At 37.8% G+C, this 224,181-nt stretch overlaps 8 protein-coding genes across 14 annotated transcripts; 5 read left to right on the forward strand and 3 right to left on the reverse strand.

The window, feature by feature from the left end:
* The first annotated feature begins 6,749 nt into the window (after positions 1–6,749).
* On the forward strand, positions 6,750–22,244 carry afg1la (AFG1 like ATPase a). Its single transcript, XM_079633665.1, has 13 exons — positions 6,750–6,885; positions 12,259–12,476; positions 12,582–12,633; positions 12,744–12,845; positions 13,233–13,363; positions 13,539–13,638; positions 14,791–14,849; positions 15,025–15,107; positions 15,517–15,587; positions 15,848–15,948; positions 16,035–16,175; positions 16,256–16,372; positions 20,759–22,244. The coding sequence occupies exons 1-13, from the start codon at positions 6,789–6,791 to the stop codon at positions 20,882–20,884; spliced, it is 1,398 nt and encodes a 465-aa protein (XP_079489791.1). The 5' UTR covers positions 6,750–6,788; the 3' UTR covers positions 20,885–22,244.
* Positions 22,245–22,553: 309 nt separating this feature from the next.
* LOC307008867 (uncharacterized protein) lies at positions 22,554–90,161 on the forward strand. The gene is made up of 48 exons (XM_079632143.1): positions 22,554–22,981; positions 35,642–35,824; positions 52,870–53,116; positions 55,368–55,440; positions 55,542–55,652; positions 55,942–56,055; positions 56,147–56,341; positions 58,982–59,063; positions 59,249–59,400; positions 59,519–59,671; positions 59,773–59,874; positions 60,309–60,479; positions 61,912–61,982; positions 62,069–62,186; positions 63,301–63,504; positions 63,593–63,785; positions 65,488–65,612; positions 66,138–66,338; positions 66,424–66,545; positions 68,055–68,283; positions 70,463–70,665; positions 72,031–72,183; positions 72,419–72,512; positions 72,595–72,803; positions 73,094–73,205; positions 74,017–74,066; positions 74,175–74,351; positions 74,883–75,000; positions 75,579–75,741; positions 76,953–77,091; positions 78,064–78,211; positions 78,335–78,430; positions 78,519–78,683; positions 78,978–79,186; positions 79,290–79,428; positions 80,360–80,480; positions 80,707–80,819; positions 82,435–82,584; positions 83,794–83,847; positions 83,918–84,085; positions 84,258–84,410; positions 85,010–85,144; positions 85,241–85,393; positions 87,990–88,199; positions 88,784–88,904; positions 88,988–89,038; positions 89,591–89,709; positions 89,917–90,161. Exons 3-48 carry the CDS (start codon positions 52,980–52,982, stop codon positions 90,025–90,027), a joined length of 6,387 nt encoding a protein of 2,128 aa, XP_079488269.1. The 5' UTR covers positions 22,554–22,981; positions 35,642–35,824; positions 52,870–52,979; the 3' UTR covers positions 90,028–90,161.
* On the forward strand, positions 22,973–33,464 carry foxo3a (forkhead box O3A). Its single transcript, XM_079633666.1, has 2 exons — positions 22,973–24,080; positions 29,689–33,464. Exons 1-2 carry the CDS (start codon positions 23,508–23,510, stop codon positions 31,048–31,050), a joined length of 1,935 nt encoding a protein of 644 aa, XP_079489792.1. The 5' UTR covers positions 22,973–23,507; the 3' UTR covers positions 31,051–33,464.
* LOC307009219 (uncharacterized protein) lies at positions 37,689–49,812 on the forward strand. Its single transcript, XM_079632821.1, has 19 exons — positions 37,689–37,709; positions 38,956–39,069; positions 39,380–39,542; positions 39,769–39,961; positions 40,283–40,361; positions 40,596–40,657; positions 41,101–41,209; positions 41,298–41,353; positions 41,571–41,682; positions 41,930–41,991; positions 42,599–42,710; positions 42,958–43,019; positions 43,838–43,940; positions 45,938–46,002; positions 46,157–48,167; positions 48,309–48,368; positions 48,593–48,658; positions 49,112–49,177; positions 49,507–49,812. Exons 2-19 carry the CDS (start codon positions 38,967–38,969, stop codon positions 49,743–49,745), a joined length of 3,723 nt encoding a protein of 1,240 aa, XP_079488947.1. The 5' UTR covers positions 37,689–37,709; positions 38,956–38,966; the 3' UTR covers positions 49,746–49,812.
* Positions 90,162–90,303: 142 nt separating the features above from the next.
* zbtb24 (zinc finger and BTB domain containing 24) lies at positions 90,304–101,454 on the reverse strand. Of its 2 annotated transcripts, none has more exons than XM_079633879.1 (6): positions 101,110–101,454; positions 98,913–99,759; positions 94,462–94,629; positions 92,584–92,751; positions 92,428–92,509; positions 90,304–91,718 (listed from the first exon to the last, which is right to left on the reverse strand). In XM_079633879.1, the coding sequence occupies exons 2-6, from the start codon at positions 99,733–99,735 to the stop codon at positions 90,902–90,904; spliced, it is 2,058 nt and encodes a 685-aa protein (XP_079490005.1). In that variant the 5' UTR covers positions 99,736–99,759; positions 101,110–101,454; the 3' UTR covers positions 90,304–90,901. The 2 variants fall into 2 exon arrangements, with proteins under 2 accessions (XP_079490005.1, XP_079490006.1); XM_079633880.1 differs by lacking the exon at positions 101,110–101,454 and adding an exon at positions 100,683–101,069.
* Positions 101,455–101,563: 109 nt separating this feature from the next.
* ddo (D-aspartate oxidase) lies at positions 101,564–105,327 on the forward strand. Of its 2 annotated transcripts, none has more exons than XM_079633882.1 (5): positions 101,564–101,815; positions 103,057–103,250; positions 103,365–103,473; positions 103,557–103,733; positions 104,588–105,327. In XM_079633882.1, exons 2-5 carry the CDS (start codon positions 103,079–103,081, stop codon positions 105,144–105,146), a joined length of 1,017 nt encoding a protein of 338 aa, XP_079490008.1. In that variant the 5' UTR covers positions 101,564–101,815; positions 103,057–103,078; the 3' UTR covers positions 105,147–105,327. The 2 variants fall into 2 exon arrangements, with proteins under 2 accessions (XP_079490008.1, XP_079490009.1); XM_079633883.1 differs by having other exon boundaries at positions 103,067–103,250.
* Positions 105,328–105,474: 147 nt separating this feature from the next.
* Positions 105,475–114,018, reverse strand: LOC307009794 (uronyl 2-sulfotransferase). The gene is made up of 8 exons (XM_079633881.1): positions 113,493–114,018; positions 112,488–112,525; positions 112,181–112,336; positions 111,884–111,963; positions 108,557–108,710; positions 107,765–107,862; positions 107,465–107,622; positions 105,475–106,151 (listed from the first exon to the last, which is right to left on the reverse strand). The coding sequence occupies exons 1-8, from the start codon at positions 113,710–113,712 to the stop codon at positions 105,880–105,882; spliced, it is 1,176 nt and encodes a 391-aa protein (XP_079490007.1). The 5' UTR covers positions 113,713–114,018; the 3' UTR covers positions 105,475–105,879.
* Positions 114,019–114,752: 734 nt separating this feature from the next.
* On the reverse strand, positions 114,753–220,695 carry sash1b (SAM and SH3 domain containing 1b). 5 transcript variants are annotated; one of them, XM_079633667.1, is made up of 21 exons: positions 220,247–220,695; positions 219,528–220,118; positions 137,773–137,901; positions 137,121–137,168; positions 136,914–136,963; positions 133,233–133,270; positions 131,842–131,928; positions 131,616–131,728; positions 131,391–131,492; positions 128,493–128,625; positions 127,608–127,996; positions 126,716–126,790; positions 126,442–126,585; positions 125,836–125,968; positions 124,166–124,335; positions 123,877–124,086; positions 120,870–121,020; positions 120,161–120,292; positions 117,176–117,882; positions 116,020–116,151; positions 114,753–115,596 (listed from the first exon to the last, which is right to left on the reverse strand). In XM_079633667.1, the coding sequence occupies exons 2-21, from the start codon at positions 220,026–220,028 to the stop codon at positions 115,555–115,557; spliced, it is 3,486 nt and encodes a 1,161-aa protein (XP_079489793.1). In that variant the 5' UTR covers positions 220,029–220,118; positions 220,247–220,695; the 3' UTR covers positions 114,753–115,554. The 5 variants fall into 5 exon arrangements, with proteins under 5 accessions (XP_079489793.1, XP_079489794.1, XP_079489796.1 ...); XM_079633668.1 differs by having other exon boundaries at positions 220,226–220,675; XM_079633670.1 differs by lacking the exons at positions 219,528–220,118; positions 220,247–220,695 and adding an exon at positions 147,014–147,227.
* Positions 220,696–224,181: the final 3,486 nt, after the last annotated feature.

The raw sequence follows: 224,181 nt of genomic DNA on the forward strand, positions 1-224,181 counted from the left end.
CACATCTAAATTTTTTAATTGCCCCAAGTGAAATTCTGTCAAATAAATTGAATTAATTGTTACAATAGTCTGTTAACATTGGCTCAATGAGAAATAATATGTCAGACTAATTGAAAAATATAGATGTTATCAGTCACTAGAAAATTTTGACTTGGGGATGTAATTTTTTTTACAGTGATCCGTCCCTTGTCGGTTATTTGTTTTGTTGTTATTTTCTGTTGGAAATTACCTTCATCTGCCAAGCCGTGACAATTTATTGTCATATTTCATGCCTGTATGACTTTCTATCTTCTGTGAAACACAAAAGAAAATATTTCAAAATGCACCTCAATGTTTTTGCCCATAGAATGGAAGTCTCATGATTATGGCCAGCAGCCATATCATCCTGTACCCCAAGACTGGTTGCCCACTGAATTAAATTAAATGGAACTAAAGAGATAGTTCACCCAAAAATGAAAATTCTGTCATCATTTAATCACCCTTAAGTTGTTCCTGTATGAGTTTCTTTCTTCTGTTGAACACAAAAGAAGATATTTACAAGAACGTTGGTGACCAGACAGTTGATGGACCCCATGACTTCTATAGTAGGAAAAAAAGATACTATGGAAGTCAATGGGGTCCATCAACTGTCTGGTCACCAACTTTCTTCTAAATATCTTCTTTTGAAAAATAAGTAACTTTAATTTGGCCAGTTAAAGTTTGTTGAATCATTGAAGTCTACTTTGCAAAACTCTGTTACATTTTACTCAAACAATACCAAGCACTTTTAAAGTATGCTTTATTTACAATATCTAAGCAAACAATACAGTAAATATTGAGTAGGTAACATACTAATATAATGACCCGAAAAAGGGAGATCTCAATACTTAGTACACAATACAGTACACAATAATTGTGTATCAAAAATAATTTTTGAGTATGAATGTGTCATTTTGAGTTGAGTAGTTCTGTCACAAAACAGCTAAACCCTAAACCAATCAACAAAAACAACGATAAAACAGCTGGAAAACAGTGAAAAATGCAACCTTATTAATTATTCATGCCTCATTGCATGATGGGAACACCAGTACCAGAAAGTTGAATAGGTTTTACTTAATTTTAAAATGTTGATTAATTTCCTCAAGCTAAAATACAGAATTTATTTAAATTCTTGCCTGAACTAACTTTTCAGGTAGAAATCACATTCGTTTTTTCAGCATTTACTTCACCACAGAATCATTTAGCTGTTGTGTTTTTTCCACGGACCCTCGTATCTCCCAATAATAAGACCATGAAGCTGCTTCCGATGGCAATGTGCTGAATGATGTCAAGTACAGGCATGGTGCATTGTGGGAAATACCCATGCTGACATCATTCTTGCCTTACCAGCTGCCAATGGGAGAATCAAGCTTTCAGTATACATACAGCCATAATGTCTAACTGAAGAAGATACTCAGCCGGGTCAACTGACTTAATCAATAAGAGACGTGATGGATGAATGCAGCAGACTTTAAAGAGCAGTGGACACATAGAAGCAGGGTGATGAATAGATAACATAAACAAAATCAATTTTGAGCTTCACATTTGAAAATGTGGTTGTCAGGGTGTTGCTATGTTGTTGTTTATGTGTTGCTATGCAATTGCTATGGTGTTTAGATTGTTCTGGTTGCTAGGTGGCCAGAAAAGAGTCTGATATTCTGGTCTAAATATGTCTTTTCTTTAGTGCACATCAATCTGAATTTTCAGGTGAACGTTTCATCATTTATAAAACCAGACATTGCAGAAGCAAACCAGTTCTCCAAAAGCTGCTTGCCATAGAAAATCATGATCACATGATGGCATACTGTACATAGTTTTTAGAAGGAATAACCTCAAATGCTTTTCTCTCCTTTTCTTCATAACCTTTATTGCCGGGAGAGACTCAATGACGTGTGATGTGGTTCTGCCACGCTTGTGGCCCGGGATCATTCCTGTCTGGCTGGGACGAATGAGCCGGTCAATGAAGCTGATTGCATTTCACTCCTGTTGTCTGGCCTTTGTGCTGAATCCACAAGAGCACACGTTAGATCTATAGACAACAAACAGAGAATATTGACATGATGGGTTACTGGCCATTAGGCTTCACTCTGTCAAAATGTGCTACTAACTCAATTTTTTTGAGTAGGGGGGAATTCAGATTTACAGTGAATACTTTTGTTTCAATGTAAATTATTTTATGAGCTCTGAAACTCTTTATAAAATGAATTTTAAAATTCAGTAAGCTGCTTTTGCAAAAGCAAATGGAAATGAATTGGTTCAAGGGAACCGTAAAAATCAAATTGTCAGTAATAACTATAAAGATGCTTGTGGGTGAATCTCATAAAATAAAAGTAATAAAAATAAATAAAATCGTTTTCTACTGTACAAACATTACTGAGAGTGTTTAATGAAAATACATTCCGGTTTTGCCTCGATCCCTTCGGCTCAATTCTTAAATAAGATTTTTATTTCTTTCTTTCTCTTTCTTTCTTTCTTTTCTCAAAACAATAAGTTCAGATCTCAAACAATTAGTTTCTTGTTCACATCAGATTTGAATTTCGCATTGATTTACAGTCGCTTTGGTACATTTCTCAGATCACAACTGAAATTCTCTAAACTTGTTCAACCTCCACATCATCTAGTCACTTGTGCACATCATAAAAGCAATTTCTCATTCTTTTGAATAAAATTGCAATACATTAAGTACAGTTGTCTGCTGTTTCCTATACATTATCAACTGCTTATGTCGTGTTGCTCAAAATGTATTATACTGGTTCTCTGTTAGTCTTACCCCTCAAAACATATAGGCATTAGTTCATTGAATAGTTATTACAGTAACTAACATTAACAAAGATGAACTAATATAGTAGCAAATGTATTGCCCATTGTTAGTTCATGTTAGTAAATACATTACAGTTTTTCTCAGTCGCTTTGGTACATTTCTTGAATCATCCTCGACATTTGCAAAACAGTAAGTGCATTTCTTAAAACAATTCGTAAAATAGCAAAACACCATGGATTACCTGCAAAATCCAGTCTCTTGCTCAACATCCTTAGTTCATCTCTCAAAAGTAAATATCTTTGTCAATGAACATGTCAGTGCCATCCGAATGACATGTACTTGTGTCATTGTGTACGGATAAGACAGTCAAATTGCTTAGTCATGTTTTCAATATAACAGTGTACTCTGGAGGGATGTCCTGATGTAAACTATGGCTAAAGTTTTGGTGACAATTATTGTAAATTGTAGGTGGGAGATTGATTGCAAGAGACTGGACAAGATTCACATTTATGCGTTTACTGTTTGTACTGTAATTTGTTGACAGACCATGTCATTGCGATACAGAAAGGAAAAGACAGCACTGGATAGCACAAAGAAAAACAAAAACAGTAGAAATGTGAACATAGGACAATCTCCTTAGGGAAACATGTACAGTACATGCACAGTACATGCAGTGCTGTAGGAATTACAGTGCAGTCTTCCTACACCTCCTGACGTTCCTGTCTGTTGGGCCACAAATTCTCATCCACATCGCAACGGATATCTTCTCTTGCGGAAAGTGTCTCATCCAGCCTCTGCTGTGATATCATCATCACACGCTGCATCCATGGCAGCCAGAAGGGTCCTCTGTGTATGTGGCTGGCGATCATATACTTTCCATCTCCATGCTGAGAAAAAAAATCCTCAATGGGGTTGAGGAATGGGGAGTAGGGTGAGAGGAACTCCATCAGCATCCTGTTGTGGGCCGCAAACCATTGCCTGATGAAGTCAGAGCGATGGAAACTGACATTGTCCCAAACTATCACGTACTCTGGCAGGTCATCTCCAATCTGACCCCTCTCTTGTTCAGGGATGAGATCCCTGTAGAGCAGGGGTCACCAATCTCGGTCCTGGAGGGCCGCTGTCCAGCAGAGTTTACTGTAAACTCTGCAGGACAGCGGCCCTCCAGGACCGAGTTTGGTGACCCCTGCTGTAGAGCTAAAAAGGTGACAAGACGCTCTGTCCAAGACGCTATGGCCCAATAATGGGAATATGCGTTAGCACACCATTCTCAGAGATAGCAGCACCCAAGGTTATGTTCCCGCCCCGTTGGCCTGGCACATCAACTATAGCTCTGTGGCCGATGATATTTCAGTTTATGGCTCATGAGATGCACCTTCGTTAGAGAAAGCCAAGATTCACCTGGGAGCAATTGACCAATTCAGGACAGATTTAGAAAAAAAGTCTAATGGAAATTTATAGAAATATGCTTGACATATTATGACAACTTTGTTAAACCATTTTGCATGTAAAGACTTATGCTATGATGAACTAATGCCTAAATGTTGTGTGGGATGAGACTATTCAACAGAGACCCATTATAATACATCTTGATCAACATGACATAAGCAATTAATAATGTAGGAAACAGCAGATAATTGTACATAATCATTGGCATGGATGTACCAAAGCATTTGCAACTTGTTGAAAGAAATGAGAAACTGTTTTTTTGATGTGTGACACAATGATGTGAAGATTGAACTGGTAGTTTTGAGAATTTCAATTCTAATCTGAGAAATGTACCAAAGCGACTGAGAAAAACTGTAACTAATGTTAGCTAATGAACCTTGTTCTGAAGTGTTACTGAATTTGCCACCAGCACAACCATTTTTGAACATGGAGAAACGTCACAACCCTAAAAAGCAGCTGCTACTGTCCTGTAATACATTTGTATTTATACAGTACATTTATTTGTGCAAAAATGGGTGTTACATGTAAACTGAAAATTCAGTTGCTTGTCATGGAAGATCAATAGGAATATACCGGTATTTGCAAGATTGTGTTGTGTTAGGAGGATACATAATAGAGAGAGTAATACAATTTTCATCATGTAGATATAGATAGATAGATAGATAGATAGATAGATAGATAGATAGATAGATAGATAGATAGATAGATAGATAGATAGATAGATGGATAGATGGATGGATGGATGGATGGATGGATGGATGGATGGATGGATGGATGGATGGATGGATGGATGGATGGATGGATAGATAGATAGATAGATTTTGGTGATCAAATGTTGCTAAACAAACAGTGAGATAAATATTGAATATGCAATATGTTCATTTTTTAAACAAGCTTTTCTTTACAGTTGCATTTTTAGACTATCGTTAACCCTCATTAACATAGCTAATTATAATTACCTAGTCGAGCTGCTGCCTGTGACGTGTGTATTATTCTTCAGTAAACCCCCATCTACATGCATAGACCTACAGAACCCGGAGTCTGTACACACACAGGCTTCAGTCGTCTCTCTAGACTAAAGCATTGAGTGAAGGGGAAGACAAGTGGTTTTGCCATGGATACAAACACACAAACATCCATCTCCCTCATGGCTTTCAGCATGCTCCTGCATTAAGTAGCTATGGACACTGGCTCTTTGAGAATGAAAGCACAGCTAAAACAACCTTCTCACCTTGTCTTCCAGGCAAGGGCAAAGTAGGTGAGAATGTGTCAATAAAAGATGAAGGTGCATGCAAACGGTGAAGGAGGAGACAGCTCCTGAATGAACTCGGCTCATCATCATCCACAGTAAGCTAAGCGAATGGCAACGCATGTCATGAAGCCAGAGCGTGTGTTACCGTGTGGATGATGCGGCACGGTCTCGGGCCTTCAGGCTCGAGGAGCTCAGTGGTTGTCATGGCAACAGGCATCCAGATCCTTTGCTGCTTCCCATCACATGTTCATAAAACATTCTTCCGTAGAGCTAATATAATGTCAGAGGTGGATGAGGTGATGGGATTATAGGCTGCTGGCTGTCATTATATGTCTACATTAACTGTTATTCAATGAGAGCATCTCATTATGAAATCCTTCCAAACATGCAAGATTTCACATCATACTAACATGGCTATTATTTTATTTAATAAAAGAAGAGAAGAAACAGCACTGCATTGGAAAAAATAAGAAATCAAGAAAAAATTAAACGTAAGGAATGTAAAAAGTACAAATTACAAACAAGGAAGCAAGCTTCAATAAGTAAAAAAGAGTGTGCTTAAGAAATGGGTACTTGTTATTATTTATGAGTTTGTGTAAAAAAATCTTTACTTTTTATTTTTTTATACAATATTGTTCAGAGAGTAATTATGTTTTTTAGTGAACAATAACATATAAACCTAGTATAGGTGTTATTTATGTTATGTAAATAACATGGGCATAACAAAATGTGAAGATCTCGTTAAAGGATAATTCTGGAATTTCTGGAACATCAACTAACATCACTAATCACTCGGTGAGTTGCACAGTTTTGAAAACTAATGTTAAAGGTTGTTTTAATGACATTTTCGGACATGGCCATTGACTCCAATGTTAAATGGGTCCATGGCCAATTCTTTTATAGTCAAAAACTCGAGAGAGGAACCATTGTCAAAAAAAATTTGTCCACCACTCTTGTTCATCCAAAACAAACTACAATATAGACTCAAGATGTTAAATACCGGAATTATCCTTTAAGTAGCCTATCTAATGTTAACCACAAACTTTATTTTACTTAACATTTAAAAACACTGAATGATAATAATGATAATTCTCTTTCAGGTTTACCGGCTGTAATGTCGTTGACAGGGGAAGGCCGTCTCAGCTTATGAATATAAATTAGATAAATCTGACGTTGTTCGCTGGTGGGGCGGAGAGTCACGTTAAATAATTAATTATTCATGAGTCGTACGGCCCCTTACACAAAGACCACGCCCATTCCCACTGTTCTGAGCGCCCTTTCAATAAAGCTTCCGCAGTTTGAATCATCATGGCAGCCTTGATGGCGCTTGGACTTCAGTTTTGTATGAAAAACAAGCTTCTGTCGAAGTCAACTTTGCCTAGTATTATCAGCTGTATTAGAAGAGGTAAGGGTTTTCGTGACAAGTGAATGACAGTATGTTTTTATGATAAATGTCGGTATGTTGACTTTTGACACTGATAACCTGACAAGACGAGAACACCCAGTTTTTTACTTTAGATAAATAAGAGGTATGTATGTATGTATGTATGTATGTATGTATGTATGTATGTATGTATGTATGTATGTATGTATGTATGTATGTATGTATGTATGTATGTATGTATGTATGTATGTATGTATGTATGTATGTATGTATGTATGTAACTGTATGTATGTATGTATGTATGTATGTATGTATGTATGTATGTATGTATGTATGTATGTATGTATGTATGTATGTATGTATGTATGTAACGTTATGTATGTATGTATGTAACGTTATGTATGTATGTATGTAACGTTATGTATGTATGTATGTATGTATGTAACGTTATGTATGTATGTATGTATGTATATATATTAGTGTGTGTGTGTGTGTGCTATAGTTGTCAAGTACTGTTTACCCTAGTTTTTAGGCTTTTTACGTTTCTCAAGGTATGTTTATTACATTTAAATCACGTGTTACAACTTGCTCCAACCAGACATTTTTATTATACTCTTATCTTGAGGATAAGGTCTTCTTGCACTACATAATGTAGTTGAACTTGACTCTTGTCTTTAATATGTATCTGTGTGTGTGGTTTTTTTGTGTGTGTTTAAGCATTTTTTTTACTGAAATTATGATAATATAATGTTAGTTTGTAGGACAGAATTCACTCAAATTACAGTTTTAAACGAAAAAAATAAAAACCTGTAACGAAAAATTGAACTCTAGGTTCAAAACCTTATAACCTTTTTGACAACTAGCCCCTGTCTCTCCTAAAACTGATGTTAAATAAGAAGAAAGTTAACTGTGTTCCTTCAATATTTACATATAACCAAGATAAATAAACATGTTGCAGTCATGCAAATCAACACATGCACTCTTGTTTAACTCAATCTCATGAAACCCTTTTCTATCCTGAAGGGTGTGGTGGCAAACAATTATTACATCACTGATTAAGAGACAACAACATGTACCAATTGTCTTTAAAAAGGTTATTTATTTTCTTGCAAGAAAAGGCCAGCAGTCATAAGAGTGTGACAGTGAAGGGAGGGCATCCTTCCTCCTTTATAGTTGACTGACTCAAGATGAACCAGATAATTTTTTACGCAGGTGCTGAGGGTTTCATTTTATTAAAGTTTTCATTTGATTAAATTGAACAAGCACAACATTCAGCATTCAATCAAATATTCTTAAAGATTTATTATTATTAATATTGTTATTTTAACATAATATGATCATTGATTGTGCCTGATGAAGACCTGAGGGTTGAAACGTTGCACTTTTAGTAAATTAATTTGGAGCAGCTATTTTCAGTGTGTGGACTTCACGCTTCTTATTTCAACATAATATCTCATTATTTCGACATAACGTGTGCGTATTTTACAAGATGTGCATTTGTAAATCTGGTTACACGTGTGCATTTATTGTTCTTAAAGGAACACTCCGACTTTTTGGGACTTTAGCCTATTCAACGTATCCCCCAGAGTTAGATAAGTCCATACTTACCTTTTTCATCTCCGTGCGTGCTAAAAGTCTGTTTGACGCACCCACCGCTAGCCTAGCTTAGCACAAAGACTGGATGTAAATGGTTGCAGCTAGCATACTAATCCAAATAAGTGACAAAATAACGCAAACATTTTCCTATTTCCATGTTGTGATTTATATAGTCACAGAGTGTGCAAAAAACAAAGTCACATGAAACACAGACATATTTTAACCGTATAAATACTGGGAACTATATTCCCTGAATATAGGGCGGAGTGATAACCGCAGCGCACCTGAGACGCGCTCTGAACGAATTCTCTGCTCCTCACCACGGCGCGTCTCAGGTGCTGCGGTTATCACTCCGCCCAAGTAGCAGTGCTTCGCCTTCAGAGAATATAGTTCCCAGTATTTATACGGTTAAAATATGTCTGTGTCTCATTTGACTTTGTTTTTTGTACACTCTGTGACTATACAAATCACAATATGTAAATAGGAAAATGTTTGCGTTATTTTGTCACTTATTTGGATTAGTATGCTAGCTGCAACCATTTACATCCAGTCTTTGTGCTAAGCTAGGCTAGCGGTGGGTGCGTCAAACAGACTCATAGCACGCACGGAGATGAAAAAGGTATGTATGGATTTATCTAACTCTGGGGGATAAGTTGAATAGGATAAAGTCCCAAAAAGTCGGAGTGTTCCTTTAATAAACTAGTGTTTTCTGTGTAAGTGTCGGCTGCAAAGATGAAGTTGACGATCGCCATCTCCGTAGTGAACGCGCCTATAGAGAGAAACGCACATAATGGATTACATAATCAGAGAGTAGCCTGTTTTAGTTTTGAATTGTTTTGTTTTGACATTTAAAGCTTTCTATAGATGTATTTATCATGTCTGTGAGGCATACACTGAGTTTCGTTTCATTTATGATGAGATGCGCTCCAGCTCAAGTGACCGTGCCGGCGCCTCTATGTCATGATTATATTGTCTGATATATTTGCTTCTTATTTATTAAATCCAGGCAATTGATTGATGAAAAATGGTTTAAAATTAAGATACAATTTATACAAAACGAAATTCACTTTAAGAAAGGCTTTCTACAAAACAAAGCTTAATGAAGTGGTCAAAATCATGTCTGAACCACTCCATGTCTCCCGATATATTGCGCATCCTATCTTACTCATGCTGTTCACTTTTCATAATCAACATAACATTATAATATTTTGATAATATGAAACTAAATGCGCTCATTTAATGGCTACAACACGTATAGTAGGCCTACAGACTCTCTATTTGTACAAATTGCAGCATATTCATTTAATTCTGAATTTTGCACACATAAGTTGAAAGGCATTTGTTTGTGAACATAATGAATATTTATGAATCATTATGATACTAAAATCATAATGAAGTAGGCTATACTATGTACAAAAAAATCAGATGATTCCAGAATATGAACGCGACGTTTTTTTAATTACACGTTAAGCATTTTCCTCCGAAAACCATTAAGGCTTAATGCAGATTAGAATGTCCCCTTATAATGTCCAATAACGAGATATTATGTAGAAATAACAGATATTATGTAAAAATAACGACTTATTGTGTCGAAATAACGAGACATTAAGTCAAAATAACGATTAGCCTATATTTTGTCGAAATAACAGATATTATGTCGAAATAACGACTTATGTCGAAACAGCGAGATATAATGTTGAAATAACTACTTAATATATCGAAATAACAAGATAAGTTTTCTTTTTTTCTTCTTCACCATGCGCTTTAGGGCTTTAAGAATACAGCCTGAATATGATTGCTTCCAGAAATTTGCTTTGGCCTGAAGCACCTGCTATCCCCTCCCTAGCGCTGCCCATGGTTGACTCCCTCTATGTCATCAGAGTGACTTAGGGTGTATTCACACCAGGAAAGTCCGATAGTTCACTTGCTTTGGTCCGGACCAAATAATTTTGTTATTATGTTTGGTACGGTTTGCTTTCACACTGCTCTTTTTGCAAGTGAACCAAAATTTGTAAACAAAACCACACGTGTGCTAAGCGTCCATTCATTGGACAAGGACAAGGAAGGAGCTCAGCTATTGTATATACTGCTAACAAGTGCTGTCAACGTTAACGCTGGTGATTAAGTTTGACCAGTTTAACGTAATTTAACGCAGCACCGACGCGCGATTAGACTAAAGAGAACGCTCTGTATGTGAATGTCCTGATGCGCACACACTCGTTCATTCATTCCATTCCAATGATGCACACACGTAGGGTTGCCACCTTCAGTGTGGCAAAATAAGGGACCCCCACAAATGCTCATTTTTATTGTTATAATTGTGATTTCATAATATGTAGATATGAATCCAACTAAAAGCTATTGAAAATATGTATTTTAGTCAAATAGCAAATGGTGTAGCTCTGCAGCCATCTACTAAAGTGATAATTTCTTTACTTTTAAAACAGCATTTTCCAAAAGATGGACAAAAATCTTACACTAAACCATGTCAAATTATCCATATCAATGAACGTTAGAAATGTGGGTCTTTTATAAAGTGAATTTAACTTCTTTTTTTTTTTACTGTTTTTGTTTAAAAAATATTTATTTATATAGCCTAAAGTAAAAAAAATATAATAAATCCTCCTAAAACTATAAATCCTAAAAAAAAAAACTTTTATGTTTCAAAATGACATTTTGTTGAAACAACACAAGTGTGACTTTTTCCCCCCACACTAACATAAAAAACAGATATTATTCAAATTTATTTAATTGTTTTTGTAGATGTAGAAAGTGTTGTCAACCGTGCAAAGTCTCACATCATTTGGACAAATATAATGTTTTATTTATTTCAGCAAACGTCATTTGGGGTCGAAAAGACCCGAACAGCGCACGAGGGGTTAAAAAACGTGCAGGTTTACAGCGCATGTTCACGAGACTCAGTCGCTATAGAAACAAAGACGCTAAAATGCAATCACGCAATGAGCTTCTCTACTAAGAAATTGATTTCTTTATATTTGCTATTAGTATTATCCATACTGCAAAATCCTTATGTTTTTATTCAACTATATGTGGGCCTAATGTAAAATACGGGACAAATCGCGTCCCTTATTGATTTGATACGGGACGCATCATCTTACTTGTAAATACGGGACGATTCCGTATTTTAAGGGACGGGTGGCAACCCTACCGACGTGCAGAAAGACGCGCAACAGTATCGTGTGGCCAGACAGCGCGCCGGAATGGAATTATCTTTCGCACTTGAACGAACAATAACACAAACCATTATGCCAAAATGCAGTAAATCAACAACAGATCACTTTCCCATAACGCAACTCCGACTACGGAAGCCTGTTAACTCAAAGGCGCAGAGCTTTCTTGCAATTGGGTCGGTTCATGTTCACATCGTAAACGAACCGTACCAGAGTTCGTTTGGAACCGTACCGAGACCACCTCTTCAGCTGGGTCTCAGTTTGATTGTTTGGTCCGCACCCGAGTTCGATTGCTGTATTCACACCTGCCCAAAAGGTCCGCACCAAGGGGGAAACGAATTAGAGTTCGATTCAATCGAACCAAACAAGGCAGGTGTGAATACACCCTAAATGAACAACATGTCCCATAATTAACACGGTTAACTCCCTCTATGTCATCAGAGTGACTAAATGAACAACATGTCCCATAATTAACACATGGTTGCATCCTACCTTTGTCTCAGTCATACATTAGTCACACATTTCTCATTGTCCAATCATGTTTTCTAAGATTCTATGCTTTGAAGGTTATGCAAACACATTGAACATATTACATTTCTTCCACAAGGGCTTGCCACAAGTGTGCTGTCTCAGACTGTTGAAGAGCCCAGCGCCACGACCTCTCCCAGCAGCAGTTTTGGCGGACCCCTGCAGCATTACAACAGTCTTATTCGAGATGGACAGTTACGAGAAGATCTGCAGCAAAAGGCTGTTATGGAAAAACTGGAACAGATGCAAAAGAATCTTCGAGGGTACAGCAATGACCGCTCATCGTTTTTTTCAAAGGTAAACTGGCCTAAATCCGCCAAAACATACCCTGTAGATACTGTGAAAGTGTTTTTAAACGAATTCTAACTTCTACTGTATATGTTTTTGATTCTTTTGCGACAGTTCTTCTCCCAGAGAAAGCCACCAAAAGGTTATTACATATATGGAGACGTTGGTAAGTTTTGCAACGTTATGTCGTGGCTGTCACATAGTGTCAGATCAACTTAATTGTACTGGAAATGAATTGCTCAGTTCTGATATCTATGTGAATTTCCTCATTTACAGGCACAGGAAAAACTATGGTTATGGACATGTTTTATAATCATGTAGAGACAGAGAAGAAAAAAAGGGTCCATTTTCATGGATTCATGTTGGATGTACATCGACGTAAGTTTGTTATGACTGTTCTTTTTAAGTTTAGTTTTTAATAAGATTCTTTAGACTTTTAATATACCTGTACTCTATTAATGTTTGTGCACTCATAATTCTGGTTATTTTATATTCATTTATTTATTATTGTTTTTACTATAGCTTTATTTAATAAATGTTATGACTACCCCATAACATGCCAGCACAAAATATTATCTTTTTTTTATTTTTTTAAACAGAAGCCAGAAATTGATACAACAAGGTCCATCATTTAATATATATAAAATGTTTGAGGGACTGAAATATTCCTGGAGCCCAAAAATAACCCATGTATGATTAAACTGATGCCAAAATAGTAAAGTTCCCATTATTTGCTCTCACTCAGATAGAGTCATGTTTATGTAGGAATCCATCGGCTCAAGCAAAGTTTACCCAAAAGAAAAGTGGGTAAAATGGCAAAGGCGTACGATCCTATTGCTCCGGTTGCAGAAGAAATCAGCGAGGAAGCCTGCCTTCTGTGTTTTGATGAGTTTCAGGTGAATGTTTCACTTTGTAATTGTATCGTTGCAATCTAATCAAGCTTTGTGATCGCTTCAGTGTGCTGAGATCTTCCTGAGTTATCTTTTAAATCCAGGCAGTGACAATCAAACCGGCACAGAGAATAATCAGTATTGATATTTAAAGGTTTCTTTTGCTTTCTCTGTTCATTAGGTCACTGACATCGCAGATGCCATGATCCTTAAGCAGCTCTTTGAGAACCTCTTCCTTAAAGGGGTTGTTGTTGTTGCCACGTCCAACCGGCCTCCTGACGGTATGAAGCAAATAATCAAGAGTCAAAAACTATTGATATGTTGTCACTGGAGTGTATGTAGGTGTTATACACTTTCATTCGGGTGTATGAGTGACATTGTTGCTTGAACTAATCAAGACTCTTTGGAAAGCCTATTATCATTTCTTCAGTGTTGCATTTCCATTTACCTATTTTTATGTGAATTTTGGAATATTGCATAAAAAAACCAGTTGGAAATGCCAAGATGCACATAAATTTGAAAGATGTGTATAAAACCGTATGCGCTCAATTGAGGCAGATATATATATATTTTTATCCGATGACAATACATGCGTATAAACTACGATTAAAACACATTTACCAAATAAATCCCTTGATGTGCAAAAAAACAAAAACACACTGATGTGTTTAGGACTACAGGACTAACCAGCGGATCAATTTCCTTACACGGCATTTCAAATGTTGGTTTGGTCACTCTGAAATGCCTGAGCCAAAGTCTGTCATCAAAATGATTTGGTATAATTATCTCTCAGAACTGTCTAACACGATTGCGTTCCCAAACATCAGGCATCTGAACGCAAGATAACATGACATTGCCTTTCGTCTGTGTGCTCTGAGGCACAAGTCATTTATGATTGTACTGTAGAAAAAAAAAAACACAGTGGCTTCCGAGATTGAAGTGAAGGGACGTGAGGGCCAAGTTTGCATTTAACCCATCACACATTAGGAGTAGTGAACACACACACACACTCACACACACACACACACACTGCAAGCCGTGGACACACACACCCAGAGCAGTGGACTGACATTTTTGCTGAAGCGCCCGGAGAGCGATTGGGGGTTAGGTGTCTTGCTCAAGAGCGCCACAGTCGTTTCCTGCCAGTATTGAGAATCAAACCCACGACCTTCAGGTTACAAGTCCGACTATCATTAGGCCACAACTTCCATTTTTAATAAAGACATTTTGCATGAATTTCCCTAGAAGTGACTATTTTCTTCAAGAGAACACATCAACTGTGCTTTATTCGCAAATATTATTAAAGTTAAATTTGCAACTTTAGATGGAAGCATAGCTAGTGACTGTCCCAGCATCACAGAAGTGCAGTTTCTTTCAAGAACTCTTACCTTCCAAATTCCAGTTTGTACTGAGAACAATATCTTGTTTTACAGATCTGTACAAAAACGGATTGCAGAGGGTGAACTTTGTGCCATTCATAGCTGTGCTAAAGGTAAGCACTTCAGCATTGTTTATTATCCAATACATTTAGCGCAGTGTTCATTGCTGTACTTGATGCCTTTTGTTGAACTTGTAATATGATCAGAAAAATTATAATGCCTGTTGATTTTGTTCTTTTGTGTTGGAAGTACTGCATGTAATTCACTGATCAAATGTCTTTTAAACAGGAGTATTGCCAAACACTACGTTTGGATTCTGGAATAGATTATCGGAGAAGAAATTGCCCTGCAGCCGGGAAACTCGTCTACCTGTGAGTAAATGCATTATGTTGTACAAAATGAGATGTTACCGCATTAGTTTAGTGCATCTTTAAATTGATTCCTGTAGTATTTAAAGCTGTGCAATTTCTGCGCCACTAGCATTACCAAACAGCGTTTCAAAAATAATAATGGTCTTCAAACAATCCAATCTTGTAACATTATGAGACAGTGTTGCTTGGGCCAGTCAGGAAGCGCCACTTTTCGAATATCCTCGTATGAATTGCATCCTCCTTATTCTTATTCCTTCTTAATATAAAGAGACTAATATAAGTATTTAACATCCAAAACATGACATGCTTCTGCCTGAACAGGGAGTATTAGCCCTTTGACCAAGTATCTGTGAATAAAAAGTTGTTTTATGAAGTGATGAATTATTTATGAAAACATTTTTTTATTTAGTTCCAGTGAACCCAATGTTCATGCAACACTCGACACGCTGTTTGATGAGATGGCTTTTAAACAGAATGACAGTAAGTTGGTTGCTGATGTGTTCTCTGAATAGCACAAAACGGTCTTGTTTAAGCAGCTGATGGTGGATCAGTAAAAACACCCTAAAAGAATTTCTAATAACACACCATTAGATGTCATAGTTCTACAGATGTGAATGCGGGTTGCCATTATATGCTACAAAGTAATAGCATCCAAAATTTTGTGAATTAAGAATTTTTTTTACCTGCCATGAAACTTTTTGTTTTGCATATTTGATTCAGGTTCATTTTGTTTATCACAGTTACCCGACCCAGATCTCTGAAGGTGCATGGCAGGATACTGACGCTTGACAAAGCATGTGGGAGCATAGCAGACTGCACCTTTGAGGAGTTGTGTGACCGGGTAAGCTTGAGTTTTTCATGCCAACTCACATTCAGTCAGTAAAATGAACTAGAATCAGTGAGCCTTGTGTTGTTTTTAACTCTTAGCCTATAGGAGCCAGTGACTACCTGCAGATGTCTGCTGTGTTTGACACCGTATTCATCCGAAACATTCCTCTGCTTACTTTGAACAAGAAGACGCAGGCCAGACGGTTCATAACTCTCATTGACACACTATATGAGCACAAGGTAAGTCGTGAAACACTTGTGGTTTTCGATGGAAGGTCTGGCACAGGAACCTCTGACAGTTTGGTGGGATATCTCCACAGGTTCGTGTGGTGCTTCTGGCAGAAGCTCCGTTAGATGAGCTGTTTGTTTGTGAACATCACGAGGATCATGATCATCACGACACTCATGTTTTATTGGATGATCTGGGCATTTCAAGGGTAATTTACAAATAATTTTCTATTTAAATTCTTTGAGAATGAAAAAAGAAATGATTAAATTTTTTGCAAGCTGAATGTTTCCATTAGAATTGTATTATTATTATATTTTTATATAATTTTATTATTATTATATATATATTAAGGGTGTCACGATTTCGATTTTAAATCGAAATCGATCGAAATTAAGTCACAATCTCGATCATCGAATTAAAAAATGGAATCGTCGATGCTGCCACGCCCCCATGTCACGTTCGGTCGGCTTGTCAAGCAGAAAAAAACGCGTGTTGAAATGCTGCGAGTCACGCACACACCGGACGAGAAGCGCCGCGTCTTTGACAACTCGAGGTATCGCACACACCGGACGAGAAGCGGCGCGTCTTTGACAACTCGAGGTATCGCACACACCGGTCGAGAAGCGCCGCGGCGCGTCTATGACAACTCGAGGTATCGTACACCAGACGCGCACTTTCATGTGGCCTGCAATATTATGTTTAAGGACATTATGGAATTAAGATCATGTCTATGTTATGAGGCTACTGTACAACGTTGCTTAGTCTGCACTTTATCTCAGAGAGCGTCCGTTAACTGAATGTATCCTGAAAATCCGATAACATCAGCCATTTTCATTCAACCAGCTGATTTCTGTAAATGAATGTAAAACATGTATATTGCAGCAAAGTCATAACGACGATTTGAGACAAATAAATGTATATAAAATGTATTCATTTATAATAAATGTAATATAAAACTATGTGAATGGCGCTCTCTGGTGCGGCAGCCGCAGGATTCATTTTGAACAAGGTCCTGAGCCGTTGCTGGCGCCGCGGACAGACGGCGAATGGCGCCGCCGGTGTGTGTGTGTTTGTGTACACTCAGAGAATAAAGTGTTAGAATTTTAAAGACGTGGCTCTGCGCGACGCATAGATTTATCTGTTAAACTGTTTGTTTGTTTGTTTGTTTTGTTGTGAACTTGAATGTCATCTTCTGTGAAGAAGACTGCAGTTACAAAAGAGAAACTAGATCGCAGGTTATTTTGCTTAAGTTTCCAATTGACTGAAGATATAAGTATTGTTACATTATGTTCTTAATGTTTTAAATTTGACAATGTAGTGTGGTACATTGCGAACAAAGGTCAGATATTATGCATAAAAGTTTGGTCTAAAAATGGCATAGCAGCCTGTGCTTTAAAAAAAAAAAGTAAAAACCGAGAATCGAATCGAACTGTGACCTTAGAATCGAAAATGTAATCGAATCGAGGATTTGGAGAATCGTGACACCCCTAATATATATACACACACACACACACAGTGCTTAGCATTAGTGAACACACCCATGCTAAAGTTGACTAAAAAGAGGAATAAAAAAACAACTTTGGGAAATTGATCTTAAAGGATAATTCCGGTATTTAACACCTTGAGTCTATATTGTAGTTTGTTTTGGATGAACAAGAGTGGTGGACAACATTTTTTTGACAATGGTTCCTCTCTCGAGTTTTTGACTATAATAGAATTGGCCATGAACCCATTTAACATTGGAGTCTTGGTCATGTCCGAAAATGTCATTAAAACAGCCAATAATGTTTGTTTACAAAACTGTTAAACTCTCCGAGTGGTTAGTGGTGTTCATTGATGATTATAAACAATATATCGTCGCAATATATGATTCCAATCCGTTTATTTTGCTATAGTGGAACTATTTTTTCAGACACTTCACAACTGTGTAACTTCTGCTCTATTTGAATCTGAAGCGTTAGCACACTCCCGACCACTTGATGGCGATAACTGATGTTTATGTCTCGCGGGACACTCACGGTCACAGTCGAGTTCAACTTCATATTACAAATAACAATTAATGAAGGTTTTGTTTGTTTATTTCGCTTACTCTCCCGGAGCAAAGTTGCTCTGCTCGCTAGCCTTATGAGAAACGGAAGCGAGCAAAAATACTACATCGACCAAATGTAAACAGCCCCTTTTCCCTTACCGGTAGCGCATTTATATTAAAGAGCAACTCAGTCCTTCAACAGAATTCAATGGGATTTTACAAAATGACGAATAAAACACGACAGAAACTGTATTTCGCAACACTTTTTGTTTCTGGAACATCAACTAACGTCACTAATCACTCGGTGAGTTGCACAGTTTTGAAAACTGTTAAAGGCTGTTTTAATTACATTTTCGGACATGACCATTGACTCGTTAAATCGGTTCATGGCCAATTCTTTTATAGTCAAAAACTCGAGAGAGGAACCATTGTCAAAAAAATGCTGTCCACCACTCTTGTTCATCCAAAACAAACTACAATATAGACTCAAGGTGTTAAATACCGGAATTATCCTTTAATGCCTTAATTAAAAAAATTAGGAAAACTCCTCCAACCTTTAAGGACACCAATTTTTTTGTGAATGAATAATGTATCTTAAATAAATAAATGTTCTTCCTTATAATACCGGGGGCATAAGTCAGGACACCCCTATGTTGAATTCCCATAGAGGCAGGCAGATTTTTATTTTTGAAGGCCAGTTATTTCATGGATCCAGGATACTATGCAATCCTGATAAAGTTCCCTTGGCCTTTGGAATTAAAATAGCCGCACATCATCACACACCCTTCACCATACCTAGAGATTGTCATGGGGTACTTTCCATAAGATAGTCTCTCAATGCAAATCAAACCAGATATTAGGCGTCAATCTTTAGGTATGGTGAACTTTATTTCATTTATTAAGGTTGGAGTTTTCCTCATTTTTTTAAAATAAAGCATTGAGATCAATTTCCAAAAGATTATTTTTTTATTCCTCTTTTTAGTCAACTTTAGCATGGGTGTGTTCACTTATGCTAAGCACTGTAAATATACACACACTTAAACAATGAAAATTATTAAATTCCCCCCCGGAGACTAATAATTTACAAATGTTGGCTTTTCTAAAGATACAGAGTTTTAAAAACAAAATTGTATGTATAAGTTTAGTGGCAAATTAAGTGATCATGTCAATATATAATGTAATGCTTTTGAGTTATAAAGTTATATAAAATGTTTAATCAGAGCAACTGAGAAAAGCCCTCAATTTACTATCAAAGACTTGCAAGATGACCTCATGAAAGGAGTAAGAAACAAGCATAAGAAGAGCACTAGACGAGCACTGCCTTCATGTTGGGACGTCTTGCAAATGCCACTCTTGACCAAGAAGAAACATAAAAGGACTTGAATATGCGAAAATTAATTTGGATAGCTTGATTATTAATGGACTTTCCTGTGGGACAGCCATCCGTTTACATCCAAATCTACTTAAGCTTGGTACAGGGATCAGTCGTAAGATGTTCTTGAGTGGCCTGTACGGTCTTCAGATTTAAATCTCATTGAAAATATTTTGTGGAATTTGAAGAAAGCATTGGTAACGTGAAAACCAAAGATTATCAGTGATCTGGAAGCTTTTTCAAGCGAGGAATCGGCCAAGATTGCAGTAGAGACGTGACAGAAGCTTCTAAGCACTTACTGGCAGCGTTTACTGGCGGTTATAAAGAATAAAAGATTCTCCACAAAGTTTGAATTTTGAAGGTTGAATAATTTTGAGCACAAATAATTTGTTTCCCTTTTCTCAACAACTTTACGTTCTCAAGAGTCACTCATGTGTATTAATAACATTTCTATAATAGTTTACTGATGCCTTTGTTGAATTGTTTTCATTAAAAAAAATTCTTGGCAGCTAAATGTCTTGCGGGTCAAGGGGATTGAATCATTTTGAATGCAACTGTATATCATTTATTTTGCTGCGCAAGAAACATTTCTTATTATTATTTATCAATGTTGAAAACAGTTGTGTGGCTAAATATTTGTATGGACACCGTAATACATTCTTTTCAGGATTCTTCGATTAACAAAGTTCAAAAGCAACAGCGTTTATTATATAGAAATCTTTTGTAATGTTAATAATGTCATTACTGTCACCTTACTGACCAAAAGTATTACGGTAGTTTATTTAAAAGAAAACTCTTACTGACCCTAGTAAAACAAGTTTTGACCAAATTCGATCCCGTGAACTGTAAATGAAAAAAATTAAAAGATATATTTTGATATATTTAACCAATATTATAAGATATACCCCCCCCCCTCCCAAAACCACCATTTGTTTCATTAATGTAATCAAAAATATCTCACCTCTAATACAACAGTATTTTAATGGTAAAATATCTAAACATCATTACTGCATGTAATTTTGTGCTAATGACACTGTTAACACTGTTGATAATGTTAACTAAATTGTCATTAAAATGTCACTGCATGAACCTACAAATGGTAGTCTAGACTTTAGAAAAAACATATTTGAACCTTGCTGTGTGGTTGATCTCTTCACTTCACATTGATTTGATTATCTCTTTTAATGTGTCAGGATTCAGGCAGCTCTCTGGCGATCTTCACGGGAGAGGAGGAGGTGTTCGCCTTCCAGAGGACGGTCTCTCGACTCACTGAGATGCAAACCGAGGAGTACTGGGTTGCAGGAGAGCGGGGCTCTTAAGTAGCTTTAATCATTACTAACTCCATATACAGCTGCCATCTCAACTATCATAAGACTCCGCCTCCCGTGAGGTCTTGGGGTCAACTCCATTTTGATTTGGTGAGGTTTGTATTTTAATCAGAACTGTATGGTATAATGCTGCACTTTATAAACGCACAAGCAAAAATGAACGTGACACTTGAAAGACGGGCAGGTTTGTTGGAGGAATCTGGATGCAAATCTGCCAAAGATATGTTTAAAATCAGCCTGCCTTTCTGGTTTGTAAAATGTTTTATTGACAACCTATATTGTCAGATTATTGATATGCAACCTATTTAAGATTAATGCTTGCATTAAAATTATTTTAACTTTTATTGATGTCTGATTGTTTAGAAGCTTTCTATAGTGCTTCAGTTTCAGGTATGTGTATGAATGTGGTTAATTCATTATTGTTTGTGTCCACAATATGAGAATATTAGTCATGTATATTTAGGTCTAAGGAAGGAGACATGGTAACTTAGACCTTTGCTCTGCAGACCTGAGAGATTCATTTATTCATTGGTGGTACTTGCTAGTCAAGTCAAGCTCATACTTATAATTTGGGGTTTGTTCAAATCCTTAATTCTAAGTACCGGTATTACGTTTTGGTGTTTATCTTTCCTGTGGCACACATTGTGCATGAATGATACCTCAGATTGTGTGGCTTGTTGATGAGAAGTGTGCTATTACTATCTTTTATGATCACTCATGTCTGCTACAGATTTCGGCAATTCGATTAGATCATTACAAATCACACAACATGGATCTAATAAACTTGGGTACGACATAGACTGTAAGAAGATGTCACCTATTGAATTGTAGGCTACGACAAGTTAGTATAGAGTAGACTAATAAAATCATCAGCATGCACTAGTGGTAAACAAATAGAGCAAGATGAATCACACTTTGGCAATTGTGGTTTTTATGTGTGCTGAAAAAGAGAATATGGCTTGGGAAAAGAGGCTGACTTGGCATGCCAATTTTGCAAATGGAGCTTGAGGTAAGTAGTAGTTTTAAGCTTTAGTTCCATGCCGTGTTGATCTATTGGCCATTTCATGTTGCATTTTAATTGGCCAGTCAGTAGATGTAGGTCGTTGCAGGAGCCATGACCACAGAAGTCTCCACGATTGGTCATCTTTCATCTGGGACGGCCCAAAATCATACGATGTGTACCATTAGAGAAGCAGCTGCATAGCAATGTCTTGGAAACAATTCTCCTTTCTGTAATGCACCAACTCATTGTTGTTCAATGTTATTCTTTTAAAGATATAGCAAACTGTAATTTTCCCCTAATTTGCAAAGAATAATAATAAAAAATACCCCTACTGAAATTAGTAGTACTTACAGTAGTCCACATTTAAATGTTTTAAATCATGTAAATTTCTGTGAGATAGACTAGAGCAAAGACAGTTCTAATATGATCTAAGATTTACCTTTCATTTCATCTGCAGCAATATGCTTATTTTAACTCAACACACACACATAAATGTGTTTGTGTGTTTAATTCAAATAAGAATATTGCTGCAGATACCAATTGTCATTACATGAATGACAAATGCTCTTAATGGTCATTAAACAGATTTCATTTTAAATGCACAATGTAATTTGTTTTTTTCTTTTCTTTTGGTTTAAAAATATGAGATTCTCTGTTTTCGTGACAGGTTTTGAGATTCACACAGTCGCATGTTCTTCAGAGGAAGAACACGTTTAGTTGCGTTCTGTTGCAATGCTCTTCGCCTGTCTAGAAGCCATTTATTGGAGAGAGTGTATGAAATAAGAGCTCTTGTGATGGCATATCTGTAATGTGCAGATGACGTGCGTGGCAGTGGATGAGAGCTTCTGCTCTCCGGCCCTTTAAGAAGCAGTTCCTCTGACTGGTTCCAGGGGGCGCATGATCTGTGTGTTCCTGTTTGCAGCGGAGCAGCAGCGCATTAGGGGCTTTGGTAGTGCTGGATCGCCCGGGTTGCGGGACGCAACGTCCTGCTCCGACATGGAACAGGGATCATGGAGGTTTATTGGGAAAAGCGGCGTGTTTGTTAGGACTTATTCGTGTTGATTTGCGGAGGGACGGATGTGGAGGTATGGCTTGATCATTTGAGGGGACTTTAGCGAACGTACAGCCTTTCTGATCGCTTTAAATCAAAGATTTTTTTTTTTGTAAGTCGGCAGCTGCGTTCTGAAACCAAGTATCTTTTACATCATGATGTAATGTTACAATGTAACACGTTCGCAGCGCGACGTCATGCAACAATGTAACGTATGCGAGCGTCCGCTCTGTTACAGTCTTTATGCTTTTTGAACCGCGGAAGCTTCATTAAACGAGCATTTTCGCTAGTTTATTTGTTGTCCTGTGGACTCTTAAAACTAACCAAATCGAGCGAGATTCTCATACGAATCCGTCTATATGTTGTAAGCGGACATAATGCACTTGAACGCATTTGTAAATATTCCTAAACATCTCATAACATCAATTCGATTCTCGAAGTGTCCCGCATTGAAATGTGGACTCTCGAAGTGATCCATTAATGGCATGCACGAGGGCACTGCTGCCGTTGTGTTCAGAAAAGCCGTCCATTTATCATTCATTTGAAGGAGTCGAGGAAATATGGCAGATGAGATAGATAAGCCCTCGGCTGTGGACGTGGACGTCGACATAGACCCTGATTTCGAGCCCCAAAAAAGGCCCAGGTCTTGCACCTGGCCTCTGCCCAGACCGGAGTCCAATGCTGGCAAAGCAGAACCGGGAGAGGTGGGAATCATTCCCGAGGAAGAGGTGGATGAAAATGGCACTGATGATGCTTGTGCATCTGGTGACATTACAGGCGCCTCAAAGCCAGTCAGTGTCACAGAAGGAAACGAGAGTTCTGCTGCTCTTGCCATAGAAACCAATGCTGCTCTCAGTGATAAAGACACCTATGGCTCTCCTGTTTCTTCCCAGCATGCTCTGCCCTCCGCCTGCAGCGACTCCAGCATCAATGGTCTGATTCCTCAGCAGCCCAGAAAATCCTCTGCCCGCAGGAACGCCTGGGGAAACTATTCCTACGCAGACCTCATCACTCAAGCCATCGAGAGCACGCCTGAGAAGAGGCTGACATTGGCCCAGATTTATGATTGGATGGTCCGGAATGTGCCATACTTCAAGGACAAAGGTGACAGCAACAGCTCTGCGGGATGGAAGGTACGTCAGGTCAAAGAGACGGCTGGATTTTAACCTTGACTTGCTTATCAGGAGTGTTTATGTTCTTCTATGTGTCCATTTGTTGCAGGCATACTTTTGTAACATAGTATTTCATGGCCTTATAAAAACAATGCTTATATTTTTATAGGGAGGTAAAATGGCACAGATGCTGGAAATGTGGACTACTAATCATGTCATGTGTGGTTTGCTGATTAAGTGATGCTGTATTCATGCCAAAGGGCGTAACAGCAGATACATTGAGAAAGGTGCCACTGATAAACAGGACCTTTTAAATGGCCCCTTGCCTCATCATTTCCAAGTATTGAAGCTTGATAACAAACATAGTAGTCATAGCCAATATCTATAATATTTCCAATTATTGTATCATCAATATGTTCGCACTTCCATGAATTGATTTGTATATTATCTCTCTTTTCTTTTTGTCTTTTTTCGTTGGCATTTACAACGCTCTCTTGTCAATGTTTGGTTTCAGGGATTAGCTTGGCCTGGAAAAACATGGAATCAAGTCTAATGAATGCTCTTGGTATAGCTGCGTTTGAATTAGAGAAAAACCTCAGGAAATCCCTGTGCAATCCTGCAGATGTTAGGCTGGTGAACTGCTGTTGTGCAGATATTACTTTTTAGAAAGATGATTCGGCACCTTCACAAACAAGCTATGCCAAGTGGATTGTAAATGCTTGATATTTTTTTGTATGATTTGAATCAGTTTTGAGTCAATGTTTCATTTGAAAATTGGTTTTCAAATGAAATGACTACAGTCATTCTGTAGTCCACACTAACATGTAAGTTAGTCAGCAAAACTGAATGTTTTTAAATCCTTTCAATTTGCTAAAGCATACATTTTGGTACTTCAAAGAAAAAAGGTTCGTTCTTCCAGCCAATCAGATTTTAGAAACGGCCAACCGTGTTCAGTGCAGATAAAGCCATCCTGCAGAGTGTTTGCATCTGCCTGCCACTGAATGAGGAAAAAAGAGAAACCATAGGCATATCATCAGTGTCAGGGTTTCTATTGGCTTTTTGGTCCCCACCTCCACTTCCTATTGGCTCTCGGGTACAGCATAAGAAGCAATCAGCTGACTGGAAACTATGTAGGTCAGTGTGTAGCAACGTGTGAAGAGCTTTGGTGTTTGACTCTGAGATACAGCATTGTGTGTAAACTGGCAGCGCTCCAGTGCTGTTCTGAGTGGTGCTTTGCTCAAAAGGGACTGCATCATGGCTTTCAGATGATTTCAGCCCTTATTTTCATCCATTATAGTTATTCTTCATGGTCCTGTGTGGATTTAATTCAATAGAAAGCGGTACCACAGAATTTTTAAGATGATTTTCATTGCTACATTTACCTACTCTGACACTCTATTTAATGCGATGGGTTACTAATATTAGCGTTTTATAAGCTGGTAAATCTGTTAAGAATGTTTTTATCTCATGCATTTCCCCTCAAATCCATGTTACTCTCATTATATATCAATATTTACCTAATTTTTTATTGTAATGTGGAAAAGGTGATGTATTTAAATTATGAAGTGCGTTTGTACAATTGTAATTGCTACAATTGCAATTACAATTGTATCATGGTGGTATTTGCTCAACTGAATTGACTTTTTTCCACACATTGTAGTAATGAGGATATAAAGTGTTAATTGTCATGTATTACGATTATATATTTCTTTGTGTGATTTACCCTCTGGCTGCATAAAGTCACTGGAAATAGGGGGTTCTGGTGGCCTACAGGTTAATGATCAAGCCTCTTAATGCTAAACTTACAGATTTAGTGCCCAATGGGGGTGAGCTGTGTCTGTTCACTTGTGCCCTTGTTCAAGTTGCTTAACCTTAAGGTGATTGAGTAGATCTAGAGCTGAATTTGCCATTTCGGGAGATGCTTTTCGCCCATCAGTTTAGTCAAAGCGGGTCAAAACAACACGACTTCATCTCGATTTCTTTTTGAAGCCTTAGATGAGAATTTTCAAGAATATCATAAACACAGAATGTGTGTGAAATGCGTTTTGATTGCAACTGCAGAAAAAGCTAACATGGATCAAATAAACATTGCAACTGGTTTGATCACTGATTCAGTTTGTCATTTGAAGATACTGTTCTCATTGTAAGCCGAGTTTGTAATGATCTGTTTTGTAATCAATGTAGCTATGATTGTCAACAAACAATCCGATGCGTGTGTCTTAGATTAGATTCTCAATCCAATCAATTCAGTTAGCCAGCTTAACAAAGCAAAAAAGGAGAACTGCTTACGTACTTTACGAATGTGTTGGGATACATGTTGTTCTTAGAATAGGAAAAAGTTCTGTCACGGATTAAATCCAGTAATCCAGTAGGCTTGAAGCAAAGGCATTAATGGAAGTGTAGTGTCATGAGGTCTGCCCATTCACTCTTTTGAGAAGTTCAAAGGTCAGTAAAGTGATGTTCACAGGACAATGTTTGAGTAGAGACCAGCTTTCTTCAAGATGTATCAGGCACAGCATTGGTAAATTCACACCATTTTGTCAGACTGCTTGACTATTCATCAAAAAGGAAACCCATTTCTCGCTTGTGAGTTTTATCACATCTCCTGATGCTGCATTATGGATTGCTGTACCTTCTGTGCTGCAGTCCACATTAATGCAGCTTCACTGCGCTGCACTCTTAAACTTTGTACATGATTGAGGAATTCTCGCTCCGCTTTCTCTGCACTGGAAAAATACATTGTTAGATGCGTAGCTTGAACTAGAATGTCACATTACTGTCTTGAGAAAAACATGGTCAGCAAATGTTAAGTTATCCACAGCTTTACATGCAGTAGCAGGCTTGTATAGTGTGGTTTGTAAATGTCTATTCAGAGCTCCAAAATGTAACTAAATTTCGTTAGTGATTGCACTGGAGTACCTACAAAATTGCCTGTTTTCTCATGCATGCATATGTGAAATGTCAAAAGCCGAACACTCAAAGTTACCCAGTTGAACTGCACAGCGCAGACCAATTATCTCGAAAGCCCGACGGACAGTGCAGAGTGCGTTGATTTACTTGAAGTCTGGTCTTGACCACACGGCCCAGACCAATTTGAACAGTGTGAGAAATTCAAATGGGCACTGCCCTTTTTCTATTTTCTGTATTTTCTCTGGACTGGTTTCTTTGTTAAAAGTGAGAATTACAATTGAGAATTATTGTTACACTGTTTTCAGCCGTACACTGGTTACATCACTTGCCCACCGTGGCAATGACTAAAATCATTTAGTTCAGTTGGAGAAGAGCATTTGCTCAATTCAGCGTGAACCGAATGAGAGTCGCAGCAGGAGTCAGATTTCATTTATCAGCATGGTGAATGCTGTGCGTATTCGTTTTGTTAAAGGAGAACTCCGGTCAATTTTAACATTGAGCTTAATTTTTAGTAAATTTGGAGTGCTGTCAATACAGAGAACAACGACAAAAATCGGTGTTGCCTACACCGTGTTATCCTCTTTTTAAAATTTACACCCTATTGACTTGAATGGGGCAAGTTTTAAACTTAACCAGTTCTTAGTCTTATCATCCTTGATGTGTCATACAAGTGCCCAGCCACGTTGAGTGATTCCTTCAGAGTGAACACGAGTGAATCTGACTGCAGTAGATGTGAAAGATATGAATAAAAATTATGTTATATCAGCCAGCGCAAATACCTGTATTTAGTTCCTGTTTTCGGTCGAAGTCCAAAGTAGTCGATTGTCGAGTTCACGCGCATAGGTTTAGTTACTATGATCACGCGCGTGAACTCGACAATCGACTACTTTGGACTTCGACCGAAAACAGGAACTAAATACAGGTATTTGCGCTGGCTGATATAACATCATTTTTATTAATATCTTTCACATCTACTGCAGTCAGATTCACTCGTGTTCACTCTGAAGGAATCACTCAACATGGCTGGGCACTTGTATGACACATCAAGGATGATAAGAGAAATAAAAGCAGGTTTAAAACTTGCCCCATTCAAGTCAACAGGGTGCACATTTTTTAAATAGGATAACACAGTGTAGGCAACACCGTTTTTTGTCGTTGTTCTCTGTATTGACAGCACTCCAAATTTACTAAAAATTGAGCTCAATGTTAAAATTGACCGGAGTTCTCCTTTAATAAAGCCGTCTTACTAGTTTTGTTAGTATAAAGGTCTGTTTAAAGGATTAGGTCACTTCAGAATTAAAATTTCCTGATAATTTACTCACCCCCATGTCATCCACGATATTCATGTCTTTCTTTAGTTGAAAAGAAATTAAGGTTTTTGAGGAAAACTTTCCAGGTTTTTTCTCAGATTTCAAGTAGACTTCAACCACGGTTTGAAGGTCCAAATTGCAATTTCAATGCAGCTTCAAAGGGCTCTACAGGATCCCAGCCGAGGAATAAGGGTCTTAACTAGCGAAACGATCGGTCATTTTCTAAAATAAAAAAAAAGTTTAACCACAAATGTTCATCTTGCACGATGCACGTCCACGACTTCATGCATTACGTAATCACGTTGGAAAGGTCAGGCGGTAACCTAATGTGTGGTAGGGCGAAGAACTCCATCTCATTTTATCCAACTTCAAAATCGTCCGACATCGTTTTTTGACCTTTTTTAATTTTTTTGGAAAAGGCGTTTGACTTAGTCTTTGCCCGTTCACTTTATAAACACAGTCGGTACTTCCGCCTACGTCACGCGTGACCTTTCAACGTGATTACGTAATGTGTGCCGCATCACAGCTAGTGCAAGTCGAGCATTTGGTTAAAAAGTATATAAATGTTTATTTTGTTTAGAAAATGGCAGATGGTTTTACTAGATAAAACGCTTATTCCTCGGCTGGGATCGTGTAGAGCCTTTTAAACTGCATTGAAACTACAATTTAGACCCGTTGATAACTGTTGAAGTCCACTATATGGAGAAAAATCCTGGAATGGTTTCCTCTAAAACTTTAATTTCTTTTCGACTGATGAAAGACATGAATATCTTGGGGGTGAGTAATTATCAGGAAATTTTAATTCTGAAGTTAACTAATCCTTTAATATAGGCGAGTTTGTCATTGTACTGTTTTGTTGTGTTTTTCATTTAGAATAATAATGAACCAACAATTCAAGCAAATGTCACTTCAAATTGCCACTAATTTGAAAGTAAAATGCGCATGACCACACTGGTATTCATAAGCGATTTAAAAGCGAGGTGGAAAAGAGGGAAAAACTCCCCCTGTACCCATACTGGTATTACCGGTGTTGTCACACATTGATTACTCTATAGAAACCACAAATGCCAAATTGTTAATTCAACAGACTCTATATACACAACAGCATTGACATGGAAATAAGGATTGCTTTAATTTTTTTTAACAAAACACATGCCTCTGACCAATAGAGTCCATGACTCTTCAATCTCTGAGTAAAGCAATCAAGTTAAAGTGGCATTGTTCCTTACTCAGCGTTATGCACTATTGATTCCAAGTTTATTTGGCCATTATATAACATTATTATTCTGCTTTTTAATGGCCAACTGGTTAATGAATGAAGCTGAGGGATTTAAAACAGGCTGCATATATGCATGTTTCAAGCAAGTCTTATGATGCACAGCTCACCATCTACTCTTCTCTTTTCACAGAACTCAATACGACATAACCTGTCACTCCACAGTCGCTTTGTCCGGGTCCAAAATGAAGGAACAGGAAAGAGTTCATGGTGGATGGTCAATCCTGATGGCGGAAAAGGGGGAAAAGCCCCTCGGAGACGTGCAGTTTCCATGGACAACAGTAATAAGCTCATCAAGAGCGCCCGTGGCCGTGCCGCAAAGAAAAAGGCAGCTCTTCAGGCTACTCAGGACGGAAGCTCAGAGAGTTCCTCCAGCCTGTCTAAATGGACCGGCAGCCCGACCTCCCGCAGTAGCGACGAGCTCGATGCTTGGACGGATTTCCGTTCTCGCACTAATTCCAATGCCAGCACCCTAAGCGGACGCCTTTCTCCGATTCTGGCCAACCTCGAGATGGACGAAGTTCCTGACGACGACTCTCCCCTGTCGCCCATGCTGTACTCCAGCCCTAGTAGTATGTCTCCATCCACCGGGCTGACCGAACTGCCCCGTCTAGCTGACCTTGCAGGAACCATGAACCTCAACGACGGCCTCTCCGATAACCTAATGGACGACCTTCTAGACAACATCAGCTTGACTGCTTCCCAGTCTCCAGGTCAAGATGAGAGTGGGGCCAACCTACAGGGAAGCCCTGTGTTTACCTTCAGCTGCTCTGGGAGCAGTCTGGCAATTCCCACTGGCAGCTATGGCACTAACTCCATGTTCAGCCCTCCGTCTGTCACCGCCCTGAGGCAGTCTCCAATGCAAACAATCCAGGAAAACAAGCAGGCTACGTTCTCCTGCGGTTCCCTCTTTAGCGAGCAGAGTCTGCAGGACTTGCTCAGCTCCGAGTCCAACAGTCGCAGCGATGTCCTTCTTACCCAGTCTGACCCGCTTATGTCACAAGCCAGTGCCTCCCTTTCCTCCCAGAATGCCCGTCGCAGTGCGCTGTTGCTGCGTAATGATCCCATGATGTCCAACCAGGCTGGGCCTGTAGGACAAGCAGGGCTCAAGAAGGCGTCGCCATCTGGATGGCGGATGAACTGCAGCGAGTCAGACTACCAAAGCTTGATGAAGCAACATCTCCAACAGTCTCCGTTCAGAAGCACATCTATGCAGCTCAACTCCTCTGATTTGTTGTTGGCAGGTCTCAATGGCAGCGTTTCCTCGGTTCAATTGGCATCTCAGGACCGATTCCCATCTGAATTGGATCTTGAGGCGTTAAGTGGGAGTTTCGATTGCGACATGGACACCATCACTCGCAACGATCTGATGGATGCCGATGGCCTGGAGTTCAGCTTCGATTCCCATCTTATCTCCTCCCAGAATGCAAACCTGACTTCAGAGAGCTTCTCCAGAACCAAACGAACCTCCTCCCAAAGCTGGGTACCAGGTTGATCCGGCCAGGCCCAGGAATGTAGGGACGGACTGAACACCGCATTTGAGCCAACTGTCCACTGTAAAGCAACTGTACATTATGCTGTAGAAAAGCTATTTGACATCCATTGGAATCAGTTTGAGTTAACGTCAATGATTTACCCAGTCGGTGTTGTAGTTTTGTGTTTTGTATTGTCATGATTGAGGCTGGTTTAATGGACGTTGTAAAGTGTTTCAACCAATTTAACCTTGAAGTGCTTGCAGGTTAATCTAATTGCCAGTGACTAGGTAATGAACTCCGCTGCTGGAATATGGTAGGTGTAGTATCGTAAACAAAAGGTTGTCTGAGACTTGAAGGTCAGTACTTCCCTTAGTCCATCTAGAATACAAAATCCCTGAATCCACCACTGTGTATAAGGGTACCTGCACACTAGAGAAAGCTCTTACAAACACATTTGAGAGTTGGGTCAGTTTGACAACCAAGTAAGAATCTTGAATTCTCTAGTACCTACGACAGAAACTGGTACCCGCGACTGGCATTGCAGTGAAAGTTAAAATATTATCAACTTTTGGTCGTCACTTTGGCAAACCCTGGCATTTTCTTTGTCCCAATTGAAAATCAAGTCTAGTCTGTACTCTAGTTTGAAGGTGCCCTTAGTTTGTTGTAATTTATTGTAACCATAATCAAGATTAATAGATTTCCAGTCCTCACATTGAAACAAACACTTGCCTTTTGCCAAACGTGTCCTCTACTGGACAATTACAACAATGGCCTGTTTACAATACGAACTATTGAGAATGTTTTTCGTTGTCCGAAAAAATGGCCATGAAAAATAAGTCTGTTTCTCAGATTATTTTTCATAAAACTGAAAAGGGGAAGTTATTGTGTTTTTGTGAAACCAGTGATCATAATGTATCCTTGACTCCTTTTATGGAAAAGTGAACTATGATATGATGATAAGCTATGTATTTAGTGTTCTGCTGTATGAAACTAGTTTGTCAGTGTTTCCCATGGATTTCCTAACAAAACCTGTGCATTTATCCTGCTCGGGAGTTCTTGAACACGAGCATCTCAATCACCCCTAAACCGCTTTCACTTCCGATGTCAACCATTTTAGAATAGATTATGAGCTATATATTTGTATTTTTTGTATGTGTTTATACACTCACACACAGGGCCTCATTCATGAAGTAATTGCTGTGTAGTTGAACAATTTAGACATTTCTAAAACAAAATTGTATTAATTAATTAATATTTTCAATTCGATTAGTGATTGTGTGTGTACTGTACAGTCTGTATACATGCATGCAACCATTTACGTAAGAATGGGTTTACAAATTTCTGCCTAAATCAGATTTCTGTTCTTGTATTTCATAAATGAGGCCCATGGTGCATATGTGTATGTGCTGTACACTGAATATGTGTGCGTGTGTTTACACATAAATATTGGATTTATTCTAAACATAAGGTATATTAACAATTATTATACATTTTGGAACGCTGATTAAGGACCACTAGATGTTTGTGTATTTGTAGCAGGAAAAAATTAAGCTAAGAGCATTTGGTGCTAAGTGAAATTGTGTTGGGTCAGTTCATATGGCTGACATGTTACTTTCTTAGCATTTATGTGTACATTTCTACACAATGGCTGGTGCTAGTAGAACGTGTCCATCAGTTGTTACGGCAGTGTGTTTGAAGCATCCTAACAGTTTTAAAATGAAAGGCAGCCACATTGTAGTATATGGATAAGCTATGTAAGAAAGCACCTACGTTGTACTGTATTTCACTGTTGATCTTGAACATGCCAGACAACCAAATTTGAGGCTGGTGAAAAATAATGCAACTATTCAGTCTGATGAAATAGTAGTGCCATTCAGGGACAACTTGCAGGCGTTTCAATAGTTGTAACCTAATGTTGTTTTAACATCACAGTCGAATGTACCTTTTGTTAAGGTCAGTTTCACACCCAGAATTTTCAAAAGCCTCTTCTAAGCAATGATTTTTTATAATCTGCTTTTTATAATCAGCTGGAGTCACAGAATTTAAGATGACTATAAAAAGTTGATTGTGCTGTGTTTACCTTTGTTTACTTACTGTAGTTTCACATTGTGTAATCCGTTTCAGCGTCATAAAATGGCATCCTCAAAATCTAAATGCTTTTAATTCTTGGTTTTCATATTCTTTGGGTAGGATCATCGTACTTCACGAAAGAACTACTACAATTTTTATTCATTTTGAATTGTAATCTTTACGAAGGAATTAACATGAATTGTGAAGTCGAAATCTGCGTGTGTAGCACCTCGCACCACAGTTGGCCGTTAGTTAGCATCCACTCAATGTTTGCTTGACTTTACCCGTGTATTTCCATTTTGGATAATGTAAACAAGGTAGTGCAAGGCAAGGTGCATGTAAATAAAGCTTGTATTACACAATATATTTTTGTCAGTCTTTATTTTAATGTCTCTAGAATGATTTAATGCTTGTGCGTCTGTCTGGTCAAACTGATCACTAGATATTTGCAAAAAAACATGCAATGTGCCCTAAAATTCTGAAGCCACGTAGTATATTGAAAATTTCTGTACCATTTAATCTGGACATTTTTGTTATTCCAAGTGAATAATTTAATCACAGCTACTGCGGTTTCAGTGGAATTCTGATCAAGGGGCTCACAGTCACATCCTCTCATTTATTTAATTTTAGTGACACAGTTTTCTGTGGATCATGACTTAAAGGGATATTTCACCCAAAAATGAAAATTGTCATCGCGAACTCAAACTCATGTTGTTCCAAACCTGTATGAATTTCTTTCTTCTGCAGAACACAAAAGATGGTATTTTGAAGAATGTTGGTAATCAAACCGTTGACGGTAGCCTAGCCATTGACATCCATAGTAGTAAAAAAAATTATGGAAGTCAATGGCTACCGTCAACTGTTTGGTTTTGACCATATATATCTAGCAGAAGGCTATACAGATCCATACATTTTTCAGGATGTGGCCAACTGCTCCTATCAAAAACCTTTTTGATGTGTGTGTATGTATATATATATATATATATATATATTAAAACATTATAAAATACATTGAAGTCAGTATTTTTGTGAAAGGTTAGAATTGGTTGTTGTTTTGAAGTATCTGTTTTTGCAATAATGCCTATAATGCAATAATTAACTACAATGCCACTAAAAAAACCTATGAGTCAGATTCTATTCACAAATGATTTATTTCAATAAACCAAATGTAAAAAATCACTAACTTAAGAATAAGAAATTATTTAAAAAATATATGTACCGGTAAATAAAACCAATAGCAATTAGCAGAAATGAACAGGAAGTGTGTGTATGTGTTGTCTCACCCCTTCGTATCTGCATTTTTTTTTCTGCATTTGTGGCTGATTTTGTTTGCCAAATTCTATACAAATGCTGTCTGTTGCAGTCACGTGTGCGTGACAGAGAGAGAGAGTGTGAGTGTGAGTGAGCTGTTTGTTCCACTGCATTTGTGCTCTAGAACCAGGCCTTCATTTCTGTGCGAAAATTTTCAGATTATTCCTGATTTATGGATTTTATTGAAAAACAAAAAATAATAAAACTCAAATTTTTCACTGTGGGGTCTGTTCGGAACAACCAAATCAAGCTGTGTGTGTGTGTTTAGATGGATGTATTAATGTAACAAAAGTCACAAAATCTTATGCCAGTGAGATGGATGGATTTTTTTTTTTTAAATGAGGAAACATCAAATAGAGTCCATAAGGTAGATGTTGGTAAACCAGACAGTTGATGGAGCCCATTGACTTCCATTAAAATAGAAAAATTATAATATGGAAATCAATGGGGTCCATCAACTGTCTGGTTTACCAACATTCTTCAAAATATCTTCCTTTGTGTTCAGCAGAAGAAAGAAATTCAACTAAAACAGGTTTGAAACAACTTAGCTTCAAGTAAATGATGACAGAATATTCATTTTGAAGTAAAATATTCCCTTTTTAAACTTGTTTATCAAAGGCCATAAAGTTATCTTTGGTTTTCATAAACTCATATTTCCTCAAATATAATGTAGGCCTACATTGACTGATTTATCACCCCATTTTCTTCCTGCTGTTACGCCTCAATTCTGTCACTTTAAAAAATAACCTCCAGAGCATGATGTATCCAACACTGTTTTTTTTTACAGTAAGCGTGACACAGCTGAGGTGTTTGCTTTACACTGAACAGTTTTTTGCTTTCCAATAACAAATAATTTCCCCCAAAAGGTTTTGGGTTTTGTAACATGGCTTCTAAACACTCTCCCAAAGTGAGAAGAGATTGTTGGTGTCTAGACAGTTTCATTTCAACCCAGACTTAACAAGAGGGTTCAAACCTTTGCCAGTCTTTTCCCCCTATGAAGGGCATCCAGATTGTCTATGGTAACCAAGGAGATGTGTCTTTTGAAAATGTATGAAATGTTCTCTTAAATGAAGCCCCTGTTGTTGTTTGATTGCTGGATTATTCTTATTTTTTCAAATTTAGTGTGTATTCATGCACGTGTAGCAATCACGCTCATTCATATTCGCTGTACAATCAGTGGGATTGATTGTGTTAAGAAAATCATTCATAATGTTTTACTGCTCTCTGCAGGGAGGAAAACAACCCCCTAGTGACAATAGCTGTAAAATGTGGCCCGAGTCCTTGTGCACTCATTGGTGGGACGGCACCTTGGTGATGATCTCTCATTGGCTACCGGCTGCTTTTACCACGAACCAATCGGAGCTCCTGTATCCAAGTCAACTTGGAATGTTGTGCTATTTAAATCCAGAGAAGGTGGATCTGATTTATTAAATTATACATTGAGAATCGACTGATTGAAATGATTCTCGCTGTATAGGTTTAAAGTTACTATATATATATATATATATATATATATATATATATATATATATATATATATATATATATATATATATATATATATATATATACATACAATGTCTGTCTGTCTATCTATCTTTGTGTGTGTGTGTGTGTGTGTGTGTGTGTGTGTGTGTGTGTGTGTGTGTGTGTGTGTGTGTGTGTGTGTGTGTGTGTGTGTGTGTGTGTGTGTGTGGCTTGGTTTATTATACATTGTGGGAACCGAATGTCCCCACAAGGATAGTAAAACCTGAGATCACCTCCATTGTGGGGACCAGCCAGCGGTCCCCATGAGGGGAATGGGTTAATAAACATACTAAATTATATATTTTTGAAAATGTAAAAATGCAGAATGTCTCCTGTGATGGGTAGGTTTAGGGATAGGGGCAGTGTAAGGGGATAGAATATACAGTTTGTACAGTATAAAAACCATTACGCCTATGGAATGTCCTCACAAGGATAGAAATGAAAAACTGTGTGTGTGTGTGTGTCTGTCTGTCTGTCTGTCTGTCTGTCTACTGTGTCTGTCTTGTCTGTCTGTCTACCTTTAAACATTTCTGTCTAAAAGGCTTGACTAACTCGGTCAAGAAGCTGTTTGGGGTCTAAGCTATTTACAAGATCAGTATAAGGAATATTTCATGTGAAATGAAGTAAATAAATAAAAAATGCTGTTCATGACTTCAGGTAGAGCGTGACAGGTCTGTCCTCTTTGCTTGTGTCAGCACAATACAAACGAGTCACTTGCCTGAGTTTTCATCGCCATCTGCAGGTTAAAAGCCACATAGGCCTAGTAGACATGTAGACTGACCGGTCACCGTGATTTTGCCAATACATGTTCCTGAATCAACATATGTTGTATGTATTTGTATTTTGTAATAACATTCCAGTCCCAAAATGTAGTCCATACCCTATCCCTACCTCTAAACCTAACCCTACCCATACATTTTCCCTAAAATCAGAGGGAAATGATAGCTGAATAACACTGATGTGGAAAGCGAACCCTGGTTCTAAGTCTAAACTTGACATAAACTGTAAACTTGTCCCTCAAATATGATTACTTGATTGGAAAGTTGTTCCAGGATCAACAAAGATGTGAAATGTAATTGTGAAATCAAATCACGTTCACTATAGACTCACCAGACCCTCATTTAATGATTGCTGTACAAATATGACAGTACTGTATTCACCACAAGATCATTTTAACACAATACTATTATTATTTTGTATTAAAATATTTACTGAACGCTAGGATGCTAATTGAAATTCGAATGAAAAAAATAAATAAAAATCAAATAATAGTACAATACTCGTCTATTCTTTTAAGGATTCTTGTGTGTGTGTGTGTGTGTGTGTGTGTGTGTTTGTTTTGGGGCATAGAAGGACAGATTTCAAGACATTTCAAAGAGCTATAAGGACCCTCCGGTATAGGAGGACAGTTGGCTGTCCTCATAAAAATAAACCTTATAAAACCTTTTCTCATCATGTTTTATTACCCAAAAAGTGGTTTTCTCAAAAGTCTTTGTGTACCAAAAACCTGACATATTTTGTATATTTGTGTGTCCGCCACTGCCCCCTATCGGTTGTCGTGGTCCCTGCATGTTGCGACACACAGGCGCGGGAAATTATACACAAACGCGGGAGATTATACACAACGCGCGAAATTAGACACGAATTCAACACTGCGCATGCTCAAGTTTGCACAACTCATTTTGATTGGCTGGATAGGAGAGAGCTACGTCTGTCATCAGCTGATTCATTTTCCCGGGAGATCTGGATATATGCACGTTGTGGAGAGCAGGTAAGAAATCAATAATAAAACGTTTTAATAGGTTCCAATGACAAGTATGGTTATGGTTATGGTTATGGTTATGGTATTTAGCAGACGCTTTTGACTAAAGCAACATACAAATAACGACAATAAAAAGTTAAACTTAACAGTTACGAGTAATGACCGTGACCCAATACCACGCAATCACGGCCTTTTCAACTTTGACAAATTAAAAAATAATACAAGTTTAATCGATTTGTTTTAAATATCCATGAAATAAAGACAGCTTAAAAGCACAATTAATTGTATTGTGCCATCGCAGGCTAGCCTATGTATTTATTTTATCTTATGACAATCGACCTTATGTTTTGATATTTTTTACATGCATTTTATATACAATAGTTTTAATTAGAACTATGTTATAGTTTTCACATATTAGCAGTATTTTAGTCCCTCTTTTCACTGAGATTGTTTCAAATTAGTTTTTTTTTTTCCCAATCTTATATGTTTCATTCAGATGACCAAGAACATACACATTTTGGAGGATGATCACGTCAATGAAGAAAATATATATATTTTTACAAGAGAGATATTAAAAGAAGGGCTTTGTCCAAAATACAATATAGATAGGGTTACAATGGAAAACTTGGAAGGCCATTACAAATATATTTTTTATTAAATGAATCATACTAACAGGATTGACATCACAGTAATAGGACTGACAGGATGACATGACACATTCTTCAGTATACACTGCACATATTTGCTTACATAATATTGTACAATTTTACCTTTTTAAATTGCATGATATTGTTTTGCACTCTTATAGTGTTATTGGTGAAACACATTACATTTCTAAGAGATCTAAAGCCCGGTTTCACAGACAGGGTTTAGATTAAGCCATGTTAGGCCTTAGTTCAATTAGGACATTTAAGTAGCTTTTATAAACGTGCCTTAGAAAAATGCATTACTGGTGTGCATCTTGAGACAAAACAATGACACTGACATATTTTAAGATCTGTCAGTGCAAGTTGCTTTCAGTTAAAACAGCTCAGACATGCATTTTAGTCTGGGACTAGGTTAAGCCTTGTCTGTGAAACTGGGGGCTAATGTTCTGTTTGTCTGTGTATGTCCCCTCACAGAACTTCAAATATATTGATATACTGACAGGAAATCTTATTTGAATGTTATGAAAGCATAGAACTCAATGGTATTAGTGAGATGAAAAGTAGTGAATTTGTGTTGTTGTTTACATTTTTGTTTTTAATTTCCTTAGCAAATTCTGTCATGCCCCGTAGAACTACCCCCCTTCAGGATGCCACTGATCACATCCTTGCAGGAAGAGACAAGAGTTCAATGTTAGAGATAAGATACATTAATCCAGTGAAAGGTGAGTGGCTTTGACACACTGTGGGCTCGACTGAGGGGTTACACGGCTATGGTTCTTGAGTTGATATTATGACCAGTGGTTTTCAGTCTATGGCTATTAATTGTACAAACATCAATATAAATTAAAGTTGTTAATAGTATTGTAATAATATTTGAGTTAATAGTGGTGGGCCTGTATGTTGCTATATTCTAAACGTGGCATTGTAGCAATTTATAGGAATAATTCAATTTGATGTGATTATTTGCAGTGCTGAGTTGTATCCAATGTATAGTCTGCTACCCCTGTGTCTCTAATAAGGTTGTGTCTGCAGGTCGTGGTATCTTCACTTTAGCGGTTTTCAACCAAGGAGACTTTGTGGTGGAGTATAGAGGGGAGCTCATTGATGCAGCTGAAGCTGACCATAGACGTACACTGTACCACAATGCATGTTCAGTCTTTATGTTTGATTTCATATGGAAGCGGAAGACATGGTGGTAAGTTCAGAATGACTAATATGTTTAGATTTCTTAAGTGAGAAGTGTAGGATTTCTGAAGTAAAGATCTCATGTTGTACTTTAACTTATCAACTGTGCATCGAACAACTAGGCCTATACTTGTATTGGATGTTGGCATTAGTGTAGTTGCTTACAAATTAAAGTACAATTCAAAAGTGTGTCACTATAAACGTCTGTTTAGTGCATGATGTCTGTAAATTTGCAGTATTGATGGAGCACTTGAAGATTCGTCATTTGGCCGTCTCGTGAACGATGAACACAAGGCACCAAATTGCAAAATGAAGCTGATCGAAGCAGATGGGAAGCCACATCTCTGCCTTTTTGCACTGAAGGAAATTACGGCAGGAACTGAAATCACGTATGACTATGGGGGGAAAGAGTGGCCCTGGCGTAAAGAGGTTGGTCATTTTGATTTTTTTTTTTCAATGAATTGGTGTCAAGGTTTAAAGCCTATATTTTGACATCTTGATAACAATGAAATCATCTCTGTCTTAAAAGCTACTGTGTGTTAAGCTGTGTCAGCTTCATGATGCCACAGAGATTACACAATACCTATCGCTTGTTAGTGCCAACAATTCTAACCAAAAAAAAGAAGTCACTGCTTGGTGGTATTCAATCCGGTTTTCAGTTAATCTTGTGAGGTTAATCTTGAACTTGCATGACTCTCCCAGGTGATGCCAGCAAGCTTATCTGTATGTTTTGTCCTGAATGTTTTGTAGATTCCCCCTACTGTTACAAGCACTGCTGCCCAAGAGTCTATTAAAGACCAAACCATGTCATCCACAGTCTTTATTAAAGGTCAGTGACTGTTTGACTTGATGTTTTATCTAATTGTCAATGGTGTGCTGTAGATGAGTGAGAAACTTTTATGCCACATGTGGCCATGTTTACTGAGATGGTTTACATTAGTGATGGTGGACATATAAACGTATTGTGTCTATGAAGGATGTGAACCAGTGATAGTGTGGTTGCTTCTAGAGGGATGCACAACCCCACCCTGGCCTTCCTCATATTCTCTCCTGTATTCTACAGAGACCAGTGAGAGACCAGAAGTCCAGTCCTGCAATATGACTTCAGGCAGTTCTGCTTGTGAGGTTAGGTTGAATACGTCTGTCTGTTAAAGCAATAAGTCCCTTTGTTTTAAAATGGCTAAGGAAAGTAGTAGTTCACAACGCAAAGCATCACCACGTACACCTGGCATAGTTTTATTGAATGAGGGCACGGCAAAATTTAGTGAATTATTCGTAAATAACAATTCTTCCGCAAAAGTAATTTCCTGTAGCTGAATTGTTGGCAAGTAATTCACAAATGCAGACAGCGTAACCTTTCTAAGGTGTACTAACATAGAACAAAATGCAGCCAGAGATGTGACGTTACGGGAATTTTACAAAAGGATCAAATGTGATCCAGCCAATCATATTCAAGGGTCAGACCATTTTAAATTGTTACTCTGCCTTAGTCAGTTCAACTGTACAATAACACAATTGTGTAGTGATGTCCAAGTTCACATGTGCATTTTTCTGTTTAACTTGTTTAGACACAGCGCAGTGGTGCAAGCTTCCCTTCTGGCCAACACTCCGTTGCAGAGCTTGGTGACCACGGCCATGACTTGGAACCCAATGTTTTCTCTGCAGACTTATTCAGAGGTGAGTCCCTGCTTGAATGAGCAATGCCTGGTAAATACTAGGGTCTTGCAAAGCACTGTGCCTTCATGTCCTGTGTTCTCTTCAACAGACACCGCATTGAGAGCAGAGTGTCAGTCATCCAGTCCCACAACAGCAGAGCATGAGGTTAGTTTGAATTCAGCTGTTTATTTCGGGATGTATGAATTTTTAGAAATGAGGTAGTTACGTAAGCAACATATTTATCAATGAATTACAATTATACTGCAGATACAGTCTGAAAATCTTTGTCGGTACATATAGTCATCTTTAAACATTTTGTTCCCCTGTCTACATCATTTTGAGTGTCATAAAACTAAAGGTTTGAGTGGGGTTCTTTTTTTAGGTGCACTGTGTCAGAGGTCAATTGGACACTTCTACGAAAGAGGGGATTAGTGAAGTTGGAGTCCAGCACCAGGAGGTGTCACCCCCTATGTTCTCAACAGACCTTGCCAGTGGTCAGTTATAGTTTTGAGTAAATATTGGTAACTTTTGGCAATGCATGTCTTGTCTGCTAAGGGTTTGTAGCATGATAAACATGTGGCAATATCAGGCCATTTTTAGATGATTTATTTTCCTGTCTTGATGTATATTTTGAGTAGAATTTTGTCTGTCAGGCATGTGAGTTGAGTATGTTATGCCTATATGTAGTTTTATGACTTGAGGAAAGCCAAGCACTGAATCTCCCTGTGTTCCCTTGTACAGAGACCGAATCGAGATCAGGCTGTCAGTCATCCAGAGCCACACCAAACGACTCTGCTTGTGAGGTGAGTTTGAATTCATCTGTGTTCTGAAATTGACCAATGGTCAGAAGTACTGTGATGTTCCATGGAACACAATTTTCAGTGTTTTAGTAAACATGTTGCACGGCGGAAACGTCCTCTATTCAGTATGGATGGTCTTTACTAACTTCGGTGTCCCCCCAACACTGGTGTTTTTCTGAGTGTGCCACACACTGGCAGTTCAATAGTGGCAGTCTTAGAGTTTGAGCATGGATGTCATTAAGAGTCCAAAGGACAGTGTCCTTGCATACCTTGAGTTTGTCTGTGTTACAAACTGTCCTCACATAACATGAATATTCCTCTGTGTCACACAGATGTAGAAACTAGCATGTGCTTGTAAAGTGGCTAGTTAAGGAAGAGCGTTTCTCTCTTTAATACACATTCTTAGTTGTGGCATCTATGTGTACCAATATGGTGCTTTGTCAGCTGTTTCCTGCGGCTTGATGCTGAAATTTGTTGTGCAGTGACATGCCTCCCTTATACAAAATGGGTGCTAAATCTTGTTAAATATTCTGTCTTTGCACATATGTAGTATTATCATCTGTACCAGTTGATGCCTATTCATCTTTGCTTATTGCTGTTCTTTTTTTAGGTGCACTGTGTCAGAGGTCAATTGGACACTTCTACGAAAGAGGGGATTAGTGAAGTTGGAGTCCAGCACCAGGAGGTGTCACCCCCTATGTTCTCAACAGACCTTGCCAGTGGTCAGTTATAGTTTTGAGTAAATATTGGTAACTTTTGGCAATGCATGTCATGTCTGCTAAGGGTTTGTGGCATGAAAAACATGTGGCAATATCAGGCCATTTTTAGATGATTTATTTTCTTGTCTTGATGTATATTTTGAGTAGAATTTTGTCTGTCAGGCATGTGAGTTGAGTATGTTATGCCTATATGTAGTTTTATGATTTGAGGAAAGCCAAGCACTGAATCTCCCTGTGTTCCCTTGTACAGAGACCGAATCGAGATCAGGCTGTCAGTCATCCAGAGCCACACCAAACGACTCTGCTTGTGAGGTGAGTTTGAATTCATCTGTGTTCTGAAATTGACCAATGGTCAGAAGTACTGTGATGTTCCATGGAACACAATTTTCAGTGTTTTAGTAAACATGTTGCACGGCGGAAACGTCCTCTATTCAGTATGGATGGTCTTTACTAACCTCGGTGTCCCCCCAACACTGTTTGGGTGTTTTTCTGAGTGTGCCACACACTGGCAGTTCAATAGTGGCAGTCTTAGAGTTTGAGCATGGATGTCATTAAGAGTCCAAAGGACAGTGTCCTTGCATACCTTGAGTTTGTCTGTGTTACAAACACGTGCACAGATTTTTACCCTTTTTTTCACAAAATTACTTTAGTTTCTTAGAATTGTTTTTACTTTTCTTGCTTTACTTAAATAGATAGTCCTGGGTTAATCAACCTTTTTCTTTTTAGAAATGTCAGGATAAATCTAAATTTGACTTTGGACACAGGTTCAGAAACTAGATGTGTTGTGTTTTAAATGCCAGATGAAGGTTTACGTCATTATCTATAGGAATTGTTTTCTTTGCCATCATCACAAGAGTTCCAAGTAGAAGCATATATTTCTCTTTTGTGTGTGTGATGAGTGACGCCCCAACAGTTAGCCAAGCTAAACATAAGTCACAGGAATGTAATAGATATGCTTCGCTATTATATCTCAAAAGTAACTTCTTTCCCCCTTTTCATCTCTCCTGGTGGATTTGTAGAAAAGGTTGTGTAAAAGTTAAACAGCTTTTTTTTCAGTTTTTTTTTTATTCATGATATAATTTGTGTGTAAAGGTTTTATATTTATTTCATGTTTTAATTTATTTTCACAGTGTAAGATCCACAAGCTGGTTTTTGAATTGGTGAGAATTGACAAATGCTGGATATGCCATTCTCCTTTGACATCTATCAGATGGCACGGTGTAAGATGCAAACGTAAGTGTGTTATTAATTTTCTCTTAATGAATGCATTTCTCAGTATACTATAAGTAGTTTAATTTCATGCCATGGGTCAGTTCCAGACTCGCACCTATAAAGCATAAAAACATGTTGATTGAATGTTTTATCAGTTCAAACCATTGCGGTAGAAAACACTGGAGTGGCAGATACTATGACATACCAGGCAAGTGAGTTTGCAAGCTGTAGCACATGACAGAGAACAGAGAGTATGCCTGCAAACTAGTCGCCTTTTGGCAAAATTTACCGTTTTGGAATCAAAATAGTAAAAATTTATGTGAAGTGAAGGAGTTTTTTTATTGAGGGGTCTGCGAGTCGGAGAAGCCGCATCACAAATCTGTCGCGCAGGGTTTCCCTATCCCTGGAGACTTTCGCCTTTGGATGTTGAACAAGTCCTTAATTTGTTTGCTATTATCATTTATATTATTAGGCTATCTATATTATCCTATTGCTCTTTGTTGATTAGACTTCGGCCTAAGTTAGGCTACAACCTTGCAAATGTTTAGCTCTTTCATCCGGTTCACTGCAGCTCGGCTAAATGCGTCTTTCATGGACTTCATTCATTTCCGTGACTCCGAAATAAAATTACAACTTATAGATGAGTTCTTTGCAATGTTAACCAAATCACACAATAAGTGAAACACCACTGTTTGAATTGTTGTATAGACTAATTTCAACAAGTCCATATTTGCGACGTTAGCAATGCAAAAACTGCAGTTCTTGGTTTGATGCTCTACGTGAACATAGGGCAATGTTTGTGCTACTTCGTCAGCATTTTTAAAGATTAGCTTGGCTGAAAAGCATAATGCACAAACGTTTCATTATGTCTAAGTGAATATCAGCACAAACAAAATGCCCTCAAGTCCGTGGTGCGCTCAGGTCATTGCTGAAGTCATTCTGTAATTACGCATATGCTCACCAACTTCGAAGATGATGTTAAACCCTTCGAGCAGTAACTTTCAAACTTGCAGATTTATTAGAATGTCTATGTACTCAAAGTGTCTGTCCAATAAGCATTTCCAAGTGTGTGTTTTTTCTAACTTTGTCTAACTTCATGCCTTCCAGTAAGTCACTGGGCCTATCTTTACGCATCTGAGTTGAGAATAGATCGAGTGGGCTTTTTGAGTGGACTTCAAATTTAGTTTGGCTAATTGAGATGATAAATTTACTGTATATAAAGGTCATGATGAACTAAAAACTTTAGACCTAATAAATCCAGACTTCATTCAATGGATCCACCAAGCAATTGGCAATTCAAATGCTTGTAGGTGTCTCCATACCTTTCCAATTACTTTCCTTTAACTCTCACAAACCTCAATTAATGTAGGTTAAACATTTCAGCATTTCTGTTCCACATTAGACCATTCTGCCAGAAGTCTTTGGGCCAAGGATGCATTCTGAAACACAACCTATATGGCCTCACACATTGCACATTAAAAAAATAATCAGTGTTTGGTCAGGTCAGGCTACTAATGTGTCTGTTTTTACAATAATAGTTTTATAATCATAATCTCAAATCTATATATAAGCCTCATTCATTAATTTTGTTTTTATCTGTCTGGAAATCCCCAAAAATTCTGCTTTTCATTCTGAACTCACTTTATGCTTCAGTTTTCAGTTCACTTTATGCATATTTAGTGGCGTTAGTGAATTTAATGTGTAATGTGTGGGATCACTACATACTTTTTAACTTTGACTTTGAATGGGTAATGTAAATGCTCTGCCACTCCAGTGAATTCTACCTTAATGGTTGAAACCTGTGTACTTTTTTTCTACCGGTAAATGGAAAGTTTTAGCCATCACTCAAACTGTGCATTTTTACTGAACAGTTAATTTTGTTATCATTTCTTGATTTTGTATGTTTCATAAGTGTGAAGATATTTGCATTTAATAAGAAAATGAGTATGTAATTGGTCAATATTGGAAACAGTCAATTGTTGTCTAACGCTGTGGTTTGCCTAATTTTGTCTGTGAAGAATGCTGTGGTGTGTGGCATAAAATCTGCCTCCAGAAATCCTCAGAAGACTGGGATATATCAGATGTAAGTGTACATTGAAGTATAAAATGCATAATATCAATATGATGGCTCTTATCAGTTTGTTTTTGACATCCATCCTTCCCAAGTGAATTTCTGTTATTTAAAGTATGCTGTATTTAATTAATTAATTAATTAATTAATTAAATGTACTTTGCAGGATGATGTCTCATCTGATGACGAGTACATCCCAGACTCTGTATCAGATTCAGAAAGCTCAGGGACAGAGTTGAGTGTTGAGTTGCCTGAACCATCAAAAAAGTCCCATACCACTAATATGCCTGATTTAGGCATTACTTTTGCTGAACAAGAACAGACCATAGATATACAGGACAACTCAGAAGATATCTGTAAGAATATCCTGATGGATCTAGAAACTACTGGTGATCTCCAAAGTGACCCCGAACCAGAACCAGAAAGCTCAGAGTCATACCTGCAGATAACAAAAGATGCGAGTAATGAAAAGGGTACTGTGGATATTCTTGGCCAAAGTAAATCCCCAACCAAATCAGGAAAAATCCTTAAAAGCCAAGTCAATTATTGTTTTGTATGTGGAAAACCTCAAACAAAACTTGCACGTCATCTCGAGAGGCATGTAAATGAAAATGCTGAAATCGCACAGGCACTCCAGTTCTCCAAAACATCAAAGGACAGAAAGGTTCTTCTAGAGAAATTCCGAAACCTTGGCAACTTCAAGCATAACTCAATTGTTAAAACCACAGGGTCAGGCTGTCTTAAAGTGAAACGGAGTTCCAAAGAGAGCAGCAGGCCGGAGACGTATGATTACTGCTTGTACTGTAAGGGTATGTTATCCAGAAAAGAACTTTCTCGACATATGAAAAGATGTGCTCTAAGACCCGAGAATAATGTTGAAGATGGACCTGAGTTGAGAGAGAGAGTCATTGGTATAGCATCTGCTCAATCTACAATGTCCCAGCCAATTTCAAGTGAACTTTGGTCAGTGCTGGGCAAAATGCACAAGGATGACGTGTCCACTGCAATAAGGAATGATCATTATCTCCTGCAGTTTGCCCAGTCCCTCTTTAATAAGCATGGGAGTGACAGATCAAAGCATGAGTATATAAGACAGAAAGTAAGGGAACTTGGGAGATTACTTGTGACTTTGCGCCACACAACTAGAATCCATAACATGGAAGAGGCAATAAAACCAGGCAACTTCTTTATTCTTACTAGTGCTGTCAAGAGAGTTTCAGGTTTTGATCATGAAAACAACACATTCAAAGCCCCAAGTTTGGCCCTGAAAATTGGCCATTCTCTCAGAAAGATAAGTGACCTCATCATGTGTCGTGCCCTCATGGAAGAGGACCAAGAGGGGATCGATTCCATCAGGAGGTTTCACACACTTCATGAAACAAAGTGGTCTGAATTAGTTTCCCATTCTGCCTTATCAAACCTGAGTGAGGCAAAATACAACAAGAGCACCAGGCTCCCACTGGCCAAAGACGTTCAGAAGCTACAGTTATATCTTGGTCAGCAAGTGGAACTGGCTAAGGAGAAACTAGCCGATAACCCAACAGCAGGCACTTATGCAGCACTAGCAAAGCTGACCCTCTGTCAAGTCATTTTGTTTAATAGGAGGAGGGAAGGTGAAGTGGCACGGATGACTGTAAAAAATTTTGAAGATCGTGACATGTCACAACTAAATGATGACATAAGCACTGGGCTTACAGAAGTTGAGAAGAGACTTTGCAAACAATTCGCCAGAGTGGAATTGAAGGGGAAAAAAGGACGAAAAGTTGCTGTGATCCTGACCCCTGATATGACTGCTAACCTGTCACTCCTCATTAGTAAGAGGAAAGAGTGCGGAGTAACTGAAAACAACAATTACCTCTTCGCTGTTCCTTGTAGTGATGGTCACTACAGAGGGCAGTTTGGTCAATTTGCAGATGCTTGTGGAGCCGAAGATCCTCAAAACCTCAGATCAACTAACCTTCGCAAACAGATCGCCACAATAAGCCAAGTCATGAACTTGAAAGATAATGAACTTGACCAGCTGGCCGATTTTCTCGGTCATGACATTAGGGTGCATAGGGAGTACTATCGACTGCCCCAATCAACAATTCAGCTGGCCAAGATCTCAAAGCTGCTTATGGCTATGGAGAAGGGAAGTGTGAAGGATATTCAAGGAAAATCTCTGGACGAAATTGGTGGTATGTATCATTTACATGTTGTTAAATCTAGGTGTATGTGTATATGGTTGGTGTAATAACATTTGATAACATTTTTAGATTAAATTATGATAATAAATTATGATAAATAATTATGAATAATTATTAACTGTCATTTAATAGATGACATGGACGATATGGATACAGGATCACAGCAACTCCCTAATGTTTCCACATTGCAAGGTACTGTTCAAATTGGGACCCAAGGCTACTGAAATTGTTGTATTCTGTTCTGTGTTACAGATTTTGTAATTGTATTGGTGAAACATTTAAAATAGGCTTTTTTTAATACATTTAGATAACCGCCTACTGTTATTTCAAACATGTATGAACTTTTTATATTTATTTTATTTTACTCTTTGCTGTGTAGTTGATACCATTGTTTTTTTGTCTTGTTTTGTTTTTAGAAAATGAAGACATGTTGGCTTCTGGCACTTTTGGATCGCCTCACCTCTCCGAGACTGCAGCTCAAGGTATAATCTCAATGATGGACCCAAAGTTTGCCCAACATAGGCTATGTTGAGCTGGGATCTGTGGGTTCATTATAGTATATAAAATTTTAGTCAGGAATATTCCAGTAGTACGATGGTTAGAAACTTTGTTAGAAGCTTAACTTTTTGTCATCTCTCTTCATTGTGACATATGCTTTGTGGCTAGTATTTTAATGTGTTCAGTAGTTTGCATGATAATTTTAAAACAACAGGGAAGACTTGGCCTGTGTAAAATCTACATAATTTCCTAGTAAATGATCACTCAAGGTATTGTTGCACAGTCACGCTCTCCTGATTTTATCCGGTTCAACAATTTTGCCATGAGTATAGTTATTATAATGTAGAATTGGCTGTCCGCAGTTGTATACCTATCCCCTCCATGCCCATGGTGTCTCTTTAAGCCCATACATTTATACTGTGCAATATGTTTTTTAGATGACCAGGGGAACTCTGCCTGTGTAACTTCCAGTTCACCTCATCTCCCTGACTCCGTTACTCAAGGTATTATATAAATGCATTGCCATGTCCATCACTAGGCACACTTGCCAATGTGCAGTCAACACTTACATTATGTTTGGTTAGACATAAAGCATATAAAGAAGCTGGATGTATTTTGTTTTAACAAGCAGTGTAATGAAATGTCATGTTAATGAAAACAATCTAACTTGCTTTTTAGCAGATCTAAATTCAATTTATTATCACACACATTTTGTCTACACAAGTTCCAGCTTGTTTGGCAATTTTGAACAGCAACATCCCTACCTGCAAGTACTTCTTGTAGGATCTTTTGTCTTTTTTTGATCTTCTAATCTAATTTTTTAATTGTTTAGGTTTCTGTGTTTCATCAAGGCGGTGTGTGAAGAGACCATGGTCTGAGGAGGAGATACAAGCTGTGATGAAACATATGAGGCCTTTTATTGAAAACGGTGTCACTGTCACCAGCGAGCAGTGCCTGAAGTGCAAGGCAAAGGAACAACCTATCTTGGAGACAAGATCCATCCAAAACATTAGAGATTTTGTACGCAACAGAGGCTTGGCCTTTAAAAGGCATTCAAATGCTAAACGCTAAAATGCACTTTTGGATAGCCTGAGCCTTTACTTTTCTAGGCATGTTTTACTAGTTGGGTTCCTGTGTTCAGAAATGGTTTAGGTCACTTCATTTATTTGGCTCACAGGCCTTTTTTTTTCTTTGCTACGTGGTTAGCCTGATTCACTTTTATTTTATTTTATTAATTTTTGCAAAGCTGTCCTTGGTTAAGGAATGGATTTTTGAGGTGACCAAATCAAATATAATTCAGTGATTCAACAAATGTTGTGTTGTGTCTTAATAATGACAAACCTAGATTATTATTTTTAACATTTTTAGCTTAAATGCAGATGAGTTGAGTTTAGTAGTCAAACATAATGAAATCAACTCAGCTAAATATAATTGGTGAGACCACAAAACAACAAAAGAGCAAGCATAATTATAATAATGTGATTAGGTTGTCTGAGAGAATTGAGGTTGTTTCATTGTATTGAGAGTAAACCTACGTTCCACAAACAGGACTGGTTGAAGGGAAGTGGGTGAGTGACTGACAAAGTTTTAAAAGAAAATGCAATCAAGCATGGAGGCCTTCAAGTTACTTATTAGGCTATTTAGGCTTCATTATCCATTATATGTTGCTGCTTTGTATGTTCTTGTTGCATTCTATAAACCCTTACTATTCAAATTGCTAGTAAAGCTGATGAACTCTCATAGAGATCGTTTTTAAATAGGTTTAACATATACCCTAACGAAATGTAATTTGTGACAATATCCCTAAGTAGATAAACATGTTTTTGAAGAGTGGTTTGGTAAGTGTAACAATTAATCCACTGGAGGCAAGATGTAGAGAACCCAAATGCAGTTTATTAACGTAACATATCCAAAAACAAGCTCAAACAAAGGCGTGGCTTGAAACAAGAACATTGACTAGACATGAGGCATACAAAGGCATCGGCATTACTCCGAAAAGGCTCTTTTCTCAGGTCATGTATGATCTGGTGCAGTGGGCAATGGCAGACCCTGGACACGCAGATTGCAGTGTGGATGTGAAACACAATGGACTTTATGCACAGCTGCACTACTTCCTGAACTTTAGCCAGCTCCTTTGTTTCCTGTCTGCCATTATTGGACAAACTGATTAATCCAGGTGTGCCTGACCAACAACAATAATCAGACACACCTGGATTAATCAGTTTGTTCAATTATGGCAGACCGGAAACAAAGGAGCTGGCTAAAGTTCAGGAAGTAGTGCAGCTGTGCATAAAGTCCATTGCAGGTTGGCAGTTGGTTCAGGACATGGAAAAACTCCATAATACTAGGGAGCAAGGATGCAATGGCATGTGCTGGTGGGGTTGAGTTCGTCCTAATGGATGCAAGCAGTTTTTGTGTTATGCTCTTAGTTGATTTATTGACATGTGCCCACCTGTAGGTAGACCCCATCAGATAAGAGCTGTGGTGTTATCTGTACACTTTTGTAGCTTGACAGAATTGGATTGTGGGTGCTGATGTTTTCTAGAGGATGAAGTGTAGAGTTGATTGTGCTGCTTATGTACATTATATGCAAATTATGTCCCGATGTGATGAGTTATTTACAACTTATGTGCCAAATTGTAATGCACAACAGAGGTCAACAAAGAAAACAAAAATGACCTTAATATATCCCATATTATTATAATGGTGTGCCTCAGTCACTTTGGTCTTATAATCCATGTGTCCTTTTAAAGCAGTTTATACTTGGTATATGTGTATGGTGAACTGGCCTTACAGACCTTGTGTCCTTTTAAAGCAGGTTAAACTTGGTATATGTGTATGGTGAACTGGCCTTAGGGACCTTGTGTCCTTTTAAAGCAGGTTAAACTTGGTATATGTGTATGGTGAACTGGCCTTACAGACCTTGTGTCCTTTTAAAGCAGGTTAAACTTGGTATATGTGTATGGTGAACTGGCCTTAGGGACCTTGTGTCCTTTTAAAGCAGGTTAAACTTGGTATATGTGTATGGTGAACTGGCCTTACAGACCTTGTGTCCTTTTAAAGCAGGTTAAACTTGGTATATGTGTATGGTGAACTGGCCTTACAGACCTTATGTCCTTTTAAAGCAGGTTAAACTTGGTGTATGTGTATGGTGAACTGGCCTTACAGACCTTATGTCCTTTTAAAGCAGGTTAAACTTGGTATATGTGTATGGTGAACTGGCCTTACAGACCTTGTGTCCTTTTAAAGCAGGTTAAACTTGGTATATGTGTATGGTGAACTGGCCTTACAGACCTTATGTCCTTTTAAAGCAGGTTAAACTTGGTGTATGTGTTTGGTGAACTGACCTTACAGACCTTATGTCCTTTTAAAGCAGGTTAAACTTGGTGTATGTGTATGGTGAACTGGCCTTACAGACCTTATGTCCTTTTAAAGCAGGTTAAACTTGGTGTATGTGTATGGTGAACTGGCCTTACAGACCTTATGTCCTTTTAAAGCAAGTTAAACTTGGTGTATGTGTATGGTGAACTGGCCTTACAGACCTTATGTCCTTTTAAAGCAGGTTAAACTTGGTATATGTGTATGGTGAACTGGCCTTACAGACCTTATGTCCTTTTAAAGCAGGTTAAACTTGGTATATGTGTATGGTGAACTGGCCTTACAGACCTTATGTCCTTTTAAAGCAGGTTAAACTTGGTGTATGTGTATGGTGACATCATTGACCTTGTACACCACACTGTCCTTATAGACCGTGTTACAGAAAAGTCTTTACAAACCACCAGAAAGTCTGAAAAAGAGCACTTTTTTATATCTCAGTTGTGCAAAGAAAATCTTTTAATTTTAAGTCGTGTATAGGTTCGCTGATTTTTTTCATGATTTTTGATATGTTTTTTGTAGCTCTAGCACCACTGGAACCTGGTGTCCCCGCAGCCCTGTGCTCAGTCTGATTTGCCCAAAAATTCAAAAATTGTCCCCCTAGTCCGACAAACGGGTATGTGTGTGTGTGTGTGTGTGTGTGTGTGTGTTTTAACAAACCTTGCTTGGGTTCAGATTTGAAGCTGTGATTTACCGCCATTCGTTTGAAGTGCGCGTCTGTTTCTATAACAACTGCGCGCAACCACCGACACAAACACTGAAGCAAAAGTTTGGAACGTATCACACTCTTATAAAGTTCTTTTCATTTGCATTTTTATAGCTTTTTTCTATCAAGCTGCTCTACATGCAACTAATACAGTCAGCTTTACAGCTGAAAGGACAGAACGACAGCATGAGTTTCTGAGCACAAACTGGGATTGTGAATTGAAGATGTCTCAGGCATATAGACTCGGCTCCTCGGCGAAGGTGGAGCAGCTGCAAGAAGAACTATCCGCTCAGATTCAGGCTCTGAGGACTGAGATCGAGGACAATGAGATGTTACATAAAAGATCATCAAAACCATACAGGTAAGACTGATATAGTGTTCGGGATATAGTTCACCACAAAATTAGTATTTTTTCACTACTAACTCACACTCATGTTTTTCCACAACCTGTGAGTTTCTTTCTTCTGCTTAACACAAACAAATATTGTGAAGAATGCAGGCTTGTGCAAAATTCAGAATTTGGAATTCATGAATTGGAATTTGAATTGAATTGACTCCGCCCCACGGGAAGTTGAATTGGAATTGGAATGACAGGAAGAGGAATTATCATGGCAATTCAAAGAAATTCCACACAGTCACGCAACAGAAAGAATGTGTTGAATCTCACATACATTCAGTGTTAGGAAGGTTACTTTGGAAATGTAATTGCTTAATGTTATACAAGTTACCCATTATAAATGTGGATTGGATTATTTTATTTTGATTACTTTATCAATGCAAAGCAATTTCCTTTTAATTTGATTAGTAATTAATTGAATTACACATTTTACCGAGCAGTAATACAACTAAATACAATTACATTAATTTTGTAATTTAATAACATAATTTAAAAATTTGTAATGCTTCCCTGTCACTGAATAAATGTATCAATGTTTTACTTATTTTAAAAAAATTAAAAAAAGTATATTGTTTAAATCAATCATGATGTGGGCTTATTTGGAACACATGCGGGCTTAAATGGTGCCAAAGTACCAATTAAGCCCATGCCAGACTTCTGACTTTATTAATAAAATATCTTAATTTTATATTCTAAAATGTACATCAACTAATAAATACATTTTCAAATGTGAGATTAATCTTGCATTTTAACAAATAATTTTTCTTATAAACCATGTCAATATCTATGAAAAAAACCTAGACTTAGATTTTGGTGGGCTTAATGGGTACGCTTACCCAGTGTATTTGTGAATATTATGAGGACTGTTTTTATGTTTAATTCAGTGCCTTCACTGTGTAGCCTATATGCATCTTTCTCTACCGTGAGCGAGATTATAATGTTATTCCCCGATGCTGATGTACAGAACAAATGTTACATTCGAGGTAGACATATATTTCTCTTGGTTGTTTAGTTGCCTTAACTTTATATCGCGCCCCCTGCTGGTGAGGTTGATTAACAGCAGATTGGGATTATGCTCGGTAATCTACTGCTTTTCCTGCAGTTCCTGGATGTCAATGTTGAATTTACTGTCGAATTTGAACCACTGAATTTGTGAAAGCGAATTTGTAAAGTGAAATAAAATGGACCGAAAATTGCCCGTTGAATATTATAGGTTGTATTTTTAAACCGTTTGAATATTTTGGAAGTGAAATATGAAAGGTGAATATGGATTGTTGAATTTCTATTAATGAAAATGTGTTTTAAATGTTTTGATTTGAAATATTCACAGCTTAAATATACAACCATGTTGAATTTCAGCCCATAAAAATGCAAGCCCTAAAAATACAATGCATTAAAAATACAATCATGGTTATTGCAATGCATATTTTTTTCAAGTAGTGTAATTCAACAGGCTTTTTATTTCAAAAACATTTGGCATTATTTTACTTCCATAATTCTGCTTTAATTCAAAGTCGAATTGTAATTCCAGATCCTGTTTTTGACATCGATTCAAATTCAAGAATTGAATTGGAATTCAGGAGTCATTCTCGATTCAATTCTGAATTGTGCACAAGCCTGGGAGAACGTGGGTAACAAGTTGATGGACTCCATTGACTTCCACAGCCTAGGCTACTTTTTGGGTATAGAAACTTTCCATAAATAAAAAAATAATTTAAAAAAAGCTAGTTGCGAGTTTTTAATCTCACAATTCTTGCTGTTTTTCTCGCAATTACGAAATTCTGACTTTTTCCTTACAATTGCGCAAAAGGTTTTTCTTACAAAAAAATACTTTTTCTTACAAAAGGTCGCAATTATCTTTTTACTTGTTTTATTCTGTGGCAGAAACCAGCTTTTTTTTTGGCAGTTACCATCAATTGTTTGGTTACCCACATTCTTCAAAATCTCTTCTTTTGTGTTAAGAAGAAGAAAGAAACTCATACAGGTTTGGAACGATTTGAGGGTGAGTAAATGATGACAGCATTTTTAATTTTGGTTGAAGGTGAACTAACCCTTTCACTTCTATAACTTAATGAGTCATTAACAAACATACATTTAATTATGTAATGCTTAGCATTACTGTTCATTCTCACCTTCAAAAATGCCATTGAACTTGATTCCCTATTCATATTTTGTATCCAATAGACCAAACTATTACTTTTGCCAACTTTTTCAGCTCTGTCCATATTCCAAAAGATGTGTCTTACTTTCGTATGGAGAGGCAGCAGGTGCTCCTTAAAGCTCTGCAAGTGAGTTTGTACAGTTATTTGAGTTCTTAGTTTTTTAAGCTCTTGCATCTGTTTATTTGACATACCTTGTTGTTGTTGTTGCAAATGACCTGTGACTTTAGGTTTCGTCCACAAAGCCTGTTGTGTCGCAAGCAGAAGTGGCTGAGAGAGAGGTGGAGAGCTGTCTGACACAAGAGCACACACCTGACGGTCTGCCCTTACTGCTGCATCAGGTCAGTTATTATGAGCTGTTTCATTGTGCTTCTTTCACAACTGATGGATTTTACACAGTTAATGACATGAACTGATTCAACACTGAACTGACTGAACTTAACTATTGTCTTTTTTTAGAGCTGGTTTGCGTTAGACTTTGAGTTTGCATCTGTTATTTTCCTGCTTATCATTGTGAAGCTGCTTTGGAAGAATCTGTATTGCATTAAGTCATATAAATAAAGGTGGTTTAACATAATTATAATCTTGTATTAAAAGCATTTCTGAAAATATTGCCTCCTTTCACAATAGTTCTACACAGATCAAACGTATAAACTGGCACGGTGCAAATACCAGCTGATGCTGAGATGGAGGAGATTCGGTCGCCATTCCACCGTCTTGGAGAAACTATATCCTCAATATAAAGTAATCTAAAATTTGACATTTTATAATAATAGTTTTCATGCATTCAGTGGCATAAGGAATCTATTAACCCTGTCCTCATTGCTTTGTGTAGAAACAGATCACACATTTAAGCAATGAATTTGAGGACTCTGTGCACCGGGCACGTCGTCTTGCCGTGTCCAGAGAGAAGGTCCTGGCAGGCGTGGAGAGCCCCGTTGCTGTGCTCACACAGGAGGATGTCATCATTTACCTCCAGTGGCTTATTTGCCATCTGCACTCCACCAAAAGCGTCTTCAACTTTCTGCATGTGAGAATACATAAGAACACTGGGTAACACTTTAGTTTGAGGACCAATTCTCACTATTTACCAGTTGCTTATTAGCCTGCATATAATTGGCTGTTTATTAGTACCTATAAAGCACATATTAATGCCTTATTCTGTATGACCTTATTCTACATCCCTTAATCCTACACAATACCTAAACATAACCACCTACTAACTATTAAAGGGAAAGTTCACCCATCATTTACTCACCCTCATGTTGTTCCAAACCTGTATGAGTGTCTTTCTTCTGCTGAACACAAAAGAAGATATTATAGAGAATGTGGGTAACCAGACAGTTGACGGGAGCCATAAGCTGGGTTTACATCCAAACGGGATCTAATCTTTTCAAAGTTTGCAAAAACAACAACAATAAAACTCAAACAAATGCGTTTTCATCAAGTTGTTCGAGCTAATGACAGTGGTATTGGTAACCTAGTAACCAACAGTAAATAAAACACCATCTGCAGAAACAGCCGAATAGTCACGTGGCTTTAATGTTCGCTACGTCAGAATTTATTCGGCAAATGCGTTTCCATCTCCCATTATCCACATTAGCTCTTTTTCGCACTAGTCAGAAACCAACTCAAGCGAATTTTTCCGAAACTTGCCGTTTCCATCACTCATTTCGGATGCAATCATTCAAAATGCACATAAAAATAGGGTGATTTTGTTTCCTACAATGGAAGTCAATTAGCCTGGGAAAACCCTGACGAACTTCCGGCTTGCCCATTCAAGCACATTTCCAATTTTTCCAAATCGAGGCACCAATCACAAACGTTGAGGTGGGCTTTACACGATGACGATCGCTCTGATTGGTTTTAGGTCTATCCAATTGCGCCCAGAGGCATTTGAGCGACGTTCTTTAAAATATATTTTGTGTTCAACAGTAGAAAGAAACTATTACAGGTTTGGAACAACTGACAAAATTACACACTTTTGGGCTGAACTTTCCTTTTAACAAGCAGTAAGTTAGGAGTTTACTGAGGCAAAAGTCATAATTAATATTGAATATGTGTTCTCCAAACTAAAGTGTGACCGAACACTGTAAAAATTGGTAACTTGCTATTTCTACCTGATTTAACCACTCAAAATGGGTTTTGATGGTATAAAAGATTCAGATTTTGGTTGGTTCAGTGAGGTTATATAATATTTTTAAAACCAGTTAATTAACCAATTTTCAATGAACGTAACCAAATAGTCAAGACTGGGTGTCAGGATTCAGAGAGGGGGGACCCAGACACATTATATTTATTCTTATACAGAAGACACAGTACACGATCTGTGAGGTGGGAAGTCCGAATAATTAAATTTAAGTTGCAAACATTATTTTAATGAGTTCTGTTGACATAATGTTGATCACTACATAAATGTAATATTATGTCATTTAAACTAAAATTTCTGTGTCAATTGATTTTTTAAATAACAGGGTCAACGTCTCTTGCGCGGATCATTGTGCTTATAATAGTTATTTTTACAATCAAACACCTCCCGCAATTTAGAATGAGCAAACACTGCATTTTACAACAAGCACTGATTGTGCTCAGTGCTGTTTGGGTTTAACGTTAGGGAGAAGTGACAGCGCGCTGTGAAGAAAAAGATGAAGCACTTAGATGAACGCGGCTAGTTTTTAATAGTTTTACCTCACATTTTCTTTTTATAATCCTTGGAAGCCAAAATCGAAAATAAAATGAGATGAACTACCCAGATCAGATGTATTTTTGATGGGCAGACTCTGTCGAAGCACTCGGCAGATATCATGAACATCGTCAGATAGATAGCTTCGTGAAATATTGCTAACATTAGTGTTCAAAACTTAACAAACCATTGGATGTGCATCAAACTAGCATATTCCAACATATTTAGACATTTTAAAATGCTTATTTGAGAAAATATACTTACAATTAAATTGTCCCTTTTCAGCGGTGTCCGCCATCTTGTTTAAAAAAAATTACCGGTTTAGTGAGTCTGCAAGTTATCCTGGGTAATTTCATCTTCCACTTTGTTTTAAGCCTGCATCGGACCGCACTATGTTTTGAGGGTTGATTTTAAGGGGAGAATAGCACTCCCCCTTGCTCTTTAGAGTATTGGGACACCCTACCCCTACACAAGAACGCGCAAAAACAAGGGTTAGGGCAAAAATCTAGGGTAAGGGGAGGTATTGGGACAGGCCCTAAATGTTGAAATGAAGTGTTTTTTACGAAAAGGGAAAGATATGTTAGTGTTTCATGCTGTTATGTTTCTGTTATGTTTCTGCTATGTGTATGTTTTTGAAGAGTAGTTCTCATGGTTAGGTTGTGTGTGGCTTCATGAAGGTATACACTACACTAAGTTTTATTTTCATGCTAAGCTACAGTTAATAAGTTACTGCATGTGCTATGCTAGCTGTTGGTTATAACTGAAATGTATAAGCATAACTGGTTCTGGTTCTTTTTTGTGTCTAATTAACTTCCTCTAACTCAGTGTAACTTGTTGAACATACAGTAATTACAGGTACATAAAACATTTTGTGTAGAGTGTAGGGAGGACATGTCCATCTCAATGTCTATGATGTTTGTCAACTAACAATCAATGATAATTTATAAGAACAATCTGGTTTTAATAAAAAATATCTGTTGGTTGTAGGTTCTTCATTATCTCCCTTCGACCGAGTGGAATGCGGATCAGTCCAACGCTGTAGATTTGACATCTCCTGCATATTTTGAGGGTAATGAATGTTTTCCACCCATCCATCCATCCATCCATCCATCCATCCATCCATCCATCCATCCATCCATCCATCCATCCATCCATCATAAAATTCAGCCAATACATATGTTCTGCTTAAATAAGTTTACATGTACTTTAGATAGAGATCTTTAACTGATAGCTACTCTGTTTTTGAGCCATCAGGGGTATTTGTATCAATGTCAGAGGTCCCCTTGCACTCAACCAATTTAGAGGATTTTAAAGCGCAACTAGACTTCCTCCTGTCACATTACAACATCCAATATGATATCAGCACCATCAGGACAGCTGGAGATGAAATGGAGCTTTTTAGTCTGGTAATCTTAATCAAATTACGTCAATGATATCTTAAAATGAATTCTACAACTTGATGAATTCTTGTGCATTATATGAATTGTAACTGTCAATAATGTGATTTGTTTCTATTTTATGTAGGTTAGTTACCTGTTTCAGACTGTTTTTAAAAATCAGGAGGAGATGAAGACCTTCTTGCAGTACGACAGCACTGATGCGGCAGACAGGAAGTTTGGGAGAAAGAGTCCGAACATGGCCCTCAGAAAAGAGTCCAACTGGATTCCTCATATACAGGTCAGACAAGCCAACAGTATTTTTTATATGTGATCATTTATGAACTATGTGATGGAATATGATATCTAAGCTCTATTGTGCCTCCTGTGGGAAACAAACAGATGAAACCAAAGCGAGATCCTTGGCAACAAAAGCAAATAGCCAAACTCAAGGAGCTCAGATCAATGGATGAACTTCTCCAAATGCACAGCAAGTTCCTGGAGGTGAATGGCTGAATTTGCCACTCATATATTAATTATTTCATATATACTAAACTTTTTTGTCAGGTTTGCTTTAGTCAATGTATTAGTTCAATCGCACTGAAGTTTGTCAGAACACAATATATCGCCAACACTTTTCCATTTGTTAACTCTACATTAGTAAACATGAACTAACAATTAAAAACTTCTAAAGCATTTATTAATTTTAGTAAATGTTAATTACATTATTTACTAATACATTATTAAAATCAAAAGTTGTATCTTTAAATATTATTTTGAATGGACCTGAGCTGAAATTAACTAACAATGAACAGTTGTATTTTTATTAACAAATGCATGGCTCATTGTTAGTTAATATTAGTTAATGAATTAACCAAAGTTACACTACTATACTCCAACATTACAATAATGGTCTTGTTTTGCACTTTCTTCTAAAGGAGTCAGATCTTCATAAAGTAACTGAAGCTTTGAAGGATTACACTGCATCTGTACATCAGCCAGAAAAACCCTCAAAACCTTCATCCATCAGCACAGAAACTCTCAAAGAATCTTCTGCTATATGGAAAAGCATTTATAACTCAACAAACATGCCTCAGGTGAACATCTGTGTGAATAGTAAATAATATTCTCCAAGTCAGCTGTTACGTAACGTGGTAGTGGAAATAGCACGAAGATGCAGGAGGAGGATGAAAATAGTCTTTAATGACAAAACTTAGGACAGATGTGAAGGCGGAGGAGAATTTATATGTGCGTTACGTTTAGGCGATAAAGCTCTTCCGCATAGGGATACACCATGTGTTTACTTGCTTATGACTCCTCAGGAAGCCTCCTCACTCCTCGCTCCTCGCGGTGCAATTAGAGAATTGAGATGTCCTTCAAGATGGCTGAGCTCGATCGGTTTCCGGGTCATAGGATGGAGGACGGAGGAGCGAGGAATGAGGAGGGATATTGAGATGCACCAAACCAGAGCAAACAAAAATAACTAAATTAGATAATTAACATGAGACAGGTAAAGGAGATGACCAATTAGACAGACTGGGGAAAACTGGGTCACAGGACTAAACCAAAAACACTATGAAACAAGGGAGACAGTTCATACATGTAACATCAACATGAATCTTACTTTTTTAAATACGTGTTCCTGGTCTTGTTATGAACAATTCTTCAGTGCACATTGTTGACAAGTTTTGAAAGTTTTTTCACCACAAAACAAAAGATAAAAAAGGTAATTGTGACTTTAAAAAAAAAAGATTTCTCCCAGTTACGAGTATATATCTTACAATTCTGAATTTATCTCTTGCAGTTCAGAATTTATAACTTGCAATGGCACGTTTGTATCTTATATCTAAATTCAGATTTGTAAAAAGAAAAAAGAAAGAAAAAGAGTCAGAATTGCTAAATATAAATTAAATTAGAAATTGCAAGACATAAGTCAGAATTGCAAGAAATAAAGTAAAAATTGAGAGAAATAAAGTCAGAATTGCGAGAAATAAGGTCAGAATTGTGAGATTAAAAACTCGGAACTGCAAGAAATAAAGTCAGAATTGGGAGAAAAATGTTTAATTGTGAGAAAAAAAGGCAGAATTGCGAGATGTAAACTCGGAATTGCGAGAAAAAGGCGAAATTGTGAAATATAAATGGATTTGCAGGGAAAAAAGGCTGAATTGTGAGAAAAAAGTTGCGAGATATAAACTTGGAATTGTGAGAAATAAAGTCAGAATAGTGAGATATAAACTGAATTGTGAGAAAAAGTCAGAATTGCGCAATATAAACTTGGAATTGTAAGAAAAAAATCATAATTGCGAGATATAAACTCGGAATTGCAAGAAATTAAGTCAGAATTGCGAGAAATAAAGGTACAATTGTGAGAAAACGGCAGAATTGCCAGATATAAATTTGGAATTGCGAGAAAATAACCAATTACCTTTTTTTATTCTCTATGGAAACAAGCTTCCATACAAATATATATTTCCTATTCTTTTTAAAGCAATTAGTAAATTTTGTATTGTGTGCACATTATTTTCCTTTTTTTCTCTCCAGATGGCCACTGGACAGGTTTCTCATTTATCTAAATATGCAGATCAGAAATGCTCTGATAAAAAGAATAAAGGGTAATTTTCCAAACGCTAAAATGTGTCTGTGTTATAATGTGTGTTAGGGTTTCTTTTAACAACTCTTTGTCTCCTAACTGTTCTAGTCAAAGCAGCAGTGCTTTTCAGCGTGAGAAGTATGAAGACACTGAAGAGCCTGTAACAGTCAGAGGAGCATATGAATCTTTAATCTACCTGAGACACCTCAGGATCAGAGAACTCAAGGTAAAACTCAGCCAAAAACTGTCATGAAAGATGTAAAAGGTTTGAGAGATTTTGGTTTATCCTACTAAAGCACCAAAATGTAAGTATTACCACACTTTTTAAGATGCATACCATGTTTTTTGTTTTTTGGACATGTACTATGGTAATACAATCATTTGTTGAAAGTCTATCATGCAAATACATTACCATAATACATAATAAGACTTGTTTTGGTCATTTACTATACTGATACTATATGGTTTCCTGATTTTTTTTGTAATTTTAATAATTGTATTATTATTACAGACAAAACATGCAAATGAGTACATAAAAACATTATTTAGTACAGTATATACTTTAGGTATATAAACTATGAATTATTATTATTATTAAGCTGTTCAATAGGTTGGTAAGATGTTTTTTTTTTTAAAGAAGTCCTCAATCTCATCAATCAGTTTAAAATGACTGGCTTGTATTGCAATATATTTTAAATGTTAATTTATTCCTGTGATGCAAAGCTGAATTTTCAGCATCATTACTCCAGTCTTCACTCTTCAGTGTCACGTGATCCTTAAGAAATCATTCCAATATGCTGATTTGCTGTTCAAGAAACATTTCTTATTATTATCAATGATGAAACCTATGGAAGCTTTTTTCCGCCATGGAATTATAAAACAATTGCGACTTTTTATCTCACACTTTTTTTTTCTTTTACCAGTTCATATTTCTAGAATAGCATTTATTTGAAATGGAAGTCTTCTGTAAAATTATAAATGTCTTTATTGTCACTTTTGTTCAATTTAATGCATCCTTGCTGAATAAAAATATGAATTTATTTTAAATATTAATGACCACAAGCTTTTGAACGTAGTAGGTTTGTGGTTTAAAATTACCATAAATCAGGAGAATTATGACCGTACCCTACTAAATTCGATTAAGTTCATAGGTTAATTTTTCAAGAGGAAAGAAAAAAATTTCTGAAGCCACATTTTAAATGCTTTTCTGAAAATGTGCCATATAAATACCAGGGTAATACCATTACAGTACTGTTTTGCATGGTTTATTTCTCCTGCTATAAGGGCTTTACTCACTAAAATACTGTGTTTTATCGAGTCCTGGCCTCTTGTTTGTGTAGCGCACTAGTTTGAGCCTGCTGAACTACCTGCGGTCAGTGGAGAGGACTCTGGCGATGGACGCCGCGGGTCTGGAGCTGGTCGGAGGAGATCTGGTGAGAAGTGTGGAGGAGACGGGCTGGATGAGTGCTGCTAAAAGACACGATGGCTCTACTGGAGCTCTTGGATCAAATCACTTCATCTACAACAGTCCGGTTGACCATAAGGTTCCTTACTTGCAGATTCACACAGTGTTTCATGGAAAAACCAATACAATGTGAAAGGCAGAGAGGGTAAATCTCTGTTCTGTTTTAGGTTCACTTTGCCGAGTTTATGGAGTTTCCCGAGGTGGAAAACCTCCATGATTACTACAGCACAGATGGGAGCTGCATCCACACGCAGGACCAGCGGGGTCTCTACATCATTTATGACGTGGCCCTGGTGGACCTGCAAGAGTTGGAGCAACATCTGCTGCTCACTGCGTCTCATTTCATACAGAGGAGCAGAGGTCAGGGCAGATGCTCCCCCTCCCCTTAATTATGCTAATTTTCCAGTATCATATACAATTCAAGTCAAGTTTATTCGTAAAGCGCTTTAACAACACCCAGGGTCCTATTTTAACGATTGGTCTAAAGCGCAGGGCGCAAGTGCACTTAGAGCGTGTCCGAATGCACTTTTGCTATTTTGACGAAGAAAATTCTCTTAATGAGTAATGGGTGTGTTTTGGGCGTAACGTGATAAACCAATCAGAGTCTCATCTCCAATTCCCTTTAAAAGCCAGTTGTGCTCGCGCCATGGCGGATTCGCTATTTGCATGGCGGAATTTGAACGCGTCTCCAGAGTACAAACGGATCCGCTCGTGCGCGAGGTTAAAGCACGCAAGCAGACCATCTACGGGTCAAGCCGGATTCCACCATACCTTTATGTACACAATAATAATCTTTTACATTGTAATCCTTTTATTTTTAATATTTGCCATGTTTGTGTGCTGCTGCGCGTCCCTGTGTGTGTATAAGCAGAGTGTACGCATGTTATGGACCCGACTACAGACTCATTTGACTAACGCGCTCTATAAATATTAATAAAAAATACTGCGCCATTGACTGTTTCAGTTGGTAAATGGCGTAGTGTTTTTCAGTTGCTTCAAAATAGCAATGCGCCATCAATGCGCCCGAACACACCTTGTTTTCAGACTAGCACACCCATGGGCGAACAAATGGACGCAAATGCATTTGCTATTTATACAACGTGGCGCAGGACATGAAAATGATAACTACGTCGGGCTGAAACTAGCCAAAACACTAGCGTCGCGCTTGCCACTGCATTGCGCAGGGTGTATGATATAGGGCCCACACTGTTTCAAACTTGCTTTACAGAAAATCACGATGTTGATGTTTATAATGTCTTAAAATCTTTGTAGTTGCATTTAGCAGATAAGAGCTGGGCGTTAATGTAGTTTACATTTTGCAACGATACAAGCAATCAAGCAGTTGAGATTTGCAACATACTATACATTGATTTATGTGAGTGAGTGTACATAGTACATAGTAGCATGTATGCGAATAAAGTTGGACACTAATATATCCAACTTTTTAATAAAGAGCCAGGCGATAATATAATTACATTTTGCAAGGAAATAAAAAATCAGGCAGTTTTTACTTGAGTGTACTGTATGTATGCGGACAAGGTTGGATATAATATATATCCAACTCTATATATAGAGCTGTGCCATATAGTTTATATTTTTTGATGATACAAACAATCACGCAAACAAGATTTGCTATATAGTATATGTTGCTTTACATGAGTGTATTGTATGTATGCAGGTAAAGTAGGATGTACTATATCTAACTTGTTTCAACTGTTTATGACTGATATGTTCACTTATATTGCAAACATTAAAATATCAATTAACTTAAACTTATGACAACTCATTTTACTTGATAACCAGAAAAAATTCCTATTGATAAAGGATGTTTAACAAGAAAACAATGTAGGTCAGGACTGTTTTTTCATCCTTTGTGAATTCATGGTGAAAATTGTTTTTATAATGTATGTCATGTGATTGAAAAGTAAGAGGGCTCGGTGCCTTAACTGAGGCGACTCATATTTTAGTTCTTCGACACAGAGCTGCCATAACGAAGAAGTTTAAAGACACCTTTAGTTTGTAATCTGTGTTTCACAATTGTCATTTCATGTTGTTCTGTCAGAATCACATGCATCTGATGGATCTGGAGGAGAACTTCACTCTCTGGCTAGAATGGATGTGGATCGGATGGCTGTGCTTTTAGACATATGGACATGTGAAACAGAATTTCTGGAGCACAAAATACAGGTATGTGATGTGTGACTGCAATTCAGTGTAATTTGAATGATACTGTACACTACCGTTCAAATGTTTGGGATTGTTTAATGTTTTTAGAAGGAGCTCAGCCAGGCTGCATTTATTTGATCAAATATAGATTAATAATGTGACATTTTTTTCTATTGTAATATATTTTCAAATGTAATTTATTCCTGTGATGCAAAGCTGAATTTTCAGTGTCACATGATCCTTCAGAAATCATTCTAATATGATGATTTGCTTTTCAGGAAACATTTCTGATTATTATCAATGTTGCAAACAGTTGTGCTGCTTCATATTTTTGTGGAAACTAAGATAAATGTTTCCAAGATTATTTGATGAACAGAAAGAACAGGATTTATTTCAAATAGAATATAAAATCCATTTACTGTCACTTTCACAATTTAATGCATCATTGCTAAAATTAGAATGATATATTTCTTTCAAATGACTTACTTCCCCAAACTTTTGAACAGAAGTGTATGTCAATGATCCAATGTCGTCTTGTATTTACAGCTCTTGAATTGCTATTTGGAGGCGTATCAGCATGTCACAGATCCAGAGGAACAGTTCAGATTGGCTCAGGTCATCACAGATGTCATGCACAGAAGGCCACAGATTGATTTTACTGCTGGGTATTTTGTTCAAGCTTACAGGGACACGATCGTCTGCCTCCACAGCCACCAACAGCTTATCAAACTAGTGCTGAACAACCATGTAACCAAGCATTCGCTGTTTAATTATGTTTAGCCCACCTAAAGATGTCAGATTATTTGAGTCTCTGATGTTTCCTGAACGTTAGATTGATGAGCAGCGGCAGTATCTGGAGAGAATATGGAGGGAGGGACAGAATGGTTGTCCTAGTGAATACGGCCTGCCACCAAACTGCATCCCTAAACATTTGGTATCAGTCGGTGGAAGCAGGTAAAGACCAAAATAATCAATCGTAAATTCAGCATAACTCAAATGTTGACACTGTTTACTTTATTAAAGAGGACCTATTATGCTTTTTTTTTTTTCTTTTTTTTTTTTCTTCATGTTTCTGTTTGAGCATGAAAACAGTCTGCAAAGTTACAAAGCACAAAGTCACTCCAAAACCCAGAGTTATTACTATATCAGTAAGCACTGTTTCTGAACTTCCTGATTGTAGTCTTGAGTTTTCATCTGGGAAAGTATGTCACAATGTTCCTCATTTAAAGGAACACTCCGACTTTTTGGGACTTTAGCCTATTCAACTTATCCCCCAGAGTTAGATAAGTCCATACATACCTTTTTCATCTCCGTGCGTGCTATAAGTCTGTTTGACGCACCCACCGCTAGCCTAGCTTAGCACAAAGACTGGATGTAAATGGTTGCAGCTAGCATACTAATCCAAATAAGTGACAAAATAACGCAAACATTTTCCTATTTACATGTTGGGATTTTTATAGTCACAGAGTAGCACCTGAGACGCGCCGTGGTGAGGAGCAGAGAGTTCGTTCAGAGCGCGTCTCAGGTGCTGCGGTTATCACTCCGCCCAAGTAGCAGTGCTTCGCCTTCAGAGAATATAGTTCCCAGTATTTATACGGTTAAAATATGTCTGTGTCTCATGTGACTTTGTTTTTTGTACACTCTGTGACTATACAAATCCCAACATGTAAATAGGAAAATGTTTGCGTTATTTTGTCACTTATTTGGATTAGTATGCTAGCTGCAACCATTTACATCCAGTCTTTGTGCTAAGCTAGGCTAGCGGTGGGTGCGTCAAACAGACTTATAGCACGCACGGAGATGAAAAAGGTATGTATGGACTTATCTAACTCTGGGGGATAAGTTGAATAGGCTAAAGTCCCAAAAAGTCGGAGTTTTCCTTTAAAGAATTCATGTCCGAGGCCTTTCCCAAAATAAATGGGGCGAGGCCTGGTAGAGTTAGTTAGTAGTGTGTTGAAACTCGCCGTTATGGTAAGGGGCGTGACATCGCCCAAACACGCTGGAAGCGATTGACCAATCACAACACACTGGTCCAGCCGACCAATCAGAGAGCATATTGCCCTTTTCAGGAGGAGGGGCTTCATAGAGACCGAAACTAAACAGAGTGTTTCTGACAGACTGGGAAGAGAGGTGCTGCAACAATGTAAAATATGTGACAGACAATGTTTTTTGAACATCTAAGCATGAAAACCGATTCTAGTAAACCCCCCCAAAAAAATCAATATTTTGAAAAAGGGCATAATATGGCCTCTTTAATACTTGCTTCTAGTCTTATTTAGCACTTGTAACTCCAGTACTTTAAATAATTGAGAAAAAAATGCAGACCTTTTATTCTTGTTAAATATGACATCACATTGAGGGATGCATCACAAAATGAATTGCAAATGTTGTTTTAAATATAAATCTAAAAGCATAAAAGGCGAAACACTTGTTTTAAGGTGTGTATTTGTGCCTTCTTTGCAGGCCTTCTTTGAAGAGCGTGTATTTTTTAGAGATACACCCCTCATTGGGTTTGGCGTCTCGGCTGTACGAGGATCTTGAGCGGGCCTGTGCTGAACTATTTGAGCTGCACAGAGCGAAAACACCATCTCAGAGAGTCAACCTTGAGCAAAGGCTCTTGAAAACGGCCCTGCGTCGTTGGCACATGCTTGCAGCTCCTGGCACCACCTGCAGTTCTCAGATCCAGAGAGACGTATGTGTGTTTTTTTGTTGTTGCTCCAAATAAGCCGAGATGTCACTGTCAAACTTGCTGTAACGTTTAGCGGGGAAATAAAAGGAAAATAAATAGAAGTACTTTATTAACCTTAATGTATTAATGAGAGACATTTCAGTACAGCAGCAGCCAGACACAGCTTGTTTCACAGCTTTGTTGTATTGCATGCTCACTATTTATTATTTAAATGTGTGCATTTAAATCAAATGCATGTTTTATTCAAAGAGGTCATGAATTGAGAAATAAAATTTAATATTTGGTCCCACTTTATATTAAGTGGCCCTAATACCTGTGAACTTACATGGTAACTACATGTGTACATAGTATGTAACTACAGTGTAAGTACACATTAGTACATAGTATCTACAACTGTATTATTAGAGTAACTACACGTATGTAACAACCCACGTAATGGTATGTGTAAGTACAAATGTGTAACAGGACATTGGTAACAACACTTTTTTTCACATTAGTAAGTACACATGTGTAACTACATTTTGTATCAACAATATGTAGCCTATTTGTTGTTCCAATTCCACATGCAGTCTTAGATACTGCAGTTACCAGTTTGGGTATAAATGTATTTAATTTCCAACAAGTGGACAGTTCCTATGGAATTATCATGTAACGACACTGATGTACACAACAATTACCTTAACAATTACACTTTATATTAAGTGGACAGTTCCTGAGGAGTTACCATGTAACACTGGTATCACAAGGTGAAACTTTAGTTGTAATTCAACATTAGTCATGCCAGTCATAAATACATGTATTCCAACTTGTAACTGCAGTATCTAAAACTGCATGTGGAAGTGGAACAACAAATAGGCTACATATTGTTGTTACAAAATGTAGTTACATAATTACTGTTACACATGTGTACTTACTGAAGTGAAAAAATGTTGTTACCAATGTCCTGTTACACATTTGTACTTACACATACCATTCTGAGGGTTGTTACATATGTGTAGTTACGCAAATGTTACAGCTGTAGATACTATGTACTAATGTGTACTTACACTGTAGTTACATACTATGTACACATGTAGTTACCATGTAAGTTCACAGGTATTAGGGCCACTTAATATAAAGTGGGACCCTTTTATTGAAACCAATCTGCTCAAACGACTTGTTTTACATTTTTAATCATTATGACGCATGTCAAAGTGCGACGAAAGACCACCTCTGCATCATTTCTACATCATTGCCTCTTTAGCCCCGCCCACCACTTTATGCATCTCATGTAGTAAATATGTGACAGACGCAAACAGGATTACTCCAGCAACAACTGTTTATTTACCATGCGTCACTATTGCCTTGTTTACAGATCGTTTATGTACTCACTTTACTTTACCTTTACTAAAAATGATGAACAATGAATATAAGAACGACAAGCGATGGTCATTAATTCATTATTTGTTTACACAAAACACTGTAAGTTATCATTTGTCAACTATAACTGTGGTAACACCAAGTACTTAAACTTTATTTGCCACTTGAATTGGTAAATGTTTCAGCTATGTAAGTATATAAACACCTTCCTGTAGCGTCTTACTATCTCGCATATACATAAGGAATACATTTAAATAAAGATAATTAATTACCAAGCTGTCGCAGCCTTGGTATTTGAGGTGTAGGTTTGTCTTCTGATTCAGGGTCAGACTCTGGCTCAAGCATGTAGAGCGAACATAAGAAGTTTTCAAAACAATTCTACTAGTGTGGCGGCGGGGACGTTGAAAATGATTTGAATATGCAAAACTGTAACTCAATCTTAGCAATGGCCGTTTACTTTCAAGTCTTGAATGTGACACCTATCAAAACAATAGTGTTTCAAAGAGAGGGTCAAAAATAGCCTAATCTAAATCAGGATGTTTTTGTTGTAAAAATTTTGCGAACATTATAGGTGGACCTCAGAGAATATTCAAATAATTTTTTTTAAAATGCAGTTCATGACCCCCTTTTAAGAGTATGCAATGATTAACATTTTGAGCAGTATAGTATTCAACATTGATGTTGCATTTTTAATCAGTTTATCAACTAACAAAGAAATAAATAAGGTTGTTTGCATTATTTATCCAATTTTGTGTTAAATGTTCATTTGTTCATTCGTCCTTTAAGAGGTGCCGGATACAGTCAGTGTTCTGTATTGTTTCAGTTGTTCTCAGATGGGTTCATGGAAGATCCTGTTCTGGTCAGAGAGCTGGGAATGTCCGTTGTGAGATCTGCCGAGGAACAGGAGAGGAAACAAGGCAAAGACAGACAGTTGTTCATGCTGAAGATGTTCTGCACACTGCTAGAGCTCGTCACACTCCGTCACCGCATCATTGAGTCAGCTTCAGAAACTGAACACCTGTCCCAGTTGAGTTGGAAACCAAAATCGCTGAGCAGTTAAAAATTTCCTTGATTTTTTTCATTCATTATTTCAGTTATTGAAACTTGGATGCAAAAATGGTTAATTACTTAATTTCCACAATGCTAGTTTGCTAGCATTGGCAGAAATGACAGCATGCAAATGGACTGATTAATTATTCCGTAGTCAGAGATGGTGGAAAATGATCATGAAAAATCTAATTATGTTAACATAAGTGGACCTCAGTGAGGAAAAAATATGAAAAATGATGATGTGGCTCGTTGCATTTTGACATTATTTTCATGACAGTTAAACCTATATATATATATATATATATATATTAATATATATATATATATATATATATATATATAAGTACTCCTAAAAATGACTAAATAATCACACATTTTTCTGTAATTAATCATACCCAACCTTAACGTTTTTAATATATTTTTATATTGTTATACTTTTACATTGAGTCTCCAAAGTTATGAAAAAACAACATAAAGATGATAGTTGTAAAATATTTTTAATGCCATTTTTTTTTCACTAAGTACTATGAATCACTGATACTGTACTGATACTGATACTGATGTCTCTTTTAAATTTAGTTTTTTCCTCAATATTATCCATTCAACATTATGGTAAAATTGAAAGCTCCATTGTAACATTTATTAGGCTATAAAAAATAACAACTTTTAATTTAAGTGAACTTAAAACAATTCACATAAACCCACTGTAATTATTGTCACATTTAGATGTACCTTTAATATATCAGCGGTCAATGCTAAGGATTTTTTCTACCGGTTCAGATTTTTACCTACCCTGCTAAAATGCACAAAAAAAGTTATTGTTTTCATTGTTTTTGACCCATGTAACCTTGTAAACAGCACTTTTTAGGTTTAACAGGTAAATATACTGAAAATTGAAAAATCAAACACTGCATAAATTATAAATTGAATATAGATTAATACTTATCAAAGCTTAATAAAGTTATTCAGTCAAGAGCAGTGCTCGTTTCGGGTGTTTGTTCACGTACAGCCCTTTTTTTGCATCTTATCGCACTTGAAAGGTTTAATTGCACTTGAAAGAATGATAGTGCTGATCATATACTGTAGTGCTGCCAAAGGATGACAGAAAATAACAGATGCTGCCTTAATTGCGTTTAATATTTTCAACTCGTTAAACTGAAAAAAATGCTAAATTAACGTGTTATTTTTGACTTCCCTCTAATATATAAAAACACACAATTATATTTATATTAGATACAATTACATATTTTTTGCTGCCTTTAATCTTTCCTTCAAATGATGACAGCTGAAATGATCTAACTCTCAGCTGAATGTCTTTTGCTTTCTGTCATGTCACTCTAGATTATATAAGTCAGTGGCCAGAGTGATGGGCTTTGATGATGTTCATTTGTACATGCGGCCGGTGCCGTTTGAGTCTGCTGTGAGGAAAGAGACTCCAAAACAACTTCCCGTGTTCATCACCGCCCTCCAGGACGACAAACAGAATGCGGACAGGTAAAAGTCTGTAGGACCAATATTGACCTGTCATGCTCATTATCAGAATCTGTTGATAGCAATGACATTGAACGCAGTGTAGTGTGTGTATAAGGTTTGTTGCAGCCTAAATGCTGCAATTAGTGGTTGCTTTTAAGGTTTGTATACTATTTCTCAATATATCATTAATAAGTCCTCTTGCACCATTGGTTCCGAAAGTGTAAAATCTAGTTCCCATTCCCTTCCTGTTTCATAGGTTTGTCCCAAACAGCCTGCCTCTGTGTGTTCAGGAACTTGATGAGAGTCATGTTGGCAAATTCAGCTTTCAATCTAACGAAGCAGTTCTACAGGTAATCACTTGATTTATAATTGTTATGCACATTATTTTCGTTCAGCATATGAATCGCTTGACTTTTTGTCTCTGTGCATCAGCTCATGAATCAGTCCAGCTTGGAGAACCTGCATGTGGTTCTGGTGTGTCAGGTGGTTCAGAAGAATGCTCTGATTGGAGCGCTTAAACAAGCGTCCCTGTGCTATAGGATAGAGAAGCTGGACCCGTCCTCAGATACAGACCTGCCACTGCAGCATGACGGATCGACTTCCTCTGAAACCAGGAGACGTGCCTTAGCTACTAGAAACAGGTCGAAATGCATGAAGACAATTCAACTTTTCAGAAAGTTTTTAGTGTCGATTAATGCAAAAGATATTCTGATTTTAAATACTTTACAGTGTTTTATCATTATGCTCAAATTTGTTTCTGCCTTTAATTTATGTTAATTTAAATAAACATAAATCACTGTTCTTACAGTTCTTAATTATATTCTTAATAGAAAATACAGTGCAATGGTTTGTGAGATTCACCCATATGTAAAGTAATTTGGATATACTTTTTTTTATAGAAGCCCTGTGTGAAATGTTTGTTGTAATTCAGGCTTGCAGGTGCTTTTGTGTCCATTCAGCTGGAGAAAGTGGGAGTTCGAGATGAAATGCTGAATGCATTTATAAAGAAGAAAGAACAGACGAGTTCGCTGAAGCTAAGCTCTGTATGTAAGCGTTAGAGCTGCACGATTAATTGTTAATAATCACAATCTCGATTCAAACACCCACACGATGTTATTCCTAAGTGACAACACTTTTGTCTTTTAAACCTTTGACAAAATCATATCAGAACATTTAGATCTGTGTTTGCGCTGCACCTGAGCCAGAGAGAGCAGTTGTCAGGTCTCAAACAGCTTCACAGACTTTTCAACCACCCATATTATTATTTTAATGGTAGAAATATTCAAATAATCAAAGAATTACTGGCATAAACATACTGGCATAAACTAAAATATATTTAGTTTATATCCAAACTAATTTTTTTTTAGTTTGGATATAAACACTGATGCATATAGTAGCGAACAGAATAAAGTAAAAACCCTTTTGAAGGTAACTTAAAATAAAATGTGTATCGATTACATAGTTACACGAGTAGGGGGCGAGTATTGGCTGATAAAAAATTTGTTTGTCATTGAATCATTCGTTCAAGAGATTCGTTCATTGAAAAACACTCATTCATCAAGTAATGAAACAAATCAAGTCTTTATGAGTACGTCATTGAATCATTCATTCAAACCATTTTTTTAAAATATTTTTTTCAATATTCTGTAGCAATTAACATTTTGTCAGAACCTCTAAAATGACATGTTATTTTGTTTAGTTGTCTATTCAGAATTTGGGAGAATTGTGTTTAAAACAAAAAAACATGATTCTCTATCCAGAATCGTGCAGCTCTTGTAACCAATAAGTGAAAAATTATTTGAATTGCTCAATTAAATGGAAATGTTCCTTATTTCTTAATTCTTCTCTCAATAGGAAGACATGGCCAGAATCAAGAGGAAACTGATTCTGGAGTTCTGTCACAAGTAGGCTTAGTCACAGAATGATGTTTCCCACATTTTATTTTCTATAAAAGACCCCACATCTTTATATTACAGTGTTCTTTGCTCTAGCACTGGTTATGTCTCTTTCAGATTCAACATGCGCATGTCACAGAGTTGTGTCCGAGGGCAGGTTGTTGCTCTTTGCCACAGCTTCACCTCACTGCTCCACGAGGTGCCACATATCCGCGACAATCACTTTGTGATGGGAACACTCAACGAAACCAGATCAGACCTGCAGTCAGAGGACAGATTGTGTCCTGATCCAAGGTGAAGCATATAGAAGAAAACACAAACAAAGAGTTTCAGTTTAATGCCATGTTGAATCTTAGACAGACGATTTAGACACTGAATTTATGTGCTTAATGAGCTTAAAAACCTTTTGAGCTTCTAAACATTTTGATCATTTGGCTTTTGCTTAAATGCTTGAACATTTAGGTTTGTAGACAAATAAATCGTTTCAACAAGTCATTCAGTTGGGCTGAATAGTGAATGATAAACAATCAAATGTCAAATATGTCAAAATGAAAAACAGTGGTAACTAAGAAACAAAAAATAAAATATAAATGTGTATTTCATAGTTTTGATGGATTTTGTATCATATAAAATTTGGAAAATAGTCAAAATAAACAAACAAAGAAAAAGAAAAAGCTCCAATAAATCAATGCATGCACGAAAAAATTTATGCAGCACAAATAAATACATGAATGCATAAACAAATTCATTCTTAAATAAATATATAGTCATTTCTTTTCACAATGTAAATGCCTTTCTAAATCAAAACTGCTTCTTGCTGTTCAGGACATTTCAGCCTCGTCCCAGAAGACTGTTATCAGCCGATGGAAAGACTCTAGTGAACCTGTGGTTCATCCCTCATTATACAGAAGTGCTGCTCATGTTCAGAACTCTGGAGGAGAAGGTGAGAAATGCATCTGCGACTTATAAACATGGCATAGCGTCCCAGTTCTCATTAAAAAAAGGGGGCCCCAAAAAGTCTTTGCATATTTAAAGTTGAAGTATGTATTTTTATGATTTAAAAAAAAAAAAAAATACATTCTCTATAAACCCAGTTTATTGTTAATGGTCATTGACTGTTATTACTTTTCCATCTTTTCTTACCTGCATATGATACGGTATGCATTTAGAAATTTGATACACATATGAACCGTATGCACTCTAATGCAACAATATCATACACAATATAAGTTATAAATGTCTCTTATGGTTCAAATAACACACAAGATGGCATTTATCTGAGTATAAATGGGCAATTAAGCTCGTTCAAACACTGTCACCCTACCAGCAGCGTCTCGGGTTGACTAATCACTGATGTGCATCCGATTTCTCTCGTCCTCATTCACTCATAACTCTCTTCAGCCACGTAATCCTTTCTTCAGAAGAGACGTTGTGCAATTGGACACTCCTCCTGCAGGCTGCTTAATGTGTTTGAATCAGCCGGTGATTTTTAATGGATGTATGGATGTTCTTGTTATACAGGAATGTCACCAGGCTCTTCAGAACACCATGCAGATTATTTCAGCTCTTCATGACATTGTCTATTACCTGGTGAGCTTTGCTCGGCTGGGGAACCCAAACACTTCCTTCAGTCCCGACAGCGCTCAGAGGCTCACAGCGGACTGGGGCGGCTTAGAGAGCATCGGTACAGGATAATTCTGTAAAACAAACAGTGTTGCTCATATTCCGCAGGGGTCCTATTATGCTTTTTAATTTTTTCAACTTTAGTTAGTATGTAATTTTGCTGTTTGAGCATAAAAAAAATCTGCAAGGTTACAGAGCTCAATGTCGACATCAAAAAGAAATATATATTTTTAACAGAATCCACTTTCCAAGAACTACAACGAACGGCTCGTTTGGACTACAATGCGGTTTTCTGGATCTTAGGAAGTCACAATGTTACTAATTTAAATAATCCGCACCTTTGCAATAAACAAAAAAGGGGACGAGGCCTGGCTGAGCTGCATTAGAGAAGACAGTGTTGTTATGTCAAAGAAACTTTTGTTTTTTCACGTTTCCAAAACTCATTTGCTTGACCTTCCTAAGGCTGACAAACTTAGAGTGGTTACATTTTATTTTAAACATTGTTCCTGAACATTTTAACCCCAATGTGTATCTGTGCTCTGCACATTTTATGGAGAACAGCTTGTTTTCTGTTGCTTTTGTAAGCTCTCGCTTTTGTAAGATGGTTCAACACTCCCTAGGAAAATTAACCATGGTCTTGTGATCGATTACTGTTTGTATTACCATAGTTTTCCAACAAATATCACGATTAAATGGCAGATAACATAATGTATAAGAAAATAACAAAAAAAAACATTCCACTCTGAAACGTCCTGTGAAATCCATGATTGTGTCTGTGCATGAAATCCGTTCTGCACGATCATCTTGTTCTTTAACATTGTCAGGGTCTGAATCAGACATGAATTCAGTTTGGTTTGAAATTGACACCATCCTTATTCATATTTAAACTAGAGCAGAACTCGCAGTTAGTGGCGGGACATTTCCCAAACATGCGCTAAGCGGTGCCAATCACAACACACTAGGCCAGCTAACCAATCACAGCACATTTCTTATTTCGGAAGGAGGCATTTAATCGAAACCGCAAACTAAACTGCGCATTCGAGACAGACTGGGGAGAGAGGTGCTGTAATAATGTAAAATGTTTTTTAACCAATCAAGCATGAAAACATGTACACCTACATTCTAATTCTAAACATTCTAGTACACCCCAAAAACAAAACCAAGACTTTGTTAAAGGGCATAATAGGACCCCTTTAAAATATACACTGTGTTTAGATGATATTGTGCGACTTCCAGCCCAGTGTTTCCTTACGCTCTGATGTTTGTCCAAAGGGGCTGAACTGTGGGACGTCCAGCGACAGATTGACTCTCTCTGTGAGCCCAGAAGTTCAGAGAATGTCGGGCGGCTCCTGCAGCTACACAGGGATGTGCTCTTCCTGCGCTTCGATACCGCAGTGCGCTTCATGATCAGGTGCTTGTAAATGACAGATTCCACAGCATTAGTCTCAATAGCAAATAATAACGTTTGAGATGATATAGAGGAGAACTTTTGTGAAAAATCTTAAAATGCATGTTACTGTCACGTTTTGAGTATTCATGTCTGTTTTCTTGTTCTGTTAGTTCAGCTCCCTATCAGTTTGTCATCATGGTGTTTGATTTGATTAGAGTTTGAGTTCAGGTGTTTCTAGTTAATTAGTCTCATTAGTTCCTCTTTTTGCAGTGTACTTAAGCCCTTTGTGTCTTTCTGTTCATTGTCAATTCTACGTCCTGTTATGTTTGTTGTTCTGTTCATGGTCCTGTTATTCTTGAGTGTTTTGTGAAGATTTTAGTTTGTTATTGAAAATTGAAAGTTAAAGCTCTGGCACTTAGATCCTGTTTCATCTCTGCTGTAACCAACGCTGACAGTTCAAAATTACAGATGTAAATTTTGTATTCATGTTGGTTTCATAAATCTTTAAAAAAAAAAAAAAAAATTTTTGTTCCTCCACTGAAAATTATATCCAGTGGTATAATCATATGGTAAAAAAATATATTATAAAATAATATATAATCACATTGTAATGTATACAGTATTATTATTACAAAAGCATTTAAAAAAGGTTTCAAGGTAAATTTATTTGTAAAAATATGATTTACATTAGTTGTCTTTAGTAGGTTTTTTCATTTGACAACCTGAATTAACCTTTTAAAATACAATTTCCCCTCAATTATCAATTAACAGTGGTAGTTACAGAAGAGAAGATGGTGTTATTTTAGTGTCATTGAGATACATAGTTTTTATTTTTATATTTCTTTTTACATTTTAATTTGAAAGTTTTAGTAATTTTGTTGTATGTTTTTGTCTTTTTTATGTTTTATTTTTAAAATGTCGGTATATAGTTTTTGTTTTTATAAAATTAAACTAAATGAAAACACAGTATTTCCGTTCTTGTCTCTTCACAAGGGAGGCGTTCCTCTCCTCTGGAAACCTCTCGGCCTATCAGAGCGTGAGTGAAAACATGAGCCACGCCCTCCCTATCATGAGTGACAGCGAGCTGAGAGGAGCCAGTTTCCTCCCTGTTCCTCGGCCGTTAGAACCGGCCTGCCTTCAGGTGAGAAACCACCAGGCCTGTCCAGTGGTTTCATCCTTCACTAGTGTTTAAAAGCATCACAGAATGTACTTCATGAAGCTGGTTGATTCCAGCAGGTTCTGCTTCTTTTATATGTGGTTTCAGGCCCAAAAATGGTATCCATGGAGATCTTTTCTTGCAATCCATGGATCGCACCCTTTTATCATATGGGACGTCCCGCAGATTGAGCATTACATGCAGGTGTGTAACTTTGCAAATGCTTTTTGTTTTTTTAGTCTTCCTCTGTTTTATTAGCATTAGGATCATGCAATCCTGTTTTTTTTTGTAGCTCTGCCTCTGTGATCTGAATGAGCGCTGTAGAATGGAGGCTAATGGGGCGATACTGGGCGTATCTTTGATCATTGATGATGTGCTCAGTAGTGAAAGAGATGCAGCGCCCCTCCGGCTACAGACCACAGGAGACCCCGACATCACCGCGACGTCTGATAGAGAAGTACTTAAGAAAAATTCAGATATTGAAAGGAAGCCAAACGCTACAAGATGTTAAATTGGAATGACAGGAAGAGAAATTCAAAGAAACAAAATAATCCTGCATTTATGTAGCATGTTTTAACCACACCAAGGTCATGGGTTTCATTCCCAGGGAATGCATTAACTAAAATAATGTATACCTTAAATGCAATCCAAATACCCTTTGGATAAAAGCAAATACAATGATCTGTGTATATTCAGTTTGCTCATACATCTCTGTTTGGTGAAGCACATTTATCTCATTCTGATCTTTCAGGTCCTTAATGAAAACATGGGAAATGAGGAGAGAAAAATGGAAGTTGCGTCTAAAACTCAAGACCCCGTACAGTCCCTGATGAACCAGCGGGGATTTTTACTGCTCTGGAAGCAGATGGAAGTTTTTAAAGAGAGCTGGACTCAACGACAGATGGGTGTTGAGACAATAAACAGCCCTGCACAGTTTAAACACTTCTCTCAGCTTTACAGGTCATGAACATTTCATAACTATTTCAAACACTCACTCTTTCATAATAGTTTGTGGTGAAACAAATATGTATGTGTTAACCTGCCCCATGATCTTGTGCTTTAGAGTGGAGATTTACTTTCCCAGCATGCAAGCTCTGGCCCAGCAGATGGATAAGGAGAAGGAATATGAGATTGTGCTATCTCAGACTCAGTCTGTCCTCCCACCACCCGGAGCAGCAGAAGTTGACGTCAAAACATGGCAGGTACTGTATGTGAACCAGGGTTATTATCATTTACTAAAACTCAAATTAAGCTGAAATAAAATAAAATAAAATCAAATATAAATATTAGATGAAAATTGGAAAGGATGCCTTGGCAATTGGAAATAAAATGAAATAAAAATAAATTGAATCTGCATAGTAATATTTAAAAAACGAATAAAAAGGACAAAAGAACATTAAAATATAAATAAACTATAATGAAATGAAAAAAAAAAAATACAAGCTAGTTCTAAATATTAATAAAAAACTAAAATAGTATATAATTATAAATTATTATAGTATATAAAGTTGACTCACTAAAATGAATAACTGGACATTAATAAAAACTTAACTGAATTAAAATGGAAATAAAATAAATTAAACCTAAATAGTAATATTTAAAAAAAGTAATAAAAATTACGAAAGCACAAAATTACTAAAAAGAGAACTGAAAATATAAAAAATATTCATAAAAACTATTAGTATAAGAATTAAAAATTGTATATAAAGTTGAAGTACTAAAATGATTGTCTATAAATAAAAATGTTTATAAATAGTAATATTAAAAATACCTAATAAAAAGACAAAAGCACATAACAAAATTACTAAATGTTAAACTAAAATGTTAATCTGAAAACAAAATATAATGTACTATTATAATAATAGTAATAAAATGCTTAGATGATGTGAACCTGCTTTTCATTTGATTTGAAACACTGGGATATATAAAGCAAAGATCTGAACAATCATCAAATTAATATTCTGTGGCTATGAAACCAAACAGCCATGATGTTTTTTTTGTTTTGTTTTTTATGCAAAAATGATACATCCTTAATTGTCAGGCCGCCTTTGACAATTCAGTGATGTGATTAATTTGATTGATATCTTTGGCATAGTCCACATGAGACCGGTATGTTTGCTGTGTTTGTTGTAGTTACTGAGACTCTTGGAGATCACGGAGTGTGACATGATCAGAGCGCTTCAGAAGAGGATTAACAGTGAAGTGACTCTGGTGATGTCGGAGCGCTCGCGGCACGACCCGGGACTCCCCACAGGTACACAGCAGCCTCTGCATGAACCCAGAGGAGATCACAGAGCACTGTGGGAGGACTGGGGCTGGGTCTGATTCTCTCTGGAGGCTAGAAAGACAATAAACTTCATCACAGCTGTCCTAGATTTAGGATATTATAATATTTTCATCTCAACAAAACAGAAGTCCTTTCTAGAATGTGTTGCTTTGTTCATCCCAAACTTCTTCTGCTGTCTTCACATGTAATGAAGAACTGTGGAAACGGCCTTCAATGAAACACAGTGTATCTCTGGAGAGACCTCAGATTGTGGAGGATTTCATCCAGCGGTTGGTGAACGGTGCTGAGGGTGAGACCGATGGACAGGTAAATGTTTCTCACTGAAAACAAAGCTTCCAAAAAGGGGCTTTTCACAGCCATGCCATTCATTTTTGGTGAACAGTTAAAGAACCATTGTTTTCTTAGTGTGAAGAACATTTTAAAGTGCCTCTATTTTAGTTATTTTAAAGGTTCCTAATTCTGTTTTGGAGGTCTCCTAGAATAGGTTTGCATGCATCCAAGGGTGCTTTCACATCTGTAGTTCGGTTCATTTGGTCCAGACCAAGGGCGAAAAATTATACTTTGTAGCATTTTTCAGGCGTTTTGGTTCCTTTTCACACCACACTGATTGCTCTGGTCCGAATCAGTTGATGAGTTGATGAAACAAACCAAAATGCAGTCACGTGACAACATCCACATCACTCGTTGGCCAGATGTGTCTTGAACTGCACTTCGATTTGTCAGAATTAACGTGTGGGAAAATTCCAACAGAACTCCCAGAAGTAAACAAAGATACGCCACTTTTTACTTTTTACTATGGAGTTACTATGGAGAGACTGATTGTATCCCTGGTCATACCGTATTTTCCGGAGTATAAGTCGCATCAGTCAAAAAATGTGTCATGAAGAGAAAAAAAAATAAAATAAGTCGCAGTGGACTATAAGTCGCATTTATTTAGAAATTTTATTAGAAATTTTAAAGAAACTGTCGACAGTCTCAGTGAGTTTAATTCATTCATTTATAGTTTCAGTGTTGTAGTTTTATGATGCAAGTTTAGCACTGCTGCAGTTCATTTTACAGTTTCCCCTTCATTATGTTGACTATTAGGGACAAGAAAATTGATTATTTGTCAAATTCGGATGACGTTTTAGTAATTTATGACAGTATGATTAAGTTTAATTTGTAGATTGATCGATCGTTAATCTAGTAAATGATTTAGTCCACTGAACACTGCTGTGTGGTAATATAAAAACACTCTCCCAACAGCATACTGTTTCTTTTGAGCCTAAATTCCTAGTCAAATTAAAATAATATAGTTGTGTCTCTTGTGATGGTGTTTATGTGGCCAGACGAGCAGTCTACCAATAACATTAGAGCAACAGCACTACCAACCATAGAGATTAGCGACATACAGCGACAAAATCGCTGGCTGTGTGAACGGGGTTTATGGGGCCATGTGGGTCACTCAATCCGCAGACATGTAACGTGCAATTAGAGTGATTGACAGAAAACCTGACAAGTTACAAAACAATATGACCTTTTCAGCTCATCATGCCCCTGAACTTGGGAGGCCCCTGAACTTGGAAGGCCCCTGGGCTTCAGCCCAGATAAGCCCGTGCATTAATGTGGCCTTGGCTGTGATAGTGACAGCGTCTTCCCGACATGTCGACAACACGCACCAAACTCCTCCAGTTTCAGCTTCAACTACAGTGTTTGAGGCCGGGTCAAAGTAAATGTTGTTACTGGGCAGCCAATGAAGGCCAAAGGCTGGCATTATGCAAATTACACACCTAGGTTCGTGCAGGAAGTAAGACTTGACTTACAGATGAGTAATTTCAGGCAGTTCAGATTCAGAACCGTGATTTTAAAGAGTGTAGCGGTGTTCAATCCCATGACCGATATGATGTAATAGACTGAAATATAAATATGAATGGTTTTCTAGGTGACGTTCTCCAGCACTCATCTGCAGGAGTGTTTGACTGAACTGGCTTGTGCTGTAATGAGTCGTGAGCGGAGCGTCTTCCAGAGCTATTCTCAGTTTTATGAGCACATCCTTCAACAGCAGGAACAACTACTCTACCAGAGAGAGCAGGTACTAGACATTTTGGGGTCGGTGCGTTTTTTTACATGTATTCTAAGTCTCTTATGATCACCAAGACTGCATCTATTTGATCAAAATACAGTAACAACAGTAATATTATGAAATATTATTACAATGTAGAGCAACTGTTTTCTTTTTGAATATATTTTATAATGTAATTTATTCCTGTGATGCCAAGCTGAATTTTCAGCATCATTTCTCCAGACTTCAGTGTCACATGATCCTTCAGAAATCATTCTAATATGATGATTTGCAGCTCAAGAAAAATTTCTTGTTATTACCAATGTTGAAACCAGTCGTTCTGCTTCACATTTTTGTGGAAACCGTGATACATTTTTTAGGATTCTTTAATGAAAAAAAATTTCAAAAGGCACAGCATTTATTTGAAATATAAATCTTTTGTAAATCTGTACGGGTGGATTTCCTGCAAGGGGTTCAAGCTGCAAGACTGCCGAATGACTAAAGAAACGTCAGCATGATGGTAGAAAACTGTACATTTCTTGTCCATTCCACCGACCGATACTTATACCAACGACGGCAATAAGCACAGTTACAATAGCTAATATGTGGGATAGCGTTGCTATAGAGAGTGACAATATTGTATTGCAATAAGTAGCACTTCAAAGTCAATACCAAATCAAAACTAGTTAGCACATTATTTGTAATTAGAAAGGTTTAATGACAAAATATGGTTATGGTTACACTTAAAATAGTTACAAAATAGATGTGAGATGATGATAACTTATACCATTAATCTTACCCAGCATGTAAAATGTTACCAGAGAGAGAGAGAGAGAGAGAGAGAGAGACCCAAGAAAGGGACCCAGAGCATAAAAAGAGACAAGAGCAACAGTTACAATCTTCTTTTATCCCTTCCGTGACCATGTGACTAAAACCCAAATGTGAGACATTCAAACTGACCAATCAGATTATTACAACTTCGCCCATTGTCCTAAAGGTGTGACAGTTCATCGACCCCGAAGCACACACATCTTGGCTTACAGGCATTGGTGCCTTTATGAACTCCAAATAGTCCTTGGGAAAAGAGGGGGTGGAAAACAGTAAAGCAGATGTCTTTGTTCATTTAAAATATCTTGGATTATTTTCAATCCTACAAATCTATTAGTGAAGTGAGAGATTCAGCAGAGCTGCAGCAAGATACACGTTTCTTTCATAACTGTGAACAATCTGTTTCCGCAGGACATTAAAGAACTAGAAGCCAAAGAAATGCAGGCCAGTGACCCCTACAGAAAGGTAAACTCGGGTCTGTGCATATAGTACCACCATCCTTCTCTGCATGATCAGTAAACATGTCTAATCTCAGGTGGCGGACGTGTGTCGGGGGATGATGATTGACATCACGGCTCTGCGTGCCAGAGTCAGTCAACTGGAGGAGGAGAAGAGCAGCTTAGGTCAACATCTCAACCTCAAACACAGAGAGCGCTATGACACGCTGGTCCGCCAGCTCTTTTCCTCATGTGTTCTTCTGAAGGTGTGTAACCTTGATCTGAAGACCCCATCAAATGCTCAGACATGCATAGGTTTCAGTGTTGACATGTGGACTAAATCCATATAAGTTAGATTTTTTAAAATTTCATAAAATCATTAAAACATGCAATGGTTTGCGTGATGCCAGCTGGCTCAACTCTCTGTGCCGCCCACAGTCACGTCTTGACAAATACCACATGAATATGGACCAAGATGTGCGACAGCTGGTGAGCAGCGTGAGGAAGGAAGGCGTGGACAGAATCATCAAACTGAAAAATAAATTGTCCTCCACTAATGATAACGAGACCCTCATTCACACACTTCAGGAGGTGAACTGCTTGTGTGTGTGTGTGTGGGGGTGTGTGTGTGTGTTTGTGTGTGTGTGTGTGTGTGTGTGTGCGTGTGTGTGTGTGTGTTTATATGATCATATTTTCTTGGCATTCAAAAAGTACAGTTGGAAATATAATGGTAGATTTTGTAAGTTGTTAATTGTAATTATTATTATTATAATTGGGCAATGTTCTGCTGGGAAACCCTGGGTTTGGCCATTCATGTGGACGTGAGATGAGTTGTTGTGTAAAACCAAAGTTAGATAATCTATTTCACAGAAGTAGATTGTTCTGAAAAAAAAAAAAAAGCTTGCTTCTTATGAGTATAATAATTATAATAATAATTGTGTCTGTGCAGGATCATTTTCATTAGTATATTAAAGATTTACATTACAGTAATGTAAATGTTGAGGGTAATTTGCTTAATTGTCATAAAAATAATGTTGAAGTGCAGAAAATCAAAATTGGTCTATATAAAATCAGTTTGTTTTCTTTGTGCAAAATATAATTTCCAAATTTTGTCAGATTTTTAGGGTGAAATGTGACTTGGAGCGTTCTTTGCGGCATTGATCCTACAGTATTATCTTTGTTTTATTCAGAAAGAGGTATTAGAAGATCTTCATGCTGAGAATAGCAAGCTGGCCGGACTTCTGTGTAAACTGAGAACCTTTAGCCACTGGAGGCTGGTGATCGGTCAAGAGAAACTGCAAAAAGAGCTGCTGCAGTGGCAACTGGTATTAATAACATGTTTAATAATCCCAGGCACTGGTTCATCGTTTCTCCTCCTCTTTTGCCTGTAGTAATGCTGAATGTTGCTCCTGTGTGTCCAGAATGAGGTGTCATGTAAAACTGAAGCACTTAAATTGAAGATGATCTCAGAGCAGCAGGAGATTGTTCAGAAACAAGAGCTTGAGGCTGTGAAGGAGGCCATGCTACAGTGTAAGAGCGACTATGAGCAGATCAGGAGACAGATCATTCAGCAGGTACGACCCTGAGCCTTCTCATCTACATGTGCATGCTTTGGTGAAGACAAGTTCTGAAATATACTGTAATTATGATTCTTCCTGAGCGATATGGATTAAAAATTAACTTGGTTATGATCTCATTCTAGGATTGTAAAAAGTACTGAGAAATTATACTTAAAGGGATACTCCACCGTTTTTTCATATTAAACTATGTTATTCCCTTAACTAAGACGAGTTGATACATACCTCTCTCGTCTCAGTGCGTGCACTTTATCGCTCTGACGCGCCGCGACACTTTGATAGCACAGTTCATTCAATAGGGGCACGCACTGAGACGAGAGAGGTATGTATCAACTCGTCTTAGTTAAGGGAATAACATAGTTTTATATGAAAAAACGGTGGAGTATCCCTTTAAGTTAAAGTATAGTTACAAATAGTTTACTCCGTTAAAAAAGTCTAAGTACATACCCCTCCCCCCCCCCAAATAAAAATAAAATCTTGAGTGAAGTAACATTTGATTGTACTCTGTAGTCAATCATTTTATCCCTTCAAACTCATCTTTGATCACCAAAATTACATAATTAAAGGTTTTTTCTTGAAATAAAATCTTCATGCCTTAAAATAGCTTGAATGTAACTCTACACCCTTGCCTCATTTAGAATACGCGGTTTTATGAATATGCAAATTAGCCCCGCCTCCACTCACTCACACCAGCGCAGAGATCCACTGGTTGGCGACAAGGTAGTTTATGACGTTAGAAACACCAGGGATTTCGAACCGCATTTCTGAGACTGTCTTTTGAGAAAATACTCAGCAATGGTGCTGACTTATGCGTTTGCATGTTTTTTCTTAAATCATATTTAAAAAAACACCACATAGACATATATAAACAACATTAAAAGCTTGATTTTTACCACAGGGGAACTGAATTTATTCAGTTAAGTGATTTTATTCAGTTGAGTGATTTTTCTTTGTCTTTAGTTGTTTGATTAACTTTAAGGACACAGACGGCAGCAGGTTTATTAGGCTGCTGTGACTTTAACGGACAACTCCGGCGCAAAATGAACCGTCACATATACAGGCAGGCGCCATCTTTGCAAAACAGTCTCGACCAGTCGAGCCACGAACGCCGTGCTAAGTGAGCTGGTCGATAGGTTTAAGTCACAGTTCATCTCACGTAGCACGGCGTTCGTGGCTCGACTGGTCGAGACTGTTTTGCAAAGATGGCGCCTGCATACGCGACGTGTACTGTCTTTATAAAGTATCTTCTTATTAAACTGTCTGTACACTTACAAAGTTCTCAATGCTTCGGTTTGCATGTAGGGACGTTCATTATGCTACTGTGTTAGTGTGAGGCTATTTTGAGCCTTGTTAGTGGTATTAACTAGCGATTTCTTTTTACTTATATTCGATGCCCCATATACTAGCATTATAAGCTAATCAGTTTTTAGAGATAAAACTCTTTACATTCGATTATCATGAAAACACATCCCAGAGAACGATCCACTCGGCAACCATGTGTTATTAACCCCTAGGTTCATTTTGTGCCAGAATTGTCCTTTAAGAGCTAATGCACAGATCCAATTTACTGATACACATGCACTTTCGTTCTCAACATGTTCACCTAAGACAACTGAAGACCTGAAAAAGAGTTCAATTCAGTATTTGCGTGCTGTCTGAGATGCTTTGGATGTTTGCATTGTTTGATGTTTGATGTGGAAAGGTTTCCCACACAGCGAGTAATGAATTGAGTTCCCTTTTGTGTCTTATTGCGCTTGATATTTCAATTGGCGAGGCTTAAAGTTACGTGACGATGCAGCGCTGGCCCGTCAACTGGCCCAAGCGTCGGTCACTTTTGTTTACGTTCATGTTCTCACAACATTGCATTGCTAGAATTTATACAAATATTACTGGCCAACAGGCGACTGACAACATTTCATATACTCGGCAACACCCATTTTTACTGGAATTTGGCGCTTGGCGAATGTTAATTTTAGGCACGGTCTAGAACACAGGAAATGTTAAAGTAAACCAATATCCTGAAACCTTATTTTCAGTTAAAAATTTCAGCAGATGATTTTACTGTGGTTTGAGTTTTGAATTTAGTGATTTTTAGACTAACAATCAAGGCTAATCATGAACTCAAATTCATCCATCTACTGCAGCAATCGTTATTATAAAAACACATGGCTACTTGAGTGTGTCGGAAAGGAATAATTCACCAAAAAATGAACATTCTGTCATCATTTACTTACTCATCTTTTTGCAGTCATATTGTTTTTTACAAAAATGCTATTTTTAAATAATTGAGAATGACTTTGCCTTTAGCAACACCAAAGTCATGGGTTTGTTTCTTAGGGAAAGTAAGAATTGATAAAAATGTAAATGTGTGCCTTGAATGCTTTGGAAAAAGGGTCTGCTAAATGTAAAATGTTATGAGAAACAATTTAAGTCTAAATTAAGTCATGTAGACTTATTGTAATGGAGTAAAACATTATTTTTATCTTGTAAATATAAAAGTTTAAGTATTCTGTCTTAACAGAACTCAAGCGAAGTAGAGATTGCCCAGCATAATACTAAGTATAGTAGTGAAGTATAGACACCTCTGTCTCAGTCACAGAAGCTGCAGGACGTGGAGCATCGCTCTACACGAGACGCACAAAGCCGACAGGAGCTGGAGAGCCTGAAGAGGCAGAGCCTGGAGCAGCTGCAGGAAGACGTGGAGGACCGAGAGAGTCAACTCAGGACTCTGAGCGCACAACTGGAGAAAAACAGCAAAGAGACGGAGCTACGGCAACAGCGCAGACACAAGCAAATCAAACAGGTGAGTCCATAAAACCAACTTCACCGTTTCATCATCAAAATGAAACCATTTAAAATACTGTTAAAGCCTTGATTGTAAAAGAGCACTCTTAGAAAAAGGTTAAATGGGGTCCTACCCAGACAGCAACACGGAGTCGGCCAAGATCCGGGACACATGCGGATTCCACACGTACCAGATGTGGGCCGGATCTGGGCCGACACTATGTTGCTGTCTGGGTATATAGGACCCAACCTAGGGTTCTTGAGATAGTTTTAAATAACCTTTTTTGCCAAGAAGGCTCTCTATAAAGAGAATGTCTTATGATTGCATGTTTAAAGTGTTCATTTATTTTTTTCTAATTGGTGTTTACAATCTACTGAATTCATACAAATAAAAAAATTATTAAAACTAAATTCATAAAATTAGGAACCCCTAAAAAGTTATATATACTGTATGAAGTGCCCAACAGAACCCTTTATAATTTTATATAGAGGCATTTCTTCTTAGAGTTTGGTCCTAACAGTGGGAATGTATGAACTGATGAAATGTAAACCTTTACTGCAATATAAGTCGTTTTGGAAAATGTAAATGATTGTATTTTGAAGGTGAGAGGTCAGCTTCATCAGGAGCGGAGCCTGAAACATGAGGCGTTCCAGCAGGTCGACAAACTACAGAGTCAGATGCACAATTTTGAGGCAGCATTGTGTAAATCTACATTTGCTTCAGGTGCTCACAATACTGTTTTTATTGGACTTTTTTAGAATTAAGGAAACATTTTTATTCACACCAATTACTTTTTCATGCTTCAGGACGCCAAAGCTCCTCCTCGAGAAGGCTACATTTAAGAAACGCATCGGCAGGTAAACACATTTTCAATTTAAAGTACTTTATTGGCATGATTGAGTTTACAGTATTGCCAAAGCATTATACACAAAAACAAGTAATGACAAGAAAAATATGCAATATAAGAACAATCTAAAAATTATATATATATATATATATATTATTGTATATTACTGCTGTCTAATCAATTAATCACGTCTAGCTTAAAAGGTTGTGCTTATTTGTGTGTATATATATATATATATATATATATATATGTATATTTGTGTGTATATATACACACATATATACGTGTATATATATACAGTATACACACACAAATATATAATATATATACATACACAAATAAGCACAAACTTTTATGTTAGATGCGATTAATCGATTAGATAGCAGTTATATACAATATATATATATATATACACACACACATATATACACAGACCCTGTATTATATGCATGTAGATGTCTGAATATATTGCTCAAGGCAGTAGTTCATTTCGAGTCATTTTCTCTGTATCTTTTTGCATCTGCACATGACTTGTTCACCTCTGTGGCTTGTTGTATTGCAGGTTTGCTCAGGAACAACTCAGTTATGTCTACAAACAGTAGCTTTATAAACACAACCGATGACCTCAACACTGAATCTGGTTGGATAGAGTCTTGGACACCTCTGGATAGACCCAAAACAGTGAGTTAATTGATTCTGTAGTAAAAGTCATTTAACATGCCAGGAATAGTTTGCCTAAAAGTGAAATGATTTCTTCTTCATTGTGTCTTTCCAGCCCCTCTTGACTGTCCCTTTAAATAAAATTCTGATCATATAAAAAAAGAACATCAGTTATGTGGCATGAATTTAATTGTGTTTTTTTTTACATTCCGTTATTCTAATTCACAGAGTTCCAGTCGTCTTCGTCTGGACATTTCAGAGGCGCTGTTACCCAGTCTTCCCGATGGAATCGCATCTTCTAACCAGTCATACCAGAATCTTAGATTGGGTCACAAGTAAATCATCTAAACCACACAAACTGACACATTGAGACTTTTATTGGTAGAGATTGTAGAGAGAAGACAGGATATTAGTGGAGAGAATGGAGGTAGTTGGAAGTTGGATCTGAACACGTCTTCCACTTTTACTTGAGTCTCCAGTCTAACCTAAATGGCCCTGACAGGTCTGATTATTTGTAATTAAAACTGTGCATTTAATCAAAACGTAATGTTTAACCATTATTGGGTGAATCTCACATTTCACCACAAAATCCATATACATTTTTTTAGAACAATGAAGATTGTTTGCATTATTTTCATGACACATTTCAATTTCATTTAATTAACTTACTTTAGTACAAAAATAATTAAAACTGACATAAAAATGTATTGAAACTATATAGACTTTTTTAAAATAATAAAAATGACAAAAACATAAAATTAAAACCTAATGATGTCAACACATTTACATGATTTTTTTCCCTGTAATTCTATAAATGTAATATGTGCAATATAATGTTTTATTGCATTACAGTAAAGAATATGAAATTATCATTTATATGACTTTTTTGCATTACAGTGAATGTTAGAAGAAGCATTGGTTGGAAAAACTCATGCCTTTGAGCCAATGTTACTGTCATGCTGGACAATTACACTTAAATAAATAGATTTTGGACAAATACATTTGAAGTTGTATCTATGTGAACCATTTATTGTCTTTAGTCTCATTAACTAATACAAAAAAATAGCTTAATAATGGTTATACTTCATGATCCATATTGCAGCCATTATCTAAAAAAAGAAGATGTTTCTGCTTATTCTCAATCAGCTTTACTATATTAAAATATAACCATTTACATCCAAAGAGAACAAGCACTGTGAACGGTGGTGTCGGTTCAGTTTTGCGGGGTCACGCTGGTGGTGTAGAGGTACGAGACCGTTCCCGCCTGGATCTGGAAGGTTTGCCCCTGAATCTGATGGCTGGGGATCTGCTCGCTGGTCTGGCTGATGGAGATGGGCTGCCCGCTCTGACCGCTGATGTGAATGCCTCCTGTTGGACTCGGCCGGCTGGGATTCTCCGAGCTTTCGGACAGCTGGTGGATGACCTGCAGCTGCTGTGGAGCTCCGTGATGAACCTGCAGCTGCTCCATGGCTTCTTTAGTCAGCGTGATGACGTGCATTTGCTCCGGCTGCCCGCTGCTCACCTGACTACCCAACACGCTGATGGTTTGGATTTGAGCGCTGCCGTCTAACCCGTCCGGCGCGACCAGCGCCAGGTTTTGGACGTGACCTGAAGGTTGTGTGAGAAGCGCGAGACCCTGTTCCACAGAAGCGTCTTCTGCAGTGATGATGCTGATAGCTTGATCCTGACCCAGGTTGATGTTTTCCACCTCGCTGGTCACCACCAGCTGGATTTCCTGCTCGCCGTGGGTGGGAAGTTGGTACGGCTGGAGTTGGAGGATGTTGTGCATTTCTTCGGCCCCTGGTGTGGCCTGCACCTCCGCGGGGCCCGTGCTCTCAGCTTCTCCTGGTTGACGCTCTTTGTTGTGAGTCTTGGTGTGAGCTTTGAGGTTGTCCAGTCGGGCAAACGACAGGTTGCAGACCGAACACGTGAAGGGCTTTTTACCCGTGTGAGACGCCACGTGACGCCTCCTGGCACTGGGGTCCGAGAAGGTCTTATCGCAGACATTACACACGTATGGCTTCTCTCCTCTGGATGACGAGAAAGAGATTTATTTTTTAAACATGGAAATCTTGAGCATTAAAAGGCAAGACACTACGGGCAAAAACATAGTTTTTTCATCCACTGGTCAGTTTTGAGATTTTAGGCTTTTTATAAGATGTTGTTCCAGACTAGATTCCACAAATCACTGTAATTGTTTATTTTATTGCACTTTATCTATTTGCATCGAAGATATGTATTGTAATTGAAATCTGCAGAAGGCCGTTCCATCAGTGTTTTTCAGAAATCTCCACTTAAGAAGCTTTATTCGCAGTTTTATTTCTATCTATATTGATATTCTGAAGGTTTTTACAGAGGAGTTTGTTCATATATCATTCACCTGATTATTTTATACAACATTTTATTCCTAAAGATATGGTGAATATGTATTTTTTTTCTGGCTGTTGACAGTATTTTCTGATTTATAGAGTGATAAAGAGATAAAAAAATATGCAGAAAAACAAACAAACTTGTCAACAAAAAATTAAAAGAATTTATCCAATGATCAGATTTCTGTTCTGGAAATGCCAAATTAGTGCAAATTTAATTACACAATGCCTCATTTTGCATATTTAAACAAGATTTCAGAAAACTAAATGTAATCAGTCAACTAAGGAGGTAACGAGATATCTATCAGTTTTATTTAGTTTCTTCTATTTACCGGCGGTGTCTTAATATGTTAATATGCTGATTTCTGACCTGTGTATCCTGATGTGTGTCTGCAGTGTGCTCTTGGCTGTGAAACACTTCCCACAGATTTCACATGTGAACGGCTTCTCACCTGAAATGATAACACAGGTGTTCGTACAGCACAGATAGTATGCAAACTGCTATGAAGTGTGATCTGTTTGTTACCAGTATGAGTTCTCAGGTGCTTCTTCAGTTGAGCTGCATCCATAAATTTATGATGACATTGCGCACACTCAGGTAAAGCTTTTCCTGTGTGAACGCGGTAATGGCTTTTCAGCTGCCGCTTCTGACTGAAGCTTTTCCCACACTGGTCACAACTGAAAGATTTATTCTCTGTGGAAAGAAAATGGAGAATTTTATAGACCATCAAGCAGTATATATTCAGTTATTTGAATATGTACTCTGGTGTTTAGGTTATGTACTGTACCATGATAAGACCAATGTTTTTTTGTTTTTTTTTGCTATTACATTTCCACATGCTTTTGGACATTATGTATTATTTATGATCATACTAAACTATGGTGTCCTTACAGACAAATATGGTCATCAAAGTGTACCATGCTGTACATTTAAATGCTGTGGTATAACATCACATGGTACAACCACTGTGGAAAAAGAGATCGGACACAGAAATGTTTTTAAAAAGAAGTATCTTATGCTGACCAAGGCTTCATTTATTTGATAAAAAAATTATTAAAAAAACAGTAAAATTGTGAAATATTGTTTTCTAGTACTTTTTTTTTATATGTAAAGTTGCCAAAGTTGCCAAAATGCCAAAGTTGAATTTTCAGCATCATTACTCCAATCTTAAAGGGATAGTTCACTTTAAAATTAAAATTCTGTCATCATTTACTCACCCTCAAGTTGTTTCAAACCTGTATTAATTTATTTCTTCTGCTGAACACAAAGAAAGATATTTTGAAGAATGTCGGTAACCAAACAGTAGTCTGTACCCATTGACTTCCATAGTATTTTTTTTTCCTACTATGGAAGTCAATGGGTACAGACTACTGTTTGGTTACTGACATTCTTCTAAATATCTTTCTCTTTCCCTTTAAAGGGTTAGTTCACCCAAATAATAACCTACCCTCGTGTCGTTCCAAATCCGTAAGACCTTCATTCATCTTCGAAACACAAATTAAAGCAACACAAATAACTTTTCCTCTTCGGTCGCCCTACAGGTTGGAAGCGGAATTGTCCATTACCGCTGTCGTAAATAATTTAGCCTACCGCAGCCTACTGTTGCACACACACTCGGTCTCCACAGACAGGGTAGAGTATGTTGCATGATTTCATAAAAGTATGATGTATTGCGACATCAGAAACGAAGAAAAACAAAATAATGACTATTGTAATGCTTGACATAAAGCAAACCAAATATGTAGTTTTCTTAGGTCTCATTTGAACTACAGAAATGCGACCCAATCTGGCAATCTTACATAGTGCGGTTATAGCAGATATAGGGCCGCAAAGCGAAGGCAGAAGTGCCTTTCACCCTTTTACGACTTAATGAACCACTGATACGATTTTGGAAACATTATTTTAAGGTAAAAAATCTTCTTTAGTGTTGCTAGGAACACAAATGAAGATCTTTTTAATGAAACCTGAGAGCTGAACCATTGAGGTTAAACCAGTCACATGGATTGCTTTAATGATGTCTTTACAATCTTTCTGGGGCTTTAAAGTGGTAGTTGCGTAGCTGTCAATGGAGGGACAAAAAGCTCTCAGGTTTCATCAAAAAGATCTTCATTTGTGTCTTACGGGATTGGAACGACACGAGGGTGAGTAATTAATGTCAGAATTAAACATTTTGGGTGAACTATCCCTTTAAGTGTCACATGACCATCAGAAATCAATTGCTGCTATAGAAACATTTCATATTATCAAGTAAATATTTTGTAACACACAAAAATGTCTTTACTGCCACAATTGATTAATTGAATGCATCTTTGCTGGATAAAAGCATTTTAATCTTAACCCAAACTATTGAATTGTCATGTATAAGCAGCATGGCGCAGTGTGTGTAGTTGTGAAGTCCCTTACCTGCGTGTAGGTTCATGTGCTCCAGTAGGGAGTGTTTGGTGGACAGCGCTTTGGAGCATATCGTGCAGATGAAGGGCTTTTCTCCCGTGTGCATGCGCTGATGAACCAAAAGAGTGTGTTTCTGGGTGAAACCCTTCCCACAAACACTGCATCTGAACGGCTTTTCACCTGCATAAAAAGTTGTCATTTTATATTGAGATTTCCAATAGACACGTGACCATCCCGCACTTTTTTTTTTTTTTTTTTTTGCTTCTCCGAAGTCTTTTCACAGACACTGTCTGATGACCCATTTCCACAGTTATTAACATCGTAAATCTACAATGTTTTATTTTTACATTTTATTTTTATTTAATAAGTTATATCCTTTAAATGGAAAACCATGTGGAAAACCAGTAAATGCTACTGAGTGAGTGTTTAGGGAGTGACGGCGAATTTCTTTCTCTCTAGAGTAGACCAATGTAGCTAATCAATCTCTCAATAATTTTTTCTTCCTTTTTTGGAAAGTCAAAACGCTATCGTGGATTTTTTTTAAATGGGAACACAAAATATATATTTGTATTTCTTCTCATGCCTTTCACATTAGCCTATGATGACTTCCTTCTAAGAACCCCAGAAATGTGAAAAGGGTCTAAAAGAGTCTTAAAGGAGTCACCGGATGCAAAATTCATATATATTCATATTTGCATATAAATGTGTCTTTGCAGTGTGTGGACAAAACCACCATACAAAGAAAATGGCTCAGAGTGAATGGATTTTTTTTCAGAGCAATATGATGTCAGATTGCTGATGCTCCGCCCACGACCATTGACGGACTGCCCCTTATTAGCATATTTCTGCCATTAGTATAGAGCATCACAGTCCTGCCCACAGCCCGAGAGGGCTTTGGTGCCGGAAGTAAATTTCCCATTCATTTCTCCCATTGACTTTTGGAAAAATCCGTATCTAAAGAGTTTTAGAGCATGTCTGAGGATAACCAGCTATGGCTGAACTCATAAGCATACAACATATAATTTCGAGTGAAAAAACGAAGAGAAAATCCAAAAAAAGGCAAAGGTACAAGACTGTGTACATATTTTCATTTTCGAGCGAAGGAACTACTCGTCCCACAACCCACCGCGCCTCGCTGAAGTCGACTGAAGCCACAGCCGCAAAAGAGCCTTTTGAGTGAATTTTATATAGTAAATGTGTAGTTAATAGCAGTTCTTTCAGTAATAATCGTGGAAAAATAAAAATAAGAATATATTGTGTGCGTGTGTGAAAGCGGTTAACGATAACGTTAGCAACATGGTGTAGCTCAGTCATCAACACACGTGTGTTCAGTCAGTGTGTAACGTTAGTTTGTGTGTTTATTTCAAAGCCCTTTATGACACAGGACACTCTGCTGACAGGACAGGTTGAGGTCCATGCTCATTTTCATGATGTTATAGTTCATCCTTAATTGTAATAACATTTAATGTATTTTCTTAATATCCACAACAAGTGAAAATTAAAAAGTGATGGTCAGCAAACCAGAAAGTGCACAGCGCCACCGGTCTGATGCATGGACCGGTGCATGGTCTGCTCTTGGACTGTCATATTCAGTTTATTAACTTGCCATGAATTATTACACAAATGTTCAGTAAATGCATGAAGAGGTATGCCTAGGCTTAATATTGTTTTGACAGTGGCATCATAAAATGCTTGATATGACTCATACCATATGAAGGCTACAGTAGCCTATCTAAAGTGAACGATAAGTAAGGGATAATGTAAAGCGAGGCGGTTGTTATAGCGAATACAACTCGCGAAAGGCTGATTATGAGCCCGACGCGAAGCGGAGCCTGAAGGGAGTTGTATTCGCTATAACAACGAACTCGCTATACATTATCCCGCTTATTACATGGCTACCTACCAAATAAATAAATAATTTGACACAAAATATTAATTTAAAAAGGAATGTATTGATTTAAAAACTATTTATATGGCTTCCGCTAAAGAAAACAGTCCGTTCAGTCTCTACTGTTAGAATCCTGCTTCCATGGCAACGCTCTGTTTTTTCATGGACCTTCGCGGGGTTTACACGACATCCACCAATCAGATGCATCACTGTGGGATTGTGGGATTGTTTAGGATTGTGGGTAATGAAGTACTTATCCAAGACATCGCGAATAAAAGGCATTTATCTCAAATCAAGGTTAGTGCCCCATGAACTTTTGGCGTTTATATGAGCATATACAATCGCTTAGTACAGCCGTAGCTGGTTTTAAGTCTACCATGTATGGTTACGTTTTTATGGCTTATACCCCAAATGTCTATGGAGAAATTGTATTGAATTTTTACTTCCGGCACCGGCTGTGGGCGGGACTGTGATGCTCTATAGTGTCCGCCAAGGCACCACTTCACCCATAGATATTATATAGAGACTAGATGCCCTATTGGCCGCTGGGCACTGAGAAATACGGCCGCCATCTTAAACCGGTCGTACTCCTAGTTTCGTTGCTTAGCAGCAGTTAGATGCCAGAGCACTGTGGAGCATTTTCCTGTTCTAATCGGCGGACCACCGCAAATAGGGCCCGGGATTACTTTTCACAAGTAAATTTTAACATTACCGTACTTTTGGTTGTATTTTGTGAATAGAATATTACCAGATAATTGATAAGGAGCAAGGATCTTTGATATTACTGTACTGAAATCGTAGCCAGCTAACGTTAGCTAGGCTATGTTTACTGCATCACTCGGCATGGAGAGGTGGGGTAAAGTAATAATTATAAGAGCTTCTCGGTTATCAGATATAAGCATTTAACGGCCCTGTATTATAAACATATATAAATATAGGTTATTTGTGTTTGCGCACGTGATATCAGGAAGCAATGTAACGTTAATAACGTTACCTGCGCAAATCGAGTGTGTGTGTGTGTCACAAATCATTATTGTTTCTTCAACTTATTAAAATGTCTTACTTTACTGCAACTATCTGTTTCTGCTTCTTTATCATATTTATAGTGTGCGATTTATAAAATACCTTATATCCTACATCACATATTTTGATTTTGGACGTCTGGTCACTTATCATATCTTATATCAGAATATTATATTACTGTTAAGCCTACTATGAATATTAAAATATGCCGAACCATGTGTCCTGTATCATAGCTACATGAATGACATTTGCAGAAAAAAAACCCCGCGTGAAAATCAGTTCGGTATTCAGTGAAATATGGTTAATTAAATGCGCTGACAGCTCATTGCACCGGCCATACAGATGACACTGAGTGGAGCGGGTGACCGGTTTAAGATGGCGGCCCCACGGCTCGACCACGCTAGTAGGCAGTAGCGGTCGATACGGCATCTATCTATATGATGTCTATGACTTCACCTGTCTTGTGTCGACACGCCCCATGGAAGAGAGGGGTGGGGTGAGCTGTTGCTCATTATCATTTAGACATGCACCGAAACAGGTCTCTGTGAACAGAGCTGTTTTTGAGGTAAAAAGGGTGTTGTTTTACACAACCACTGAGGAATTTTAACCAAAGTATGTTACACATTTTACATGAAGACCCTAAAGAATCAAACCAAGTTGTGGAAAATGGGCATCCAATGACCCCTTTAAAGTCCCCGTGAACCGGAAGTTGCGAACGACTTTTCATTTGAAACGGACAAGCAGGCGCAATGATATTACGCAGTGCCTGAAAATAGTCCCCAGCTAGTAACTTCCAACGTGACCAGCACTAAGTTTGTAATATCATTGCGCTGCTGGTATGGCAGCAGTTCCTGGATTATTACGCAGGAATGAGAGTATAGTTCCTAGCCATATTGGCCTAGAAAATTGTCACTTTTCATTTTCTTAGTACACAATGTAACTACAGAAGAGTCAAGTTTTAAATAGGAAAAATATCGAAACTCTTTGGACATTTTTTTGAGAGAGATGCTAACGGTCTAATCAGATTTAATGATCTATGCTAAGCTATGCTAAAAGTGCTACCACTTAGATCGGCTGAATGGATTCGAAAATGGTAAAACTAAACTGCTTAACTCTAGGGAAGTTGGCAAATGAGCCTATTTCCCAAAAAAGTGGAGTGTTCCTTTAAAGGCAGGGTATGGCGATTTGTTCCAGTTTTTTTTTTTTTTTAAAGTCTCTTCACATCCTGATAGCAATCACCAGGTTAAGTGGTCTAAATTAATTTATATCGTCTGTGGAAGGCGTAGGACCATAAAATGTGATGTTCTACCTGCCTGTCAGCGTATGTATTCCCATACCTCCACGCACTTGTACAATTTTCACACTGTAATTTAACACTGTCTCTCATGATGTTTTTGTTTGCTCAGGCGTACGCGTTTATGTGTTTTGAAGGAGGTGTGGCTTTGAAGACGCTCTGAAGAAGGGTGGGATTTCATGCTTTTAAAACTGTCTCACTATTTCTATTTGTTACTATTTAGTCGGTTATTTAGTATAATAAAAAGATGAGGTGCACCTGTATGAGTTCGTTGATGTATCTTCAGAAACAGATGGTTTTTATAAACCTTCCCACACTCGTCACATCTGGCCTCTGTGTCCGGGTACTTCCTCTTTCGCCCTCTCTTCCCCGGCTCCTTGCGCTCCGTCAGATTGTCTCCTAACCGGTATCCCTTCAGTTTGACAGGCCGCCGTATTTTGCGCTTGCTGTGACGGGGTCTGTCCTCCTCTCCGGGGTTGTAGTCGCTGTCACTTAAGTCTCTCGGAGGTGAAGTGGGATCTAAGAGAGGTTCTGTGGGCTCTTGAGTCTGTGTTGGTAAACCGCTCTCTGGATTCTCTGTCTGCATTGAATCCTGAGTGTACATGCTCTTTTTCGGGCGCCCTCTTTTACGCTTTGTCTGTATGCATTCATCAACACCTTCTCCCACATTTTCAACCGTCGTACTGTCCTTTTGAAGGTCCTCGTGGGCTTTGAGCAGATCTGGGATGTCCAGAAAGCGGGCCATGTCAAACAGCTGCTCAGAGCTACTCTGGTCCACCAACACATTTGCGCTGTAGATGAACTCAAGCACGGCCGAGAAGGTTTTCGCAGACATGCCGTCCAGCTTATACACCGACTGGCTTACCTGATCTTCAGAAGTGAACATGACTGAGAAATATTCACTGCTCGCTGCTAAAAGAGCCTTGTGTGCCTTGAAGTGCACGTCTTCTACGATAAGGGTTGTGTCACAGAGCAGTTCACTTCTTCTGAGTTTGTCAAATTTACGCAGGATAGTGTCCTTGTGTGTTTTTGAATGCAGGGCGAGGACAGGTGATGCTGGCGGTGGGGACGGCGCAGACATGGTGCCGTTACAGCGAGCTTGAATCTAAAAAGGAAAAGGTTTTAACACATCTATTACGTTTGCAATATAGCAGTGGTATTAAATGGGCATCAGATGGATGAACAACACAATACCGAACCCATATTTAATGTATACTTTGCATTTAATGTATACTTTGCGTGGGTCATATTTTCTTTTTCTTTGTTTGAATAGTCTTGCTCATGGTTTTTGAAGTAGAGGGCATGTCAAACAACATGTTCATGTTGGCATCTGTCTAATTTGACTATCTTCTACCAAATAAAATAAACTTGGACACACAGCCTGACCTAAAATAAAATATATGGGAAGCATTTTCTTCTTCCCTTTAAAGACCTACAGTATTTATTTACATACATACGCATTTAGAAGATGCTTTTATTATTTATAATACACTGGAAGTACACGTCAACAAAATATATAACACTGTTATAGTGGTTTTTGTGATGTATTTATAAATATATTTATAATAACTACACAATTTTAATGATGAAGCTGCAAAAATACATGTTTTTACAGAGTTTTCACAAAAATAACATTAAAGTATATTTTAGTTAAATAAAATTCTTGCATTTTGGCAGTACTCCGGAAATTCTGCTAATTATTTAATTGCAAATGCACACAATCAAGTGTCCAAAAACATGATTACATTGAGTTTGCACTTAGCAGTAGGCTATATTGTTTTAAAGTAGGAATACATTATTTGAGTAATAAGTACTAGGCTTGCTTCTTTATATATATATATTCACCCATCAGACCATTTTTAGGTTGTGTGAGAATTGTGACCAACTAGTTGAGAACCATGTACCATATAAATCCATGGTGGTGCATTCTTTGTAAAAGTTGAACCATGTAAATCCTAGTGTACATGAATATGGTAATCATTAAAAACCAAAGTCTATATTAAAAGACCATGGTATTCCCATACTTACACCCAAACTGTAGCAATGTAAGCAAATTTTGACACATTGTTACAGAGATGTCTGCCAATCATGTATACACTGCACTGCAACCGGTCTAAACTGTAAACACAACCAAGTATGGTGCAGAATCTCAGTGCGTTTTGTGCACAATCACAATGGGTCACTCACTCACAAACACGTGCGCGCGCACTGTGAATCTTCATGTATATCTATGTCAAAGGTCTTTAATCACAGTATTAAAATAATAAACTGCTTTAAACCAGCGCCATGTGTAGCAACAAAGAGCTAATTTGTTTTCCCTTCTAAAACACGCTCATATGGCTAAACGGCTGGCGCTGATCAGTAAATCACAGTTTATTCTGCGAAACGCAATTGAGATAACAATTATACTACTCTCTGAAGACTATGATCTACGATTAAGCTTTCAGGACCTTACCTTAAAGGAACCGTTTCAGGACAGCCATATCTCGCGAGAATTAGCCTACGCTCCGTGATTTCAGTATCCACCACGCGGAAGTAGGCAGATAGAACATTATTGGGTAGAAAAAAAGGCAGCATAGTTGACAGCATAGACTCATGATCTCAGCATAGACTCAGCGTTGTGACGTGGTTACCATTTTTAAAAGCGCAAGGGATTACATGTAATCGTTTTATATAGATTGTAAGAGTAGATTTGCCCATTTTTATATCTGCCACCATCAAATGCTGAATGCATTTAAAAGATCTTCCGTCCTGGGATTTGAAGGAAAGATTCGTCTTTGTGGGCCTCAATGCGCCCCCTGGAGGAACAGAAACATTTGTCACCCAGTGTTGTGTTTGCAAACAGCGCCTCTGTTCTGACAGCGAAGCATTACAACACACACTAACTAAAGCGCCCTTTTATTTATACCTCAAGGAATATAAATAACTGTACACAATGTTATTCCGTTAGCAGTCAAAACCAGTTGATAACTAACTAGTATGTTAAATATTCGCATCTCTGTGCTTCTGCATCCCCTCAAAATAAGACAACTGAAACTCCATTTCCCATGATGCGTTTTAAATAGGACAAACATAACAGTCTCGTTCCAGTGTGTGTAATAATTCACAGACTCTGGTGTGTGGCTGTTGTGTTTGTTACCGCAAGTCTCAGAAGGCTGGAGGTAAGTGTGTCATCGAAATGTGCACCTGCTTTAACATGCTGTAAGATATGTATTTTAACTACTGTAATAGTATCTGCCATTACTAGTCCTTCTTCGTTTTACAGTTATATTTAACCTTAGATTTTCATACTAAATCTGTATTAAACTTTATTATTACTGCTATGGCAGCTGTAGGTCTGATTTCTAAATATGTTTCTATATGGTTGCTGTATGAAAAGTATTATTAAATACTAAGACCGTTTAAAAAAACATATTTAGACTTGTATAATAGTCATGTAAAGTAGGACACCAGTCTGTTGTTCATTGACTTTGTTGGCACAAAATCTGATTTTATGGTTGTCTTGCATGGTTGTAAATGTCTCAGTAAGTATTGTGTGAATACTTTTTTTTGGTAACACTTTACAATAAGGTTCATTAGTTAACATTAGTTAGCATGAAGTAATAATGAACTGCACTTATGCATTTATTAATCTTCGTTAATGTTAATTTCAACATTTACTAATACTTTATTAAAATCTTGTTAGCATAGTTAAAGCACTGTGAACTAACATGAACAAACAATGAACAGCTGTATTTTTTATTATTAACAAACGTTAACAAAGATTAACAAATACAGTTACAAATGTATTGCTCATGTTAGTTCATGAATTAATGTTAACTAATGAACCTTATTGTAAACCATTTTTTGGTTAGCTTTAAAAACAGAAGGAAAAACTACATTCCGAAGGGCAATAAAATCAGCAAGCTTCTTCAGTGAAAATGTATATAAAAATGTATATTTTGATGGCCGCTTTTAAATGTTGTAAACCTCAATCAAATAAATTTTTTGTGCTTTAAATTTGTAAATATGTATTGACGTTCTGACCAGGCAGGGTCTTATAAGGTATTGTAATTGTACTAAAGTAAATAAATGCAATATTGAGTAACAATAAGGACTGTCAAACAATTAATTTTAATTAAATTAAATTATCCCATATATCTTGTTCCAGACTAAAATGCATATTTGAGCTGTTTTAAACTGAAAGCACCTTGCACTGACATATCATAAAATATTTTGTCTCAAGATGCATACCAGTAATGTTTTTTTCTAAGGCACGTTTATAAAAGATACTTAAATGTCCTTATTGAACTAAAGCCTAATCCTGGCTTAATCTAAGCCCTGTCTGTGAAACCGGGCCTAAATGATAATAATTGCAGTAATCACAGATCAATATGCAGAGATGTTTATTTGCTCACTAAAGCTTCTTGTAGTTGAGCTGAGAGATGCAGCGTGTGAAAGTGCTGGTGGTCGGAGCAGGTGTGGTGGGTTTATCCACGGCTGTGTGTATCGCTGAGACGCTTCCACACTGTTCTGTAACTGTTGTTGCTGAGAAGTTCTCGCCCGACACCACCAGTGATGGAGCGGCTGGAATCCTCCTAGCCACTGAGTTTCCTGGTGAGATGAACACATTTGCCATTGTATCGTGTGTTTGGGATTATGCCTTTTTATTTTTTTAGGCCCGTCTATGTAAAAACGGTCAAATTGATTATTATTGAACTCTTTTACTAGACATCCCTCTTGAACGGCAACGGCGTTGGTTCAAGGAGTCATTCGATCATCTGCTGGCCATCGCAGACTCCCCACAAGCCGGAGAAGCTGGCGTGTACTTGAGCTCTGGGTAAAACCCTAGTGATCACACTAAAAAGATAATGTATTGATGTGGTTTGCATTTATCATAATCTCAACATTGCACCCTCTTAGGTACCATATTTTCAAGGATGTGCCCTGCGACAAAAAGCCCTACTGGGCAGATTTGGTATTTGGATTCAGAAACATGACGGATCAGGAAATGAAGCGTTTCCCTAATCATAAGTTTGGACAAGCGTTCACCACATTAAAGTGTGAATGTCTGAGCTATTTGCCATGGCTGGAAAAAAGGTACTAAAAAGTTTAATATAATTTATATAATGGACCCTTTTCACAGACTGTAATGACAAGTTCTCTTATTAACATCGTACATCTAGCAAAGTTTTTTTATTTACATTTCTTTTTTTTAATGATGTACATTTATAACACTATACTTTGTGTAATATTACATTGGCATTAAATTACAGAAAACTGTTTAAAGTCCACATGAAATCAAAATCTATAAATATGCTTTCTATTGGTGCGAATGTTAGCGTCACGTGAACCGCCACAGCACACACACTGTCTTCTCCGGTCCTGAGACACGATAGCACATATGATACATATATCATATCCTCAGAAAATATGTATCCCACGGACCCAGTTGAATTCTGCACAGAATGCTATATTTTAAAGTGATTTGGAGGAGATTAGGAGGAGAAACGGTTAGAGAGTAGAAAGAAACTGCCGCTGTGATATAAACAAAACGCTATTGGCTATTTAAAAAAAGGGGAGGAGCTGTTCAATGTCCCACCCTGTCTTTTTCAGTGGTAATGACGTCAACACATTGAATAATGCTGCGTGTTTCAAGGCCTTTAACACTGCCGTGTGAGTGTTTCTAATAGGCATCTTTCTCTTTTATGTCAATATTTTTCTCCTGTTTTGGAAAGTCATAGAAAAGCTGTCATGTATTTTTTCTTGGGAACGCAAACATGACAAACCGTAGAAGATTAAATGGAAAATTATAGAAGTTTACCCAACTATGATGCATCTGAAAACCCCAGAAATGTGAAAAGGGTCCATTTTTAAAACAAATATTAGACTACAAGGGCAATATTAAGTGTATACTAAATAAATCAGTAGTGTTCATCTATATTTCCCAATAGATTTAGAGCAGCTGGAGGTCAGATCCTTCATGAAAAGGTGACTGATCTTCACAAACTGGCTCTGAATTACGATGCCATCATTAACTGCTCAGGCGTCGGCTCGCGTTTTTTGGTGGATGATGAGAAGGTCTATCCAGTTCGAGGGCAAATGTTGAAGGTTAACGCTCCTTGGCTGAAGAACTTCATAAGAGATGGAGATGGCAAGACCTACATCTACCCTGGAATGAGGTACGTCTCCATTGGAGGCACACGGCAGACGGGCGACTGGCGTATGGAGGTGGATAAAGAGGACAGCGAGGGGATCCTGGAGCGCTGCGGTCGACTGGAACCGTCCCTGCGAGCGGGTCAGGTGACGGGGGAGTGGGTGGGACTGCGGCCAGGCAGGGCTAACCTGCGGGTGGAGCGCGAATATCTGCCTGTGCGGGGCCGCCAGGTGCCTCTGGTGCACAACTACGGTCATGGAGGCTGTGGTGTTACTCTGAGCTGGGGGACGGCACTGGACGCGCTCGATCTGCTGAGACAGAGTCTGTACGAAAAACCACCTCTAGCCAGACTGTAAATCTCATGTGTCTTACACTTATATTGAAGTTTTAGACTTCATACTGATATCCATGTGTGATATGATTTTCATACTGATATCTTTGCATTTGTGCATGAGAATTAGCACTTACATGTTAATAATAGATAAATCTGATGTAATTTGACATCTAAAATATTTTACAAAATGATTAATAATTTCTGTATTACTCATTTCATCAGTTTGTAGGATGTTTTTATCAATAAGGAGGTCAAATGTATTTCATCTTGAAGATAAAATGTGTAAATTTTTCGATGTTAAAATCTATTTTTTATATGCCAGTTTTGTGTGTGTTTGAAAATCGTCTTTATCTGTACCATTCAAACTTCACCTTTAATAAGTTTTAACTATACATGAACAAATTGTCAGTGTGACACTTAATATTTTTATGAAGAATATTGTCTTACCATTAATGCTGTCAAGTGTCTTATTTCCCACAAAACATAAGTACTCTTCATAAGCATATCAAATTATCTCTAAATTCATTTACAGTTACAATGTGACCGATATGATTAAAAATGGTTCAAAGAATCATAAAAAGGAACAAATTATTAAAAAATGTTAAATATCAAAACATCTAAGAATACTGATGACATCATTTTGTGTAATTGTTTTTTTTACAGATAAAACATTAGATCTCCAGATAATTTTCAAGCATTATCCAGTTGTATGGTTCAATAGCGCCACCTGATTGATTATGTTAGATTATCTGATCTCAGGTCTGTTCGGTCCAGTCGAGTGAGTCTTCTGGTTCCTCTTCCTCCAGTTCCCCCTGTAGGTCCTTCCTCTGAAGCACACTAGAATAACGTCTGGAGGGTTGTGGGCCTGTTCTCAGACCGATCTTCCTCTTGGTGAGGTGGAACTCAGCTTTGACAAAGTTGTAGAACTTGTACTCGTACTCCATGCGCTGATAAAGCACCTGCAGGGCCTCGAGATTAGGAGTCTGTTTGTGGACGGTGCCCGTCATGTTCCCCAGCTTCCTGTATTCTGAACCCAGTAGAGATACATACATTAGTTTTAATAAGTCTACTGTACATTGAAAATACATGCAGTTTTTTAAACTTAAAAGAATATAGCGGACTACACGGCTGATATACACTAATGTGCAAAAGACTTAGGCAGACATTATTAGTATTTTCACCCAAAACAAAATGGTTTTCAGACAGTTATTTATAATCTTTGCTGTAGTGTGTCAGTAGGAAATATAAGCCAAACATTCCTTTTGCCATTAATTGTAATAATCCAGTGAGATTTTTGTATGCACAAGAAGTCTGACAGCAGATGGTATGATCTGATCTCACCATCATCGAGTCCGTCTGTGATTGCATGAAGAAACAGGAAAAAACCGGGACAGACTAAATTCAGAAGAACTGCGACAATGCTTGAAGAAGCCTACTGTAAAAGCAAAGTTACCTAAGAAGTGCAAGTGTACCTCTGACAAAAGCTGTTTTAAACGCAAAGGGTGGTCACACCGAATACTGATTTGATTTAGTTAGTTCATTGATAAATAAAATCTATTTAAGATATTATTTTTGAAAGCATCCTCACTTCACAGCATTTTTACACAAGTGCCTAAAACTTTTCACAGCACTGTAGCTTCCCAGATGGACTCGATGATGGTGAAATCATCTCCGATCTCACGATTGGTCATCTTTCTTCTGGGACAGCCCAAAATCATACGGTGTGTATCGGGCCCAAGGCTGTGGCTGGAAGTCACTTATAGTTCTTGTGTTTCTCTTTCCTTCAGTCACTGTGAAGCTGCTTTGATACAATCTGTATTGTAAAAAGCGCTATATAAATAAAGGTGACTTGACTTCAGTGATTCTGCTTTTTAACAGCAGGTGTTCATCACTAATGTCCAATCTTCAATGGATAAATCACTTCATTATCTCATTAACTCCAACACTGGATTTTGCTGTGATTGGTCTTGGAGGTCTGTATTTAACTACATCTCTGAGATATATCATTACCGGTATATTTTTTAATATTAAGTTTATTATTTATTATAAAAAAATACAACATTTATTTAAATACTTTTTGTATTTCTAAGTAATTTCATGTATTATTTATTTTTATACAATTATATAATTAATATCAAATTATATATAAATTATATTAATTAAAGTAATATATTGTATTAATTCATATGTATTTTTTATTTGTACTTATACATTTCTGATGCTGCCATGCATTAAATAATTACATTAATTAAATGGTGCAAAAAGGTTATTAAAATGGTGGCAATAAAAAAAAAAGGTGACCTGTCAAATCATTATGCAAACGTATATGAAAGGTCTTACCTGGACTTTTGTAGATGTTCAAGACGTCAGAGAAGAAGTGTGGAAGGAGTCTCTCCAGCAGAAGCAACACATCCTGAAGTTCCTCCAACACCCCTACCAGCAGGTAATGATCCAGGACGTTCTGCTTGGCCATTTCCAGCGCCCACGAACCCGGCTCTCTAGGTCATTACAGATTATTGATCAGTTCCAGTGATCACTCATGGGCATCTATTGATTCAGAGTTGATAAAAAAGGCTGGAACCATTAAAAACGAATCACAAAAGATGTACAGTAGCAGTAACGTCTGGATATAAATGTCACCTGCACTGAGGATGCTGCCCACAGAAATATGGGATAATGTAGAAGAGCCGGGGATTGGAGCATTCTGGGTAGCTTTCCAAGATGCATGTGCTGATGTCCTTTGGTCCAGAAGAACATTGACATTTATGCATTTAACAGACACTTTTAGTCAAAGCAACTTACAAAAGAAGAACAAAAGCAATCTGTCAAAGAGCCAACAGAAACATTTCAGTCAGTTACATCAGTGCTGTTAAACGGATTTAGTTGTCGATCTGGAACTGAAGCTCTGAGAACAGTCGTTTGTTTATATATTCATCCACAAGGGGTCTGAACTATGGGGTCATTCATCTAAGTCTCCAACCAAAGACCCACGCCTGGCTATTTCCTGCTGCTATGCAAACAGATCCAGAACATTCCAGGGAAAGTTGCAGAAAATGAACAAATGAAAATGACTATTTGAACAGAAATCATGGATACCGTATGTAATGAATATGATTGCATTGGTATCTTTAGAGAAACTGTAAAAGTCTAGTTGTGTTTCCCACGGTGATGTCATACTGCATGTACATACGCTGCCTGTAAACGATTACCACACGTCACACTAATGAGTGACAGGAAAACCAGCACCACCTCACACTAAATATAGACTGAGTAAACCATGTTCATAAACGCTGCCTGCTGAGTTGTGAAGGAGGCATTCATGTGTATCACACAGAGCTACAGACTTCATTTATGACAGTAATAGTTCATTCAATGCTCATTCACTCAGTTCTGTTTCTCCAACTACTACACGTTTGTTTTTCAAGCTCTTACTAAGTATCTTTCGTCGTCTTTCATCGCAGGGGTTCGTACGACGTGATTCTCTTCTCCTCTCCAGTCGCCGAACCGCCGGAAGAAATAATTGGATAAGAATCGGTTGATCGGATCTCTGATGATGTTGATGTGTGCGGGCTCATCCGTCCTAAACCTGATTACAGTAGAGAGAGGAATCATATTCAAATATCCATAGTTTTATCTCTGTTAATTAAGGCCCGTTCACACCAAGGAGGATAACAATAAAGATGTACTTTTACAAATCGTTCTAGATTTTAAAAAATAGCAGAGTCCACGTCGCAACTATAATGATAATGACACAGAGGAACGATATTGTTGGAATCACTTTTTAGAAAGACATCGACAGCCAATCAGAATCCATCCTGTTCTAAAGAGGTCTAAACGACAAAAACTGCAGCGCACGCTGCGTTGGTGTAGATGCCAATATAGTTATCGTTATAGTTTTCCTTCGTGGTGTGAACGGGCCTTTACACAGCTTTCTGAAATAGTCAGATATTTCCTAATATTCGCCGAGGTCTTATGCACCCACGGAAAAACACAGGATGTTCTCCATTTGAATTATCCAATCAAAAAACTGATTGAGATTCGGGAACTACTCTGATTGGTGGATCTCACATCAGTCTCCTGCGGGTCGTAAATACACAATTCTACCATAATAGCATTACAATGTTAGCCTGGCTAACGCCAGACCCAATTCTCGTTGAGACTTGGGTCTGGGAACCACATGTACATTTTCTCGTATTTGAGGCGTGGTTTACGAATGCCCGGCGCCGTTTATTGGGTGCTAAGAATGTCTATCAAATGCGCCTGGACGTAGCTCATAGCCAATCGTTTCCATTATACCAGACGACGTATGTAGAGCGACAGAAATTAGACAAGGAAGAAGACGATGGGTAAGATATTTTTATATACTTAGAACAATATCTAAGGCTGCATCAAAATGTAGCTTCGCGTCTGCTGCCATGTTGAATCCATAGATATAAACAAACTGCTTAGTTGTGTCGCATAGATGTCGTCATCGTCTTGCTGCTCCCTCCCCGTTCTGTGATTGGTTCCCTAGATGAGGCGAAAATCTGGTCCATGGTATCCAGACTGCCTTTCAGCGTTAATAAAATCGCGCTGCGCAACGGCAGTATGGGGAAACCCAGGCTATTACAATGTAACAACCTGACACAAAAGCTTGTGCTTCCTGTTTTTCTGGCACAATGATAAATTGGATTTTACGCGATTAACTCCGAAATCATGGCTCACGGCCAAAGGAGTATACTTTGAAAGGCTCACATGCTCAACTATGAAGAAACACTTTATAAAGAAACACTACGCGCTTACAGTATAGACTGAACACGTAATAGGCATAACGTCACCATTTTCATAAATTAGCATTTTTGTAGTTTACACAGAGAAGATAACAGTATCATAATAGTATTGGTGATAACTGCAATAATAATGCAATAAGTGTAGCGTTTATAATTTTGTTCAGTGTAATTAAACTTGACTTGCCTAGTGATGTCTAGTTTGCAACAAAAAAAATAAAAATATTTTGAACTAGTTCACCAAATTGAATCAAATCAGCACAGATCTACAAGGTACTCAATGAAAACTCACTTTCGGACATGCCTGACAGTCACTTTGACTCAAAATGAGCCAATATCCCAGAGTATATGATCCCATGATGCTGATTTTTGCCAACACATTCAGCGCTCCAGTTAGTCCAACGGTCCACTGAACTCAGAACAGTCTTTTAGCTATTTCCGACATGCTGAGAACTGTCTTCCGACGATTTCATAAAGGGGCAAAATGTATGTTTCTGATGTATTTTGCTGTAAAGCATAAAGTATAACAAATCAAACGTATTGGAAATATAACTGATCCGGTGGCAGTAGTTCTCACTGATAGCAATTCTCTGACGAGTCAAGAGTCGGTTAACGGTTACAACAGTTCTCGAGTAACCAGTACACTGAAGTGTAGTGATGGGGAGTCGACCTAAAAAAAAAAAATTCAGTTCACCCAAAAATTCAAATTGTCATCATTTACTCACCCTCAAGTTGTCACCCTATGAGTTTCATTCTTCTGTTGAACACAAAAGAAAATATTTTAAAGAATGTACAGTTGACGGTAGCCATTGATTTCCATAGTAGGAAAAAAAAATACTATTGAAGTCAACTTTCGGGTTATCAACATTATTCAAAATATCTTCTTTTCTGCTCAACAGAAGAAAGGTAATTAAACAATATTACTGATCTGACTGTACTGGCACTGTTGTATGGGAACTGAACTGAGTTGGACGACACATTTTTTTGCAGAACTGTTTTATAGATGAAATTAACTAATTTAATAATTGATGATCTTTACAACAAAACTGAATCAACACTGAACTGACTTCAGCTAAACACCAGCCTGTTATCACTGTAAAGCTGCATTGAAACAATCTGTATTGTATAAAGCGGTATGTAAATAAAGGTGACTTGACTTGACTTGTAATAATGATGGCAATCATGTAATGGAGCAAATAAAGTTGACTCTACAGTGCGAGTCAGGAATCGGAGTAGACTGCGGAAAATGCAGAATCGGACACCCCTACTGAACTGAGGAAAAGGTGATTCTTAAAACTATTTTTTTTCCCCAATTTAAATAAATGTATGTATTCTCTTTATACTCACAAGTGCAACTCCTTAATTTTTTGTTTCAGTGTTTCAGGTCTTATGCGTTATGCGAACGAGAATGGCCCAATCTTGAGTCTTGTTTATCAACTGTCGTGAAAATGACCTCAGATGACTTTAGTGTTAATATTACCACAATATTGTTGCAGATTCAGACTGATTGTTTAGTACGTTGTATTTTTGTCTTAGCGGAAGCTTTAGGATAATATACAGGTAAAATTCAAACCAATATTGTCTTAAAGGGGATACTTCACCCAAAAATGAAAATTCTGTCATCATTTACTCACCCTAGAGTTATTAAGTTGAATAGATATTTCGAAGAATGTTGGTAACCAGACAGTTGATGGACCCCATTGGCTTCCATAGTACTTTCTTTCCTACTATTGAAGTTTGGTGACCCATATTCTTCAAAATATCTTATTTTGTGTTCAGCAGAAGAAAGAAATTCATACAGGTTTGGAACAACATGAGGGTGAGTAAATGATGACAGAATTTTCATTTTCAACTACATTGATAAGTAGTCGTAAGTGAGCTAATGCAGGTACAGTCATTTCACCAAAGTTAATAATGACTGCACTGTACATTACCTTATATAAAAGAAGCATCAATTTACCTAAATAATAATAAATAATAATAAAAGGAATACCTGCTAAAGTTGAGAAAATGCACATGTCGGGTGTAAAGAAATGGCTGAGGAGTTGTGCTGATGTTTCTAATTAGATTTTCCTACATGGGAATGAAAGGAGAACAGTTAAAATTAACCATTGATGGTTCAATGGTGTCTGAAATACACTGGAATAATAATGATGAAATAATGAAATGGCAACTAATGTAACATGCAGAAAAAAAGAAACATTCACATTTTTAGGTATCAACTTCACTGGCCAATCAGACACAATTAGCTAGTCATCTCTTCATCATTTGCAGCATTGTATTTATTTACCTGTTCTCGTTTGGTGAGTCTGGTCTTGTTGTGAATATCAGAGGAGATGAGAGTGAACTGATGTCTGTCCGCCAACATGCGCAGCAACAAAACTATAGTGCGACTTCCACACTTACCAACCCTGTTATACACAACCTGACTTGGGAAAGGTAAAGCCTGCAACAGAGAAAAAAACTCTCGCTTCAGAACAATCTTGCATTATTGTGAAATGAAAATGGATTTGCCACAATTGTGTAAGATATTAAGATAGTAACAAATGAGATTCAAGCACTCAAATCTTGTAGTATATGACATGCAGTGCTCTTACTCTGGGTGCTAAAGGTCCATGGCCACCAGAAAATCTCCCTAAAAAGTTAAAAATAATAATCAAAAATGTATCTGTGCATATATTTGTGCATGCTGAACATTACAAATAGCTGTGTGATACATATGTGTCCAAATGTTCAGTCCACCCGATAATCATAACTGATAATCTCACATTTCTTAAGTTAAATGTGTATAATATTTGTACAGTTTAAAACTTGCATGGTGCAATGGAAGTGATATCTTTTAAATGGGTATTTTTGCTTTGGGAATCCACAGGTTATTCCACCCTTCAATCCAGCTGTCAGTTTTGGTGACTGCTGTCATTGTAGGACGAGTGAATGAGGAGTCCCGCACAATGAAAGGCCTCATATCACCCAGTTAACATGCCTGACTCCTGTGGAATTCACTGTGGGTCTCACGAGCCAAGAACAACACTGTGAGTTTATGGACTCATAGTTGAGACAGGAAACTTTGACAGTCTGCTCTTTATGAACCTTGACTGATGCCATTGATCTGAACCATTAGGAACATTCAATTAGTTACAAATGTCATGAAACTGTTTATATTCATATTTCAGTGGAAGCAACAACTGAACTGTTACTGTTAGAGCCTAATGCTTATTATATAATAAAAGTTCTTTAAAAAAGATGTCATCGGTTTTAGAAGTTTTTCTGATGAGGGTATTTATGAGGTTTTGAGTCAAAATTCAATTACACTAAGCTTGTTTACCGTTTTATTTGTTAAAACACTGACAGTAGTTCAAATCTTTAAACTAGGATATTTAAATTCTAATCTCACTTATAACTCTTGAATAAACAAGTGAACAAAACAATAAATGAATATTAGTGCATTCAATTAGCTATTAACTCAGGACAAGAGTAATTTTCTTAGAGTAAATCTCAGGTTGGGGAAAGCTGTCTCGTGTGTTACTGTCGGCTATTGCCCTAATAAGTCTTCTTCATTGAGACAACTAACCCCATGCCTTCTGATATGTTTGAGGTCTTACCTATATAATATCCCACATCCAGCAGGATTTTTGGTGCTCCTCCGTTGAACTGATATAACACAGACCCCAGACAGAATATGAGGAGAGCGGTCAGACAGAAGCTCAAATCCCGGCGCGAGACTCGGAGCAGAACCACCGCGAGCCAGTTCTCCTTCCGGCTCCTCGCGCGCATGTAACCGGTCAAGAGTTTATGAGAGGGAGGATTTCGAAAAGTCATCATATTATTATGATGGAAATCCAGAGAAAATTTTACTCATCCATCTGATGATCTGTATCAACACACCGATATCATTTCGGTCTGAATATACTCCATACATGTGCTCAGGTCAGATTTTCTCTGTAAACCTATCATGATGTTGTGGCGGTGTTTTACCTGCAGGTGTGTGTCCCACTGTGACTGGACCCTCATTCGAGACAGGGTTAGTTTAGCTGCAGGTCGGGGCGTGCCGAGTGGAGGAGTCCCAGAAGGTGAATTGCTACAACAAAAATAATTAACCCGGTGGTTGGGATCCCCTAACCCGGTGGTTCTCAAACGTTTGTGGCCACGCGCCTTTTAAACATAAAAAAAGAAAATCTGGCTATCCCCCTCCCAACCACTTCTGACTACCAAATAAGTTCGCAAAATGTATACCGGTATATAAAAAGAATTAAAAATGTGCAATGAATAACACCTGAAATAGTTTTCCTTTGTAATGCCTTCATTGGAAAAATATAACAGTAAGAGAGACTCATAGACCAGAACAACATTTTTTATTAAAAAAAAAAAAAAAAAAAAAGTGTGCTCCCCACACGAACCAATCTCCTCAAAAAATCTAACCTTCAAATCACAGAAAACTTCCTGAATTTTTACATTTTCATTAGGATTTATAAGCTGTTTTCCTCATGGGGAGAAAAACCAATGTCCCCACAAGGTAAACGAATTCTGCGCATGGTGACTCTAATGTTTGCCATGCGCTCAGTGAACACAAACACAAAGTCAGTCGTTTTGTTTCATTACTGAATAATACTATATTGTGTCCTCTAGTGCCACGGACTTGACTGTACTCGAAAAAGTATAAAAATGTCTAAGTCAGTCTACAAATTCACTCGAGTGCGACAAGTTTGAGTTTGAGTACCCCCAACTCTATTTACATAGCCTACTATATTACACAACTTACATTTCCAACAGGTCTATGCCAATTCTTAGAAGTTGATGTAAAATCAAGTGCATAAATGCTGCATATATATATGCATGTATATATATAACGAATCAAAGTTTTTAACGAATCAAAAGCTTTATTAGTTTTTAAACACATCTCTGAAAATACATTTACAAATATTCAGTTCATTCACACCAACTTGCATTAGCCCATAACAGAACAGAACCCTTCTTTACCCCGTAACAGAACGTAATTGATTAAAATATGTAGCCTATGTAAATTTTTACAAGCAAAAATCACCAAATAAGTCCTATATTACAGCAGGAAATAAATATGTTTCGAAATCAATATGAACATTACTCAAAATATAAGACAATGCAGTTTACAGGGAACATGCTTTTTTTAGTTTGGGCAGATAACAAAATAGTATAAAAACTGCTTCTATTAAAATAAAACATTAACATAATGATGATCTATCCAAAACAAATGACAGCAAAAGTAGGTTTCACTCAGATGAACTATTATATACATTTTCAAAGGCAACATCTATGGTTTCCACAAACTCCTAAAGAGTTGTTTAAAATTTGGTACTGGTGCCTTTTGATCATAACAGATTCAATTTGACTCAAAACAAATCATTCTTCAGTGATCACTAGTGGAGGTTTCAAATGACACCACAAATAAATGTCAGACTACTTCAGTTTCTACTGTGCTGTCTCAAGCCTAAAAGGACCGGTAAAGAGACATTTTAATTAGAAAAAAAAAAACTTTCAGGTAAACCAAAAGCATGTCAAATTCCACGGAGAGTCAATGATTCATGATCTTTAAACTTCAGGAGTCAGCTGGATTAATAATCGATCCGCTGGTGTTATCCTAAGCTTCTCCCATGGTTCAGGAATCAGTACGATGTTGTCCAGAAGTGCTCAAGGGATCACACATATCTCTGACAATCCTCTCAACGGGATCTGTGACATACGAAAGAAAGTCAAAGTCAGAATCTGTAACGGACCCTTTTCACAGACAGTGCTGAAGCGTTTACACAGTTATCACAAATCTAGTAAAGGTTTCCATATTTTCATTTATAACACTAAACTTTGGTGTTATATTACCAAATGAACATGACTGCAAGGGTGTTTCTAATACAATGGCTGAGGGAGTGACGGCAAATTTCAATATTTCTCTCAATATTTTTCCCTCTTGGAGAGCCATGGAAACACTATCATGGATTTTTCCTTTTGCTATTAGTGCAAAAAATGACATTTGCTGATGTCTCCCGTTCACCACTCTAAAAGTTTACTATGACGATTTCCGCTTCGGAGAACCCCAGAAATGTGAAAAGGGTCCGTTGACACCCAACATGCTGTATGGCGTCGGGACGGGACACTCACTGCTGTACGATGCTGCTTTAGAAGTCGTCGGACTCTTGCCTGATCAATCAGAATGGCAATGTCACCCAAAGGTTTGTCCAGATCTTCAGAATATCTCTGGATCAGAGAGAAAGGCACTCCGTAACGGCCATGCTGAAAGAAAGACAAGAGAGATCAATAAACTATAGTAATGTGTATGCGCAGATCGCACATGCGCACAGAATTTGTTTTGCACTAATCAGTTATTCCACAAGGTGGCAACACTAGCCAAGGCCATTGTGTCACAATAGAAACTAAATAGATGGAACAGCAACAAAATACAGAAGACTGCCACGACAACAGACGCCTACATTGACAAGCCCTTAACAAGATTATGAGATAGCTACAACTTTAGTCAAAGAAAAGTCCCTGTTTTGAACTGAGCTTGGTGACGTGAGCAACGTGTCTGACAGTTGTAAGTCTTCTAGTAGCTGTGCCGAGAGAAATCTGAATCATTCCCTTCCGAATCTCGCAGAGACAGAGAGCGTGAGTATTAACTGTCCATGAGCTAGTTTTTCAACTTTATCACTCTCTATGGGCTTCTCTCTTGACTTTATGCCTCCACGTCCCCCCGATTGCTTGCGAGCTTCTCCGCCTGTCTATACGGTAATTTCTCGAATGTGCGACAGAGAGTCGAGTGGTTATGGCGCAATCGTTAGCCTATTTTTACAAAAACTGCTTCTACAGGGCCATTACTTAAGGTACAAGGTAATGGAGCCTTATATACATTGTCGTGTTTCTTTAGAAATAAATAATGGACAAATGGAGTCTTTAAAAGCCTCAGATGTAAAGTTATTCGCTGTCAAAGTGACGCCAAAATGAATGGTAGTCAATGGAATGCTAACAGCAGGTGATGGCTTGTTAGCCAATGGCGGCGCCCGGGGAAGCTTCAGTTTCAGGCGGATGGATTACCCCCTTGAGTAATATGAGTGAACCTTCTTTCTATATCTATAGTCTTTGCTTTAGTTTAAAAGAATACAAATATCATTTTTTTATCGACAAAAAAAATCATCGGAGAATCGAAAAATTCAAAATGCATTACTTTTCAGTCTAAATTACCGAAAAACACCAGAGGGTTCTCCGCAAAGACATCATCTGTAATATATAACATTAATCAAGTCAGAAATTAAAACGATACCTTGTCAGAATATGGCTCATCTGTGAGGTTGATGCCATCAGAGCATAACTTTTCCTCCACTAAACTCTCCAGGTTGGCCATTTTCCCAGAATTAACTTTCTTGGCCGGTCTGTAAATGAGTGACTTGGAGTTCCTGGTAAGTTCCTGGCCAGAGTTCGTCTTAGATGATGTGCTTGTTGAAACCTCATTCCTCCCGACGCCAGTGTCCCTGCTCTTCAATGACGGCAGTGGAAGAGGTTTTGGGGGAATTGGTGGTTTCATGCGCTGTGTGCTCGGAGGACGATCATCTACAGGAACCTCTTCATACTCCACCACTGAAACGCTCGAGGACGGCTGAGCTCCATATACAATCTCTTCAGACTCAACATTGTCCTGTACTTGACTTGAGTTCTCCTCAGTACTTCTTCTGTGCAGATGAAGTTCCTCTACTGAGAAGTATCGCTTCAACAGCTCAGTTTGAGTAGACTGATGATCCAGGGCGCCGCAACTGCGACTCAGGTGTTTTCCTCTGAGGATGTAGTGGTTCCTTCCCAGATGAAGATCCTGCATGGAGTCGACCTGCAGTGGAAGTGGACGGTCTGGACTGGTTTTTGGGCTCAACCTGCTGGAATGGCAGAGGGGTGGGACGGGAAACTCAGGGGAGGAGAGATGGCTGGACTCAAAGCCTGATGAGGACCTGCTTAAATGAGACGTCTTTTTGCCCTTTCCTACAAGAAGATTCACGTGAAGAAGATGTGATTCAACATGACAACAACACACAGTTAAAATAAGTCATTCGAGTTCGAAACAACACAACAGGAACTTTTTTTTTTTTTTTATCATACACTACCATTCAAAAGTTTAGGGAAAGTACAGTTAAAAATAATAATATTAATTAATACCGGTACTTTTATTCAGCAAGGATGCATTAAATTGATCAAAAGTTACAGTTAAGATTTATAATGTTACAAAATATGTATTTTTCAAATATGCTGTTCTTTTTAACTTTCAATTCATTCAGAAAAAAAAAACTGTTTTCAACATTGATAACAATGAGAAATGTTTCTTGAGCAGCATATTGGAATGATTTCTGAAGAATCATGTGACACTAAAGACTGGAGTAATGATGCTGGAAATTCAGCTTGGCATCACAGGAATACATTACACTTTAAAATATATTTCAATAGAAAATGTGTATTAATATTTCACAATATTACTCTATTTTTGATCAAATAAATGCAGTCTTGGTGCGCATAAGAGACTTCTTTAAAAAACATTAAACAAATCTTTTAAAGAGCAGCATTTTTACTTGAAGATCCGACAGATCTGCTGACGGAAAAGATCATGCAGAGAGAAACTGAGTTGTTGTGCATATAGAGATGAAATATATAGTTTAAGAGTGAACAGAATGTACTGGATGGAAAAGGAAAGGAGCAGACAGGAATAAGCAGGCGATTCAGATGAAGAGATCATAGAGTATTTTATTCCATAGCTTCTGTATAATGACATTGACTGACACCTCTCATTCGGTCAGTGACACACACACACACCTCTCCTTCGGTCAGCCACACACACGCATGCACGCACACACGCACGCACACACACACAGCTCAGAGTCTCAGTCGGATCCATGTACGCTTTTTTTTTAGCCACAGTTGCAAAAGAACATGTAAGACATTTTGTGGATGAATCTTACAAAATCTTCAGAACATTTCCGGGTCATATGTAATCCCAAAATCAAAGAAATAAATAAAAAGTTACATTTTGCTTAACAAAAACGATCACTCCATTATGAACTTGCACTGTGAGATTGTCATTACTAAACACACCCTCAAACTGTACAAAAAATATCAATATTAATGTAATGCAAAAATAATGAACTAATTAATAATCTAATATTATTATATCCGATTAAACCTACTATTAATATAATCCATAATATGACAATATTATTAATAATTTTAGTCAATTTAAATTAATATTTTTATTGAATTCCTATTATTTTTTATGTTAGTATTAAATAATATTATAAAAATGAGTATTAATGCATTAAAGTATTAACACGGTTGTAGTGTACTGCTTTAAATGAGCTAATAAAAAATTAAAAAACAGTGTATTATAATAATGACAAGTACCACTAAAAATAATAGTTATCACAAAAACTGTAATGAGAATTTTCCTTTTAAATAGTCATTTAGCATTTATGTAAACATAAATCTGAGGGGAAAATGTGTTTAATATATACGAGAAACGAAAAATTGGCTTAAAACAGGCGTTTTCTTTTTTAAGTTTGTATTTCTCCAAGTTGATTTTGGGGTGAAATGTGACCGGGACATGTTTTCCTGAGCGTCACTCTTTATTTAAGACTGAAAATCTCAAGACATGTTGATGTCATCGCAGCTATGATTGTATCTCTCGTCTCTACCTGTGGAGCAAGATGTATAGACTTTGTTTTGTTTTGTAAATATATCTGCTTTAGTCTCATACGTTTGCATATCACAAATGATTTTTAGGCACATTTAAAGATATTGTGCAACATCATAGTATTTTTACTAGAAAAATATACACCCACAAACAGCAACAAGCAAAAAAAAAAAAAAAAAAAATGACAGTCAACTCTTCACAAGGGCTATTAACATGAGCATGTTATGACTAGTATTCTTTTGTCCGTCTAAACCAAAGCAAATGATACTGAACATTTATGTGATCAGAACTTCAAGCTGTAACAGTGAATAATATCGATTCAGGACCAAACTTCTTCACTCAAATTCAGCAAATCACGCAAACACGGTAGAAACTCGGTTCTCGAATGGAAATGGGAATGCAAAGTCACGTCACGAGTAACTGATGCTGTGGATGAGAGATGCTCTGGTCCGCTGAATGCTGGGAATGAAAGCAGAAGTCGTCCTCACAGCGGAGAGAGGAGTGAAAGCTGGAGCATGCAGAGATCAGAGACAGGAGGAAGAGGAGGGCTGGAGAGTCACAGGTGAGGAAGGCTGTCATTACCGTTCTCCAGGTTCTCGTTGCTCTCGTAACAGCCCGAGTCTCGAGGAGAGTCTCCCGGCGGGACGCTGCCCTCGGACAGAAGCTTCTCTTGAGAGCCTCCAGACGATCCCTCGCGCTCCGGGTCACTGTTACCTGAACAAAAACACAATTTTAGTTCTTTACTAAAAGATGTGATGCTCATGAAGTCGAAATTTGGTCGGAATCTGGTTCGATTTGATTATTTTGGAATGACTGAACATTATTTTTCACATTATAAGCTTTTGCTGTTACATATTGTATGAAATTGAATGTTGGATATGGCCTATAATAAATATTTGCAATGCATATAGTTCATATAAATGCATTTACATGCTTTATGATGCATTCATAGCGAAGTAAAAACAAAAAAATTTTTTAATGACAAACCAAATCATACGCTTAAATTGCAATTTTATGTAATACATTTTCTATGTATTTTGTGTTGTACATGCACAAAACTTTCCAGTTTCGGTTTTCAATCCGATCAGGTGTTTAGATGTCCTATCGAACGGAGTAGAAAAGGTTTATCACACTCCTTTCAGTCGGTTTGGGTATTTTTATTCCAATTAAGGTGTTTACATGGAGCATTTTCATTCGGATTGGACTTTTTAAACCAATTGTAATCGGAATGCAACGCTCCATGTAAACGCACCTAATGCGTGCGTGTGTGTGTTAGCGGGCGGTCTCTCACTGTCACACTCCTGCAGAAGCTCCACGGCGGTGAGCAGGACGGCTCTATGCTGAGGATCTCTGATGTTCAGCTCGTCCAGATCTTCCTCCTCCAACAGCTTAAACGTGTCCAGATCCTCATAGCCGTTAAACAGGAACGTGGGCATGTGCTCCTAGCAGGACGATGAACCAGGGTTATTATTGTGTATTAGAACTAAAACTATTATACCCTTTTGGTCTACTATAATGTTTTCACGCTTGAATGTTCAAAAAACACATTGTTGCAGCATTGTTGAGTGTTTCCTGAAGTCTATGCTATGAAGTCCAACTATGGTCGCGAGTTCCAGCGTTATCAACACAATAAAACAGAACTTGCGACCATAGTTGGCTAATGAGTAAGGGTTAATGCCCTCCGAGGTGTCCATTGTCAGGTTAGGTTCCATTAAAACCTGACAATGGACACCTCGGAGGGCATTAACCCGCTTATACCATGGTCACTTGCCAAATAAAACATTTTTAAAACATTAGTTTATATTTTAATTAGGCTAAATCTAGTTTTTACAAATAATAACTTGCCTGACGGTTTATTTAGCAACCGGAGATATTTATAGTCCGCTCAGCTTGTAGAACCTTTCAGGTTCAAAAACTCATTGTTTTCAACTGCCTGTTGCTATGGTTACTCACAGCTGTTGTAGGCAGTGCATTTATTTATTAATTTTGAATGGTAAACAGGCAGTTTCACCAGAACTACTTTACTAGGTGTCCTCCATCACTTTTTAACGGACACCCTGCAGCCAATCAGAATCGAGTATTCACCCAGACCATGGTATAATGCTCTTTGGAGACGCACCCGTTAAGCCCCTCCCTCTAAAAAGTGGAATGTGCTGTGATTGGTTGGCTGATCCAGTGTGCTGTGATTGGTCAACAGTTTCGAGCGTGTTTGGGAGATGTCACGCCCCTTACCATAACCACGAGTTTCAACCAGAAACAGAGAAAAACATTTGTTTTGGTCTATATAGCTCATTGTGCCCTTCATGAAAACTGTGAGGGGGGTGAATTATTTTATAACTCATTTGTTTAAATTATATTAAGCCTTAAAGTTCTGCATAATTAAGGGCGTGGCCACTTGAGTGACAGGTGGATTGCCGCTGCTGTCACTACTAGCCGCTTGTCTGCTGTCTGTTAGCCACCACGTCACCTCAGCTAAAACCAGCTTGCCATCTCTGCCGTGTTCGTGCTTTTTTTCGGGATTATTTCATATAATTGAATACACCCGTTACAGTTGAGAGGCGGCCAAAATCAGAATTTAAAATGGACTGAATAAAGCTCTCTATGAACTTGACGAGCGATGCCATAGACTGCACTGACCATAGACTGTAAAAAAAGTGACTCACATAAATCACTGTCACACACACGCTCAGAGTAATAATAGCTCTTACAATATAACATGTAGTAAGTTACTGCATAATACATTTTCAACTAGCAGAATAGTACAGTTATCAGAATAGTACAGTTAGTACAATAGTACAGTTAGTAATCACGATACATAGTCTCACTTGTAGCTATGTCTTTTTACTATTATAATATTTTGAAGGACAAGAACAGGAACTTTTAACTATTGGATTTACATCATCAACTGTCACTTTATAAAGAGGCCCTGTGCAGTCGCAGACTTGGTACTGCCAGTAGCATATAGCATTAGCTCCTAAGCCTGAGCTAACTCGATCACGTCCAGCTAGGTGGGCGTGGTTTCAGCAACCAGACTCCTCAGCTCCACCCACGCCCCGCCGGGAGTGCCAAGATGGCGACTGCCGGCTCCGCCCACTTTAGGCTTCAAAAATGCTCTTCAGAAACCTACGGGTGACGCCACGGACACTACGTCCATATTTTTTTTTACAGTCTATGGTTTCAACACACTACTAACTCAACCAGGCCCAACTCCTTTATTTTGCATATGTTTCGGGTGGGAATTATTTAAATAAGGAATATTGTGACGTGTTCATTCCTGGAAAGAGACTACAAACGAGGGATTTCAGGGAGTTCAGAAACTGTGTGTGCTGAAATAATGAATAACTATTTATTAGTTTGTGACTTTGTGCTTTGTAACTTTACAGAGCTTTCTTGCTCAAACAGCAACATTACACACTAAAGAAAGTTGAAAATGTGCAGATGAATAGCAGATGAATAACTTAATTTTAGTTTAAGTTTCGTTTAGCACTAAACTTACTAACTGGAAATAAAATAAATAAAAAACTAAAACTGAACTAAAACGACAACTGAGATAAAAATAAATAATAAATATGATGACAAAACTAATAAAAATGACAAAAGCATTTAACAAAATTACTAAAGTATGTAACAAATTGACTAATAAAAAATGTCATGAGAATATAACTTACTAAAAATGTAACAAATTAAAATGAAACCTGAATGTATAAAATAAAAGCCAATTCAATATATATACTATATCAATTATATAGTATATATTTATATACTATAATGGTGTATAAATGGTACTAAAATAACACTGCATAACTACATTAGGTAACATTAATTAATAATGAACTGCACTTCTACAGCATTTATTAATAATTTACAATTAATAATACATTATTAAAATCAAAAGTTATATTTGTCAACATTAGTGAATGCACTGTGAACTAACAAACAATGAACAACTGCATTTTTATAAACTAACGTTGACAAATATTAATAAATACTGTAACAAATGTATTGCTCATAGTTAGTTCATGTTAAATACATTAACTAATGTTAACAAATGAGACCTTATTGTAAAGTGTTACTGAAATATGAGATGGAATAAATCATTGCTTTTGTGTTCCCTCGCAAAAACTTTTGTGTTCGCAAGCAAAAACAAGTGTGTTCTCTGTGAGCGAGCGCAACAGCATTACCAAATAATATTTCCTTCCATCTCATATTTTTGTGTCTTCACACTGTCCCTTAAGGGGCTCCGTAGTAAGGCACTGAATGGAGCATTATTGTGCTTTTGTAGTTTAAAGAGACATTACTTTGAGATTGATGCGCTCCAGAAGCTCCTCTACAGAGGTCGGCTTGGGAGGATGGCTCTTCCTCCTCTTCTTCACACTGCGTTTGGGTTTCTCCTCTTCCTCGTTCAGCGTCTCCACGTAGATGAACTTAAATGTGCCCACCTTGTTATTCAGCAGCCCCATCCACGTGCCCATGGGTGGCTTACTGATGACGTCGATCACGTCTCCTCTCTGCAAGGCAAGCGCACGCTTTAGATGCAGAGCAAAGCAAGCGGACGGTGGATTTCTTTATGAGAAAGCAGTGTGTGACCTTGAGTTTGAGGGAGTCGGTGTCGTACGGGCTCGGCGTGAAGTCCGTGTGTACGAGAGCGCGGCCACAGAACGGTCCTCTGTACGGCAGCTCGTCTTCATCGCCGTCTTCTGATTTCACACTCTCTCGGTTGCTGGTGGACGAATCTGTGGTGCTGACCGTCTGACCGCCTGCGAAAACAACTAATGCTTTAAACACGTCTACTTACTGCGTAAATATCGTGGTATATTAATACGGTAATCTTTTAGTACCATTTCAGAGTATCATCTGATACCATAAGGGTATTTTTTTCCTGGTTTTGAATAAATATCCATTTCTGGTCAATTCTGTACTAGACTATAACAAGACTTTAAAGTCACTAGACTATAAAACTATTCATTTCAATTTCTTCTCAAAAAAAAAAAAAAAAAAAATCTATATTTCATGTCAGTTTATTCGATAAGCAGATGTGTAATAAGTAAAATAATATACAGTCAGCAAGTCATTTTCACAAAATAATTAAATTATAGCATCAATTATAACTTCACCCTGTCAGGTTTATTTAGCATGATGACCAGCAGGCTTGTATATTATCTATTAATCTACTCTGTTATATTCTATGGTTATATACTCTCATTATATATTCAGTATTCATTATACTGTATTCTTTTATACATTTTCTGTTGTTTTAGTATTGATTATATACTATTAGTATATAATACTGTATGTATTATTTTATAATATTTTGAAATAGATTTTGTATTTCAGTTTTGATTTTAATCTTAGATAAAAATGTGTAATTTGTATTATTCTTTATTTTTCTATTTATATTAAATTATATATTTTATATATAATATATATAAACATATATAATTATATATTAAACAGTTTTATTTCTACTCATTTTACTTTTATTTCAGTTTTTTGCCAAGGCAAAATTTATAATTTTTCGTTTTGTTATGAAAACTGTTTTCAATAGCTTTAGTTTTAGTAAACAAAAACAACACAGTATTAGACATCTATTATTCATAATATTTAGTAATTTTGTTATGTGCTTTTGTCCTTTGAATTTGTTTATTTATTTTTTATTTTTACCATCTAGCTTTAGTTTATTTTCATTTCTGTTTTAGTAATTTTAGAAAGTATTTTAATTGAAATAGATTTTATTTAAGTTAGTTTTTTTTATAGTTTTAGTTAACAATAACACCACTTTATTATACATATCTTTTATTCGTAATTTTTCCGTAACTTTGTTATGTTTTTTTTTCATGAATAATTTTTTATTATTTTTATTTCAGTTTTAGTCATTTTAGTACTTAAATTTCTTTTTTTAAATAGTTTTACTTGGCAATAACAACTCTGTATTATACTTATATATTATACAGACACCTTTTGGCTTTTTAATATTTGAATGAAAACATAATACATAAAAACATAGAATGGCCATTTATGAACTCGGGGATGATCATTGTTTCCTATTTGGCTTTTATATTATATTTTTATATTTTGTACATTTATATACTTTAATAAGGTTTAATATTATAACGTCTATTTGTTTATTTTATCTGAAACTTTCACAAATGTGCCTTGAACAAGTATAGTGAAGCATTTCCACACACACACACACACACACACACACACACGCACGCACGCACGCACGCACGCACGCACGCACGCACACACACACTTACTCATGGAGCTCTGGCCGCTGAGGGAGCTCCTCAAACTCTCCACTGATCCTCCAGCCTTGAGTTTGGGTTTCTCCAGAGAGTCTGTGTCGGTGCGAGGAGACTGAGGGCTGCTGGGAGCTCTGCTGGGGCTCGACTGAGTCAAACACAACACACTGAAATCAATACCATGGCCAACAGAGGGCGCTAGATACACAGAAATCAAGCTGTATGAACGAAAGCAAATCCTACAGGTGCTGACCACTACTGAATGACTCTAGAGTAATTTGGTTCCAAGATAAATGGTGTTTGCCAAGTCAAAGCATCACTATTACTGTTGCTCATATTGGAGTAAGATATCTGAACAACTTCCTAAGCCTAGGTTTTAGTGTTTATGCAAGCAGACTTCATGGATTTTGCTTGCTAGATAAAAAAAATGACAAACACTTTGACAATCATTTAGTAACTAGCCCAAACACCCTAGCATCATGGCAAACACAAAACTCCCTGGCCTTTTTAAGGCCAAACTGCGTTCTGCTTCAACAAAAAAGACAGATTTGCTATATTGGAATTGCTAAAATTGTTACTTCAGTAATCTGCATTATGCATGAATCCTCAGCACACAATCACCTGCTCTGATGGAGGGGGGTTATATTTCTTGGATATGCGTTTCCTCATGGTCTCTTTAACAGATTTCACCTTCTTCCCCAGAGAGATACGGGAAGGTGTTGGAGATCTGGATGCGTCTCTCATGCTGATATTGCCGTTTTCATTCTGCAAGACAGACATGACAGAATGCACAACTTCAAAATCTTCTAAAATTATAAAAACGGCATTCAAGAAGCTGAATAGATTTTTGGAATAGATTTGATGATTATTTTGCAGTTTTCCAATGTGTGCTTACTGTGGGGTCAAAGCTGCTGTTGCCCATGTACACAGATCGGCTTGTGAGATCAAATCCTCCAAAGCTACAGGTCCTCTGTCACACAAAGAATAGAGTTCGAAAAGAGAAATCTGGCTCAAGTTATATCTTTACATTTAAATCTTGACATACGAGTAACATTTTCAGTGAGTAATGGCTTAAATTACATCTATTCTTCACATAAAAATATCTATATATTTTTTGTCATTTTTGGAGCCTGACATTTTTTTCCCAGCCTGAAAGTTTTTTTTAAATATTTTTTATATTTTGGAGCTTAAAGTCACTTAAAGCTTAAATACATGGAAAATATAATAATATAAAATATAATAAATCAAATAAAACCTAATATACATATATACAAATAAATTGTTTTGTGCCATTTTGGAGCTTGACATCCCCCTTTGACAAATAAATGTACAGGTGAAACTCGAAAAATTAGAATATCGTGCAAAAGTTCATTTATTTCAGTAATTCAACGTAAAAGGTGAAATTAATATATTCATTACATGCAAAGTGAGATATTTCAAGTCTTTATTTGTTATAATTTTGATGATTATGGCTTACAGCTTTTCATAGCTGTAAGCCATAATCATCAAAATTATAACAAATAAAGGCTTGAAAGACAAAACGTTGTGGTGGATAAATAAAAAATAAAAATAAATAAATAAATACAAAATACCTGTACTCAACTCCATTAGAGAGGCTCAGGGCTCATCAAACAATAAATAATAATAATAAAATAAATAATAAATAAATAATAAATAAATAAACGAAACGAAACGATACAATACAAAACAATACAATACAATACAATACAATACAATACAATACAATACAATACAATACAAAAACACAGAACAGTGCTTATACTCACTCCATGGTAGTTGGAGGGGCTCAGGGCTCGTCTCATCTCCCCGTCGGTCACAGAGCGGGACATCCTGGGCTCGACTTCAGCGTCTGCCTCAGAGAAGGAGGAACCGCTGCCCGCGTCCAGCCCAGAAACTGCTCCTCCGGGTCCCGACGCCGGCTCCGGCCCCTGACTGCACTTACTGAAGGCCCTGAAGAGCTTGTGGCTGCTGTAGGTGTCTAAGCTGCTGGACGAGGGAGACGTGGTCAGACTGTCCGAGTCTCTGTCCAGAGACAGCTGTTCATGAAGCACGAAGCTCAGACCGTCACCCTGAGACAGGGCAAGACGTTTGTGCACCCCCGAGTAGAGAGGGAAGCCCTCTTCGCCCGACGGGAACGCTTCAGGACTCGCGGGGTCTGGAGGAGAAACACAGCAAGTCAACCTAAAAACCATTGACCCCATTTACTTTCTTAATACACTTTCCTGGTCTCAGCGCATGCTTGAGCATTCTTTCCTTTCAGGGTCACATCTTGTGACATCACTTCCTGTTTTTGGTTCGTTTAAATGTCTTTGGTCCGTGTTGCATTCATATTTAATTCGTACCACACCAGAGCTTGTTTGGAAAAGGATTGAGAATCATCTTTTCAGGGGTCTCGCTCCACTTGTTTGGTTGTGCACCAGAGTTCGGATGGCAGCGTTCACACTTATTCAAATGAAGCACACACTAACAGAGCAATCGCACCAGAGTTGTGAAACTCGAAATCACTCCACGGTGATTTTTCTATTACTGTAAAAAAAATGATTATCCTAGATGTTCTGCATACATCTGCACAGCTATGTTAATGTCAGGTGTGATTTGTGACATGAGAATGTATGATTGTGAAAAGTTAAAGAAATGCATTCACTTCTCACCTTTTGATCCGTGTTTTTTGGCCTCATCAATTCTGATTAACTTCTTTCTCACGCGTCGAGTTGAATTAACGAGTTTATGGAGTCGGCGAAAGGTGACGGACTCTTCCAGCTCGTCCTCCGACTGTTCTCTCGACTGTACAAACAACAGACAATAGAAAACAAAATAAATATCAACAAAATACGTAGAAAACAACAAAATATAAAATAAAACAAAACACAATATTAAACAAGAATAAAAAGAATGAATTCAAATAACAAAAGAAAAAGAAAAAAGAAAAGAAGCCACATTCAAGGTACTTTACATGTAATGGAAAGTATTTTGACTCATTGACCACTTTCAGTGGTCTTTAGTTTATGGTAAACCATAATCCTCCAAATACAAATGATAACACAGGCGGTGAATCAACAGAGAAGCTGTAAACAGGCTCATTTAAATGTAACTTGTCCTGCAACGTTTGCGCTCCAGACATGAATTATTCCTCAAATGATGTGTTATTACAGAGAGGCGTTTTCACCTGTTGGACCATAAACCATATCCCACACACACAGATCTGAAGACCAGATTATCACAGACTTGAGCGCTTATTTTCCAGCAGGTAGAGAAGTATTTCTCAGAAGCCTCTGTTTTAGCGGCAAACTGGTTAGGCTCAGAAACCACGCGCGAGAAGAGACAGCCACATCTCACCTAAAATTACTCATCGTTTATGGTTCATAAATGAGAGCACTGTGTAGTTCTTGCCACAGTTCAGACCCACAGAAGATCACAAGACCTGAAATAAACCCCGGTGAAATGTCAAATACAGTCAGTGTGAGACTATTAAGAGTCTGCTAACGTCTGTTATAAACGGCTCTTGTGTGCAAGTCTGAGAACTGAGCGTTTCAGACGAGCTATTTCAGCGGGTGGGATGTTATGTAATTGGCATCTGTAAAATTCCATTGTCATCGATGAAAACACAGACACTATAATAACCGGTCAGCACTGAGAACGCTGAATCCCTCGCATAAAAGCATCATGGAGGTACCATGGTACAATAATGATACCAATTCGGACCGAGTTCGCCAAACTTGAACTTTGGAATGCAGTGAAATCCGAAGCGTTCGGCGGTCTCCTGCGTTCGCATGTGTTTGAATACAAGTCAGTGGAATGAAAAGTGGTTTTAGAGGGTTATTCATATCTCTAACCTTATAATAATAGTAATAATAATAATAATACGTCGATGTCGGGCCGGAACCTCATATCATATCTCCATATATTTCTTCAATGTTTTCAATAAATTATTACTATGGTTACCCTTTATGTCTGTCTGTGTGTTTTGCAAATAATTAATCAACGAGAAGCAATAGCTTGTGACTTATACTTGTATCCTCAAACTGCCAGTCAAACATTTACTGTATATACATATAAAAAGATTAATCGTGATTAATCGCATCCAAAATAAAAGTTTGTGTTTACATAATATATGTGTGTTTACTGTGTATAATTATTTAGATATATATAAAAAAAACACACAATCATGTATATATTTTAGAAAAATTGGTTATATTTATATATAAAATATTTATATATAATATAAATTATATAAATGTATATACAGTATATAAATGCAATTATTTCTTAATGAATGTGTGTGTATTTATACATAATAATTATACACAGTACACACACATATATTATGTAAACACAAACTTTTATTTTGGATGCGACTAATCACGATTAATCTTTTGACAGCCTTAATATCTATATATATTAAGGCTAATGTTTTATGTATTTGAAGAAGAGTCTTAGTTAAGCATTTGTCATCGAGTCATAGCAATACTGTCTTAAATAGCCTGTGCGTAGCACTTCATCTTTAATAACATGAGATTTTGTCCAAATGGCAGAAAAAAACTGAGCACCCACATAGCTACAGTAAACTTTATAACCCCTAAGTTAATAAAACCGGTGCGGCCGTTCTAATGATGGCCAAAACATGTACAGTATGTCCTAAATTCTCAGGTCAAAAACCTTGTACACTGTAAAAAATGTTTGCATTATTTGTAATCACAACTTTTTATCTTTTGTCAAATCAACTTAGATAATTAATGTAGTTCAGATAACATAATATTTTGAGTTTCTATTGATTAAACCAATCTCCTCCATTGTATTAACTCAATTGTTTAATTTCAATGAACTCAATTTAAGGCAACCAGGTAACTTACTTTTTTAAGTTAAACCAACAATAATTTTTTACAGTGTAAGTCCATTTCAAGCTTGATTTTGGTAAAATGTTAATAATATAATGACTCATGCAAGCCTTATATAAAACTACAATATCAACTTTGACAACGCAGCGTTTAATTATTGAATAAAAATACAGTGTTTTTTAAGTAGAGTAAGTAGAGTTTTTGGAGATACGAGGTTTCCGCCCGACAGAGACGAACAGTGATGCTGGTCTTAGCGAACACAATAACTAAAATCAAAAAGCCCCAAACGACTTTTTACAGAATGCACCAAATGGTAAACGGCGGCTCTGTCCAGTGGAATTGGTGGAATGGCTTCCTGGATCCCAGCGCCTTAATCACACAATCCCTGCACAAAAGAGCTGCTGGGCCGCTGAAGAGAGAGCAGCCCTGCATTCAACCGGCCAAAAACACACAATGGGGGGTTACAGCATTGAGTGGATGAATAGGACCCTGCCTGGAGGCCCAGAGGGGCCGTGGTTCATCTCTAGGACATGATGGGGGGATGGAGGGGTGACAAATCCCACAGATAGCAGGTGAAAAACCCTGCTGTGAGAGTCTATAGACAGAAGATCTGCCAATAAACAAGTTCATCACAACAAACAAGGATGTGGCTCACGGGATCTGGCATGCGAGAACGTCTCATTGGCAAACGCAGAGGGTGACTGGGAAACTTACATTACAGTAGGAGGATTCGGTCATGGAGGGACTGGGTGTGTCGGTCCAGTTGGTCGTGTCCACGCTGTTGGGCTGCTTGTTCTGCATTTCGTATTCCTTCAGCTGAGGGACAGTAAAATGCATGTTAGCAAATGTTTGGGCGAGTAAAATCAAGTCCCATCCTACACTGCTTTCATATTTCATTTTGTAAATGCATCACATTATGGAGGCAAAATGGGTCCATACCCGAGCCAAGGCTTCCTCCACGGTGATCATCTTCTCCTTCACCATCATCATCAGCTGGATGCGCTCTTCATCACTCATCGTGATCTCACTGGCCACAAAGCCAGGATCCTCCCCTGTAGACCAGAGGTCAAAGGTCATACATATCATTTCAAGCAATGTTATATCTAGATTTAATCTTCTAGATATGAAAATCTAATGAAATTGTGATTAGAAATGGGAGAAGAACCTTTCGGCGGCGCTCGGACGCTCCCTTTCTGTGCCTTGCGGAAGTTTTGCCAGAACGATTTGTTTTTCTTTCTGTCCCACCTCCCTGCTGTTAGAAACAAAGTTTTACACTCAACAAATGTTTCGAGAACATTTTTTTTTTTTTTTCACTTTATCTTAAAGAGTTTTGTAGACAAATATCAGTTGTGCCTAATAAATGCTGTTCTTTTGGAATTTCTATACATGAAAGAATCCTGAAGGGAAAGGTATAACTATGATATGACTATGAAAATGTACTCAACATGAAGCACCACAACTATTTTCAACATTTATAATAATAAGAAATGTTTGAGCAGCCAATCATTATATTAGACTGATTTCTGAATTATCAAGTGACACTGAAGACTGGAGTAATGATGCTAGAATTCAGCTTTGCATCACAGGAATAAATTACATTTTGAAATGTATTCAAATGTATGCATTTCAAATTAGGGCCGTTAAACGATTAATCGCGATTAATCGCATCCAAAATAAAAGTTTGTGTTAACATAATAAATGTGTGTGTACTGTGTATAATTATTATATATATATATATATATATATATATAAATACACACACATGCTTGTATATATTTAAGAAATATTTGCATATATATACTGTATATAGATTTATATATAATTTATATTATATATAAATATAAATATTTCATATATAAATAACACATTTTTCTTAAATATATACATGCACGTGTGTGTATTTATTTATACAAAATAATTATACACACACATTTATTATGTAAACACAAACTTTTATTTTGGATGCGATTAGGATTAATCGGTTCACAGCCCTAATTCAAATAGAAATAATGATGAAATTGTAATAACATCTTATTGTTTTTACTGGTATTTTTATCAAATAAATGCATCCTTGGTGACCATAAGAGATTCTTTAAAAACATTAAACACTCTTACTGTCTAACAACCCCTTGAACAGTAATATAATTGAAAAAATATATAATTTGGATCAGCGAAGGAAAAAACAACGTGAACTCCTTCAACCGTGTTTAAAATCATCCCAGGATGCACCACATAAAGTTCATTGAGAAGTAGAATATAGTCATACTAAGGAAAGAGTATGTCTAAACATCTGACCGACATGTGTTTTTAAAAGGGTTCACACACCTTTTGGTCAATTAAACTTAAGATTTCATAAATAATTGTATAGTGCATTTACAAAAGATCACTGCTTAGCCAATTAAGCATTTTAATGCAAAACAAAAATGTAGACTCACTCTTGGCTTTTTCCAATTTTAAATCTCCCTGATAGTCCCAGGTTTTCTCTGACTGTGGGAACCCTGATTTTACAAGTTTTTAGACAACAATAAATCAACAAACACAAAATATGTTACTAACCGGATCCGTCTTCAGAGCTGGACTTGTTCATTGACTGCCTGAAAGTAAAAGTACAAACATGCATGAACTCCAGCAAAAGTGCCTCCATCAAAACATCGTCACACAGTCTCATCTCACCTGCTCTCCCACATTATTTTCTTCATTTTCAACCCCTATCCATTCATCTGTCTGTCCTAACTGGTGTCCATGTTGCCTGTGGGGCAGTGGATTAGACTCGGCCGTCTGTCAGAGCGAATAAAGACACGCTGCTGTCGGCCGGCACACCACACCACACCTCACAGCAACAATGGAGGCTTTTTCACGCACCGGAGGGGTTTTAGAGTGACAGAGCGCTCACATGGCTTGTAAATTCCTGTCCCCCTCTCTTTATTTGTCTTTCTCTCAGCTGACGGGTGCTGCTGATTTTAGCATGTACCTGAGATCTCTTTAGCCACGTGAGGACAGATTTAGGGCTGGGCGATATGACCAAAATCTTATATCATGATATGAGCCATTTTATTTCACGGTAATGATATATAGTATCACGTTATAGTTACTTTTGCTTTAAATAAAGTTTATATATCAACATTACCATTGAAATTTTCTAAATCTCAATTTCAATACCACAAACAAGTAGTACTAGCCTAACATAAGTAAAAAAAAATAAAAAAATGCTCAAGCTCACTGAAGACAAGAAAACAGTCAGTGATAAAATAGGGACAAGGGAACTAATTACAAGCAATGGGACAAAAAACTACAATAGAACAAAGACACAAATTAAATAGACCTGCCTGAAAAACTCAAGCACCAAATAAGGAATACTACATAAATTGTTGTAATCAAATGTGCAAAAAAACACTGGATAGTCTTCACTGTGTAAATTAAATATACATTTACTCTTATTAAAGTTACAAAAGCGATTCAGTCAAGAGCAGTGAGATTGTTTGATTAGCACAGACGGTTTATAAGGCTGCTGTCACTTTAAGACCGAATGCACAGATCAAATATACTGTTACACATGCGCTTTCTTTCTCAACTCTGTTTACGTTCTTACAGCATAAATGACTGTTTACAAGTATAATCGTGTCTACGGTATATCACCCACCCCTTAGTCTCGCGTAGCCAGACCTTCAGACTGACGGCTGAAGGTCTGGAATTCATAGCAGCTTTCTTTGGCCAAGGCCCGCCCATAAGGCCGTTTGACCGACATGTCAAACAACCAATTACAGTTCGTTTCGTTCAGCGTCACGTTTCGGGGCGTGGAAATGTCCCCACAACAACAGACCGGCGTGCAACAAGTCTCCACTAAGTGCCTCAAACAAAACTCCTGGACATCTCTTAAAGCGTTCTTAGTTTAATCTTAGTTTAATCTTAGACATCTTAGTTTAAGCGTTTGTTCTATACATTTGAAGGATGACTGTTTTGAGAACAAATCCCAAAATGATGCTGGCTTTGCCAGAAAACTGTTGCTCAAAGATAAGTCCATGCCGACTATTCTGGGCTCAACAACGACGACGCAAACTGTAAGTAATGTATTTAAAACTTTAAACTACTTTTTAAATACGCTGAATCCGCAAATATTCTGGCTGGGGGCGTTAATAATTGATGCATAGGCACTGACGTTAGCCAATCATAACAGTGGGCGTTAACAGTGAACTCTTAAAGGGGAAACACCCCCAAAACAGACTGTTTGAATCAGAGGATGAAAAACAGGGTGGGAAAAGGTCATAAATCACTACATTTTAAAAAAAAAATTGTAAAAAAAACTATAGTAATACTATATTTGCACCTAAGGGAACAATAATAAAATAAAAAAAAACATGTCATGACCCCTTTAAAGAGTCTATGCCATGAACCTCGCATACTTTCTACGTTTAGCTGATCTTGATAAATGCTCATTGTCACTCATGTAAACACAACAGTTTTTCGTCCGCAATCACACGTCTGCGCTTTGTTTCCCGGCGGACCGAAAATAAACGCGACACTCGCGACCCCCCGGAAATCCGATCAAATTCAACCAATCAGATGACGACTTCGACATTCCTGAAGTCTTTCCAGTTAAGTGTACCATATGCATCAGACGTTTAGCCAACGTTCCGTGGGCGTGACTTCGAGGCTGAGACTACCCACCCATAGACAGACACATGCTAAACTGCAAACAAATGTATCCTGCATGTTCATTAATTTTATTCATCATGTTAAACAATTTATAGTAATGATATTTTAAATACACATTGACATTAAAAATAATTATTTCACCAAGTAACATTGATCATTAACTCAACTATCAGCTGTTTACAGCACAATGGAATATAATTTATTTGCGTCACCTATTTATAAAACAGAGCAGTATGAGTTAACAGTGGGGTTCAAAAGTTTGGAGTCAATAACATTTTTAAATGTTTTTGAAATAATTATCTTATGCTCAACAAGGCTGCATTTATTTAATCAATAAGAGAGTAAAAAAAAGTAATATAGTGAAATATCATTACATAAAAAAAACTTTTCTATTTAAATAAATTTGATTCAAAAGCTGAATTTTCAGCATCATTACTCCAGTCTTCAGTGTCACATGATCCTTCAGAAATCATTTTAATATGATGATTTGTAGCTCAATAATAATTTCAGATATTTTTGTGGAAACTGTGATGCAGTTTGAAATAGAAATCTTTTGATACATTATAAATGTCGTTTCTGTCCCTTCTGATCAATTTAATGCATCCTTGCCAAATAAAAACTTTAATTTCTTTCACAAATAAACCCCAAACAAAAACAAAAAACTACCGACTCCAAACTTGGTATAAGTATGGCTAATGTGCAACTTTTGGCTAATATTATATATGTTATGTAGGCTAATATATAACATTTATGTATAAATTGCTTTTTGTATTGCCAATGTGTGAACAGCTAGTAACACAACGCAATAATGGTTTTAATAATACAAGCCTGTAGACTGATTTTTATGTGAAGGAATCGGGCCGGTTTTGCAGGGAAAATCCACAAGGATGTGATGGTTGTGCTCACATCTAGAAAACCTCTCTTTCATTCTTATTGAACTTTTTATTTTATTTTCACTAATTACCATGGATTATTTTTATTGAATATAGATGCTATTTATAAATACAATAAACCCTGAGACATTTTACCATCATTTTACAATTATTTAAGAGAGTTTCACCATTAAAAATCCTTTAATTAGGGTAAAATCCCTGTACCACATGGTACCTTGTGTAGTTTATCGGTTTATTTTACAATAATTCTGACAGTGGCTCATCCAATCAGAGTTTAGAGCCACAAGTTTTGTTTTACTCATGCAGTTCATATTGCGAATAATGAAACAAAAATAACTAAATTGACCCGTGCATTACGTGTATTAACATGCTGATGGTGGTGATTCAGATTATATCTCATCCGGTGGACAATGAAAGGAAGGAAAAAGAGAAATTAGGAAAAAAGGGGTCAACAGGAAATACATGCATCATCTCCAATGTCCTGATGGCCGGATGGGTTTCATTGTTGAGTAACTCTCAGGGCTGCGGGGTCTTATTTAAGAATGTCCAGGAACTCAAAATATCTCATCATTTCTCGTTATGGAATCTTAAACATTTGCTACTAGAAAGTCCCATAATCATGTTCTTGAAACGAGCGCAGTTTGCGAAGTCTGGATGAGAAACACTAAAAATGCAACAAGATGTCATGTACCTTCTCTCGACCTCAGGTGTGGACACAGCGCTAGACAGCCCCAATGACTCCTGGGAGGGAAAATAAAGACATTTTAGACTCTTAACAGTAAATAAAGACTGAAATAGTGTAAAAGTGTTTGAACAAAGAGTAAAGATGACACTTTTAGTGCCTTTCCCACAAAAGCACCGGTTCCTGGACGGGTCATTCTGTGATTAATCCACCCACCTGGATTTCCAACCGCAGCTGAAGGGATGTTGTTGATTCAGCCTTTGCCTGAGAAGCAAAGTCATGCAGCAAGTTAAACAAAACACTCAATGACAAACTGTTCATTCCTTCAGTCTCTGATAACACTATCTTGCCGAACCAAATGACACATCTTACCATCATTCTCATTGTGAAGCAATATTTGTAGGTATATATCAGTGGTGTGAGGTGGTGTTTTAAAATGAGGAGTCAAAGTCCTCACATTTTCAGCATATGAATGATTAGAATATAGAATATTAGAATATATTTTAGAGAATGAGGAATATAGAAGACTTCTGAAGGATCATGTGACATGAAGACTGGAGTAATGATGTTGAAAAGTCAGCTTTGCATCACAGGAGTAAATTACATTTTAAAATATATTCAAATAGAAAACAGTTATTTCAAATTGTAATACATTTTCACAATATTCCTATTTTTACTATATTTTTGTTCAAATAAATGCAGTCTTGGTGAGCAGAAGAGACTTCTTTCAAAAACATAAAAAAATCTTACCAACCCCAAACTTAGTAGTGTACGGTAGTGTAGGTGGAGTTTATAAAATAATAATAATAATAAAGGCTTTAGAAGTGTACAATATGCCCTTAAACAGAGGCTTGTGTGAGTGTTTTACCGTCTCTGCTTCTTGAGCCACTCTGCGTTTGCGTAACTCCTCCATTCTGTCACACACTTCGCTGTAAGATGTGCTGTAATACTCTGAATACTCTTGGGCCAGGTCCTCAATATTACCCAGAGAGCCATCCTACAACACACAAACAATGCACTTATTATTTGCAGTTTGAAAACAGCAGTGTGGAAAAAAACTGCCTTTATAATCATCGCAAAACTGTGACGGATATCCAGCTCTCAGACCAAACAACACTCAAAAGAGCAGCTTAGTGCATTTGAAAGCTGTTAGACTCCAAGGACCCTATCATACACGCTGCGCAATGCAGCGCCAGGCGCGACGCAAGTGCTTTTTGCTAGTTTCAGCCCGACGCAGTTATCATTTTCCAGCGCCACTTTGTTTAAATAGCAATCTGTTCGCGCATGGGTGTGCTAGTCTGAAAATGAGGTGTGTTCAGGAGCATTGTTGGCGCGTTGCTATTTTGAGGCAACTGAAAAACACTACGCCACTGACCAACCGAAACCTGGTCTACAGTCAATCGAGCAATATTATTTTTGATATTTAAAGAGCGCGTTAGTAATGTGTGCCTATAGGCGGGTCCACAACGCGCGTACACTTTGTCCCGTAGATGGTCTGCTTGTGCTTTAACCTCGCGCACGAGCGGATCCGTTTCCTCTCTGGAGAAGCGTTTCCGCTTGTAAATTCCGTCATGTAAATAACGAATCCGCCATGGCGCGAGCGCAACTGGCTTTTAAAGGGAATGGGAGATGATACTCTGATTGGTTTATCACGTTACGCCCAAAACACACCCATTACTCATTAAGCGAATAGGGACAACGTGCGCCGGGTGCGCCGACCATTTTTCCCGTCGTTAAATTCAGAAGAGCCCTAAGTGCACTTGCGCTGGCGCTTTAGACCATGCGCTTAGATCGGGCCTCAAGTCTTAAGGTGTGTTCACACGGCAGGTTTGACTCGATTATAATGAACCCTGGTGCGATTGCTCTGTTGGTGTGGTTCATTTGAATAAATGTGAACGCTGCCACCAAACAAGCGGACCGAGACCGCTGAAAAGATGAATCTCGGCCCGCTTCCAAACGAACTCGAATTTCGAATTAAATATGAACGCCAACACGGACCAAAGACATGTAATCGAACCAAAAACAGGACGTGATGTCACAAGATGTGACGCTAAAAGGACAGAATTCTCAAGCATACCTGGTTTTTCTCACAGGCCCTGTCAAAAATGGCACACTTCATATGCACTTTCGGTATTGTGGACCTATGTAAAAAAGGCAGTATAAGCTGCCATGTCCATGAGACCGTAAGGTGTCCTATTTAGTCATTATTGGTTTCAGAAGGGTGCTCACTGCTCACTAGCACTTTGCGGTCGATATGCACCCTCGATGCACACTATTGCCAAGCACACGGTTACACATTTTATAAGCTCTTTGTGAGTTTTCAGCTGGTAAAAATACCATTATATGTACGGACACACAACAAGCGCATTGTAGGTTTTGTACCTTAAGGTTTCGGTTTTAAAGATGAAAGTGTGAACGCCAAGCGATCCAGGATTAAATGTATTATTTTCTTTTTTTGATCCAGATCAAAAGAACCAAGAGAACCAAACTACAAGTGTGAACACACCCTTAAATCACAACTATGGAGGTGTTACAATGTATTGGCTAATGAAAAGTTCCCTATAAACTATCACTGCTGTGACCTTCAGCAAGACACTTCATGTCTGATTATGGTCAATATCCTGCTGGCCTTCATCATACTGCAGAAATACCTCTGAGATCAACAGATCCATGAAAGGAGAAGCCCAAACTCAATGTTCACAGTCAGAAGAATTCAACTTTCTCTCAGCACGTCTTCCTGGTATTGTATGACACACAGAGACGTGACCTCTCTTGTAAACTCAGAGAGCCTGAGGTCAAAGCATCATCTCAAGATCTGCAAGCTCATCTTCCTAAAAAATTCCCTCAAATATTTTTAGCACACTGAAGTTTTACTCACCCATTTAAGCAAAGCACACAATGTACTTTAGTGGTGATGGGAAAGTTTTGGGATGCTGGGAGTCTTATGATTCCAAACTAAATTATAAGAACCTCTTTAATAGCAAATAAGTTTACAAGATTAAACGATGTGAAAAAAAAAATAAACAGTATAAATGTTCTTCTAATACAAAAACTCTCAGTTGACCTCAGTGTGAAATGCTGTTGAAATGACCCAAGGCACTGACAAAACACATTTGACATTAAAACAATGACATTTAAAAGGCTACCGTGTATTTTCATTATTTAAGTGAGTTGACAAAATATCAAGAAACATCTCCCCAGGAGTAGTATAAAATAAAATAGCAAATCAAATGTGACATTCAATGTAAAGTAAATCCAAATACAGTACTTTCACTGTGCAACTATTTATAAAAAGACAACAAAAAATGCTGAAGACATTGGATGCCGACTAAAGAGGACATATTTAGACATTGACTAACAGCCACACAATTCTAATAATAATTAAATATCAATAAATATTACACATATAAATATAAATTATTATTATTAATAGGATTTTATTATTATTAATTAAAAAATAAACCATTCTGGAAGACATAAAAATTCACAAACTTACCAAGATATTCATCAGGTCTGCCCATACATATGAAAAACTGTCTGTCGTGCTCAAATCCCCACAAATTTCTTGATCAGTGTTTGTTTCATTATCCATAGTCAAAAATATAACACTGCTCCAAATATAAGACTGAGTTTTAAAAGAACATCCTTACAGAGAGCGAGAAGGCAAGAGCCTGTCTTCAGATGGGAAACACATAATGCCTCACTCATGGGTAAATTATTAAAGTGAAATGCACAAATCTGGAAAGTCTTCAGGCTTTAACGCTCCTGCTGTCCAACAATCAAACCACAGCCAACTGGAGTCAAGCATGAGATTTAGTTACAACACTTAAAGCAGCCAATGAACCAAGCGGAGAAATTTACTCAACTTCATTCTCTTAACGCTCTCCTGTACGAGTGCAAAAGCCCCTGAAGTCTGTCCGAGTCTACACGCACCTGCGCGCTCATGGCTGATGTTCACAGACACTGAGCAGCTTATTGAGGGTGATTAATATTCCAGACTGAGCCGCGCTGTGCTGGAGGAAGTGGCACTTCCAAAGACTGCGCTTGGCTCAGATTTACATGCATCAATGAGCCCTCAGAGACGTCCATTCAACACCCCGACAGCCTTCCAGGACATAAACAAGGAAACTCATTATAAAAACAAACACCTCAAGCTAAATAAGATAAACAGATAATAGTTTAACTGATGAGTATGTTAATGTCTGTCAGTATTTAACAGTCATTCATTAGCGTCACTATTATGACTGTTCATACTTATTAATGAATACTTATCTGACAAACACTTTACAGTACTTTAGATCCTGCAGTTTGTTGATGAGATGTGTTGTTAATCCTCTATGTGATCAGATTTATGATTTTCACTTGATTTTAACTACTTTGCATTACCCTGAGTACACAAAAAACTAGCAAACACCTAGAACACAAAGCAATGCAATTTAGAATAGCTTTCAGAGTAGCAAGTGGACAGCAATGACAGCAAAAACACTCAAAATAGCAACTGCTTAGCAACGACCTAGCAACCATTTGTACAACATCCTAGGAACATGGCAACTGCTGGCAAACACCACTCGCATTTTATAGATAAAAAAACACTTTAGTTGCATTTACTTTACTTTAATTATAATTGATGTGAATATTTAATAAGCCTATCAAACCCTTAGTAGTAATGTAAAGTAAATCTAACATTTAAATTATTCGTATTTTATGGAAAATAAGTCACTTTTTGTCAAATGATCCATGCAAACTGACTTATATGATGCAATGAACGTATGATGCAGTTTTACTTTAAATAAATTTGTTTAGGCTTGGAGTTTATACGTTTTTTTTAATACAGTTTTTTACAAACTATTTATGTTTCATAAATTCATTCCTGCTCTAAATACTGGTAAATTTAAAGGATTTGTTGTGGAGTGAGGGGAACTGAAATACACGTTTATAATGTGTTTATTATGTTAGCAAACCTTTCATTGTATTTACATTATTTATTGTTTACATTTATTTACATTATTTCTGAATGTAATAATGTGACTTACACACCAACGCGACTTATCTGTGTGTGTGTGTGTCTGTGAGTGTGTGTCCCAATATAATTAAATAATTATTAATAATTTAATTAATAATTAAAGTATATATATATATATATATATATATATATATATATATATATATATATATATATATATATATATACTTTAATTATTTTAATATGTTCCTTGAGGTTCACTAATAATGTAATAAAATACAATTTAGAGACATCAATTTATCAATTTCATGCAGAATGTCAGAAACTGAACGTGCATCTGTATTCTGAATCCAGTGATTATAATGGGTTGTATTTGCTTTTGACACTCACACGTCACACCCAGTGTAGGCAAATGTCAGCTGTTAAACGACTTTTAACGACCCTGCTCTGCAGGTGGTCGTATGCAAATGTATTCGCCCGTGTGACATCGCAGATCCCGCAACGTCAAAACGAGCGGTTTTCAGAGCTTGATTTAATGAATGCTTTTGTTTATAATGACGAGGACATTTTAAGCAACGAAACTTGCATGATGTTTTAATAGTACAAAGACCTATGTCAAAAGATCAATGCAAATTATATTTCTCATGTCAAACTAGCTACTAGCTGAATTTGAAAATATGTATCCCATAACTAGTGTGTTTAGGACTGTCCAGATGGTTTAACACACTCATTCTGGTCAGTTATAGTTATACTGAGGTTTACGCTCTTTCTGTATTCTCACAGACACAGTCTAAAAGTAGAGTGACCACTGTGAAACTCTGACCCACTGTTTGTGTTTCTTTCCCCACAGTCCTCCAAATAAATAATGAAAAAACATGGGAGATAAACATGGGAGATCTCTTTTCAAATAATCAAACATGTCTTGGGTTAGACAATAACTGTAATTTGCTAAAAATGTCTCAAATGCAGTGTCTTCTTCAAGAAAAATGCTGTAATTTAATATCGACGAATGCAGAGCAGATCTGAGGCACAGAATAGATTCTTATACTCGTGAGACGCTTCCTTCATAGGGCTGAAAACATGCGCATTCCTCCGCCGCGAGAGGCACAGGGGTCCCGTGGTCGCGCTCTCTGTGACTGGCTCGACTGTCCTCGAAGAGAGAACCATTCATTTGTTAAGTGACATGCCCTCCAGTCAAAGCTGCGCGAAATCTGGCCACTTTTCATCAGTTAAGAAAGGCAGCGATGCTGAAGAGAAAAGCTCTGTGACGGGACGTCTCTGATCTGAGCTGCCCAACACAGCCGGCCTGTGATAAACACTTTATTATGGCTCAATCACATGATCTGCTCGCTGTCTCCTATGTGCAGCCTTTTCATTGCACGAAAACAGCAATTTTCAAGCTATAAAAAAGAGCTATGAGCAGTGAAGCCACATGTATATGTGCATGAATGAGACATATTGATCATAACAGCATATAAATTATGCACAGAAGAGAGAACTCACAAACCTTATGAACAAAAAATAATGATATGCAGTATGTATATTACATTACATATGTTATATTATATACTGTATGTAATATTATACATATATTGCTTTAATTTTTATATATTTTATTTATTCTCAATTGCGATTGTCAATGGATTCTAATTATATATTTTTCAATTATGGTAATTAACCATTTGGAGAGAAAATATGCATAATTGTCTTTTTTTTTAATCACAAATTAAACGAATAATCCTATAAGTAGACACGAGCAATATAAATGATTTCTTTTGATTATGGTGTAAACTGTGACCTGGACATGTTCTTGCCGGGTTTTGAGAGATTCACTCTTATATAATCCAGTATTAAGGATCATGTTAATCACCTTGAATGAATGTTAAGTATTATCTTCTACATAATATAAATGCAAATCTGAATATAAATGCGCCAGCTAGTGCAAAATGAATTCAAACATTACATCAAACATCTCAAGCCACTAGTGGGACAGGAGCGTGCCATTCTACTGTAGTTAAAAGGGTTTTAAATGAGGTGCAATGTCACATCACCCAGGGAACATATCATGGGCTCAAGGGTGTCCGCATGTGTCGGGACGAGCAGCAGCTCATTTATCTTCTCCTCTCTGTGTACGGGCCGCTCTGTCGCCCTCCTCATTAACCGGGGAACCCTGGGCATGATGAATGAGATGACGGGGGTGAGGGGGGGATTACACCCGCTATAATGGCTCCAATTCCCCGGGTTATCTGTCTGGATGACTGTACGGGTAGCCGGGGGTCACGCCACGTTCACCTCAATTAGTTTTCAACAGCTCCTGGGAGACGATATCTCCGAGGGGAATGTGTCTGTCGCATCGATTCCACTTCATACAGGCCCGCTGCCAACCTCACACATCAGATCCATGAAGCTACATCAGCTGATTCATTACATTAACAATTAATACAAGTGTATAATACATTTTTTATATAATAAAGTGCCCCTATTATGCTATTTTTAAGTCTCCTAATTATGTTTTGGAGGTCTCCTACAACATGTTTACATGCATCAAAAGGTCAAAAAACTTACAATTTTCTCATAATATACATACATCACATTTTTCAATGATTCTCAAACGACTCGATGGATGAATCAGTCTCTCTAAATCCCTCCTCTCCGCAAGCAACTCTTCTCTGATTGGCCAGATGGCACAGTTTGTTATGATTGGTCTACTACACGGAAGCTACACCCTCATTACCATAAGTGAACCTCAGCTCCATCCGGAGGCTTCCTACAGCTCAGTGATTGTACACACTGTCAATCCGAGAGCAAATCCAATGATGAAACATTGGAAGAACTAGTTATTCATCCCGAACCTCCATCGCAAGGACGACTCGAGCAGGACGTTTCTCAGTTATACACTACTCAGTTTGAGGTACATTATGAGATGTTGCAACTGTAATTCCTTATCATCAGCATCAACACACTGATGTGTAAATCAATTATTTTTTTTATATATATAAATGATTCATCACTGCACATCAATATGTTTTTTTCATTCTTGAGCCCTTTAATCTTTAATCAAAATAACTCCCCTCCCTCTTGCAGTGACATCTTTTCTCTGATTGCACGTTTACTGGCATGAGGGCGGGACAACCTGTCACTCACACGAGATCCACCAATAGCAAACCACATCCATCCAATCAATTTCCCATTGACAAAAAAAAACACCATTTTCTCCACACACACTGTCTTCGCCACCCAGAAACAGTTTCTATTTTTCTGCGACGTTGCGCTTTTACAACAAACACAAAGTGTGGCAATGATAATCTCAGGCACTGTTTATGTGCTTTATTTAATGTTAAAAGCGTGTAATGTGACTTTGAATATCATTTAGTGCTCCAGCTTTGTAGCTGTAAAAGCAACAATGGATAATTCACCTCAGATCTTCAAATTAAACAAATGGAAACAAGAACGTTCAAACTGTGAAGAAACAAGTATATTATTTGACAAAGATTGTTTTAGTAACTCAGTAGCCTATGTATTTGAATAATGTTACTGGTGCTGTGCACTTGACGCGAGAGCCCGCCCACACGCTGTTCTGATTGGCTGTGGGTTTTGATTGATTTGTACGCATCTGGCAGTCGCGTCACGTCTAATGTGGACAGACAAATTATTTGTCGCTGGATCTTATCGCATCGCGTCTGGTTAGGACACGGTGTAATGATGTCTTTACTACCTTTCTGGGGCTTGAAAGTGGAAAAGATCTTCATTTGTGTTCTAAAGATGTTTGGAACGACATGAGGGTGAGTAATTAATCACAGCATTTTAAATGTTGAGTAAACTAACTCTTTGAGGTTTAATATTAGAGATTTTTTAAGTTTTCTAAACTAGATTTTCACTGAACTTACATATACATATTACATATAAACATGCAAGGGTGAACTTTCAGTGAGAGAACACACCACAACATCTTAGCAACCAAAAAAGAAAAAATATGTTTGTGTCCAAAATTCTCAGCTAAAGCTCTCTCTCTTCCCTCCTTGGATTGATTTAGAAGGAAAACAGAGATCCTGACATACACAGCAGGGTCACCAAAGCATAAACTTAAGAGCTTCAAATGCACATCACCTCCTAACACACACACACACACACACACACACACACACACACACGTTCTGGCTCTGGGAAACAGGAAATGACAACCATTAAATCCCAACGATACATTCAGCTGCATCACTGTCATTGATTATCCCACACAAAAATGTGGAGGGAAAAAGTCTTAAAAGTTTATAATTGATGAGTATGTTCTGCAGCTGGTGTGTGAGGAGTTTCTGTGTTTCTCTCGCCCTGCCTGCGGGGTCCACGAACTGAAACGTTTACGCCAAAGAGTCTCTTTAATCAAGTACATATGCTCTGATCTGATCCCTGTCTGCTTCTCAGCCTTCCTGCTTTTACTCCGACATCCTTCATTTCATCATCTTCAAGCATATCTATTATTCATTCACTCATTATTCTCAACAGCGATTCTCATTAAAGCAGAACACCAAACACTAAAATTAACGTAAGTACTGTTGGTTGAAATATCATTTTCAAACAGACATCTCAAAAAGTTTGTCTATTTATGAGAGAAATGGAAAAATAAAATGCTGACTTTAGAAAAGGTTAAGGGCCAAACTACTTATTTACAATACAAAATAACTCATTTTGTGACACATCTTGCCTTACAAGATGGATGTTCACACAGTTTGTGGTGCTTAGGATCTGAGCAACAACGACTGAATAAACGACAACATCTGCAATATAACAACGCTTCAGCTTCCTGATAAACAGAGCTAGTTGTCACATGGGAAGAACTCGAAAGTTCTATATTTTATTAAACTTTATTCTTACATTTCTTAAAACATATAACTGTCAAAACATAATCTAAAGCTGAAATGAATCTGTAAATGTCCTAACATTAAAAAGTTGAATTGCACACGATTAACAGTGTTAAAAACATAAAACAAACTAGCCAGACAGTTTGAGCAATATCAACAAAGAGCATCTAATGATCTTCAAAAGCATTGACATCATATTCACACAAGTGTGTTAATTCATTTAAAGCATCACGACAGTTATAATATTCCCTGGGAGAACAAAGTAAAACCCTTTGAAAAGTCACACTCACCATTGGTCTCCAGTCTAACATGCGGCTCCTGTGTCTTCAACAAGCTCAGTTTGACTGCTGAAACTTTCCCTGCACGCTCGGAGAACAATACACACGCTGCTGTGAATGGAGGACTGACCCACACACACACATCCATCACACGGCCAGCGGTGAGCAAACGACACGGAATACACTCCAGGGTGGAGCTGCGAAACCGCCCCCCCTCTCTCTCTCCCCCTCTCTCTCCCTCTCTCTCTCTCTCTCTCTCTATCTCTCGCTGCGGGACAGTCAAACTCCCTCCTATGTACTTTAAAATGTGTGTCTGTGAGGCTGATGGGGCAGAAGCAGATAAGATTACCCTGACAAAAGCTGAACAGATCTCTTATTATCAGCACGGGTAAAGAGATACGACCCTTATGCTGCTGACGGGAGGAAATCGAGTTCAGGAGGGGACAGAAAAACAGTGTGTTTGATACGAAGAACTTGTGTGTGCCTAAACAGATGAATGACAGATATTAGTCTCACAAATAAATGTCAGGTTTATACTTTACTCAATATATATATTTAAAAAAAAAAATTTGCAATTATTTTTTTATATAACCAATTTATATTTTGAATGAAGAAATTTAAACCTATAACAATTAAGAACATTATTCCACATTCTAAAATTACTCTACAAGATTGTACTGCATATAAAAAGATGCAATATAGTATGACTTGCATAATATAATATAATATAATATAATATAATATAATATAATATAATATAATATAATATAATATAATACAAAAATATTGAGTATGACTTGTCAAAATAGGCTTTATCTTCTTCATGGTTTTTTTTTTCTTTTTGGTTTGAAAGTAAAATATGACTAATATAATAAATATTATAATACTAAAATATTGAGATTGACTTGATTGACTTAAAAAAATAGGCAATTCATGTTTCTTCTTTTTTACTTGAGAGTAAAATATGGGTTTTATATAATAATATAATATATTGAGTAAAAATAGCTTTTCTCAATGCAAAATATAATTTCCTTTTTTTTGGAGAGAGAGAGAGAAAATTTGACTTCAAATGCATTATAATAATATAAAATATGAAAAATAGGGTATAATTTTTATGCAAAATAAGATTTGCAGTTTTTTTCTTTTTGTTTAGAGAAGTAAAATAAATAAATAAACAAACTAACACTTGCATATTTCTTGACAGTATTTGTGAGACTGACTCATTAGGGAACCAAATATTCTTACTACTAATTGGTTGGTGAACAATCTCAAAGAATCATCAACAAAACCGGTTTGAAGATGCAGAGCACGAAACGCCAGTAGATGGCATCAGACAGCAAGAGTTTGACATCACTGTGAACTACAAGAGGTTTGTCTGGACAGCAGTATTATCTCAAACAACCTCAGGCATAACTGGATGAAAACACTTAAATACCATGGTATATGAATACAGTAATTATTGCCTCATTGATGAAACATTCCGTTACCTGCTCATTTTTCACCTGCTGAACAACTACAAATTATAGGACTGTGTAAACACCTTCACTGATTATAATGAGAGTGATCTATCTGTTGTGTCATGTTGTTCTCTCTCCAATATCACAAACTTACAGCACTATTGATCTGTGAGACTGTACGAGGAAGTGACTGCGAGTCTGTCTGTGGGTTCTGCCGTCATTAGATCAGTAGCAGTGCACATTACAGTCAGGAGCAGATGGCCGGTCGGGGGTCTGCTGCTGCGCTGCACCATGTCTGTGTGTATTTGTGGACGGCGGGCACATGCCCGAGGGCGCAGAGATAAGCCCAGAAAGGGCACTTTAGCGCACCAGTGCACCGGCAGAGAAACTGAGCCTGTCTGTCCGCGTCTCTCCTCACTGGCTGAACTCACTCACAGTCACAGTACTGCACCAGTTCAGAAAACTGCACTCTGTTTGTCACATAAAAAGGCAAAATAAGTTGCAAAAAGTATTTTGATATTTTGATACTTACTTCACAACTGATAAAAAACGACATTCTATGTAGTATGAATGTAATCCGGACGTACTGTACAACATCCGCCATGTCATTATCATGTGACCTGCATCGTCAGTTGCGTCCCAAATCCTCTCCCATGGCCTCATGGGATAGTAAAGTGTCCATCGAATTTTCACTTCAGAACCTCGCCGGAAGTAGTAGGTAATCCGGGTACTTTTCGCCTATGATACTACTCGGCCATATCTGAACGACCTAAGCGCATAGTCTAAAGTGGACGGGAAAAATGGTCGGCACACCCGGTGCATGGTCTAATGCTTCGTTCACACCAAACGCGAACAGAGTAGAACAGAATAGTATTTTTTTTTATTTTGCTGCCTTTCTTGCAAACAGACCACCGCCTAGCACTTGCCCCTCCCACAAGAAGCGGATTTCGCCTCGGACGTGCGTCAATTTCGCTTCAAACGCTTGCTTTGAACGCGCGAATGCATTCAAAATGTTAAAGCGTTAAACTAGACGCGATAAACGCGAATTTGACACTCAATTCGCGTTTGGTGTGAACGCAGCATAAAAGGGTTGTCCCTATTCTCTTAATGAGTAATGGGTGTGTTTTGGGCGTAACGTGCAATAAACCAATGAGTCTCATCTCCCATTCCCTTTAAAAGCCAGTTGCGCTCACGGTATGGCGGATTCGCTATTTACATGATGGAATTTGCAAAGGGAAGAACTGAACGCTTCTCTAGCAAGAAACTGGATATGCTCGTGAGCGAGGTAAAAGTGCGCGAGCAGACCATTTACGGGACAAAGTGTACGCGTGTTGTGGACACGCCTATAGGCGAATATTAATAATGTGTTCTTTAAAAAAAATATATATATATATATATATATTGCGCCATTGACCAACTGGCACAATTTTTTTTTTGTTATTTAAAGAGAGCGTTAGTAATGTGCACCTATAGGCAGTATTTTTTTTGTTATTTTGTCTATTTCAGTTGTCTCAAAATAGCAACGCGCCAACAATGCGCCTGAACAACACCTCGTTGGCGCAGGACTGGAAAATGATAACTGCGTCGGGTTGAAACTAGCAAAAAACACTTGCAGCCCTAACATACACCCGGCTCAATGCAGCGCCAGGTGTATGATAGGGCCCATAGTGTTATATAGAATGGAAGTAGGCATATTCGTAGGCATTGCCTTTGTCTTTATGAGTCAAAACAGGCCTGTTTAATTTTCCAAGTTTCAGATAGTGATTACGACTCTATTGGCACAAATCTAACCTTGGACGTGGACTTCAGGGAGAATGCGGCCCCTCAGTGAGAGTCACAGAATCCCACAGCTCTGGCATGGTGAACACAGAGTGATTCACAAGGCCTTGACTTTCTGTTTGTTTCATCCAGTCAAGCGAGAACACACATGTGACTCATGCCCATAACAGCTATCACTCAAAATCTAGAGTGATGCTTCCGGATATCTGGTTCTCTTGGGGTCGTAAGCGCCATGTTGGTCATGTTGTGTGATTGTGTGAACTCAGCATGACCTTCTGTGTCTGAATAGCCGAAAGCACGTCCAACGGGGGCGCAGCTGTGCAAAGTAAATTCATTCAGCATATTTATTTAGTCTTCGCATTATGTAGCTTTAAATTTGCCCTCTTGAAAAATCAGGGCTGATTCAGAGGTTTGCCAGATGTTTCGACGTTCCAGCATCTCACACAATTACACCAATCAACTTTTCTGTGCCAATCAATCGACTAATTACAATTTACGAAGCTTTTTATGAATGCAAACTCTCATATCTGCATGTAATTTTGTCACTGGTTTAAAACAAACACACACCATATAAATACCAGCAATACAAGTGACACAGCATTTACACCCCATTTTACTTCTGTAATGTGACGTATTTAAAATAGTGATATTCAACAGTGAAAAGTATAAAGTCTTGATTTTTAAAGGGGATCTATTATGCCCTTTTATAAAGTTTTGATTTTGTTTTTGGGGTCTACTGGGTTTTCATGCTTGGATGTGCACAAATACCCCATTATTTTCCCCATATTTAACATTGTTGCAGCACCTCTCGTCCCAGTCCGTCAAAAAAGCTCTGTTCAGTTCCGGTCTCTATGAAGCCCCTCCTTCCGAAAAGCGCAATGTGCTCTGATTGGTTGGCTGGACCTGTGTGTTGTGATTGGTTAACTGCTTTGAGCGTGTTTGGGAGATGTCCCGCCCCTTACCATAACCGTGAGTTTCAACACACTACTAACTCAATTCAACCAGGCCCTGCCCCTTTATATTGCATATGAAATATTTAAATAAGGAACATTGTGATGTGTTTGTTCCCAGAAGAAAACTCAAGACTACAATAGAGGCGCTTCAGGGAGTTCAGAGTACACTGATATAGAGAATAACTCCCTTTGGCATGACTTTGTGCTTTGCAGATTTTTTTTTATATGCTCAAACAGCAACATTACACACTAAAGTCAGTTGAAAATATAAAAAAAGCATAATAGTTAACCACCACTACTGTGGAAACTATTGGCAATATTTCATAAAGTATTACCTAAAACTATGACCCTATCTGATATGATAAAACTATGATGATATTTGGCTATATGACCTTGGTGACATCAGCTGAGCCGGAAATTCATTTCAGAGGAGGAGCATTTTGACAAAAGACTATAAAGACAAACCTTTTTTTCCCCAATGGAATAACGTGCAAAGATCAATTGTGCACAATAGCATCAGGAACCTGTATTTAGAAAGTAAATAACACAGTTAATTTCACGATGATGTTAATAGTGACAAATGACAGATTCATGACACTCCCAGCGGACACATATTCTGTGGGATATAAAGTGAACAGACTGTAAATAAGATGAGCGATGTGTTCAAGACACTGCCTCAGCTTGAACCGTGACGACCTCCTGGGCAGCAGGCCGGCGTCTGCGTGGCCCGTCTAACAAGGACAGACAGCTAAGTGAATTTTGACAGGTCTCTAGAGGCACATGGGGTTAAACAGACGCGTCTCTTTGTAGCCAGCTGTCACTCACCAATGCGCTCCCTGTCACATGATAAACCAACACGCTGACACACGCTGCCAGCTCCAGAACACTGGAGCCAAAACACTTAAAGGCCCCCTGAACTCAAAATGTACGTTTTTTTGCTTTTAGTATGAATATGTTTGCCTCAAGGCTATGAATAAGATGTTGTGTTCCAAAACAATTACAAAAATTCGCATTTAGGAGATATAAGCATTCAAAATGTACAGTCAACTCACTCAGAACAACTCACTTCCGCTAAAATGGATCACGGATTTTTATGACTTCACCGGGGACTTCAGTTTCTCATCACATCTTCTGTCCAATCAAATGCTCAGAATCTAAAGCGTCCCGCGACTCCCAGGCCCCCTATGCTATAAACACCACCTGGCCAAAGCGACCATTGACACGTCACGGATCAATATGGGTTGGAGACTAGAGTTCGGTTGCTCAAACGCTCGAGTTTATTCCGTTTTCTAACTGTACGTTGGTTAAGAATGAAAAGGCTAGAATTTATTCACACCTCTGCTATTGAATCCAACATCTATCAGCGCTAGGATTTGCTTCCATGGCGCTGTCAAGTACGACTTGAGGTCTGTGAGGTAAACTAAACGCTATTGGCTACTTGAAAAGGGGGAGGAGCCATTCAATATGTCCTGTTTCAGTGGAAATTACGTCAACGCATCATACAAAGCTGCGCGTTCCAAGGCACTTCAGTGGGCCTTTAAATAATCTCCAATAGAATGAGATAAAACTAAGCCTGTGTTTACATAAATAAATAAAAACATAAAATGCAATATTGGTCTTCAAACCTGAAAACAATATCATCATCTTAGAACAATATCAAGACCGACTTCCATGTACTGTAGATAAACAACAAGAAACTAGTCTTGAAACTAAATGATTCTAGTTGTTGCAATACTGCGTGTGTTTTTAGCATGTTTACATATTTTATGTCAAGGTATCACATGATGCACAATTGTGCATGATGCGCTTTGTGTTAAAGGGATAGGTTCACTTTAAAATGGAAATTCTGTCATTATTTACTCACCCTCAAGTTGTTTCAAACCTGTGTGAATTTCTTTCTTCTTCTGAACACAAAGGATGTCGGTAACCAAACAGTTAATTGGTCCCATTGACTTCCATAGTAGGAATTTTTTTTTAAATACTATGGAAGTCAATGGGACCAGTTAACTGTTTGGTTACTGACATCCTTTGTGTTCAGCAGAAGAAAGAAATTCATACTGGTTTGAAACAACTTGAGGGTGAGTATATGATGACAGAATTTTCATTTTAAAGTGAACTATCCCTTTAAAGTGTATTACTTACACTTAAGAGTATGTTCAAATCACTAACCCTTCAATTGGAAAATAGCAGCACCACAAGAGATAATTATTATTAGAGATAATTTTTCCTATATTTTATCTGATGGTCACATGATTCTGCTCTGCCAAAGACTGAGTGGAATAGAAGCCAAGTGAACCACAGAAGAACAGCCTATAGCATCATGGTCATAAATATATAATGGCTCATAATTTCTTTAAGAAACACGTCTCAAAGACTCAACCTTGTGACTCGCATTTTTCCACACCATTGCCCGGCTCATTGGATTCAGTTACTATGACACTACAATCCCACAAATCCTTCAGCAGGCAGACAAAACCAGACTATCACATTTCATCTACCTCCTCATGCAAAAAATACCCCTTTCCCTTTCTAAACTCTAGAGTATGTTTAATTTAGAGGAGTGGCGTTGTGCCGTTTAATTACCTACGGGCGAGTGATCTAAAATTCCTATGGACATTATCCGCCACACATCGGTCTGCAGGGTTTTAAGCATGCTATCATCTCAAAGAAAACATCTCAGAGCTCTCACTTGCTGATAAAGGTGACTGGTGACTGACCCACATATAGCTGGCCCACCTCAGAGTAACAAGTGCATCTATTGTGAAAGTCCTAATTAAGATTTAATCAGTTCCTACAAACTGCCTGCAGACGTTCCCTCGGAGACCTGGAGCTACACCACCGAAGCATGACATGAAGTCATCTATACGATAACAAATCCTGCAGGTGACCTTACCTTGAACCAAAGCAGCTGTCATGAAAGAGTGAGTATAATCCATTAAATTTAGTATTAATCTCATCTAACAAACCTAAGCAGATCAAAGTGAATTTAAAGAAGGAATTTGCTTTAGAATAACATGAACATGAGTCTGTTTTGATTTGGGGATCAGATATTACACAATGGCAAAGGAAGGAACTGTAATACTTGAAATAATAAAGAAAATTAAAGGGATAGTTCACCCAAAAATTAAAATAGAAAAAATGTTGGTAGACAGTTGTTGGGCCCCATTGACTTCCATAGTATTTTTTCCTACTATTGAAAGTCTGGTGGTTACCAACATTCTTCAAAATACCTTCTTTTGTGTTCAACAGAAGAAAGTAACTCATACAGATTGGAACAACTTGAGGGTGAGTAAATGATGACAGAATTTTCCTCTTTGGTGAACTCTCCCTTTAAGAATAGAAGGAAAAAGACGGCTAACCATGAACATTTCAGTTCCACAAAGCTGCAATCCCATTTCAGCTTCACTTCCAACTACAACCGCAAAACATCAATCATTTCTTCCTAAAAAAAGAACCCTTGTCTTTCTCATCTAGTACTGAACGCAGGACTATTGTTTGCCACGGCAGGCGCTGTGACGTTTGAGCGACGTCTCTTCCTGGTGGTGCGTCCTCTTGGGTTAAACGCTGACTTCTCTCTGCCATCTCACTGTTGACGCTCCTGATGGTTTGACTTCGCTCCTCTGAGCTTGTCCTTTCCAGCACACTGCCTCTGACACCTTGATGTTTCACTTAGAAACATTCTAGGGACCATCTTTACTGCTTACACAACATCCTTTTGGCAGCACATCATACGCATCCCAGCAGATTCATCACCGCCACCTGAATTCCTGACAACCTGTCTATTTTTCCATAACAGTCTTATACTGCCTACACTCTCAAAATAAATGTGCAAAAAAAACCTTGGAAGGGACATCTTTGTACTTATTTACCTCTAAAAGATTCATAATAGTACATTAATGCCTTGTTTCCACCCAGCAGTACAGTACACAATTTTTGCAGTTTCCATTTTCAGAAGTTGTGAATGGTACCCTAATTCCAAACCGTATCGTACCACTTTTTTGGGACCGTTCCATTGGGGTACCTAGCAAAGTAGTACGGTACTAAAGGGTGGAGCTAGACTCACTGCAGAACGTTGATTGGTTGACAGAGAATCGTCACTTGCGAGTGCTAGAAGGGGAATAACAACACAAGAGGTGCAAGTACAGAGACATGAAATAACCCCCATAGCAAATCCATACAGGTGGAGCTTGGGGAAGGTGGAGGGTTTCTGAAAGCGCTGCAGACTTCTAACAGCAACTCTACCAGTATTTGAATGTTGAGCAGCAGCTCATTGGCCACTGAGGCAACGGCAACCAACGTTAAATGTAGATAACGATGTGATCGCTAACAAATAAAGTACCTAATTAGCCTGCGCCACTTCGTTGCTTCAAAAATCACTTCGTTATTCTCAGTAAAACAATACATTCTTCAAGAAAATAATGATTAGATTTAATTTATTGGGAATTACGGAGCCCCGCACATGACATGAGGGAAAATGAACAAACCATTCTCCCGACTTACTAATATGTCAGCTCATTTTATTAATTCATTCTCGTTTCAAATAAATCTTACACACAATTTAATAATTCGGTACCTCGTTTTAGTTCAGTCTAAACAATAGAACGAATTAGTACAACATGGCCACAATTTACTAAATTAATGGAACAAATGATTATATTGTGTGCACGATTTAGTAAAAAGAGGGAACAAATTATTATATTGTGCACATTTACTTAAAACGAGAGAAGGAATTCTTAATTCATGGCCACAATATTCATATTTTTGTCCACATGTCATGTGCAGGGCTCTTTAGGGAATTGACTGAATGATCAAAAGTGACAAGATTTCCAAGGCAAACATTTTTTCTTTATAGTTAATCTGCAGTGATGAATTGTGCACAACAAAAGAAGGAACATTCATTAAGAAAATAAATGGAGTCCATTTTGAATTCATGTTGATTATAAGTCTCATAGTTATAACTCATCTGGATGACTTGCTTTACATGATGTTAATTAAAAAACAACAACAAAACAATTAAGCATCTTTTGTCTTCACACATCATGTACATCAGACACTAGACAGATGCGACATCACATCCAATAATGAAGGAGTCAAAGCGTTGCTGCTGGCATTCAATACGCATCATGAATCATGAAATAGATTGATTTTTCAGTCGATGTGGGCCAGCCCTTCCCCTCCCTCCCCATGTGGCCAATTTAAGGCTGGTTGCCCAAGTGTCAGGTTTGCACTGCTTTCTGCCCCGTCAATAAGATTCAGTCTCCACCAACACAAGAGCCCGTTTCACCCGCCGGCCGCACCACAAGTGCTTAAAACCATCCTGAAAACATGCTGACACAGAAAACCGCCTTGCTTCACTCAGAACATTCAATAAGACAGTCACCCTGAGAACGTATAAAAGGAAATCCAATCTAACATCATCGCTATAAAAACATTATCATTAGAGGAGCAACATTTAAAGGTGTAGTTTGGATTTTAACATAAAATAGATTTAATTGTTTAAACTGTGTAATATCCAATCGCACAATTAAAACCGAGCCACTCTGAATCCCACTGCAGTCAGATCAGCGTTTGGTAAGAGCTCTGCTGGGTCTCGCCTTATTTAATGAGTGTCTCCGTATCCCAATCCAATCTTCAATAAGAGCAGCACCACCGGGCAGATTGATATCTCAATTACCCAGCTGCGCTCCATTTATCTTCCTCTTGTCCGTTCACTTCCTCTCCTCTCACACCATCCCTTTCTAAACTACCTCTGCTCCCACTTCATAGCTGTTCCTCCCATTTCCAAAAGCTTTTTATTTTCCTGTTCCAGTGTAATTTCTCGTTCAGAGGATGAATCATAAAACTGTCCTCAGAGTCACAGACGTGTCCAAGAACAGAGCATTAGAACAGAGAAGAACATTTCAGAAATGTTGCAGCAAGTTCTTAAAGAAAGCAATACAAACTGTATATGCATCATTGGAGTATGATAAAAGACATCAATACCCCATTAATAGTTACAATCATACATGTATATATATACAACTAATTATATTAATTATGAAGAAGAAAAATCTTCTGCCAAGAAATAGTTCAGTATTTCATCGTTCAACTCTACTATTTACAGTTGATAAATGTCTCAACTTGTTGCCTTAATATAAAAAAAAAATGTATTTGGTGTCCATTTATCACCATTTTAATATTGTAGTCCAATCAGATTTTAGAAGTATCCGAGTGGTAATTCTATTCTTGAGGTGGAGACTTGGCTAAGCAAACAGAGAAGCTGATGAAAAGCAAATGGGAGAGGAGAGTTAACTTTGATAAGATTTATGCTTCCCCTCATACTGAGAGAATATTCCTCTTCAGTTCAGGGATATTAGCTTTCAGCTTTAGCGAATCATCACAAACACACAAAATCACCCCATTGAAACCACACGCAAGGCCTCAGACTTACTGTCTGCTGGGTTTAGAAGCCAGTCGAGGATATTTTTGATGGCTGCTTCCTGGAGAGCAGCTTAATAACATCCTTGTCAGCCAGTTTCCTCTCATTTCTCATTTTCTAATAAAAATGCTCAATGTGCATTTGGGTACAGAAAGCCAGATTCACAGCAAAACGCTCACATAAAGAGCAAAAAAAAAGAAAGAAAAGAAAATCGGGTTTGGTTTGATCTTGGTTAAACAGTTAAACTTTAATGGCAAGTTAGTGGTGTTGTAATGTGGATGGACTAAATCGAGTGACCTCAAATATAAAGGACGATACAAAACAAACATCAAGCAAAAACGCAAAGATTTCTGCCTTTAACCACAAACAGAGAAGGAAGGAAAGCAACAACAACAAAAAACATCCCCAAAAAAGCCTCCAATTCAAGAACTACCCTTTATAAATGAAATGTTAAAAGTCCAAAAAAAGCTTCAAAAGTGCTCTTCAGAAACCTACGGGTGACGCCACGGACACTACGTCCATATTTTTGTACGGTCTAGGGTTAGACCCTATTCTGAAGTAGGAGCTAATTTACTCATCTCAAAAGGTGTTCCTAGAACTAAAATCATTCCCAGTTCCTGCGGTGCGAACACGGCAAAAAGCAGGTACTTCCGCCATTTGTTATGAAAACATTCCTCCGTTGAGAAAGTCCCTATTAATATACATCTGTGTGATCAAGGATGCAAAACTGATGATTTTATCAGTATAACATTCCTTTAAAACAAGCATCCCTCACAGTCTGATGAAAATGCCTCAAGTTATCTGTGCTGAACATGACAAAACTGTGTTCAGGCCAAACTAGGATACCAGAGACGGAGAAAGTGACAGGAAAAACAAGACAGCGACAGAAACAGATGCTCCCTTTCACACCACAGAATGAGTGAGAAAGTACAAAACACCAGAATCGTCTTTCAGGACGTCTGCAAACACAGAGCACAGACAGTGAAGGTGTTCGTTCCCAAAGCATGCTACGTTAAATGCATTTATACTATAGTTCCTCGAAGTGTAAAATCAAAATAAAACAGCATTTGCGACCCATTTAACTTACATAATGTGACTTATTTCTGAGTAAAACAGACATCAAAGTAAGTATTATATCTAATAATGATAAAAATGGAAAACATTGTGGACGCCATATAGGAGAAAATAGAGCGTGCTGTGTGTGTCCCGAGGGAGTGTCACCTTGTGATCGCCACACAGGAAGTATGCTGAGGCCACAGCTGTGTAATTATCACTCTTTCCACTAGGATGCTCTCAGTGGTTTGCGATCCACGGAAAAACTAAATCTGGATTCTTTTTTTGAAAAACAAAAGGTAAGAGGAGAAACAAATCAGATGTGATGGCTTTTCGGTGACCATTCATCATTGTGACAGGACGTCACAGTCAGCGTACGGAAGAAGATTCTTGGGGCGAACCTCAAACCACCCGAGCGCACACCGCAGGAGCAGGACAGAGAAACACAGCAAAACAAGCGGAAACACAGATCGGGACCTACTTAAAGAGAAGAGACAGAAGTCAAAGACTGTTTCGGTCCACTTCTGTTATTGTTACTGCTATTCTGTTATTACCTTTTGGTACTATTTTAGAGTGCCTTTATTTGATCAAAACTACAGTAAAATAGCAATATTGAGCAATTACCGGTATTACATTTTTTTTATATATTTTAAGATGTAATTCATTCCTGTGATGCAAAGCTGAATTTCCAGCATCATTACTCCAGTCTTCAGTGTCACATGATCCTTCAGAAATCAGTCTAATATGATGATTTGATACTCAAGAAACATTTCTTATTATTATCATCACCGATGTTCAAAACAATAATTACAATATGCAATCTCTTTTAAATAATGTTTAACAATTTGTTATTTTGTTCAGTCAAGTCAAGTCACCTTTATTTAAATAGTGCTTTTTACAAGACAGATTTGATTCAAAGCAGCTTTACGGTGATAAACAGGACAATTATGCAACAAAGTTTGTTTCGGCTGTACAGCAGATCTAGAAGAATATAGTCCAGCTTAAAGGAATAGTTCACTTAAAAATGAAAATTGTGTCATCATTTACACACCCTCAAGTTGTTTCAAACCTGTATGAATTTCTTTCTTCTGCTGAACACAACAAAAGACATTTTGAAGAATATGAATAACCAGACAGTTGATGGACCCCATTGACTCCAAGTAGGAAAAAACATACTATGTAAGTCAATGGGGTCAGACGGTTCATTATAGGAGATAAACTGTAAATAGACTGCACAATAATGATTTGTAATAATGTTTGTGTTTTTTATGCTATGCGCACATGATCAAAGTAATAGGTAATGTAATGAGGGTTGTGTAATTATGCATGTGCAGAATAAGATAATTATATCTTCTGTAAAAATCCTGACTCTCTTGATATGCTCCAAATCTGGCTGCAGATTTGTGATTAGTGTAATTAATTTCCATGAAATGCATGTATTCCCTGCCAACATATAGAGCTAATGCCATAAAAAATTAACTGCCCTGTGAATAATAAACCTCAGCTCAGGCTTCTGGGCAACTTGAGCACTTTTAATAGGGCGCATGGGAGCTATTTGACCTTGAGTGTTAACATGAATATTCTGTAGGGTTTCTGCGTCAACACTTCGGCCGTTTAAGTGCTTCTTTTTTTTGGCCATGATAGAAGCGCTTAAGAGCGAGCGGGTGGGTTTATATAATTCCTCTGATGCTACTAAGGTTTTTATGCGTGTCATATTTCCCAAAAGCCATCTCATTTATTTAACTGTGGGGGAAAGACACACTCAAAATGAGATGATGGCAATACAACAGCACATTTTCATTACACTACACAAAACCAAAACAAACATCTTCAGCTTCAACTGCTTCACTTCCCACATTCAATATTCATCAGATTCCACAACAGCATAAGGCTTTCTGACAATAATTAAACTACTGTAGATGTCACATTAACTGTAAAAAAAGATCTCACATCCATATCTGCATTTTTTTTTCCAAGTATATGGGATTTTTTCATCTGCTGGAAGCCACAAAATAATTGTTTGTTGTTTGGCAGTGGTAATAATAACGAGCTCATTAACATATGAACGCCCATCCTCAGTCAACCCTGACAAACAAGCTGGTCTGCAGAGGATAACAGAGGTCATTTACATATTCATTTACATATAAAACTGCACTTGACATTTAGCGGATGCATTTATCCAAAGCAACTAACAAAGGTAATGCCAGGTTTATTTGACAAGATACGAAAGCAAGTCTAGAGTCAGAGAGGTAAGTGCAAAGAGTTTTCAAGAAGCAGTTTTTGGACATGTCTCATCTTTCCTTGACTGATATTCATGCCAAATCAATGTTTCTGGAAGGATGCGTCCACATGATGCACTGAGCAGCTAAATGTCAACGGGCCAGACACGCTGCCATCTCAACGCATTTGAGCTCTTGTTTGCCGTGTTCATCAGGTTCATGCGGTACAGTCGACTGCTTTCAGATTTCAAGTGCGATCTTGTATATATTTGCACACATGCACACTCACCAGAGTTTGCTTAAAATATGTGATTTTGTGTCTTTTTCAGTTTGTTGTAAGAAACAGAGAAAGCAGTAAGACTGTACAAAGGAACGTTTCTCTTTAGCAACACTATAGCAGGCATACGAATGGCAATATAACAATAGATATCTACTATGGGTACAATATGCATCACATCGTATTCAAATACCTCCATTTTCAAAGTCCACACTACAACGCAAAAACAGTGTTTTTAAATGTATCCACTAGGGAGAGTGCTTTAAAAATTATCCGTCTTCGTTGACAAAATTTGTCTCAATGTGGACGGCAGGCTAAAACGGAGAGAAAAAGATGTGTACTGTCACGAGCTGCTTGCACTGTTTGCTGCCAATAAATCTGCGATCAATCCTTCTCAGTGACAAACTGTAATACATCCAAACGTGAATCTAGTTAGCGACTGTCTGCAGACTAAATGCACATATGCAACCTCTGTGCGTCTTTTTTGCTGTTAATAATAAAAAACATGTATCGTAAGTAATTTGGAATTACTATTAGGAATTTCACTGGTTTAGATTTACTTCTTTTTATTTCATAATGTAGAGAGTGTGATCATTTATATGATAAATAGCCTATAATAAATCAGGAAACTAGATAAGGTCACATAAACAATGCGTATTGCATATGAGTTGATATTCTCTTTTTTTTGCTTATAGGTGAAAGTGCAAACTTTCTGATAAAATGTAAAATGAATTTCTCAAATGAAAACAAACAATTATAATTTTGAACAAAATAATCGGGATTATTAATTTAACCACTATGTAGCACAAAACTATGTTTTCATTTACTAAAAATAGGGGGTCTTATATGCACAACATGTTATGGTCTTCGTTATATTGGATAACATATTAATAAACACAATTTTTAAAGAATCTGTAACCAAAATGACATGATCCTCCAGGAAGTGAAATCATTTTGGAGGGGTAATGACAGCACTATCAACATTAAGTTTTATCAATGAATTTAATTTCGAGATGTTTTATGGTGTTAGTATATTTGTCACTAAAACATTCAACTCTGTTTGATCATAATGCACAAATCAATCATATCGACATTTCAAAAGATTTCTTTTAACAAAACAACAACATTACCCTTTAGATGAGGATAGTTTAAAATGTACTGCAGAACAGAAATGACCACCAGACAGTCATTGAAGGACAAATGGAGATAAAGTTTCATTAGAAACGTCCAATCTGCTTTATATGGGAGCATCTGAGCCGCCCACAGCAGAAATGACAAACAGCCACACGGGAAAGAAATGACTGTAAATCGTGTTATTGTGTTTATGCCTCTGTGTAGGACAGTGGAGTTCATATAAATCACTGACCATATAAAATAAAGTCCTTCTGCATGAGAGTAAATTATAAGAGCCCCCAGAGTTTTTCAGTCTAATGCACATGATCCAACAATAAAGAAAAATTCAACCGCACTGTAAAAACATTATTCTTTTAAGTTGTAAATAAAACAGATTATTGCAGTACACGTAACAAGAAAATACTACTTCAGTCGTTCATGTTTAATTCAATGCCGTTTCTTTGTAATTATTTGTGAAGTTTATAAGTAAAAACAGTTTCAAAGTTAAATCCTGCAGCAAAGTTTTTGAGTGCAAATATAAAGAGCTCTAAGCGTCTGTATTTTCACAAAGAACAGTGAGCGCAGCCTGTTCTGTTTGCTAAAATAACAAAAAAATCCTTTTCCTAAACGTATCCTGCGACTCCCATAAGCCCCGACGCCCTCGCCACGACCTCTCTCCTTTTCTGGCAGGGTTGCAATTTCACGTTGCAGGGCACCAAGGTCGTTTCACCTCTAGGGACGGAGCGAAAGCCGTATCAGCAAGTGCCATCAGCGTTGTGTGTGAAATGTCTGAAGCTCAGCGGGCCACGGGTCTGTGAACCAGCAGCCCCACCAAATGCTCCCGCTCCAGGGTTTGTTTAAGGCCCCGAGGGGTCCGCACATGTGAACAGTCCGTTCAGGCTACAGCTCAGGACTACATGGATGTCAGGATTGTGGCAGGTGCACAGCCTTTAGCACTGGATAAACGGCTCGATTTACTGTATTCAAAATGAACAGCTGAATCAAAAATATAACCAGATAACTCCAACCTGAAATGATCATAAGAAACCACAAGACTAGGGCAACAACATACTCTGGATAGTTTACACCTTACTGAGGACAGAAGGGAATTTGCATGAAAGACCCCGGAGAGGGCACACCCACCTCAGTAAAGCAAATATAACTAAACTCTTAAAACATTTATCACCTTTTGGTTAACTTCTGTGGGAATGAGGCCTTTGTACCAGTCGCACTGAGACATTTCAAATGATACCAAACATGTAGGGGTGTCAGCGAAAAGAGGAGGCGTGCTCCGGCGCAAACGTTCCCTGGTGCTATTTTGCAGTTCCAGAAAACAATTCCGTGGTGCGTTGCGCGTGTTATTCATATGCTATTTTAAGGGCGCGTGCTTTGCCATTATGTAGCGTGTGAACAACGCGCATACTAGTGTTGTCAAAAGACCCGGTACTTCGGTACCATTTCGGTACAAAAAAAATTAAATGGTTACGGTACCAGCTTTTCTTAAGTACCGGTGGTACCGAGGTATCGGGTTAATCCGGTTCTTGATGCGCTGTCCGAACGGTGCACAGTTGCGTCCTCTTCATAAACACACTGAGACATGGCGACCGGCGGCGCTGCTAATGCGGTTTCTCTGAATCCACTTTTTGACAAGAGAGGAGGAAAGAGCCGTTCATAGCGCGTTTTTTGCGTGTGCAAATTCGTTTTCCAGGTGCGCCTCTGTTCATGGTTGCATAGCAACGACAGACGCAACGGGAAAGCACGCGCTGTTGAGAGGAGAAAGCGGTGCAAACTGCGCTCTCCATGATGACGAGGAAGTATCATCAAATCATTAATTGATTTCTAGCCCTTGCATTAGCTTTACTACTAGATATATTCATTGAGATGAGAAATAAAAAGCTGCCCTGTACAGCTATGATCAGCTGTTCGGCCGAGGTTTCCATGTTGTTACGGAAAGGCCGCTGGTTTTTGTCACATGACCTGTTGAGATGCATTGAAGTGCTTCTCACTGAATTTGCACGCGCATAAAACGCGATATGTGAACGGCCCCTAAAGTGGTATCATGTGCGGTTGTATCTAGTTTAAAAGGCCTTTTAAATATGAACGCAGTTTTGGATTAAATAAAAGGACAGTCAAGTCAAATAAAACACGTTTTATCTCCTGTTTAGTTGGTAACACTACATTAAGATACCATTCATTAACATTAATGCCTTATCTAACATCAACACATTGAGTGAACAATACATTTAAATTACAACATTAATGTATGTTTGTGAATGTTATTTAATACAAACACTTGATTGTTCATGAACAGATAAAACTTTTGATTTTAAAAATGTATTAGTAGGCTAGGCTACATTTTTAAATTACCCCAAGGAGAATAATTGCTTCAGTGTATATAACTATTGTTAGGAAATTTTATCTAATGTTATCTAACAAATGGATATACACTTTAATATATGCAAATTTAATCTAAATTAGCTTTGGTACCGAAATTAGTACCGAGAACCGTGGATTTTCACAGGTATCGGTACCGAATACTGAAATTTTGGTACCGTGACAACACTAGCGCATACACTGATTCTCTCATCTAAACAGACGCAGCAGTTTTCATTTTTACAAATCATACATTATTACAAGGAAAAATATTAACACACGAGGGAAATCATTGTTGTGTCCATGAAGATGTGAATAAATAAATCTAGCTTACACATTTACCCAAATTATTATACGCCTGTTTAACCGAAGCTAATTTGGATGGGTTTCTTCCATCATCCCCAATGTCACTTCTCTGTCTTTTACGGCCTTGACGAGAACGTCGGTCTCTTCGGCTGTGAACTGCTCCTGGCGTGCGCCTGACAAATCCGCCGTTATAATAGCGATCCGCCATGGAACAAGCGCGCCTGCTCTTAAAGGGAATGTGAGAGGACGCTCTGATTGGTTTATTTCACGTTACGCCCAAACCACACCTATGAATAATGAAGCTACTTCAGACCAACCCCTTTTAGATTTGCGTCGGGACCCGCCCACAAAGTTACTTGCGTTTCGCTTTTGACACTTGCGTTTCAGATCGTTAAAATAGGGCCCTTTAACTCAAACATCACAAACACAACTCTTACAGATGCTTGTGAAGGCATGACTCAACAGATAAAGTAGACTACTTTCAATAAAAGTTCCAACATATTAGGAATATTTGTAGCTGTGTTGCTATGTGTCCTGATTAAATAAATAAGTAGACAAACACTCTCTCTAGAGCAAACGAGAGCATCTCGCTTATAAAAAAGAAAATTTGACATGAGTCTGTTTAAGGCTGTCTACACTGGACACGTCAAAGTAAACATTACTTAATTACTTAACATATTAACATCATATTAACCTTTAATTAACATTATAAACTGTTACAAAACATGATGATGATGTATTGATGCTTCGTCCGCTTTGACGTGTTCATGACCCGTTTAATCTTTGAAGGCCTAAATGAGAAATGTTTGTGCAAAATGCTAAATTTGTCTAGCACTCCTGGTCCGGAGCTGAATGTGTTTTCTCACAGATCTGAGAGGACCAGTCTCAATGTTCTGCCTGGGAGGCTCAATGTTTACACTTTTGGGGGTGGGATAAACCCATGAATGGCAAACTAATAGCAGTCAATGAACAAACTCGGTTAAGAGAATGTATAAAACAAATCGTATAACTGGACTTGAAAGTTTGGCTAAAAAATTAGCAGAAAGCAGCCCAGTTTTAAAATGCACATGCCGTTTACTTGGGAACACGGAAAAGCAGCTTGTGCTCTGTAAATGATGGATGACAATGGAGGGCTGGAGTCTCCATTACTGTCTCTTGAATAGAGGAACACAGAAGCTTTTCCTCGGGAGCACAAGATGAGCAGCTCCTGTCACGCTCCGACATGAACACCTCTCTGATCACAGTCACAGCGATGAGCAGTGAACGGAGGTGAGAGCTGGAGGTGTAAGAACGCTGTTAAAAACGGAAAACGCCATCACGTCTGCTACAATGTTGGAACATCACGTTCTAAAGCACATGCTGAGATATAATATAACTAACAGACATTTTTGTGCATTAAAAGAATAATTCTTTCATAGACTCACTCTTATCTCATTTCAAATCCATATGACTTTTTTCAGTGTAACAAAAAGGAGAGACTCAGAAGTGTATTTATTAGGATTGGGTATCGTTTGAATTTTTGGAGATATTTTATTGAACAGAATCCCCTTTCTAAGAATTATATATTTTTCGGGCTTTGTGAAGTCATAATGTTCCTCATTTAAATAATCCCCGCCCACAGAATACGCAGAAAAGCGGACGAGGCCTGGATGAGCTGCTGCTATTTCAAAGAGACAGTTTTTCCACTCATTTGTTTGATCTTCCTATGGCTGACAAACTTTGAGTGCTTAAAATGTATTTTAAACACTGTTCCTGATCATTATAATCCCAACATTTATCTATGTGCTGCACATTTTACAGAGAACAGCTTCCAGAATCACAATGCAGGCTACGCACAAAAGCTTCTCCTAAAATGGAGCAGTTTCCACTTTGTTGGGACAATCTGTTGTTTGTGGATCACAACTTATAAGTACGTCTTATTTTTTTGCGGTTGCATTTTCTATTAATCATTTCAATTATAAGTTTTATGTTGTTGCTACGCTCGCCTGCTAGCCAACATTACTATTGATATAGTGTTTACTGTAGATTTTGTAAGCTTTTACTTTTGTAAGACTGTTCACCGCCCCTTAGGAAAATGAACCATGGTTTTGTGATCGATTACTGTTTGTATTACCATAGTTTTCGAACAAATATCATGATTATATGGTGCCACATCGTATCTGAAATGTAGGCTATAACAAAATAAAAATCAAATAAAAACATACCACACTAAAGTCCGTACTTGAAATCAGGTCTGCACAATCCTCTTGTTTGTTAACATTGTCGGGCTCGAATTCACTGTAAAAAAATGTTTACCTCTCCAAGTCAAAATATTCTAGTGACGGGCCAATTAAAAAATGTAGATGTGATCAAAGTGAAATTCTGTAAAATAAATGGAATTAATTGTTCCAATAGTCTATTAACATTGGCTCAATGAGAAATAATATGTCAGACTAATTGAAAAATTTAGATGTGACCAGTCACTAGAAAATTTTTACTTGGGGATGTAATTTTTTTTTACAGTGTTGGTTTGAAATTGCCACCATCCTTAATATTTTACACTAGAGCAGAACTCCCAGGGGCAGGGCATTTCCCGAACACACGCTAAGCGGTGCCAATAACAACATACAAGGCCAGCTAACCAATCACAGCACATTTCATTTTTCGAAAAGGAGGGGCTATACCGGAACTAAATGATGTGTTCGGGGCAGCTATATCAGCAGCCTATTGAACAACTAACTAACAAACTAGACATTTCTACATTTCATACATTTCAAACATTATTAAAGAGAAGTAAACCTTCAATAATACAATAGGAACAAACAAGCAAATTAGCAATAGCACAGATATAGACAACTAAACAAAACTGAAAACAACTAAACGGAACATGCGTTTTCTTTCTCAACTGTTTACGTTCACTTAAGACAAAACCGACTCTGTTTCCGAGGATATTTTTACATAATTTTGTGTGTATTTGTCTGTTCAAGCACACGGAGATGCAAAAGATAACTCATTTCAGTATGACAGGTGGCTTTTGAGTTGCCGAATTGAGTTCTCCCAATTTGTGACCAACATAAGAGATTGAGTCATATGTGACATTTTTGGGTATACCTTAACAACCGCATTGCAACACATTAGCAACCACACTGGGTAGCCTAGCAACATGCTAGCAACCATGTGCTTTGAGACATGAGGCAATTTAACGCAGTCTCCCGTCTTGTGAGGGTTCGCAGACTTTGCTGTGATTAGAGAGCGCTGTGAAGGGAGGGTGAGATCTCATGCTTTCAAAGCTAACTTGCAAATCGCTCGCCTCTCTAAAATTGCCTACCCTACCTTTAATGTCAGCATGTACATGTGTGTGCATCTGAAATGCTAGTTAAATTGTATTAGCATATAAAACATATTATATTAGTCACATCTGTAGCATTAGCATTTAAAAAATCCTTAAATCTGTTTGATCTCTAGTCTTATGTGCAATGCTAACACCACATCAGAAATATGATGCTGGTATATATAGATAAAAGGGCCCTATTTTAACAATCTGAAACGCAAGTATCAAACGCGAAACGCAAGTAACTCTGTGGGCGGATCCCGGACGCTGTTGCTATTATACCGGCGGGATAAATTACTCTTGCGCCCGACGCCAATCTAAAATGGGTTAGTCTGAAGTAGCTTCATTATTCATAGGTGTGGTTTGTGCGTAACATGAAATAAACCAATCAGAGCATCATCTCACATTCCCTTTAAAGGACAAGTTTGGTATTTTACACTTAAAGCCCTGTTTTCAGATCGTTTCTGATTAAATAGAAACGGCTAAGATTGAAATTTGGACACATGCTGATGGCCCGAGAATTTTCAGTTTCAGTGGTAACTCACCGAGTGTTTAGGGGTGTTCACTGATATGCTCACACAAAAATCGCTGCAAAAGATGCTTTCCAACAGGTTTTATCATAGTTTTTGTCCAACTCCATTGACTTGTACCTCACAGCACATCCAATACAAGACTAGACTAGGTTTTTCCTGGTCAGTGGTGGAATTGTTTTCAGGAACTGCAAAATAGCACCAGGGAATGAGGGAAAAGTCTGCTGTGCGTCGGGTGCAAAATAGGAATGATACATGTTGGTGTAAAAAGTCAATTGCGCTGGGTGCAAGATAGGGCCCATAATGTTTTTTTTTTTTTTTCTTGAACTGAATTCATAAATTATCTCACTATGATTTTAAACATGGTCTGGTGCAGCACATGCCATACATAATCTCTCTGCATGAACATGCACAATATTCAGAAAGCATCATCATAATAGCCCTCGGATAGTCTTAGAGGAGGAAAGGAAGTGGAGTAGAAAACAGAATCACGAACAATCATGACCTAATGTTCACGTCCTCAACGGTCTTCACAGCGCACCGCATTGCAGACACAGTAGAAGAGATTTGGCATCCTGCAGACATCAGCTGCTTTTCATTTCAGAGCCTCACGGGTAATTTTAGCACAGGCTCAAATGATTCGTCCAAGCTGATGTATGTTTGTTTTCACTCTCTCAAGCTGTAATTGGTTACAAACAAGTGAGGACAGAGCACAGCGGGAGGCAGAATTAGTCGGAGGGTGTTGTGCACTCACACTCATAAGGACAAATTGGAGAGAACGGAGACCTGTAAGACCTCTCAGACTCCAGAGAGTCCTACCAGAGAACAGAAGTGTGACTAAACTGAAAACACACCAATTATTCTCAGCGGGGCGCTGAAAACTCAGATAGGATTAAAGGATCCAGAGTAACCAAAACACAAACCGAGCAGACGAATCCTACAATATACTGTAGTATTTCATGTGCTTTCAGGTCAGGTTTTACATTTGGACGTCACTTAATCCTAATTTCCAACAAAAACATGTCACAACAGCTAAAGAAAAGGCAACATTCAAAGAGAGTAGATATTGCTACAGAAACATACAGAATGAAAAAAAGTACAAAAAAAGGGTACAGATGCAAGACACAGTTCAAAGTATATTTTATTAAGTACATAAATAAGTATAAATGCACTTTTTGTAGAATTCAGAAACCCTAGTTATTGCTCCTGCTCACACTCGTGCACATGTAACGATACCTTTCCTTTTCGTTCTTTGCTAAAGAGAAGCTGGAAACGATATACTGGAGCAATATATACTTTTAATGAACATCCAGACACCAGACACGCTGCCGAGAGCGATGTTTAGATGAGTATGTAAATATTAAGGGAGTAACGGTTCTGTGTCAAAAATCCCACGGTTCGGCACGGACTTGCACAGCGGTTAATCTAAAATTTGACGACGCATCTATAATATGGTTCGTTGAAAATGACAATGCGTGAAAAAACAAACAGGCAGAGTTCGGCTAATGTATGTTTCTGACAATGGATACACATTCTGGCATCCCAATACGTTACAACAAAAAAATGTGGAAAAAAACAGTCACTCTTTGTAAACTTTGTTCACTGCGAGTGCCGTATGCTCTACTATGACCAGTCATATTTGACCCGAACAACACACGATTCTATCTGGGTATAAACTAAACTCATTTTTAAGCCTTGCCAATTTAAACATTCAAGAGCAAGAAGACGCGAATGAGAACTCTGTTATGTCTAAAGTGAATGTAAACAGACATGAAAGACAATGCATACATCAGTATCAGTGTATTGGTTCAGTGAGTGCATTATGTCTTAAAGTGACAGCAGCCTAATATTCCTGCTGTCTGTGTTTTTAATGTGAATCAAACAACAAAAGATAAAGATCACTACTCTTGATTGTATAAACGAAAGATCAATTCTTATTAAAGTTACAAAAGCTATTCAGTGAAATATGCAATGTTATTTTACATTTGATTACTTTCTTCAATTTCTATACCTGAAAACTAATGATAGACCTACCTGAAAAACCTGAAGGGCACTGTTTATTTTATTTGTATCTTTGCTTTATTGTATTTATTTGTTCTTATTTTCTTCATTTTTACTTGACAGAAGTGCTTTTCCCCCTGAACATAGCACATATCGAGCCGCACCGAAACCGGTGATTATACCGGTAAAACCGTGATACAAACCAAACCGTGAGTAATTTGAACCGTCACACCCCCAGTAAATACAGATGGTACTCAACCAGAATGCCTATTACCGCCGCGACAGGCACCGCGGCGAAACTACCGCGGTAAAAATAATCCAGTCGCATTTCAAAGTCATTCGCGAAATGACCGCCAGGTGGCGCAGAGGGACATTGTGCAAAACAGCCGCTATTGCCGTATTTTGAAATGTAAGCGGGGTTAATGTCAATTAACAGATGAAATAGGTTACTATAGAACATTGTTTAGGACAGAAAAATAGAATCATAATTTTAAAATAGAGACGAGAACAATATAGCCTTTATTTCATATTGTAACCTAGACGTCGGTGGGCGACATAAGCCTATTGCCCGTTGGGAGCAGCGTGATAAAATAATAATAATAACAAAAATAACGAACAAAAATAAATTAGGTGCAAAGAAGCTGATTATTTGTTTACTACTCAACTGAGGAATGAGACGAATGATGAGCGCTTTTCTGGAAGAGATTGGATAAACCGGGCATTTATAAATGAGTATATTCATGGCCGAGTGGTAGAACTGACGTATCGGTCATTTGGATGACACGGGTTCGAATCCCGTACAAACAAAGATTATTGTACATTTTATATTAGCCTATTAATGCATGTCATAGCCTATTATTAATGCAGACAATCAAACAAACAAAACATTTTTTTTATACAGGATAGCCTTTTTTTTGGTTCATATAGAGTTTGTAAAACATGGTTTTAATAAGGTGCGATTTGCCAGGGGAACGGGGATTTCCTTCTGGTCTAAACATCCCTGCTTCTGCTAAATTATTTTAATCCCCCCTCCCTCCACAGTAACCAATGCTATAAATTACTTCACCAATAGACCATTTAAAATATATAAAATAAAGATATGCAACAGGCACGTTTAAACGACAAACAATAAAATCAGAACCAGTTTCAGTTCATGGTTCCAGTGCCTTAATGCACGGCTTTCAAAATGTCACAAAGCGTTTTGAGATTATTTTGAATGAAATATTGAAGTTTTTAATTAAGTAGGGTGAATTGCCCTAATGTGGGACATTTTCTGCACTTCAGACTTCTGTGATATATTGCGATGTGTAACCAAAACATTAAATCCACACCCAATACTTTTTTAAAAACCCCAGTATGTTTCCTAATCAAATTAAAAGAGAAAATTCAGATAACCCATTCATAAGAGAAATTATAGACATATTAGTGCTCTTATTGCAAGTCGTCTGAGACAATCTGCAGCTTTCCTAATGTGGGACAGTTGTGTCCCCAATATGGGACACTTAAAAATCTATGATAAAAGACCAAAAATCACATTGATATATGTAGAATAGTAAAATCTTATTTTATTTTAGATTCTCTCTTAAATCTTAATTTATAATTTTCTTGGTTATGGATGAAACATGGATAACTGAACATCATCAGACCGATAATACATCTTATTATCTAGTTCGGTTTACTTAACAACTTATCCTTTCCCTGCTTCTGCCTTTCTTTCTGCATCTGACAATCTGTCCCTGTCTTTCTCACCTTTGCCATTGTGATCTGAAATACATTTCATTGAATTAATCAGATGCATAAAATAAAGTGGAATGGCTTTATTGGTTTTCTACTGCGTTTTTAAATTAAATTCAGCGCTATTTTTCCTTTTAAGTCAACTACCTACCTTTTACACACACACACACACACACACACACACACACATACAGAGAGAGAGAGAGAGAGAGAGAGAGAGAGAGAGAGAGAGAGAGAGACACACACAAAAAAAGGAAAAAAGAATAAAAAAATAAACATGACTGTACAAATCTGCATTAACAGTATTCAAATATTGCATTACAAGACTAAAACCATGTAAATAACCATGTTTGACCCACAAATCATGCCCCACCACACATTTTTGACTCATTGAAGTACTGTCCCACATTAGGCTGATCATGCTGTCCCAGATTTGGAAACCACATTTCCTAATGTGGGACACTAGGAAATTTTATAAAAATATAAAATATATAGATTATGCACACAAAGTTCCACTATTTTTTGATGGACAAACATTTCATAAGCATATTAGGCTAAAAAGTAGCAGGATTGCTTTGTTTAAAATGTATTTAACTCCTTAATATCAAATTTGTTAAAACTCTATGTCATTAACATTCGGATGGTCTTCACACAAGGTGTCTCCTGTTTGATGAGTGCTCCACCCTCAAATATGATTGGACATTTGATAGGTCATGTGATTTTGATAACATGACACCACAGCTTTTTCTAACCCATAGTTTCACTGTCATTCATGTATTTGTGTGGGACCTACAAACACTAGAGCTTAGGTGTCCCACATTAGGCAGTGTCCCACATTAGGGCAATTCACCCTATTTTGGCACACCACACCGAGTGGCGCTATCCATTGTTCTAAAGTCGGTTTTATTCTGGCATGTTGTATTAGTGTTCGGCAGACCCGGCTGCGCGTTCATTTGGATTTATTTTTCTCATAACAGACAGCTAAAATAACTTAGGCCCTTTAGGCTACTCCGTAGTTTTTTAGTCATACAGATCAGAGTAGAGTAGCCTAGCCTACATCGGTCAAAACTGTAAACTTGTATTCATATTCAAACTTTTATTCAAAAGTTTATCTGTCGTCTCTGTCTCCGGGAACTGCGCGTCACAAAAATGAACCGAAAGCCACTTTCCTCCGCTCAGTCACGATAAGAAATCGGCTATGTCTATTATAAATGTCTAAATATTTAATAAATGTTATCTGATTAGGTAATCCGTATGAAACCGAGAGGTGCAGATCTACTCAAAAGCTGTGAGCGCTTCCCAATGAGGAACGGACAAGGGTGAAAATCTCGCTATAATTAAATGTAGTCTCTAGGCTAAATCGCCCTGAATTAAATTGTAAAAATAGATCAGATAATTTATTTGTCGAAATGTTGCGATATTGTTTCATTTAAGTTCATAAATATTATATAAATGTTATTTAGTTTAGCAGCAGCACAAAGCACTGTGGTTCGAGATTTATATAGGGCCTATATAAAAAAAATAATAGCCTAGATAATTCACAAATCGCGCACCCTGGTTGTAAGGATCCAAAGATCCCCGTGGAATTTAACATTGAGTTGAACATTGTATTCGTGACAACAAATGAACATGCGTTTGAACAAATGAACATGCGTTTGTATTTAGGCTTGCTTGGAAAAAGCTGCCCAAACCGAGGTAGCGTTTTATTTCTTCAATTATTGAAATAATTAAATGTTTATTAATAAACTTTTATGACAGAAATATTAGCCTATTAGCCTACATGTAGCCTAAATAATTAAATTATTTCATTATCAACACTTTACTGGTCTAATAATGTCTAGAATTAAGTGTGAATTGCGACTTCTCTTTGTTTTGAGTCGGTCTCAGACTCAGATCGCCTGTGGGGGGTTGGGGGTTCAGGAGGTGTTAAATGTTCCGTCTTTCATATGTAGAGTGAGACTGATGACCAGGCAAAGGCAAAATACTTTTAAAGATAAATCTCTCGATGTGTCCAAATGTAGGCCCTTAAATTATAAATATTGTAGTTTTATGTAGGCTATTGTATTTAAAGGGGTTTCACACACACTTTCAGTTGAAGTGTTCAATCCATTTGTTTCAACTGGTTTTGTAGAATTTTAACATGTTTGAGTAGTGTGTTTGTCAACAATCTGGCATTATCTAAACATGAACTATCGACGAAACGCGTTCTTGCCAACTAAACGAATGCAAGTGAGCATCAGATACAGAGCGCTTTTATCCACCTCGTTTTATTGTAAGGTGAATTCAACCAGGCATTCTGTTTGAAGCAAGACTCAATCATTTGTTACAGTTTTTTTCGTGATTTGTCTGGATGACACACAGCGACATCAGTATTATCAGCTGTATAATGGGGTTTTACCCTGAAATCTTGTTTAATGTAGAGAGAGACCCGGCGCGCGCAGTGCAGGGAGACTAAATCAACTAAAATAAAAGAGTTCCAGCGCGAGAGAGAAGCAAAGAAAATCTTAATTTATGTTGCTTTGAACTATTTTCGTTTTGTAGACTAGCTTACTGTTTTAATTGTTTATTTAGCTGCAATTTCTTTGGCAATACAGATTTAAAATGATGCAAGAATAAGATTCTGTTTCTTACTTAATAAACTCTAACTCGATGCAACCCTGTTTTAAATAAATAAACTGCCCCCGACACTTTATTTAAACCTTGAAATGTCCAGGATCTGTTTTTAAAAATTTCTTCCTTTGCTATGGCGGGAATCAATTGTCAGTCATCTCAATTTCGTGGATGATTCACAAAACAATAATTTAGCAGATTAAAGATAGCTTCCATTTTCATTTTCTGACGCGATCGGCTGATAGCTAATCTTTCCTTCATCAGTTTTGTCGTCTGTGCAGCGGCTCTACTGGAAAGTAGCAAATTTATGTTGTAATGTGCCATTGATAATTAAACAAAACGCTTGACTTCAATAAACAGTTACCCATCTAAGCATCAAGAATGGTAAAACATTTAACGCTGTCAGCCAAAGCTAGTGAGATTCGATCTCGCATCGCTTGAAGCTCCGTGAAGCTCGTGCTGTTGCGTTGTCCATTGCGCTACCGTCGGTCCGCTGATGAGACATTGCTCTTGCAAAGCCTCATTGATGTAGCCTAATATTTTTCTATTGCAATGTTTTGTGTTGAAATGTTTTCATTATTTATTAAATGTATTAGGCCTACATTTGATTTCAGTCTTGTGATTATATGAATTCATTTAACTACATGTTTAACTTGAATTGATCTGTTTTACCACATTTCAATCACTCTCAATGAGCCGCGGCGCGGCGGCAGATTACACAATAGAGAGAATAAACTGACACTTTTCAAAGTCTGCGATTGTAGCGCCTCTTAGCGGTCAAAGCCAGCAAATACACCCCCGCAATTTTACCGCCGCGGGAACGGCGGCGGTAAAAGTCTCATTCTGGTTGAGTACCATCTGTATGTGCGGAGCGCTTTCCTCTCAATGACAAAAACACACAACAAAAAAGAAAGCAGATAAGAAAGCATCTGATCATAGCGATGTGGATATGTGTACACATGCTCTGAAATTCACCGGCATCATGTCGACATTTGAGCTAATTAAAATTACACTTATGATAGTTTAATTAGAAAGTATATTTGAGAGTCTCCAATAGTTGAGAGACTATAGTTTGAATTAATCGCTTTTCTTTGCATGACACATTGACATTACAGTGCAGAATGGTTCTTTAGGCATTATCCTGGACATTGCATGCGCATTCATTTCATGTGTTATTGAACGAAAGAGAGTCAAAAAGGACCATAGTCTTTCACAAAAAAAATCTAGTCTACAGGCTTTTATAGACAATCTATGAAGTCAGGGAGGGTCTCTTTTTACATTTCGTTACAGGCTGTTGACACATTGGCAATACAATAGCGATTATATGAAAATTCTTACATATAGCCCCTTTAAAGGATTATTATTATCGGATATTATTAATATTTAAAGGTATTTTAATCCTTGTTGCCCCTAAATTCGAAATTCATGTCCTATCAAAGCTTTTAACTAATCCACCATTTCAACAACATATTTCAAGACATCAAGAGTTACTAAAAAAAGTCACAGGACTAATAAGACATGCAAAAATATTCCCATTAAACTCGTAGATATTGTAATGTAGTGCAGGCGACTTATACTGCACAAATGAATTGTATTCAGATGCGGAGGGAGAGAGCACATGAATATTCATCTGGTGAAAATGGGCCAGAAAGATAATGGTGCCGGCAGATGTACAAACACCAATCACTGCACCGCACACCAAATCTAAAACACAATATATACATATTGTTGAACACACAAGACCCAAAGCACAAAACAATATCCTCTTGCAAAAGAGTTTTGGATGCAAAAGCATCCGGTTTTCTCAGCATTATTTCCATGAAATTAGATGCATACAAAACAATATGTACTTCAAACTGTCTTTTTTACATGTAATCTATTTGATATTTGATAGAAAAGATCCACAAGCCCATAACAACAGACCTTTTCCGCTCTATTATTCAAAAATAATCCACGCGATTTAAATTTTGTAGCACACAAACGGCTTTTGCCGGAAAAGTTGGCATAAAAATAACATGCATTCTACTGTAATTTAAATCGGCAAAGGACTAATCCAGATTTTCTGCATGGATGAGCTGCATTGAAGAATCAATGTCATTATCTACATGCGGTCAATGGAGGAGGGGACAATGGCCTTTTTATAACCATTTTAATAGCATTATTGAAATGTCACTTAGCCTACTACTACAGACAAAACCTGCCAATGTGCATTTTTAACTAAACATTACCATATGCTAGCAATAATACCGATTTAAGGTTCACAAACCTTTAGAGCACAAAACGCCACTAAAAGTAATAATAACTTGGAGTTGGTTAACAGCTGTGACAGATTCAGCTAAGAGTCATCAGACTGAAGTCTATGTTCTGTGAGTCATATAGAGACCAGAGTATCATAGAGACTTCACTGCAAAAAATGATTTGATCGATTAGTCTGGCAGCATGTCTTTCCATTACTTTAACTTATCAACATTATTTTAGTGTCATTGTATCAAAGCTTGCTTCCACCTGGGAATAAAAAAAAAAATTAAAAGATAATTGTGATTTTTTTACCTCACAATTCTGACTTTTTCTTCCTCACAACTACGAGTTCTTCTCAGAATTGCACGATAAACTCGTAATTGTGAGAAGAATTTTCTAAATTGCGATATAGTCGCAATAAACTTTTTATTTATTTATTATTTAGTGGAAATAATGGTCCATATCACTGAGATACCATTACATTTTGTATTAATATTTTGAATTAGTTTTCATGTTTTCTGTTTTAATTTAAATTTTAGTTAAACTTTTACTAATTTTGTTGCGTTTTTGTCATGTTTGCTTATTAGTTTTGATAAAATATCTCATTATATTATTTATTAATTTGTATTTTAGTTTGAACAATTTTAATATAAACAAACTTATTTCAGTTAGCTAAGGAAGCACTTTTCTAATTTCAAAATAATTTAACCAACTTAATTTTGTAAGCTATACGAGATTCAACAGCCAATTAGATTATACTTAATTTAAGACAGCAACTTAAGCTTCAAAGTAAAAGTAGGTGGACATTTTTGTTGATGGTTGATGTTAATGTTGCAACCCTAGTAACAACCCTAGCAACTGCATAGCAACACCCTGGCAACCGCCCACAAACGAGCACTGTGACATGGTTCTCCTCTTGATCAAAGTCAAACAGTCCATAAGTCTGCGATTTAGTACTGGAACATTACATGCACGACACTGCATTAGAGGAAAGACTGTACTGGTTCTCACAGGTGAGTCACGCAGCACTGCGGGCATCTTCATCCAAACCTGCTCCATTCAGCCTGATTCACCCTCATTATGCCATATGCGCTCCTGAAAGAACTCACTCATCTACACTCATTAAGCTGTGAGCCGTCGGCCAGGTCACCCCGCAACCCAAAGGTGAGCGGGCATGTTGGGTAAACGCAGCTGTCAATGCAACACAGCGTGTTCCCTGAGAAGTTAGATGGGCTGTCTGTATGCATGCTCCTGGCGACAACCACAAAAAAGAAATAAAAAAACCTGTGTTACTGACAGAGAACTGTTGGCACGGATTTCCAATTAATTAAATAATCCTTTTTCGGCAACCTGAAATTATTCTTAAAAATAATAGGGAAAAGTCTGACGTTCACCCACAACAGCACATTCATTAGAGACGGACAAACATTGTGGTTTATAACGGTCGATCAGTCATCTTTAACAGTGAGGTTAGAAGAACAGGCTCTAAAGGCTTGAGTCGCATTAGGTTCGCTTTAATGGTACAATTCATCCAAAAAAGAAAGTTCTGCCATCTCAACCGTGTTGTAACAAACGACGGAACTTGCCAAACATCCAAAACAATGCTGTGTTCTGGCCTAGCCTACGTGTGTGCGTAGCCTACATGGTATTTTGACCAGCTGAGAACTCGTGAAGAGCTTATAAAATGTGTAAAGGAGTAAAAACAGCGACAGGAATCCCTCCGTCACACACAAACGCAAATCTGCTGTGAGGAAACGCAGTTCTGGTGCCTGTATGGGCAACATCTCGACTATGATGATAAAAAACAGGTATGATTGAGGATTCTGGCCTTTTTAGGGTCAGCTCTTGTGACATCACATCCTGTTTTTGGTTTGTTTACATGTCTTTTCTTTCGTCAGTGTTGTGTTCATATTTCAATCGAACCACACCAGAGTTCACATGGAAGCGGATCGAGACACATGTGTTCAGGGGTCTCGGTCCGCTTGTTTGGTGTGCACAAAGGTTCGGAGGGCAGCGTTCACACACTTATTCAAATGAAGCGCACTGTTGTGGCAAAAAAAAAACTCATTAAACATCATCACTGCGTAAGAGACAAATTTATAAAAAGAGAAGTATTTATTCTTGCAAGAAGCTTCAGTCGCCACACAGTTGTTACGCTGCAGGGTGAGTGAGACATTAGACAGGAAGCAATGGGCAGCCTTTATATTCAAGGTCTTTCTCCAGCAGGTTTCTTTCTGCCATGCCCTCTATAGATAAGAGACCCATTGTTATATAAGTTTCTGTTTATCACTTAGTTGTCACTTAAGACCACCAAAAGTCAATACTAGGGTCAAAGGTCCTGTCCCATATGCTCCTAAAGTGTCACACTCAGCCACTTCCCCAGGTACCCAAACATGCATACAATAGAAACATGTGACACAGACTACCTTGTAATATCTACTACTGATCAATGAGAATCAAAAATTGGCATAACAGCACTAACAGAGCAATCGCACCAGAGTTCATTTTAATTGAGCCAACCATAACAAGTGTGAATACACCCTAAGATAAAATGTGAAAAACTACATTCCAAGCACTCATTCATATTTGCATGGTGCATCAATAAAAGTTTGACATCAAATGCCATTGGTTCTCAAATGTTCTGTCACATGGCACTAAAACTGGTGGTAAACGTAAGTAAATGATGACAGCATGTTGTGAAACAGCAAGGAGAAAATAATGAAAATTGCTCAAATATTGTTTTCAGAGAATTTAGAAAACCGTGCATATCATTTGATTTTCTGAAAAGAGCAAAACTCACCGCTGTAATGCTAAGATGTTGTGTGCAGTTGTCAGGATATTTCTATGTGGTCGCTAGGGTACTCTAGATGGTTGTTAACTGGCTACTTATAGGTCCAAGTCAAAAGAGTCCAGATATGGTTCAAGTCCCTCCTTCAGAGCTTTTGTTTTTTTTGCACCTGATTCAAGCTGCGTGATTTGAGCACACATTCATGTCAGCTGCACCAATGGACAAGTTTACATTTACATTTATGCATTTAGCAGACACTTTTATCCAAAGTGACTTACAATACAAGGTTAATTTAAACTCCAAAATGTAATACCTCTAGGCTAACCCTTTGCATAAAGAATAGTAATAGCGATGGTTATCAAAAACCGCTAATGAAAATCATGAATGTCATTTCTTTTCTCATGTGTGATGAGTGGGAAATGCCATTTTACATTTTATTTATCACTTTATCTAATTAAGAGGACAACCCCCCTGTCCACCCACCTCCCCGTGAGATAACTAATGATTCCGGCGCTTTGACGTGTCGCTAAGTGACAGATCTGGGCGCAATTTACCGCCAACTCAAGCTGTGGATCTGCCCTAATGAGTGTTTAATCAGCGCTGGTATGAGAGAAGCTCCCTGAGGCCTTACACTCGTGTTTCTACCACCAATACACTTTCATTTATCACCAATTAATGCAGCTTCCCGCCAGCAGCGTCCCCGTGTTCAACATGCCTGTCTTTACGTCATCATCGTAAACCCACCTGACAGCTGTCCGTCAACATCAACAGCCGGCTGACAGAAGAAGATGCAGAGGAGGAAAAAAGAGCCCAGTTGGCACAACACATAACACATGACAGATGCAGAATCACGGTGATCTGTGAGAGGACAGATGGAAGACGAGAAGGGACGGGGTCATAGGATGGGGTGGACGAACAATGTCATACACGTTAATTCAGCCGATCCCATGAGGTGAGGCAGGACCCGCGTTGTCAATTACAACATCAATAATTAAAATAGTTGTAGGTCCCATTAGCAGGGATGTACTTCCATTAATAGTTAATGATCCTTGCAGGCACTTTCACTGCGTGGCCCTTCAAGGTAAAGTACACTCTGTGGGAGACAGAAATAGGGCCGCTCGTGAGCCAACCTCTCAGGAACCTGCAGTTGGGTAGCTGGTGAAGTCCTGCTTTGTGCTATTTTTACATCCAGATGCTCAGCGTTTAGAAACTGAAACCTTGTTCTCTGTATATGTAAGCACAGGAATGTGAAGAACTTGGAACCCGGAAACATGGGTGAATCTCATGAAAGAGATTCTGGGTCATATTTCACCACTAAATCAAATCAAAAGGAATAAGAAATTATATTTTGCACACAGAAGAAGAGCATCATTTTTGCATCATTATGACATTTTCAGGACAATTATATGGACCCACCCTCCAAATACCCATTATCATATTGATATTATATCAATACAGGGTGTTGGGAACAACAGCATCTCAGCCACAAAGTGTTAGGCCACGTAAAATCACAGAGAGTGTCGGTGCATGCTGAGGCACACAGTGCGCAGAAGTCGCCAACTTTCTGCAGAGTCAATAGCTACAAACCTCCAGACTTAGTGTGGCCTTCAGATTAGCTCAAGAACAGTTCGGAGAGAGCTTCATGGAATGGGTTTCTATGGCCGAGCAGCTGCATCCAAGCCTTACATCACCAAGTGCAATGCAAAGCATGGGATGCAGTGGTGTAAAGCACGCCGCCACTGGACTCTAGAGCAGTGAAGACTTGTTCTCTAGAGTGACGAATCACGCTTCTCTGTCTGGCAATCCGATGGACGGGTCTGGGTTTGGCGATTGCCAGGAGAACGGGACTTGCTTGACTGCATTGTGCCAAGTGTAAAGTTTGGTGGAGGGGGGATTATGGTGTGGGGTTGTTTTTCAGGCGTTGGGCTTGGCCCCTTAGTTCCAGTGGAACGAACTCTTAATGCTTCAGCACACCAAGACATTTTGGACAATTTCATGCTCTCAACTTTGTGGGAACAGTTTGGGGATGGCCCAATTCCTGTTCCAACATGACTGCACAGTGCACAAAGCAAGGTCCATAAAGACATGGATGAGTGAGTTTGGTGTGGAGGAACTTGACTGGCCGGCACAGAGTCCTAAACTCAACCCGAGAGAACACCTTTTTGATGAATTAGAGCAAAGACTCTGAGCCAGGCCTTCTCATGACCTCACAAATGCGCTTCTAGACATAAACCCATAAACCCATAATTCATTCCCATAAACACACTCCTAAACCTTGTGGAAAGCCTTCCCAGAAGAGTTGAAGCTGTTATAGCTGCAAAGGGTGGGCATGCAAACTCCACATTAAACCCTACGGATTAAGAATGGGATGTCATTAAAGTTCATGTGCATGTAAAGGCAAGCATCCCAAAACTTTTGGCAATATAAATATATTAAATATAAATAATGAATAAATAAATAAACAAACAACTCTCTATATATAAATATTTTAATACAAAGTAAAACAATTAAATAAAAGGATTCTGTACATACTGTATGAAGAGATGGTTTGAATTTCGCTCGCGTCAGACAGTTTCTTTCGAGTCAAACATCTTTATCTGCACATGACCCATCATCAACAAAAACACGGCGTGTTATTAACCTCTCCTCTCAGACCCATTAAGCCCCATGTGAACAGAATTTCACTTACAGATGGATGAAATGGGTTTCAGACAATGCAGATGAGATTTTGCATTAGAGCAGAATTAAGCCTCACCAAAGCAAGGACAGTGAGATTACAGACGCCAACTCATGCTGGCCTACAAAGAACGGGGGAAATTCAGTCAGCACACAAACATCAGCTTAGATCTGTCCAGCTGAAGTGTTTATATCAACCACACCAGACCAGTAAAGCTGTGCAGTGCGATCTGTGCTTTCCAGACACAACCCGGCCCCAGATTAACAGAGCGGATGGCTGCACTCCAAAACGTATAGCAATCGGCAATCCAGTTTATTTGAGCAGATCAGAAATGGATAGGGTGACCGAACAGAAACTGGTTTTACTTGGGAAATCAAGTAGTGACCCAAAACAGAAGCAAAACAGTGTTTCTTTTAAACATAAACAAGAAAGTACTTAAAAATAAAACTGTATTAATATTACAGATTTCAATGATGAGGGCAACCTGTCCATGGTGGCATCAGTCCATTAAGACTAGCTTCTACAAAGCAACAGAATTTGCATAGAAATATTGTACATCAGCAAAATAAATGGCAACTTGTGAAGATATCCTACTAAGCATGGTTATAGTATAGATTGCATCTCTCCAGATGCTTTAGGTAAGCCTGTACAAACTCCCCTTGCATGGATTAGAAAGATTAAGACATTTCTAAAGAATGAATTTCATATCATTGTCTCACTTGTCTGAACAGCTGTTGCGGGCATTGAGATGCAACGCTCACGAAGACACAATCTAATCCTCCTTTGTCTTCAAATCCTGATTAAGAAACTTCTAAGATCTTGTCCATCTTCAACAAAGTCCAGTTTAAGATGCACATACATTTCCAGACATCACACTTTCCAACTCTTCTTCTCCAACCACCTCTATTCTGAAATGCTTGCTTTTCACGATCCAGTTGATTACTGACATTTTCTCAAATTTAAATGCAAAACAGGATATTCAGAATGTACTAAAGTAAAATGGGTTTCAAATGTTTCACATTGACTTTTTGTTGTTGTTTGAGTTGAGTTTAACTTGCATTTAAACCAGAATGATGTCTGGAGTCACACATTTGTTAAACCACCGATGTAGAAATAGCAACAAAGTTGTGGAATTTAAATTGTACTTTTTTTGGTGGTACTGAGAGCGTGAATTCTGATTTTTTTGGGGGGTTGAGTTTCTGCTGACAATTTGTGTTATTAAATGTGATATTTCCAGGTGTGCAGGTCTGGTGTCATATTAGCTTGTGTTTGGGCTGTCCCGCCTGCCGTCTGGATTGTCTGGGATTATCCCGGAATGACTGACTGACTGACCCGCACAAATCCTTTCCTGTTTTAATATAGAGAGAATTGAACTCTATTACAGCAGAACTACCTGACATACACAACCTAGGCCTGTCGCACTTATTGATTAATAGCCTTTTTGTGGTCTTTCGATCTACCGGTAATCGTAATTATTATTTGATATAACTGCATTAATTGTGCAGTTTAAATTTCAATCACATTTTTACAAAAACTATACAGAAACACTGTTTTAAAGTACATAAAAGATAGTCTTTGTTTATATAAAATAAAGGTTTGTGGGTTTAATCAGACTGCATTATATTATATTAACATTAATATACATTTTTCAGAGTATTAAAGTAAAGCAAATGAACCTACTTTATTATAAAAAATGTTATTGTATTATATAGGATTTTAAGTCTTAAAACAATACTGTAAGTGGTGACATGAAAAAAACTGTATTAAATCAACAAATAATCATCACCACAAAATTCAAGATCATCCAAGAACCTAAATTCAAAATTCAAACCTAACAGGCAAAATAAAACACTGTGACTGAACCTGATGATTCTTGCAGCTCAAAACACACAAATCCTAAAATTAAAGACCCACTTAAAGCCCCCCTGCAGTCAATAATTGTATCCCTTAAAACTCATCTTTGATCCCCAAAATTACATACAGTATTTTAACTTTTCTCCCTAGAATTTTTTTTCATGCCTAAAATAGCTTGAATGTAACTCTACACCCTATGAATATGCAAATGAGCCCCGCCTCCACTTACTCACACCAGCTCCGAGATCCACTCGCTGACGATCACACGTTGACGTGATTGGTTACAAGGTAGTTTGTGACGTCAGAAACACCAGCGATTTCAAACCGTGTTTTTGAGACTGTCTTTGGTTCACTGCAAGGAGAACGTTTTTAAGATTTTAAGGAGAAAAGAATCAGCAATGATGTTGACTTATGAGTTTGCACATGGTTTGTCTTAAACGATATTAAAAACACCACATAGACATTTAAACCAAATTAAAAGCTTGATTTTCACCACAGGGGGACTTTAGCAAGTTCTACATTTTGCCAGTTACATTTTCTTTGAAAATCTTAACTGAAATGGGCTGCAAATGCTGTAATCTAGTAAAGAACTGCCACTTGGAGAAGAAGAACGACTGAACGACATGTAAAACAACCAACCGCAGTATGTTTTACTTTATGTTTAATGGTATTTCAAAATTAAGCCAACTGTGGTTGATCGCTTAACATTTTTTCCCGTCCAAGTAGGCAGTTTTATCTGAAATAGATTCATATTAGATCCATCTTCATGACAGTTGTACAGATTTTTTTTTTTTTTACAGAAAACAGTGCATAGATTTTGAGATCAGAATATCTGTCAATCTGAAAGTAATATGCGACTGATTAAAGTGTAACAGGCGTTTGTCTTCAAATGTTAAGAAACATTTCCTACTAAAGCAAAAGCATATCCATATCAGACTGGTGGGAGTGGCCTTGGACAGCGACATGCCCAGTGCATTATGGGTGTTGAAGTTTTCCTACCTATTTGGCAAAAGGGAAAACAGCCTTTTTTTCTGTTTTCTCAGGTATCACATATTTTAAATATTTTTCCACCTTTCTGCTGTGCAGGCAGCCAAGTTTTATTGAAAGCCCACTTTACTAGCAGTGAAGTACCGCTTTAAATCACACACATAACTCTAATGATTGGAAAACAAAGCAGAATTTACAGTTCTACTCATAGTTTACATGATGCAACTAAGTATTTTTAAAGATTATGATTAGTTCTCCATAAAAACTCTCACTGAATCAATCTGCTACCTTGTAAACTATACCTATGTAAATACCTATGTAAACTAACTACAATTATATTTCCAATCGGAATATAACATGAAGTCTGAGACTATTTGGACATAAACGTGACTTTATTTTGCCACTTAAGCACTTATTCACTTCCTCTGAATCACACCAGCAGCTGTTTCCACACTGCGCTCACAGATCTATTTGCATTTGTTTAGCTCTTAGAAGAGTTAAGCTCCCTCCACCCCGCAATCAAAATGCAAATCCAAATTGATATGAAGCGTGACCAATGAGAATCCCATGCATTAGACTGGGGAAAGAGGGACGAGAGGCCCTATCTGAACTTCTCTTGATCTGTAATGCTTCAACTGTCCATCACTAACTGAATAAGAGTGATGCAGGAATGAGTCCTAAAACCCAGAAACGATTTCTTCCGGTTCCATCGTTCTAAAGTCAATGGGGAAATTTAATAGGGTTTTGGTTAACACAAGCTCAAGATATTTTCACGTTTTATTCTACCACATAAAATACATCACTAATACCTCACTTATTATTTTTTAAGCTTTATGTGTCTTGAAAATGTGTCTAAATGAGACTACAGAGGTTGTCTGACTCTGAGACATTAAACATCATCATGCCGAACAGGACTTTCACAGCCTAATTTGTATAAACGCACTCTTGCAAACTGTTCTAACGCAAATTTTTCAGCTTCTGTGTTCGCAATGTGTGGTCATTTGTGAAGATTATCTTCATGAACAAAACCTGTAAGAATCATACACTTTTTGTTGGTCATAAACCTTAATTTCTACAATAACCCAAAAGCCAATTGAAAAATCCTATTGTCCTAATGGAAAAATCATAAAATCCTACTTTTGTCAAGGGTATACCATGGCTCTAAAAATAAAAAAAACATAAGTATAGTTTATCCAAAAATTAAAATTCTGTCATCATTTACTCACCCTCATGGCCGTTAAAGCCTAAAAGTTTGTGTTATAAATTCTGTTTATAAAAAATAAAATAAAATGTCTAAAGCTAAATTTTGTTTTAATGTCTATTTAATGCTTTTCTCATTTAACACAATGACTTTAAATGATCTTTTGGAGTAATTTCTTAGCCAAATTTGATGTGCAAACAATTAGCGATTAATTAGATTAATCTCCACATCGTGTAATTAATTAGATACAATTTTAATAGCTTGACAGCCCTACCAACAATATAAAAGTTCTTCTTACGTTTTCTTAATAAAAAACTGTAAAGATTTCGCAGCAAAATGACACATGAACCACGACCTGAAGGGAGCGTTTCTAAAAGATCTTGCTAAACAAGTATTAACTATCAATCAGATGACAGAAGGCATGTAGTACAATATGTACAGAATATTTTTCAGTAAAGTTAATCATGTTAAGCCTGGAACACACCAAGCCGACGGTCGGCCGTCGGGCAGTTTTTGTGCGTCGGCCGACTAAGTTTTCTCAGTGTGTTCCGCACCGTTGGCTGAAATTGGTCCTCGCCGGCTTTGTTCCGGCTGATTCGACATGTTGAATCGGCGTCGGGCCGTCGGTGAAAGAGGGAACTCTGATTGGCTGTTCAGCTTACTGAACGAGTCAGTGCACGAGAATAATAGCAAAACAGCGAGCAAAGAAGTCAAAACGGTACAGATAGAAGGCTGTTCTAATGTTACGTCATCTTACCCGAGTGTTCCTTGGTAAATATTTCAATATCAACATGAGCGGAGTGGAATAAAGAAACTGTGTAGCAGGATTGATATTCAAAACGGTAAAGCACGCATTGCTTTGTTTACGGTTTGTGTATCTGCAGCCGGCAGTGTCGGTTTCCCTTTTTGAATGATGAATATATACGAATATATCTGCAGAAATAGACAGTTGTCACATTTACACGCAGACGCAGAACGCAAATTCTAGCTGACAGTCGGCTGTAGTTCTCTAAGTGCGTTCAAGTGCAGCTTTTTACCCCGACGTGAGGCGACTGCATCAGCGCTAGTATCAAATATGCTCCAGTATGCTTTATATAGGGTTAAGTACATTGAAACGTATTGCCATTTAAACTGAGCTGACCTACTTTGCATTTGGAGGACTATCTATTTAAAACATCATCGGGAACCGGTGGGTTATAGCATATCTCGAAAATAAACAACGAGGAAACTTGCGAATGCGATATACAATTTTAAGACCCAACAATGAATCTTTCATAACTCTGGGCAGGATAAACAAGCTCTCCACCCACTGTCCCGATTCCATCACGGTGAATATCACATAATTTATGTAAATGTTTCTCTTTAATGGCGTGGCCTGGTTCGTTTTCAGACCCACTGTGCAGAACGCAGCATTTGTTCTTGATGAAACGCAGGCTGCACATCTGCAAGTCTCAGATTCCAATCCGGTGAGCGACTGAAGACCGCTCAATTGGAGCCGAATAGGAGTCAAAGTGTCACCGATGTGTACAGAAGTACGGGTGGCCATTTATAATTCAGCAGCTCCAGTTTGGCAAACAGAGACAGCAGGGGTACGTCAGTGAGCGGGAACATGACAGAAAATCCCTGTCGTGATGAAAAAGACGATGAGAGGTCACGCGTCGCGCCTGCATCCATCTACATAATTATGTCAGAGCCGTGTGATGACATCTGGAGGATCTGCAGATGTTTCAACAAGTCATTAGAGAGCAATTGGAAAGCATGAAATTAAAATAGTCCAGTGGTTGGTTTATGAAGGTAAAGAGTGATTCAAATGACATGGAAAGTGGTGGTTGCAATTCTCAAATCACATGCAATAGACCTGGTGTCTGTCACTCAGTCACAGAGGACATAAATAACTGTGGTACAGTTATTTATAAAACTCTTTTAGCTCTTGTTCGATCATTATAATCTCTGACCCGTGCTATCCAAAAGTCAAAAGACTCTGTAACACCAGGCAAATCTGCATTTAATCTGCTACGCTTTACATACGTACATGCATTCTGAACAAATATAATCATGCCAAAATGTTAGAAAGCAATGCAGTTTAATCCCCAGACATCCTATATACATACATACATACATATACATATATATATATATATATATATATATATATATATATATATATATATAGCACTGCAATGGGTTTGCAACTTAGCATTGAGTTTCTCCATGCACAAATAAATCTGGATGAAGTTAGACCCATATAAGTTGGACCAACATCTTTTAAGAATCTTTTCACGCTATGTGACCTGTATCAGATCAAGTTGAGACACCCGGTGAGGTCGGATTCTCGCACGCGGCCTGTGGGAACAGCTGCTGTCGATCAGATGGTTAAAATGTCTGAGGATTCGTGTATACTGCAGTATATAAACACCTCAAAGACAGTGATAAGTGATAGTAGCAACAAAACATGTCCTGCTATGGTTACTGCTATTATAATGACACGCACAACATGAGCTCTCAATTAGAGAAAAGACAAGAGAGGGTCAACATGAATCAAAAGTGACCTCGTTTACTTTCCTAATACATGTCCCTGGTCTAATTGTGCGCATTACTCAAAAGAAGAAGAAAAAAGGATTTATAATCAGTCATCAAAATTAAAGAAAAATAAAACCTCTCCTTAACACGCCACTTGATAGTAAGTATCATTCATGTCCAAAAAATACATAGAAATGTTCAGCCCGATCTCATGGAAGTGCGTGTCTATACCACGAATGTTATTTCTCGTGCCATTTATACCCCAAAAATATTTTTTGCGTGCATATGATACGCAGTTTTCGCGTGCATATGATACGCACTGTATGGCGTGTAATACGCACGCACTCCCGACCCCTAACCCTACCCAAGGGTATTCAGTGCGTAGCATATGCACGCACAAACTATTTTTGCCGTATAAATGGCACGAGAAATAACATTCGTGGTGTAGACACGCACTTTCATGAGAACGTGTTGAAATGTTGCAGTACTAAAATTGCAAGCACATAAAAAATTACCAAAACTTTAATAAAATGTAAGAAATAATACAATAAAGTAATACAATATAAATAATGCAATTTAAATGGAAAATTTAAAAATAAAAGCCACTTCAAAATATTAATAATGCCATAATAATAAATAAATAAATGAGACCCTTTCATGCCAAGCACAAAACCTCTGTGCAAATACTGTAAGATTCTGAATAAAAACAATGGTTATAGTAAAGTTCACCACACATATCATCCTATGTCCTAGACTTCTTTTTAGCCATACTTTTTAGTCATTTGGGTTGTCTGAAATCGCGTATGGCACCTTTAAAGCCTCTCAGTAAACTCATCTTCAGGAAAAAGAAGTCTCCACACAAACCTTTAGAGATGTTTTAATTCATAAGCAACATACTGCATCTCTAAATAATGTGTAGTCAAATCTGCAGGCTGGATCAATCTTCAATGGGTTGTATGGGAACAGCCAATTCAGAGAAAGATCATATTCATCTAATTCCTCCTTCACATCTCAAAAGTTTGAGATCAGCATAAAATACAAGCCATCAACATTTCATTTCACCTTTGCCAAATTTGGGCTATGAACGGTGAAGCAAAGGTGATTTTAGCTAGCCTGGGAAAACCCAGACCACTCTCAGTTGTAACTGAGTTAGGGTCTGGCAAAGCTCCATAGACAATTCATTTCCACAGGGGCGTCACCAACGGACGTCGCTCAAATGGCTCTGGGCGCAATTGGATAGATCTAAAACCAATCAGAGCGATGAAGGACATGACGTATGCAGAGCCCATTCGTTTAGCCACCAACGGGGCAAGCTGGTATATCAGACTTTTTCCGAATCCAGTTGGTAAGACAGCAAACACATATTTTTTTAGATATGAAGGCTTCGAGTGCTGTTTTTTGCTCTGGTTTTAACGAAAATGACAATTTTAAATCGCTTGAAACAGACGCGATAGCTGATTCGAACGAGTGATGTTCCACGGCGGCATCCATCTTTGTAATGTACAAAATCTGCGTCACCGTCGCTGCTCTGTCGTCATCGTGTAAAGCCCGCCCCAACGTTTCAGATTGGTGCCGCGATTTCGACGGATTGGAAATGGGTTTCAATGGGCTCTTTGCCAGACCCACTTGCAGATTAAATATTATTTTGCCGGAAGTGGTCTGGGTTTTCCCAGGCTAGATTTTAGCAGCACCTGAGGTGAGACTTGACTTCAGTGAAGCAGAAAGCATGCAGAAACCCCACTGAGGTTGATCAAAATCATCATGACCCCACACAAAGCAGCAACACACGACCAATTAACCCACAGTCTGACCAATAGCAGGCCTGTCACGCGGGCGACGACCACCTCAGTTCATTACCGCTTCATGAGATCTATCGTGCCATACGTTACGTGTCGCGAACATCAGATAAATGTGACCTTTATTTTCTGCTGTGCCTGAAGATGGAGGAAAGCAGGTCATGTGATCTGCACAGGCGTTGAGAATGACCTCTTGCTTTGTGAATGTGCAATTACTCTTTGCACATCCTGGCATATCTTGTGTGTGATGCAATAAAAATGGTCATGTACATTCATTTTATCAGCCAAATAGGTTGACAGTGATCTATAATTTGTAGAATATCATGAGAAAACTGGTTTATTATAAATCTGGTTTCCACACCAGACTAGAAGATGGAAAACAACAAAGGGCACATCAGATATGTTGGAATGAATCATGAGATTGATGAGTGAACATGCAACTCAACTGGCATCTGATGACAGCTAAACCTACAGATCCTCAACACATGTGATCACACAGATGAAATGCACATTTAGATCAGCATGTACATCAGAACCCTGTCATCTGTGTTCTCTTCAATATGAAGCATTTCCTTTCCAACGCTTCATGACAGACAGATTCAACAATATTTTGCTTTTTTTAAATGGTATATTTTTTTGACAAAGTAAAAAACAAAAACATTAATAAAATACCTTTATCAGTTTTTAGCATTTTTAGTTAATTTGCAAAAATAACAAATTAGATTCCAGTTAGCTTGTTTTAAAATGGAAGGAATGCAGAATTCCAATTAAATTCCTGAAATTTAAATACATTTAAATTGTGGTAGAAACAAGTTGCAACATTGCTGAATAAAAATGTAAAAGAGGATTTAGAATTCAAATGAAATTCAAAATTTAAGACAAGCAAAGTTTGTAGGCAAAAAATAATGATGTTCACTTGAAAAAGCCTTGTTTGTTTTTTGAAGAAATATTTTTTTTTAAATAAATAAAAAGAGAGACAAAAAAGAGAGATAAGAAAATAAAAAGATAGACGTCACGTTTGAATTAATGAATAAAATAAAATCACTTTGAGACTTAATTGAGTCACCCAAAAATGACTTAATTCCATGATGTTGACATCGCAAGAATAAATTATGTTTCTGATTCAAGTGGGACATATGTACATGATGTAAATCCAACACACTTTTTTCTGTGTAGATAATGGATAGATGGATGGATAGCTACAAACAGACAGTGACAGACAGACAGACATAAAAAGATAGATATACAGACAATAGTCTGTATACAGTGAAGTTGAGTGTAAGTGTTCATTTAAATTTCCAAATTGTCTCAATAGCTATTATGAAACTGCATTATAAAAACAAGTCCATCCTGCTCACTACTGTATCAGAATAGGCCAGGATTAAAATCCCATATAGCCACAAGTCTCATATGTGCCCCCAAAGCGTTTACATATTCTAATTCCCCATCACAGAAGTCCATGCGCAGGACTGTGCTGTAATCACCGTGACTAAAAGGCGCACCGGTGCTGACAGCTCCTTCAGCAGCTCAAGAGCTCCAGTATCGATCAAAGTCTCTGTGCATTATCAGTGCTCTCGAGGTGCGAAAGTCTCCTCACAGTACAGCTGCACTCGTGATGTGTGTGTGTGTGTGTGTGTGTCTGTACAGGGCTGCTGAAAAGAAAAGGCCATGCAGGAAAGAGGCTGTAAACAAGAGCGTCTGATTGGCTGTTGGAAGAGCTCTCCAGCGGGCAGCACAAGAGCACTTGAGAGCGCAATTACTGCCAGAAATGATTCAGGATTCACAGCGGCCCCAAAACAACTATGACCTGTAACACCGAAGGCTTCGTTTCACCTTCATTAATGGAATATTAACTGCAGTCAGCAGAAAATAATGTTGGAAATTTATCACTAATAAATCTTTGTAATGATTTATTTACATCAAATTTGTGTCAAGTAATTTTGTAAGCACGCTCAATTGCTTAACAATTGTGCATTTCAGAGGTTTTTTATAGCCTATAAGACCAAGTTCTATTCTTATCAAAAGACCAAAAAGGCAGAAAGATTAAAAAACACAAACAAAAGGTAGAAAGATTGAAAAACAAACTACAAGACAGATAAAAACACAAACAAACTATGAGGTAGAAAGATATAAAATCAACAAAACGTAGAAATATTCAAACAAAAACACAAACAAAAATAAAAAAGGTAGAATAAAGATATTTAAAAAAACTAAAGGGTAAAAATGTATCTAAAAAAAACTACTAGGTACAATATATAAAAATATAAAAAACAAACAAACAAAACAAGGTAGAAAGTTAAACTAGAATAAAATAAAATTAGAATAAGTGTCTGTGACCTACAGCTGCACGATTCATCATTAAATGCTTGCGATCTCGATTCAAACAACCACGAGATCTCATCCCTAAATTACAGAGATTTGCCGGTGTCTTTTAAACCTGACAAAATCACAGTGGAGCATTCAAATCTGTGTTGGCAGTTGAATAAGAATGAAACCGCTTCACAAACAGTCTTTCAACCGCACAGTATCATTATGTCAGTCTTACAAATATTCCAATCATATCTACTACATTGTTACACCAGTAGGTGGCGACAAGTGACTTAAAAAATATGTGTTCGTCATTGAATCATTCATTCAAGAGATTCGTTAAAAAACGCGGATTCGTTCAGTAATGAAACTATATGAGTCATTGAATCATTTTTTTATTTTTTATAATTCAGATTAATTAAACATTTTAAAAAGACCATCTAATATTTTGTCAGAACCTCTTGTAAATTACATGTTATTGTGTATATAATATATACAATCAGAATCAGAATGTATTGATCAGAATCGTGATCTCTATTTGAAACAAACATATTTGAGATTCTCAATTTATCCAGAATCGTGCAACGGCAATAAGCAACAACCACCGAAACCATCTTGAACACTATGGCAAATGTTTAGCAAAATGCTAAAAGCTAATCAGAAGAGATAAGCAACTGCATATCATCACCCTAGCAACCAGCCACAAATCAAACCATTGAAAGACAATCATCTGCCTGACACCTTGTGTTAAATTACAGTAAAATGAACTGAAAACTTCAGCTGTTTTAGTGCTGAAGAATCTTATCTAGATTTAAATTTATAATGTGTCATTTCATACACCCAAGAGTAGTCTTTAGTTTTTCGTGCAAGGCACATTTCTAACAGAAAACACATTTGCAGTCTACTTGGAAAGCTGCAAGCACACAGAAATTTATACCGTCTGCTTGGGTTTAGACACACCCGCTCAATCTTGAATCTATAACCCGTCTGCTACAAACTTCATCAGGAGCTGACTGAAGCAGAGGAGAGCTGTTTCTAATAAATACTGGGTGCTAAAACATGGTGATCGATTCTCTTTGGCTCAAAGCAGGACAGTAATTGGTTCCCTGCAGCAAAATGATAAACGTATGCTGACCAAGTGTATCTCGTCTCATCTGATTGGGTTTTAAACATGTAACGCTCATAATTCAACATGATTTTCTGTCATGGAGTGTGTAAAGTTCTGAAATAATGATTGATAATTGTGGTGATTTATTGCAACGGGGCCTGTTGCGTAGACACAGCAGTGCACATGTAAAAGCCGTGTCCTCTGAAAATGTGTTTCAGATTGAATTGAAGATAAAAATCCAATTCACTATAAACAATTGCACTACATATTTTACTTCTTGCCCTCTCATATAAAAGCATTGCTAAATGCTGGAACAATAGCATTTGTGGCATTGGACTAACCACAAAAACACATTTAAACGAATGTCTTTTGTCCGCATAAAAGAAAATATACATATTACTTCAAAAGTACTGCAGGTAAGTGATATACAGTGGGGGACATAATTAATTGATCCCCTGCTGATTTTCAATCCAGAAAAAAAAAATATATATATAAAGGTTATAAATTAATTTACATTTCAGTGAGTGAAATAAGTATTTGATCCCCAAGCAAAACATGCCTTAGTACTTGTTGGAGAAACCCTTGTTGGCAAGTACAAAGGTAAGACGTTTCTTGTAGTTGGTCACTTGGGGCCTCATTTATAACCGTTGCGTACGCACAAAACAGGCCCAGAAAGAGGCGTACGCCACTTCCGACGCATAGGGGAGAGTGGGGTGAGTTGTGCCAGTTTTTACTCAAAGTGACTTTTAAGTGAGGCCATGACAGTAATGCCTTCAACTTAAGGATTTACATATATTTCAGGATGTGGTGCATCCCTGAGAACAATAACTTTGGATCTGAAATACATTGTTTCAGAAATATAGCTTTTGGGAAAAAAGTGGTCTCGTGGCACAACTTGCCCCTGGTGCGGGGTAAGTTGTGCCTTTGGGGGAATACGTTGGGGGTAAATTGTGCCAGTGATTTCTGAAGTAAAACAGAACATTTTAATGTTATGAACTGTAATGCTATATAAAAGCAAGACAAATGTAATACAAAATTACTAATTTAAGGTTTATTTAGATATTGTCACCCTATTAAACTGTTAGAATACCATAGCATGCGTTTTTCCAATATGGTAAATTTTGTATTGAACATAACTCTGGATCACAGTGTCACAGAGACAAGAGGGCGGGCTCATTTTACTCAGACGACCAATCAGTCTCTCAGGATCATTGTGAAGCTATCAAGCCACGCCCTAGCAACCATTTAGAGCACCATAGCAACACAATTTATGATATTTGTGAATCATTTCAGGCAAAAAGGCTTTGGCAATAGATGCCTTTTGACATAGAATGCTGTCTGTCAATTATGTAACATATAAGAATAAAGTGACTAGGCTAATTTCTAAACATCCTGTGATTTAGGCCACTTAAAAACTTAATAAAACTTCTCTTTAATAACATAGTGCAAACTCAAAACTGAAATCAGTGTTAGCTAAATTAAACAAATGGGAGGTAGGTCTAAGTCAAACACTGATGAGGCATGCCCATCTCCTCACTTCTCCAGATTATCCCCTGTGAGTATGTAGGTCTAGGTGGTCTGGTTCTGGCACCACTTAACCCAGGCCCTTTGGCACAAATCACCCCAGACCCACAAGTTTGAAAAACTAGCATGATCCAGAAGTTAAGAGCTAACTTTATGCTAACTGTATAGACTCATTGTATAGCATGCTAAAGCACTAAAACATATGTGAAATGTTTTCAAACGTGTCTATATTTGTTCAGACACTACGATCAAAAAACCTTAATCATAGAAATTTTACTTTGAAAGGAAAAAATTTGTTTTTTTTAGCTAAAATGTGTTTACACTCATGCCATGTGTCTCTCTTCTTTGGAGGATGAGTAAAATTGATTGATTTTCAAAATTATGTGGTCACATGACCAATTTCTCCTATGGTTTTCCAGAAACAAGGGGTGGAACTACTTCCCCCCTGGCACAACTCACCCCACTCTCCCCTACGTTGTGATTTATAAAAACAAACTTGACGGGAGAATGTGCGCACCTGCACGCAAACTCTGACCCATGCGTACGAACGTTTTGGAGACGGAGCAGTTTGGCCACACCGATGGTGAGCTGGAGTTAAATATCTTTTTGGTCACTTTTAGACAGAAAATCTAAATAAAATTATACATATACAGAAAGATAATACAAATATAATTTCACTCACCAAGCCTATCACTTGAAGCAAATATCCACACCTTAAATGTCCGCACCAGCGAGCGCGTTGGGCCGTTTAGTGAAACTGACGCATAGCCTATCTAACGGCAGATGAAGTAAAACTGTAAATCTTCATTATGAGTCCTAATCATAAATAGGCTACAGTTTATATAAAACATTTTTATACATATGTAACAGATTTACACTATGTTTTATTTCTGATATAAACATTTAGATTAAATATGCCATTCTCATTAACAGAGTTAAACACTTAAACTACATGACATTTACTGAAAAGTACACAAAAAAAAAGTAATAATATATATATAGCCTATAAATATTTGTTGTGGATGCAATGCTTTTGAACACTTTTCCTTTGGCATGCTGTGTTTTAATGTTTAACTACAGAGATTGCTTATCATGATAATAGCAGATTGTGCAAATATAATGCACAACAAAGTCTATCTGTTTCCATTAAAAATATAAATCAATTAAAAAGACTATTTGGCCAGTGGAAAAGATTGAGAAAAACTTAATCTAAAATGTATTTTACACTGTTTGATTTATTTATTCAAAAACAAGGCAAGGATAGGCTACTAAATGATTTTTATTAACGTAATGTGACGGCACATCCGTATTTCATATTTTCCTAATGTCTTGTACCGTTAAACATGTTATCACGTGGATGAATAATCATATGCAAATGATATGGAGATGAGGATATGCATAGTAAAACTAGGCGTTGTAAGCTCCATATATGGCTATTTCGGGGAGGAGACGCATGTGCACACAATCTTCCGCTGAGTGGGATTTATAAAGTGAATCCTGCGCAGGTTCTGGCGTACGCACGGTTTTATAAGTCTGAATATTTTTTTGCGCACGCCATTTTTGGCTTTTGGGCGCACGTACACTTTTAGTAAGGATCCTACGCACAGTTTTATAAATGAGGCCCCAGGTTTGCACACATCTCAGGAGGGATTTTGGTCCACTCCTTCATACAGATAATTATCAAAATCCTTAAGGTTTCTTGGCTGTTGCTTTGCAATTCAAAGTTTCGGCTCCCTCCACAGGTTTTCTATAGGATTCAGTTCTGGAGACTGGCTAGGCCACTCCAAGACCTTAATTTGCGTCTTCTTGAGCCACTTTTTTGTTGCCTTGGCGGTAATGTTTTGGGTCATTGTCATGCTGGAAGACCCATCCACGCCCCATCTTTATTGTTCTGGCTGAGGGAAGGAGGTTATCGTCCAAGATTTGGCGGTACATGGCCCGTCCATCGGCCCATCGATACAGATAAGTCGTCCTGTACCCTTAGCAGAGAAACAGCTCAAAAGCATGATGTTTCCACCTCCGTGTTTGACTGCAGGGATGGTGTTCTTAGGGTCACAGTCAGCATTTCTCTTCCTCCAAACACGGTGATTTGAGTTGATGCCAAAGAGCGGATTTTGGTCTCATCTGATCACAGCACTTTCTCCCAAGCCTTCTCAGAATCATTAGATGTTCATTGGCAAACTTCAGATGGGCTTGCCTTGAACATGTGCCTTCTTGAGCAGGGGGATCTTGCGGGCGCTGCAGGATTTCAATCCATTGTGGCGTAGTGTGTTACCAATGGTTTGCTTGGTGACTGTGCTCCCAACTGCCTTGAGATCATTAACAAGCTCCTCCCGTGTAGTTCTTGGCTGATCCCTCACCTTTATCATGATCATCCTTACCCCATGAGGCCAGACATGGTCTCCAGACCAAGGGCGATTAATTTTTAATTTTGTATTTCTTCCATTTCTAAATAATCTCACCAACAAAAGTCTCCTTCTCTCCAAACTTCTTGCTGATGGTCTTGTAGCCCATTCCAGTCTTGTGCAGGTCTACAATCTGGTCCCTGATGTCCTTTGGTCTTGCTAATGGTGGTGGAGAGGTTGGAATGGAAGATACATATTCTGTGGACAAGTGTCCTATCCACTGACATTAGGACTTTAGGAGTACTTTCTTAAAGTGACAGGACTAATCCGTGTTCCACATGGGCACATAACCAATCTGTGGGAGGCAGAATTCTTGCTGATTGGTAGGGGATCAAATACTTATTTCACTCGATCAAATGCTAATCAATTTACAACCTTTATATAATTATTTCCCCCACTGTACATGTTAACAATTTTCAGTGACACAAAAATAGCTGATTAACCTTTAAGATCATCTTAACACACATAACTTATGTCTTGCCTCTATGCATTTTTTTATGCATTGTGTGTTTTAATGTTTATGGACATGACATTCAGCTTCCTAACGTTCCAATACAACTTCCTGTTGAATAAGGCCCCTTCAATTATAGGGATAGTTCACCCAAAAATTTAAATTCTGTCAACAATTTACTCACCCTCATGTTGTTCCAAACCTGTATGAGTTTCTTTCTTCTGTTGAACACAAAACAAACTACAAACACAAAAAAACAAGTACTAAACAATTGACGGCACCCATTGACTTCCATAGCAGTAAAAAAAAACATACTATGGAAGTCAATGGGGTCCAGCAACTGGTTACCAACATTCTATAAAATATCTCCTTTTGTGTTTCTGTAACCCACATTTTTCCTAAAAGAAAAAGAAAATAGACTCAAAATAATTGTATGTTAATTCACTTTTTATTACTAAACCTGGAATATTCCTTTAAACATTTTGAATCGACTTGGCAACACTGGCTGTTTGATCAAAATGGTTCTTCTGAAAATCAAAACAAAAGGCTAAAAATTATCAATATATAAATATTTTAGCCCTAAAGACCATCCTTGGAAGGTCCAGCATCTCTTAGACAAATGACACTCTATAAATGCAACCTCCACACATCTTGTGCATTATGCATGATGGTGAACCATCTGTTAATATTCTAAAGCTCATGGTAAAAATTATCCCGACATGAAGCTCTTACATAAAAGAACAAAAACATTTCCCTTTTAAGCACTTTTATAAAGCACTCAAATTTGTAAAGAATTAACTAAAGAAACCAAAAAGTGTACATGCCGATAAGTGTGTCAGCAGGTCTGCAGCTCTCTGACCATGAAGGTCTGTGGGATAAATCAGGTGCATTTGCAGAGCGACCAACAACAGTTACTCCATAAAAGCTTCCATTAAACAGTGCTCAAGCATGCATAAAGAATAGCACAGCGGTCACATAGTGCTGCACTGGCCCGCTGACGTTTAACTAGTACCATGACCACCTTCGACTCTAGCGGTAGATTTGTTTGCCTGGAAGACTAATTCTGCTGATACAGCATATTAACATGAAAACAAAAATAGCTTGAGCTGAGAACACAGTTTCAGAATGTGATCAAGGTCAATCACAGCACGACTCAAGGAGAGAGGGAGAGAGAGAGAGAGAGAGAGAGAGAGAGAGAGAGAGAGAGAGAGAGAGAGAGAGAGAGAGAGAGAGAGAGAGAGAGAGAGAGAGAGAGAGAGAGAGAGAGAGAGAGAGAGAGAGAGAGAGAGAGAGAGAGAGAGAGAGAGAGAGAAAGAGAAAGAGAGAGAGAGGTGCGATCAAGCGTGACAGCATGGTGTGAACATGGCTGGACCCGTTCTCTTTCTTCCGAAGAAAAGATGGAAAAACTGCCCAACGTTTTAAATGACCGATAGAATGACAGATAGACAGACAGACAGACAGACAGACAGACAGACAGATAGATAGATAGATACTCCATGTCATTCCATTCAATTTAACTTCCTGTGGCTTTGGCCAATTCAATTCAAATCCACGCTCAAGTATTGAACTCTTTTCAGTTCTGAATTGTATCTGGTAGTCAGTCAGTCAGTTACATCACTGGTCAACTCTTAATTCGGCGGACACATGGGTTGGTTCCGAGAGAGCTTCTCAAATCACACAAAACCACCATTCTCCAGCGTTATTACAGGTGCACAACAGAGCTTCCCCTCTTTTGTGCGCTTTTTAATGACATTTCCGCTTCAGCTTTTACCTTCTTTGCACCCACAAATTACCAGCATCTCGCGCTTTCACAGGCCCTCACGACAGCGGCACAGAAACGCCTTCCCTTTCAAGTCTTTCCGCTTTAATTGCGAGCCATGTGACTCGCATGCGTCTGTGAGTCGACGCGAGCGCGGCTATTCTCTCAGCCTGATTGAAATGCAGCGCACAGCGTCTAGACGCCGGGACCAGCTTTAGCATTGTTCAGAGCAGAATGGCCACAGAAAATGCCTGATTTGTGAACATCCAAGCAGGGGGAGAGGAGGATGTTACACGGGTTACGAAGATGCGGCCGCCTCATGGGTTATGGTGCGTAATCCATCCAGCGAGGCTGTGAATGTGACCTTCACATAGTGAGTGGTTCAGTAAGCTTTAAAAAAATAATAAATACGATGCCTGTCTGCACACAGAGAGAAATCTTTTTGTTTATATATAGATTAATCCTTCCCCATTAAGTCTTTTATCACGTCTGGTAACCCATTAGAAGACCTCATTTCCCCTCTGGAGATTTAGGTCAGACACAGTGGCTTTAGAATAATGCATTATGAAATCATGCGTCGTTGTTTATTGAAGCTTGTTATACTTTCATAAGGCATTTTAATGAATATTATCAAAGTTTTATAAGGCAGCAGCAGTGAGCATGAGTTAATGTAATGCTTTTCCATCTGAAGCAGTGCTAATGTTGAGTTTGCCATGGAACTATCATCAAACAAGTTTCTCAAACACAATGAGTTGAGTCAACGTTGCCGTCTCAGGCTGGTCGGGATAGGCTACCCCATAAACAAACGTGTATGAAAGCAACACAGTTTAGAACTTTTCAGTATAGCTGGCTTTAAAAAAAAAGCGTACTTTTATGTTGCAAACTGAGCTGGGACACAAGAAAACAAAACAAAACAAATGAATGAAATAAAATAATAGTAAAGTCTTTTATAAAGTATTAAAATATAAACCTTTAAACATCAGAGCAGCCTTCATTTTGAAATTATGTTTTATTATAATAAAAAATAAATAGCCATTTGGAACCAATCAGGACTAAAATGACATGATACCAATCATAAAGTATTGACATTCATTAAAGGGTTAAGTTCACCCAAAAATGAAAATTCTGTCATTATTTACTCATACTCAAGTTGACCCATGACCCGTACGACTTTCGTTCGTCTTCAGAACACAAATGAAGATCTTTTTTAATGAAATCTGAGATCTTTGTACTTTCCACTGACAGCTACGCAACTACCGTTTTTAATTCGATTATGCTGTTCGCAATGCTTCATTGGATTGTAGTTATTTCACTAAAATCATGAAGTACACAGTCTTGTACCTTTGTCTTTTTGTCCAATTTTCTAAATCTGTTTTGCTTCAAATCAAAGTTTGTAGTGTTGTGATTCACCTTGTAGCTGATTGACTTGGTGCGTGGCTTATAACTATTTAACGAAGAGTAATTTCAAATATTCCTAGGGAAAATTAAATGGAAAAAATACTCCTGCTAAAAAAGGGGGCGGGCACTGTTGCACTCTATTGGCGATTGGCTCTTCTATTTAGGATCATTGAATCATTTTCCTGTTATCACTGCAAAGCTGCTTTGAAACAATCTGTATATATCTAAAATCTTTGGAATTACTAACCTACTGTATGGCTTAACCATCACTCTGCAGCCTTACAACAACGCCTTCACAATCCGTCTGCCTTGAAAGAGTCATACATTAGCACAAAAAAATCAATTTCTCTATGGAGAAAATATATGGGATTTTAACTTCCGGACCCCGACTGTATAGCGCTCCATGAAGCCTGTCTTCCCACATGATACATGAAGATATACTGGTCTGTCATTCGTGCTGCTTATCCAAGGAAGCACAGTTTATCAAATAACTTCCATTTTGCTAACGCTCGGCTTTCCAGAACTGCAACAGATATAGATGCACATCTTTTCTTTTGACCTATATCTTCACATCGCCTGTGGTCTCAAGAGATAAAATGTACATGAAAAGCACATTGCTGCTCCCTCTCACTCAACTCTGAGCATGTTCTACAGGCAACATTGCAATGTGTGTGTCAGGATATGTGACAAAATTGGGACAAAAGAAAAGGAAATATATCTGGATGCAAGAACAAGCTTTTTTTTCCATTAGTGTGTGTGTGTGTGTGTGTGTGTATGTGTGTGTGTGTGTGTGTGTGTGTGTGTGTGTGTGTGTGTGTGTGTGTGTGTGTAGAGGTGAACAGAGGACAGGTGGTGGGCTAAGAGTGCTTTGTGTTGAGTAGAGGTGCGAGACGGGCCGTATGCCCGCCAGACGGCTCAATTTTCCCGTCTTGAGCTCCCATTTGGGAATTTGATTGCACAACGAACGTGTGTGTTTTACTAGGGTAGAGAATCAGTTCCATCTTTCAAAACCGACTGCAAAACTGAGTCATAAGAAAACAAATTATTATGTGATTATGCTTAAAAGTACAGGAAAATATCTGCCAATGAGGCAAGAAAAAAATTGTTTATTTTTCCTAATTTCTCCATTTTAATCAGTTTATTGATTTTAACTTCATTAAATGTTGAATTTAAAAACATTTTAATTTGAACGGCAAAATAATACCAAATACAAAGTAAGACAACTTTTTCTGCAGTGTAAAGCTAATTAAACAACTGATATCTGGCCATTTTGAGAATATAAAATAGTCAATAACGTGCTTGGTTAGTTGATAAACCCATTAATCCAGTTCAAAATCTAATAACAGGAATGCTATTGGAAAATAACAATCGTTTTATCTTAAACATTTCTCATTTGGAATTGTATTATGTGTATATTGCATTATATCAACCACCATTCAGCATAGTGTCTAGATCAGTAACACATCGGTTCGCCACTAAAAGCACCAAAAGTCTCAGGCATGTCCTTATTTAGATAACTAGATCGCACATCCATTACAACTCAAACCGCTTAGAGGAGCGTCTCATCTTATGGAAAATTTCTTTGTGCCAAGAATCTCAACGGGACGGACGTGCCATGTGCACGTCCCACATGCGAAGAGATTGTTCTGTCCATCCCAGCAAGAGAAACCGTGGCCGCATTATGGCTGCACATTCTGCTCGCCTTCGAGCTAAATCTTACAGAGACCCCAGGCATTCGTGTTGTCATGGTTACGTGGCCTAAACCAGCAGGATGGGAACATATGAGCCCCCCCCCCCCCCAGAACAAAAACGCTAATTCGCAGGGCCGGGTTCAGCTCACCTCTCCACTGATCCCTCAGAGAGGTAGAGGTGTGAGGGAGAAGTGTCGGACAAAGCCGATTACTTTCTCTCCTTCAAGCCGCCGCAGCGCTGATGTGAAGGCGTGAGAGTGAGAACAGTGTCAAATCACTTCTTTTCTTCTTTTTTTTCACAACTTGGAACCTATTTCAAAGTTTGCGTTCTCGAGCCACCAAACACTGTTGATGTGCAAATGAACGGCCAGAACACATTAAAAGCTTTCTGTTTTCAGTTAAAACGGTGTCGTTTTAATAAAGTTAATAACTAATGATCTTTGCAGCGGAAGTGAATCAATCAATAACATACCTTTTAGATGGACAATATCTTTATTCTAGAGCTTCTGTAATGACAAAACAATCTCTGTTCCATTCATTTGCTATTATCACTGAAACAATATTATTAAAAGTGCTATATAAATGAAGGTGACTTAACTTGCTTGTATGATGACAAAAAAATTAATTCTACATATTACTAGGGATGCACGATATATCGGCCACCATATCGGTATTGGCCGATATAAGCTCATTTTTAATGTTATTGTTATCGGCAGGGCTCTCAAGTCTCACGCATTGGGCGTGAGACACACGCATTTCAACCCGTTCACACCTCATATTTCTCACGCTGAGGAGTAAGGGATAACTTGTCCCGCTATACAATTAATGGACGAGGCGCAGACAAACGGAGGGAAGTTCTCTGCCGAGTTCATAGCATCTGTCTCGAGTTATACAGAGTTAAATGCCAGCTACCAGCCAATCAGAAATTAGAATTAGTTGTTTCCGGGTAAATTACGTGTTCCCGCTGCAAGCACGTTCGTTGCTAGGCAACACGCACACACACTGAGTCGAAGTTGGAAGAGCAAGATCTGATGTTTGCGGTAGGAACCTCTTCATATATATATTTTTTTTTGCATTTTGATTTTACGATTCCTGGACGAAATCTCTTGCCTGTGATCAAAGACAGTGAGAGCTGATGTTGAGGAGTATAGCCAAATTCGTGCTAATTTATTTTTGATGCATTCAAAAACTCTCCAACTGCTTTTAAAGGGGTCATCGGATGCAAAATTCACTTTTATATGGTGTTTGCATATATGTGTCTTTGCAGTGTTTGGACACAACCACCATACAATGAAAAAAATATATTCACTTTTTTTAAAATCGTCAAAAAGCCAAAAAGTTGTTGCTCATTATCATTTAAAGAGACATGCACCGAAACGGGTCGCTGTGAACAGAGCTTTTTTTTGAGGAGGTAAAAAGGGTGTTTTTACAAAACCATTGAGGAATTTTAACCGAAGTGTGTTACAAACTTTACGTGAAGACCCCAAAGAATCATACCAACTTGTGGAAAATGGGCATCCAATGACCCCTCTAAAGGTGACCGGTTTGGGTCTGACAAACATGCTCAGGGCAAGTTGTTATGACTGAGTGTGTACATTGAGCACTGCTGTTCAGTTGGCTTGTTTGGGGTAAAAAGTCATTTTTCGATAAATTTGTATTTTTGAAATATAACTATTTATTTTATTTGGATGAATTTGTCTGTCTTTTATCAGATTTACTAATTGTTATAATTTCCATTTGTGCTGGTCAATTATGAACAATAGGCAAAATTTAAATGCTAGCAAAAATGTAAGCGAATTTGGGTGGCTCCTCCCCTAACAGATCTCACTCCAAACTTTTGATAAAACTTGAGAGCCCTGGTTATCGGTCCAATAAAAAAATTCTGCCGATATATTAAAGCCGATAAATAATGGATATTTCCTTCAGCTGAAGCACTTCAGATACGCACTGTTCGCCATGATGGTTTCGAATTGCTTGAAATATGATTGAAAAAATGAAAATACAGTTAAAGGACAAGTTCAGTATTTTACACTTAAAGCCCTGTTTACAGATCGTATCTGATGAAATAGAACGGTTAAGATAAAAATTTGGACACATCCTCCTGTCCCGAGAATTTTAGGTTTATTTCGCTTTTGTGGACCTATTTTGCCAAACGCGTCACACCCGTGATTCTTCCGTTGAGAGCTTGAATAATAGACACTCCAGCCCAGTTGGTGGCGATAATGCACCTTTGCCAATTGCAAGCAAACCGCTGGCATTTCATTGAATACACAGAAGAAGCAGAAGAAGAAGTGGCGGAGTAATACCGTACCTCACACAGCACATTCAATACAAGTCAATGGAGTTGGACAAAAACTACAATAAAACCTGTTGGAAAGCATCTTTTTCAGCGATTTTTGAGTGCACATATCAGTGAACACCCCTGACCACTCGGTGAGTTTCACGTCTTTGTAAACGAAAGTTTAATGGGTATTTAGGAAGGAATCTTCCAGTGCACATAGACAACCATTGTGGGGTGGGGGGGGAGGAGGAAGCGAAATAAACCTAAAATTCTCAGGACAGGAGCATGTGTCCAAATTTTAATCTTAACCGTTCTATTTCATCAGATACGATCCGTAAACAGGGCTTTAAGTGTAAAATACCGAACTTACCCTTTAAGTGCAGTGCAACACAAGTCTGCCATATAAGCTATATTAAATTATAACGAGAACATCATTATAATTGTGTGCTTGGGACATGGATTTTAATGGTGAGACTTTTGTTTTTGGCTCTCAAAAATTATATAAAAACTTCTATTTTGATTTATCGGCAAATATATTGGTTATCGGCTTTCAAATATAAAAGAATTATCGGTATCGGCAATATTTTTTATATCGGTGCATCCCTACTAAAAACTATAATAGTATATTACAAATATACAAATTAAATCACCAATATTGTGCATCACTAGGTCTGTTCTTATCTAAGGGTATTGCCATAAAAAAAATTCAAATACTGAACAAATTTAGTTACAAATGAGGCAAGGAGGGTAAATCCTTCCTCACACACAACAGCTCAGGCTGGCATTATTATTCTGTGAAGAATGGGGGTCAAACACGGCATGAGCTTTACACCTCACAAACGGCCTTCTGAAAAGACACACACAGCTGTCAGCTGTGAGGAACCGAGGGGCCGCGGGCCCCATTCACAGATTAGCTTCTGCTGGACACCTCCTGTCTGAAAGAGCTCGATACTCTCAAGAGGAGCCGCAGACTACGGGGCGATCGGTTTCTCTGAAAGACGGCGGTACAGTACAGATGAGCGCTCTATTGTTTTGGAACTGGCAGCGGGGATTTGTCCAATTGGAGGGTTTTGTATGACAGGACACTTCCCTGGGGCCCTGGCTCTTGGAGACAAAGGAAAATATTTACATGTGAATTCAGCGGTAAAGTACATTACGGACACTGAGCAGGGTTGTCTTCTCCATCACATGCGAGTACACGGAATATCGAGTGTAAAATGAGCACTGACTGATATCCCACTGAACAAAATGAGCCTGGGATGTGAGCAGAAAAGGCCTGTTTAGTGCCTGTTGCGGCCCCTAAAAGAAGTGGAAAGAGATTTGACAAGTGGAATATACTGTAATGAAAATGACAATGAAATTGGATGCTGAAAGCTTCCCCAAAAAGCTACATTAAAAAGGTGAAACCAACCGAACATGACTATAAAAAAAAGCTAAATACTTGTTAAACCTGATTAATTTAAATGATTTATATTTAAATAAATGTGAATATATATAATAATTAGGCAAATGGTGCAATCAAAAGATCATAAAGATGTATTTAGATTTTATTTTACATTTATGTCTTTGGCAGAAAACTTTTAGGCTATCTGCAATTTACTGCACTGACTCAGCATCACAATTTTTGTCAGTTCATGCATTCCCTGAGAATTAAACCCATGACCTTTGTGTTGCTAGCGCAATGTTTGACTGTTTTGACTCTTAGGGCCAGATTTACTAAACAGGGCGGATGAGAGTGCAATCCCAAAAAAGCGCCAATGTTCTGCACGGATGCGATCTACTGACGACATGCAAATGAAAAAACACAAACGCAGCCGGATCATTTCCATTATGACCAACACAATCTACCAAGAGCAGCGCGAATTAGCGTCTGGTTTAAGACATGCTTTTTGGGGTGTTAAATAATGGCTCAAACCTTAGTAAATCACCTTGCATGATTCATTTAAATCCTCTGCTCCCATACATTTTTCGTCTGAAAGGGAAACTCCTACAAATGCGTATGCAATAAGATCAGCCACAAAAATAAGCCTGTCCACGCCTTTTCAGCGCTAAATTTTCACTGCGCGTATTTAGTTAATCCTGACGGTAGTTTTTTAACACCTAAAGAGGGTTTGCGCTGCCGCAAGCTGTTAGTAAATCTGGCCCTTAATCTTAACCCTTGAGTCTCAAAAAAGAAAGCCGTTTTCATGTCATCTTAACAGTGCTGAAGCACTCACGGCTGTAAGTGGATGGATTTGGCAGTAGATTAACTCTTGACTCTTTGCAGCCAGAGATGTGCTGGACATCAACTGTGTCCGTCCGCCGGATATAATGGCCGCCTGCCAGCGGAAACCAGAGGCACTACAGAAGGGAGATAACTAGCAGCTTTCACCCAAGTAGAAAACTTCTTATTATGATCTTCCACTCTGGTATAATGATCCCTGTGTGACTGTGATCATTATGTGAACTGTCAATATCAATTTCAGCACACAACTTGTGACTTAGCCTACATTACAAGTAATTACAAGCAATTCAACTATGACTTTTACACAAAATTAAAAGGCTGGTAGTTAGGGAAGCTTGTTTCCACAACTGAATAAAAAATAAAAAAGGTAATTTCAACTTTTTATCTCACAATTCTGACTTTTTTTTCCTCAGAACTGACTCAGAAAGTTAGAATTTTGAGATAAAAAGTCGCAATAACCTTTTTTAATTGTTATTCAGTGGCGGAAACAAGTTTCCATGCACAGATAGTTGGATCACATTTGACAAAATATTTTGAAAGCAAACATTTTTTTCCCAAAAGCAAACACCCATTGATTTTTATTGCTCACGGTCTTTAGGCATGTTTGTTGTGTGTAGTACAAATGTATAGATGGTTGAGGGTTGTTAAATAGCGACTCTTATGTTGAAGAGCTTATCTGAGCAGGCAGCCAGTAACATCACGACACACAGCTGTGTTTGCTCGGCATTAAAGAGGATCTCCATCCCATCTGTCTCCTCGGAAAACTAAAACAGATGCTGAACATGGAGCTAAATAACCCTGCATCTGAACAGTTACCAACTAAAAGGGTGTGCACAACATCCATACATTATTACTTATGTGTATGTTTGTATTCAAACTAAAACATTTAAACATAAAGTACCATTGTTTTAGAGAGCAAAATACTTAAGATTCACTCCCTGAATGGCATTAGCTACTATGCAAAGCGAAGCAGTGAACCGAAGTAGTCTGTCATATCTCAATCAAACACATCCACTCCAGCTCGGGCTGTTAGGTCATTTACAACAATCCTTTATTATATTAACTGTTCTACTAACACAGTAAATCCGCAATGCCGCACGTGCCTGTTCAAAGCATCCATGCAGAAAGAGAGCGGCCGACAGCAACATAAATTGATTGTGCGACGAAGCAAATAATGAAAAAGACAGCCACCATCAAATGGCATATCCCAATTTCCCATAATGCCTTTGGACCAGTTACATCCATCAAAGATGGTCCATCAAGATCTATTTGATGCAGAGTATGTTCTACAAATTAATCTATAATCTTTACTCCAGTGTTGTTGTGATGACTGTACACATCAAGGTTTCTATTTTTGGTCGTAATGGTAGTACTTGGGTACCGGCATAACCCAAGCCATTCCCAGAGCAGGCCGTTGCAAAAATGGCTAATTTGAAATAAACATGCAGATGATGTGTGGCAAAATTATCAAATAGGATATTACCAATTGATATTACAGTTCTTCTTACAGTTTCGCAACACTTTTAAAGTGAAATAACCAGTTAGTGGCACTAAAAGCACGTTTATTTTATCGAAAACAGATGAACGTGAATATAGCAACATATTATTACGTTCGTTGGTTGAGTTTGGAAATTAAATATCTGATGAATGGCACTAAAAAGGTTAATGCTCTATCACATTTGAAAATAACATGGCACCTACACTAAACCCAACCGGGAGAGTCAACAAAAGCAAAAGTGGGATAAAAACACATTTCACGGGAATCATACCCGAGCGCTCCGCATCGCAAGTGCAAATACGAGCTACCGAACAAGTTTAGTACATCAGACGGCCTGTTTACACATGGTCATTTCATGCGTTTTTACTGATCGGATAGCTATCTGATCTGTTAAAACGGTTCCATTTACACTTGCCCACATAAATGTGTCTCCGCAAAACAAATCTTCAATTCAAGTGCCATAAGCAAATTTAACGGAGTTCACGTCAGCGAAAGCAACACATATGAGCTGCATTTGATTTATCATACACTAGTTTCAAGATTAAAGACCACAATCAGAGAGAGAGCGGCATCAGCACTGGTAAGAAAATTTAGTCTCTCACTACATTTAATGAAGATGATTGTCGAAAACGACTTAATTTCTGTTTCATTTGCAGCTGTTTGCGCGTTGGCTTTCAGAAGAGATACCACAGCAATTCACCTGCCGTCATATCTGGATATAACATGTCATATGGCCTATAACACACTCTTACACGTTTATTGTTTTAATATTTTGGGAGGAGTAAGATCTACATGTGGTTTCAACAACCAGATGCATTTACACTTGCCCAGTTTTGTCTCGAATGCGTCTCAGACCACCACCTGAAGTGGTTTAAGTGATCAGATTTAAATCTCTCAAAAGAGCTTCGGAGGATATTTACATCTGGTCTTTTCACGATCGGATAGCTATGAAGTGGCCAGGGGCCTCATTTATAAAACTGTGCGTAGGATCCTTACTAAAAGAACCAAGAACACCATCCCTGCAGTCAAACACGGAGGTGGAAACATCATGCTTTTGAGCTGTTTCTCTGCTAAGGGTACAGGACGACTTATCTGTATCGATGGGCCGATGGACGGGCCATGTACCGCCAAATCTTGGACGATAACCTCCTTCCCTCAGCCAGAACACTAAAGATGGGTCGTGGATGGGTCTTCCAGCATGACAATGACCCAAAACATACTGCCAAGGCAACAAAAAAGTGGCTCAAGAAGACGCAAATTAAGGTCTTGGAGTGGCCTAGCCAGTCTCCAGAACTTAATCCTATAGAAAACCTGTGGAGGGAGCCGAAACTTTGAGTTGCAAAGCAACAGCCAAGAAACCCTTAAGGATTTTGATAATTATCTGTACGAAGGAGTGGACCAAAATCCCTCCTGAGATGTGTGCAAACCTGGGGCCTCATTTATAAAACTGTGCGTAGGATCCTTACTAAAAGTGTACGTGCGCCCAAAAGCCAAAAATGGCGTACGCAAAAAAATATTCAGACTTATAAAACCGTGCGTACGCCAGAACCTGTGCAGAATTCACTTTATAAATCCCAGTCAGCAGAAGGTTGTGCGCACATGCGTCCCCTCCCCGAAATAACCATATATGGAGCTTACAACGCCTAGTTTTACTATGCATATCCTCATCTCCATATCATTTGAATATGATTATTCATCCACGTGATAACATGTTTAACAGTACAAGACATTAGGAAAATATGAAATATGTGCCGTCATATTACATTAATAAAAACCATTTAGTAGCCTATCCTTGCTTTTGAATAAATAAATCAAATAGTGTAAAATACATTTCAGAAAAAATAATTCTCAATCTTTTCCACTGATCAAATAGTATTATTTGATAATAATACTAATAATAGTATATTGATTTATATTTTTAATGGAAACAGACCTTGTTGTGCTATTAGGCTATATTTGCACAATCTGCTATTATCATGATAAGCAATTATCTAGTTAAAACATTGAAACACAGTACGCAGCGGTTATAAATGAGGCCCCAGGTGTTTAAACAGGCCCAGAGAAGCCTAACATATGGAACTGGTTATGTAATGCTAACGTCAAAATGTATTAGTTTACAAAACATGCAGTAAAAGTATTTTGAGATCATAATATAGTATTGTGCAAGGAACCACGCAAACATAAGTCTTTATTAATCAACAATCTGCTGTAATCATAATTGATCTTAATTTCAGCTGGAAAGTGCGTTGAATTGAATGTATAGGTATGTTTTTTGAGTTTTGCAGAAATATAGGCAGAGGCACGTTTTTCCAATGAGGCTGGGATGTCATTTTTAAGGCAACATGGGCATCAGAAACCACTTCTGATGATGCAACAAAGTTGAGCAGATATTATGCAAATGTGCAGTGATGTGAAGACCAATGGGAGTTCAGAAAGCGGAGCTCATCTGATCTGCCTAACGATAACAGTTAGATCTTATAGTCTAGTTGGAATGCCAATGGTTGCATTTGAATAAACTATTAACTTATTCTGGCAAACAAAATCAAATGCAAATCATTAGATCAGTTTTGCAGAGGCATGTTTATTTGATATCACTCTGCTTTCACATGCATTTGGAAGCAAATGTAACTTTGGACCACTGACAATACTGTTGAGACTCGATTCAACTACCGCAAGTTTAAAGTTTGACTAGCTTCTACTTCACACCATCTTAAGACTTAAGAAAAACAGCTCTATAATGTCCAATCAGATGTCTAAGTGGGTCTAAAGAGCTGCTGTTGTTGTAAGGCCATAAGTTCATGTGAAATAACGCTCATATTGGGTGGTAATCCTTCAAAATCCATTAATCTTAAAGCGTTCGGGTCACAGCTGTGAGTTTGGATCACCCCTCACCCTCGGGTCACCCAGAGATCACAACGCACCTCCATTCAGAGAAGCAAGAAAAAACATTAATATGAGCTCAGGAATTAAGGAGTGAATTTAATCCTGTAGTACAATGTGTGATGAGTTAAGTGCCTACTAAAGGGTAAGGGGTTGGTTAAAAAAACAAAACTCAAATACAAAATCTTCTCAAAGGAGCTCTGATGTCCCTACATAAAGTGTTTCTGTCAGGCTTGTTCAGAAAACACATCTCTGATGCCCACTCCGCTCCGCTCTGTCCCAGCTTAAAACTGACAGGAGAACAGATTTACTCTGATTTAAAACCAGCAAAGACTTCAAAACATGATGTAGTTTGTCCTGAAAGGACGGGCCATTCAAGGAAACTTCTGAAATGTCTCTGCACCCGCTGCCAGACAGAAACCTGAGAGAAAGGTTCAAAATCACAAAAACCCTTTGCTCAGATCAAATAAAAGGTCAGCGGTGACTCATGAAATGCTTTCCAGAATGCTGCACTTTACAGATTGTGCATGAATCTTTCATGAACATTATCCAGTGGAGAATCAGTGAACTTCTGTTCTCTCCGTCCAAAGAAAATGCAGATCTGCATGGAAGTCAACTGGCATGATATAAAAATCACTCCAAAATCATAAAAGTCATCATATACTCACCCTGTGTTGTTGGAAAACTTTGCAATTCATTGTGGAACACAAAATAAGCAAATCAAGTTCCATTTAATAACATTAACTGTGTCTGTCAACCTCCAAAATGCCACTTCTATGATGAACAGAACTAAATGAAACTCATAATCAATTAAAATCTTGACAATATGTAGATGATGATGATTGATGAGGAATTCTTTGTGTTTTAAAACCTCTAATGACCTAGGCTACATGAATTGAAAAACAAAAACCGAACTGGACAAAATAAAGTTCAGCAGTATTTTTCTATGGAGCCCCTAAAGGGACATAATGAAGAAAACAAAATGAGATGGGAGGAAAACATTTTTATTTGTCAATGCGTTTTGCATTCCCCCGAGAAACCTTGCTTTCGCTCACAAAGAACACAAAAGTTTTGCGAGAGAATGCAAACATGAACGCAAAACCTTTGCGAGAGAACGCAAAAGCATTGACTTCTTATTTTTCCTCCCATCTAATTTTTTCCCCACCATTTCCCTTTAGGGGCTCCGTATAATTCCCCTTAGTGAATATCCCGTTTACTTCACAAATCAGTCTCATTGAAGATTTGTCGGGCAGTAAAAACTCATTTAAATGTGTAAAACTGTCCCTAAATGTTTTATGGTAGGAAAAATTATGCCTTAAACTCGTTTTAAGCCTAGTTAGGCGTTTCGTAAAACGTCTCACATATGATGTACAAAAACGATTTAGCAACAGCCCAGCGTGCCGACAGCCCACATGGATCCGAAAACAAGATCTGAAAAGCCAAAACAACAAAGCTCCAAAACACAGCTTAACCAGATTAGTGGCTTTGTCAGAAAATATAGTTTTCAACAATAGCTCAGAAGGCAAAACAGCAGGTCAACAAGCCGGGCGATTTGAAGAGATATTAATATAAAAGGTGAGGGATGAGTTATGCATTGAAGTACACTAGGGTTAGGGTTAAAATGCGAGTTCAACCTGAGCAATTTGCTAAAGCATAGTTGCACAACAGCACAAAGCACTTCAACCTCAAGTTAAAAGTGTGCCGTGTAGAATGAAAATCAGGACGCTGCTTCGTAATGTAAAGAGACAGGCTCCTTCTGACTCACTAATGAAGCCAGAAAGAATATGCAATTGATGCCTTGATCCCTCTTGCCACATGCCACAAGGACCTGCTCACCCTGACCAGACACGATTCATCCGTTGTGACACGCGCTTCGGTTACACAAGCTTTTTTTGGAAAGACTAGTTTGGAAAAGAGCATTTCATCTAAGCATAGCCTATGCCAGCACAGCACCTTCGTAATGCAGGTTAGACAGAATACGAGCAGCGTTTACAATCAAGTTCCCACTGCCAAGACATGGAATACATGATCTACTTCGCCAGACACAAATGTTGACGTAGTTCATTTAAAAAGCGATTCTACTCACTTTTGCCTTGTTTACAACTGGTATTAAGGATCGTTTTGGTCGATCAGGTCACAAGTGGTTGGCGCTAAATACCGGTGTAAACAGGGTCTAAAACATTTTCCACTTTCTACCAATTCCAGAGGTAGTCGAAAACACATTAGACTGAATTTCTATCTTGGTGTAGACGCTCATGTGGTCAAAACATGGTTGAACAGCCACAAAAGACACATCTCTCCGCCTACTGACTTAAACATTATGGGAAGCGCACTAGCCAGGTGGGATTTAGCCTTAGTCGACTGAAGACCAAAATTTGGTTTGAAACTTTGAAGATGAAAAACGTACCAAGCACAATGTTCTCTCACCATTCCTGACTTCTAACACGCACTCGCCACGTTCACAGTGATCTTGCCGCTTTCAGAGCAAAAAAACAAACCGAAAGCTCCTGATCTCCGTATGTTTTCCCGTTGTGTCCTTTCACGTTCATATGTAAATTGCACGAGCTCGTTTCATCCATTAGATCGAAGGATCTGAAAAAGACCATATATTTTCCTGCCTATAGACCTTGAAGAAATCAGGACAGAAGTGGTTGAAACTGGACAACAGATACAGATTCAAATACCAGGTGTAAACGGGTGTGTTTCTCCCTCGTCTACCAAAATACCAGGTGTCCCTCCATAGAATACCTAAGGAGAATTTTTAGAGAAAGTTCACTCACACTCACTACATCTGCCAAATTAAAGAAATGGACCATAACAATATCATAAAGGCGCTCATATGACTCGTGAACTACCCCGGGAAGCTTTGTTTGAGGCATAGAACAACATTTAAAGACCTTGTTTAATAAACATATTCACCATAGTTTATAAATCATTCTGCATAATCACTGTATTTATGACATATGCAAGGGCTAATGGCATTTGCTGTCCTGGACGTCAAACCTGGAATGACTTCTAAATTACATAAACAAGATTTCAGAGCTTTGACGAAGAAGAAAATTGTCATATTACGGTCACTATGAACTGTTGAAAAAGGATATGCAAGAATATTCTTCAAAAGAAAAAGAAAATCCATTTCTATTTTGAGTCTCCACAACTAGAGTAAAAGTAAATCATTTAGGGGTGAACTATTTGTTTAAGCCCTAAATGTGATGTTAACAAATTATTCTCAGTCCACAGGTATGCTTTAGAAAAAGTCTGGAAAACCACAAATACATGTTTAAAACAAGCTTGCTCAAGCACACTGCATTGCTAGTTGCAGCATAAATGCGTCTCAATTTGCAAGACAATTTGGGAGGCAGCAGTTCACATACTGTGAAACCAAGGAAGCAAGTGAAAACATTTTAAAAGTGGGCCACTCTTTACAAATGCAAATGGCAGTAATGATAATGAGGACTTTGGCATCACATGAGACATTAAATGGCTCTCTAAGCTCAAAGCATGATGAAGCCATCTGTCACCAGACACTCGTCGCAGATAAATGTGCTGATAAGATAGCAGAATGGAAACACGACTCGGACGAGAACAGAAGCGGCGGTGGAGTCCAGAGACAGCCATGACGACCAACCGTTCAAGAGCCGCACTGCTATACGCCGCTGAACGGTGCACTGTTTAAATCCCAGTCTGCTAATGAAGACTGTCAGTATATATGATAAACAGTCTTCATTAGCAGAATGGGATTTAAAGAAACAGTGCACCGTTCAGCGGCGTATCAACCTGTAGCTGATATGAGGAGGAAAAATGTGCATTGTAATCAAATTAATTGATTACAATTATTTTAGAATTGTTACTTATAAAATGTGGGACTGTAAAATGTGCACAAACCAATGGTTATCATTCAGGGTTGTGTGTGTGAAATCTACGAACCAATGTTTTCATTCATCAATACGTTTTTTTATTCCAAATTTCAGATTTTTTTTTAGGAACAACTGTAATCACATGTATGCTAAAAAAATCTGGGAGGTCTTAAACATGTTAAGATGAAACTTTATATATAAATATTTAATCTTAGACATAAATAATTCAGCATTATATATACAGTATATATAGGCTACTGTCCGGCCAAAAAAAAGTTGCTGTTTGGGTTTAAATAGGCAAATGCTTAAGGTTGTGTTCACACTTGTAATCCGGTTCGCTTGGTCCGGAAAAAGTCCGCTTAGTGTTCAGATTGGCATTTTTATCACCGAACCAAAAGATACCAAACCTAAAATGCATAATACTTTCAAAACCTGATTGGTCGGCTTTTATGACGTATTGCCTATTTCGCCACGGAACTAACCGAACATCCAAAACAATGCTGTGTTCTGGGCTAAATGCACTCGATGCATTTATGATGGTATTTTGACAAGCTGAGAACTCGTGGAGAGCTTATAAAATGTGTCAAAACAGCGGCAGGAATCCCTCCGTCACACACAAAGGAAGATCTGCTATGAGGAGACGCGGTTCTGATGCCTGTACTGAACATCATAGTCACAATGTTGCCCATCACGAGAAAAAACAGGTATGCTTGAGCATTCTGGCCTTTTTAGGGCCAGAATCTTCCTGTCTTTGGTCCACGTTGAGTTCATATTTCAGAGTTCGTTTGGAAGCAGACTGAGACTCATCTTTTCAGCGGTCTCGGTCCGCTTGTTTGGTGCCAGCTTTCACACTTGTTCAAATGAACCGCCCCAACAGAGCAATCGCACCAGAGTTCGTTTTAATCCAACCAAACATGCCAAGTGTGAACACACCCTAAGAGTCTATGATTGGATAATTATTGCAGTGATTATTATATTCATGTTACATGTTTGGCAACAGTTCTTCTAACTCTAATTGGTAGAGTGTGTAGCTTTTCATTTCTGAAACAACCATGTAGGAAGACACATCATGGCCATATTCCAGGAGGACAATGTCAAGATTCATCAGGCTCAAACTGTGAAAGAATGGTTGGGAGGAAGCATGAAGAATCATTTTCACTCATGAATTGGCACCTCTCCAGACCTTAAATTCATTGAAAGTCTTTAGGATGTGATGGGGAAGACTTTACAGACAGGTAATCTGGATCTGTATTAAAGGTGTTTATTGCATTTGAACTTGTTTTGAAGATTGATCTTGCTTTTTGCTCTATCTTTTTAGGTGAGAACACGTCTTTAGAAAGCTCCTTGTTTGCTGAGAGTGACGAAAGAAAAGGGTGTGCAAAAAAGGCCTTATATGGACATGGTTTGGGTCTGTTTTATGCAAATTACTGGCACGCAGTCGCTCATTTAGAAATACTCCATCATTAATGTTTGAACAAGGTTTAGAACAAATTCATGCATTCTCCTATAATACGATCACAATTTTTTGTGAACGAGACCCATTTTCTCAATCAGTGTTTTTGTCTTGTTTTCCGGTAAAAACATAAAAATTGTATACAATAAAAAGTCTAGTCTGCGAAGAATATATCTTGAATTAAGTTTCATTTTTCATTTTTCATTGTTTTAAGCATGGATATCACTAAATTGTTAGAATTATGTAAAAGAAAAAACTACTTCCTAAAAGGTTCAATTTTAATAAGGAATACATTTTATAAATAAATAAAAATGTTAATATGCTATCATTTAACATCTAGGCCTAGTTAAGGATGTTTATTTTTACTTTATTTGGAAAACAATCCAAAAAAACTGTAATGATCAAACATTATAAGCATAGCCTATGTTTGCGCTGCAGTTTAATCCATGAAATCATTCTTGCACAATAAAATCATTTGAAACATCAGTTCTATAAATCCAAATCTGAATCTGATCGTGTAAAAAAGCCAAGTGCAATTACTTGAGGAAATGTTTCTAAAACCTTAAACGTGCATTGAATTAGCCTGCCTATTACTTAAACGCTCTTGACCATCAGATGACGTTAACTGTACAGTAAATAACTCTTTTAATAGCATTCGGTGTAGATAATGGATTACGGTCCTTGTTCTCTGGGTTATCGATTAGAGCCGAGACTCGCCTGCTCTCAATGCTCTCAAAGCCCTGGAGTGCACTAATGAATAACGACTTCAATTAAGGTTGTCTAATAATCCAACGTCTCCGGCTGGATAAAATCATCCGTCTTGGGAAGCATCAAGCATGCCACAACATGGAACTACAATTCTACACTTGACCAACAAGACGTTAGAAATAAGATTATGATAACTCAGCAGTTTGATTAACAACATTTCCCAAGCATCTCTACATGTCAATTGTACATGACACACACTTCTTTATCATATTACATTGGCCTACTGCTTTTTTGGGGATTGAGATCAACCTATACAAGCAATTTATCCACCCAAGACAACGTGATGATAACTAACTCTACCATGTTCACTGCTGCCACTCCAAGCAACCATATTTTAAGCATGGGTCAAAAAACAGAACTGGAGTAAATATTAATTCAGCATTTCAGTTCAGAAATTGTGTGTACATCCTATTTGCGATCATTAAATTGCTTGGTATATGTCAACCATTGAAAGAAAACTCCATATCGGTCAACCATTAATGCACAAATAAATAATAATAGGTGACATTTACAAGGCCTTTTGCAGACACAACTTCCCTCGGATGTTTATTACCCTGAAAACGAAACTAAACACACACACACCAGGTGGATAAATTTCAAGCCAACGGGTAACCTTTCAAGGAAGGAATAAAATGTCAGTATCTCTGCTGCAAAACAAAGAGATTGTGCAAACATTTTCAGGTGATGTGACAGGACCAAACAATAATGACGTAAAGGTTAGCACTCACTTTGTACGAGTAGGGCATTTGGCTCAGGTCTATTCCATCCTTCACCAGCTTATCCCTTATCATTATCTTCAGCTTGAGTTTAGGATACACCACCGGCTCCTTGTGGTTCTCTAGTGCTTTGATTTCACTGGAGAGTCCAATCCTGGGACTGTCCCATGTAGAATTGACCCATGACTTGGTGCATTTCTGTTTGCACTCACTAATTTGAGGCGCATTCGGGTATGTGCCATGTGGAAGGGGTTCCAGTGTGAAATACAGTCCTGGTGCCACCTTCTTGTCCTCATCTCGGAGTCTCTCCACAGCCCGGAGGACCTTTTCCCGGTGGTGTGGTGTGATGACACCGATGGCATCCAGGTCAGGGTCTCCTATCTGTTTGCACACCTCCAGGTCATCATACCCATTATCAACAAAAGACTCCACATACTGACACAGCTGGAGGGTTTTCAGCCACTCATAGACGATAGTGGGTCCGTTGTTCATCATTCCTAAATCACTGGACATTCCCAAAGTCCATGTGATACATTCTTCACATCTTCAAGTGCTGTATGTCAATCCATCATTAGTAAACAAGACTTTCCAGAGCTGAATTCACTATCAAAAAGTGAACAAAAAAACGATTACATTCCCACAAACAGATGAAGACGTACTAAATATCACATGCATCTATGTAAACAAAGTTTAAAGTGCATCAAATTTACCTCAATAACGTTAGCAGCTACCTTGATAACTTGCCCTGTCATATCGCAAATGAAATGAATACAAGGTTTGGCATACGAAAAGGGTGAAAATCCCGTCGTAAAAGTGTATATTTCATAACATATCCGATCTTCTTGGAGTCTCACAGCTTGTAAGTTGGTGATGGACGCTTGTTTCCTTTCAGCAGATTCACTTTGGACCTCAGAGCATCAGATCCTCACTGTCGGAAACGCCGTTCGTATCCAGTGTCAGTGAGAGCCGCTTTCTTCCGCGCGTCGGTTTATTTTCCATTGATCTGATCCTTAAATAAACAGAGAAAAAGGAAAACAAAGGAGAGGCAGCTGCTGCTGAGCACCGTTCCGGGCAGACTGAGAGAGTTTAAGTAATTCAACGGAGCGCTAGACGCCAAATTGAAGTTTCCCTCCCCTTGATGCGCCTTTCGTAGTTGCTGTGGTTGATTTTGGATCCCCCTGCAGGCCGTATGAGGAACTGCAGCACTATTAGACCATCGGTCCAACGGAGGAGGTCAAAGTGCATTAGGCCTAGGCTACTTCTTGTTTAATGGCTGACAAAAAAAGACAGTTTTTATGAACAGAGCATTATCAGTTGGACAATAACCTATTAAAGAACACACAGGCAGATTTTGACGGTTTTATCTGCAATTTTATACACGCATTTGATTTTATTCTTTAAATCGGCCTAGGCTATTCGTTTTTTGTTGTTTTTTTCTCAGATAGGCTAAGTAAAAAATGAGAGTCATGGTAGCAATTTGAGTTTGAATGCTGGATGCTATAAAATATCCGCTTTAGTGCAATTCTTAGACTTGAAACAATGAGTACAGCAACATTTAAAGTGACTGGTTAAGGCTGTCAGTAATGTTATTATTCACATCTAACATAAAGGTTTGTATTTTCTATGTGTGTGTACAAATATGTGTGTGTGTATAGCCTATTTAAATATATATAGCCTATATATATATATATATATATATATATATATATATGTATATATGTGTGTGTGTGTGTATGTGTGTGTGTAGCCTATTAAAAAAAAAATATATATATATATATATATATATATATAGTTTCTATTTAGATAACACATATAAGAAATAAATGTATAATCAACTAGAGTTGTAAAACTGTGGCATCTAGTGGCCAGAGTAAGCAAAATGAACTGTGGAATCAAAACGGCTGGAAATAAATCTTTATGTTACATTTATTTTCCATTGCACAGTTATGTCTATAAACATGTTTCCTAAATTGTTGGGTGGCAGCAGATTAAGACAAACATTCATGTGAAGGTCTGATTAATAAAACTGTACAAGAAGTCGGCTATGATGAGAGAACCTACAACCTCACGGAGAATCAAACCCAAGAACTCCTAGAACCGAGCCTTTTCAAGGATATGCTTCAGGAGTTCAGCTAGGCATGTTCAAGTGATGTTCACGGAAACTCAAAGAACAATGCTGTGAGTATACTATATAAAAAATAAATATCACCTTCATAATAACCAATAAAAGAGTAAATATATCTCACTAGCAGGACTAAAGAAAATAAGCCAAAAATATAATGTATATGGATGTTTCAAGTTTGTAAACACGATATCATGCTGCCTTTTGTGCAAGAGAAATCAGAGGACAGACAGTACAGAGATGGCCAATGATTTCAGATTCTTTAGGTCGTCTCTCCTTCTTTAAGCAGATGGCTCACCATAAATGATCTCATGTTTGATTCAATGAGAATACATAACCAGTTTATTTAGTATCTTAAAATGTGCCCTTTCATTCCAAATAATAGAAAAAATAATAATTTGTATATATATAATCAAATGTATAAATATATTAGAATATCATTAAACTGGCAATGAGGACAAATCTGAGAGTGTGAGCCACCTCATTTACACTTAGCATGTCATAGTTTGGTCCTTCTTGAAGAAAATAAAGAACAATACCAACTACAAAAATATGAATAATAACATGACTCTGATGTCATTATAATATTAAACATGTAGTGCAAGACCACACAACCACTCATAGCAAAGACTAATATATGAGAAGCTGGATTCGATTTTCATTTGGTCAACATTGAAAATTGCTATTTTGGTAGATATTTACACAAACACCATGGCAACAGAAGGAGTGGTTTGCCGTGTGTGTGTGTGTGTGTGTGTGTGTGTGTGTGTGTGTGTGTGTGTGTGTGTGTGTGATGACACTTAAGTTTTAAATGATAAGGAACATCCTCTCTTCTCAGTGAGAAAAACTTCCACAGCAAAGCAACTCTAGTCAGATTTGCGTCGTCAGCACTCTCAAGTTTGTCTTCAGAAGTATTCATATTTACAACATTTGGCAGCAATGTGACAAACAAAACAAAACTAAAGGAAAATAACAAGCGTCGACAGATTTGACAGACGCCCCGAATTCAACACAAATAGCAGCAATTTCTTGCACCTCATAAATAAGAAAACACACTTAAAGAAAACATATGCTTTCAAATATATTGTATCTTTAGTTTATATATAAACGTGAGCATACACATACTCTTGCATACATGTATGTTCACGAACACACACGTATACGCACACGAGTCGAGGTTAGCATATATTCATGGGTCGCAAAGCAAAGGCAGAAGGTAACCCCCTCTCGACGACACGTGTCCGAGGGGTGCTGCTGATCGAGAGTATGGAGTTGCATTGAACATTTAGTGGTCACTTCCACTGCAGCAACAAACACAGAGATAGATATATTCACCTCTCTGTGAGGATGACAAACTCATGCATTAGTCCATCCAAAAGGCTTCTTAGAAAATACACGGAGAAAGTCCATTCGTCGTGTACTTCGGGTGAGGAGGTCACCCGGTACTGTACTGAGTCCCCCATAAGCCGTGAGATTCCTTGCATCGTGGGAAATGGGGAAGAAGAACCTGTTTTGCATATGAAGATTCAGTACTCTCGTCCGTAGGAGGGTTTCTGACATGTCAATCATCACAAGGCACATAATTCAAGATCATGCCTCACACTTCCCAACTCTCGCTCGTGTTCCTTCCTTCGCGACAAAAAATAACCCGCTCCTTTAGAACAAAAATAATTGATGCTCTTCGGATCTCTGTTGTTTGTATATAACCAGCAAACAGTCAGCAGTTATTCACACAGGTGTAAACGGTTGAGAGCATGTCGGGGTCACATTTCACCACCAAAAATCGCAAAAATACTAAATTAGACTTTGTTTACAGAAAATGAAGCCTTTGACAATGAGCCACATTTTTATTCTGTAGATCAAGTATTTGTACTGTTTACATTTATGCTGATTTAAATTGAAATGTATTGCCTTTAAAACACTTTAAAACATTTTATTTATGCTAAATATTTTGTCTTTTTAATTCTGGGGTGAAATATGAGCCAGACATGTTTCTGTGAGATTCACCTATGCGTTCTTTACATCTTTATACATTTCAAATGAACATCGTTCTCCAGTGTCAGCGCAGCGTATAGTATACATCAAAGTCAGAGCTCTTCCCTAAAAGCTCTTCTGAGACCTGATCAGTGTAAACCAATACGTCCTTTAGACGAAAGAACCAACAATATGATGCATGATCAGATCAGCTTCACTGCCCGGGCCTGTCTGCAATTTCATATGGCAAAATAATCACATGATATGTGGTAAATACAGCAACTTCCAGCCCTTTAGAGGTGAAATCAAATGGTACTTCATCACACCTTATGTAAGACAATCCGGCCTTTTCCATAGCTAACATGATTACTGAGTGAATCTCGTGAAATGACGGTTACGTTTCACCCTAAAATCAAAATAAACAAGAAATGTTTTGCTTAAAGAACACACCTGCCTCCTAAAAATAGCATTTCCTTTATGCTAAATATTGATTTTGGGGTGAAATATTATAGGGTGAAGTGTTTGTTTTCATGAGATTCACTCTAAAAACAAGAAAAAGCACTAATTTCC

Source organism: Phoxinus phoxinus (assembly GCF_949152265.1).
Source record: "Phoxinus phoxinus genome assembly, chromosome: 13".
Lineage (NCBI taxonomy): Eukaryota > Metazoa > Chordata > Actinopteri > Cypriniformes > Leuciscidae > Phoxinus > Phoxinus phoxinus.

What these genes read in the sequence shown, in the direction of transcription:
- afg1la (XM_079633665.1), top strand. Translation starts at nt 6,789, where the DNA reads ATGGCAGCCTTGATGGCGCTTGGACTTCAGTTTTGTATGAAAAACAAG. An exon ending in TATCAGCTGTATTAGAAGAG is followed by an intron (nt 6,886 to 12,258) that starts GTAAGGGTTTTC and finishes TTCTTCCACAAG; the next exon opens with GGCTTGCCACAAGTGTGCTG. An exon ending in TTGAGGAGTTGTGTGACCGG is followed by an intron (nt 15,949 to 16,034) that starts GTAAGCTTGAGT and finishes TTTAACTCTTAG; the next exon opens with CCTATAGGAGCCAGTGACTA.
- ddo (XM_079633882.1), top strand. Translation starts at nt 103,079, where the DNA reads ATGCAGCGTGTGAAAGTGCTGGTGGTCGGAGCAGGTGTGGTGGGTTTA. An exon ending in CCTAGCCACTGAGTTTCCTG is followed by an intron (nt 103,251 to 103,364) that starts GTGAGATGAACA and finishes CTCTTTTACTAG; the next exon opens with ACATCCCTCTTGAACGGCAA. An exon ending in TTGCCATGGCTGGAAAAAAG is followed by an intron (nt 103,734 to 104,587) that starts GTACTAAAAAGT and finishes ATTTCCCAATAG; the next exon opens with ATTTAGAGCAGCTGGAGGTC.
- LOC307008867 (XM_079632143.1), top strand. Translation starts at nt 52,980, where the DNA reads ATGTCTCAGGCATATAGACTCGGCTCCTCGGCGAAGGTGGAGCAGCTG. An exon ending in TGCCCTTACTGCTGCATCAG is followed by an intron (nt 55,653 to 55,941) that starts GTCAGTTATTAT and finishes CTTTCACAATAG; the next exon opens with TTCTACACAGATCAAACGTA. An exon ending in AGATTGTGTCCTGATCCAAG is followed by an intron (nt 74,352 to 74,882) that starts GTGAAGCATATA and finishes CTTGCTGTTCAG; the next exon opens with GACATTTCAGCCTCGTCCCA.
- foxo3a (XM_079633666.1), top strand. Translation starts at nt 23,508, where the DNA reads ATGGCAGATGAGATAGATAAGCCCTCGGCTGTGGACGTGGACGTCGAC. An exon ending in ACAGCTCTGCGGGATGGAAG is followed by an intron (nt 24,081 to 29,688) that starts GTACGTCAGGTC and finishes CTCTTTTCACAG; the next exon opens with AACTCAATACGACATAACCT.
- zbtb24 (XM_079633879.1), bottom strand. Translation starts at nt 99,735, where the DNA reads ATGTCTGCGCCGTCCCCACCGCCAGCATCACCTGTCCTCGCCCTGCAT. An exon ending in ACATCAACGAACTCATACAG is followed by an intron (nt 94,630 to 98,912) that starts GTGCACCTCATC and finishes CTTTTTATGCAG; the next exon opens with GTGAAAAGCCGTTCAGATGC. An exon ending in GCACCTGAGAACTCATACTG is followed by an intron (nt 92,510 to 92,583) that starts GTAACAAACAGA and finishes TTATCATTTCAG; the next exon opens with GTGAGAAGCCGTTCACATGT.
- LOC307009219 (XM_079632821.1), top strand. Translation starts at nt 38,967, where the DNA reads ATGCCCCGTAGAACTACCCCCCTTCAGGATGCCACTGATCACATCCTT. An exon ending in ATCCACAGTCTTTATTAAAG is followed by an intron (nt 40,362 to 40,595) that starts GTCAGTGACTGT and finishes TGTATTCTACAG; the next exon opens with AGACCAGTGAGAGACCAGAA. An exon ending in CCACAACAGCAGAGCATGAG is followed by an intron (nt 41,354 to 41,570) that starts GTTAGTTTGAAT and finishes TTCTTTTTTTAG; the next exon opens with GTGCACTGTGTCAGAGGTCA.
- sash1b (XM_079633667.1), bottom strand. Translation starts at nt 220,028, where the DNA reads ATGTCCAGTGATTTAGGAATGATGAACAACGGACCCACTATCGTCTAT. An exon ending in ACCCCCCTCCATCAGAGCAG is followed by an intron (nt 125,969 to 126,441) that starts GTGATTGTGTGC and finishes TGTTTGACTCAG; the next exon opens with TCGAGCCCCAGCAGAGCTCC. An exon ending in GCTTCTGCAGGAGTGTGACA is followed by an intron (nt 120,293 to 120,869) that starts GTGAGAGACCGC and finishes GTTTTTGTTCAG; the next exon opens with GTAACAGTGACCCGGAGCGC.
- LOC307009794 (XM_079633881.1), bottom strand. Translation starts at nt 113,712, where the DNA reads ATGATGACTTTTCGAAATCCTCCCTCTCATAAACTCTTGACCGGTTAC. An exon ending in ATGGACCTTTAGCACCCAGA is followed by an intron (nt 112,337 to 112,487) that starts GTAAGAGCACTG and finishes TCTCTGTTGCAG; the next exon opens with GCTTTACCTTTCCCAAGTCA. An exon ending in GAACATCTACAAAAGTCCAG is followed by an intron (nt 106,152 to 107,464) that starts GTAAGACCTTTC and finishes TACTGGGTTCAG; the next exon opens with AATACAGGAAGCTGGGGAAC.